The sequence below is a fragment of the Sander vitreus genome, chromosome 19 (genome assembly GCF_031162955.1).
Source record: "Sander vitreus isolate 19-12246 chromosome 19, sanVit1, whole genome shotgun sequence".
NCBI lineage: Eukaryota > Metazoa > Chordata > Actinopteri > Perciformes > Percidae > Sander > Sander vitreus.
Genome location: NC_135873.1, coordinates 3726161 through 3994160, shown reverse-complemented (window position 1 = coordinate 3994160; position 268000 = coordinate 3726161). Strand labels below are relative to the sequence as shown.

General features: G+C 39.4%; 15 protein-coding genes, 2 long non-coding RNA genes and 2 pseudogenes across 41 annotated transcripts in view; 3 read left to right on the top strand and 16 right to left on the bottom strand.

Annotated features, from left to right (window-relative positions):
• The first annotated feature begins 6685 nt into the window (after positions 1-6685).
• On the top strand, positions 6686-12745 carry LOC144534077 (sterile alpha motif domain-containing protein 9-like). Of its 2 annotated transcripts, none has more exons than XM_078275751.1 (4): positions 6686-6790; positions 8229-10964; positions 11289-11366; positions 11519-12745. In XM_078275751.1, exons 2-4 carry the CDS (start codon positions 8246-8248, stop codon positions 11776-11778), a joined length of 3057 nt encoding a protein of 1018 aa, XP_078131877.1. In that variant the 5' UTR covers positions 6686-6790; positions 8229-8245; the 3' UTR covers positions 11779-12745. The 2 variants fall into 2 exon arrangements, with proteins under 2 accessions (XP_078131877.1, XP_078131878.1); XM_078275752.1 differs by having other exon boundaries at positions 11289-11375; positions 11519-11608.
• Positions 12746-25822: 13077 nt separating this feature from the next.
• Positions 25823-32097, bottom strand: mrpl48 (mitochondrial ribosomal protein L48). 2 transcript variants are annotated; one of them, XM_078276350.1, is made up of 8 exons: positions 31927-32097; positions 31162-31220; positions 30458-30489; positions 30201-30280; positions 29078-29247; positions 27618-27720; positions 27444-27533; positions 25823-26172 (listed from the first exon to the last, which is right to left on the bottom strand). In XM_078276350.1, exons 1-8 carry the CDS (start codon positions 31945-31947, stop codon positions 26095-26097), a joined length of 633 nt encoding a protein of 210 aa, XP_078132476.1. In that variant the 5' UTR covers positions 31948-32097; the 3' UTR covers positions 25823-26094. The 2 variants fall into 2 exon arrangements, with proteins under 2 accessions (XP_078132476.1, XP_078132477.1); XM_078276351.1 differs by having other exon boundaries at positions 31162-31214.
• A 1155-nt stretch (positions 32098-33252) lies between these two features.
• On the bottom strand, positions 33253-41846 carry LOC144534312 (E3 ubiquitin/ISG15 ligase TRIM25). 2 transcript variants are annotated; one of them, XM_078276163.1, is made up of 8 exons: positions 41468-41846; positions 39546-40214; positions 38988-39096; positions 36999-37094; positions 35309-35542; positions 34857-34879; positions 34368-34516; positions 33253-33981 (listed from the first exon to the last, which is right to left on the bottom strand). In XM_078276163.1, exons 2-8 carry the CDS (start codon positions 40196-40198, stop codon positions 33707-33709), a joined length of 1539 nt encoding a protein of 512 aa, XP_078132289.1. In that variant the 5' UTR covers positions 40199-40214; positions 41468-41846; the 3' UTR covers positions 33253-33706. The 2 variants fall into 2 exon arrangements, with proteins under 2 accessions (XP_078132289.1, XP_078132291.1); XM_078276165.1 differs by lacking the exon at positions 41468-41846 and adding an exon at positions 41060-41150.
• A 634-nt stretch (positions 41847-42480) lies between these two features.
• On the bottom strand, positions 42481-46585 carry LOC144534289 (sterile alpha motif domain-containing protein 9-like). Of its 3 annotated transcripts, XM_078276137.1 has the most exons (4): positions 46569-46585; positions 46116-46172; positions 44551-45461; positions 42481-44445 (listed from the first exon to the last, which is right to left on the bottom strand). In XM_078276137.1, the coding sequence occupies exons 3-4, from the start codon at positions 45388-45390 to the stop codon at positions 43300-43302; spliced, it is 1986 nt and encodes a 661-aa protein (XP_078132263.1). In that variant the 5' UTR covers positions 45391-45461; positions 46116-46172; positions 46569-46585; the 3' UTR covers positions 42481-43299. The 3 variants fall into 3 exon arrangements, with proteins under 3 accessions (XP_078132263.1, XP_078132261.1, XP_078132262.1); XM_078276135.1 differs by having other exon boundaries at positions 42481-45461; XM_078276136.1 differs by having other exon boundaries at positions 42481-45381; positions 46569-46583.
• A 15663-nt stretch (positions 46586-62248) lies between these two features.
• LOC144534195 (uncharacterized) lies at positions 62249-67807 on the bottom strand. Of its 2 annotated transcripts, XR_013503517.1 has the most exons (6): positions 67735-67807; positions 66092-66128; positions 65889-65927; positions 64945-65001; positions 64431-64548; positions 62249-64263 (listed from the first exon to the last, which is right to left on the bottom strand). It is a non-coding gene; the product is annotated as an uncharacterized LOC144534195 (long non-coding RNA). The 2 variants fall into 2 exon arrangements; XR_013503516.1 differs by having other exon boundaries at positions 62249-64548.
• A 1608-nt stretch (positions 67808-69415) lies between these two features.
• supt16h (SPT16 homolog, facilitates chromatin remodeling subunit) lies at positions 69416-84687 on the bottom strand. The gene is made up of 24 exons (XM_078275914.1): positions 84279-84687; positions 83117-83209; positions 82572-82742; positions 82250-82402; positions 81993-82139; positions 81230-81381; positions 80283-80455; positions 79748-79838; positions 79592-79665; positions 79319-79431; positions 78669-78734; positions 78465-78563; positions 77993-78108; positions 75735-75888; positions 75509-75636; positions 74939-75201; positions 74699-74817; positions 73532-73770; positions 73363-73438; positions 72755-72924; positions 72457-72586; positions 71615-71741; positions 71300-71374; positions 69416-70251 (listed from the first exon to the last, which is right to left on the bottom strand). The coding sequence occupies exons 1-24, from the start codon at positions 84342-84344 to the stop codon at positions 70130-70132; spliced, it is 3117 nt and encodes a 1038-aa protein (XP_078132040.1). The 5' UTR covers positions 84345-84687; the 3' UTR covers positions 69416-70129.
• Positions 84688-86325: 1638 nt separating this feature from the next.
• Positions 86326-102525, bottom strand: tox4b (TOX high mobility group box family member 4 b). Of its 4 annotated transcripts, none has more exons than XM_078275756.1 (10): positions 102415-102525; positions 99148-99216; positions 96570-96620; positions 94877-95164; positions 94519-94779; positions 92511-92828; positions 92161-92253; positions 88934-89578; positions 88647-88801; positions 86326-86789 (listed from the first exon to the last, which is right to left on the bottom strand). In XM_078275756.1, exons 1-10 carry the CDS (start codon positions 102418-102420, stop codon positions 86732-86734), a joined length of 1944 nt encoding a protein of 647 aa, XP_078131882.1. In that variant the 5' UTR covers positions 102421-102525; the 3' UTR covers positions 86326-86731. The 4 variants fall into 4 exon arrangements, with proteins under 4 accessions (XP_078131882.1, XP_078131879.1, XP_078131883.1 ...); XM_078275753.1 differs by lacking the exon at positions 102415-102525 and adding an exon at positions 99547-100308; XM_078275757.1 differs by lacking the exon at positions 96570-96620.
• A 4195-nt stretch (positions 102526-106720) lies between these two features.
• slc12a6 (solute carrier family 12 member 6) lies at positions 106721-137610 on the bottom strand. Of its 8 annotated transcripts, XM_078275502.1 has the most exons (28): positions 137453-137609; positions 132783-133495; positions 127118-127212; positions 126168-126296; positions 124716-124862; positions 124550-124604; positions 121656-121786; positions 120921-121162; positions 120717-120841; positions 120404-120589; positions 118383-118547; positions 117079-117177; positions 116636-116693; positions 116079-116253; positions 114976-115094; positions 114743-114841; positions 114543-114662; positions 114219-114323; positions 113623-113791; positions 113309-113504; positions 112997-113166; positions 112773-112904; positions 111543-111650; positions 111203-111259; positions 108243-108320; positions 107846-108099; positions 107626-107759; positions 106721-106812 (listed from the first exon to the last, which is right to left on the bottom strand). In XM_078275502.1, exons 2-28 carry the CDS (start codon positions 132997-132999, stop codon positions 106721-106723), a joined length of 3657 nt encoding a protein of 1218 aa, XP_078131628.1. In that variant the 5' UTR covers positions 133000-133495; positions 137453-137609. The 8 variants fall into 8 exon arrangements, with proteins under 8 accessions (XP_078131628.1, XP_078131620.1, XP_078131623.1 ...); XM_078275494.1 differs by lacking the exon at positions 108243-108320; XM_078275497.1 differs by lacking the exon at positions 108243-108320 and having other exon boundaries at positions 127118-127209; positions 137453-137608.
• An 866-nt stretch (positions 137611-138476) lies between these two features.
• On the bottom strand, positions 138477-140616 carry nop10 (NOP10 ribonucleoprotein homolog (yeast)). Its single transcript, XM_078275503.1, has 2 exons — positions 140420-140616; positions 138477-138884 (listed from the first exon to the last, which is right to left on the bottom strand). The coding sequence occupies exons 1-2, from the start codon at positions 140471-140473 to the stop codon at positions 138744-138746; spliced, it is 195 nt and encodes a 64-aa protein (XP_078131629.1). The 5' UTR covers positions 140474-140616; the 3' UTR covers positions 138477-138743.
• Positions 140617-149589: 8973 nt separating this feature from the next.
• Positions 149590-161374, bottom strand: lpcat4 (lysophosphatidylcholine acyltransferase 4). The gene is made up of 13 exons (XM_078276122.1): positions 160917-161374; positions 159628-159991; positions 157872-157984; positions 157188-157248; positions 156964-157022; positions 155685-155719; positions 155422-155476; positions 155017-155099; positions 153983-154108; positions 153689-153845; positions 150764-150856; positions 150481-150616; positions 149590-149892 (listed from the first exon to the last, which is right to left on the bottom strand). The coding sequence occupies exons 1-13, from the start codon at positions 161004-161006 to the stop codon at positions 149723-149725; spliced, it is 1542 nt and encodes a 513-aa protein (XP_078132248.1). The 5' UTR covers positions 161007-161374; the 3' UTR covers positions 149590-149722.
• A 1819-nt stretch (positions 161375-163193) lies between these two features.
• On the bottom strand, positions 163194-168288 carry emc4 (ER membrane protein complex subunit 4). The gene is made up of 6 exons (XM_078276264.1): positions 168152-168288; positions 167035-167182; positions 165710-165815; positions 165039-165192; positions 164719-164879; positions 163194-163784 (listed from the first exon to the last, which is right to left on the bottom strand). Exons 2-6 carry the CDS (start codon positions 167136-167138, stop codon positions 163749-163751), a joined length of 561 nt encoding a protein of 186 aa, XP_078132390.1. The 5' UTR covers positions 167139-167182; positions 168152-168288; the 3' UTR covers positions 163194-163748.
• Positions 168289-169429: 1141 nt separating this feature from the next.
• cyld3 (cylindromatosis (turban tumor syndrome) 3) lies at positions 169430-181812 on the bottom strand. Of its 2 annotated transcripts, none has more exons than XM_078275847.1 (17): positions 181712-181812; positions 181231-181463; positions 180428-180545; positions 179185-179342; positions 178042-178533; positions 177426-177531; positions 176376-176821; positions 175462-175627; positions 174729-174870; positions 173615-173737; positions 173437-173528; positions 173228-173291; positions 172061-172259; positions 171716-171824; positions 171348-171466; positions 170571-170778; positions 169430-170481 (listed from the first exon to the last, which is right to left on the bottom strand). In XM_078275847.1, exons 2-17 carry the CDS (start codon positions 181399-181401, stop codon positions 170297-170299), a joined length of 2898 nt encoding a protein of 965 aa, XP_078131973.1. In that variant the 5' UTR covers positions 181402-181463; positions 181712-181812; the 3' UTR covers positions 169430-170296. The 2 variants fall into 2 exon arrangements, with proteins under 2 accessions (XP_078131973.1, XP_078131974.1); XM_078275848.1 differs by having other exon boundaries at positions 173615-173719.
• Positions 181813-182042: 230 nt separating this feature from the next.
• Positions 182043-205485, bottom strand: LOC144534073 (adenylate cyclase type 4). Its single transcript, XM_078275746.1, has 25 exons — positions 204216-205485; positions 200981-201178; positions 200707-200868; positions 199308-199457; positions 198585-198739; positions 197140-197251; positions 196907-197034; positions 195982-196140; positions 195672-195831; positions 195074-195253; positions 194912-194943; positions 194619-194672; positions 194032-194095; positions 193724-193821; positions 192926-193010; positions 189199-189336; positions 188994-189071; positions 187825-188000; positions 185438-185522; positions 185154-185312; positions 184481-184627; positions 184283-184390; positions 184024-184138; positions 183545-183669; positions 182043-183330 (listed from the first exon to the last, which is right to left on the bottom strand). Exons 1-25 carry the CDS (start codon positions 205149-205151, stop codon positions 183196-183198), a joined length of 3939 nt encoding a protein of 1312 aa, XP_078131872.1. The 5' UTR covers positions 205152-205485; the 3' UTR covers positions 182043-183195.
• A 4308-nt stretch (positions 205486-209793) lies between these two features.
• Positions 209794-235604, bottom strand: khnyn (KH and NYN domain containing). Of its 4 annotated transcripts, none has more exons than XM_078276280.1 (9): positions 235503-235604; positions 223733-223994; positions 221969-222103; positions 216229-218018; positions 215150-215280; positions 214649-214745; positions 213959-214066; positions 212867-212968; positions 209794-212452 (listed from the first exon to the last, which is right to left on the bottom strand). In XM_078276280.1, exons 2-9 carry the CDS (start codon positions 223955-223957, stop codon positions 212074-212076), a joined length of 2967 nt encoding a protein of 988 aa, XP_078132406.1. In that variant the 5' UTR covers positions 223958-223994; positions 235503-235604; the 3' UTR covers positions 209794-212073. The 4 variants fall into 4 exon arrangements, with proteins under 4 accessions (XP_078132406.1, XP_078132405.1, XP_078132403.1 ...); XM_078276279.1 differs by lacking the exon at positions 235503-235604 and adding an exon at positions 227773-227863; XM_078276277.1 differs by lacking the exon at positions 235503-235604 and adding an exon at positions 225596-225895.
• Positions 227847-241343, top strand: ripk3 (receptor-interacting serine-threonine kinase 3). Of its 3 annotated transcripts, XM_078276283.1 has the most exons (14): positions 227867-227950; positions 229808-229883; positions 229972-230135; positions 230209-230377; positions 232594-232749; positions 233613-233761; positions 234918-234967; positions 235538-235699; positions 235795-235877; positions 235987-236050; positions 236830-236894; positions 239538-239589; positions 239708-239865; positions 240424-241343. In XM_078276283.1, the coding sequence occupies exons 3-14, from the start codon at positions 229978-229980 to the stop codon at positions 240619-240621; spliced, it is 1464 nt and encodes a 487-aa protein (XP_078132409.1). In that variant the 5' UTR covers positions 227867-227950; positions 229808-229883; positions 229972-229977; the 3' UTR covers positions 240622-241343. The 3 variants fall into 3 exon arrangements, with proteins under 3 accessions (XP_078132408.1, XP_078132410.1, XP_078132409.1); XM_078276282.1 differs by lacking the exon at positions 229808-229883 and having other exon boundaries at positions 227847-227950; XM_078276284.1 differs by lacking the exon at positions 229808-229883 and having other exon boundaries at positions 227863-227950; positions 239688-239865; positions 240424-240514.
• On the bottom strand, positions 237342-238809 carry LOC144534379 (uncharacterized). The gene is made up of 2 exons (XR_013503538.1): positions 238513-238809; positions 237342-237967 (listed from the first exon to the last, which is right to left on the bottom strand). It is a non-coding gene; the product is annotated as an uncharacterized LOC144534379 (long non-coding RNA).
• A 4843-nt stretch (positions 241344-246186) lies between the features above and the next one.
• LOC144534281 (cerebellin-1) lies at positions 246187-251823 on the bottom strand. Its single transcript, XM_078276121.1, has 4 exons — positions 251576-251823; positions 250000-250700; positions 248266-248385; positions 246187-246668 (listed from the first exon to the last, which is right to left on the bottom strand). The coding sequence occupies exons 2-4, from the start codon at positions 250303-250305 to the stop codon at positions 246471-246473; spliced, it is 624 nt and encodes a 207-aa protein (XP_078132247.1). The 5' UTR covers positions 250306-250700; positions 251576-251823; the 3' UTR covers positions 246187-246470.
• Positions 251824-254379: 2556 nt separating this feature from the next.
• LOC144534228 (E3 ubiquitin-protein ligase TRIM39-like) lies at positions 254380-257874 on the top strand (annotated as a pseudogene). The gene is made up of 9 exons (XR_013503522.1): positions 254380-254829; positions 254959-255324; positions 255540-255635; positions 255747-255980; positions 256072-256219; positions 256328-256354; positions 256463-256527; positions 256909-257031; positions 257306-257874. The product of XR_013503522.1 is annotated as an E3 ubiquitin-protein ligase TRIM39-like (transcript).
• Positions 257875-265500: 7626 nt separating this feature from the next.
• Positions 265501-268000, bottom strand: part of LOC144534175 (E3 ubiquitin-protein ligase TRIM11-like) — an 8401-nt pseudogene continuing 5901 nt past the window's right edge. The window contains exon 10 of the transcript XR_013503515.1: positions 265501-265903. The product of XR_013503515.1 is annotated as an E3 ubiquitin-protein ligase TRIM11-like (transcript). The remainder of the gene's footprint in view (positions 265904-268000) is intronic.

The window sequence follows — 268000 nt, the reverse complement described above, 5'->3', positions numbered from 1 at the left end:
GGTGACATTTACAAACCGTCAACATGTTTCTTTGCATAAAACATCCAGTTAATCTAGGCCAGATCAAGCTTTTTATTGTACAGTTAAAGGAATAGTCCACCCTTAAATACCTGAACACTGTTCTTTATGCTATATGGGCCCATTTTGCAGTTCAGACTTAAATATATCTCAACAACTTTTGGATTGATTACCATGACATTTGGTACATACATTTATGGTCGCCAGAGAGTAAATCCTGATGACTTTGGTGATCCCCTGATCTTTCCAGCACAAACAGGTTGACGTTTGTTTTTCAGTGTAAAATGTCTCAACAACTATTGGATGGATTGCCATGAAATTTGGTACAGAAATGTATGGCCCTGTTAGGATGAATTATAATAACCTTAGTGATTCCTCTGACTTTTCAGCTAGTGCCATCATCAGCTTTTTATTTATATTAGTTTATGACGAAATTCTTGCAACACTCCAATCATTCATACTTTGTGTTTGGCGCAAATTAGCAAATGTTAGCAACACTAACACCAGGATGCTAATCATCAGCATATTAGCTTTGTTATTGTGAACATGTTAGTGTGCTGAGGTTAGCATTTAGCTTAAAGCACCACTGTGCCTAAGTGCAGCCAGTAGTTTTTTTCTAAAAGTTTTTGTCCCTTAAGAATTAAAGAGAAAGGGCTTATTTTAAACTCTGTGTTTTTGTAGTTTTGCACCGACTTTTAACATGCAAGGAGAAATGAATCGCTCAAGCGATTTAAAATTCAAATTGAGCCATAACGCATGCTTAGTGAAGGTATTACCAAATGCCATACAAAAAAACTGTAGAATGCGGCACTTAATCATAAAATATATCCTATATCCATGTACTGATATTTCAGATTGATAATGTATAACAGTGTCAGAGTGTTTCCGGGTGGATCTTCCCTTCAGCGTCCAGACTAGCCTTTGTTAGGCCTGACCCCAAGTGAAGCGGTTACTGCCCTCCTATAGCTTGAGCCTATTGAACACAAAGTATGACTATACTGCATTTATCACAGAGCTGAACTAACAGCATATTGTCAGGCAAAGGGAGGCAGTTGAACTTACTGCTATGACCTGTGGGTAATGGTCCTTACCAGCGTTAAAATGGATGTTTATTGACCACAGATTGCCACTCCCCATTTTCAGTGAAGAGCTTTGTTGACTTTACAAACCAACATGCAGATCTTAGCATGCGTTTCCGTAATTGTTCAAAATATCAGCAAGGGAGGATTTGGGCCATTGTATTTTCTTTTATCTTCTCTTTTTATTTGAAATGTTTTTGAATAGCAACTTGTGAATTTAGACGTATGTGACCAAGTGACTTTTGTTTTTTTCTCTCTAAGAATTTCAGTAGGCAGTGGACTCATGTTAATAATTGTATGGTAGTTTGTCAGTAGTTTGTCCATGCAATATCTGTAAACATCAAAAAAAGAAGAAAAAAAAAATCCAGCTGAGAGATGCTCTAGATTCTCCTGGTTGTATTCACTGGAGTGTTAAAAGTTCTATCAGCATCAAAATGTGGCTGTGATGCACCCTTCTCTATTTGTTTTATATTTTTTAACATCCACTTCCTGTTTCCTACTCCTCTAAAGTCAACCCCCAGCCCCTCTGACTTCATCACCAGGTGGATTATATGTTTGGCATTGCTTAGCGTTTTCGGTAGCCAATCGGCACATAATATACCAACATATCAGTCACAAATGATGTCAAATTTGGATTTCCTTATACCAAGTACATATCAACATAGTAAATGCTGCAAAAGTATAAACCTACTAAAATATGTAAGTATTTAATGTTAATACCTGATTATAACCAATACATGAGTATAGTAAGTATATAGTAAGTAGGAAACGAAGAGGCAGATATTGTGTGAAGGTATTCAGCATGTAATGCTAACCGTTAATTAAAATTGATTCAAACAAAAGTATAATTTTCCCTTAATAAGAGTTTGTTGTTGTTGTTTTTTTCATCGTTTTATTATGTTGTAAATATGTATTTTGAATATATATCACTGTTTGTTTTGAACTTGATTAATTTATTTATGCCTATATATTGTTGTTTTTATGTCCCCTGATTTTGTTTAACTAACTGGAAACAAATCAAGGGGGTGAAAACATGTTGCTTATCTAATGTTAAGCAACACTTTTATAATTCATGTTATTCTCTTCATTCACGTTTTGCTGTTTTGCCTTTGGGTGATGATTTTACAACAACAAAAAAAGTGATATTCATTTCATTGTATTTACTGATATGTAACATATTATGTTTCACTGTGTCGTATTTGATCAGATGTGTCGTGGTCACCGCTCGTGAAAATGATTTTATTCAGAGTTTCCGAATCATGACAAAAGATAAAAGCAGTCACAAAGTGGTAATCTGCCTTTTTGTCCATATGAGACATGTTGTCACTTGCACATTGCACCAAGAGCAGGAAATGTAAAGAGTATACCGTCTTGAAATGTTGAGCTAGGTGCATGTAGAAAGTTTAAGAAATGTTGACCCCTGATTTGTAAGGTGCAGCCTTTATTACCAGATTGTTAGCAGTGTTTTCATGAAAAGTATTTTCTGATTCTACTCACTTTATAAAAAGATAACCCATTGGATATAAAAACAATAAGCAGTGCCTCTAGTTTGTATGGAGCCCCAAAGGTTAGATTAATAAATAAGTAATTCTAAAAAATAGTCACATGAATAAATTGTGTAAAATAATAAATTTAGTAATCGTTGTTGAGCAAAGAAGCTCAACAACCAAACTTAGCCACTTAGCTTATGTTAGCTAGAGCTTAAATGTCAAAGTAATACAGATTATGTCCATCTGTAAATAAAGGCAGTACGTAGACACTGAAACTAACATTTGATTTAGCCTCACAAGCTCCACATGCTACCTACCTATAGCCAGCTAACTAGCTAAAGAGAACAAAAAGACTGTAGTCACTCTTGCCTAGAGCTTGAACTGGAGCTAGTTGCTAAATACTGCTAAACAACCCAGCCTAGCTAGCCAGTTAGATAGGTAGCATGTACAGCCATGGTAAGCAAAATAAAAGGTTATAGTTAATGTGCTGTGTTTATTAAGAGCAGCAGCTTCTAGTTAATTTAATCAGAATTACTTGTTACTCTAGCTTTCATGAGCTAACTGGCTAAATTTGGTAGCAGTTGTTAAGGTGAAAGGGCATTTTGAAGTAAGAATGTATAATGAAATTGAATAGAACTTTAAATATGAAATGTATTATTATAATGAAGTTGAGCTTGAATACATTTCTTAAATGACGTCACAATTTATTGGTTTATGGATTTATTTTACACAATGTATTCATTTTGTTTTTTTTTGTTTTTTCATAGTGTAGGGCCTACTGTTTATCTATTCAATATTGGCTCCATAGTTTTATTTGCTATTTTTATTTTTAAAGGAAGGTGTTAGTGAATGGTTAAAGGGTGCATGGATGAAGTAATAGAGTGAAGAGGTAACTATGTGCTGGGTAGAGTAGTGTGAATAGTCTGGGTGGTTGTAGCTTTTTGAGATGTGATCAGGGAGTAATACTATATGTAGGTTCATACTTTCATAAACATCTCTGGTGTGTGTACAAGATGCCACACCTCTGCATCTAGTCAATATATTTTTGAATGTGGCAGGACTTGCACAAGAATGCTGTAAAATGTAGTTAATGATCGTAAGGTGTGTCAATGTTAGGAATGCTGAATGTCTGTTCAGAATTGCATCATATAAAGTTGTGCATTAATGTTTTTATGTTTTCCTTTGCACATTTTAAACGTCACAGGAAGAGTGTAAGTCACATTAAGTTCCTGAATATTGTGCTAAGATTTTTAACCACACCTACTTACTTTTCTCTAGAGCTGCAAAGCAAAAAAGGTTTTCTTTTCAATTTGACAAATAAAGTTTACATTTCATGCACAATAAAAAGCAAGCTTTCACATAGTGGGTAGAAGTGCCAACTTGATTCAGTTGCACACTGCTCGGGTGGATGAACATGAAATCATGTGGTGCTTAACATTAAGCAATGTCTTATGATGTTTGTGGTGATCAATCTTTATTTCAGATGGTCACTTTAAGGTTTGTGGCTCGATCACAGAATTTCTGAAGTGTGTGCGTTTTTTCAGTAGTGGACAATAGAGGCTATTTTGAGGTGTTGTGTTTTCAACTGCAGTCTGATCTTTGTTACTGTAGGTTTAACTGAAAAACATTCCTGTGGTGCAGTTTAAGTTTTGATTTACAATGGGAGGAGTTTAGGTATTTACAGAGGCGTCACAGGACTTGAAAATTATGTGTTAGTATTATACAAATTATTTCAGTGACTTTGAGGGTGGACAGTTCTCCAAGTAGCAGAGATTTTCCCAAAATGCACCTGCAGGGTTTTGAATTGAAACATAATTTTCAGCTGCTAACTGAATTCATATTGATTAATATTAGGAAATGTGAACATTTGAACTATACATTTAAACATTTTGGTGTGAGTAATGTTGCAGAGTTTATTCTTAGGCACTGAGAGTTGCCCTGTGTGTCTCTGCCTTAAGAGTCTGCCAGTGGGATGTTTTATCTCGTCTTCTGCTTGATATTTTGTAATGTGCTTCAAATGGTGTAGCAAGTGACAGGTACAGTCATGTGAAAAAATTAGGACACCCATGCTAAAGTTGACTAAAAAGAGGAATAAAAAAATCATCTTTTGGAAATTGATCTTAATGCCTTAATTTAAAAAATGAGGGAAAATCCAACCTTTAAGAACACCAATTATCTTTGTGAATGAATAATGTATCGTAAATAAATAAATGTTCTTCCTTAAAATACAGGGGGCATAAGTAAGTACACCCCTATGTTAAATTCCCATAGAGGCAGGCAGATGTTTATTTTTAAAGGCCAGTTATTTCATGGATCCAGGATACTATGCATCCTGATAAAGTTCCCTTGGCCTTTGGAATTAAAATAGCCCCATGGATCCATGAAATAACTGGCCTTTAAAAATAAAAATCTGCCTGCCTCTATGGGAATTTAACATAGGGGGGTACTTACTTATGGCCCCTGTATTTTAAGGAAGAACATTTATTTATTTACGATACATTATTCATTCACAAAGAAAATTGGTGTCCTTAAAGGTTGGATTTTTCTTCATTTTTTTAATTAAGGCATTAAGATCAATTTCCAAAAGATGATTTTTTTATTCCTCTTTTTAGTCAACTTTAGCATGGGTGTCCTAATTTTTTCACGACTGTATGTTTTTTTTCCCCCCACATTGTCAATCCAGTCCATTATGTTTGTCAGACTTATTGCTCTTTAACAAGTGTGATTATTTAGATTTAAAGCTGTTAGATAATGTGCACACAGTTTAATTCGGTTTGAGTCAGTGAAGTGATCCAGTGCTGTCCCAGTGACAAAAAACTGATGTGGTGTAGGAGGATGTGACACTGTGCTTAATACATAGAAGAGCGTCATAACATCCATTTTTACATTTTTCCATAGCTCATGAAATAACCCCGTTGGATGCCATGGGCTCAATGCTGTTTCTGCTAAGGTTTTCCTCTCACGGAACAAGAAGTGCTTTAGGATTCATTTTGCAATGACTGCAACAAAATATGATATGAGGTATTATTGAAACAAATGTATTGAGGGGTGGCTTTTTGTCATGATTTAAATGAGACAACTGCAATTATGCCATTTTGTCATTGTGCTAAAATGAATATAAATATTATATATTAAAATATATTTGCTAACCTATACTGTGTGAACTTGCTTCCTTTCAAAGATGGTTGAGACGTTACAAAACCTAAAGATAACATATTGGAATGTAACTAAGTACCTCTACTCTCTAAATTTGAGGTACCAGATTAATCTTGAAAATAATCATTAGTTGCAGCAATCCATAACATACAAAAATAAAATGAGCTCAATTTATCAAGTAGTCCATTTATCAAGCGGAACTTGTCATTTGAATTGTAAAGTATCTATTGCAAAGCCCTGAGTCAACAACAGACAAATAATCCATCTCTGGTGAAACCTGATGAACCGGTTTAAATCACCACAGAAATGAATTGTTGTCAAAGTGAAAGATTGCATTGTTAGGTTTCCTCTTGAGGATTAAAGGAAACTAAACTGAAAGTGCATTGAAATAAACCTTAAAACACTGGTTTATTTTAATTATTGTGTCCGCTTGTATAACCAAGTTATTTTTTCTTTCTTTTTATTTTTTATTTTTATTTTTATTTTTTTTTATTTTTTATTTTTCCTTTCACTCATTAATTTTCTCTTGATTTTCAATTATGTTTAAGTATGTCATTCCATTCTTTTATACGTCTATAGTATTTATATATTTTATATTTGTCTTTAAATCAGAAAAAGATGGATATTTGTTGTGCTGTATTATATACACTTATACAAATTTGAATAAAAAAATAAAAAAAATGGTATATTCGCACAACGTTGTTGAGATTAATAATTTATAATGATAGTAAATTCTTTGCGTACGCTGTCACCAACATTTCATCAAATCAAGCTCCCCACCCTTTACGGGAAATCCTTGTAAGCATTTCCAATAAAACGATACTGCTGCAAGTAAATATGTATTACTTAAGTTGGCATTCACAGTCAACTGTACATATCTTTCTGTAATTACACCTACGTACTGTGGGTGTAATGTGGGTGTGACATGTGGCTATATTAATCCAACCACCTTTCAGTTTACAGCACATAGTTACCGAAATCTGCAATTGAGTAGCCTACATGATATGTTCTCAAGACTTCAGAGACATCTGCATCTTATGGAAAAAGGTGAGCAAAATTTAAAATCTGCAAACATGTTGAAGTTTCAGTTAGACTAAAAAGATACTATTTGACATTTTGGTACCAAACTTTTTGGTGACGTTCTTGTGCTGTCAATCTGTATCTTGAGTGACAAACTATATCAAGACTGAGATAGTGGCAGCACCAAATGTCAGCTCTTTAATATACATCAATGTATAATAGCCTACCTGACTCAGGGAGGTGCACAGGTATGTGATTCTCACACACCGAGCACCAGCAGAGACGGTTAAGAGAATCTTTGGCACTGCATGTGAAAGACAGGGCAAGCCCTTCCACCTTCTTGTGAGTTTTGGAAGTTATGGAGATAATGACAAATGCTCTGTGAATAGTAAACAAAAAAAAATCCACTTGTGCTTCAAATAATGTGCAGCTGGTAACGTTTTCATCACATCGCGCAGCATTGTCTTATATTAACGTATCATGGCACAAAGCTAATTAAGCCTATAGCCTATAGCAGCAGCAGGCTATTGTAGTTAATACGTCTGTTACATTAGTGTGCGCTCCGTAGACAAGAGAGAGGCTCAGGGATGTGCTGGTTTGGGCTCTTGAATCATGCTAGATTATACAGCACATTGTTTACATTTGCATGTCATATGTTACATGAGTTTTAAACCAACAAGCAGAATAAGTCACCTTAGCTTATTTTGTTATGAGATGATAAATAAAAATGTCCCAATTGGTAAATGTAATAAACTTTGTATTATTATATATGCCTTCATAACAAAGATGACTAAAGGAGAGAGAGAGAGAGAGAGAGAGAGAGAGAAAAAAAAAAAGAGATTAAGGAAGCAGCTAAAAGATCTGCAACTTTGCAGAGCTGGATCAAAACTGCCAGCAGGCCAGCTGCAGGTGAAGCATTTGATCATTTTATTTTGATAATGTCAAACAACCATCCATATTCATTTAATGTGAAGTAGGCCTATTTTACCAGAAACATTTTGTCTAAGTTTGAGTAGGCTAATAACTCATTAAAAACAAATGTTTAAATCAATAATAAATGCACAGTAGGCCTACATTGTATCTGTGCTGTGCATAGCATTGTGAATTAGTTATTATGTAATGTATGGGGCTAACCCCAAAAACTCCAGTTCACAGCACATTTGAGAACCTGGGGATCAAGTGAAATACTTTTACTAGCTGTTGTAAAATATGGGATGGTAAGGCCAGCTAACTGGTTCGCAAAGGCTTTAACATGTAATTGTTCTTTATACAACACACATAAATGATTCATGGTGCCAAATCATACAAATCAACAAATTGTAAGTTCACAAAGCTGAGCCAGGTGTTTAACATTTCTCCCCTGCAGCTGTCCTTCATGGTTGCATGCTAGCTTTGTAGCATTTTGTGTGTTTATAGTCCAGATAACAGATTTGTCCTTATCAACTTTTCATCCATTAATGTATAGGAAACTGAAAGTCCGAGATGGCAAATGGACCAGCCTTGTCCACTGCTAGAGGTGGGGAAATATATCACACATCAACCTTCTCACTGTTGGATGTTCTCTATGCAAATCAGTTTGAAGGAGAGTTCATTGATCCAGAAGTTGTTAAACAGACAGAGGAAAACTTTTACAGAGGGGCCCCACCCAAATGGTTAAACTTTTACATTAGTGAACAGGCAGAATCCGATGGCACTGGAACTTCTTTCATCAAACGAGATGGATACGACAACCTTGTGAAACAAATAAAAAAAAAAAAGAGTGAATTCCCCAGAATATCAACTGTTAAACTGTTCCACCATCCAGGCTGTGGGGGGACCACACTTGCAATGAAGGTGTTATGGGACTTAAGGAAAACCTTCAGGAGTGCTGTTTTAACAGACTCAACCTCAGACATCACAAATGTTGCAGAGGAGGTGGTCCACCTTTTCACAGCAGGCACTCAAGGCCACCAGAACACTGTGCTGCTGTTAGTGAATGATATGCAGAATTTGGAAGATCTGCAAGACAACATTATGATCAAGATGGTTGAGCAGCAGATAGTCACCCGTATGCCTGTGGTGATATTACTTAACTGCGTTAGAAAGGATGCCCTTCTACAAAACAGAGGCCATGTCGTACTACAAGTACTTTCTGACACAGAGAAGCCAAAGTTTGATGAGAAAAATGAAGAACTTTGCAGAAAGTATAGTGACAAATGCAACCAATTCCATGGCTTTAACATAATGCGAACTAATTTCTCTAAAGCTTACGTCGAACAAATATGCAAAGTATTCAGCACAGCCCAAAGAGCAAATAAACCAAAGAAAGCCCAGCTTGCTGCCTTCATATCCCTGCTGAATGCCTATGTACCAGACTCATATCTCCTGGAGTCTCAGTGCCTGGACTTCTTCAAACATGATGACTACATTCATGGAGACTTTTCACTGGAGGACAGAATGCAGCCCTTTAGCCATCTCATCATCACCTTCCAAGAAGCATCTGGAAAAAAAGTCTGCATGGCTCACCCTATGATAGCACAGTGTTGTACTGAATTGATGGTAGAGGCGGGTGTGGCCAGAAGTAACACAGCAAGAAACCTATTGACCACTTTGTGCAGAGATGAGGTTCCTGCATTTTTTGTTGGTTTTGTCAAAGACATGTTAACCAGAAGAAGACCAAAACTAAAAAAAAACAAAGAAGAAGAGAACCAAATCAATAGTACAAAGATGAAAGAGGAGCAAGAAAGATTTTCTAGACTGATTCTAGATATTCAAAGGATGGAGGATAATGTCCAGAGTGCATTTGTTTTAAGGATGGCGTCAAAAAAGTTTGATCAAAATCCATTTTTTCCACAAGCACTTGCTCGTTTTTATTACACGGAAGTAAAAGACTACAAACTGGCAGAAAGGTGGGCAAATACAGCAAAGGAAAGAGCTCCCCAAAGTTCATTTATTGCTGACACACTGGGCCAAGTTCATAAGAACCATTTGAAGAACATAGAGCATCCTGCCAATCCAAGAGAAATTTTGCAACTGGCCACAAAGGCCATTAAGGCTTTCAAAGATGAAGAACAACTTGCTGAAAATGAATGTGGGAGAGACATGAAAAGAGATGGCGTGACCAAAGTCTCACATTTTTTTAACACCAGAGGGATGTTTGGTTATCTCCAAGTTTGCAACATTGTATATGACCTACTTGTCAGTCAGAATGAAACTTGGAGAGGAGTTCTCACAAAGAAAGTGTCCTTGGGCTCTGTCCTGGGATCACTTGGAGACAACAAACTCTTCAGATTCAACAATCTAATAAACAGCCTAAGAGATGAGGTTGAGAGAAAATGTGCATTTTTTGATGAATATCTGACTTACTCAAAGCCTGACATGAAGAAAGTTGATCCCTCATACATTTCTAGAGACACCTCAGACTGCTACAGGAAGTATGTCGGAGACTCCCCACCAAAGCACTTGAAAGAAAAAGGTGCTATTCTCATCCAGAAGCTTAAGCAAAACCTGGTAGACACATCGGCTGGAGTACTCTCATGTCTTGACAGAGAATGCACTGAATCAGACCTTAAGGAAATAACTACATGGTGGAAAGAAATCTTTTTACAGACATATTCGGTCTCAGCTCTTGCCAACTACATCCTCGCTCATATCATGTTAAGAAATATGGGAGCAATGTTTCCTTCTGATTGCAATTATTTAACTGTGTTTGAACAGAAAATGCCTCTGATCCCCGAAGATTCACCTGAGCTCCACATGTTAACCCTCCTCCTGTGCTGGCCTACAAACAGTAAAGAGAAATGTGTCCTTGACCTCAAAGAATTAATTCTGCGTATGCGCTGCTCCTATGAACATGCATATAAGATACACTTTCGATCAAGGTACCTCCCCCCTCTGTTTTTCATTGGAAAAGGTCTAGATCTGACCAGAATTGTTCACAGAAAGGTCCTCAAAGAAATACTTCTTGAACAAAATGAGGAAACAATACAAGATTGGAGCAACGACAAGATTTTCGAAGATCCGAAGATCCAAGCACGCCTTCTCAAATTTGAAGGGGAGGTACGAAACTACAGAGTCTATGCAACAATTGGTGGTAAAGCGATTAAGATGGATGCAAACCTCCAAAACAGCCTCTGGATAACACGCCAAGTTTCCTTTTACATTGGAGTTAACATCAGAGGTCCTGTAGCCTTTGCCATCCAGACGAAACCTGCAGAAAAGGGTAAGAATTGTTATATAGGCTATAATTTAAGCATGATGAAATACCCACCCGAAATTTCAAAAATAGTTCCAGGCTTAATTTGTTTTTAACATTTTTAGTATTGTTGCTGTTGCTCTGTGATTTGACTAGTTGTGTTATCTTCTGCTCTGTTCTGGAAGACAATACAGAATAGTTATGTATATTTTCAGTTGAACATTAGAAAGTAATACAAGGTTGGGGCATTGTTTTTGGAGGGACACATTTCTAATGTTAATTTCATTAATGTTATTTTTCATTGCTGTGTGCACCACTAATGACTTCCCATTTCATTGTACTATGTGGCAGTACAATCCTCAGAGATGGCTATCTCAGAACCCAAGGAAATAAAACCACAACTCTCTCCCTGGATGGATAACAATGGAGGTAAGTAAGGTGCGAAAATACAAATTAGGATTGAGAAATGATACACATAGTGGTCTCGAGCACCATTGCTACCCTACAATTTTAAATTATGACTGTTAAAACTTCTAGTAATTGCAGTTGTTTGTTTTTTTGCTTTTATCTTCCTGCCTCAGGTCATTTTGTAGATCTCCATCAGACAGCTCTGATTAACAGAGTGACTGATACAGAAGGCATTCTGTTGAAGCTAAAGGATAGGAGGTCGATCTCAAATGAAAACTACGAGGCTGTGAGAGCTTTAAAATCCACACAAGACCAGATGAGCGGCATTCTTCAGAGTTTGACTAGCACAATGGACAAAGACGCTCTCTATGAAATCCTTAAAAGGATGAAGAGTATGAGGACTCTCATCAATGAGCTTGAGGGATCTGATTAAAGGAGCAAAATGTGTAAAAATGTGTTGTAGCTTTTGATAATACATTTATAATAATAAATGGGCTTTTAACACAATAGTCGGTGGACACAATGTTATACATTAAATTCAGCGCCAATACTAGTCATCAGGAAAGCACTTTTAGTGATGGACCTATTGTGTCTGCTGTGAAAAGGAATGCTCCAGGTCATTTATATCAGACACTTCAGATGAAAAGAGTAATGAAATTAAGCTCCTAAACCTTTAATCATTTACATATTATCTGTTTAAACATTTTGTTATTGGATTTATGACATTTTAAAATGCAAGGCATCTTAGAAGAACATGTTAAAGAAGCAACATGAAATATTTGTATTATCAGTCTTTTCATTACTTTCTTCCATGTAAATATTCATGTTTTCATCAAGCAAGATGGGTTAAGCAACCTCAAGGTAATTGTAATGGTCAACCTAATTTTTAAAGACACAGATTATGATGTTTAAATGTGGTTTAAAATGTTGTTTAAATTGTAGGCTATGTGGCAGTTCTGAAGCTTTTTACATGTATTCATCAAGAATTCTAAGTATGTAAGGAAGAACACATGACTTGTGATGTTTTGCTATAATCTGCTTGACTAAATACTTTAAAAATGTTAGATTAGTATGATTAATGAAGATTCACTGTGTGTTTAATTTCTTTTTTATACAAAAAAATTATTATTCGTTTTAATGGTTAAACCATAATAATCTCAACATATTGAGAGTTTTAATCTAAAACAGAGGGATCATTTAGTCTTTTTTTATTTTCCCAAGTTACCTCTGTCCTTCATTTTATCTTGTCTCTAGATTGTTGAGACAAAAAATTAAGAAGAATAAGAATGAGATTGTCTATATACTGTGACATTTGTGTATAGTCATGGAGTTTTTTTAGTAGAAACTTTTCAATAAGATTTCTTTTCTGAAATAATAAACTAATTCCAATTAAAGACAAACGTGTTATTGTAATTATTAATAATAATTTATACTTTTATTGATCTCCAGGGGGGGAATTAAAATGTGTTCAACTCTGTTGTTAGAACACACTACACACAGGTCTGAAGTACACACACATGATCAGGTCCTATACATGTACAAATGGAGAGATGTCAGAGTGAGTGGGCTGCGACTGCTGGACATGCGTTCCGAGCAGTTGGGGGATTTGGTGCCTTGCTCAAGAGCATCTTGGCAGTGCCCAGAAGGTGAACTGGCACCTTTCCAGCTACCAATCCACACTCCGTACTTCGGTCCGTACGGACTGAGCTACTGCCACCCCCGATTTTGGTGAAATTTGCACTTTCACACACAGTAACACTCAATAATGATTAACTAATTATGATTTGTAATTTTTGACTGTGTCATTTAGAAAGAAAATGTACATAGTGCCCATAGAGATAAATAAAGATTGTAAGAATATCCGTTTGGTTCAGGAATTCTTAAGCCAAAAAGAAATGTGTTGTTTTGGCTCTTTTATATTATATTTATCATACATTACTATTATCACATTAAGCTGTTAATGCATGTGTGGCACATAAATTGACCTAATTCCTAATATGTTCTCCACAGAGACCCCCCCGAAGAGTTCAAAGGTATGCTCAGTGGTCTGCTTGCAACAGAAAACAATCTGGCGGAAACCACCCACTTTCACTTGCAGATTTTATTAGTTTTAGCTTGCTAGCTAAGATAGCATTATCTCCATAAGCTGTTTAAAATGCTGACTCCATGACTTATTCTTAGAATGAAAGTCTTGTAAAAGGGGTCCGAAATATGCACTTAATGGCTACATACAACATACTGTTGTGCCGTTCTGATTTTTTGCAGTGTAAAGCTAGCAGAGTGTGAATGCACTACTTCTACATTTTCAAATATAGAAACTTCAATCAAACATCAACACATTCAGCTAAATAAGGACATTGTTCAGGTTACTTTTATTATTCAAACCTTTGAAAACTCCGTAATCTTCAATGTTGTTTCCACGGCAAAATTTCCCCCTTCAAATAAATGGACGGCATGTTTAGAATTAAAACATTCTCACACTTTTGCATGCATTTTGAACACTTATCTACTTATTCATACTTTAAGCTAGAAACTCAATTTAAACTTTAAAATGCTCCACATCTTTCATACATTCTGGCCAGTTTTTTGGAGGAGGAATGTTTAGAGTTAAAGTGTGTGACAACCCAATTAAAGTGAAGATGTGCTGTAAAATTGTCTCTTATTCTCTTTCACACACTCTTCATATATAATTTTAGCTTCAAAATGTAGGAATATGTGTGTCAATCAATGCAAAGTAACTATGGAAGCAAACAGACATACATTGTCACTGTGAGCCTGACATTACTGCCAAGGATATGCTGCCCTGACTCACATGGAAACTGAAACCAAGTTTCTCGAGGAAAGCCAGTGCAAGTTCTCGAACCTGCTTACATTCTCACGTTTGACACCACTAACGTCAAATTTATGTCAAATTTCTATGAATTGAACTTTTCCAATTCTTCATACGCCTTTAACTGCTTTTTCATACACATAGCCAGCAGCAAGAGATGAGCTAATTAGTGCAGGTATGACCAATCAATAACTTAACACAACATACATGTATTATTTCAATTGTTTTCTATTTGTAATGTTTTGAGAAATTCAGACATCATCTATGTTTTAAACCAAATCTGAAATGTATATAATGGTTAATCAAACATGTCATATGCCATCTTAAAACACATGTATACATTTTCATTGTTTGCTGCATATGAGGCAGTGCAGTTAGGCACTATTTTTATAAATTTTCAGAGACATCCAGATTGCATAACATATTGCTGTCATACTGAGGAAGTGCTACAAAATGGGTTGTACTATTTCCCTGTGTTTTCATAAGCCATACATTATTACATATATATATATATATACACACAACACCAATCCTGGCCGTGTTACATTAGCTCCCGGTCTATTTCAGAATACATTTTAAGATCTTATTGTTTGTTTTTAAATTACTAAATGGTTTGGCACCTCGCTACATCTCAGACCTCTTACAAGTTTACACCCCCTCACGGTCACTTAGGTCTACTGATCAACTTTGGCTGGTCGCTCCAAAAACCAGGTTAAAAACCAGGGGCGACCGCGCTTTTTCAGCTGCAGCGCCTAAACTGTGGAATGAGCTACCTCCACAAGTCAAATTGGCCCCGACCCTCGAATCTTTTAAATCTCGTCTTAAAACTCACTTGTATTCCTTGGCTTTTAACTCAGCATGAGAACTGTGTGATCGTGTGTTGATTTATGTGTTCTATGTGTTTATATGTGTTTTTATGTGTTATCTCTTGTTCATCACTTTGTAAACCTTTGTTTTTTAAATGTGTTATATAAATAAAATGGATTGGATTGGATTGGATATATCATGAATAGCACAATATGTATTGTCTTCTGAAACAGGACTTCAGGGTTTGGAGTGAACTTGAACCTGTAGTCAACACAGTCTATGGGGTTCAAACCTCATCTCCTTTTCCTTGAAATAATTTAATTCAGAACCACTGTTTAGTGAAATTAAAGGGCATTTTTGTCAGAGCCAATTTCAAGGCAGCTTTATTGAGGCTATCAAAAAAATGTGCTTTAACGTTTAAAGAAATTGTACTTCACCTGGCTTAATTTTCCAAAAAACACAAACATTTTTGCAAATTGCGTGGCTGCAATAGGCCTAAGGACAGCAAAAGCAAGTATTTCAGTGTGTAGTTAAACCAAACCTATTTGTTTTCCATTTCACTCCTTAACTTCCAGTCTGATGCAGGTTTCTTTGAATACAGCGTGTCTTCCCTTTGCTGCGTTTGTAACAAAAAGGTCAACTTCAAATACCAGTGGCTAACACTCGCTCCAGTCTCCTTGCTTAACCACTCACTCACTTTGTCAGAGTGAGAGTAACTTAGAGTATGAATGAGTTCAGTGTGAGAAAAGCGAGAGGAAAAAGAGATAGCAAAGTCGTTATGAAGTGAGTTACAATGAACAATAAACAGCAAGCTTCCCAAGACAAATTGGCTTCATCTGTTCTTGATACTGCTGGTAAAGTGAAGGGTGTTACCCCCGAAAAGTATCAGCCCAGGAGGGAAATTCTCCCCTGTGCTTGCGGTCTGGGAGCACAAAACAGGAACAGCCTTAATGACAGGAGGTGGAGAGATAAAAAAGTCAAAGTATAGTATGTCAAAAAAAGTCATAGTATATTATGTCGAAAACAGTTTAAAGAAAAGTCATAGTATAGTATATCAAAAAACAGTCATACTTTGATATATCATATGTCATAGTATAGTATGTTAAGAATGTCACAAAAACGTCATAGTATAGTATGTTGAAAAAAGTTCACAAAAATGTCATAGTATAGTATGTGGAAACAAGTCATAATATAATCAAAGTATAGTATGTCGAAAAAAGTGATAATAAAGTCTGTCGGAAAAAAGTCAAAGTATAGTATGTCGAAAAAAGTCATAGTATAGTATGTTGGAAAAAAGTCACAAAAACATCATAATAAAGTATGTCGGAAGAAAGTCAAAATATAGTATGTTGAAGAAAGTCACAAAAACATCATAGTATAGTATGTGAAAACAAGTCATAGTATAGTATGTCGAAAAAAGTTGGAAAAAACTCATAATATACTATGTTGGAAAAAAGTATACCAAAAAAAGTCATAGTATAGTATGTCAAAAAAAAGTAATATGTTGAAAAGAAGTCATTGTATAGTATGTCAAAAAAGTTCATAAAAAGTCATAGTATAGTATGTTGAAAAAAGTCACAAAAACGTCAAGCATGTTGAAGAAAGTCACAAAAACGTCATAGTATAGTATGTCGGAAAAAAGTCAAAGTATAGTATGTCGAAAAAAGTCATAATAAAGTATGTCGGAAAAAAGTCAAAATATAGTATGTTGAAGAAAGTCACAAAAACATCATAGTATAGTATGTGAAAACAAGTCATAGTATAATCAAAGTATAGTATGTCGAAAAAAGTTATAATAAAGTATGTCGGAAAAAAGTCAAAGCATAGTATGTCGAAAAAATTCATAGTATAGTATGTGAAAGAAAAGTCACACAAAAGTCATAGTATGGTATTTCGAAAAAAAAATGAGACACAATAACATTTAGATTCAACTTTATTGTCATTGCACAGAGTATAGGTACTGAGACAACGAAATGCATTTTAACATCTAAAAAGAAGTCCAAAAGGCAAGAAAGTGGAGAGTATGTACAGCATATATACATAAACAAATATTGATTCAACAGTATGCAGTGTGAATACACTCAATATTTACAATTTCAGCTCTGTGAATGGTATTAACAGTGTGTATGAATGCTGTCACAGAAGTGCAGAGTTCATCAAGGTGAAGGAGAATAAGTTACTCCTTTGCATCCTTGTCCTGGAATGGAGAGTCCTATAGCACCTGAGGAGGACAATAGTATAGTTTTAGTAAATATTATAGTATGTTGAAAAAGTCACGGAAACATCAAATTATAGCATGTGGAAAAAAGTCATAGTATAGTACAGTGGTGTGAAAAAGTGTTTGCCCCCCTTCCTCATTTCCTGTTCCTTTGCATGTTTGTCACACTTAAGTGTTTCGAACATCAAACCAATTTAAACAAAAGTCAAGGACAACACAAGTAAACACAAAATGCAATTTGTAAATGAAGGTGTTTATTATTAAAGGAGAAAAAAATCCAAACCATCATGGCCCTGTGTGAAAAAAAGTGATTGCCCCCCTTGTTAAAAACATACTATAACTGTGGTTGTCCACACCTGAGTTCAATTTCTCTAGCCACACCCAGGCCTGATTATTGCCACACCTGTTCACAATCAAGGCATCACTTAAATAGGAGCTGCTTGACACAGTAAGGTCCACCAGAAGATCCTTAAAAGCTACACATCATGCCGAGACCCAAAGAAATTCAGGAACAATTGAGAAAGAAAGTAATTGAGATCTATCAGTCTGGAAAGGGTTATAAAGCCATTTCCAAAGCTTTGGGAATCCAGCGAACCACAGTGAGAGCCATTATCCACAAATGGCGAAGACATGGAACAGTGGTGAACCTTCCCAGGAGTGGCCGGCCGCCCAAAAATTACCCCCAAAGAGCGCAGCGACGACTCATCCAAGAGGTCACAAAAGACCCCACAACAACGTCCAAAGAACTGCAGGCCTCACTTGCCTCAGTTAAGGTCAGCGTTCATGCCTCCACCATCAGGAAAAGACTGGGCAAAAATGGCCTGCATGGCAGAGTTCCAAGGAGAAAACCACTGCTGAGCAAAAGAACATCAAAGCTTGTCTCAATTTCTCCAGAACACATCTTGATGATCCCCAAGACTTTTAGGACAACATTCTGTGGACCGATGAGACAAAAGTGGAACTCTTTGGAAGGTGTGTGTCCAAGTATATCTGGCGTAGAAGGAACACTGCATTTCATAAAAAGAACATTATACCAACTGTAAAATATGGTGGTGGTAGTGTGATGGTCTGGGGCTGTTTTGCTGCTTCAGGACCTGGAAGACTTGCCTTGATAAAAGGAACTATGAATTCTGCTGTCTACCAAGAGATCCTGAAGGAGAATGTCCGACCATCTGTTCGTGTACTCAAGCTGAAACGAACTTGGGTTCTGCAGCAGGACAATGATCCTAAACACACCAGCAAGTCCACCACCGAATGGCTGAAGAAAAACTAAATGAAGACTTTGGAGTGGCTAGCCAAAGTCCTGACCTGAATCCTATTGAGATGTTGTGGTATGACCTTAAAAAAGGCCGTTCATGCTCGAAAACCCTCTAATGTAACTGAATTAGGACAATTCTGCAAAGATGAGTGGGCCAAAAATTCCTCCAGGGACGCTGTAAAAGCCTCATTGCACGTTATCGCAAACGCTTGGTTGCAGTTGTTGCTGCTAAGGGTGGCCCAACCAGTTATTAGGTTTAGGGGGCAATCACTTTTTCACACAGGGCCATGATGGTTTGGATTTTTTTTCACCTTTTAATAATTAACACCTTCATTTACAAATTGCATTTTGTGTTTACTTGTGTTGTCCTTGACTATTGTTTAAATTGGTTTGATGTTCCAGTGTGACAAACATGCAAAGGAACAGGAAATGAGGAAGAGGGCAAACACTTTTTCACACCACTGTATGTCGAAAAAAGTCACAAAAAAGAAATTGTATAGTATGTGGAAACAAGTCATAGTATAATCAAAGTATAGCATGTCGAAAAAAGTCATAGTATAGTATATCGACAAAAGTACAGAATGTCGAATAAAGGTCACAAAAACTTTATATTATGTCAAAAAAGTCATATTATGTCGAAAAAAGTCATAGTATAGTATGTCGAAAAAGTCAAAGTATAGAATGACGAATGAAGGTCATAAAAACATCACAGTATGGTATGTCAAAAAAATGTCATAGTATAGTATGTTGGAAAATGTAATAGTATAGCATGTCAAAAAAAAGTCATAGTATAGTAAGTCGAAAAAAGTTACAAAAATGTCATAGTTTAGTATGTGGAAAAAAGTAATTGTATAGTATGTCAAAAAAAGTCACAAAGACGTCAAAATATAGTATGTTGAAAAAAGTCATAGTATAGTATTTCGATAAAAGTCACAAAAACGTCATAGTACAGTGTAGTATGTCGAAATAAAGTCACAAAAACTTCACAGTATAGTATGTGGAAAAAAGTCATAGTATAGTAAGTCGAAAAAAGACATAGTATAGTATGTTGAAAAAAAGTCACAAAAACATCCTACTACAGTATGTCAAAAAAAGTCACAAAAACGTCATAGTATAGTATATGGAAACAAGTCATAGTATAATCAAAGTATAGTAAGTTAAAAAAAGTCATAGTATAGTATGTCGAAAAAAGTCAAAGTATAGTATGTCGAAAAAAGTCATAGTATAGTATGTCGAAAAAAGTCACAAAAACGTCATAGTATAGCATGTCGAAAAAAGTCATAATAAAGTATGTCGGAAAAAAGTCAAAATATAGTATGTTGAAGAAAGTCACAAAAACATCATAGTATAGTATGTGGAAACAAGTCATAGTATGGTATGTCGAAAAAAGTTGGAAAAAACTCATAATATACTATGTTGGAAAAAAGTATACCAAAAAAAGTCAAAGTAGTCATAGTATAAGCATGTCGAAAAAAGTCATAGTATAGTATGTTGAAATAAAGTCACAAAAAAGTCATAGTATAGTAAGTCGATAAAAGTCATAGTATAGTATGTTAAAAATGTCACAAAAACGTCATAGTATAGTATGTGGAAACAAGTCATAGTATAATCAAAGTATAGTATGTCGAAAAAAGTCATAATAAAGTCTGTCCGAAAAAAGTCAAAGTATAGCATGTCGAAAAAAGGTCACAAAAACGTCATAGTATAGTATGTGGAAAAAAGTTATAATATAATCAAAGTATAGTATGTTGAAAAAAAAGTCATAGTATAGTAAGTCGAAAAAAGTTACAAAAATGTCATAGTTTAGTATGTGGAAAAAAGTAATTGTATAGTATGTCAAAAAAAGTCACAAAGACGTCAAAATATAGTATGTTGAAAAAAGTCATAGTACAGTATTTCGATAAAAGTCACAAAAACGTCATAGTACAGTGTAGTATGTCGAAATAAAGTCACAAAAACTTCACAGTATAGTATGTGGAAAAAAGTCATAGTATAGTAAGTGGAAAAAAGACATAGTATAGTATGTTGAAAAAAAGTCACAAAAACATCCTACTACAGTATGTCAAAAAAAGTCACAAAAACGTCATAGTATAGTATATGGAAACAAGTCATAGTATAATCAAAGTATAGTATGTCGAAAAAAGTCATAGTATACTATGTCGAAAAAAGGTCACAAAAAAGTCATAGTATAGCATGTTGAAGAAAGTCACAAAAACGTCATAGTATAGTATGTCGAAAAAAGTCAAAGTATAGTATGTCGAAAAAAGTCATAGTATAGTATGTCGAAAAAAGTCACAAAAACGTCATAGTATAGTATGTCGAAAAAAGTCATAATAAAGTATGTCGGAAAAAAGTCATAGTATAGTATGTTAAAAATGTCATAAAAACATCATAGTATAGTATGTGGAAACAAGTCATAGTATGGTATGTCGAAAAAAGTTGGAAAAACTCATAATATACTATGTTGGAAAAAAAGTCATAATCATAGTATGTCGAAAAGTAGTCATAGTATAAGCATGTCGAAAAAAGTCATAGTATAGTATGTTGAAATAAAGTCACAAAAAAGTCATAGTATAGTAAGTCGATAAAAGTCATAGTATAGTATGTCGAAAAAATGTCACAAAAACGTCATAGTATAGTATGTCGAAAAAAGTCATAGTATAGTATGTTGAAAAAAGGTCACAAAAATGTCATAGTATAGTACGTGGAAACAAGTCATAGTATAATCAAAGTATAGTATGTCGAAAAAAGTCATAATAAAGTCTGTCGGAAAAAAGTCAAAGTATAGCATGTCGAAAAAAAGGTCACAAAAACGTCATAGTATAGTATGTGGAAAAAAGTTATAATATAATCAAAGTATAGTATGTTAAAAAAAAGTCATAATAAAGTATGTCGGAAAAAAGTCATAGTATTATGTCGAAAAGTCACAAAAACACCAAATTATAGTATGTCGAAAAGTAGTCATAGTATAAACATGTCGAAAAAAGTCATAGTATAGTATGTCGAAATAAAGTCACAAAAAAGTCATAGTATAGTATGTGGAAACAAGTCATAGTATAATCAAAGTATAGTATGTCAAAAAAAAGTCATAATAAAGTATGTCGGAAAAAAGTCAAAGTATAGTATGTCGAAAAAAGTTATAGTATACTATGTCGATAAAAGGTCTCAAAAAAGTCAAGCATGCTGAAGAAAGTCACAAAAACGTCATAGTATAGTATGTCGAAAAAAGTCACAAAAACGTCATAGTATACCATTTCGAAAAAAGTCATAATAAAGTATGTCGGAAAAAAGTCAAAATATAGTATGTTGAAGAAAGTCACAAAAACATCATAGTATAGTATGTGGAAACAAGTCATAGTATAGTATGTCGAAAAAAGTTGGAAAAAACTCATAATATACTATGTTGGAAAAAAGTATACCAAAAAAAGTCATAGAATAGTATGTAAAAAAAAAAGTAATATGTTGAAAAGAAGTCATTGTATAGTATGTCAAAAAAGTTCATATAAAGTCATAGTATTGTATATCAAAAAAGTCACAAAAACGCCAAATTATAGTATGTCAAAAAGTAGTCATAGTATAGTAAGTTGAAAAAAGTCATAGTATAGTAAGTTAAAAAAAAGTCATAGTATAGTATGTTGAAATAAAGTCACAAAAAAGTCATAGTATAGTATGTTAAAAATGTCATAAAAACATCATAGTATAGTATGTGGAAACAAGTCATAGTATAATCAAAGTATAGTATGTCGAAAAAAGTCATAATAAAGTCTGTCGGAAAAAGTCAAAGTATAGCATGTCGAAAAAAGGTCACAAAAACGTCATAGTATAGTATGTGGAAAAAAGTTATAATATAATCAAAGTATAGTATGTTAAAAAAAAGTCATAATAAAGTATGTCGGAAAAAAGTCATAGTATTATGTCGAAAAGTCACAAAAACACCAAATTATAGTATGTCGAAAAGTAGTCATAGTATAAACATGTCGAAAAAAGTCATAGTATAGTATGTCGAAATAAAGTCACAAAAAAGTCACAGTATAGTATGTGGAAACAAGTCATAGTATAATCAAAGTATAGTATGTCTAAAAAATTCATAGTATAGAATGTCGAAAAAAGTCACAAAAAAGTCATAGTATGGTGTGTCGAAAAACTCATTAAAACGTCATAATACAGCATTTCCAAAAAAATGAGACACAATAACATTTAGATTCAACTTTATTGTCATTGCAGTATAGGTACAGTATAGGTACTGAGACAATGAAATGCATTTTAACATCTAAAAAGAAGTGCAAAAAGCAGGAAAGTGGAGAATATGTACAGCATATATACATAAACAAATATTGATTAAACAGTATGGGGTGTGAATACACTCAATATATACAATTTCAGCTCTGTGAATGATATTAACAGTGTGTATGAATGCTGTCACAGAAGTGCAGAGTTCATCAAGGTGAATGAGAATAAACTACTCCTGAGCCTCCTCGTCCTGGAATGGAGAGTCCTGTAGCACCTGAGGAGGGCAATAGTATAGTTTTAGTAAATATTATAGTATGTCGGAAAAAAAATCACAAAAACGTCACTGTATAGCAAGTGAAAAAATGTCATGGTATAGTCTGTCGAAAAAAAGGTATAGTATAGTATGTTGACAAAAAGTCACAAAAACATCATAGTATAGTATGTCGAAAAAAGTTGGAAAAAACTCATGATATACTATGGTGGGAAAAAGTATGCCGTAAAAAATTGTCATAGTATAGTATGTCATAAAAAAATACATATGTTGAAAAAAAGTCATAATATAGTATGTCAAAAAAAGTCACAAAAAGTCATAGTATAATCAAAGTATAGTATGTCGAAAAAATCCATAATAAAGTATGTCGGAAAAAAGTCAAAGTATAGCATGTTGAATAAAGGTTACAAAACTATATAACTCATAGTATGGTGTGTCGAAAAACTAATTAAAAAGTCATAGTATGGCATTTCGAAAAAAATTAGACACAATAACATTTAGATTCAACTTTATTGTCATTGCACAGAGTATAGGTACTGAGACAACGAAATGCATTTTAACATCTAAAAAGGTCCTGTAGCACCTGAGGAGGGCAATGGTATAGTTCTAGCAAATATTATAGAATGTCGAAAAAGTCACAAAAACGTCATAGTATACACTGCATATGGAAGTATTCACAGTGCTTCACTTTTTTAACATTTTATGTTATAGCCTTACTCTAAAATGGATTAAATTAATTTTTTTCCTCAAAATTCTACACATAATATCCCATAATGACAACTTAATTAAAAGTTTGTTTTGAGATTTATGCAAATTTATTAAAAATAAAAAAAAACAAAGAAATCACTTGTACATAAGTATTCACAGCCTTTGCGATCAAGCTCAAAATTGAGCTCAGGTGCATTCTGTTTCCACTGATCATCCTTGAGATGTTTCTACAGCTTAATTGGGGTCCACCTGTGCTAAATTCAGTTGAATGGACATGATTTGGAAAGGCCCACACCTGTCTATATAAGGCCCCACAGTTAACAGAGCATGTCAGACCACAAAACAAGCATAAACTCGAAGGAATTGTCTGGAGGCACAGAGCTGGGGAAGGGTACAGAAAAATGTCTGCTGCTTTAAAGGTCCCAATGAGCACAGTGGCCTCCATCATCCGTAAATGGAAGAAGTTTGGAACCACCAGGACACTTCCTAGAGCTGGCCATCCCTCTAAACTGAGTGATCGGGGGAGAGAGGAGAACCTTCCAGAAGGACGACCATCGCTGCAGCACTCCACCAATCAGGCCTGTATGGTAGAGTGGCCAGACAGAAGCCACTCCTTAGTAAAAGGTACATGGCAGCCCGTCTGGAGTTTGCCAAAAGGCACCTGAAAGACTCTCAGACCATGAGAAACAAAATTCTCTGGTCTGATGAGACAAAGTTTGAACTTTTTGGCGTGAATGCCAAGGGTTATGTTTGGAGGACACCAGGCACCGCTCATCACCTGGCCAATACCATCCCTACAGTGAAGCATTGTGGTGGCAGCATCATGCTGTGGGGGTGTTTTTCAGCAGCAGGAAGTGGGAGATTAGTCAGGATTGAGGGAAAGATGAATGCAGAAATGTACAGAGACATCCTGGAAGAAAACCTGCTCCAGAGCGCTCTTGACCTCAGACTGGGGCGACGGTTCATCTTTCAACAGGACAACGACCCTAAGCACACAGCCAAGATATCGAAGGAGTGGCTTCAGGACAACTCTGTAAATGTCCTAGAGTGGCCCAGCCAGAGCCCAGACTCGAATCCCATTGAACATCTCTGGAGGGATCTGAAAATGGCTGTGCACCAACGCACCCCATCCAACCTGATGGAGCTTGAGATGTTCTGTAAAGAGGAATGGGCGAAATTGGTCAAAAATAGGTGTGCCAAGCTTGTGGCTTCATATTCCAAAATACTTGAGGCTGTAATTGCTGCCAAAGGTGCTACAACAAAGTATTGAGTAAAGGCTGTGAATACTTATGCACATATTATATTTTCGTTCTTTATTTCTAATACATTTGCAAACATTTAAAAAAAAAAAAAAAGTTTGATGAAAAAAAAAAGATTTAATCCATTTTGGAATAAGGCTGTAACATAATGAAATGTGGAAAAAGTGAAGCGCTGTGAATACTTACTTTCTTTATGCACTGTAGTATGGCGGAGAAAAGTCACAAAAGTCATAGTATGGTATTTTGAAAAAAAGTCAGTATAGTGTCAAGTTTCTATGTATGATTGACATGGTTTTAACTTGCATGCGACTTATTTTGCTCCTGTTTCATTGTTTTTTTTCCTTGTTAAACTTCTGTCCTTAAGTTTAACTTGTCTTGTGACTGCAGCAAAAAAAGCCAAATCTATATACTTTTTAATTCAGATTCAGTTCCTTTTCTACAGATTTAACATTTATGTGAAACGGAAAGCGTTTTACTACATTTCCTCACCTACGGTACTATTTACAAAAAAATATTACAAAAACATGTTACACCGGTTACTTTTCATTTTTGGTTGCAGCTTCCTCAGACTGCATATAAAACCCTAAAGCGAGTTATCTAAAAAGCGACTGACTCAGGAGGTAAAGTACGTTGTCCCTTAAACCGATGAACTGTAAAGTACAACGGCACATTAGGGCCATAGCAGGAAAAAAAATGATATAACAGAGCCGGGGGAAGAGGGTAATATTCTGAGAAAAAACCCAGAATTTGAGATTTGAGTCATAAATTTAGGAGAAAAAACTTGGATATTCTCTGAAGTGAAAGTGGCAAATTACATGGAAAAACACGTACAAATTTACAAGAAAAAGATTGGACATTCTCTGCATTATTCCTTTTTTTTTAACAATGCAAGCGTCTGAGGTAGGAATACATTTATTTTTGTACAAACATTTACTCTCAAGGAACAGAATTGAAGCACTTAATATAACGATGCCTTAAGTTGGGGGAAAATGCAGTGTTTTATTTTGCAGAGGTCACAAAAGAATGTCAAATGTGTACTGTTACATTTCAATGCAAATGATCACTTTTAACGGCATTCAGTAATGAAATGCCAGGAAATAAATAAATTGAACAGGTAAACGAGGTGTAGCGCGTCACATAGATTTCAAACTTGAGAAGGTCACAGGTCCTAATGGCTCATCTGAGCGATGAGCCCCTCCAGCTCTGGACGGCCCTTGAACCGAGCCTGGAAATCAGCCTCTGTGTGCTGAAAGAGAAACAGGGAGGGGAGAGGTTACTTATGTGTTCAAATACAGAGGTTGCTTGTGGTCAAATGGCATTTTTGCTGACCACTAAAGGGCTTGCATAATCAATAGGTGTTTAATTTGAGTTCTTATTCATATACACTATATGGCTAAAAGTATGTGGACACACCTGACTTTGCATACTTTGGGTTTGTTTTTCCATGGTTTATGCTTAGCCTCTTAGTTCCAATTAAAGGACAAATCCGGCGCTAAATGATCCTAGGGGTTAATAACACGTGTACGGAGTCGACCGTTCTCTGGGATGTTTTCTTGCTAATCGAATATGACCAGTTTTATCGCAAACCGCTAATTAGCTTATAACGCTAGTCGTCGGGGCACACAAAAGTAAAAAGAAATCGCTATTTCTATACCACTAACAAGGCTCAAAATAGCACCACACTTAGCACCACACGGGAGCATAATGAGGGTCCCTACATGTAAACCGAAGCATTGAGAACTTTAAGTGTACAGATGAAAAGATAGTTTATAAAAGACTATCGTTCACGTATACACGCGGGCTCCATCTTGGGTAAACGGTCACGATCAGTCGAACGCTGAACGCCGCGCTTGAGCTATGTTACTGGTTACTGGTTGCACAGCGTTCGTCGTTCAACTGTACACTTTTAAAGTTCTCATGCTTCGGTTTACATGTAGGGACCCTCATTATGCTACCGTGGAAGTGTGGTGCTATTTTGAGCCTTGTTAGTGGTATAGAAATAGCGATTTCTTTTTACTTTTGCGTGCCCCGGCGACTAGCGTTATAAGCTAATTAGCGGTTAGCGATAAAACTGGTCACATTCGATTAGCATGAAAACAAATCCCAGAGGATGGTCGACTCGGTACACGTGTTATTAACCCCTAGGTTCATTTTGCGCCAGAATTGTCCTTTTAAAAGGATAGGTTTACAATTTTTCAAGTCTATCTTTAAACAATAGTCAGGTGGCCGTATGAACATTGAAACAGGTTGTGAGCGATGAAGTCATTCCTTCTGTATAATGTAAATGTCAAAATCACAACATATGGGTGTAATGTCTTGGATGTCCACATACATTTGGCTAGTTAGTGTTATGTTAACTAACTGACCAACAACCTAAGTTAACCTGAACCTAAATTCCAACACAGGTTTACAGGAAAAACTAAATCAAGGGGTGGCCTATCCAAAACTATTTACATACTGATTTTCCACATCTTTTCCAGGATCGTGCTTCAGTGTAATGTGCCAGCACTAACTCACCTCCTTCACAGAGAGCTCAACTCCCTCCGGTTGATTCTTCAAAAGAACGTCCATGAAAACGGGACACACTGTAGTGTCCAGACGGCTCAACTAGATAAACGAATAAATAAAACGCTTCAATGGTCAGGTCTTCAGACAAGGCACGCAGCAACCGATCCAGAAGGAAACATTTACCTGGACGACTCGCTCATGAGTCTTCAGGACGGCATCAACATACATCTTGGTGCCTTGCTCTTGCATTAGCATGACCTCTGTGCTCTTGGTCGGCAAAGCATAGCTGCAGGTGAAAAAAAACAAAAAATAATTGTACGATAATATGCAGCTATGGACTTTTTCTTTTAAAAATTGTAAACATACTATTCTTCACAATCGGAAAAGCTCATTGATCCTAATTTATATTATTATTATATTACATATATAGTACCGTTGCTGTTCGCCTGCATGAATTTCACCTGAAAACTGAAATGTCCTAAATAACGTGAGTAGTGAGATTGCGGGTATGTGGGGTATGTGGGAGGGAGGGGTTGAGAATGGCTGGACACTATATTGCTTTTACATTCTTATTTTTGTTGTTTGTTTTTAAATTCTATTTTATTTATTTGCAAAGCACCAAGAGGAATGCCATCCAATTTCATTGTATCCTGTACAATGACAACACAGAATTCTATTCTATAAGTGACTGACATTGTGTTGAGTTTCTTGATTCTTTTATGGAGTTACAATCAGACATACCAGTCTATAGTTAGTTAGTTGGTTTGTTTGGTTGGAAATACAGGCACTGCTATTTTGCAGTAATAAATATACAAAAAACAAAAAAAGGTTAGACATTATAAGTACTTCTATGCACTTTCAAATCACATCAGTGTGAAGTAATTTCAAATAAACTGCTCCAGGCCTTATTGTCAGCCTGCTATGTACCATATGAAGTAACCAACTCCATAACGGAGCTACACATATCTTCCAGTTTTACCTTCTGACATCATTAGTAACAACAAGAAGAAAAAACAGCTAAGATATACAGTTAAGGCTATGTTCACACGCGTCTTTTTTAAGCTGCCAGCGTCTGTTTTACATTACAATCCTATGGCGTAAACCGTGTTTTTTTTTTTTTTTTTAAAGTCCATTTTTTCAACACCACGGCCAACTTTTTTTCTGCAGCTCGGAGCTTCTTTTTGAAGTTGAAAAAAGTTGAACTTTTCTGAAAAAAAAACACCAGACGTCAAACGCTTTCTCGACAGCCGACCAATGACAAGCGGAGTAGTCGTTTTCATAATGAGAAAAATTGGAGTCAGAGCACAGCGAGCTACATTGTATAACAGGGGAATGACGGTTGGGGGAACTCACTTCGTTTTATCTAACGCTAGTAGCACCGCTTCCTCTCTCTGTTCTTTCTTGAGCTCGCTCCACCGCTTTGTTTTATCTAACGATAGCATTAGCACCGCTCCACATAGCACTTTAGGATACTGTCGCAGTAGCTGTTGTTATAGCAACAAAAGCTGCTCTCAGCTGCTTTTTGGAGCCAAAACGCTGTCAGCTTTTTTTTTTTTTTTTTACTACAATTGCGCCCTAGTCAACGTTTTCTTGGCAAAAAAAAGACGCCAAGTGTGAACATTATGGATTCTAAATATCCTCACCTTTCTGCCACTTTGATGCCGAGCCGGTTGCAGAGGTTGTGGATGTACTGGGAGTAATGCTCCACCACCGTCATGTCGTAACCCGACACTTTCACATTCAGAGTCCCATATGTTGTATCTGTCTCAGCCATGATCTCTTTCATCTGGTGTTTGTCTTTCTTTTTCTTCGGCTAAAAACAACGGAAACAAAACTTGACACTACAACAGACATTTACAGTGTTGATTTTATAATCATTTTATATCCCTTTGTCCAGATTAGACGTACTGTAAGGCTGACACTTTTCAGTTTGTAGGAATATAGGAATACATTAAATACTTGAATGACCTGTTCACATTCAAAATTGACCGTCTATATAAGCGCAACAGATCATTTGAAGTAGTTTGCCTTGTGGTCCAGTAGAGGGTGCTCTTGAAATGTAATATCACTATGTCCTATTGGTCTGCCAGTAAACTAAGCTAATAAATACATTTGCTAACTGGGCTGTTTCATTAATTAATTTAAACGAAGTGCGTGTGACTTGCTGAAACAGTGACAGCTCTATTGTAGCCTTGACACATTTTTGACCCTTCAGCAACCCATAGCCTATAATAAAAATGGGTGTTTGTTGATTTTTATGACGACGTAGCATTCATCATCAGCAAGGAATGAAATGAGACAATCCAATTATTCTATTCATGTTTCCCCGCATAAGACATTTCTAAAATAGCCACAAACGACCCCTTTATATGACGTTACACTTGTTTGTAACAAACATCTAATAATTAACCAAATTAATGTAGTCTCAAATATTAAAAGTGGGAGTTTTGAGTTTGTATTTGTTAGTTGTTTGTTTTTTTTATCAATGGCTTTATTTTCTAGGCACTTTCTCTCCATGTTTGTGTCAGCATTGGTTGAGTCAGATGTGAACACACAACACAAGATGTGTGTGTTGTACATGTAATTTCCGTGTTGTCATGGGTGAATAAAATGAATTGAAGCTTGAATGTTGACTTCGCAAATGTGGTCTTCAAAAAAAATGCAAACAGCTATTAGAAGTTATCTCATTACAGCCTTACATGGGATGTCTGGCCTTTTGATGGACGGATTCTCTGAAAAGATTTTTTTTCTGTCTGTCTGTCTTACCACTTCTTTAGGTAAAAGATGTCTCCACCTCCCAATCCCGTGGGTTGGCATGCTTTTGTATTGTCTTTCGCTTACTGAAGCTGTGGAAGAAGAGAAAAAAATGTCCATTTAAATATATACTGTTTGTACAAATACTACACGCCTTGGCAAGATACATTTAACAGACGAGAGTTGATCTGACAGCAGTAAAAACACAAATACAGTATTTTACATGTAAAGGACAAGTGTTTTATTCATAGCAGTCTTTAAATACTTACCCCAAACAGGATGTTGGATAGATGGTGTGGCCCTGTTAAAACAACAGTACAAGTATTAGTCCGAAACAGTATTAAAAAGAGAGAAATCAAATCACCAAGGTCACTTTAGGCTCATTTTGGAAAATAATAAATATTATTACATTTTTCACGACTTACAAGTTGAAATAGTAGCAAACAACTGCTGTTTGTACACCTAAAATTTCCGGCATAGTATACTTTCGGTCATCTTTTTACAATGGTAATTGGACCAATTAATAAATTAAGAGTGTGGTCTAGACCTACTCTATCTGTAAAGTGTCTCGAGATAACTCTTGTTATGATTTGATACTATAAATAAAATTGAATTGAATTAATTTACCGCCAATAAAGTGGTTAAAATAATCTGGCTAACTTTTGGACTTGTTTACAACCGGTCAGATCATCTGACCACACTTTTCTTGCAGCGTGGAAATAGCAGCAGTTACTTTGTTGCATAAAATGTTATCATAACTAACAGATTGTCTTTCCAAAAGTGTGAAAGAAATACCCAAGTTGTAATGAAATCTTTAACGTTTTAAAAGTAGCATACACTTTTTTTAAGCTGAGGTTCTATGGTTGTTGTTGTTGTTGTTATGAAGGACTACAATGACCATATCTTTATGATATAGCCTTCAGTTAGGCCAACATGAGGGATGACAATTAAAAAGAGCAATGCAAAGACTTACCGGCATAATGCAAGTGCTTGATTTAACACACATGCCTGTTGTGTGACAGACACCTGCAACTGGACAAAACAGAATAGCATCAGCTTAACAGAATAATGATGGTAATAATGATAATTCACAGACCACATTGTGAGAAGTTTTACTTGGAATGACCCTCTGCCAAAGTAACTACTACCTTCCAGCCTACCTCCACACACAGAAGGGAAACTGTTAAGCCTGGAGAATCATGATTTCTAATATGGGTTATTAGTTGGTTAAATTAAAGGTTTATACTTTTCTGTAAACCACAGTAAAAACTAACTGCGTGGCAAGTCGATGTTGCACTCCTGTAAAAGGCAACGCAGATCCAATGGGTTTTAGCGTATTAGAGAGCACTACATCTATTCTGAAGAATCTTCTTCAAAGGTCGGTTTGAAAAAGAGCTCTGAAGTGATTGACCAGCTAATTAATTTGAACCTCAAAAGGATTTTTTGTTTTGTTTGTTACTGATCATTTCTCGACTGATAAATTAATTACCAAAACTGGTACCAGCTTTCCAGTGAAACGACTAGCGTTAGCTGCGTCTCTGTGTTTCATATCATTGAATATTAACCGTCTTTGTAGTTTTGTGGCTGTTGCTTGGACACGAGTGATTTGAAGACATCAACGTTACTTGGTGTTTGGCGGAACTTGTGATGAGCATGATTAATCGAATCTGCACAATCTGTAGCTATGACCTCTGTGGAGAAACTAAACATTAAGCGGATAGCAACAACAAAACTTTACCTTTCGAAAGACAGCATTCATAGTTCAACCTTTTTTCTGTGTTTAACGGAATACACGCTGGGTAATGTAATGTAATGTAATTAGAATTAATAACAATCAAAACACATGCACTAACTGCCGCTACTAACACCGGAAGTTCTCACAGGAAACTATTCCGTCCTATTTTGTGTCCGTGGTTTGAAAGCCCCCGAACAAACGTTCCGGGACGGGAATCACATTCGGGCTTTCTCCACGTGTCTATTGAATACGTCATGTATATATTATGTTATGTATTCCTCTGTGTGTTAAAATCTAGTGAATGTTTGATAACAAACTGGTGAAATTAATGCCGTTAAATGAAGCTGCTGTTGGCCCAGTGATGTGAAATGAAATGACAATTCCCTTTTAAAACCCATCTTTTACATATTAAAAGCCATTTATTGATGCATTTGTCTCACTATATTGTTATCTTATCATACTTCTATTTCATTTTGTATTTGTTTTGTACTTCTGTCTTTTGGTAACTTATAATCCTAAAATGTTTATCATTATGTCACTTTTCCTGAATCATTGCCCATATCGGATTTCCTTTCAGCAATTTTAAAGGGGGAAAAAGCAATTCAGTGCGATTATTATTTTGTGTAGTTAACATATTTAAGTATTTAAATCCATTTTTTGCCCTTCTCCTACCCTCCTGTAGATCCAATCAAACTGAAGTTAAATCATGTATGTCATATTTTCAAAAGGACAGCCAGGCCACTGCACATTTCAACAACCTTTATTATGTATTCATATTTCAGTTTGGCCCCTCACAAAATCACTCGTATCAAAATAATAATCAACTTTTAACATTCAAATACTTCAGGCATAACATAGCATTTTCTGTAGTAAAGTGCAAAATCTGTTGTCGCCTGAAACCGATATTTTGAGAATAATGTATACACTGTGCATAGGAAAAAAAAATTAAACAATGCATTAATTGCTTTTAAAGCACAACTATGAAAAGCAAAGTCATCCTAAAGCCTGTATAGACTGTTAATATTGCATTTTTTTCTAATGTCATGCCAAGCAAACAAAACTTTTTAAAGTACACACACACACTCTCTCTCTCTTTGGCTTGCAAAACTGTAGCAAGAATGAAATAAACAAATCAATACAATCCATTAACACAGGACTTATTCAAGTAAATAGTTAGTAGCCTTGCGTGTTTGCTCTCCTTCAGGTAAAATGTGTTGGCCTGTTTACATGGATACTTATCAAAAGGCTTTCTATGGTGATGGAAAACTGGGAATCTTACAGATGCTTGGAAAATTTAAGAGATTATTTCAGAAGCTGTTATTTAGAAAGTGAAAGTTCTCAAAACAAATTAGATCAAATCAACTCAATTCTGTTTAGGCAAATTACTCACGATGTAAAATTCTTAGCAAAGTGGTAAAAATCCAGACATGCAGAAATTTAGCAAAATTCCGTTTGAGGAGTCCTTCCAGCCACATTCTGTCAATGTACATTCACGCATACAGCAATCAATCATCTTCTACTATAAAGCACCTTAAGTTTAGCAGTGCGCAACACAGGTTTAGCATGAGATTCTCAGTGCACGGTTCGTTTTAAATCCAGCTGACTCCAAGCTCTGATATCATCCAGTGTGTCATCTCAGAGCATTGTCCGAGGGTTTGAGGCAAAATGTGGTCACTGCTTGAGTCCTGAACTGTACATGGCACTCGCAGTTAAGAATCAAATCCAAAGTGCTTTAACAGGTGTAAAAATATATGTATCCAAATCCTGTCCTCGGTTAAACTCATCACTCTTCCTCGTCCTCCTCTTCTTCGTTCTCGTCCTCTTCAACGTCTTCCTCTTCTTCCTCTTCCTCCTCCTCTTCCTCCCCTGGGCTGTAAAGCTCACTCTGATCAATTACCTCCTCCTCCTCGTCTTCCTCCTCCTCCTCATCATCCTCTTCCTCCCCCTCGCTCCTCATTTCCTCGACGCTGCTGTCGTCGTGGTCGTCGTCGTCATCCTCCACAGCCTCTTCCTCATTCTCCTCCTGGTCCTCCTCCTCCTCGTGATCCGACAGGTGACCTGATGGGTGGAGAAGATAAAAAAAAAAAAGAAAAAAAAGAATCTGTTATAAAATGGGTTTTTTTTTCCCACCCCATTTTACGAGGGTAGGCTAAAACACCCCTCTGTACAATGTCATAAAGTTAAACAGCAGCCTCCAAAATTACTATAACATTAAATCTTTACCTCACTGAAGCAGATTCAACAAAAACCTGAACATTATAACCTTCATGAAGGGAGCATTTTCTGCAGGACTGTTGCATTAGACTACATTGATTTTAGCCATTAGGTGTATTTAAGTCCAGCAGCGCTGATATAACACAAAGCACTGTATTTTGTCATAGCCAGCAGCATTAAAAAGGACAAAGTGACATTAGAAGGTGATTTAATGAATGAGAATTCCTTACACAGGGAATTAATGGCAGCAACAATGTGACACGGTAGTTCCTCATCAAGGAATTTTCTCATTTCTTCCTCCATCATCACTCCAAGAACCTCCGTCTCCATGTCAACGTATTCTGGGTAGAACATGTTTTTTCTTAGCTGCCTACGACACCTAAAGGAAAACATCAATTAATCTGCAACTATTTGTTCAATAGTTTAAGACATTTTTCTAAAGCAAAACTGCCAACCATATGCCAGATAAAGCTTCTCATGTGTCAGGATTTGACTTTTATAGTCAGACAAAAAGTATGATTAGTTTTGCTTTCATTTCTGATATGACAGGATGAATACTGTGGGCCTACATAACTCAGTGTGATTATAAGTGCATGGTGGTTTTAGTTCCAGTGTTAATGGGCACAATCAATCGAGAAAATAACCTGCAGATGAATCAATAAAAAAAAAAAAAAGAATTGTTAGTTGCAGCCATCAATGAAAATAAAAGCAGTACTTACTGTTTTCCTGTTGTCTTGTGTGCCTGAAAAAGGGACAAAAACAGATGTTTGGACACAAATCATATACAGTAGATTTCCATAAAAATTAGTGGAGGTAACTTATTGGTGCAGCCCGTGGCAAAGGGGCAAAAGGTCAACTTCAAATTAGATTTGTTTTTGTAATGTACTAATGTATTACAAAAATGTAGCTGCCATAGTTTTTGTCACCATTTGTTCTGAAGCTGAAGACATTCCTCCTAAATTACAAAAACTCCACATTTCAAATATCTAAGAATTTATCTCCGTTTATTTCACACAAAAGGACATGCATGGTCTACCTTATTAACTACAAATCACAAGCAAATTCTTTAACGTTTTTTAAGCTATGATTCTTTTGTGAAAAGGTTCGCAGCAATGTAAAATGTATGGGATTGGTGCTTAATGGGTCAAAAGTGTTGAGCGAGGTGTCTCACCTCGATAAAGCGGAAAGGGTCGCTTTCCTGCATGAGGCCTTCGATGCCACAGCGGACCTCCTGGAGACGGACCTGGTCCTGGCAGATCCTGAAGATGTTCTTCTGAATCGCCGGCCCGTTGGTGTCACAATGGCTACGTGTGCATTCTCGCAATCTGGTGACGAATCTGAGTATTTTGGCCTTCATCTCTTCCCCCAGCCTGGTCAAGCACTGCTCAGAGTCGTCCATAAACTTCTAGATGGGGGGGGGGAGTGACGAGTAGGAGGAAAAGAGGACACAGGATGTCTCATACTGGAACTTAAGAGAAATCAAGTAATCTGTTATCATTGACTTCATGTAAATAAACAAGTTTTATGACTTTCACGTTAAGTCAACTTGATTACACACATTACAAAAACTCTCAGACTTAAATAAAACTCTTAGACTTAAATATAACAGCACTAAGTGCAAACACAGCTACTGTACACAAAGTATCTTAATGTTGCTGTCCATGGTGCTGAAAAGGATGAATCAACTGCTCATATTATGCTTTTTGGCTTTTCCCCCCACTTTCCTTTATTGTGTTATACATCTTTTTTTGAGTTGTAATAGGTTTACAAAGTGAAAAAGCCCAAAGTCCACCCCAAAGGGACTTACCATCTTCAACAGAAAACACTGTTCACCAACTGCTCCAAACAGCTCTATTGTAGTCCAGCCTTTACTTCCGTGACAAACGAGCGTCACTTTGTAACACACGTTATAATGCTCGCCTAGCTACTAGCATGGCACGCCCTCATACTCTGCTTCTGACTGGCTAGTAGTCCTTACCTAGCTACTGCGCATGTGCGACTCCCAACAAAGATGGAACAATACGAAATATATGGTGTTTTTTGATTAAACCATGTAAACCTATTCTGGTACAACCTCTTAATACAATTATGAACCTAAATATGAGCATAATATGAGCACTTTAATACTTCACAATCTAACCAGCCAAAAGGTCAGAAACACCTGGCCCTGTGGGCTTTAGGTGTCAGACACTCCCCTACATTCCGTGGGACATATTGGAATGAGAGTAGATGAAGAAAACAACTTGTAAAATGCCACCCGCAAGCTCTGATGCTCGCAGTACTACTGTGTGAAAATGGCCAAGGCCGGGTTTAATTGCAATCCACATGTTCACACATTACATTGGTATAAGAGTAGCGTAATGTGTGCAAAGCAAGTATGGTTAAGAGAGTGAGAGAGAGAGGCGGGCAGACACGTGTCAACAAATTAGTGGTAAAGTTGTCAAGTGGTAGTATATGTACAGTGTAGGTTTCTCATCACAACCCAGTAAAGTTCCTGTGTCTTGCTTCCCAACTGCTGGGTGAAGTGGAGGGAGTTAGCCCCGAAGTGAGCATCAATGTCCCGACCACAGTCTGGAAGTTGAAGCAGGAACGGTTGACAACATGTTTACAACAAGTTTGAGTTATTTAAATATTTTAGAGTGGTAGAGCCATAGTCAGTATGCATCTTGGTTTGTGTAATTAGTTACATTACTGTCACTGACAGATAATCAGAAAGTCATATTTATTTTTTCAATAATAATAATAAAAAAAAAAAAGATAGATAAACAGACCAACCCTTACAGCCCTAATACAAATGATCAAATATTCACCCGTTTTCAAAGTTGTTAGCCCTGTTGAAATATAAATGTGTGCCTTCTTACCTTATTCTGTCTCTCTTTCTCTCTCTGCTCCTGGAGTTTTTTCTCTGCCATGCTGTACTTCCTTTCAACCCTGTAGAGCTGCTTATCCAGCGTGCCCTGGTGAACATGAGAAGGCAAGTGATAATGATGTCACAATAGATTTTAAAATTTAAAGTATTCCCAGAACACAAATAGGTGAGTGTAGGGGTTGAAAGTGTGATTGATTACTACTGTGCCAATGACAAAAACTTGTTTCAATGCTGCTTGTAATGGCTTTCAAAAGTCAGGTGTTCAACTGATTAGAGTTTAGATTCTCTGCCCGAGCCCCGAGCTTGACCCTGCCCGACCCACGGGCCAATATTTTCCGCCACTATCCTCGGGCCGGACCCGTGATCAAGCATTTGTGTTTTTTTAATCATTACCTTAGTAGCCTAATTCGGTGGGGAGAAAGCTATGCCTCTCCAGCTTCTCCTGTAGCTCTGGCTGTCCTGCACTGACTTGAGTGTGAGGTAAACTGTGCTACATCATGTCTCCCCCATCTGCAGCACTGTTGTCGGCCAGTGCATCAGCATGCAGACCGTGGCGAAGGACAGTATTAATTAGGTGATCGAGACAAGAAAGTCTCCTATATGGCTCCAAGGCTTTGATTACGTTGCTGCCTTAAACTGTTACCCACACTATTCAGCTGAGGGAGCTAGCTTTTTTTATGTTTCTTCATTCGGATCCATTTGCGATCCATGCCATTCTGAATAAACAAACAGCGCAGTTTACATGCTTCGTCCTTGTTGCATTATTCATTAAGATAATTCTAAACAGATTTCTGTAGTTCAAACAACTCGGAATTGTAGTTGAGAACGTCAGTTATAACGGCCCAAAATTGTCGGGTTTAAATCAGGCTCGGGCTCATAGTTACAGTAAATGTGTCGGGCCGGGCTCGGACACAACGCGCATGGGCAGGGTCGGGCTTGGGCTTGATTTTTTGGGCCCGATCTAAGCTCTACAACTGATACAGAGATAGATGGCTTTATTTATCCCCGAAGAGCAATTCAGTTTCTACAGTCCACTAAAACATATATACACATTCATACTGCCAGTCATCAATGATAGAGGGAGCACAATAAAAGACATACGGAAAAGTGTGAGATCCAGAAGTATACTACAAGAAAAGTATTTGAAATAAGAACTGAATAAAGATCATAGTCAGATAAAGACAGACGGAATTAAATAATAAAATTGAAACCCTTTGAAATATCTTGTCTCTAGATTTGTTTATTGTCAAAGGGAAATGAAAATATCCACCGCTGCTTTAGAACACTAGATACTTTGCCTGTGGTTTGTTTATTCCACCAAAAAAAACTTTCATTATTGTATTAATTGAATCCATTTGGGTGCCAACACAAAGAAAAATTGCTAGGGAATTTTGAAAGCCTACAGTCTTACTGTTGCAAATTAACATAATATAATAAGTAAGGCCATCAATCAATTATGTCTAATGTATAGAATATTTTGAATTAATAGGTTTCTGGACTGAATATCCAAAGCAATGAACTGGAAGCCCTTTCAACTTCACACTCTGTTCAGGAGAAGCACAGGAAGTGGATTTAACTCCCCTACAGAAAGACCAAAAAGTCATGTGACTTTTTCCCCTTTCATTTACACACAGGCATACGCACACTCCCAACAACAACTCATTCATTAGGATTCCAGACTCATCCCAAGACTTTGTGTGAGCCAAACAATCAGAAGGTGGTAAAACTGAATTGAGTAGGGTGCACAGAGAGACACATAATTTCAACATAATAATGCAGATATTCTAACCAAAAGTATGACTACGTGGGATGTTAGGCGAGGTTCAAAAAACCTTTTATAACCTACGTTACAATGGGACTGAAAATTCCTAGCTTTCTTTAAAAAGGTGTAAGTTTCCTATTTTTATTTCCCATAATAATAATAATAATAATAAACTTTTCTAACCTGTGTAGAAACCATTTTTAATATAAAAAGATATACCTTGAGATCTTTCATCGTGTTTTTTAGGGTCTTAATTGTGTGTCCCGAGTGTCCTCCTTCTATGGTGCAGGCGTTGCACACGCACATCTTGTCATCCATGCAGTAATATCTGGAGGTATATACCAAATAAAAACAGAATTAAGATAAACCTGGTAAATGACAGATCTTCTTGAAATGCAGTACAACACTTGCTTATGAAGTGGCACTCTATTATGTTATTCTAGGTTAATGTGAAAAAATGTGTTATGTTTGGTTTTGTACAAGTTATTGAAACTGAATAAAAGTGGGCAAAAGAATTAGTAGAGCAACCTTGGTATAAAAACAACCAAATCGGTACATCCCTAGGTAATATCAAACATCAGCTGACTATTACTGTCTGAGAATATTGTTTCATTCAGACAGTTATTTTTTGGTCAAATAGGTGGATGATCGATGATTGGTCACAGTAACACTAGATCAAAACTTTGTGGCATTGAGAAAAAACTATTTCCCTCCATGATGAAATGCCCACCTTTTCAAAATATAACACCACAATATCTGAGTGCACATGCCTCTCACCTGTATATCTCATCATGATCCGGGCACTTCCTCTTCCAGAAGTCGTTCATTGGTTCGGTCAGTGGATGCTCGCGGAAAGCCGGCAGTTCAAGATGTGGCTTGACATGCTCCTGGCACATTGACACCTCACACTTCAGGCACGTCTTGACTGCAAACATTGACTCAGCAGCAGCAGCAGCAGCAGCAGCAGCGGGTTCCCGTTTGTCACCCTCTTCCTGAGAAACAGAAGCAGCAGAATACCCTTCTCCGACAGCACTGATGCCTGATGCCTCTGCGGCAACTGAGGGGCAGTAGTCACATGGAACAGCAAACAGACTCCTGGCTTGCTGCGCTGACAGAGAAGACGACAGAAATTCCCTGGATTTTAAAGCTGTAGCAGCTGCAGTAGTAGATCTGCGCCGGTGACGGTAGTCGTCAGCAATATTAGCTAGTTTGAAGTTTTTCTGAAAGTTGATGCCACACCGGTGGCTTTCGCGGCACTCTGGGCAGCGGAAGCGACCGCGATCTGCTTGCCGCTTTAGGCGATCCAGGCAGGTCTTGCAGAAGTTGTGGCCGCAAGGAAGCAAGTGGGGGTCGCGGTACAAGTCCAGGCACACTGGGCAGGTGAGCTCCTCTTGCAAGACACTGGAATGCTCTGACTGGGCTGAGGCCATGATGTCAGTATTCAAACTGTAAGGTCAGAGAGATGAGACAAGTGGAGGTGGTGAGAAAGATAAGGACGGAAAGAAGTGGAAAAAGTGGATGAGGTAGTGGTGGGGATTGGAGATAAGATGGTGAAAAGAGGCAAGAGAGAGATGGAGGTGGGTAGAAATTAAGGGACATGAGAGTGATAATTGGAGAAATAGAGAGCAGGATAGGTGGAGAGGGAAGGGAGGGCGACATGATGAATCAGTTAACTGATTAGACATAACACTGCTTTCAATTAATAGATAGATTTTTCAAGCAAAAATGAAAAAAACATTCGCTGGTCCCAGTCTCTGAAACTGGAATATCTGTTGCTTTTCTCTGTCAGATAGTATACTGAATATATTTGGACTAATGGCTGGAAAAAAAACAAGCAACTTCACCCTGGGAAAGTACAAGTTATGTTTTATGTAAAGCACTTTTATGTAAACACACGAATAAAGCTGCCTTGCCTATAATTGGGACTATTTATTGACTTTTTACAGACAAAATAATTATTAATCTGGAAAACAATCTCCAAAATAGTCAATAATAAAAAGCAATCGGAGAGGCCTTCAGTAAACGGTTCCTTATTTTGAGCATTTTGTGAAAACAAATTAAAACTTATTTACCTACCAATCACATCTTTTTTCCTGCATGATGATTAATAAAATGATAAAAAAAATTTTTTTAAAGTAGAACAAACTGTAACTTTAGGCCTTGATAAAACCTCCAAAAACAGGTCAGTTGGTGTCTGGTGCTCAGTTAAGCTTGTTGAAAACAGTCTGTTTAAAAGGCTATGACCTTAAGATTTCGTGGAAAACCGCCAATCAGCTTGTAGTTGTTTATACGTCAAAAAGTGGTTTCCCAGTTTGTCAGCAGTGGTTTCCAGTGCTCCACCTGTCAGCTTAATAACACAGGCCAGTGAAGCTGCTCTGAAAACGGTTCTATGTCCGCACTGTAAGCAAGAAACCTTAAAATTAATTTATATTTCCCTACGTTAACGTTACTCATAGAACTGGAGTTACATCCAGGTAACTGCCATTTACACAATAATCAAAACTACTGTTTATTAAGCATGTTTTTCCTAGTACTACCTAGCTAAATTAACGTTAACAGTAGATTACGGGGTCAACCAACAATTAGCTAGCTAACATGCCTCCCTCTTAGATAACGTTAACGTTACACTAATCTCTTCCTGGCTTAGTTGCTGTGTTGAGCTAAAGCAAACCACGACAGACAATGCTAACGTTACTTACCTTGATAATGTCACTTTAGGTTATCTTCGTACAAAGCTGAAACACAGATGTCCACTTACAAGCTGTCTGTATCACAAACGATGAGGCTAACGTCTCAAATCTCGAAGCCGCAGTGCACCTGTCTTGCTGGGGCTAACGTTAATAACATGTTAACGTTACACGACCCGTTAGCTTTGCTTTTTTTGTTCCCACAAACAGTACGGTTTGTTTTAGGGAGTCCGAGGAAACATTCCAGTCACCGGGCATTTAGTTTCTCATCTGGAGTGTTCGGCATTTGACAAAAGAGGACGAGTCGACACACACCTGTGCGACAGACAAACATTTAACGGCTAACTGAAACTAAGCAGGTTCATGCGGGGAAAATGCTGCCTTCAGGGTCTCCTCGGAAATTCCGTATTTACACTATATTCACCGTAAACGGTTGACCGCTGAGGGCGCTGTTACACTTTCTAGCACAGACAGTAAGCTTTGTAGTTGTTGTAAACTGTTGTCATTCACATTATTCAGTTGTGTGTGCAACCTGTATCCATTACTTACGGTGGCCCTGAGGTGTAAAGCACAAACACATTGGATGAAACACATTAGTTTTCTATTTTGTTAATGTCCTATTAAAATGTTGTGTATTTGGTTTTGTTGGGTTTTCTAATATGTGAATGTGTTATGAATAAATGTTGTTGTGTTTTACACTATTACTTAAAGGGGAACACTACCTAAATTAAGAATTCCAATGTTATTTTGATGCGACCCGATACCGGATAAGCGGACGAAGATGGATGGATGGATATTTTGATGGCCTGGAATAGTTTATTCAAAAGCCAGAAACCAGATAAGTAAGTCTCAAATGTTTGATGTGATCTGCTATAAAATCTAGAGCTGCTCCATAGACAATGAATGGGGAAATGATTTTGTGGACCAATAGAACTGTTTGTTTTATTTTTTACACCCAAATTACCTTTATTCTAAAGTGTTCTCAAAAATTTCTAAATTTCAGTGAACTTCCATGGTTCAGAAACTCACATTGCAAGTTTAATTCTATTCCCAAAACAACTGTATACATTATTTCAAATTACGTTTTTTACAACATGTTCCTTTTTGAAAAACATTGATTCAAGTTTGTATGCACATGCATATTAAAAGCACAGGAATACAAGCAACAACTCATAAAATATCATAAAACTGTCAAAGTCTAATGCAATACAATGCATTTCAAGTTTGTATTGGAAAAGTACATTTAAAAAACAACAAAAATGATAATGCTTTTCATATTGTTTTTTCTTCATTTCATCAGACTAAATGTTAAATATGTTAATATGCTATATAAATATGTTAAATGTATATTTTATTTTTTCTTTTATACACTCATAAACCAAACCTTACAGTTATTTTATGACTTTATGACTATTTTATGGCTCTATGACAATGATGACCTGTCGGTCAGTCCACCGCTTCGGTTCAGACAGTAATATCGTAAATAATATAATAATAATAATAATAATAATAATAATAATAATAATAATAAGTAATAAGTAACTATTGAATGGGTTGCCATAACACTTTGTACAGACATTGATTTTGTAATAATATGAATAATATTTAATTAATTTGCCAAGTTCATTTACACATACGAGGAATGTATTCTCTGCATTTAAGCCATCCTAACTCATTAGGAGCAGTTAGGCTGGTAAATTTAGCCATAGTCCGGCACCTGGGGAACAACTCCAGTTGTAATGTCAGTGCCTATGTCAAGGACAGTGGCAGAAGTTACCTAGCATGTATGTCTTTTAATCCCAAAGTGTTCATTGTCAATTACTCTCCAGACATGTACCGTAAGGTTATCCCACTTTGAAGACGACAGGACCCTGAATTGTGAAGCCAAGATAGAAAAGCATTGGGCTCAACACTGGAGCTTCAGGTTGTTCAACCTCTGTTGTAGCCATTATTTTCTTCCCTCCAACACAAATAAACACTTGCTCTTTTCCATGATCCTGTGGCATATTGGGAGAGTGGCATAGCTCTACTTGGATTGGGAGAAGCATGTCTTGGATTTCTGGGACTCGCCACACGTCCCCATTGATCCACATTTCATTGATACGCTTCCATTTCTTCTTAGCTCTTTTATCATGATCATCAGCTAGCTCAGCATCCACCTTTTTTTCCACGATTGCATCCAACCTTGATTTGTGAATCCATTTGCTCAGTCCAGAGCCCGTCCCCAGAAAAAACAGAGGTAAAAGGTACCTGCCTCGAAGGTATTTGGCATACTCAGCTCTCTCAAACGCTTTCTTCATGAAGGTGACATGCTCTTGCAGGTCAGGATCAAACATGAGGTCAAGGGATAGCTGTGCAGGCTCTCCTCTTGTTTCTTGTTCCTCATTGCTGTCCTCATCCACCCAGGTTTTGTCTTCTGACTCGTCGTCCTCCGTGGCCGTCTGTTCCACTTCTTCATCATCCTCTTCTTGCACCACCCAAGGCTCTTCCTCAGGCCAAAACAACAGCAGAACCAAAAGGTAAAACTCAGAGCTTCTACACCCCACTTCTGTGCCCAAGAATCTGTAAATTATTGCTTGGAGTTCTTTCACTGGAGTGAGAGAGTTATGCATCTTGTTGCTCAAGATGATGTTGGAGAGGATGTACCTCTCAGCTACTTTGACATCGTCAACATTTGCCTCGTATATGGTTTTCAAACGATCATGGATTGCCTCTAAATCAGACACTGTTTCCTCAGGCTCCTCAAACCCAGCACGTCTTCCTTTTGATGTGAAAAGGCCGTGATTCAGACCATCTAGAAGGCCTGGAAAGCTGGTGGATTTAGCTGCTGTTTTTGTTGTGTACAGTTCGTAACAAAGTACAATGTCCTTCCAAAAGTAATACGGCTCTAAGGATGTCATGTCAGGCTTGGAGTAGACTAGGTACCATTCAAAAAAGTCAAACTTGGCTTCAACTTCCCGTTTCCACTTTTGAATGAAACTGCTGTGTCTCTGTGAAGGATAAGATCGTACCTTATTTAGTTTCTCAAAGGCTGTCTTTGCCACTTGAATAAAGCCAAAGTGGCCTCTGTTGTTGAAAGAATTTGAAATGCTTACAGTACCAGCTGTGTCCTTCATTTCTGGGCCCTCTTCTTTGTCAGCTTTCCTCTCCACATCTTTAAAGGCTTTGAAGGCCTCTGTTGCCATGTGCAAGATGTCCTCCTGTCGATTGGCTTCCCTCATCAAACGGTTCTTGTATATCTGCCCAAGAGTGTCCGCCGCATGAGAGTAGTTTGGAGCTCTTGTAATGGCTTTCTTTGCCCATTCTTGAGCTTTTTTATAGTCAATGCCTCCTCTGATGTAATAAAGACGAGAAACGGTTTGGGGAAAAATGTGGTTCTGTCTTAATTTATCTGATGCAGTTTCCAAAACAGACACGGCTTTGTGAAAATTCTCTTTCTTGTGTATATCTTCAATTAACCTGGAAAACTTCTCTTTACCATTTTCTCCCAATTTTCTCTTTGTCAGCAACTCTTTGATGAACTGGAGTGTATGTGGTTGGGGCTGATCTCCACAAAGTGAGAACATAAATTTCTTCACTATAGCACTCCTGGAATTCCCTAAGCAAGCTAGTATATTCACAGCACTCTGTGCAAACACTGTGTCAATCATACATCTGTGTTCAGGGTTTGGACTGGATGTGTTGATAAAACACGTAAAAGGCTCCATTCTTTCTTCAAAGGGGGGGCCTCCATGGATGGGATCAGGTGGTCCAAGGATCTTCTGACACTCAGGCATCAGAAGGTAGGCCTCAGGAATGTACGCGTTTAGCAGTGCTAAAAAAGAGAATAGTTTTGTGCTGGTGGACTGTGGGTTTTGTTGCACATACTGTGAAAGGCGCTGGATCCTATCAATCTGTTCCTCCAATGTCAACTCCATGACGATACCCTTAGACATCAAGATGAAGATGAAAGTTTAGTTTTTTCTCTGTTCAGCTTCAAAAAGGTAGTCCAGCTGTATTTAAATACCTGAAGAGGTGATAACAACAGAACCCATGTTAATTATTTAGTTGTACCACTTTCTAATACTTTTTAAAACACTTAAACCACCTCGCTGGAGGCGTGGCTCTATGGATGGCAATGGCGGTCGATCATTTGATCCGCACTTTAAGTCTTGGGCACTGGCTTTGTCTTTGTAGCTCTTTAATTCTCCCTAGTTCTTGGTCCAGTGCACTTTTGACCTCTGACTTTCTGGGGGAAATTTCAGGGCATCTGGGCCAAAACAAATTTTATATATATATATATAATATCTGTAGGCTTGAAGAACCAGTTATAAATTATTTATTAACAGTTTGCTTTCCACTTCTGTGACCCATAATTATATTATAAACATTTGTAACTGCAGAATATATATGGTTAATTCCCCTTTCTTAATGACTTAACATTTATTGCAGATTTGCTGGCTTATTAGAAAGTGAGCATGAGCATGTATTTATGATTTGCCTATTAATAATATTATACAACCTGGTTTGAGATAAATAGACATTAAGTATTACTAAATTATTTAATAAACATTAGAAAAATAGTAACAACTTACAAACCCTATAGCTGCTGACATTTAAGAAAGTAGTATCGTATGAAGTATCTCATATTTGCTAAAAGTTAATGATTTAGTTCACTGACCTGCACCAGCTCTTAGTAGCCTAATTTCTGGTGAGATGTTTGGCTTTTTGCAGATTCCTGATGACACAAAACACATAAAATAAAGGTTACTTATGGCAAAAGGTTTAAAAAAAATAAGACTACTTTTCAAAACTAATCAGAAACCGTTCCAGAAATAATAATAAAATGTAAAAATAAAATAAAAATAAAAAAACAATTTAAAACACTTTGGAAAGGGTTGTGAAATTATTGTAACTATTTACAATCATAACTCAGTTAAGTAAGAGGAACGTTTAAGCAGCAGCATGATTGTAATAAAGGTGATGAAAGATTAATAATAGTAAGCAGTAAGCTCCAGTAAGCTAACAGCACACATCTTCACAAATATAGTTTGTACTGATTATATTAAAAAATGTAATAAAAGAAACAAAGAATGGAAAATTCAACAACAAATGTTTATGCAAATCCTGTTACGTGTTTGAGTTCCAGCAGAGGTAAGGTGGACTAAAGAGCCTGAGGATGTTATTAATAAACAGCTTTAAGCCACGCCTTCTGCATATTGTTGATTCTTGTATCTTGGATAAGGCGTACTTCATTGTATTGAATGTCATTTCTCCTTGGTGATGAGTAATGATACCTTAAATAGCTCATGCTTGAGACAAGACTATTAGATGCCTCCTAACTTTTAAGTTCTGATTTCCAAGAAATGAAAATGAAGTCCTTTAGCTGAGTCATTACACTGGTGATAATAAATGTTCTGATTTCTTGTAAACGTCTGTAAGCCTACCGATTAACTTGTCGGTGTGGTTTATTGCATCAGGTGAGCTTACGCACCAGTGGTGGTACAGTAGAATTTTTTTTAACCTTTGTACAAAGAACTGACCCTGTGAGGTTAACAAAAATTCTACTGTACCACCACTTCTAAAGCTCCTTAATTAACACACTGTATCTTCTTAGTTTAATGCAAATAATGACTGTCAATTTGAGTCTTCCTACAGAGTGATTCACTGTTGAAACAGATTAGAGAGACAGAGAGACAACCACACAGAGATAAAGAGAAAGAGAGATTGAATCTATAGTTAGAAAGATTTACATATCTGCATTCAGTTTCAGGCATGGCAGGAAATACGGGGTGTGTCTGATGTCAAAATCTGCTGGCGGGCTGACAAAAATGTACAAATCTTTCATCACTGAGAAGAAAAGACAATGAAAACAAACGTGCGCGTAAGCTCACCTGATGCAATAAACCACACCGACAAGTTAATCGGTAGGCTTACAGACGTTTACAAGAAATCAGAACATTTATTATCACCAGTGTAATGACTCAGCTAAAGGACTTCATTTTCATTTCTTGGAAATCAGAACTTGAAAGTTAGGAGGCATCTAATAGTCTTGTCTCAAGCATGAGCTATTTAAGGTATCATTACTCATCACCAAGGAGAAATGACATTCAATACAATGAAGTACGCCTTATCCAAGATACAAGAATCAACAATATGCAGAAGGCGTGGCTTAAAGCTGTTTATAAATAACATCCTCAGGCTCTTTAGTCCACGGATTAAACAAATGAGACTCAGTGAATCAGATTCAGTGAGCTTGAGAGGTGTTGGTAGGAGGTTACTTTTAGACAGTCAGGCTAGCTGTTTCCCCTTGTTTCCAGTCTTTGTGCTAAGCTATGTTAACAAGCTGCAGGCTGTAGTTTCATATTTTTCGTACAGACATGACATCCAACTCTCAGTAAGAAAGCGCATAAGTCCATTTCCCAAAATGTCCAACTATTCCTTTAAGTGTTTAAAGAGTTTTTACCTGTTTTGTCAGACAATCCCAAATGACTGCTGATAGTCAAATACTATAGCTGAAAGGTGTCTGTGGTCAAGCATGTCTCTTAAGATCAGGAGGCTACACTCACCTGGCTTCTTGGCGGCCTCCAACTGCTCTTGACGTTGGAAGATGAGTCCACTTTTGTCACTTTGCCAGCTGAGATTGAAATCAGTCATCTTTTGTCTCATGCCTGTCTCCAACTGAGGGCAAACACCAGTGTTACAAATTAAAAAGAAAATCTAACTGAACACTAGCTGTACCTGCCCATCTGTGTAACATTTATGTATCTGTAAATCATTGAAGTTTTGAAACACTAATAAAATATGAATACATCTGTGTATCTTGAATAAACAGGTCAAACCTACAGTGTGTATGTAGTCTCCTGTTGTCTCTTTTTTAAATGCAGGCCGCATACAGAACATATACACATATTTAGTATTACTTCATCAATTATATATTTTTTTACCTTTTTCAGGAGTGCATCACCGACTGAATTAGTGAGGTCCACTTTAGAGCGCATTGTAATCCTTATTACCATCCTCTTTAGTTTGAGACCTGCAGCATCACAACACAGAATCATATTGTTAGTGATCATTGTCTCAGGCAGTGGGCTTTGTCTTTCAGGCTACCTTTTTATGCACTCTGTTGGAACCTTTTTCAGCCTAAAAGAAAGCACTGCAGATATAACCAAGTACTTTCACCTCACAAACATGCTGTTTGAGTAAAAATAAGAATACATTATAAATCGCCAAATATCAGCTCTTTGTTAAATAAACTAAATTATTTCCACCTGCAATAACTTCTTTTTTTGACCACATCCAGTTGTCTGAGCAACATTATCATTAATTTGTAGTTGTGTTTCTGGCTAAAACTGTCCTCCCCCGAAAAACGACCCAGTAGGTCATCAAACACAGGACTTTCACCCAGGAGACCGAGTAACGTGTCCCGTTTAGCTTTAATTAAAAAACGGAACTATGTCAAGTTCTACGTCACGTGCATAATTACGTCATTTACGTACTCATGGAAGTAACATAAATGTTCTGGTTTAAACCCAAACCACAATCTTTGCCTGGAAGATTTTAAAAACAGGATTAAGGACTTTCTGACCACTGAATACACGTCCTTTTACTGAACTCTAACGACTGATTGTTTGATGTAATTTGCTGATCGTTTTAAGTTTGTTCATTTTTTTTTATGTTGAAATTGTTTATGCTGCTGGACTCCAGCCAGGCCAGGACTCCCTTGAAAAAGAGATTCTGAATTGCAATGGGAATATTCCTGGTAAAATAAAAAATTAATAAAAAAAAAAAATTAATGGTCTCCACCAACTCCCATAAGAAATATTTGGTTCCTTAGCTGCTAAATGCTTCACTATGTTTATCTGGTATATGCCCCTGTTTTCTAGATACAGCAGAAATGAAAGTTAAAATGTATGCATGCTCAGCCATCTTCTCCTAACTAAAGAAATCACTTTAGCAGCATGTCTAGCAGCAAGAATTATTTTTGCATTTCAGTAACTCACCTCCCTGACAGACAAACACGGCCTTCTGTTTACAATCAGCTCCGATCCAGCGTCCCTGCTGTGACACAGTCTCCCAAATCAGGTGAGCCACTCAACCAGTACCTGAAGGAAGTTTTTCTTCCATCAGACCACATCCAGGCATCATTCCGATCCACAGGCTGTTAAACATTCCGGCAACATTGGCAATGTTTGAGTTCTCTGCCTCGTTGCTTACATAGGCCAAGTCAGTGTGCCTACTTCTGCACAATTCTTGACTGTTCGCCGAGTTTGTTGCTGGGTAATACAGATACTTTTGCGAACCATCCTGCTGGCCTAAAGAGACATACAGGGAGATGGCAGCAAAAATTAATTTCAGGTATTTCTTCTGCAATGCCAGCAGGGGTCAAGCAAGAGATTAGGTTAACAAACATTACTAATGTAAGATAATGTTTAACAACCACAGAACATTTTAATAACTTTGTTTTCTAGTGTTAGGCCCATAAAGACTATCAATGGACTGAAAGCAGCATCCAATCCTGTTGTTTGAATATTGTTACATCTGGATTTTATTTACTATGTTTTTAAAGCATATTTTTATCACTTTACATGCGTGACAAAATCAGACTGTATGTCATTTACTCACGTTCATAACACACAAAACCGCTATCACCTCCACACTGTGCGTCATTCCACTGGCCATTTTGATACATTTCTCCACACCATTCATTGCCACTGGCATTGTCCGATTCACCGACAGCCCATGGGGTGAACTGCGCTGTGCCTCTGCCATCGGACCACATCCACCTGTGAGTCTTTCCTTTCTGAAGCCCAATCCAGCAGTATGTAACATTACTGCCCAGCATGTTGACCAACTTGTTCTTGTCGTCCATGTTGTTCACTGTGGCCAGGTCGGTGTACTATACTCTGCAGAAGCTCTGAGCGTCATACCAGGTCAGGGAGACATTGACGAGGTGGTACTGCTGAGAAACTTTGGGCAAAGGTTTAGAAAAGAAAAGCAAGCAGAGCAGAACATTAATATGCATTATCTTCCAAATGGTATCAACAAAGGGGGATAGGGGTGTCCTGAATTAGAATCAATGCAGAATCAACACCTTCCTGTGAGTCTCAACACCAACTGTTCACTGTGAATGTTTAACTTTAATTTACTAATACAATTTAGAAAGAAAACAACAACATGGTTTACAAAATAAAAATCCATCAGCAACAGAAACGGGAGTACACATTCTTAATTTAATATTGAGTGATGGTCGGACAGGTTTGTATATGGTTGAGTTTATAAAAAATGTACTTTATGTCAACATTTCTATAGTCACCGTTTAAATGTTGCAAAAAATGCCATTGAATCAACACTGTATTTGGGTTTGCAACATTGAAATACTAGAATTTGATATTGTCTCAATATGCTTGCTGCAAACTTATTTAAAAAAATATTTTAAATGAAGTAAGGACAGTGGAAGAAATGTTTTAGGCGGCTCTCGGACACCTTTGTTATGAATAAAACATTTTTTCACCTCACTTATTCAACTTGTTTGGTTTTAAATGACAAGGAAATAATGTGTATATGATGAGAGAAACATTGTTGTTCATTCTCACCAGCCTGTGGAAGAGAAGGTAAGTTTTTAATCTCTTCAGGAAAATGCTAGGTCAGCTCATTATTGTTGTCAAAAATAACAAAAAATAACACACAAGAAAAACAAAATGCATGTAAGCAGACCAGTGTTTTCAAGTTCTTTAGCATTTTTACAAGGTCTTTACATGTCTTTGATTTGGAAAGCATCTTTTGCCAGTTGTGATACATTAGTAATAATAAAACAAACATTACATGTTTACAGTGGTCAAGACGTAAAAATAACGTTTTCTGCAGGTACTTACTCAGCCGAGCAGTGGTCCTCTGAAACAAAAAGAGAATCCCTGTGGGTAAAAAAAAAAAAAATTGTGTTATTTTCATCTTTCAACAGCAACCATTGAAGTCGGTAGTGTAAGTAATGAATTGTGCTTACCAATGAAGGGGACAGCAGTCTTTAGCCACACCATTTAATCTGAGCCAGACTAATAAAAAACATACTAACAGCACATCACAGAAAGTATATCACAGAGAGATAGGAAGCTAAAAATTTAAATAACTTCTAATAATTAGGTTATTTTAAATGTATTACATAAATCACATGTGTGTGGTTCTATAGTGTAGAATAATTTAAATTACTATTACACATATGTATGTATATTTTTCAGATAGACTTACCGCTCTCTTTATCCTACAACCAACTCTTCATGGAAATTTCTCTCACTTTTTCATGTCATTTCATGCAAAACTCAACCAGCAGTGAGGTGGAAACATGAGCAGATTTGGTTACCAGTGGTCCTATGGCATCAGGTGGTTACTATTTGCATTCCCACCTTTGTGTTTGTGCTGTTTGTCAGCAGTGCAAGTTTTAGCAAGCTTGTTCTGAAATTCTAAAATATCAGATTAAATTATTTTAAAATATATGTCTTAATACAACAAATGTAGCCTTTCTGTGGATGAATCTTGTTATTACATTTTACTAAAACGTTTTTAAGAAAGGCCCATTTTTATGTCAATGTTTGATTTACATCCCTCTGTTTTGAAAAATGTAAAGTGAAATATGGTCAAATAATAGCCTATGAAATAAAAAATAATCGAAAATTGAAAAGATTTATGATTGGAAACTACAGTGGCATGCCAACACACCTATATTCTATAACAATTCATTAAATTCTGGAGGACAATACTTAATTTCACCTCATTGGTATAGCTCTGGTATACATACATTAGGAGATATCATACATGACTTTCTTACATGTTATGTAGAAGAGTCCACCAGTAAAGCATTTTTGGGAACAAATAACAAAAAGAATATTATAAAGTTTGTGTTTAAAGATGAACTGCTCTCCATCATGTATCCTGCTTAATGATGATTCAGAGCATAACTTTAATTAAGGAGGTTTTGGGTTTGTTTTGCTTATTTTTTTCATTTTTGTTTTGTGTGTTAGCTTTGTAGTTTTTAGACTATATGCTATGTATGTAGTACATTTATATATCATGTGATGTGTATATAATTAGGCACAGTTTGCTCTAAGGTATAGGTCTAATTTTCAGTGTATTTTTTTCAAGTTAACTGGGCTGAGCCCTCTGTTGTGTTTTGATTACAATGATTGCATGGAAATGAGCTCATTCCCTTGAGAGAGGAATATGCTTCAGTAACTAATGATTAACTGTGCTGTATGTAATGTATTTTGTTTTTGGACTTTCTTTGCAAATTATTGAATAAAACGTCAAAAAAAAAGGCAAAGTATTCATTTCATGTCCATGTAATGCTGCTTCTATAATATCTGACAAGAGAGAGCAAGACACAGTTAAACTCTTTAACATAACACACTATTTTCAGAAAGATTCATGGTTTCACACAAAACAATGTATATGATTATTTTGAATTGGCTACAAAGTAAAATGTCATTGACACATGGGTAAAGCAACTTAAATACAATCTTTGCATACTGTGTTTGCTTACTGTAGGCACATTTTGTAATCTTACTCTACTTCTTTCCCTGTTTATTCCCTTAAGTACACACATTAGTAGTTGTTCAACTTCAGTCCGCAGCCAGAGAAGCAAGACTCATGTTCCAGCCCCTTCAGGCTGCACGCACCTGTTGAAGAAAAGAAAGCACATGCACTCTGTAGTCTGACTTCCTCCACAGGTCAACATGTACAACAGCACAGGAAGGAATACACATTTTAGGCCAAAAACTCCCTATATTGTAGATGACATTGATAATTGAAGATGGTTGCATGTTCATTGGTCAATAGAAGCGTTGGTAAACAAGGCCCAACTCTTATTTGAGACAACAAGATGAACTATTATGGAATACTGTAGATTCTAATCTACAGTATACATTGTATTTTCTTTATATATATATATATATATATATATATATATATATACATTTGCGTATTCCACAAACAGGCCATTGTTCATGCTTTATCCTAGAGTTTTTACAAGCCAGTAAACAGACAAACTATTTATGCAGCACTTTTTAAACCAGTACAAAAAGCAGTAGTTACAGAGCACTTTTCAGAAATACGAAAAGAGCACAGAGATAAAGAGATAAAAACTGAGAAAACCATATTTAAAAACAAGAACACTAAGTGCACAAACTATTTTGTTTAATGAAGAAAAAGACACTGATTAATAGAAGAAAAATAGAATTCATTTTTGCAAAGAAATCAGTATACAGTATATCTCCTTTGTTTTGCCGTGTGTATTTAGGTAGGAAGTAGTTAGGTAAGTCACAGTCCAGGTCTCTCCATTCACCAGTGTGTTGTATGACAGCACAGTGCTGGATGCCACTCTCAGCGTTGGGTTCACCAACACCCCAGTTCCTGAACTCAGCTTCACCATCTCCATAGTAACCCTCATCTGACAAAGACCACCTCCAGGTTAAGTTACCCTTATACAGCCCAATCCAAAAGTCGTTGAAGTCATTATTCATTTTGTCAACAACCCTGTTCATGTCGTTAGCGTTGCTGATAGTGGCCAGGTCAGTGAACCTCTCTCTGCAGTACGTCTGGGCTTCAAACCATGATTTAGGTTCATTGCGAATGAGAATGTAGTCACGGCTGCAGGAATCAAAGAGGCAGTAATCTGTTGGTAGAAAAAGGAAAATTCAAGTAGGTGATAGAGAAAGGGAGAAGTGAGAGAGTGACGGCGATTAGCTTTCAAGCAAGTACGGACTCTAGAGTCATATAGTGAGAGAAACAAAGTAACGGTAACGGCTTTATTAAGATGGGAAGAGTAATCAATTAGATTACTCGTTACTGAAAAAAAGTAACGCCGTTAGTAACGCCGTTACTTATAACGCCGTTATTCCCATCACTGTGTAGGACTAGTATGAATGCCTGTACTACAATCAGACTTGATTAAATCACTAAAAGGTCGAAGAGAAAACAAATCTATCTGGAAAATATTTCTGCTTAAAAAACAAACGTAAAGTAATTATTCAGCATTACTGTGGTATTTATAGAGGTGATACAAGTAAAATCTTTAATTGGACAAGAAATCAACCACTCCCACCACATTAGCCTTGCCAGTGAGTTTTATCAACAAGGTCCTAACAAGCTAATAATATAAATGACAGTATCAACTGCAAATGCGATGACCCTACAATTTTTAGTTGGGATATTGCATTGTAGGATTTTATAATATTGTATAATTTGTTTACCACTGGGCGGGGGCTGCTGAGGATATCTGTTTTGAGGATTCGCCCAAGTGCTGTAGACCTCGACCTCACACAGAGGCGGTGGTATGTCAGGATGCATAACAGTCACATAGCGACCCACAATCCCACCGCAATCCAGGGTCACCAGTGATTGTGAACTACTTGGGATGACCATGCAGCTGAAATAGATAAAAGAGACATAGAAAAGGTACACATGACACTGCTTGATTTACCTTTAAACTTGATTTTTATTTTTTTTTGTTTCCCAGATTTACCTGTAAAAGATATTTACGGTATTACTGTATCTACCAGAGACCCAGAGATGACTTTAGTCAAATTCTCAAAATTCTGAGATAATGGCTGAAGTGACCAATGGACAAAAGTCCCAAAGTATTTCCTGTAGTCTTTACATTCTCCAATGCAAATTCATGTTTTGTTAAGCCATCCATCTACCCCAACCTCCTTCACCTGCAGACTTTGCTGCTCCATAACAACATCACACTATTTCCATGTCATGAATCCTACAGCTACCAGAGGGCTTTGTCAGTTGACGGTAAACATGATTTTTGTTGGGCATCTGCTGCAACGAGTGATGCAACGACTGATGCTGTAGTTTTTTTCGGAAGGAAAGTCTCCACTTACAAACATAGTTGGACGATGCATTCATCCATCCTTCTTCGACTAAATATTTACCTTGTGTTGTCCACTCGAACATCACTACTATAGCAGCAGTCCCGACTGTAGGCAAGTTGGATCACAGTCACATTGCAGGGAAACAGTAGATCCACCATCACCCACTGACTGGGTTTGTCTTCAGTTTGGCTGCAGGTGGAAAACGGATGGCCATCAATAACTTTGCTCGCTTCATGTCCGGTTAATTTTGAGGAAGATTGAAAAGCCACTCCTCTCAAAGCCACATTTTCTAGGTAGGAGAAAAGTGTAAAAAAAAAATTAGAATAACGTTTGTTTATTTATATTTTTTAAGTTGGTACTTGTTGGTACAAATTACAAATTAACTAGGGTGTTCAAAGGTATAAGAGAAGGCCAAATAGCCATTGGTGTAAATGTATAATGAAAGCAAGTAGACAATAAATAACAGAAATTAGATTTTGTGCTCCTTTAACAAATTTTGATGTTGATAGGAAATACAAAAACTAAACTGAAATTTATTCTGGGGTTTCACATTATTGAAATTTTACACAGCTTGACATTGTTGTGAAAGCTTACAAAATAAAGTTGGAAATACTACAGTCTATACTTTGTAGTTAGTTGTTGTTTTTCAAGGCAGAAATCGTATCCAATTCCAGGCTTTTGGACTTTTGAAGAAAGTTACGCAATATTCATTTTGTTTTGCTGATGTGCATCTATTTGTATTTTCTTTAAAGTAATAATCGTAAAGATTGTTTTTTAAATAAATGTATGTTAAGTCACTATCTATCACCAAATGAGGTAACATGGGGATTGAGCCTAGGACCCACTGATTACAACCCTTGCATTTGCAGTACTACGAACTGGTCTGTGGCGACATTCCCAGGTACGATCACTTTCTAAAAGAAAAACCGAACACCAGACAAAAAGCTGTGTTTTGCTGCTCTCTCTCGTTGAAAGTTCAAGCATGTTTCACCCCTGGTTTTTGGTTGGTTTCCACACCCAACAGTGATGTTGTGTGTTCCTGAAGTACACCCGTACATCACTGAAGCCAGGTGAGAAGATATACTGGAGGTCAGTCAAGATTTTCAGGGGGTGTTGTGTTACTCTTTAATCAAGATGTTTAAGGGGATGGACAATGTGTGCATATTAATGGTTACACAAGACATGCTACCATGTTGAAAAGATAGAAAGAAATGTAACTCCTCATTTAAAGTGTATTCTTCCAACGTTACCATGTACAGGAAGCCGTACAAATGAAAATGTTTGAGCTTTTTGTTGTCATTTTTGTACTTTTGTTCTTTCAATATGGCATACTCAATAAATAAATGAAAGGCTCTGCTCTGAAAGGCACAACAATCTGTTGTAGAAATGCATTCTGATTTCAGGGGGAAATTTCATTTGTCATGCTGTGGAGCTTACCTAGCACAGTACCATACACCTGTACTTCACAAATGGTCAAAGTCTTCTGTAGTCCAGGAAGAACCACATGGATGAAGCTACCTTCCATTATCCCACAATTGTAGTTATATTGTTGCTGTCCATCTGCAATGTGGATGATGGCACACCTGAAAGAAAGAGGAAGTATAAGTAAAAAGAAACAAAAGACTATTATAGTGTCTGGAAACTATTAGTGCTACTACAGCAACAAAGTACTCTTTTGTTCCTGCTAATATCACCTCTGGTTCTTGGTGTTATTCCTGAGGCCAATGCGGCGCTCAGCACCGGTCAAGTTCTCTGAGCAGCAGTCACTGGTGATAGACACATTACTAATGAGGTAGATACTCCGAAGGTCCAGTTGCCACCAGGGGTTGTCTTGCAGTGGGACTGAGGCACAGGTTTCTTGTGGGTTTTCATCAATGGCCTTAGATGGAGCAGTTTCTGCAGAAGCTGGTTGCAGACTGCGTAGCTATTCCTCTTGGTGCCACGTTTACTGGTGTGAGTGTCATTAAGGCAGTCATGAATAAAAGAACCAGTTACAGATTAATTTGGGAAACCACATCATTGGTCTTCCTACTAAAGTACAGTTCAACAAGACAAAGAGTCTACAGCCCCACTATAGCTGCTCTTTGAGGTTATAATGCTAATTGTAATGCAAAATATGAGACAAATAGAAGATTTGACTTGATAATGGCACATAATATAAGTCAATCTGAATAACATTTCCATCCCATTAACTTTTTCAGTTTCTGGGGATTTATTGTTGTTGTGTCCTGTGGTTTGTTATTTTGTGGTTATTGTTTCAAATGTATTGCATTTCACATATATTACTTTGATTGTTGATCAGTTAAATGTGATTAATGTTGGCAGTAAGTTTGTGATGAATGTTTCTAAAAAATTATTAAACATACATTTTAACTCCAAAGAAATGCTTAGCTCTCACAACCTGGAAACTAGTTGTGAACGTAGACCGACCTAATTCTTCACTGAAGATATTTTAGTATATAAGTATACAATAATAAACAATATTGTATCGAGAACACCACATAATTTAATCAACTTTAGATGCCATTTCTTAGCATTGCGTACCTCCTGTAACGTTGGTAGTGGCGTACACTTTGACCTCACAAAGCTGAACATATCCTACTCGAGAAAGAAAAATATTGACGTAGCGTCCTGTCATCTGGCTACAGTTGAAGTTTAGGGTAACGGCACTGGTCACAGTGATAACTCCACATCTGAGGGAGAAAAAGGGGACAAGGGACAGATAGAAAAGAAAGATTTGTTATTGCAGAAGAAACCCCCCAGCCTCTTCCTAAACTGAAAATGTAACATGTAGACAATGTCAGTGTGAATACTTGGGTGAAAACAAAATGGCATTCCGGTCTGAGTATCAGGCTAGTTTAACCCATAACATCACCTGGGATTGTTGTTGCCATTGTTCTCCAGTGAGTTTCCAATGCTGACTTCTGCCCCGTTTAGATCATAAATGCAGCAATCTGTACGTCGAGTGACTTCAACTGATAAGCTGTCATACGGAGCCAATAAGTCCACTCTCCACCACTGGTTTTCCTGCACCTGAGTTGAAGAACAGCTCCCATCAAAATAGCTTGGATCAGTATTGCCATCAATCACCGTGCTTGGTAGAGTCCAGGGGAAATAAAGTGAAGACTGTGCAGCCACTCCACCCAGAGCTATGTTAGCTGGAGAGTTAGAAAAGTGACAAATATCAATGTGTAAAACATCTACACAGGAGGGCACTTGATGAGAAGCTTAAAAACGCTGTAAAATGAAACAACAAAAAGACTACATACACACTACACGTATCTTATTGATGATTAATTGTTGTTCTTTAACACTTCATAAAACCATATAATACAAACAAAACAAATTATCCAAATGCCTGTTAACCAACAGTGTGTTGTTTAATCTCACCTGCAGATATGTTTACTCATCAGTGGTGGGAAGTAACCAAGTAGATTCATTTGTGAGTATTCCATTTTATTTAGCTTTATACTATGCTTTTTACTCCACCACATCTATTTGACAGCTGTAGTTATTTTTCAGATTAAGATTTTACGTTAAAAAAGGAAACATATGCTATGTAACGTAAACAATACATTGTTAAACATCAAACCAGTGGTTTCCAACTATTTGGTTTGTCACCATTTACAAAAATTGTAGTGTAGATGGGGAATCTTGTCACATGTTTGATTTCTGCGAGGTGTGAGAAGTTGAACCTAAGAATGATTTCTTTCTTTCTTTTTTAACTGCAAAGAAAAGCTCAGCACTCATAGCCTGGAAACTATTAATAACTGAGCACAACATAATTTCTAAATTCAGCAGAAAGTTGAACGTAAACAGACCTTAGTCTTCACTGAGGATATTTTGTAACTAAGTATCAATAACACTAAATAATATTATGTAAATTACGTTCACACAGGAACCAACCGGATAATTAAATCTACTTTGGATGCCATTGATCATTGATCAATGATGATGCATTACCTCCTGTAAAGTAGGCAAACACTTTGACCTCACAAAGCTTAAGACTCTTATTTACTCCAGGGATGAAAATGTTGACGTAGCGTCCTCTCATTTGGTTGCAGTGGAAGGTCATGGTAACATCTCTGGTCACGGTGATAACTCCACATCTGAGGGAGGAGGAGGCGAAAGAGTAGAAATGCAAAACTAAAACAAACAGCCCCCCATCCTTTCCCAAAATGGAAAATATCCAACATGAGCACAATGGCAGTGTGAAAAAGTGTGAATATTGGGGTAAAAACAAAATGGCAATCCAGTCTAAGTATCATGGTAAACCCATCGTATCACCTGGGATTGCTGTTGCCGTTATTCTCCAATGAGTTACCAATGCGGATTTCTGCCCCATTTAGCTCAAGAGCGCAGCAATCGGATCTTCGGATGATTACAACTGTTGAGATGTCATACAGACCCCCCAAGTCCACACTCCACCAGGGGTTGTCCTGGTACAGAGTAGAAACACAGCTCCTATGACTATAGCTTGAATCAGGATTGCCATCAATTGCCAAGCTTGGTACATTCCAGGGGTCCCAAATTGAAGACACAGCAGCCACTCCCCCCAGAGCCAAGTTAGCTGGAGAGTTGGCACAGTGACAAAGCTCATAGAATTGATAAGCAAGTACATGTTTGCAGAGCAAAATATGTAAAACATTTTCCCAATGCGTTTTTTTTAAACAAAAATATATGTCATGTTTTAAGACTTTTCAAGACCTGCAGATATCCTGAATAAATGTTTAAGGCCCAGATATGTCAAAGAATGCAGGCTGTTCTCATGAACCATTCTTAAGTACGAAGAGTAATACATTGTAATTGTATTCCACGTATTTTATAAACGTATACACCACAATGACTGCAGTCCAAAACACAGGGGAGCGGAGTTCATGTGACAGAAAAAGTTAAGGGGAAAACACATAACTCACCCAGGAAACGGGTGGTTGTGTCCCCGGGAGTAGGGACTAGTGTTTTAACCCGAAACCCAAAGACTTTTTCTCGTTTTCGTCACCTTTTGTCGGCTAAACTATAACAGCAACACCAGCATAAAAGACCAGGGACCTCAAGGTGCTCTGTACACGGCTTACAGTAGTCTTTTCTTGGCTAAACTTAACTGTAATGTCTGGTAATCACAGCTGGTTATATCTTAGGATATCATACAAATTGTTGTGCAAAACACGTTCATAAGAATGAACTGAACGCATTTACAAAAGAGTGAACATTGAAGAAAAGTCAATATATATATATATATATATATATATATATATAAATGTGCGTAGCAGAACTTTGTTTCTTTTTTCCTGAACCATTTATGGTCTCATGACACACTGATGGGATTTAATGATCTCAACACAGGACATTTTTACTGCAGAGCGAGTACTTCTGTTGCATTGGTACTTATACTTAAGTTAATAATTCTGAGTGCTTCTTCTACCATTGCTTTTTATACATATTTCCTTACCTGCCTGGAGACTAAGAATGAAACTGAGAAGGATAAACCCTGCAAATAAAGTTGAGCACCAATATTAAACTCATTCAATAAACAAATAATATACATTTTTCAGCTTTATAGTAGACTTCCTTGTAGATTAAAAATCCCTTTTAGCTGCCCACTATATGAGAAAATATGATATTTTAATGTAAAAAAATAAATAAAAAACATTCAAGGTCAACATCTAGGATTTAATCTGTTAAATTGATAAGGAATTAAATTGCATACTTTCTTTCAAAAAATAGATTAAACCCTGCATAGGCTGCTTTCAGTTATTTTGTAAGAGTGTGTATTATTAAGTGTATTACTTTTCAAAGACAAACAAATTCACTGAAACAATATAGTATAATATTATATGACTTACCCCAAATAAAAATGAGTCTCCAAGTACACTCCATGATCTATAGAAAATGTTTTAGTTTAATGGATAGTGTAACACAGAGAATGTTTTAAAACCTGAACATCTGAAATCCAAAACGTTTGTTTATGGTGTCTAGACTTTGGTTGACAGAACTGCTTAAAATGCTGTCATCCTGTGATGTGCTTTTGAACCGACCCACAAACAAATAAATGCAAACCACATTGACATTGTGACAGGCATGAGTGTGACTCTGGTCAATCAGAATTTTGGAATCAGAAAATTTGGCAACTTCTGACAGCTGACTGGTGCCCAGACCATACGTGTGTTTACGATACAGGCACAAGAGCCCCTTCAAAATAAAATGGTGATGTTGTCTGAAGGGGGCATCAGCTTTTCTTGCAGTGTAAAATCTGTACAAATTGATTGAATTAAGTTGAGAAATGAATCCCTACTTCTATACTAAGTATAATCAAAACAGTCAGTATGTAGACTTAAAGGCGCTTAAGTTTTGACTGAGTGTGCTGTTGATGTACACTCTTGTCCCCCAATGCAATACAAAAGTGACAGCAGAAGTTTGACTGCCTTTGCACTGCATAACTGTATTGTTTAATGTAGTATGGAATTGGGACACACAGCTCATGATCGTTTACACACATGGTTTTCCCCAGAAAAATAGTTAAGACCAGTAGCAAGTGTCTTTTTTGACATAGTTGCGGGGCCAGTCACAGACTGATGACAGCATTAAGGTTGGGCCCTATAGTTTCTGCGATAACAGAATCATGGACGGAATCGTGAAACTGAGAAATAAAAAAAAAAAGCTAAACACATTTTTTTATAGCGTCTTATAACAAGTCAGAGCTAAACGCTAACTGGAGATTTGAAAATATGACTATGAAGTTTCCAACCAAGCCGTCTCACTGTAACTGTGGTTTAAAAAACTTCTTCTAAAAAAACATGAAAAATGATTCCCAGAGACTTATGCCTGGGGGGAATTCAGGCATCGTGGGCCACCAGGCTTGCAATACAAACCCAGTTTATTTTCAATCTGTCAATATAGAAACACAAAAAGTCACGTGTTTATTTGATTTGATGCAAAATCTGTTTATTCTTTTAATCATAATACAAATGATCATAAAATGTCTCCAACAAAACATATTGTATCATATTAAAGAAGCATCCTAAATCTCGTGTCTTCAGTGATCAACATTTCAAATAAACAGTTTGAAATAAACAAATTATACATAAACGACTTATTTCATGTGGTTATTGTGTCTAAATAGGTGAATGTTCGGTCTGTTTTTAAATTGATGCTGTATATATTGAAATAATTGTATTAATTATAATGAAAACTGAAAAGGAACACTGGATATTGACACCTAGTTTGACATTCAAAGCTGTTTCTTTTAAATCTTACAATGTGTTATGGTTTTGAAACATGTCAATATTTTTTTATTGGCAAAAATGTAACTGTAATTGTATTTCAGAGCTGATTTAATCATTTTAATGTTACTATTTTTTTCAAATCTCTTAAATTGTTGTATAACAATCCATTAGACGTAGGTGTCAAACAGTTTAAACACTTTCAAGTTGAGTAGATAGGATTGTTTTTTAGCTGGATGTCTTTCAAATTGACTTTCCTGCTTGGAGGCTCACATTTGGTTTATCTATTTGATTAAGCAAATTGTATGTCAAATTAATTTGAAGCAAATTAATGGGCGGGCACTTTCACATGTTCAACCAACACACATCGGCTCACAAAGCAGTGTGTGTGTGTGTGTGTGTGTGTGTGTGTGTGTGTGTGTGTGTGTGTGTGTGTGTGTGTGTGTGTGTGTGTGTGTGCACTTTTTTAAAGCAGTTTATTAATTTAGCCACATTTTGGTGAAACTAAACAAGCCGAGCATAGACAGCAGAGAAGTGGCTTTCACCAGCTGTATGATGATCTGTGAAGGTTTCAATGACAAACAGAAAAAAAAAAAGTTTAGGGTAAACATGAATGTGGTGAAAACCTGCAAAAGAAGAGCAATAAAATGTCTCAGTGTTTTACGGCAAGGAGGAATTTTGTCTCCTATTTTATTTAATGTTTATATGGATGAATTATCAGTTAAATCAGCTAAATAGGTTAAAAACTGGCTGTCTTGTGGGCAACACTATTGTTAATCATCTTATGTATGCAGACGACCTGGTCCTGATCTGTCCATATAGTGCTGGGCTGCAGCAGATGCTGAAGGTGTGCTCTCAATATGGCCTTGATTATGACATAAAGTATAACCCTAAAAAAAGCCACATAATGATAGTTAGAAGCGATGAGGACAGGAAATCTACTTTTCCGACCTTTTATTTGTCAGATAGTCCTCTTGCTGTGTGTGAGGAAATTAAATACTTAGGTCATGTCATATCCGATGACTGGACGGATGACAAAGACCTTTACCGGCAGCGCTGTAAGATTTATTCTCAAGTTAACGTGCTCATAAGGAGGTTTTCTATAGTTAACGTGCTCATAAGGAGGTTTTCTATGTGCTCTGACTCTGTGAAGTTATCACTATTTAGAACCTATATCACACCGCTTTACACTGCTCAATTGTGGTCTAACTATAGAAAAAGAGTATGCATAGGATCAAGGTAACATACAATGATGCAATGAGGCTGCTTCTTCGTGTCCCTAGGTGGCATAGTGCCACTCTTAAGACAACTGATGTTTAGTTTTATGTGTCGCATGGACAAGTCAGAGAACCACATAATTGAAGCCCTAGTCAGCCCTCTGAAAAGCTGCTATAGATACACTTCTAGGTTAAGACGGCATTGGTGTAATAGCCTGTATATCCTATAGGCTAATATGCAATTTTTTATGTATTTTTGTATCTCCTTTTTATACTATTTATACTGTATGATGTGTTATATGGACCTGTGTCTGTAATAAAGCTTTATTATTAATTGGAAAAAGGCAACAAAAAAAAACAACCATTTAGGGAATTTAGGACTTAAACCTCGAAAAAGTGTACCAACATGGAATGTTGAAGAAAAAAGGCAGCTGCTGTTATCAGAGCTAATCTTCCCTCAGTTCCATTTTAGGGATAAAAGCCTCAGTCAGGGTTTGACTTTTTTACCTCTCTACATGCATCTGTTGGTAAAAGACACAGCAGGTGAATCAGGGTAGAGATGCAAAATGAGTAATACATAATGCTAAAATGAATCTGTAATGCATCTCTGAGGTGTATAGGCTTTGTCAATATACCATTTACAGTATGAGGTCAGATGTATTACATGTATTTTGTTTGGGATCGTTACCGCTCTCTGTTGGTTGTTGCTCTGCCTTTAAGGTCCTCCAGAGAAGCTTGATGTCAGTAAAACTCTGCAAGTTAAGAGCTGCCTTAAACTAAAAACCCACAGAGAAGAAGCTGTGGTTCTGTGAGTAAAAAGAAATGATAAAGTTATTTCAAAGCAGCCCAAACACTGCTGCTTACTGTCCCTGCTGTAAGACTTTATGTCTTACAGCAAAGAATAGCTGGATACAGAAAATACAGAAAGATAGCTGTTGTCGCTTGGCAGATAAGATTTTACATAGAAAATATATTGGGGGCTTATAAAATACAAAATGTTGCTAACATAATGCATCAGTAATTGTATGGCTCAGTGTGCCTTCATAATGAATACTTGTATTGATTAATCTACATTTTGCTGATCTGTTAATTTACTTAAGTAATCTTTCACTAGTGTTGGAATGTTAAGAATGACAGGAGGGGGATGTGTGGCAGTAAACTAACCCTAACTCAGGTTTCAGGGATCATACAGCACCGTATACCTGGGATGATGGTGGTGGGTTCAGGGGTCAGTGGAGTCGGGATCACTTCAGTTATGTCTGTTAGAAAAGAAAAGACATGGAGAGAGGGGTCAGTCAATTGGAGAAAAAAAAGCATTTAAAAAAAAATCATTTGTATTTTTTTCTTTTGGGTGAATTGATTTTGTGATTTAGGGGAAAGGAAGTTTGAGGTTTTCTAAATGGCGCCTCCCTCTGGTATATGTGTGTGTTTCAAGATATTTAGTTTTGTCTCTTAACCAGTGATAGCAAGTTACTAAGTACATTTACTTAAGTATGCACCTAAATACAATTTTGAGGTACTACTTGAGTGCTTCCACTTTATACTTCTACAATTTAGAGGAAAACGTTCTCCTATTTACTCCGCTATATTTATTTGACAGCTTTAGTTACTTGTTACTTTTTACGTGCAGATAAATAGGATACGCTTATAAAATGTAATACATTGTTAAAGTCAGTGGTTTCCAACACTTACGAAGGAAAGAAGATATAATTTAGAGCTAACAACTTGATAAGCAATTATATATTTTAGTCATTTTTTCAAGCATTTTTTTTTTTGGTATAGGCTAAGTAATTAAGTCAATTGAGAACAACTTCTCATTCGCAACGACGACCTGTCACATTCACACAGTTACACATTCATACCTGGAAGCTGCCCGGTACAACCACAGTCTGATCTGCTGGCCACTGAGCAGCTCCCCTGGAGCGGTCGGGGTTAAGGGCCTTGCTCAAGGGCACCTCAGTGGTGGTAATGAGGGAGGGACAAGCGCTGCTGATTTTAGTTAGATAGCAGTCCGAAAATTCAATGATTCTGATTAGTTATTAACCTATTAATCAATAAATAGTTGCAGTCATTCCCTGTTTTATATAATTGTTAAGTGAATATCTTTTAGTAAGTACTAAACAGATGTTAATACATAATTTCTTACCTGCCTGGTGTGTGACCACCGCAATAATAAAAACTGTCCCTGTGAAATAGAAGATACAATCCACTGTCAGAATAAAAAAACACATGGGCAAGATTTCAAATTAATTGGTTTTTGAACAAATAATCAAAGTGTTTTGATTAAATCCAAAAAAATGTTTACTACTTTACTATTTTGATCAAAGTTGATGAAAGATGAGTACAAACCAAAGAGAAGCAGTTTCTTCCAACCTCCCTCCATGACCTGAAATGTTTCCACAAATAAATAACAAATACAAATACAGAAAAGGTGATGGTACTGCTGTAAAGGTGGTCTAACCTCCTCTGTTTGCGTCTTCACAAAACGTACTCATGCATTCTCTTCCCAGTCGCTGAGTTTGGATACTAAATGGTTCATGACCACAAGTAAGTGGTTGTGTGTTTTTGTTAGTGGGCGTCCAGAGGTTTGCAGTCCTGACAATGGGTGTGCTCTTGTATCTTTGTAAGGACCAATGTGAGTCTTGCATCTTGAGAATAAGGACATTTTTGGGCAGTGCCCACTCCTTCAAAGGTTTTAGGGTTGAGAATAGTATTTTATTCAGGTGAGGTTTAAGGTTAGAGTTAGGCATCTACAGTAGACACTGTAGTGCCCACACTGTTTAGCACATAGGTAGGTTGACCTTCTAATCAAATCAAACTAAATGCATTTTTATCTCTTCACCAGAGCTCTTTTGACCAGCAACCAGAGTTAAAACCTTTACAACATGAATTAAAGTGTTGAGTGAAAATATGTTCTTAAAGCTGTTCAGATGAGACCCAAAAAAAAGCAATCCAGTTTATCATTCATTTACCCTCTCTTACCCTCTTAAGTTGTATGATGTATTTCAACATCAATATCATTTAGAATTGTAAGGGGTCATATGATGTAAATGATATGAAACTATCATAATGTTTTGTTGAGGGCTGTGACAATCAGCTGACACGTTATGAGAGGAAAGCTAGAGCTATATTATATTTAATGCTTTATTTGACCCATATTCAACCCTTCTGTCACAGTGTCAGTAAACATGATTCACTTCAGTTTTTAAACAGACTTTGACACAAAAACATGTACTGTAGTTTGGCAGAATGAAGATCAATACGCCTCTTATGTAGAGGACTTTCTTAGCCAGGACCTGTAACTTCCTAGAGTCACAGCTGGTCGCCTAGCAACGGCTCCTGGCCAAGAAATCAGGCACATAAACATCAACAAAACCACACATGGTTGTTCTTACTCAGCGGTTTTTGTACAAATTAAACAAACTAGATATAACACGTTAACGGAGTTTAAGTTACTGCTGGCAGGTGTCATTTGCTCTATCTAGACAGAGCCAGGCTAGCAGTTTGCACTACAGGTGGGAACGTTGCATCAATATCTAGGCTAACTCTGCAAAAAAGCAAATGAGAATATTTATTTTCCAAACTTTAAATGTCACTGTAACTTTTGTATTTCACATACAGAAAGACAAGGCAAATTGTAAAACTGAGCACAGTAGATAAAGATACAGAAGACATGAAGCCATAAGATGTCCTGAACTACAATAAAGTAATGTGCAGCATCTTATAAGGCCGCAACTAACAAGCAAGGAACAATCACTTTATCATTAAAAAAAATTCTAAACTCATGTCCATGATTAGGCTACAACCTCTGACAATGGATCACAAGTAGAAATTGTTATGGTCTGGGTGCTGTAAGAGCTCAAAAAGGTTATGAACCACTGGTCCTGCTCCTCCTCTAACTAAAAGGTCATTACTAACAGATGTTGTCCTGCTGGTTCTGTGAGTCAAAAAAAAGTGTAAACTATATCTTAAAGACACAAGCGATATATTACCGTGTGAGGAACACGAGGACAGACAGGATGCCCTTCATGTCTTGTCAGCTTTCTTCACACTTTTGTTTTCCTGCAACACAAATGTAAACATTTATCAGACACTAAACAGTGTATAAAAAGGGAACAAGTTTACATTTCTAAATCTCAGGTGTACAAGGACCCATGCAGTGGTGGTATGTGGGTCTGTTTACTCAAGTACAGTAATTAAGCACAATATTAGGCAATGTATTTGAAGATCCTTCTTCTTTACACTTGACTACATTTCAGAAGGAAACATTGTACTTTTTACTCCACTAGACTTAGACTGATATAGTTGCTTTGCAGATCAGATTTTTTCATATAAAATCCACAACTAACCATAAAATATGATGCATTATTAGAGTGGACAACTAAAATATATTAAGTATTTAAAACGTAAAAGTACAATGCTACTTAAACATGTACTGTTATGCATCAGTAGTATTAATACTGTTTTTCTGCATTGTGAGTACTTTTACAAGTACATTATGATGATACTTCTGCACTTTTCCTCAAGATTTTAAAAGTATAACATTTACATGCAAGTATTTTTACATTATGTATTGCTACATTTACCAAAATAATAAATCCTAAAATGTCACTTGTTTAAATGTCCAAAAATCACAGGTCTTTCCAAGCTGTACTGTATACTACAATTTATTATTCCACCCTCTATCACTTCTCCACACTATTCTTTATTTGCTGTTATGAAGTCTCTTGAATTAGATGGAGTAATTTAAATACGTATGCTAAGAATACTTTGCAGAGAGATACAAATGTTTAAATAATCACATTCAAACATAAGGGACAGAGAATGACATTTTGTTACAATTAAACTAAAGCAAAATAGTACATAAAGGCCACTTGCCTGTAGTAGAAGGTCTCAGGACCTTCTCACCAGACGACTTTCTTTTCCTTAGAACATGCTTTCTCTGTTCTAAAGCAGAACAGGTTTTGGTTGTAAGGTAAAAGCAGCCGGGGGGGGGGATTCATAAAGCCACAAGTCACCTAACACTCAACTTTGTTGGTCAAGATGAGTTAAAACTGAAAGCTTGCCTCCACTCAAATGTTTTAGTTCATCCATAAAATCTAAAATAAATGTTTCCACTTAGCCGAGTTGCTATTTATCACTCCAGATTGTTTTGGTGCGAGTTGCCCAGTGTTGGGAGATAACAGCAGTAGAGATGTCTGCCGTCTCTTGAATAGAATGGAACTAGAGGGGCACTCTGTAAAAACAGCAATGTTTCTTTTTAGAAGTCATGGTTCCTCAAGATAAACCACAGACCTGATTGTGAGCAGTTTCATGTAGGAACCATTTTCTACACCCAATAACCGCATCAGTGCAGAGAAGGAAGCGTCCTAGTCAACATTGTCCTCACACGCATTTTCAGCGAGGGAAAAAAAATGTCTACATCTGTGTCGACAAAAAGAGCCGCCGAAATCTTAGCACCACAGTGTGCTGCGCCGCACATCAAACCAGTCGTTTTGGTTGAGCTACATTACTGTCAAGGCGGGTTTGAAACATTTAGGCTACTGTAACAATATACCCAAAAATAAAGTTTCTGAACATGCAGACAGAAGTATGTTACAGATTCTAGAAGAAAAACAGAACGTTCAAAACAAACTACAGTTCCTTTTAATTTTATTACAAAAACAAAACAGATTTTTAGAATGAACAGTACAACAACAAATCTACTGAGAATAAACAAAAAAGGGGAACAGAGAGAAGTGAGTGGGAGATGGTGTGTATGTGTGCATAAGTTTACAAACCCCGTTTAAAAAAAGAAATGATCAGAAAATGTATCTGCCCCCCTCAAAGACGTTCAATCATATTACTACAATTTAACAAACACTGAAGAAAACATGAGGGAAAACATAGACAAGGAGGTGGAGAAGAGAGTTTCTCAGTTTATATATAAAAACACTTGGCAGAGGATATGTCAAGCCTGTTCTTTTATTATCCATAAGAAGGAACGTGTCTTTTTAAACAGAAAATAAACAATGCTCGCAATAAAAACCCATTTCAACACACATGCACACACACAGACACACAAACATGAAACCCTGATGGATGGATGGAGATGGGAGGTGGAAACAAGAGAATGAGAAAGGAATGAAGAGGGGAAAAAGAAAATAAAACTAATGTGTGTGAGAGACTGTCATGCTGGTTCTTTCTTACCATTTCAACATGACACTTCACTGACCAACACGAAAATAAGGGGCGTCTACGTCTATATACACATCGTGTGTCTGAGTGTGTGTGTGTTTTTTGTTAAGTGTTTGAGTCAAAAGAGCAAGTTGGGGAAGGAAGGGTCGAGGGTCAACTAGGTTTGGCAGTGTGTATGTGTGTGCGTGCGTGTGTGTGTGCAAGGGACATTTAGGACCGTCGCTTCTTCTTGCTGGGAACGCTGCTGGAGGCTGATGGCCGGACCTTTCTCTTCTTGCTGCTGTTGTTGATGGCAGAGGTGTCCTCGTCCTCATAGTGGCTCTCTTTGTCAGCTAAAAAACAAATTAAATAGTTAACATTTTAACAAAGAAAATTCAAGGTTGTGGTATGAGGACACTACTACCACTTTCCCACTGACCAAAAAAATATAAATGGGAAAGGTTACAATCAGCATTCACTCCCAGGATCAATGACTGCAGTAGGCAGGGGTATTTCTTGGCTCCAGCTACCATCAGCAGTGATGAAAACAGGGCACCCAGGTAGATACCCAATTTCTTGCCCTGTGAGATGCAGTGATGCACGTCGGCTCCGTCTCCGCCCAAGCAGTGTGTGCGTGTGTGTGTGTGGTGGAGCTAGTGAGAGTGACTGTGAATGCAAAGCAATCGTCTGAGCAGACAATACTTTATTTTTATTAGCAAAGATATCAAGTGAACGTACAGCAGAGTTTGCAGTTTTGTGCACTGTATCGGAAGGCTGTAGCAAGAAAACCAGTTCACACCCGTTTCTGGCGTGTTTGGGACGTCGAATGTGACCCACCAGAAAAAATAAAAATAGAACAGTGTTTTTCCTTTTTACTCATCGAGTGTTTGGTGTACGGGGAACACAAGCATGTGAATTAGCTCAACCATCTCTCTCAGGCCCCATTTACATGGTACCAGCATTCTTACATGCTCCCAATATAATAGTTAGCATTTTTTATATCAACCCGAGAAAATTAGGTTTGTAAATCATAAACCTCTTCATGTTTGTTGATTATAGTCAGTCCTAAAACCAGTTTATCTGCGCGCTGAAACTGGACTGGTGTGGTGCAGCAGATCGTTTGACATGCGACACACATCTGACATTTTTGTAACTTAGGAACTCCTTTTTTATATTCTTTACATAACTACTTTCATCACTTTTCATTTGAACAACGGTGCGACACTTTGAACGCCCGTCGAAGAAAAGGTTGTCTGAAAGTGTGCATCATTACCCCGTCCCATTAAGGCTATTACATTAAAATGTTCATGTTTGAAAGACCATAAAACAAATAACGCAGTGAAGTTGCAGTGATATTTAAACATGAATTAATCAACAATAAAATGTCTCCTAGATACAAACCTCTCCTGGCTTCTTCCTCCAGCTCATCCCAGTCTTTCCCGCTCTCCTCCTCGCTGCCAACCGACGCGCTGTAATCTACAAACACACAGCAGACAATAAAACTAATGAAATAATTGCACTTTTAAATTCACTTATGTACATTGTGTTGGGAAGGTTTCTACCAGCATTGTTTTAACTCCATTTTCATTTGAACGAAGACCTGTCACTATGAACCGCCCTGTAGTAAATCCATCCCAAAAGTACAACGGTTTCAGCTAGGATTTAGGTTGTGTGTCCATCACAGGTGTCGCAAAAAAAGATAACTAAAAATCGTACTAGAGTCCTCCGTCTCCGAGCTGTAGTCCTCATCACTGTCTTCCTCTTCCTCCTCCTCTTCACTTGCAGACGGGTTGAACGTTTCATCCTCCATTTCGGACTCCGAATCTTCCTCTGCACCACTTCCCTGAAACCACAACAAGACACAGTAAGAGGGATACAATCACAAAAAAAATACACAAGTGGATACACATGTAGAAATTGACTTTAAAGTGCTCATATTATGCTCATTTCATAATTGTATTTAGAGGTTATATCACAATAGGTTTACATGGTTTAATTTTCAAAAAACACCATATATTTGTTATAGCTCCTCTTTTCACCCTGTGTGTTGAGCTCTCTATTTTAGCTACAGAGTGACGCATCTCACTTCTGTACCATCTTTGTTGAGAGTCACATGCGCAGTAGCTAGATAAGCACTGCTAGCCAGTCAGAAGCAGAGTATGAGGGCGTGCCACGCTAGCAGCTAGGCGAGCATTATAATGTGTTACAAAGTGACGCTCGTTTGTCACGGAAGTAAAGGCTGGACTACAACAGAGCTGTTTGGAGCGGTTTGTGAACAGTGTTTTCTGTTGGAGATGGTAAGTCCCTTTGGGGTGGACTTTGGGCTTTTTCACTTTGTAACGTGTACATAAAGATATATAACACAATTAAGGAATGGGGAAAAAGCCAAAAAGCATACTATGAGCACTTTAAAAAGGAAAGAAAGAAAAATGTTAACGGGAACATCAAGAGGAAAAACTGGTACGCGCCATTACTTTCTGCATAGGAAATTGATAATTACCCAAAACTTTGTGCCATTTGTTTCCACAGCATTTTTTGGTCCACTGTGCTGAACGTACCTCGCTCTCTGGGTCCAAGAAAGACCAGCCACCCTGCTCGAAGAAGCCCTCGGGATCATCCACGATGGTCTTCATGATCTTGGTCCAGTTCAGAGACTGGACTCCCTCTGTGTACTTGATATCACACGAGCTGAGAGAGCGAGAGACAGAGAGAACATGTTAATAAACAGAAACCCGAGCAGCCTGTGCGACGTTCTGGCTGGATTTGTAAAGAAGCAGTCGATAATTACATGTCACTGAAGACTTTCAATCCAAATAACATACTGTTTATTGCCTTTGTCGATTTTGGAAAACATACTTGAGCCACTCCTTGATGGGGTCGAGGGAGTTGACCGGCACGGCGTTGATCATGGTGACCTTCTTGCTGTAGTCCTTGTAGACGATGACCACGTCAAAGTTCTTCAGGTGGAACTGCACGCGCTCAAAGTGCACCAGCTCCACCTCGTCCAGAGTCACCACAAACGGCGGCTAGATACAGACGGCAAAGAGAAATGTTTTGGGATAGCTGCAAAAATGTTGAACATAAAAGACAAATCAATTAAAAAAAACAAAACAAAAAAAAAAACACACAACATTTCATATTTCTTAAACCCCCAGATGATCATAAAAAGATCAAACTTTATTGAAGATCTATACACTTTTTAAGATTAATTTTTGTGCATTTTAGGCCTTTATTTCCTCAGGACAGATGAAGACATGAAAGGTGAGAGAGGGGGGGGAATGGCATGCAGCAAAGGGCCGCAGGTCGGCGTCGAACCCACAGCCTCTGCGTCAAGCAGTAAACCTCTATATGTGCGCCTGCTCTACCAACTGAGCTAACCCGGCCACACCACTTTGAAAGTTAATGAGGTAAATCATGTGTATCAATACGAGGAGGTTTGATACAAAGTGTGCCCACTCGCTCACCCATTCAGTGGTATTGACAAGGGAACCGGACGTGGGTTGTAGCAGACAGGTACTCCTGTAGGGGGCGCCCTGGAACCTAAAAACAAAGAGCCCAATCAGTCACCTTGCCCCAATTTCTCTTATTTACAGCCATGTCGCTCATGAAGCACAGTCGATCCAATTTACTCACCCGAGGTCTCTGAAGGGCACCTCAAACTCCAGCTGCTCTTTAGTCAGCGTCTCCACCTTCTCGATGAAGTTCTTGAAGGCCGACTTGAGCTTGTGCCTCATCTCCCGCTCCATCTGCTCGGCGTACAGGTCGTCTCGGTCGTGCATGTGTTGGTGTTTGCCCAAGTCCGTGGTGATCTCCCCGACTTCCGTGTAGAACTGGACGTCTGTGTGGCGTCTCTTACCGAACATGATGGCGTTCTGGAGGAGAAGTGTGATGGGACAAAACCAAACGTTAACAATCCAAAAAGTTGTACTTGTTCCATTTTGGAAGAACTTATAGATTGGGGCTGCACCATATGAGAAAAAAAATAGATACGTTAACGTTGTTGAATATCGCCATAACTAATAAACAAACTGCTTGCTGAAATTAAAACTAAAAAAGGAAATCATTTCAAACATTTTATTGAACAAATTGAACATTAAAGTGAACATAAAAAGGCAACACTAAAAAAGAAAAAAAGAATGACAGTCACATTTTAAAAAGGTGCAGTTGGCGTTGTGTCGCAGCCTTTCGCCATGCGTTTATTGTGCCAGTTGATATTGCGATGGCGATTAAAAAAAAAAAAATAATAATCATAATAAAAGATCTATTGCGCAGCCCTAACAGATCATTTGAACTTGGTGAACCCTGCGGAAACCATGTATTTGGAGTGGCTGTGTCCTTGGGCAAGACACTGAACCCTGAATTGCGTCTGATGCCGCGCCATCATAGCGTGAATGTTCATCTGACGAGCAGGTGGCACCTTGTACGGCAGCCTCGGCCACAGTGTATAAATTAGGGCTGCACGATATGAGGAAAATATGTGACATGCGATTCATTGCATGCAACATTGTTCAATATCGCAATAACGATATTACTCGCGATATATATAAACAAGTATTAAAGTGTACTCTGTTCAGCATTTCTAACATTGTTTTACTGAACAAACAGAACATTGAATTAAACATGAAAGGCACTACTAAAAAAAGAATGACAGCTCAATGTTAAAGTGCAGTTTTCTACTGATATTTTCTTTCAACTAAAAAACACAGAGAGAGAGAGAGAGAGAGACAGAGAGAGAGAGACAGAGACAGAGAGAGAGAGAGATTCCATCTCACATGGAATATTTATATACACACACATTACCTTGAGGTGGAAGTGTAGTACAATGATCATCTCGCCGTCACACGGCTGGAAGATGGCGTGTTTAATGTTGTTGTAAAGAATGTCCACTTTGTCGCCGCGGACCGACGTGAAACGAAAACCTGCGCGAGGAGAGGGTTTTATTTTTATTTATTTTTTTAAATGAAAACAGTATGGAGCTTGAGGCATCACATTGTTAGAACTTTACCAGACTCCCATTTATCCCAGTAAGAGCTTTCTCACCATTAGTATGGGCCTCCAGTGAGCCCTGCATTCTCTTCTGTGCGATGTTGGGTCTAATGTAGAGGTCTTTGAGCTTGGGGTTGCTGCGGTTAAGGTTGATGACCAGCGAGTCCTGCTTGACGATGCCCTCCTTCTCCTTCTCTTCGGCCTCTCGCGTCTTGTAGCGCTTCTGTACCTCCTTGATGATGCGGAAAGCGTTCTGCAGGTTGGTGGAGGGCACCGACGTGTCGCCAGGAGCTTTGAGGTTGGACGCTCGGTACGTGCTGAATGGAAACACAAAGAAAGGCAGTTCAAGTAGTTGTGAATGGTACGAAGGGGAGATGAAAATGCTTTTTAAGTCAAGTTTAAATCTTCTCAATAATTTAAAACTGGATTTCAGTCCTGTGCCGTCATCAGTTAAACGCCAAACAAACAATATCTGACGCCAAGTTAAAGACGCAACCTTTGTTGAGACAAAATTTCGAAAACATTCAGTCTCTCTACATCCATCTAGTTGCCAATTCATCAAACTCGACTTTAAAAATTCTGAAAATATTCTTCCATCATTATGCATACAGTTGATAGACTCACATTTCTTTAACAAACGTGGCGTCAGGGTTGGGGAAGATATTTCCCTCCTGTCGTCCTAGAGAGCTGCCGGGGACGAAGAAGTTGATCCTCAGGTAGGTGTAGTCTCCTTCTACAGACATGCTGATGTTCTGCACAGGCAAGAAAAGTCAAAACCATCAGTCAATATGACAGACTATCGGGGAATTTAAAAAAAGCTGGTGGACAGTTGAGGATAACCACAGTGTACCTTGATGGTGGCGATGTGGAATGGTGTGGCGATACCAAAGACGGGCATGACGACGGTCTCGTACTTCTTGTCAATGAAGATCTTCATTTCTCTGATGTCCTTTTCTCTGGGCATCTGAGAGACGTTCTTGTAGGACACGTTGGATTTTCTGGCCCTGGCGAGGAAAAAAAAAAAAAAGAGTGGAACTCAATTAATGACCAGAAACGTCATTACATGTGGGAATCCTTGGGTCTATATTACCTACTGCTGTATTTGGGCATCTTTTAAGAAATATTTGAGCACTTGCAATTACAGAAATACTGATCAAGTCCAGGCTACTTATCGGTGGCGGTGTAAACACATTAAAATGATTCACATATCTTTTACTGTGAACCTTTTTATTAATGTACAACCCAAGAAAATCCCACAATTCTACCTCTAAGCAAACTACAACTTTGCATCCCCCACACTTCAAGGTTTATTTATTCAGTGTCAATGTGGAACACTACAAGTACTGCCCCCCCGTCATTTCCTTAACTATCCAGCTGACATACGACACACACGCATACAACTTAAAAATACAAAAAAAACCACACATCTTAAAATTGCAAATAACTAATCAAGAAGGTTGTAAATGACTATTTAAAAAAAATATATATAATAATAATACTACACATTACATAGAACTAGAAGGGCACTCGGAGAGCGGAGACCTCCGCCAAGACCACACCCTATCTCGCAATGTTAAGAAAAGTGAAAAACGATTTGTCTCCAACCTGTGATTAGGATCCACTCCAGAATTTTAGGGATGGGCAAGGTGTAATCGATTCCTCGCCATTATGAGGAACTCGAGGGATTAATGGAGTGTATAGTCCATGCAGATGAACGGCACCAGTTGCATTATATGCATCTGATACAGTATATTGTTGTGCATCGTTATTGATGCTGCCGTGCTCTTTAAGCTGAATTCTAAAAATAGATTTCCCTCCACAAGGAATCAATTCCCCCCCGAGTAATTCATGCAATATTCTGGGAAAACATTGCTCATGCCCATCCATACAAAACTGAATGGGTTGTTCCTTGGCCCATTCTACACCCTTCCACCAAGTTTCATGAAAAATCTGTCCAGTTGTTCACCATAACACCGCTGACAAACCGAAAACAAACTAATCAAAATAAATAGGAAAATAGTACACACACTATGTAAAGTTTGAATATATTGAACGAAAGTCCGAATATATTGAACGAAAGTTTGAATATATTGAACGAAAGTTTGAATATATTGAACGAAAGTCCCAATAATATAGAGTAGGGTTACAGACAGAAATGTCTGTAGAGTTGTTTTTTTCTTCTGGAAACTGGGGTATAAGGCGTACAAAATGACTGACTTGTAAGTATTTGCACGCACGCCTTTCGTTCAATATATTCAGACTTTTATTCAACATAGTCAAACTTCACATATATATTAATTTCCTAAATGGCATCTCTCGCTCTCATTCTCATGTAGTTCTAATAGCTGACAAGAATGAGCATCTATGTTTGAAAGGATGAATGTCACTTCTTCCTTACACCGAAATTCCACCAACTGTGGAACGGATCGGCTCCGCTGCGTGTCGGCTCCGCTGCGTGTCGGCTCCGCTGCGTGTCGGCTCCGCTGCGTGTCGGCTCCGTGCTCTGCTGTCCTTCAATACCCACCAGGTCCGGATTAGTTGCGTAACGGCTGCGGCCATGACTGACAGCTGTAGTCACGAGGACCCACGAGTTCTCGCGAATTCACGTAGAATAGAAGTTTCCATTCCGACTTCAGGCCCGTCTCCGCCCATTATGATGTTTTCAAGGTGTAGTGCAGGGAAATATGATCCGCCGTGAGCAAGGTGTATTTTATTTTGAAAATTAACCGGATGTTTTATTTTGTTTCTGTGCTTGACTTCCTGTCCCACACAATCTGAATTGTGCTGCATTGCTGCGGACCTCTCTGGCGTCCGGCAAAAATAGAAGCTCTGCGTATCCGCTCCAGAGGGGTGCGGACCGCCGGAGCTGGGACAAAGTCAGGACACAGCCGTTCCGCAGTCAGTGGAAATACACACAGACTTTAATGGAAACCTAATGACTCCGCCGCCGTTCCGGAGCAGATCCGCAGACGTTACGCAGTTGGTGGAAATTACCCGTTAGCGTAGGGTTACAGACAGAAATAGGTCTGTAGAGTTTGTCCCCCCCCTTCCTGGAAACTGGGGTATAAAAGCGTACAAAATGACTGACTTTTAAGTATTTGCACTCACTTCTGAATCTGCTGCTCTCCTTTCTGCTCCGTCAGACGACGCTTGGCTTCTTCGTTCAAATGATTGGCCAACTCCTTCTGGTGGGCCCGCCTCTTCTCCTCCGCCGTCATCTCATTCTGAGTTTGAAAAACAAACAAATGAGTGATCACACAGAAACACCAGAGACCATGGGGGGGGGGGGAGAAATGACACATGCAGAATGCAGACATGTGTTACACGGCTTTGGATGGTCAGGAACCACACACACAAACAAGTCACTCAAAACAAAAAAAAAAGTATGATAACTTTCTCTCATAAGTAAGTGGATTTTTCAGCTGATGAGATTTTAGACAAAAACATTGAATACTTACCTTCCCAAGTAGCTGGTAGAGTACAAAAACATTCACACACTTAGTTATTACTGATCGGTCAAGGTGTCAAATAAACACTGATCACCAGTCACATATTTACCCACGCAAACATCCACACTTACTCTGGTTCTGTCTGCGAGCAGGGCGGCACTCCGAGCTCCCTTCCCGAGCAGCTCCTCGGCATCGTCCCCGTCTTCCTCCTCATCCTCCTCGTCGTCATTCTGAGTACCACAAAAACGGGAAAAATGTTTGCGGCTACGTGTCAAACTTTATTCCCATTTGTTTGTGCAGTTACCTGCAAAAAGTTAAGACAGAAAGACACGTACCTTCAAGAAGATTCCCACATTTTTTATCTTTTTCTTGACTGGTGTGAGTATCGTGGCAGCGTCTTCCTGTTACAGAAACATAAAAAAGGGGGTAATAAATATGTAGCATAACTAGTAGGGCTGCACAATAGTTTTTTAATCGCCATTGCGATATCAACTGGTGCAATAAACACATCGTGAAAGGCTGCAACATATTGCGAAACTTAGATTTTTTTTTGTGCTAGTTGAAAGAAAAGAAAAAAATCTGCAGAAAACTGAAAACTCACTTTATTTATTTGATCAGTAAAAGAATGCTGGAAACGATTTCTTTGGACTCGTTTTAAATTCAAGCAATGTGTTGTATTTTAGCAGAATACTGAAAGGCAGAACTGAGTACACTTTAACAGGTTTTTTATCGCAATATTCAACGTTATCGCAGATTTTCTTCAAATCATGCAACCTTAATAACTAGGTGCTTAGACTTTTAACTGTTGCACTCGTTTATAATGTTGAGGTCAACTTTTTTATTTATTTTTTTAGGTGTCAATCATACCATTAGGTTTCGAATGGTTATTTATGCACATAAATGAAGACCTCTGAACAGCTCGAACTAAAGGAGAAGTTGCATTCAAGTGTCTTTGTGGCTTCTCAGCAGGGTAAGTGCATCTTACCTCATTGATCTGTATTGTGTCGCCGATAAACAAGGCGTACTTTTTCTGCTCGTCCTTCTTAGCCTCTTTATTCACGAGGTCAGCGAAACCCAAACTGATACTCAGGACCATGCCTGGAGGAGACACACACAAGCTTTGGTTAACAATTATCTATTTAATACATGCATTTATGAGTCGTTATTCTACAAATTTTCATTTATTTTTCTTAGTGTATTTCGACCCGTTTCAAGAGGTTTGAGAACAATAGACATATTGAATGTGCTGAACGCTCACCTTTTTTCAGTTTGTACTGGTTTTTAGAGTTCAAAACCAACGAGCCTTCTCTGAACTCAATTCCCATTGCAAAGCTACAAAGAACAACAAATGAAGAGAAGAGTCAAATGTGTAAATGCAAGTGAATAAAAGAACATGGCACTTGTGTGCATTTACCCGAGGTTTTTGGTCAGCTTTGCGACGAGTTCCGACTTCTCTTTCTTCATGTACTCCAGAACGGCGTTGTAGGCGTCGCAGATTTTTACACCTGTGGCAAAAGTAAAGGCTTATAAAACAGCAATACACACAAATATGCACAACATTGCCCTTTTTTCCTTTATTTGGCCACAGTTCCCACAATGCTTTATTCTAGAGCTACAAGTCGATTTATGTTCTACGACTAAACAAATCAGCATCATTTCTGATTACTCATTTTTCAAGCAAAAAACAAAAACATTTGCTGTTTCAAGCTTCTAAAGTGTGAAGATGTGATGCTTTTCTTTGATGTATAATGAATTCATCTTTGACTTTTGCATTGTTGTTTGAATAAAAAAACATTTTGAATAAAACATCTTTGGGCTCCTAGACGTTGTGATGGGTATTTTTCGCTACGATTATGTAATGACTTAAGAATATTCAGCAGAATAATGGACAATTAATTAAAATATTTGTACCTAAAGCTTCCACACTCTCAGCATGCTCCTGAACCCACCGTGTTTGAGCTCTTTGAGCAGCTCCTCTTCCACCTGCAGCAGGAAGTTGTAGTTGTCCTGCATCTCCTGAGGGGGGTCCACCATGAGGGTGCGCACCAGGTTGGAGCAGTACGACTTGTAGCGGATCCCCATGGCACACGTGATGGCACCGAAGTGCATGTGGTTCTTGTCACTGGAACAGGAAAAAAGGTGTCCGTTAAAATGATGACCAGGGTTTGCTCTTCTCTCTCTCTGTCCTTTTCCATTACGTTTAATCGGAAAGAAACAAGCAATATGAAGATATCTCCTTGGAGATTGTGATGAGCATTTTTCACTATTTTATGACATTTAATAGACCAAACAATTGGTCAAGAAAATATTCAGCAGAATCATGGACAATAATAAGAAAGTTCAGTTAAAGTTAAAAAAGTACTTCCCCCCCACAGGCTGAACAGAAGAAGTCCCGTTTCTATGAAATTACCAACAGCTTCAAAGATAAGATACTTTGCCAATTTTCAACCAGGTTTGTATCATAACAATGTGGGTAGTATGTGTAAATGAGCTATGGTCAACTTCCCTCTATACTCGCCAGCGCCCAGATTTCTATGCTCATTTGACAGCTTTTCGTTGGCTTGAGGACTTTTGATTGAACTACAGATTGTACTTCTGCATATGGACACAAAGCATATAGAAGCAGTTCGAGAGAGAGTCTCTCTCAATACAGACGTGCTCGCATTATGTCACCCACCGGCGGGATGTTGTAGGTTTTCTACCTCAGGAGCAAAAGTGAATGCCACAGCCCATTTTCTCCACGTTCTCTGGTCACGTAGCACCAATTTTAAAAGTATTTGCATCCTTCTACTGCGTAGACAGACTCATTTTATGAGAAGGCCATCTTGGCAGCAGTGAATTTTTTTTAAACCACAAAAGCATGTCACCGTGCCTCTGCTAAGGTGAGGTGGGTTACCTGACGACGCTGAACTTGAGGCTGTAGTTCCCTCCGCTCTGAATGATAGGAGGATAACACATCTCCACTGTGGAAGGATCTGCACCGCCCAGGTACTTCTTCTCCTCGATGGCCTTCTCCACCGACTCTGCCAGCTTACTGTGACGCACTTTCTGTTGGGGGGGGGGAAGAGAAATATATGACTTTGGAAATGGGGAATATATGACTTTGGAGCCAATTATTAAAAAGGTCCTATGACATGCTGCTTTTATCTAGGCCTTAGTAGTCCCCTAATACTGTATCTGAAGTCTCTTTCCCGAAATTCATGTCCCCGTTTTAAACAACCTTCGTGGACATTCAAGTATAGATTGCAGAGATTATGAGGTGCACCTGAATGCACCATGAAGTCCCTGTCGGCTCCCTCACAATCGAGTTTTAATCCTAGATCGTGCAAGCGAGGTTATTATAAAAAAAATAATAAAAAACCCGGTGGACAGAAATATAATTCACCCATGACAAAACAAAGTAACTAGACATACAGAAACGAGGCATCCGTCAAAACCTGCTCATACTTTCTTCCCCAGCAGCACAACTGTGTCGTTAGCTGGCGGCAAATGTACACAACATGACTTTTTCCTGGTAAAATAACATCAAAACACCAAACGCATATAATTCTGCAGGGTTTGCCGTACGTAGTCGGTCCACCGTTTAGCGATAGTCACACAAACATGCATTACCGCAACCTTCTGCACCACAACATTAATCCACTGTTCCTTCTCCTCACCTCATCTGCATCAACGATCTCCATGACGCGCTCTTTGAAGAACTTTGAGTAAACCTCGCTGGTGATGGCCGCGGCCTTCTTCATCAGGCCCAGCTCTCCGTCTTCCTTCACCGCCATTGTGTATGCGACCACGGCACTGATGTCTACCTGCAGGCAGGAAGAAATGTTAAAAAAAGGGAGGCGTTGACCAAGACAAAGATAAAAAAAATAAATTAAAAAAAATGTAACTTCAAGTGCCGTTTTGGATTGCGTTTTACCTTCTCCAGCCCCTCAGCGGTGATTGTGTCGTTCCAGCTCTTCATGTACTCTCCAGGGAATTTGTCCTTGCTGAAGACTCCCACCACCTTGCCCTCTTTGCTGCCTCTGATTGCCTCGATCATCTTGTCAAAGTTGGCCTTGTTGCTTTCATTCTGCGAGACACCAACAAATAGCAATGAAGAATCCGATTCACTCAGATGAGGTCCTACATAAAATAGTTCACTAAAAATCACACCCTCATATCTTCATATCGTGTGTAGATCATTGTACAAAGAAGGTGTGTGTATTCAGCCATTACCGCCGTGTCTTTACACAGGTTACCTTTTCTCTGGTGAGCAGGGTGATGGGCGGGACCCCGTTGGCGTTCTCGTTGCCTTTAGTTACAGCCACCTGTTTGAGGAAATCCACCTTCTTCTTGCTGGCGAGGAAGATGATTTTGGTGTCGCAAAACACCATGATGGTGTCTGTCAACTCATAGCCAAATAGCCATGTCTGAGGAAAAAATGATTAATTTGGGGCATTTGAATCAAAACATGTACACGAAAACAAATGTACAGTGAGTAATTAACCTGTACAACCTTTAAAATGCATGTGTAGTTCTATTTAGCTTTAGCTACAGTGAAACTTGACAATAATTTATGGTCATACAGCAAAATTGTGAGAAAAAGCACAAATAAGTCCCCACACAGCTTCCACAAATTGTTAGCTAGATAACAATGTAGTTATAATGCATGCAAAATAAATGTATTGTGCATAGAACATAAAGTGACTGTGGGAAACTGACTTTAAAGATCATATCATGCAGCGCCAGGCATCTACATCCCGAGTGACCTAATCATGCTGCTATGGCTGGGGTATGCCCTTACCTGTATGGCTGTGGATTTGGCGTACACAATTTCCTCGTCCACTCCGACAGACACCACAATGGCATCGACTTTACCAAACTCATCTTCTCCTTTCTGGGAAACAAAGATTGATATAAGCACACATCATTTACTGTTTGTTATGCATGAAAACAAATTTCAAAACCATACTGTCCCACAGTAATGCACTCTGGTAGACAAAGAGTGCTAGTTTCAGTTGTTGCATGAATAACCCTGGTGAATGAAGCCAGCTAGCTAGTTGCGTTAGCATCACTGAAAAGTAGATTTGTAACACTCAGGGCAACATCAGCACCTGATGCTGCATTACCTGGCAGCACATAGGATGGCCGCAAACCTTACACAGCTGCTTTAAAAAATGAAATGCCAGTTAATGCACGTAAAGCTTCTTTTAAATGAGCTATTTATCAGACTGCATGATTGGGCTGCAATATCAAGTGACAACTCACCAAGAAACCTTAAGTTACAACTTCTAAACATGAGTTTAATACGTTTTAAAGTACCCACAATGTTACGAAAAGTAATTATCTAACAAACTACGTTAGATAAAGTCATTTCCAGAAGCTGCAGGAATCCTGCACGTTACAGGGATGCTGGCGTTATTCTGATGCTAATTAGCCAGCTAACATTAGCATATTGCAAACGTTACAAATACAAGCCAACAGTGAGGTTTAACAGTTTGGCAGCCAAATGTCAAGCACACCTCGATGGTGAATGGTTTCTGTGATCACTTTAATGCGATTTAGTCGTCATATTAGCCCACACTGGTTCACTACACATTTAGCTGCTCGGCTAGTAAGTTAGCTTGGTGGCAAACGTGGTGAATGGGGTGATAAGTGTGCTAACATAAGTTAGCTCGCCTGTTTAGTCTAACACAAGACCAAGAAACATCTTCCAAACATGCCCAGTTGGAGAGGAGTTTCAGGGCGTATAAAGCAAGTCAAATAGTGCAGACTGAGGCCTAGTTGTCGGCGCTGGGTGCAGGCAGGGAAACAGCACCGCTCTCGCCGAAAACAGTCAACTCGCTCGGGAGAAAAACGCGGCTAACTTAGCGGTCGGTATCTTCCAAGAGCCCACTTTCTCCTCGTAACATGAACTACAGTAGAGGATTTAACTCAAATACACGCTTATAATCGCCCAATGTTACCTTCCAATTGCCGTATAATCTCTTGATCCGGCGGTAGTACGCTTCCTTGTCCAGGTTTACCGCCATGGTGAGTCCTCTGGTGCAAACTCCAGCTCCCGGCTTCGCTTCTTAGCAGGCCAGATGATGATGATCAGTGTCAACTAACAATAACGCACTCTTTCCACGCCTGCTGAGATCCACGCACCACTACGATATGCTGCTTTTCTTATAATGTCACCACAGAGGCACTTTCCACTGAGGAATAATGTAAAAACAAACCACGCAAAAAAAAAAAAATCTTAATAAGCAATTACTAGGTTAAAATATGATAAATTATTAAAATATAATGTAATTTGGCTTATCGCCACAACCACCCACACACCAATCTGTTATAATTAAGTCCTCAGTTTCTTCCCCCCCTCCTCCTTTTCCTTCCTCTTGTGCTTCTTTTTCCTCTCCCTCCCCCTCCGAGTCTTAACATATCAGCTTTTATAATAAACAAACGTTATTTAAAACCATAAAGACGCTTAACACAACCTTTTTGCTTGATTCCAACAACAAAAAGAGAAAAAAACAGAGGTCTAAATGCTTGGTGCAATCTGTCCTTTTTTTGTTACTTTGTAATTTTATTTGATGACTTGTGGCGTATTTTAATGTCATTTGCAGCGCTGCACTGCGCAGCAGCGCCCCCTGTCTTGTGTTAACCACGCTACTTTTTCCCGCCACGGTGGGTTTTCCCGCCATCGTCATCAAACATTTCTACTGACGTCAATCTCGCGATAGAAAGTGCAGTGATGATAGCACACGTGTAAAACCTTTTAACTTTAGTGTTTTTATCAAGTCTATTGACAAACATTTTATATTATTTTCTGCTCTATTTGGTATTTTATCTTAAATTCTCAAGTGTATATTTATAATCTTGCTAAATGTATGTATTATTGTTAAACTGTTTTTTCTTCTGTACACTGTATGGGGTGTACTATATCTTTATTGTATAGTACAATTAATCTGTTTATCTAAATAAATAAGAAAAAAAAACTTTTTTTCTGATATTCAGTGCCTAAGACGGATTCTGCTTGTTATCATGAACAAATAAAAATTATATATATATAAATGAAAAAAGTGTCACCTGTCAAATCAATCAAACAAATGCCACTCCAGCTGAGGTCAAAATGTGCATCACCAAATGTATAATAAAACATAAAATATTTTATTTCACCATTAAAAACATTTCCAGAATATCTACAATAAACCAGGCCAGATCACTGCATCATTTCATTTGACTGTAAACTTTTTTTTGAAAAAAAAACTCCCTTCCTTGATCATTAAACAGACCTGAAAGTAATTTTCTTAAATTAAATACAGTTACGCAAAAAGTAAAGCTTTATATAGTGTATTCCCTTTTCCCTTACAGTAGTGCTGTCAGGGCTGGTGTGTTTATTTCATTACATTCTTTTCACCAAATTTCCCCACAAATGTTCTTCATAAAACTAAATTTGCACCACGTATTTAAAAAGTTCTTATGTTGTGGGGTTTTATAGCAGGAGAGGAGAAAAGAGAACGCCAGAGTTCGTTTTTTTTCCTGAATTTTAGCACCTGTTTTGAAAGTTTGAGTAAAAACCATATGCATGATGGTAGATCATTTCCTCGCCCCCCCCAAGGTGGCTTATAAAGGTGACAAACTCCATTTGGCTGGTGGCAGATTCATTACCAAGTTGTCTCAACATGGCTTCTTAAAAACATTTTGGCCTTTTGTACAACTCCAAACTACCTTTAAGATTGTTTGTGCTTTGCCCAGTTGTTGATTGTTTGTACGTTAAATCTCTAAAGTAGCCACTGACCCTCTCCACGCCAAAGCCCATTACCGAAGAACAATTAAACAAAAATCGCTTCTTAAGATTTCGTTCAAATCAATCAATCCTCAATGTAACAGTAAAGGGAAGAGCGTACACACATGATTTGGAATTATTTAAATTAATAAAAATGAACTCAAGCTTCATGATTTCCATCCTGCACTTTCTTTCTTTTCAAAACAATTAAAACCACCATAATTCAATATAAAATGTCCTTTTTATCAAGTCTATATTTCAGATTCACAATAGATGATCCTTGGAAGTTTCTTCTTTTGCATTTTCTTGAGTTTTCGTCCATTTGTCGTCATCGTGAGCCGTCATTCCCACTGCAGGATTTCCAAATAATTCAGTTACTTCGCTGCTGGAGAGCCACTTGTGCAGATCATAGAAAAGTACATTGTAGTGAATTATTATTATTTTTTTTAAATCTTCAAACCTGCGACTCTCTTGTCTTTGTATTAATTAAGATGACAAAACAAACCATTATTCTGCCGATACCTGAGCCTGGTCATTCATTCATTCATTCATTCATTCATTCCTATGTTCATTTGCATTTCATGTGTTATTCTTTGTCCTTTTCTCTCTGGGTAGCGCTCCTTCTCCGTCAGATGTGTCCTTTCCCTATGTGACGGTGGTGGAGTTCTGCCCTCGGATGGCGCACCAGGCCATGAACACATCTCTGTGGAGGAGAAAAAAAAAAGAAAAAAAAAAGGGTACTACTACGTAACCGGAGATGATGACTGTTTGCTTGCCACAGTATTCCAGTTTCTATCTAATCCATGTATTCCTCCAACTAAATACAGGCTTATTCAGGTCTACTAGGTCCAGGATGCTAGTATGCACCTAACACACTTGTCAGCTGTGTCTGAAGTGTTCACACTATATAGTAATGCCATAGAAGTTTAGTGCTCAAGTTTTAATTAAAGCTTAAAAGGACAATTCCGACGCAAAACAAACCTAAGTGTTATTAACAGATGTGTACTCACTCTGTCGCTCTCTGGGACATGTTTTCATGCTAATCGAATGAGTTTTTAGCTTGAAACAAGCTAGCGCGAACCGCTGATTAGCTTAGAACGCTAGTATTCGGGGCACAGGGAACGTAAAAACAAATCGCTATTTATACCACTAAAAAAGGCTCAAAATATCACCAAACTTCAACGGTAGCATAATGAGGGTCCCTAAATGTTAACCGAAGCATTGAGAACATTGTAAATGTACAGACAGTTTATTGAAAAGATAAGATGCGGGAGCTCCGTGAAAGGGCTACGAGAGAGAGAGCGAGCTACCGGTAGTCAATGCCGCAACACAGCTTCGTACTTCGGGAAACTGGTGGTGTACCTGCAGACATTGTGAAGCTATGGCCACCGAACAGGAGTGTCTGTGTTGCAAGGAGTGCGACCTGTTGCGTCGCGATGCCCAAGAGACGCAGTGTTTTGTACAGTCTGAAGATTTCCCCTCTCTGATAAACAGGGCTGTACTTGAAACTCGGCGACCCAGACCGGAGGGACCAGATGGACAGTTATCCACTGAGTAAGAACACTAGACTAGTTATTCAGAGTGCGATTATTTCAGATATATTGAGCAAATTGCTTTTGATTTTAGTTTGCATCGCCAGCTGTAAGTCATGACTGGTTTCCAAGACGGCGGCGGCATGTAAACATGAACGCGAGTGTCTTTATAATGTATCTTCTCAATAAACTGTCTGTACACTTACAAAGTTCTCAATGCTTCAGTTAACATTTAGGGACCCTCATTATGCTACCGTTGAAGTTTGGTGATATTTTGAGCCTTTTTTAGTGGTATAAATAGCAATTTGTTTTTACGTTCCCTGTGCCCCGAATACTAGCGTTCTAAGCTAATCGGCGGTCCGCGCTAGCGTCTTTCAAGCTAAAAACTCATTCGATTAGCATGAAAACATGTCCCAGAGAGCAACAGAGTGGGTACACATTTGTTAATAACCCCTAGGTTTGTTTTGCGTCGGAATTGTCCTTTAAAACAATTAGTGAATTTAGATTTGTCAATTTTTTTTTTTTTTACATTTGTTACAACTTCACAATTGTAAGAACTGTTTTTGTCTCACATGATGGTAAACTGAATGTCTTTGGGTTTTGGACTGCTAGTTGGCCAAAACCAGCAATTTGAAGACTTTACAATTAGCTTCAGAAAGTTGTGATGAACATTGTTCATTTATTTTCTGATATTATTTGACGAGAGATTCACTGGTTAATCTAAAAAAGAAATATATGCACCTGAATTGATAATTAAATAATTGTTGCTTGCAATCCTAGCTGTAATTCTGAAGACAACGATGATCGTTGTCTGCGTAATGAACACCCGTTTCTCCTTAAAACTGCTCCAGTAAATGTTAAGTTATTAGAGGCCTTTCAAGCTCCTCAGTTCATCACAGCTGAACACAAACACAAAACATCCCCCGACACGTTCAACTACTGTAGTGACACACTAGCCGATTATTACATTTTTTTATTTACAAAACTCTTGGACCCAGACTTGGTGTGCATGTTGCTGGTGTACACACCTGCAGTGTGTGGCGACACACTCGTTGCTACAGTACTCCTTGTCCCAGTCTTTGCTCTCCACAGCGGGCTTGGTGCAGCCGGCGCGCACACAAATGTTACGGCTGGCGGTGGGATTTACACTCGGGACAGGAGCAACGCTCACCTCAACCTCCATCTGAGAGGCAAGACAAAAGACAAATTGACATTTGAGGTATTTATCTGACCCTCCACTTCAAAGCCGCAGACATTAAATGCAACGTTTGGATAAGCTACATTTCCTGTGTTGCTAAAATACATCCAAGCTTACCCCTTCCTCTGCCTCCGCCACTTCCTCTCTTGCCGTCACCACGTCAGCCGACTGGCCCACCTCCACCGTCAGACCAGAGGAGCTCACCGACGTGGGCGTTTCACCGGCTGACGTCACAATGATTGGCACGCTTGAATCTGACTGCCGCGGCGATGGGATGACCTTGATCTGCAGCGGAGGTGGAGCTATGGCAGCTGCTACAGCAGCTCGTGGTTTGGCCTGCAGAGGTGGAGGAGCCTGGGCGTGCACCATCTGCTGCAGCCGGGGCAGAAAAGGGGTGCTCTGCATCTGCTGCAGCGGCGGCGGCTGGCGCGGCGAGGAGGCGGGCATCGCAGTGACTGATACACCGCCGGAGGGCAACTGCGTCTGCTTGATGATGATTTTGGTGACAGCGGGGGGGTTCGGCGGGCTGGGAGCGGGCGCAGGTTGGGGTTTGATGGCGCCGGTGCGCGAGCGCGTGGTGACCTGAGGCAGGTCCACAATGATGTTGGAGGTACAGATGTTAGTGATGGTGTTCTCCTCGGGGTTGTAATGCTGTGACCTGGTGGTGCGAGCGGCTAGGGTGGAGGCTATGGCAGCGTGAGCCGGGGCTGGAGGTGGGGGCGATGGGGGCGACGGGGAGGTGTCCATGACTTCAATAGAGGCCTGAGGAGAGAATGGATGGATACAATAAAGAGTTACAAGTAGAGGTGTAATGAGCAACAGCCAGTAGATGGAGTCTAACCTGGTTGGTCTTATAATACATCTGACTTTGAAGATGAGTCTGGCTTGGACCTCTACATTGGCATAGAAGATCCCCCTGCCTGTTCGCCAAAGTTGACTCTGAGTTCACTTTTGCAGAGCGGTAGCAGAGTTGCAATTGTAAAAAGCTGCCGGTAAAACCCAGCGTTGGAACGTTAGAGGGAATGGCCGCTGACTCGCGCAGATCACTCTCTTTCTCTGTCTAAATGAGTCGGAAGCAGAAAGCAAAACCTAACTTTACTTTAAATTATATTAAAGAGAAATGTTCTGCCCTCATCTTAAAATAGTCATAAATCAATACAAGAACATACTTCCTTGTTTACTGCTGCAATGAAACGCTTGGTTACATTGTAACCAGGATGGGAAATTAGCACCCGCCACCAGCCAATGGCGGGTACTTTTTCAAAGGTGACTTTGCCTTGTATACCAGCCACAGTGGCCGGTGGATTGTAAAACATTCCTTGTAACGGATTGGACAGCTTTTGTCAAAGAATGATGTTGCTAAGAAACAATGCACAATGCTTATAGGAGTCGTGTTACGTTACTGCTAATGAATGCCCAACATTTCCGGATTTTGCTGCTTCATAATAAAAACATTCAAATACCAAAATAATGGAGGACTTTTATTGTGAAGAACTTATGGGAAATTAAACTGTTCACAGCCGGGGCTTTGACCACGCATATTTCCGTCAACTCCAGACTTTTGTCAAGTAGTTTTCAGCGCTAGTCCGTGACACCATGTAGCTGAGCTGAGGTACAGATGAAACGAAAATTATCGGTTAAAAACATGTGGCGACATATCCCCGGTGTTAAGAAACCTGCTGCGGAGTCAGCATTAGCTATGACTGTACAAACTGTTGAGGACGAAGTAAAGAAAAAGAGAAGGTAGCCTACTTTTCAAACAAGTATTGCGCATTGACAAAACGTACAGCGAAAGACAAAACATTTCAGACCGTCCTGCCAACCTGTATTAAACATCAATGTACACTGTAACGATTTTTCAGTCGCTGACAGCTGCTGCCGTTTTAATCCTGTCGGCTCTCTGCTGCTCAGTTCCACACACACCCACACCCACCCACGGTGGATGCAGGAAAAAACGGAGATGAGACGTATACGATGACCTAAATTGAGGACAGCTGCGCTCGTTATTGTAAGTCCAATGATAAGTTAAAGTCCAATAAGTACTTTATTAAACCGTATGAATGCGTGTCCCAGGTTAGGATAGGAAATTAACTAACAATGTAAAGATCAACAAGCCACTGACACATATGTTCAAATTTGATTCATTCAATACATTATTATTTTTTGTCTTAAATCCACCAGCCATTTTCATATTATACCAACATTTGCAGCATCCGGAGCCTTTTTGGTTAGTAGGAAATCTCAGCCCAGAGTAGTTTTATTCTCCCCAAAACAAGTTTCCTTTTTATTTTTAAAGAACTATACAAAAAAGCAACTTTCACTGTCTCTCACAACTTCATTGCAACAAGAATACAAAAGACATCGCAACTTTTATCGCAATTTTTTTACAAAAGCTCCCGCAAAATCAGGCATTTTGGGCCGCAACAACCTCAAAAAAAGGCCGCGAAATCCTGGAGGGACTGTTTAATGCTATGTTACTGAGAAATGAGTCAATATTTTTTTTTTGTTCATTAAACATGTAGGCCTACAATTACTGTAGAATATGACCAAACACAATTTTACCATGGTCTTGCAGGCTTTTTTTGACATCACTTTTTATTTGCCTATATTAATAAAATATGTATTAATAATAAAAAATAATGTATTGAAGCAATTCAGAATATGCTAGTGCACTTTCTTTTATAAATTTGAATTCTGGGAAAAGTGGCTGGTAAAAAATATAAGTGGCTGGTCAAATTGGGCATCCTCCTGGATGAGCGGAGTATCTCGTCACACCCCTACTTAAATTACTGGCTGTTTTTTTTAATTATATTTAAAAACAGAAAATAGGGCTGGGCAATATAAATGATGATGAAAATAAATACCCCAATAGGAAATTTAGAAACTTCGGTATACTGTCGACGAGCAATAGTGTTGAGATTGCCAGACAACCTCCTGAAAACCAACCACATCCTAATAACAAAGCTATTTCCAACCAATCATAATCTTTTAGGAGTGCACTTTGGCACAGCACAGCAGGGTTCCCGCTCACTCAGGAAACGTGTCACAATCTTAAACATAAAGACATGTTATAGATAAACAAGACTTTGGTGGTGATACTTTGGCTACTTAAAGCTCTATGTAGCCACAAAGTGAATAAGACTAAACAGTCCAGTGATGTGTATATTCCTAAATCTGCTGACAACCCGTGCCACCACAAAAGGGAAATATTACAAACCATCTAATAAAGCATGCAGCGTGCACAGTCTCATACACCAGCAGTTAGACCCAGGCCCTGGAACGAGCAGCAAAGCGCTCTGATAAACCGTAACGTTACTATGTGCACGTTCCTTGCAACTACATACCGTGGACATATGTTCAATAATCTGGCCGGCTCTGTACTCCGCCAGCGCCTTCAAGTAATCCTTCTTTGACGCTTCGTTTTTCCTCTTGTAAATCTGAAGAAAAAAAAAGGAAATTCATGCACTGAAATTAGGATTGTGTTTCAATCTCAACACGTTATTAAACCCATGTCAGCTTTTAATACAGCGGAGTGGGTAAGGATACTTTTAAAGACATTTCCTTCAAGCTGAACTCAATCCACTGGAGTCACAGTAAACATATCTAACTAAAAAGATGGACTCATGGATCAATGAATCAACTATTAGCACAAATTTCAAAATCTTGGCAAGAGTTTCCTCCTTTTTCCTCTCACCTGTTTCTGCTCCTCCCCCAGGCTGTCCCACATGGAGGCCACTATCTTAGACACTTCTCCAAACGTAGCGTTGGGGTTTTGTCCCTTAATAGCTGCCTGCGTGTCCCTGAAGAACAAAGCGTAGGCCGACACAGGTTTCTGAGGTTCGTTGGGGTCTTTCTTCTTCTTCCCCTTCTTCCCTCCTGCTCCTCCTTTCCGCCCGGCAGCTGGAGAGATGCTGGAGGTGGGGGCCGAGAGCGGGGAGTCTGACAGGGAGGGATCGAGGGAGATGACTCCGGGAGAGACAGCCAGAGAGACCGGAGATTCTACCAGGACGCTCTAGTTGGAGGGGAAGAAAAAAATTATCAATAAAAAAGTATTCACAAATAATTTTCTCTCTCTTTTTAAATCCTGCTTACACAACAAGGAACACCTTTACAAGTTTTTAATTTGACAAATTTGTCATGACCAAAAGAACAAGATCCAGGGTACAAGCGGCCAAAATGGGTTTCCTCAGGAAGGTGGCTGGCGTCTCCCTTAGAGATAGGGTGAGAAGCACAGTAATCCGTGACGAGCTCGGAGTAAAGCCGCTGCTCCTTTGCGTCGAAAGGAGCCAGTTGAGGTGGTTCGGGCATCTGGTAAGGATGCCCCCTGGGCGCCTCCCTAGGGAGGTGTTCCAGGCACGTCCAGCTGGGAGGAGGCCTCGGGGAAGACCCAGGACTAGGTGGAGGGATTATATCTCTAACCTGGCCTGGGAACGCCTCGGGATCCCCCAGTCGGAGCTGGTTAATGTGGCCCGGGAAAGGGAAGTTTGGGGTCCCCTGCTGGAGCTGCTCCCCCCGCGACCCGACCCCGGATAAGCGGAGGAAGATGGATGGATGGAAATTTGTCTCTGAGGGCAGCATCACTGACCAGTAAAAACCATGTATCTCCAAAGGTGGTGGTTTTGAATTTCTCAGGTAAACTGAAGTGTTCCTTTATGGATTTAGAAAACAAACTAAAGTATCTATAAAATATCATCAAGTTGAAAACATGAAACGAGGGCCAACTAAAGCTCTGTTAAAACGTATACATATATTCTAGGGGTGGAACGGTACACTGAAGTCACGGTTCGGTTCATACCTCGGTTCAGACATCATGGTTCGGTTCAATGGAGGGAAAAGCAAAACAAAAATGCAGAAGGCAATTTTTTTATTTATTGTGCATGTCTCAGGCTGTACCACCTAGTGGCATCCAGTCTCTCCCCTGAGCTAGCTGCAACAGCCTGAGTGTTTAAAGTAAGATGTAAACAGTAAGTACCCCACATCATCTCCAGACTCTATCTGGAACTTGTAAACAAAATAAGACAATCAGCTAGCTAGTAGTGTGATATGGGAGACAAGCGCTGCTCTCATATGTGAATGCACAGAGCAGGGATGTTTAAAAAAAAAAAAAAAAAGCCGCTTCGGTTACACAGAGCAGTTGACGAGTTTTGGCGTTAGTTTAACAGCCGAGCTAACAGCAAACAGCGGAGCTAACAGTGGAGTTAACAGCTAACGGGGGAGCTAACAGCTAACAGCGGAGCAAATAGCGAAGCAAACGGGTCTGAAGGCCATTTGTGGTCGAGGCAAGAAGGGATACAGCTACGTCCGTGTTTGGTTTGGAAGGGACTAGTTTGCTTCATGTGGCCCATGGTGTGTGGATTCACTGGACCGACTCGACATGTAGGTAGGCATGGATGTATTGTAGGCGGAGCTCGGGAGTTTCAGAGCTAAGGGGGGCTTCTTTAGGTGTCCCTAAATAAACGCATATCTAACAGTAGTTCCGCATTACATTAATTAATTTGCACGCAAGTTTTATTTATTTTTATACCGTGTAGTCTCCGTGTAAATTCATGTACCGAACCGAGACGCCCGTACCGTTTTGTTTCAATACGAATACATGTACCGTTCCACCCCTAATATATTCCAACACATTTTTGGGAAATTTCCCATGTTGGTGTTGATTTACAGCGAATCTCAATCCCATTGTCCTATCCTTTAAGACTCACTCTTCTAAAGTCATCCATGTCGTCATCCTGGAGCGAGCTGGTGGGCGACGCCGTGGCCGACAGAGGGTTATCAGGCGACTGGGGGTGTTGCAACATGTTCCCGCCTCCCAAGCCGAGCCCCAGTTGAGCGCTGAGCTCTGACTGGTCGATGGTGGTCAGCTGGTTGGATCCCAGCAGGCCCTGGCTCATGTCACCCAGCGGGACGTCGATGGTCACTGGAGACGAGCTGCTGAACTGAGAGCCGATGGGATGACCGAGATCCTGGAGATGGAAAGAAAAATGTGAGAGAATGTAACTGGTGTTTGATACAGAGAAGACTTCAGATGGTTTCAAATGTCCTGTACTCAAATGTCCTCACCATTCCCAGTGACGACCCCAACAAAGCACTTCCTCCTGACTGGTTGATGACTCCCAGACTGAGGTGCTCCAGTCCCTGTGAGGGCGCGTTGACGAAAGTGGAGGCGAACGAGGGGTCGTCCCCTTCGACCACAGCGTTCCCGGGTACCACCACGCTGTCGGAGGGGCCGGTGTCCGACAGCTCCCCGAAATGGGACACCACATCCGACACGGTGAGCGCCGAGTCTGGATCCAAGGAGATGGGAGGTATTTCGAACTCCTCATCGCCGAGGCTGGGAGTGTGGAACGTCTGGAATGAAGATGGCGGACGGGAGCCAAAGAGGAAAGAGAAGACGAGAGAAGTAAAAGAAGAATGGAAGGAAGAGAAAACAAAGTTTGTGAGAAATTGGGGTGAAGAGGAGTAAACAACCATTCGGAAAGAAAGGTAAAAGAGCCACAAGAAAGTTGGGAAAAGACTAGTCAGTAGTTACAGCTTCACTTAACACAGATTTATTATTTTGGACAAAAGTTCATTCCAAAGACGTACTTTAAGATGAATTTTCATAGATTATAATACTGAAATATCGCTAAAATACTGTGTGTCAGGAGTGATCGAGTCAGGTGTGGAAAATTGCAGTGTTCAGGGGCTTGTGTCACAGAGCAAGAATAGAGGCTTAGCAGGCTAACTTTGGGTATAACTCAGGTTTCTGGTAACATAAAGCGACCTCACTTGTAACTGGGGTAGATCACCACTGTAACATTTGCTGCAGGGCCTCTGATGAAGCTTAACCTCAGAGGATCAGATCAAAACTAGGGCTGCATGAAATGAGAAAAATACGCGATGACGGTGTTGAATAACGCGATAACGATATAACTTGCGATAAACAATCAGATAGCAAAGTGTACTCGGTTCTGCCTTTCTGCTGTTGCTAAAAATACAAAAACATTCTTGTTGAATAAAAAAAAATAAAAAAAGAAGAAGAAGAAGAAGAAGAAGAAGAAATCCCCCCCCCCCCCCCTAATATTCTTGTACTGAACCAAAAATAAATCCCTGAGTCTTTCGCGATAAGTTGAACTTGCTTTCTGACACAGACCCCTGGTCATGCACCAAAAAAGAAAAGAAAAAAAATGAGAATGCTGATGATTGCAATATTACTGAAAAGGTTTGTGCAGAAAACCACAACTTCAGAACAAGTTTTAGGTATGAATAGGTTACGTTTAGGTGTAAGTATGGTATGACGTATGGTATGTAAGTATGGTTCGGTGATGTGACATTGTAGGGGATGACACTGATAATGCCATGCCTGCAAAATGCTCTCGAACCTGTTTGCAGATGTGTTTCGCTCCTACTTTTTTATAATTACTATTCCTCTAAAATTGTTTTTGGATGCACTGCGCTGCCGAGGCAAAGTTCGTTTCTCTTTTTCTAATGTTTCTGTCTATTCTGATGACGGAACAGCACTTAAGAGATGTATAAATTAAACTGTTATTAGCCTGAACCTAAATGTACATTGTGTACTTCCATCAACCCATCATAGAATGAGTCAGATTTGCAGTTATTTTTATTTTATTTCTGGCATTGTGTTTGATGATTTACTCGCTGTAAACAAGAAGCTTGTTTCCTAAATGACAGAAAAAAATAAATAAAATAAAAAGGTGTCTGAATTTAAGCAGAAGGGGTAGTGAAATATAAAGTATTTATAAATAATTCATACTCCACCAGCAGATCCAGCGAGGTTGAAGAGGTCAATGGGTTTAGTGGCACACTAAAAAATGTGAGTATGTCAGTAAGTGCACGTTGATTACAAATGCCATGGGTCATATTTGTTTGTTTTTATATGTACTCATTAAATGGTTCATACATACAGAACAAAGGCTTTATTTTGTACGACTCACACATGACAAAAAAACAAAATATCAACATGGTTGAAATGCTAGAAAATATAATTAGCACCTGCTAAGTATTAAGTTAGAAATGATAGAGTTTGAGGATGGTTGTAGTGAGGTCAACGCTGATTTAAAACTTTGGTGCGTGAGCCTGATTGGCCCCAGGTTGTGCACCTAATGTATTGCTATTACATTCAAGTCACGGAGCTAAGCATCCATTTTTCCTGAAATACCTGGCGATCTTTAAAAAACCTAGAAGACAGTTTGAAAACACTTACCGGTGTACTGAAGGTATTTCCAGACTCTTTAAACCTGTGGTTCTCAAACTTTTGACATCAAGGACCCCCAAACTGACACAAATTAGACCACGGACCCACATTTGATTCGATTTTGTCCCAGGGTCCCCATCTGATAGGAGTTTTGCATTTAGATGTTTTATTACAGAAAGTCTATGAAAGCCATGACCAAAAAAGTCATACATTCTGTCACTGTGTTACTTATGGATGGAAATAGTGAAAATAAATTATTCCACTTTTTGCTGGGGACCCTGTGGAACCCCCTCAAAGGAACCCTGAAAGTCCCCGAACCCCACTTTGAGAACCATTGCTTTAAACCACCTGGATATAGATTGCGACTTCATTTCCTAATCTCCTGGCTGACAAAAAAAAAAAAAAATGTATTGTACTGCATGAAAAAATAAAAAAATACTGAAATGTAACTTAATATTGACAAATATATCTAATAGAGGATGTTTTTTCCATTTTGATTCAATTGTACAAATTAAGCAAGCTATGATTTCCCTAAGGAAATTGTTGTGTCAAGGTGGTCCAAATCCTGATTTAGTTTATCTCGCTTTCCATTTATAGTTAGTAGATGACAACTTAAAGCCAACCTGGGGGTCTGGACCCTCCAAATGGGTCACAAGATGATTAAAGGCCCTGACACACCAACCCAATAATCGGCCGTCGGACAGTCTGGCGAGGTCCGTGACTCGAGTCTGTTCGGCGTGTTCCGTGCCCTCGTCCGTCGGCCTTCATTTTGGCCGACTTGACTTGCTGAGTTGGTGGGCCGGGAGTCGGACTCAATGACCAATCTGATTGGTGGAGTGCTAACCCGGAAATGGCGAGCAGGATGAGTGACGAACACCTCTCAAAATCTGATGAAAATCTTTTAAACTGACCATTGTCGATCTGAAATGAAGACAGATTCAGCAACTGCATGGCCTATTTCTCGCTTAAAATGTTTTCAGAAACACGTTTCAGTGAACTATTTTCGTAAAATACGAGATCGTATTTCAAACAAGCCGCCATTATGGTCAGCTGGAGAAGCCAGAACCACGTGGCGCGTTCGTCATTTCAGGTTTTCATTTTTTTGTATTACGTCTCGCGCACGCACAGAACAAGTCGGCGTCGCTTCGGTGTGTTCCGAGGCACTTTTTGGACCTCGGGGAGCCGACTGATCAGTCCGACTGCCTTTTCTGCCGACGGTCAGCCGTCGGGTTGGTGTGTCACGGCCTTACCAAGATAGGAAAGCAGACTTTTTGGATTTTGGATGAATTACTGGACAATTTTACCTATAAATTATTCAACTAAAACAATCTAAAAAGTTCGAATCACTCTTTGGTTAAACAAGTCACAATTCATCAACACATGAAAACTGTGACAAGAGGTCCAAAGTAGTTATAACTTTGTTTTAAGGTGCCTCAAGTCAAAACGTTTGGGAGCCAGAGGCTTCAACAAAAGCCACATTTACTAGCACATTTACTTTCACTTTTACTCTTAAGGTTTAAGCTTTATTTCATAAATGTGTATATGGTCTTTGTTTTAGGCAAAGTGAGGGTGGGAAACCCAGATATTTCTATGGATTAGGGAACAGAGTTGCAACTTCGGAAACTGGTTAAAAATGTTTCAATCATAGAGCAGATGTAATGTCTTTCATCAAGGTGGTTAGAATCGTCTTTGAAGGTTCTGGGAACATCGTCAGAGCAGCAGTGAGTGTTGAACAACCTTCTGGGTTCTTCAAAGATTGCCAGGTAGTTATCTTTTAGAAAAGCAAATGCTTATGCCATCAAAACAGAGTTGGTCGTGTAAAAATTAAAATCCATGTTTCCAGAGCCATTGTTTGTTTAGTTTTCAGGTAAATCCACATGATGTGCTATTTTAATGCCGGATATGTTGGATCATGAACATGAACACGCACTACTTACAAGTCGGAAACTCAAAAGTACAATTCAGATATGACATGAGAGCTGCTTTAGCTCTGTGACTCTAATGTTAATGGTAATAAATGATGTGATGCGTGATTATAAGTCCACAGGAGGGGGGGGACGGAGGGGCTCCATAGCAATAAACAAAAACCTGTCCGAGGGAAATGAAATGCCAAATCATTCAAGATATAAAGGCCTACCTCTGATGAGGAGAGGAAGGGATGGCCAGACCCAGCAATTGTCAGGTAGTTGTCACTGCCTCCAGGGAACTGAAAGATTCAGGTGCACAAGTTAGGAAAAATGTTATTGCTTTAGAAGGAAGAAGTCAATGTCACCCATATTCTCCAAAACCAGAGTTCATCTGCATTTTTTTGGACATTAAAACACACAGTGACACTCCCATCCAACAAGCAATGGTGAGGCAGTAGGGCTAAGAATAATCAAAACCAGCAACAACAACAGGCAATATATCTACACACTGAGATGCATTTGGTTTAATGGCAGCCTTTTGTTATTTCAAATATGCAAAGTCTATACAAATAAGTAGCACTGTGACCGTTGTGTGAAAGACGTGTCCCCCATTCATAAGATAGAGTCACCTTATTGTCAGTGTCAAATCCATTAAAAGACTGCGGATCCAAGAACTCTGGATCACCGTCGTGCTGTCCAGTACCGTCCGCTAAATCCGAATAAAAATTCAGGTCCATCTTTTCAACTGGGCCTCATACGTTGTGCTATGAGGCCCCTCTACTATTCAACAAGATGTTGCGCAAATAACCGAAACCCTATATTGTAGCTATATTTCAAAATGTGTGTGGTTAAAGTCGTTTCAGATAGCTAGTAAGTGGAAATACTACGTCCCAAATGCACGGTCTAAATGAGCTGCAATGTTATTTCTTATGAAACCGACAGCACTGACAGCTTTTGCACAGATGTTGGGCTAGTTCACGCGACTAAAACGGAGCATGTGTACGCCAGCAACCGTGCCAAAAATAGCCTGTCTGCTGTCTGGCTATAGCTACCCAGAGGTAACGTGGCTGTTACCCGTCTTTCTTGCTGACTTGTCCTACCACGGTTTAGCTTTAGCTGGCTTTGACGCAAGGCTGCAGTACTGCTCACTTCACGACCAGCCTGGCGCCCGACTGTCTGTCGGTCCTCGCTCAAACCAACGTTCAATCAATGAGCCGCAGCTTGCGGACGCGGAGAAATGTAACGGACTAACGTTATATGCTAATTATGCTCGAGAAATCTGGAAAACGACCGTTTCAAGGTGTCTGACAGGGGAGGCAGACCACCGAATCCGTTTTGCTTCGTGTTGGCCCGGGACAGGTTGCTCAATGGATCCAGAGCCACGGATCATGATCTGGAATGGGGGTCACAGCCGGATGTTGAGCGATACGGTTTCAAATTAAAAACAGATAACAGCTTCTTTTTTTTTTAACGATTTAGTTAAGATGAAAAAAAAAAAACACCAAATTATTGAACAACATTACAGTACTACCCACAAGGCAAAATTACAGTGACAAAATATGTGTCATAACCATGGCCTGATAAAACACCCCGCCCCACACACACACACACACACACACACACACACACACACACACACACACACACACGAAGTGGGCAATACCATTTGTTTTTGGTCATCACCTAAGACAATACCAATATATTTTATTCCTAAAAGCAGCACATTTTTGTCATGAGGGGGAGGGCAAAATGTATTTTTAACATTAAGCTAGCAGATTTACCATTTGCCCATAACGAGGAATGAGGAAAACCCCATGACAATTAGGTTGTTCTTTTTGAAGTGTTGGAGATTTTACCCCTATTTCCCTTTTACTTTGCCAGGAACTCCTATTCTGGAATCACACTAAATGACACAAGGGTTTCTGTGTGTCAGTTAAAATGGGTTTTATTTGATTAAACACACATTTGGGAATATACTTACTATATTATTTAGGAATATACAACTATTTTTAAATTAAAGAGATTTGTATTAAAACAACTTGATTGTGGATTAAAGTTTTTAAAAATGAATTTTGGGTAACATATTGTTTGAATGTCCATATTGGTATCTGTACCTGAAATCCTGTTTTGGTCAGGCTCATTTACCGCATAACCGCTAATTTATACATTTTATGATTCTTGATTTTATTTTGAAAGCCACGACAGGAAGCCGCCTGTCACTTTGTTCTGCTCACAGGCTAAGATAGTGACAAATTTTATTTTAATTTTTTTGATTTTATCTTTTAAAGGCCGAAAGCTGGCAGCTTATATTACCTGCTGTTCTTTCCAACGGTTCGGTTTAATGCAATGCTGAAACGAAGTAAATTAGTGAAACAGAGAGCCATATAGTGATAGACGAATAAAGCCTTATAAACCTTTGGGGCTTCAAACGCAGTGACATCTGGTGGGTTGCAAGACGTATAGCAGCCATTAAGACGGCCAGAAGCACTAACCTCTCTGATTTTAATAGTTTTAGTCTCATAAGCAATACAAGTTCAACACGCCTGTGTGTTATTATATCTGTAAGACTTCTGATCAGAAGTGATGCGTTAAATGTAGATGGTATTGTGCAATGTGTTACAGTAAATTAATTCATGAATTGATTTAATTCATTAGCCAAAAAGCCTACACATTTTACTGACACAAAACATTAATGTACCTTATTGGTGTAGTTTAGGCTCTGTCACTGTGGGCTTACGTGTTTTAACTTCATGGTTGTAGCCTATTTATGTAACATTTCATTATGAATCGAAATGTGATGTGACTGGAAAATGATATTCATTATCACATTGCACAGCTTTGTGCAATGTGTAGGGGAGTTAGCTGAGTTCACCAACAGTGGTTTGACATGAATAGGTCAAAAGGTCAGGCCGCATAATAGATTTATAGCAATTTTTAATATTAAAAAATATTTTTAAAATCATAGGATGTTTGTTTTTTGTTTTTTTAAATGAAGCTTTGTGTTATGTGTAGGGGGTTAGCTGAGTTCATCAGAAGTATTTTGACATGAATAGGTCAAAATGGCAAGCCGCATAATAGATTTTTCGAATGTGTCGAATATCCAATGTCCAATATAAAACCAACTTTACCACGGTCTCCCATCTCTACATATGTCTATGGATTACAATAACCTTTTAAAAGACGTAGCCTACAACTGTGTATGAACTGTTTCAGTGCCGGGGTAGCTTTAAACACTTTACATGATTAATTAATTAACACAAGGATCAATAACTTTTACTCACCCCGTATTTGAATCGTTAAATAGATGAGGTAAAGTTACATTAACCGATTTAATAAAGGGATAATACATGAAACATTCCGGTTGACGCGCTCGCAACAAGGCCATCATTGTTGTGTTTGTGACAACCAAAGATCGTGTGTTATAATTGATCATTATATATGATCACAAAGGTGATTCTTTTATTAAGTCAAACATTTCTAATGCCAACTACTCTTACCTCCATGCTCACCCCCGAAACCTGATTAATGTTTTGTTTTTATCCCACTTTTGCAAGAGAACTTCGCCCAGAATTGATTTCCTTAAATATCACAAGGCACCGGCTTCCGGATTGTACGTACAAGTGGAAGTGACCACATCACGCAAAGAGGAAATGGGACGTTGGCGTTCCAGAATAAAAGGCAGTTAAACTAGCATCTCTCTTTTATTGTGGTGGTGACACTTTGTCAATATAGAAGTTAAACATCCAAGATGAGAGGCGTTAAAGAAAAAAATAAGGCTTCCGTCAGTGTCTTTTATATTAAAAACCCATCTGTTTTCTTTACGTCATTTATAAAGCAAAAATAACAACAGAAAATCACTAGTTCCAGCTTCACAAAGGTGAGGTTTTGTTTTTCTCTTATATATTATTACATTGAATATTTTGGGTGTTTTGGACTGTTGGTCAAACTAAACATGTTACCTTGGGCTCTGGAAAGTTATGATGTGTAAATAGTTTTCACTGTTTTCTGACATTTTCTAGACTAAACAATTAATCAAAAAAGAAAACAGATTATTCAATAATAAATATATTTGTTAGTTGGAGCCCTCCAAGACTGACACTATTTTCCTAACTAAAAAATAAGTGGACTCTATAAAATATTTTAATCAGTAAGGCCACTTTTTGTTCTCTTTGGTTAATTATTTTGTCAAAATCTAAAGTTTCTTTAGGTGTATAGTATCAAAAAAATGAAACATTTTCATTACAATTTTAACTATTATTAATAATAATTAATAATAATAAAAATCAAATGTCATGTTTGAGATGCTGTTATTGGCATTTTTACCTGATACATTACTTAAATAATTGAGTATCAACATTCTTCCCAGTCAACAGGCAAATCAATCTAAGCATCTTGATCACACATTCTTATAAATCATAGTCCCAATATCAGCCAACAAAAACATTCTTATTATTTAACAAAAGGATCACAAATGTTGTAACTTTTCTTTCAAAATTGCTTTATTTCTTCCCGTATTTTCTCGAGCAAAGTTTTTTTATGATTCCTTTTTTTTTTATATTAATGTAATTAAAAAAAGATAAAACTTGGGATCTTTTTATTTTTTTGTCTTTATGTACAAGCAAGAAAAAAAACGAGTTTTGGAAATAACAATGAACATTAAAGAATTCCTGCACGATAACACTGTAAAAAAAAGAAAAAGAACAAAAGCATTAGAGTGGAATCAAACACCTCTCCTTAATTTAGCCACACACACACACACACACACACACACACACACACACACACACACACACACAGACACACAGACACACACACACAGTAATCTATAACAAACTGTGAGTAAAACGGTGGAGTACTTTTCAAACCAATACGTGAATCAGGAATCTGTAAGAGATTAGACTTTTGAAAGATGCCCAGCAAAAACCTGGTTGATGGGTTCTGGGGTTTTCATTTCACACTGCAAAAACCTCTCCCCTTACAAGTCTTTTATGTGATAAAGACAAAACAGGCTTTAGAAATGGCTGGCGCGCGCACGCACACGCACGCACGCACACAGCTGATATTCTCATTAGAAGGAATGGAAAACACCATGTGTCAAATGAACAGCTGTATCATTCATACACAAACACATTTTTTCTCCCATTGACATTTTGACAGCATGCAATGCAATGGTCCTCTCCATGATGGTCCAGAGTGTCAACAATACTGTTTCATTTGTCTTTTTCCGAGGCCTTCACAACGACACCCACAAAGTCTGACCCCACTTTTTTCAAACACACTCTACGTCATTGTCTACTCTAACATGACTATTCACATGCAGTCTGAGTCCGACGTGGGCCAGTTTATGGCACGACAGAGAAGACCTCACAAATCCGTAAAAGTTGAGCATAAAGAGCTAGCCTGGATGCCAGCCGAACTTAGCCCCGCCCACAACATTCGAGGTCGGGAAGTTCGGTCTGGACTTGATCCGTTGAGGAGCAATTATGCTCGAACAAGATCTGTTCGGACCAATCAAATTGTAGGACAGATGATCGACAGTAACAGAATCCACCACGTCACCAAAGAGCGCTTGGGTTGAATTTGTTTACAACAGGTGGCTGCCGCTGGAGAATTGAGATGTGTAGACTCCACCATCACGTCTGTTACAGAAGATATCGACAGGGCATTCATTTTAAAATCCTCCTTGGCCTGTCAAACTGATAGGCGTGGCTGCGACTCAGCTGTTCAGAGTGGCAGAGGCTGGTTTTAGAAACGTGAAGTTTGTTTCAACGGCCAATAGAAGTCGGTTGGTAAGTCAGATATAAACTATGAATAAAATGATCATTAATCCATTTTATTTCTGCGTTACAAACAGCTTTAGGAAATGACAGAGTTTTAGGCGGGCCGGAGCCTCAACAACCGCCGAAAGCACGGTTGCGTTATATGGTGGAGAGAGATAGAGAGAGACTGAAGAGAGGGAGCGCCCAGCGGCGTTAGAACAAAGCCGTGAATCAGAGAAATAAAACGTGTTTTCGCCGATTCATCTCTAGAAATGCAACTGTAGCAAGCATGTCACTATCACTAACGTTATCCGCATTTATATTTACACGCAACAAATGACATATCCAGCTTCAAAAAAGTCTAAAAGTCGGAAGTTAGAACGAATGCATTGTGCAGAGAGTGGTTGCTATGGAGACGATACACGGTGTTGAGTTCTGTTGACAGTTGAGTTGAGTTCTGTTGCTCTGTTTGGTTGGAGATCTATCCAATGAATGCAGAGGCATTTTCTTTCCTGGTTCGGTTGGAACACGCCCCATAATCACAGCCCAATGGAGCGGCTTCAGACTCACATTCTGACTAGAATCTGAGTATGACCACGTCAGGCTACATAAAGACAGCTCATCTTGGTATAAGTAACGGATTCCTATTTCCATTATTAGCAGAGCACACTGCTGGTGTTTGACTGTTTTGCAGATAAAGATATGCGTCACTTGGTAAATGCAAATCACTTCTGTAATCCGTGTTCTTGAAAGTATGGAGTAGCAGGTGTATAGAAGCCCATATTTACTAAAAAAAACTCAAAAAGACTGAGTGACCAAGTCAAAATTATGAGATAAAAAGTCATAATATCTCATAAATAATTTTGATTGAAGTATTTTTGGCTTTTTTTTAAATTTATTTTTTTTATCTCAAATTAGATTTTTTTTATCTCATAAATTTCCCTTACTAAGTCACAATTTTGTCTGAGTAAGACAAAAATTTGGTTGACCTCATAATTATGACTTCGGACTTAGTAAGTTAAAAATAGATTTTTTTTATCCAATAACTTTGACCAAGTAAGTCATCATTTTGACTTTGTATCTTTTAATTTTGACTTAGGAAGTACAATTGGAAATTGATATTTTTATAGATCTAATCATTTTAAATGTATTATTTCACTAAAAGTTTCACTTTTCATAGTTTTAATTTGAGTTAGGAAGTCAAATGTACGGTGAGTCATAAGAGGTGGCAAACGCAAATGTTGAGCATTTTTATTTTCATCATGACCGTTTCATTTATCTTTTTAACCTTTTCCTGGCAAAAATGGGACTCCATACAGGAGAATAGATTGTGAGAAAAAGCAGCAAGTTCAGACCAACACTGTTTAGCAATTAGAAAATAATTCAGTATCCACTTTGGATAAAACAAATTCTGAGGGTTGTGCATTTACTAATGTATATGGTGGATATGCTAAGAAAGGAGGCCCCTATTGATATGCAATTAAATGATAACCATTTTTTTCTTAAAAATTTTACACTTTCAAGTAAACAGAAACGCACACTGATTTTCCTTAAATGAACCAGTAAGCAGGTTTAAAACTAGAGGCTCTTCCCTTCCTTTGACACACTGTTATTAAGTAGTATTGTAATACACTTCAGTGTTTTCAGAAAACACTAATTCCAGGCATTCAGCCTACTCGTCAGTGGAACGCCCCCCCCCCCCAAAATACAACAATGGTCCCCTTCTCCAACAAACCATACATCCCTCAGGTGGAACACACACACACTTATTTTTTTGCTCGTTCGTGGAATTGTGTTGGCATTACTGTAGCTTGACATAAGTGGAATGGAAACCCTTGTCGTGACAGAAACGTGTAAAGATGAAAAGGGCTGAAGGGGAGGGAGGTGTTGGGCGTGACAACTGATGCTGCAGCCAATGACAGTCTCTCCTTTTGGGCCCACGTGCCCCCTCCCCCAGAGCTCACAGGCCCCCACCATCTCTCCCTTCGCTCACTTCTGCGTGATTGGCTGCGTCTTTAACGCTGGCTTCCTCCGTTTTGTCCAATCAGGAGTAGATGGTGATGACTTCACTTCCTCCACCTCTGACCAACAGAACGCGCTCCAATCCTTCCGTTAGGACCTCGAGGAACTCCATGTCTGGTCGGCAAGTTAAGGAGTGTTTCTGCAGAGTTTAGGTTCCTCTATACTGAGTGTACTGTTGCCACAGGACAAAAACCATGTGTTATGGTGAGAGTCTGATTGTCTGTCTATTTGTTAGCTGTACTTACAACCCTGTACAGGCCAGGCGGGTATAGATAAGGGATCGATATATGATACTTTGTCCGTGTACCATCTCACGTGTTGAAATAAAACACGTTTCTTGTTGTAATGATGAGCCGTTGTGTGTTTAAAATAACCAGACAACAAAGTACTTTTTGTAATATAACAAGATAAAGTGATAAGTTGTTTTGACAAATAGTTTCTTCTGCAAACGGAAATCATTTTGTGGTAATACTTCGACATTTTTTGAATAACTTTATATAGTTTAGGAATGATCTGCAATGTTGCATGTTTCTACAAAGTCTATGAAATGTGGTGTTCTAACATTTTGTGACTTTGAAAGATTAGAAAAGACTTGTGGTGCAATATGGTTCAAATATGGTTCAAATATGCCAATTTTCAGACCGTCTCTCATAGAAGACACTCATGGTGTTGCACTCGGTTGTTCACAAAACTGACAAAGAAGAGAAATATGTCAGGAATGAAAACAGAGAGCTTGAGAGAGAAGTTCAAACCCTGGCGGGAGGGCGTGAATGCCAGATCGTCGTTTTTTTGGAAAAGTTACAGAAATTGTCAGCCAACTGTCGAGTTTCTGAAGCTATTCGACCATCCAACAAACGCTTACTGGCAGCATAAATATCGCATTTGGTTAATATAAGTGAAGAAGTGCAACCCTCAGTTTAAGGATACAGTTCTCGTCTCCCTCCGTGTTCCTGGGTGGCCCTGGCATGTTGAGCAGGACAAGCCGGGCATCATGGGATTTGTTGACAATGACCTCGTTGAGCTTGACGGCGGTGTGCATCCGCCGGACGTTCGAGTGGTCCCTGAATAAAAAACAAGATGCATTTAACAAACCTGTCAAATGACCTACAGGGCTGAGAGAAGTTGTGAATGTGTTGTTTCCGCTCACGGCCTGATGCTGAGCATGTCTCTGAAGCCCTCCGGTGTGGAGCAGCCAGAGTGGGTGGCTCTGTACTGCGAGGTCTTCTCTTTGGTCCAGGTCATCTGAACTCTTCGGTGATGCTCGGCGCTGCCACCGCCGCCACCGCCGCCGCTACCAGCGCTCGTCGCCCTGTCTCGCTCCCCGCCGTCGGTGTCGTCGTCATCGTCGGATCCGATGCTCGTCAGCCGCAGCATGGAGTTACGGTCTTTCACCAGCTGAGCCTGGTTTAACACAAAGACACACAAACATGTTCCTTTCTAATCTCATCTCAACCTTTACTCTACCTCATCCGCTGCCTCCTGCTTCTACGCCTCTGCTCTCCCTTCCCCAACTCCTTACTCTCCGTCTCTCTCACTCTTTGTACCCGTCTGTCTCTGTCTCCTATGGAGGTGTTTGAGGTGTTGCTGACTCCAGCACTCATGTAGCTGGGGGAAAGATACACCTACAGACAACACAAGGTCACCTAACTTGCTAATACGAGACAAGACACGAGTCTACTCTAGCACTGGAGGATAACTACAGGGACAGATCGAAAAGAGTCAAATGGCAACTAGGGCTGGGCAATATATCGATATTATATCGATATCTATGTATGAGGCTAGATATCGTCTTCAAGTTTGGATATATCGTAATGTCGCAATATGACACAAGTGTTGTCTTTTCCTGGTTTTAAAGGCTGCATTACAGTAAAGTGATGTCATTTTCTGAACTTTCCAGACAGTTCTATTATTTGCCTTACCCATTTCAGGCTCTGACACACCAACCCGACGGCCGACTGTCGGTCTGATTAGTCTCCCTGAGTTGGTCTAAAAAGTGCCTCGGAACACACCGAAGCGACGGCGACTTGAGCGTACATTCTGCGCGTGCGCGAGACGTAATACGTCTCCATAACAGCAGGCGGCGCTAATCTGTATTGTCGCCCAAACCGATAATGGCGGCTCGTTCGGAATACGATCTCGTATTTTACGAAAATAGTTCACTGAAACGTGTTTCTGAAAACAAAACAAAAAGAAATAGGCCGTGCAATTGCTGAATCTGTCTTCATTTCAGATCGACAAAGGTCAGTTTAAAAGATTTTGGTCAGATTTTGAGAGGCGTTCGTCACGCTCCTCTCGCTCGTCATTTCCGGTAATTGGTCATTGAGTCCGACTGCCCACTGGCCGATTCATTCACTCATTGAATAAATATTTTTCGAAAGCACCAATAGTCAACCCTACAATATCGCTGCAATATCGCCATCAATGTATTTTGGTAAAAAAAAATAAAATAATTGTGATATTTGATTTTCTCCATATCGCCCAGTTCTAATGGCAACTGAAACTCAGAAGTGACTTATGAAAAAAGGAGAAGAGGAAGTTTCTTCTTTAGGTCAGCCTATTTAGAGCAAGGCAGTTTAATAACAAAATGTGCATTTTACCCAGATTGGACAAATTAATTGAATCCTTCAGATAAAGAACCTTTTAAGAGCTATAAAATGTCAGATGAACGATGACTTGAAGTTGAGAGTGTAACAAATGTGAGATATGATCTTACTGATCTCTAATTCATTCTCATTTTGTTTGCCCTTTTCACTACAGAGGCCAAACATCAGGGTCAACTACAGAAAGGCATTCCTTAGTAGCAGTAAGGATCCAGCGTCTTGGTCGAAGACACTTCTTTCCATTAGACTATGCCAACGTGCTACCTTAAATGTGCACTTATTGGTGTATTATTATTGGTATGAATAATAAAATATAACAGAACATGTAGACTTTTATTTTGTGTCTTTTTCTGAAGGATTCAGAGGTTTTTGCTGATCTAAAGAAAACTTTGCTTTAAAAAGGAGCATTCCGGTCAATTTCAACACGTAGCTCTGTCGTTTGTAAATTTGGAGGGCTGTCAGTAGCGAGAAAAACGAAAACAAATCGGTGTTGCCTACACCGTGTTATCCTCCTGCTAGTGTTAGCACCCAGGAGGCTGAAACCGGGGCAAGTTTTAAACGTGCTTTTAGCCTCTTAACACGTTTGAAATGTCATTACAAGTGCCTACCCATGTGAAGTGATTCCTTCCGAGTGAACACAGTGAATCTGACTGCAGTAGATGGGAAAGAAATGCATGAAAGTCGTGCTAAACCAGCTCTGTTTAGGTCCGGTGTTGAGACGGCAAGACGAGTGCTTCGGGACCGTCTACAAACTATAACACCGAAAAGAGATTTTCAAAAATAGGCATATTCTTATTTTTTAAAAGTAAGTGCTGTAGTACAACTTGCAGGACACAAGTTATAACTGAGGTAAGTTTGGAGACACTACCTTATTTAATCATTAAATTAATACATATTTTTTTGTAGACGGTCCCTAAGCACTCGTCTTGCAGTCTCAACACCGGAACTAAACAGAGCTGAATTAGCACAACATTTATGCATTTCTTTCACATCTACTGCAGTCAGATTCACTGTGTTCACTCGGAAGGAGGATAACGCGGTGTAGGCAGCACCGATTGTTTTCGTGTTTCTCGCTACTGACAGCACTCCAGCACTCCAAACGACAGAGCTACGTGTTGAAATCGACCGGAATTCTCCTTTAACAATGTGTCCAGAAACTGCTCTACATCACAAAATACAGCTGATGTTTTACTATTGTGTAAACTTACATCATCAAAACTCCAGCGTACCCGCTGAGGAGACCAGTGGCAAAAGGAGATTACATGAATTTTAATAATAAAGCTCAATGGGGGATGCTGCGCCTGCTGATATTAATTAAAAGTTTAATGAAACAAAACTATCTTGTTGTGTTCCACTTGGGTATAATGGACCTTAATTGTTACAAGCTAAATACCTAGCATTATTGGCCAATTTCTATACTGAATACGACCCTCTCATCTAGTATTGTGTGAAAATATTTTACAGAAATATCCTGCTCTCAGAGGCATTTATAAAATGTGATCTAGCATAGACCTAGCAAATTCCAAACCTTAAAATCAAGACCTTTGTCCATGTTAAGTCTCTTTTTAGCATCTGCTTTTATGTTGAAATCATGGAAGTCATGGAAGAAAATAACAACAATCTCAAAGCAAATTACTCATCATTATTAAACTTACATCATTTGCCTAAAACAAGGCTTTTATGAATTTCTTTCCCCTTTGATTTTCATTGACAAATCATTTTTGCAATTCCATCGTGTTTAAGATTTCCATAATATAGTAAATCACTTCATCTAAACAGTTTTACAAGAGGATAGTGAGCCAACTACCTTTACATTGTCTCAACAACATCCTGTACAATTTATAACTTTTCAATTTTTATAAAAAACGCATGAACTCACAGCTGGCCATAACCACTGACCTCACCTGAGACCTTGTAGCTCCACCTGCCTCTGGCCTACTGCTGCCGCTACCAGGGTTTCCCTGATAAAATGATGCACGACAATCACAAACAGATCAGACGAGTAGGTCACGGCTAATCTCGCATGCACCCGATATCTTGCATGCACCCGACCCAAATGCTGCTCACAAATCATTTAATACAACTTTTAATCCACCTGTATAATAATACTTTTTTTTTTGACTACTGGTGGAGGCAGTGTATGCAGTAACCCTTTCTTACTGCCTTGACTGTCTATATGCAAATCTACACCCTCTCTTCATACAGATGAAAATGAACGTTCATGTGCACTTAACCTAGGCTTACCTCTCTTTCCCGGTCTGATTTAGACAGTCGCATTTGTCTGAGCATCTGAGACCTCTGCTCCATCATCAGGGTCCTTTCATAGGTGTATGCACTGATGTCACTGTCATGCTGAGAGGAGGAGGAGGAGGAGGAGGAGGAGGAGGAGGAGAAGAGAGAGAGAGAGAGAGAGACATATTAAGAGAAGAACATTACTCATGTTTAACAGTTCATGTGAATGTCCCAGAACAATGTGTATTGGCTAGCTATACATCTAAGACTTTTTATGCGAGCACATCATTTTATATCCAACATGTCTTTTTAAATGTTATTGCCTTATTTTGTTTATATTACTTTTGGGTATTGTTTTTCTAGTTTCACTGGTATTGTTGTAATTGGCTGATTTTATTTCACTGCAGTCCTGAAATGGTTTTTATTCCAGTTTCACTGTAAAGCACTTTGTAACTTTGTTTTGAAAAGTGCTGTATAACTTAAAGTGTATTGCCGGCATTATTATTATTATTATAATAATTATTATTATTATTATTATTATAATAATAATAAGCATTGCAGATTTGTTACATGGTTGTTGAAATTTTACAGTGTGAAGTAAGGTTTGGTAGTTTTTGAGTGTTTAGAATTTTTGTTTTTGCATGATGTGTAAAATGTCTTGAAAATCAAATTATTCCAACATGCACAAAAAGGTCTTCCACAGACAAAAAGATGATAGCTGCTACATTAGCTGTCTTGACGTGAATAGCTGCAATATTGGAGCCCCAGCTGACTGGGCTGTTGGGCCTCCAGGTGGATGTTAGGCTCTGGCTAACTACTGTAGCAGTTAATCTAACAATCGCATGTTTGAGGGGCACAGACTGAAAAAAGACTGCACACTGATCAGCGCTCACGGTGTAGTGTTATTTAATCTGTCCCTACCTGCCGGGTAGCTAATGCTAGTTATGAGCCACTAAGTGCTGTATGGGATAACACATATTTTTTTGAATATGCATAACTTTGACAGCCTTCAAGTACTGTGGTTCTTTTGTTATTCCTTCTCTGCAGCCTGCACATGTAGGCCTACAAATATGATGTTTCAATCAGGCTTTAGTCTTCTTGCACGTTGCAAAATCAATTAAAATCGTGAATCATCTCCAAGCATGAAAAAATTATTTTGATTTTATTTTCCTGGAAAAGATTTTGTTAATAATATTTCTGGAAATATCCTGATTAACAACCCCAGTGTTGTGAGAAGCGTACCATCTCAACTACTTCCACCTCAGCCTCAATGCGTAGGTGATAGAGGAAGGTTGCCAGATCCTTCTTCATCTGGATGGAGTTATCCTCCATCTGGGCCACTGTGAAGATTCGCATCCCACACTTACGCCACACCTGAGGAAGAGAGGATATTCAGCGTGGTGCAGCCATATTATCAACGACAAAAAGACATTAAAAATGTGTTAAAATACAGAACATGCTCCTACTTTGTGTTGGCGCAGCAGGAAGGGCAGCAGCATTAGCATCCCCCCATCGTGGACAATCCACCAGACGTCGATGTAGCCCTCTGTGCAGGGCTCACTGTTGCTGGGGAACAGGGAGATGTTTTTGGGCACCAGCAGGGCCAAGTGGGCTGCTGTGGTCACCCGCACTGTGTCTGGAAGGAAGAGAGGGGGCGCTGTTAGCCTGCTAACTCTGAAGCAAAAACTACGAGATCAGGAAAAGAAAAAAAAAAGACCCTCTCATTTTCTAACTCTGATTTGACAGTTGAGAATGATTTCCCATCCTCTTCGACTCACTGATGAAGGTCTTCCAGGACTGTGGGTCCTCGCTCTGCCTCCAGGCGTGAGGCCAGCCCATCACCACAGTGTTGGGCTTCATTCCTCCCAGGCCGCTGGACTGGATCATGTGGCTGATACCTTCACGCGGCTTCTGGGCCACGATACACTGACAGAAGCCCTTCACACGTTCCTTATCCATCAGGTGCTTCAGAGTCTGAAATGGGAAGAATTTAGCACAACCTTCTGTCATCCGAAGATAAACTGATCTGCAGACTGACGAAGCTTCACATGAAACACCGTTTCAGAAACGCTGCCAAGATAGAACTTCCAACCTGTTCAGCAGCGAGGGCCTCGCCGTAGCTTTGGAGGAAGTTTCCAGAGACGACGGTGCCAACGATGGTTAGGCCCTTTCCCGCCTTCAGCTGGTTGGCAAACGTCAGCAGGCGAGGAGACTTGACGTGGGCGTCCTCGTCCAGTTTTAGTAAGACTAACACCTGGGGCCTGGAGAAGGGCGGGCGGGAAGATGAGCGTGCTTAGTGTATTTTAAGACTCAATAGCAGCAGGTTCTCCTACTCAATCTATGGAGAAACTATTGTACATTCAAAAAGCTCCTTCAGTAATTTGTGAAACGTGACCACACTGAGCAGTGTAGTTTTTGGGAGTCTTGTTGTATATTAGTGATATCTGATGTTTGTTCTTTCATCTTACATCACTGAATATTTTGACTAAATTTGGTTCACTATCCTTTGTTTCTTTGATTTCTTTATTTAGAGCATTTGGAAAATTGTGCGTTTTGTTGCATAATCCAAGTACAGTCACTCAGGGGCCACTGGCAATGCAAAGAGCTGTATGCTGAACTTTTTGATGGCAGTAAAGATTTATTATATTTGGTGACAGGTTGTGAGAAAATAAAGCTTCAGTTCTGTACCTCCAGTTCTTGGTGTGCGGTGGTCCCTCTTCCAACCTCAGGAGGGCATAGCGGGCAGCACTGAGCGAGAGACCGCGGATCCCATCCCCCCACTCCTTCTCCGCTCTGATATACACACACACATGGATACATGTTTGTACTGCGTGTTGTAAACCGTGTACACTGCGACCTCCCCTGACACACACTCACAGAAAAACACTGATGATTTTCACACTGGCAATAGACACACAGATTCTTCTGAACGCACACTTTGACACACACCACTCTTGACCATGCCGTACATGTACCATCATGTGGGGGGAATACATCTCCATGGCAACATACCCGTGGTACTCAATGTACTTGTAGATCATGCCAGCGATCACCATGGCAACGATTGCGTAGTACCAGGAGGATATGAACATGAGTGCCAGGCAGATAGTCATCCCCAAAAACGACAAGGTCCTTGACACACCAGAGGCACAGATTAGTATGTGTAGTGTGTGTGTGTGTGTGTGTTTGTGTGTGTGTGTGTTTTGTAGTACCAGTGGTAATAGGAAAAGCGCGGCCTCCAGTTGGGCGTCCTCAGGAGGGTCTGGAGGCCACAGGCCAGGTTCACAAACAGATAACACATCAAGAAGAACCTAAATAAAGAAAGTGAATTAAAACTGAAGCCCCTGAAGGAGAAATATACAAGTTCCAATAGTGAGATACTTGGGACTGAGACACCCCCTACACACACACACACAGACACACACACACACAGCCTGTGACTCACATTGTAAGGATGGGAGCCACCAGGTCCAGAGAGGCGATGAGTATCCCCAGCTCGGCTATTAGGGCTGTGAGCAGCAGGGCCCAGGTGGGCTCCCCGTTAGCCTTCCCATGGCCAAACACCTGGCAGAAACACACACACACACACACACACACACAAAGGGAAAGAGTAAAAATAGATATAAGTGCACCAAGCAAATCAGACTAAAAATGGGACAGTTTACCCAGAAGCACAATGAATCTTTTTTTCCCATCTTACCCAGAGTGCTAACTGTTTGCTCAGATAATTGTAAAGAAAAAATGCAATAGCAACATCTTTTTTTTAAACAAAATGAAATGACAATCCATAGGCCATACAGCGAGCTTTTACTCCTAAAATTTGCGTGCTACCCATCTTATCCCCACATGCTGTAGAGGGCTAAAAGCGTTGGCTACAAGGTCTTTGGATCGTTGCAATTAACACGGTTATTATACGGCAATTGGAAAGAGACAACAGTTTGAGCACAGCAAAACAAATTGAGCTGCATTACTTAAGCATGGGCATTTAAGCACTATCTCCAAATCTCAATAAATCACACTGAAACTGTCTGAAATAAATGAATAACACTCAAGGTAAGAGGAAACATACATTATGTTACGTAGGATGAATTCTCCTTCAGGATTTCCTCCTGGTATTTCTGCACCGACCTTTCTTATTTGTGAGAAGTGATGAAATTTAAATGTGTAAAAGTTAAATTAAAGTGTGTTTAATTTCACAAGGTGTCACGTTTCTTTCTTACTTTTAGTTAAAACAGTGTCCAACAAAACATTTCTTTCCCCACTGGAAACAATTCTGGCCCAGTGTATACTTTTACTGGCTCAGAAAAAGAGAGAAAAAAAACACTTCCATAAATCTGTTCATTTATTAATAATTTTGTCATATGGTTTTGGTATATACGTTTTATTATTAAAATCATGCAACAAAGCTAATTTGCTGCAATGCTATGACGACGAGATGCTCATCAGGCAAATATCAGATATTTAAAGTAACAGTAACAAGACGGTCTGTAACAATTATTATGTTCATTTGGATCCCTGCAATTGAAAATGAATATTTGCAGCTCTAACCCGGAGGAAGGGGATGATGTTGTCCTTGGCAATGGCCTGTAGAAGTCGGGGCGCGCCGGTCAGTGACTGGAGGCCTGCGCCACATGTTGAGAAGAAAGAGCCAATCACAATGACCCAGGGAGTCGGCCAAGCCAGAGTCCCCACCACCAGATTCCCTTTGACTGAGTCGCCAAACCTGCGGAGGGAAATACATACAAGTGTTTAGAGCTTTTAAAGCAGTGGAAAAACGTATTACAACTATTCTTTTTCAACAAAACACACACAATAAAATGTATCTCTCAGACATAACAGGACATAACACACACACATATACATACATATATATATACATACATACATATATATACATACACATATATACATATACATATATATATATATATATATATATACATACATACATACATACATATATATATATACATACATATATATACATACATACATACATATATATATATATATATATATATATACATACATACATACATATACATACATATATACATATATATATATATATATATATGGTCAGATGCAAGAGCAGATATACTGACTTGTCTCTGAGGACCACTCCCTCGATGCAGGTTCCAAACAAGACAACGCTGCTCAGGTCTGGATGGACAGCACTCAGGAAAACGATACTCAGCAGTTGAATCAAATCAGATCAAGTGCATCCTAAGTGCCCTTTAGACATAATAGAACTATAAAAGGAGCAATTAATTTAGCTTAAATGTGAGACAGACTGTTTCCATAATAAAACAGAGAAAAGCTAGCTGGAGAGTCCCTAAACTATTACGATACAACTTTAATTGCATACCATCAAAAACAACATGTTGTTGTCGAGTTGCTGAAGGAGGCTAGTACTTCTTTAGCAGGAGGTTTTAAACACACATTCTCTGGGGGGGAAAAAGTGTTGCTGTGTTGTCATTGTAGTGACTGTAAACCCACTGAGATAAAAAAAAATTTGGGAATGCTACTTTGAGTAGTTTTTGGATACAGACGATGGAGGTGGTGAGGATGGCGAGAATGGTTCCAATGGGGATGGAGCGCTGGGCATCTTTCAGATCGCCCGACCGGTTGGAACCAGCCATGATTCCTGAGGAAAAGAAGAAAATCATTTTGATTAATGGGATTATTAACCTAAGCGTTAGTATTAAGTAGTTCTACTTAGTTATCCGTATTGACATTTATTATAAATAGCATTTGTGTTCATGATGGCATGTTTTTAAAGGTCAAGAACCCCTTGATGACAGCTTGCATATCATGCTCGTTTAAAATGTATCAAACAGTGTTGAGAGGTTGTGGGAAGCAAAATAAGTGTAAAAATATTCTTCAGTATAGGGGAGAATCCATCTGTTTTGACCTGTTTACAATTTAAAATCTAAAAAGGTGCTTTAAGCGATGTCACGTGTTTTTTAGGCTACATTTTTTTGTCACATACAGCAAACTCCTCTCTCCTCACTATCCGCTAGCTGCCTGTCCCCTGAACACACTGCAAAAAAAAAAAAAAACGTGGTCTCTGTAGACAGCCCAGGCTCCACAAACACCAACAAAAACAAACTGCGCCAACCTGCACCACGAAAACAACAGTCTTCCAGCCAATAAACGACAAGGAGGAGTTGGTGGGGCTGAGAGGGCGCTCAGCTGCCTGTCCCTAGAAACGCACACGTGGTCTCTGTAGACAGCCCAGGCTCCACAAACACCAACAAAAACAAACTGCGCCAACCTGCACCACGAAAACAACAGTCTTCCAGCCAATAAACGACAAGGAGGAGTTGGGGGTGGGGGCTGGAGGGGTTAGTGCGCGGAAGGACGGGGGGGGGGACGGGATGAGGAGGAGGGAGGGGCGAGCTAGGTTCCGTTTTGTTTGACAATACTTCGAACGTCAACAAGAAGTGACCTCACCCAACATTGCTTAGAGCACCTTGAATTTGAATTTTTTTTTTTTAAATCAAAAATAGATTTTTTTGTATATTGTCTTGCAAAATTGTTGATTGTTCGAGATAAATGAATAAATGAAATGAAATTCAAACCGAACTACACAGATTGAAGTTTTGATTGCGCGAGTAGAAAGACATCCAAGATGCCTGACAGAATACGAGTCCTGAAAAAGACATGATGTGCTTGATCCTGAAACAGCGTGAATCAACAGCACCCCCACCGTGTTCTTCCTGTCAATAATGCATTTTCATAAACACAATGATGACTGCATTATGCTTACAGTTTCTTAAGTGTTTCTATTAAGGTACACTTAAACACAGCTGGTTTAGCAGACGAGGAAGGGCAAGAAAGTGTCTGTACCTGTGACGGAGGGGAAGAAGATTCCCACCAGCAGTGTGAAGGAGGTGGTGATGTCAGCAAACACATAAGGCTGTTGAGTGGAGGCCGGATGTGCATCGTGAGTGGAGATAAGGGAGCCTTTCTCCAACACGTCCCCTCGGCTGGGGTAGGAGCTCCACAGGTTCTCTACGAGGAGCAGATTTCAGTAAGATTTCTACTAAAAGCAACACCATAGTTGCTTTTGATTACTTCTGTAGCTCAAAGAGCACTGACTTTCCTTTTTTGACTGCCTCAATCGGTTAGTTTGTTTGGGTTATTGTGTGACTTTGGTGTTTTAAAGGTTTAGTTCAGATTCACCAAAGTCACAGAATAACACAAACAAACGAATCGATCGAGAAGCGGTAGACCAGCAACTAGAAACCTGTGTTGTGGAAAAGGAGTCTGGTGGCTTTGAAGAGAGAATATATAAAAGCTTCAGTTCCCCACGGGAAAAGACTGTCTGACAGCAAGGTCAATCGGTGAAAATATTCTAAATAAAGGTGGGCCTTTTTAAAAGTGGCTTATTAAAGGAGAATTACGGTCAATTTCAACACCTAGCTCTGTTGTTTGGAATTTGGAGTGGTGGCAGCAGCAAAAAAAAAAAGAAAACAATCGGTGTTGCCTACACCGTGTTATCCCCCTGCTAGCGTTAGCATCCAACAGGCTTAAACAGGGCACGTTTTAAACGTGCTTTTAGCCTCTAAACATGCTCAAAATGTCATTACAAGTGCCTACCCATGTGCAGTGATTCCTTCCGAGTGAACACAGTGAATCTGACTGCAGTAGATGTGACAGAAAGGCGTAACAGTTGTGTTAATCCAGCCAGTGCACATCTCCTCTGTTTATTTCCTGTTTTCCGGTCAAGTTCATACTAGTCAATGTTTAAGCCTGTTGGGTGCTAACGCTAGCAGGGGGATAACACGGTGTAGGCAGCACCGATTGTTTTTTTGTTTTTTTTGCTACTGCCACCACTCCAAATTTCCAAACAACAGAGCTACGTGTTGAAATCGACCAGAATGCTCCTTTAACACAGTTCCCAAAATGTAAAACCATTACTTTAAATGTAAACTGAAACTGTAAGCAAACAAAATTATTGAAAATAATTTCCGCATGTTTTTACATATGAATGAAAATTTGACAAATGGTTTTGATTGCTTAAATCCTCTTTCTGATTTAGTTGAACTGAAATCTGATTCCTCAATGGAATTCATGAGAGGCTAAAAAATATCATTCAGTCCTTCCAGAAAAAGAGTTTTTTTGTGATTGTTGCGGGCAAAAATCCTTGATTATGCGGCACGTTTTCTTAAGAAATGCGATGGAATATGCGGGATATTTATGCAATTTTATGCTATGAAAATTGCGGGAACTTGCGGTTTCATCACGGCTTCATCGTGACGATGTTCACGTCGCGTAATTATGTCACTTCATAACGTGTCCATGGCAACAGGGGAAATTGGCTGCTCTTGTGTGAAATAAACGCAACATTTTTCAACTTTCTGCTAAGATATAGGCTATGTGACCTTTTTGTAACTAAAATGCGGGGATTATGAAATGAATGCAAGCCCCGCATATTTTGCGCGGAAATCGTCAATTTATGCAGCGAAAGTGCGGCGTATTTGAAAAAATGCGCCCCCCCCCCCGCATAAATATGCGGACTTTGGCTGATTATGCATTGAATTATGCGATCGCATAATCGCGTTTTTCTGGAGGGACCGATCATTGTTTACAGTGAATTAATGCCACTAAATGAGGTGGAACTTTCAATCAAGGTAATATTCATCATGTGCTCACATCATCTACTTTTAACAGTCTTGTCTGCTCCTCTGTGTTTTTTAAATATTTAAATGTGGATATCTCTGTATTGAAATTCTCTCTCTCTCTTTCTCTCTCTCTCTCTCTCTCTCTCTCTCTCTCTCTCTCTCTCTCTCTCTCTCTCTCTCTCTCTTTCTCTCTCTCTCTCTCTCTCTCTCTCTCTCTCTCTCTCTCTCTCTCTCTCTCTCTACCTGAAATGATCCCACTGGCCAGACCGGGAATCCCTTCGATCTCAGAAAAATTGTTGGAAAGGAAGTATTGGTCACAGGTGGCGTTGATTTCCGGGCCCTGGCAAAACTGCTTCCAAAGATACGTGGTCTTCTCCACCAGATCGGTAGCAAGGCTGGGGTCAAAGGTCGGGCTCATAGTGCTGGTTTCTAATGGGAGGAATACAGTGTGTCAAAAATCCTGAACCAGTGTGTGTGACTAGGATACGCTTTTACTTCCCATGATTCTTGCGGGCAATAAGTAAGTAACAAATATCAATGTCACCCTGGTACCCACCATTAATCAGTGTGACGTTGTCACCTCTCTCCACCGGCTCTTTGATCTGCAGCAGGATGGTTTTTGCACATTGGTTTTCATCAATTTCATGTCCGTTGATAGTTCGGTTTCCCAGCATGCACACACTGTTGGAAGCCCGTCGGTCAGTCAAATCAGAGAGAGATAAAGGATTGGTCAGCGTTGTACTTTTGAATCAACACTTACGGGAAGTGTGGCGGTTTGAAGGCAGAGACCAGCGCCCCGATGTAGATGGAAACTATGGAGACGATGACGCAGGCTAAGAAGATGGAGGCCAGTTTGTTGACGTACTTCACACCCACAAAGATCAGCAAGGACATCAGGAGGAGACAGATGGAGCCGTAGACCCGCATGTTGTTCAACATGGCTGCCCCTTCGCCTTCAGGGTGCTTTGACACAAAAATGGCTGCCTTAGGTGCTATGTACATCTGGTGGAGGGAGGGAGAGAACAGTGGATTTTTTTGATGATTTTTGCATCAATGTGATCAAGTATCTTCATTTGCTAGGCCACAGTTCCTCAACTAGGAAATTGAGGAATCTTTCCTTAATTATCACTGCTATATAAAAGTTTAATTACAGATAAATCCTAGAGAAAGGGGTGAAGATCAATCATCTTTATTTATATAGCACCTTGCAAACATAAACGCAATTGTGCTGAACAGTAATTGAAAAACATCAGACAATGAAAAAGGAATAATAATAAGATAACAAATATATATAAATGGATGTAGGGACCAATGCACACTAAGATAAATAACAATAGAAATTATAATACGTTAACACAAATATAAACACTAAAAAACAGTTAAAAATAATAATAGCATTATACTTGTAATACACTACGTGAAAGCCAGACATAAGTAAGACAAGTAGGTTTTTTAAGATGGTAGTAATGATGATGACGATAAAGCCGAAACCCACCAGAAGGATCTCAATGGCTCCCAGGATGTACATGGCTCCAGCGAAGGTGGTGCCCAAGTAGAAACACAGGCCCACCGCCCCCCCAAACTCTGGACCCAGAGAGCGACTAATCATGAAGTAGGCGCCTCCCGCTGGGGGGGGGGAGGAGGAGGAGAAGAGAGGAGGGAGTGAGAGAGAAAGGGAGAGAGAGAGAGAGAAAGAGAGAGAGAGAGATAGATAGAGAGAGAGCGGGGCAGGTTGTACATCAGGGTGGAAAGAAGTGGAAATTGTGAGGGAGAGGAAAAGCAGGGTGGTAGAAGAATAAGAAATGGGGAAAATTAAAGATAGAATGTAAAGAGAACAGAGGGAGGAGAGGAAGGACAAGAGGAGGAGATGGGACATAAAAAGAGAGAGAAAGAGAGACAGAGAGGGATTGATGTTAGTCAACATTATGATGTTAGGAGGTAAAGAGAGAGAGAGAGAAAAGAGGACAGCTGATGATAGAAGTCATCCTATGCTTGAAGAAATAAGCATAATGTTCTACATGACACATTGGAGTAAGAAGACAGAGCAGGTCTTTGGTCAAATGGTATCTGCAAATGACGCTTTTCAGCTGCATCCTAAAGTAAACTCTTTTCAAAAATTGTCTTTAGGGCTGGTATCAGACCTCAGTACGATATTTGGTACCGTCTGAAATGTGTCCGTAGCACCAGTAATCGAAAACTGACTGTACTGATCATCAAATGACTGAACAGATTTATAGTTTTGCTTACTTGTTCTCTGATCTGTCGGTTTCTGATTTGCCATTTTTATTTTTAACTTTTTTTCTGCTTATGTTAAAGCAACACTAGAGAACTTTTCCCGCTTCGGTCCCCCTACAGGTTGGAAGCGGAATTGTCCATTACATTCAGTGTTGGGGAAGTTCCTTTACTTTACTCGTTACTTTTACGTTACTTTTAAAAGCAGGCGTCCCTGGCAGAGACTGAAGTTAATTATACAAAAACTATCTTTGACCATAAAGCCAATCTCTGGTTTATCAGTGAAGTGTCTGAACTACACTGCAGACTGGATTCTCTACTCATAGAGTGACGGCTGATTCATTATGAACGAGTCCAGCAGTAGTCAGTAGGAGCACGTTACACTACTTTTTACCCAAAAAAGTAGTTACGTTACTGTAACACGTTAAACCCAACACTGATTACATTACATTGTCCAGGTCATTTGAACTACAGATCCGCTACCCGATCTGGCAAACTTGCATAATGTAATGAAATGGACAGTTCTGCTTCCAACCTATAGGGGGACTGAAGCGGGAAAAGTTCCCTAGTGTTGCTTTAAAGGGTTATTTCTGGGGGTTTTCAACATTGACCCTATTTTCCCATGAATATGTGTTTAAGTGACTAAACTTAAGTCAAGATTTCAAATCTTTGAAATTGATCCAGTATTGAGCAAGAATGCTGTAACCGTCAGCAATGTAATAATATTAGGCAAATGCACATGGTTGATGTATGTCCACTAAAAGTGCTTGTTTTAGCTGCTGACAGGTTCAGAATGTTAATATAAGTGTCAAATTGTGTTCTAAATGTCCTAGACAACTGGTACTCCAAGTGAGCTAAAAAAAAAAACGTTTAATTTGCTAATACAATTTGAACCAGTTATTTAAAAAAAAAAAAAAAAAAAAAAAAAACACAAGAGGGAATCATACAAGTAAGAGAAACTGCAGTGTTTGGTTTCCAAAATGCAACCCTTTGACAAAGAATGGTCACATATTTCCAAAGACGGACAATAAAAGTAATGTTAACAAAAAAGTGGGTATATGAATGTGCTACAAGAACTGTCTCAACAATCATCGCACTGAATTTGAAAAATAAAAGTGAAGGGTATTTAGTATTGTGTTATATATCTTTACATAAACTGCTCCAAACAGCTCTATTGTAGTCCAGCCTTTACTTCCGGGACAAACGTGCGTCACTTTGTAACACACGTTATAATGCTTGCCTAGCTGCTAGCATGGCACTCCCTCATGCCCTGCAGCTGACAAGCTAGCAGTGCTTACTGCGCTTGTGCGACTCCCAACAAAAATATGAACAGAAGTGAGATGTCTCACTCTGTAGCTAAAACAGAGAGCTCAACACACAGGGTGAAAAGAGGAGCTGCAGCAATGTGCAGTACAACAAATATATATGGTGTTTTCTGAAAATTAAACCACATAAACCTATTCTGGTACAACCTCTAAATACTATTACGAACCTGAAAATGAGCATAATATGAGCACTTCAAGCTGTATTTAGGAAGCCAAACACCTTTGATTACTCCTTCACATTAACCAAAGTAAACTACATAAATACAGTATCAACTACCATCTGAGACTAGATGGTGAGAAAGCACGAGAAGTTGTTTAGGTGAGAGAGAAAAAACAGCATGGAATGAAATGTCTGATGCCAAACAAGACACATTAGATTAATTATCTATGTTACCGAGGGTTGTCATTCTATGGTCAATTATCGAAATGTCACATGCTAGTGGAAATATCACACTACTTTGACATTTGGGATACTTGTCTAGAGGTGTTCCAGTGAGAGGTAAAGTCACTGGCAGATAAATATCCTGGGTTTTTAATGTGTGTACAGACAGACAGGGAAGAGGTAGACAGAGGGAGAGACAGGACAAACAGAAATAACACTCATTAGAAACACAAAGTACTTTATCAGCTGGAAGAGGAGGGAAAGGGAAAACAACCTGGACAATTCAAAAGAACACCTACAGAGGCCACTTGGCTGAGTAAACTAAAAATGGCAGCCATAGAAAAGTTTGATTACGGTGGGAATAGCTGTGTGAGAGTCAGATTACCACAGCACACCAGTGCCACATGTAGGTAAAGGAAGGGAGGGAAAGAGTGAAACGTGGAGGAATACCTGGTACCACTCCATTAGTGGCGATAGCACTCATGGATATTGCAGTCAACAACGTCTGCAGAGAGACAGAAAGAGACAGAGTTTAAAAAAAAAAAAATGTTTTAGAGTTTAAATTTTCGTCTCGTCGTGCCTATCCGATAACAGCTGGACACTCAAAAATACTCACACAGCAACAGCATATGAAGACAATACAGAGGGCCTGCAGCACCCCAGCACTTCCCACCACCCAGGTCAACCGCAGGAATAGGATGACACCGAAGATGTTCTGGAGGCAGGGCAGGTAAACTCCCATAAACGTCCCCATCTGTGGCGACTGGAAGGTAGAAAAAGGACAAAAATCAACCTCAATTGATTATTACTAAATGTTGTTGTTGGTTTTTTTTTAAGCTCCATTTAGACAAACTCCTTTTTTCTACTTTTTCCTTTAGGGAAACAAAGAGAAACACAGCACATACTACAGCAGTGATTTTAAACTGGATGTTAATTCATAGTAACTTATACTGCAAAGAAACTCCCGCACACTGTCTAACTTGCAAAAAAGTTTAATATTAAACTTTATATCTATTAAACTTTATATTTTTTGCAATTTAGACAGTGTGCGGGAGTTTCTTTGCAAATTCTGACCTGCTTGTCTCCTTCCGACGCACCTGTCTCAGGTTGTAGATGTGCAAAGTATTGTTCTGTATTGATACTCACTTATATAAAAGTTAATATTGTAATAACAGTTTTTTTTTTTTTTAATACAACTGAATTATCAATGTCAAATTTGCATTCCCACTATCTTTCCACACCCCCCTGGCAGCTGCAGCAGTACCCCCTGAGGTACACGTACCCCTGTTTGGGAACCACTGTGCTACGCCCCCCTGATGCACCAGACTCATGTCAATGCTTATACTGAACACACCGTTTGGCAAGAAGGGACGATTTGAAATGTTTAGGTTCAGCTTTGCCAGACGTGCAGTCAGAACAGGGTGGAAATGGCAAATGAGGACAGTCGGCTTCTTATCAGCAAGGATTGCAGTGCAGATCAGGGTCACGGCCTACTGTACTTCACTTTCAGATGCTCAGAGTCAAGAGGGCAACAGCGGGAGATACCATTTGTCTCAGAGTTACTCAATATGTTAAAGGGATGGATAATAATATTAATACATTTTATTTGTAAAGCACCTTTTATTGACAAATCAATCCCAAAGTGCTATGGATGGTGAATTGTAACCCTAATCATCATCTTGGTTATAATTGCTGCAGTATAAGAACATGGTACAGCAAGACAGACAAGTACATTTGGGATCATATACTATGTATGAGTGCTTCTGTCATGGGTCTCAAAGTCCTACGGTACATTTAAAGCTTAGCTTTGTGCAGGTGGCACGTTGCTTCACTGAGATCAACGTTACTTATATACAAAAATGTATTTAATTCCACAAAAAGAGAGCTCATAAAATAGGACAGTTACATTTGTCCATATGAATTTTTGGGAGTTGGATCGGCAAAGAGTCTGATATAATAGACACTGTGGATGCGCCTCTGTTTATATGCTTAACTGTGCTTTTCTGTTTTACTGAGTGTTTTTACTGCCCAACAAAAGTCTATTTGCAGTTTTTTTTTAGAGTGTTACCTTGCTGGCTTTCTTCTTCTCGCCGATGCTCTCGGCCTCCTCGTGTTCCCTGGCCCCCTGCGTCAGGTTGGTGTAGTTGGCCAGGCGATTGAGCAGAGAAGACACCTTCGGCCGAGTGTCCATCTCCTCCTGTGGTATAAAAAGAAGGTGTTAAAAGGGAGGAGGTAACAAAAGGGAGGAGTGGGGAATTAAGGGTGGTGGAGGGAGATGGCAAAGAGAGAAATGGGGTGGAAAGAGATAAAGAACAGGGGTTGACAGAAGGTGAAGGACAGTAGAGAAGGGGGGAGGAATGAGATCGCCAGGGGATAAAGAAGAATGGCAAGAGTAGTAAGAGCAAAGGCCGGGTATAGAAATAACAGGGAAGCAGGGAGGGAATAAGTAAAGGAGAATAAGGGTAGGTGAAGAAGAAGAAAGATGGGGGTGACAAGCACAGTGGCAGAAAAAAGATAAGAGGTTTAAAAAAAAAAAAAAATTTAAAAAAAATAAAATAAAATAAAAAAAAAAAAAAAGGAGAGAAAGAGGCATATTGAATGTAGAAAAAAGAAGCGTTCTCTGCGCAACAATCCGGTGCAACCAGTAGGACAAGAACAGTGACTAACGTTTCGATGTAAGGTTACATCTTCATCAGAGTCCTTGTTAAATGAAGTCCATATTGACTGACTTGTTAAAGAAGTGGGAGGTAGAAGACCAAGCTGATTCCAGGAAACTTCAAAATCTATTAAAAAAAATGTAATTATCTACACCCACCAGCAAAATGCGGTTTTATTTGTGGCTCTAGTTTAGCCGACACTTAACACTAAATAAACAGCCACGATTTGGAGGGGTTCCGTTTTTATCCATGTGGCCACAATATGGTTTTCTACCTCTGATACAAAGTTTAAAGAACATTAATAACATGGTTATAATGTGCTTTTACAGGATAGCAGGTCAATCAATGTTGTGTTTCAAACCTCAAACAAGGCCAAGTTTCTGTCGTAGAAGTCATCGTCATCCACCCCATGAGTGTTGTTGATGTACACACTGGAGATTTTGGAATTTCCATCTGCTAGACACAAAGAAAGAGAGTATGAATAAAAGGACAGCAGGGAACTTTTCAACTCCGTTTTGACAGATAGATTCTTCTTGTTCATAGTGGCCATTTTGTTATCCTTTATTAATACGCTTTCAATGTAAGCGTTTCTTTGTTGGGCAGCAGAAGAGGAATAGTAACAAAAGATGAACTAGAGTGGCCGGGTTAGCTCAGTTGGTAGAGCAGGCGCATATATTTAGAGGTGTATGCCTCGACGCAGAAGGTCCAGGGTTTGATGTGACCATTTCCTGCATGTCTTGCCCCTCTCTCTCCCCTTTCATATCTAGCTGTTCTTTCCGTTAAAGGCTGAAATGCCCCAAAAAAAATCTTTATAAAAAAGATAAAACAGATATTTGAAAAAATCTTTGAAAGATATGTACGTGATTTGATTTACTCAGACTACTGTCTCAAAATATCGTCAGATAAAAAATTTTAAACATATTTGGGCACAGAACGAGGACTGTGGATTTTGTCCCCCATTAATCACACCTTTTAATGTTAACTGAAGGGATATCTTAATGTCCAGTATGAACTGGAGGAATCATTATGGCAAGCATAATCAAGTTCAGGTGATTATGTACGCATTTCGGTCAAAGGATGTCCATGACTTTAAAGCCTCTGAACACCCACAGGTGTTTTCAGTTATCATGGCTGATTAGACTCTGTTCAGGTTGAAGGTGGGCCGGAGCTTTGATGGGAACTTATTAGGTCACAAATTCTTTCTACCAATAAGGATGACAAAGGTGTCATTTGTCCCGCCCTAACAGGTGCAACACCACTAGCAGTGGACTCAGGAAGATGTCAATCACTCAGTCTAACCACACCCACACAGTCCTGGAAAAGGTCCAATCAGCCACATTAACTATAAACACCTGTGTGGGTGTTCAGAGAACAACTGAAAGAACTAAAAACACTGCTGGAAAATCTTGTACAGTAAAAGTACATCTGTTACTTTTAATCAATGATTAAAATAGTCGTTAGAAGTCGTCTTGAAGCAAAGCCTGTTTAAAAGTCCATAGGGGCTGTTGCTTTAAGACAGGCTTGAAAATTGTAAGCCTATCCTTTAACTTTTCTCTCTCCTGCGGACACACACACACAGTTTGATGCAATGGCCACCACGTCGCCAGTTCGGTTCCGCCTCAGTCAGCACACACCACTGCATCAGCAGCACCTGAGTCAGCAATATCACTTCCCTCCCTGCTCCGCCACAGCAAACGGCCATATGCAGGGTCACATTTAACAGAGGGACACTTGACTTGAGACCCACAACAGTCATGGATTATTTAGTTTATATGTAATATGTGAATAAATAAATAAATGAGCCATTCTTGTGTCAAGTCTAACCCTTTGTTGCATTGCTACCCTCCTTTTCTGAAGTATTTCCCATCTCTCTAAAGTTTGATTTGACTATGAAAAGTGAAAATGTATGTCCCGCGATCACGTCTTGATGCAGCAAACCCAATGCCAATTGATTGATTTCATTTAAAAACACTTTCCTGTCAGGATTTCTCCCTAGTGAGGGGGTAGTTGTTACTGGGTGGGGGTCCCATGATAGATATGTGGGGGTCACTAGATGACTTTCTTCCATTTTTTTTTCTTGTGAAATGCTTTACCTCTTCAGGCCTGTAAGACCTTTAATAACCTGTGACAAGGGGGTACAAGTATTCTTTTTCACAAGTCACGAGTCCGAAAAGGTCGGGAACCTCTGCTTTTTCAATTATATAAAATAATAAATGATAAATAGTCAGACAGAAAGCTGAATGACACACTAGCTGGTAAACACTAAATGCATCCGCAACTTTTACTATCTCACAGAACATTGGCTGGATACACACTGAGAAAAAGTCAATAGCTAGATAAAGCGTATACAGATACAGCAGATACAGCATTTTGCTGGTGGGTGGCACTTTCCATCCTGTTTACAGTCCTTCATTTGGCCAAAGATAGCGAAACTAAAACTGACTCCACACCAGCAAAAACACCTTGCCTGTTAATATCCAGTTGCTGAAGCACGCTGTAGGAAAAGATGAACTAACAAGATAATCAGACCTTTTGCTTACTTATTCTTCAAAGAAGAGTGACTGATTATTTACAATATGATAACTGCACCCCCTTTGTTTTATTAATTACAGCATTCTTTGCAGACCAAAAAAAAAACATTGAATAAAGACATTTTGCATAAATACAGATAGACATCAGTGCATGCACTCCAGCAGGTAAACCCAGGGTGTGTTCCGCATATTATGGAGGTCAGGACTTTGTAACTGCTCAAACTGACTGACTAGACTGCTGCATGATAAGTGATACTACTACTATGGCTGTTCATGTCGCGTGCGACAAACTGTTTCCCGTTTTGAGCGTCTCTCTTCTAGGAAAGACTTGTAGGCCTCCTGAGAGTCCCTGCGGCCGTTGTCAATTGCTGCGCGCAAGTTGAATCGGTCACTTGCAAGTGCCTCCCAGTTGTCCAGGTTGATGGAGAAGACCTTAAGATGCCCCTTGATGACGTCTTTAAAGCGTGGGCGGGGTCGACCATGTTTGCGGGGGGCATTTGCCAGCATACACCCAGTATGGAACGACGGCAGCGAAAATGGAAGGCGTTGAGGCGATGTTCGTGCCTGCGGTATGTTGTCCATGTCTCACAGGCGTATAGTAAGGTGCTAAGTACACATGTATGGTATACACGGTCTTTGAGGAGCAAGGAGAGATTCTTGTTGTGCCAAACACGCTTGATCAATATGCCAAACATTGATGATGCCTTCCCAATGCACACGTCAAGCTCTGCGTCAAGGTTATTGGTGTTTGAGACTGTGGACCCCAGGTAGGTGAATTTGTCCACCACAGACGTCTTCACCAAACAATCAGAATCAGATTACTTTATTGATCCCCTCAGGGGAAATTATTTAGTTGCAGTTGCTCACAGTCACATTCAAGGTAAAAAATAAGAGTAAGAAAAGAGCAAGTGTATAAAGTAAATAAAGTGACATAGCTACAATAATAAATAAACGTTAAGTAGAAGTAAGTTAGATTAGGTTACAAGTAAAATTAGGTTAAAAAAGAGATGGTTTCAATACAATCATAACAGTACTTTTTCTGTTATTTTACTGGAGAGCTGAGGCACTGACATCGTGCTTATTTTGATGATTTGATGTAGAGCTGTTAACAATTAGTTGGTTGGACAAAGCAAGACATATGAAGACAGACCTCCTGTCACTAGTTTCTGACATTTTATAACTGTTAAACAGAAAAGAAAGGTAATCAGCATATTAATCTTTTAATCAATAATTAAAAAAGAAAATCTGAAATTGCAGCCCTCGTCTTGACGGGACTCGGAATCCAGCCAATTTTTTCAGTTTTTATTTTTTATTTGTCGACTGAATATCTTTGGGCTTCGGACTGTTGGTAGGGAAAAAAACAAGACAATTTTCTGATTTTATTTCCATCAAGTGATTATTAATGAATTGACTAGTAATCAAGTGATTGATTGATTGATTGATTGATTTAAAGATTGATTAAGTAAATGATAATCAATGTTGCAGTCCTAATTTGATAAAACCAAAATGAATGATTATTTAACAAATCCCCACTAAAAACTATCCAGAGTCACCTTTGAGTTATTAAGGCAGAAACAATAACCATTTTGTCGCTGCTGAACTGCAGCGTTCACACTTGGCCTAATACAGGGGAACGCAGCTGTCTATTTGTGTGTGCGTTCCCCAAGAGAAGTCGACCTGAGTTCACCACATCTGAGTGCGACGCTTTTGTGTGTGTGTGTGTGTGTGTGTGTGTGTGTGTGTGTGTGTGTGTGTGTGAGAGCAACCAGTAAAGCAGAAATACACTAGAGCCACATGTGTGCATGTCTGCAAGTTCCAAGCACATCAAATTAAATAGCAAATTTTGGTGTCAAAAATGGATCAGAGAGTATTTTGACCTTTCGGAAAATAACTCTCCACTCCTCCTGCCGCCTCCTCCTCTCTTCATCGCCCGTTCAGGATCTTGACTCATACACATCAAGAGCATTTTTCTTGTCAGCATGCTGGGTTTTTTTAACGGGGCTTTTCTTCAGCTGAGACGACGGCCGCGCAGTTGCGCCTCCAACAATCTCCCTCTTTGTTTCTCTGTATAAACGCTGCAGCATCACAGAGCCTGATCGAAGCTCAATCGGATTAAGCGGCTCGATTTCTATTTATGGAAGCTTATTAAACAACGTAGGGCATCCCTAATACTATGCAACCGCTTAAATGGATCAACGTTGCTAATACAGTTACATCTCCCCACAGTTCTAACCCCCTCGTTGAGCCTGTGAATCAGTGCAGCTATTCTTAAACACCTTTTGGAAAGGGAATTACTGAACAGCTGCACAGTCACAGGAGTCTGCAGAAAACTATTCTTCATTTTCCTCTACTTACTCATCTGGTTTTATTTCAAACGACACTCACTAGCTGTACACGTGAGTCCATGTGAAAAGGTTGCTGTTGTCAGCTACAATTTAGTAAAGAACGGTAGGTGGGCTGATAACAGCAGTGAGCACAAAAGGCATACATTACAGTCCACTTATTGTTCTCAGCTGAGTGCAATAAGTGGAATGGCCAAGTTATTTTGCTGTGCACCCCTGAAGTCAAGCTGTCACTTAGAAATCAAATCAAGAGCTTCATGACCCAGAGAGACATAAAACACAGACATTTGGACATGAAGCTGCCTGAACCCTTGTGAGCCAATAGGAATCTCGCTGACTGGCTCAGTCCTGAGAATGTGTTGTATGGGAATCCAGTGAATGAGCTTGTACTCCTTGACTGCCTTTATACAGCCAATAGGCAAACATAAAGACATAACATACTTGACTGATCAGAAAAACATGAGCCAGCATATTTAGTGAGCTGTGACAGTGTGCTGCCTGTACTTGAACAACGCTTAACTAACTGCTTTTACAGTGGATGTGAGTTAAACTGTTTATATATATATATATATATATATATATATATATATATATATATATATATATCTAGAGAGAGAGAGAGAGAGAGAGACTATAGACCCAAAAGATCTAAAAACAAGCCCAACACCATAATCTTTTGATGTTTTGGGACATTTTTCGCTCAACTGCCATTCCCTTTTTCTTCATAGAGTTTAATGGAAATCAAATAGCGACATGGCACTGAAAATGCAGCCAATCTGTAAAAAAAAAGGACTTCAAATTTCAGACCGGTTCAACTGTTTAGGAAGGTGTGACACTAAATTCTTTTTACTAAGCCAATGTGTCGGTATAGATCAGTGGCTGGTTGACAGGTCTTAAACGTATGGATTAAAGAGTGGATTCACTGTCTGTAGCAATCTAAGTAGTGGGATTGGATTCAAGAACGTTAACAGGTTGGTATACAGGCTAGGTGTATGATCTGCTTTTTAAGAAGCACTTCCCTCAGTCCACGATAAAAGGGTCTACACGCCTTTAAAAGGCATATTTTAAACATGTAAAACATCTTGCCAAGTATACCTTAAAGCTACAGTAAGAACACATAATGTCTATGTGGATGTGTGTGTGTGTCCTTCACCTTGCTCCACATTGCTGTAGTCCGGCGTCTCGGCTCCTCCCGCAGTAGTCGTCCCTCCTCCCGACCCCTCGCTGAGCGGGTCACTTCGATTGACGCTCTCCCTGGAGCCGAAGCGCACGCGAGCGCCGGAGCGGGAGCTGATGTCAGGAGACGTGTCGGACAGACCCGGGAGGTCCTCCGCCTTGGTGGGCGTGACCGTGAAGCGCACTGATGCCATGGCAACGCACTTGGAAAAAGAAGAAAGGGAAGGGGGGTGTTGTGTGGGATGCAGGAGGAGAAGGATGGGGTTGGGGAGGTCACTGACTACCTAGCCGAGTGGCGCTAACCTGAGCTGAGCTAGGCTAGGCTATCTCCCAGGTGATGCTGAGGTAACGGCGGCCTCTACAATTTGTTCTTTTGCAGCTGCAATTCTCCATTGAAGCACAGTGGTTGGTTGCCAACAGGCATGTGAAAGAAAATCTGTCACGGGTCTTTTTCTGTGCCTACAAGTATCAATACTCTTTCTGATTCTGTTGTAATGTAGTGGCTTTAGAAGTGACAGAACTGCAAATTCCTTTCCTACAAATGTGTGAATATGTAGTGTACCAGTTTCAAGCAGCTATCAGAGAAGATAAGTGCACGTACACAAAGAGTTGAGTATGTCTCCTTCAAGTCTCTTAAGTAAGCACAACTAAAATGTGTCTGACATGCACCGTGGAGATACAAATGTCCTTCTAATATTTATTGGCACCCATCGGTGGTCACAACATGGTGGGAAGAAAAGTCATCAGAGGGAAAAGAGTGAGACAGGAGAGGAAAAACAATAAAGCAGAAATTAGTTTACACAGCAAAAAGTATCTTACAATGTTAGTTAGCTACATGTTTGGTGAATTAAAATGAGGAAAAGCATCACTAATCTTCATATAATTATATCTACGACATGTAGTCTGCATTTCGGATTTCCGGCAGATCTTATGAGATCTTGTGGCAGCATGTAGTCGTTATCGGCAAGCAGCATTTGTGTAATGCATTTACTTATAAAGATAATTGGTTTAACAGTTTTACAATGCTTCCTCTGTAGCCCCATAAAATAAAATCGTGCACAGAAGAAAAGAAGCACTGCACGTTCACTTTTTGGGTAAAGGATCTGCCGATAGTTACTTCAAGTCTACCTCTGTGCTCTTAAAGCAACAAATTCAACATTCAACATGCCTTCAACACAGTGAAAGGTCACAAAAAAATTGGACTGCTCTGAATTACCATGCAGTCAGGCTGTACTGGACTCTCCCAGTGAGCCTGGGGGCGCAGCGAGGTGAAGCTCTGCTCCTGGCCAGAGGAGGAGCTACTGCTGTTGGGCGCGGAGCTCTCACCGGAGCTCTGACTGAGAACCACATGAACTGTACTCGAGAACGCCTTTTTAAGTGGCACAGATCGACCAACCGTGCCCAGGTACGCAGTGTTCCCACTCATCAAACCAACTGGATTTTGGTGTCAGGAATACTCGGCTCCAGGCCCAGGTCCCTAACGTGAAAGCCCTGTTACTGCATTATATTCCATTACATTTTGAATTGTCACCTGCATCCTGGATTTTGTGTTTCCCTTTACATAAATGAAAGAAGTTTCCACTATAAATTGGTACATAAAAATGTATCAGAATGCAGGAAATAAAGTGTTTTGATTCTCAAAACTTTCCGCAGACCCCTACTTAATATGTGTTCCCCAAAAGGTCCATTCTGAGCCACGAAAAAACCCTGTGGATGCTCCACCCTCAGGGTCCAAAATTTACTTTTTTTGTCCACCAGCCAAATGGCTAGTGAATGTTCAAATTTTACCAGCCACACAATAGATTACCATTGTTTTTTGGCTGGTTAGTGAAGCAAATCCAGCAGCCATTTGCATATATTTTACCAGCATTTGGCTAGTAGATGGTGCTAATATTGGTCCTTGCAGGTGCAAAGTCAACTATGCAATGTAACGAGTGACAAGACAGGTGGAAATAGCTGAATTGTTGTTTTAGCTAGATTCATAATTTAATTATTAAAGGAAAGCGGTTCCATCTGGTTGTGCCAGTAGCTGCTGGCTGTTTTCTCTTACTCGGCATGCAGAGGCACGGCACATTTTCCTGTTTTAAAATGCTGCCAGCCTCACACACTTTGTCTGTCCACATTCAGAGATGGAGAGGGTGTGAGAGACAGCAAGATAAGGAGCGCCATAATTCTCTTCTTGCTGGTTCAAGTTGAAAAGTGTCTCCCTGGTTAGGGGGTGAGTTTATTTTCGCAAACTTCTAGCTACGTTTTGGCCGACACAGTGGGGGAGCTGAGGCCTATCCCAGCATGCATTGTGTAAAAGGCTGGTAAACATCCTGAACAGGTTATCTGTCCAGACAATCACATTCACACCTACGGGCAATAAGGAGTCTCTAATTCAACTCAATGGCATGTCTTTGGACCGAGGAAACCAGATGGACACATAAGGAGAAATTGCAAATTTCACCAGTCTTGTTATCTTCTCCCAAACATCTCAGTTCTATACCCATACTGCACTGTTCCAGTCACACAAATGTATTAATGTATCTTGGTACAGTTCCAGTATGTGTTATCAATATGCTGACACAGATATAGCAATACGTGCGATATGTGAGGCGAGGGCGTTTCCTTTCCTTTTTCCTTCCTTCCTTTGTTACGCACGTACTATGGCAGCAGACGTGGTTGCTATAAAACATCAAGTTTCCTCTTTTAGTCCAAGGTCAGCCTAAGCAGTAATATTTGAGCGTTAGGCTACAAGGTTCAGAACATTTTGTTCTCCTTTCTGGCATTTCAGCTCAGCTCACATTTTTTAAGCTGTTGTTTTTGTATATTAAAGGATTGTTTTTCTGTTCAGTTAGACAAATATCACATATTAGCATAGTATGACGAATTACTCCAATTATCAACCCTATACGGTCAAGTGTACAGTTCCCCAAATACCATAAAAATATCCCTAATTGATATACAATCAATATCATGATGCTGATATCACCTGGGATATGAATATTGTCCCTTTTTTTCCTGTCAAACTAGATAATAAAAGAAAGTTATATGTCATTCATTGTCTTACGGGTTTAACCTGAGCCAGGGCAATGATAGCAATCACATCCATACGGGATTAGTAGTATCGACTCAATCGCAATGCTTGTTTACAAAACTTTCCAGGGAGCAAACGCGGATGGAACAACTGGATATACTCTCATCTCATCTCATTCATCTAAAATGCACGTTTGATGCTTCCCTTTTCAACGCTTTTACTAACGTTAGGTTGGAGACCTTATTGACCTGTTGGGCCACAGACTGCTGTTGGTAACGTTACATTTGGTTTATCCAAGACGCTAGCGAGGCAACATAATACAGAAAATAAGCACAGCAGAAACATCAAATAGGTCAGACCGCTGTGTTTAACTATATATCTTTAAACGTTAGAATTATGGTTAAAATGACAACAGAAATAAACAAGTCTGCCAATTTCACATATCTCTGCAATTCAAATCAACTGTCATTTGTCATTTGAATTGATTTTAGTGTTAGCGAGATGTCACAGCGATTCGGTCTATACGCACTGGGTCGGTATCGGAAAAAAAAGGGGATTGGAACATCTCTAGTAATTAGTCCCAAACAGCATTTTAAGGATTGATAGTGATCCTCGTTTGCCGACTGTCACTTATTTGCCACTGTAAGTCCATTGAGCTAGAATAACCAAGTATTAAGGAAATGCATAAGGAGACAGTGTCATCTTACCTAGCTGTCAGTCTCTTACGTTGGGGGCTCACATTAATGCGGCCGTAATCAATATGATCCAGGGACACGTATATACAAACATGCCTTAGGATACACATTATGTAATAAGTCCCAACCAGCAACTTAAAGATTAATAGTGATCCTCGCTTGCTAACCGGCACTCACTTGCCACGGTAAGCCAATTAAGCAAGCCATAATAATTCTGGCTTGAACCGGTCAGTAAACACTTCTCGATATTAATACAGACACAGAGCTGGCGAGATAATCTTTATAATAAAATAATTAGCAGATGTTTCGACTTAACCTTAGAGATAATTTTCACGAGAAATGGAATGCGGCATCTGTCTGAAGCTGCGGTTTCGGTTGAGTTAACAAACGCATTTGAAACCGGCTAAAATCAGAATGGCGCGCAGTTTAATAATTAGCCTGTTTTTGACAAAGTTGTGATTTTCGTTTGAATTAAGCATCATATAAAGAATGAGCAGCATGTCAGGCATTGAGCCATCACTTGGGTAGCTCGGGTATCCGGGGGTTGTAGCGGTAGCGGGTGAGGTGGTCGCTGGCGCTTTGCTTCAGTCTGTACGCCTTAAAACCTTTCCTAGGACGGCAAAGGCATGACCCACCCTACTCTCCCTTTGATTGGCCAGTACTCATTGCCTGCTCTGGTTAGGTTGGTTAGGTTTAGATAGAAAGAGGGGTATTGGTTAGAGTTGGTCAGGGTAAGCCAATCAGAGGCAGAGTAGGACGGAATATGCCTTTGCCATCCTAGGAAAATAATACTCGCAGTCGGTACAGCTAGTCGAAGCTAACATTAGCCAGAGGCTAGCCATGCCGCTGATAAACTCCACGGACCTCCGGCTATCTCACTGACAGCTCACTGGAAATCTCAAACCTTACACGTTAGTCATATAAAGCGCATACCTGGCTCAAGTTTCCTTTGCAGAACGCTTCCACCATATGGCTGTTTTCAGTTACATCTGGGAAGATTTGGCTCCTCTCCCAGGTTTTCTCGGCACTTTTTTTGTCCAGCAGACCCAACAAAAAAACATGCGAACGCGCCTGGCAGGTGCTATTTCCCTTGCCGTCGTTCCAACAGCTAGCGCATGCGTGGTGACGAACAAGCGATCAACGCTGGCTGGGAAACGTAGTCTATAAAGACCAGCCAGCTCTGTTTTAAGAGAAGACGCACCTTTATTTAAGTCACTGCCAGTATTTGGCTGAAGTATTACTTTTGGTACTTTGTTTATTTTGCAGATAGCACTTGTGTATTTTTACGTAAGGTTTACATGCAGGATTTGTACTTTTAATGGATGATCTTTACATTGTTGTATTGGTACTTTTACTTAAGTAAAAGATTTGAGAACCTATTCCACATCCAAAGAACATTGCCAAGCATGTGTACATAAATGGTATATGCAGTATTGTGTACGAGTCTCTTTCAGCGTTTCCTCCTGCAGGCTCTTTAGCATCGCTGGTCTACAAGATTGCTCATTGTAGAAAAAGATTCCGTTATAAAGCTTTGGCTGCAGTTTACCTTTTGGATGTGAGGTGTGTTTAAATCATGGAGAGAATGTCGTCATCTGAGGAAAACCGTTTATAAATCTGTTCTTCCTAAAATCTTAAGTGACTTTTCTAAAATAACGTTTTCCACTTCTCTCACAAAAAAACTGACAATTTTTGCAGTCAATGGGTTGTGCATATTATCACAGACAAATGTATCCTCCTACAAAGTTGGACTAGGCCTGACATTTCAGTCTTTGTTATTCCTTCAGTTTTTGGAGGGGTCTTGTTATTTAAAAGTGTCATAAGGAGACAAATATATTATTCTGAAAGATATTCTCTCATTTGGTGCGTTGATGCTGGTGGTTTCTCCACTCATTTGTTTAGATTTCATTCTTTAATACGTCACCCGCCTGGACTTTATACACAGAGAGAACTGACTAAGAACCATCAACCAAAACATTTATTCGGAATGAAAACTATATAACATTATGTCAACAAACTACAGTTAAAAAAAAATAATAATTATCCATATCAGTGACTGTTGATATCCAACGCATGAGTAGCCCCCTGAATTTGGGTGAAACTTGACAAATCCTGGCCGCACGTTCATAAACTGGGATCCTCAATGTGTTTTTGACTGTTTGCTTTTGAGTCTCATCTGAGCCTTCACTCAATTCCTTGGTCTGATCTGCATCCCCCAATCTCTCTCTCACAGAACAGGTCTGGGTCGCTGGGTGAGCAGAAGGCCAAAGCGTTTCTTCACGGTCACCCGGTGTCGGGAGAACTTGTCGTCTGGGGAGAAGCGAGCCGGGTGGGCTGAGCTGGTGGGCTGCCCATCAGGACAAATCTTCTGTTGGTGACGAAGGAAAAAGATAGCAAAAACACTTGATTTCAGTGCGGGGAGACGCGATTAAAATAAAATAGATCAAGACATCTAACTGGATAACCTCTGAGGTGTTCCACGAAAGGGTTTCATTTTATATAGGCTATTTGTATATTTCTGGGCTGCAACTAAATTATTTTCATTAGCATGTAATATATTAGTAATTCCCTCTACTATCTCATAGTTTGGTCTATCAAATTTCAGAAAGTATCAACATATGCATGTCACAAATTCCAAATTGGACCCTTTAAGTAGGGCTGCACAATATTAGGAATATATCTGATTGCGATTATTTTGACTGATATTGCAATACAATTCACAATATTGGAGGGAATGATCATTTTCATAAATATATAAAAAAAAACAGCTGGAAACAATGTTTTGCATTATTGATTGATAATTAACTTATAAAAGATGCTTCAATTATATTAAAATATTTTGTTGCAAACTAATTTATGTCAATGACAAAAATTGTGATGCGATGATAACTACTAAATCTGTCATAGCTTCCATGTAAGTCTGAAATGTAGGAAAATGGCTGGTCAGGACTGCTATGAAACGTTTCATCCAATTTCAAGCTTTATTTTTTTGTACCAACACCTTAGTGCTACATAATATTTATAGTAAAAAAGAAATGTATCCATGTCCCACGCAGTTTTCTGTGTACATTATAATGTGAGTTGTGTTACATTACATGTCATTTAGCTGACGCTTTTATCCAAAGAGACTCACAATTGCTATACATGTCAGAGATAACACACCTCTGGAGCAACTAGGGGTTAAGTGTCTTGCTCAGGGACACACTGGTTGACGTATCGCAGTGGCAACCTCAGTTTAAAGTTCATAAATTTACAGTTTTAGTGAGGTTAGCAAAGGGTATTTAGTCCAGTCGAAGTGGCTTCAGCCCTAAGACCCTGCAAGATATCCTGGTATGATGGTTTGAGACAGAATTCCTCCGCAGCGCAGAGGAGCTAGGTCTGGCAATGAAAGACTAAAGCAGAATCAAATCAAAACCCCACGACATGATTACAAAGTAGAGAATACGTTAGAAATATAAATAAATATATTGCCAGGACCTAGTAGTTTGACATATTCAATGTGTTGAATGCTTTTTTGTGAAGACAAACTTGGATTCTGGTCACTTGTGATGGCTATTCCAATATTTTGCATATACAACACTTTTTTGAAACTGGATTGATTAAGGTTAGCTACATCATTGAAATAGCTTGCAGCCCATCGTTGTCCGAGGTATTTCATCTAACGTTAACGTTTAGCTATAACGTTAACGTTATAGCTAAACAATTTGGTTTTAGGCCCCTAGCTAACTTAGCTAATGTCACAATAACGTGAATCAACGTTGACTTAGAGCATGGAGACTACGTTTTAGTTCTTCAAATAAGCCACAGTATATAAGCTAAGGTTAAACTACGTTAATAAAGAAGTAAAACATTTAAATAGAATAAAGTTAGGTATGAAGGATGTAAACAAGACGTTAACGTTACCTTCAGAGTGTAAACTCTGTCCCCGTTATCATTTAGGTAAAACTGCAGAAACATCTCGACGAAAAGTTATTCTCAACGTTTCAAAATATATCAAAGAGGTTGTTCTATATCGACGAAAGTCTCAAAAGTAGCTGGTAACACGCTCCCAGAAATCCACGTGCAGCCAAGTTTTACGCTGTCGCAGGGCGGATATCCGGTTTAAAATTCAGGGCGCTCGGCATTCTGGGAAGTTGTGTTTCTTAACACAGTCACTTTCATCATTCCAAGGTTAGGGTTATTCCATACACCGTATAAAACTGTTTTTACAGTCTATATTCCAACAAAGAGAGCATTTTGTGCTACTTCATGAAAAAATGTAAAAACATATTCAAACGATATTTCATTTGTGTTTATGATCAATACATAAATAAAGTAACCTGAACACACAAGAATGAAATGTTGGTTGTTTAATTGTGCAGTTGCAAATAAGACATTTCAATTAGTGAACCATCTTATAAATGTACTAGCTATACTGTATAAAAAAATACATAAAATATGTATTTATAAAACTTTATGCAGTTTGGAATGTTTCTATGCACAGAACTTTCAGTCAGAAGAAAACAAACCAACCTAAATCAAGTTTATTTTTAAAACATACTGCAGATGCAAACTGATGAATTGGTTGAAGACTTATCATCTCTCACATGAAAGGTAGGCACAATGCTATTTGATTGACCTATGTGTATTATTTGCCACTAAAAGTTCAAATATTGCATGAATGTCCAAAGGTTTATTCAATTAGAAGTGTATAGTTTCACATAGGAGAGTGTAGCAGCGTGACCTGTCTGGACAGACAATTGCATGAGTCTACTGTGCTGTTGTAAATCAAGAAATGTAGCAGTTACTGTATAAATTAAAAAGTAAAAGTGTTGATTAGTCCAGGATTGAATAAAAAAGTAACATTGAAAACACAGCTCAAGGTGCAGTTGGCTGAAGGTTTATGCAGTATTATATGTACTTGTGTTACAGTTTTAATGTCTTCTGTAGTTTCAGTATATTCTACACTATTCTATACTCATTTAGGTGACAGAATCAATAAATATAAAATCATCATTATAAATAAAAATCATTTCCTGCAGTTGTGGTTTGGCCGGTCCTTCAGGTTGATGTTTATATGATGATATTGTTCCCCAGTATATGTTCTCAGACAGTTAAAAGAAAACCTTTTTTTTTTTTTTTTTTCCTGGATCATATTGGAAGCTATTTAACTTTACACCAAGTAGCTGGATTGTAGATTGTAGATTGGAAAGTATTATAAAATACTCAGAAATACTGCCAGACCTTTGAAAACATTTCAATAAACATGGTTTTCACATTGGGTTCATGTCATGGTACCTTTGCTGTTAGAATTGCTCAAATTGCTATTGACCGCCCTTTATATTCTGACTTTCCTCTGACAGTTACACGCCACAGACATGCAGATATAAAAGATGGATCCAATGTGTTCTCTGCCTGAGCTCATCCTAAGTGACAGAGAAGAGCCTGCTTCTACTCAGTCAGGATCCCTTCACTTTTCTTATTTATCCTCACATTACCACCAACCGGTTCCTGCTCCACAAGAGGAGCCAGACATCCACAGGTTGTCAGAACCCTCCTTTCAGACAAGCCGAGTTGGACAGTTTTGTCCGCCAGAACCTTATCTTGTGACGGGCGAATCGGTGTTGCTGAGAACTCCCACAGTTGCAGACATGCTCCAGAGGAGAGCCAACCCCGATCACAGAGCAGACGCACTGTATTGGACACAAAGGGACTCGAACCAGCAATGTGTGCAGCATCTGATCCCAAGCTTGGCTGGCCCCATCCAACCCCAAGCTCAGGACTGCCCCTCTTCCTTCAACGTCCTGCCTGGTGTTTGTCCCCAGACTTTACCCCCTGATGCCAGGTTCCAACCTGGATTCACACCACTTTTACCAGAGGTCATACTCACCCCTGGTAGTAGTTCCTATTTTTTGGTTCCTATCAGCAGCCCGCCAGAGTGCTGCTGCAGCGCATGTTCGCCTCCTCATTCTTGGCTCCTCCTGCCTGAGGTTCGTCCCAGCTGGTGCTTGTGTCCACAGGCGGTGCCCGTCCATCAGCCCTGCAGTCCAGACCGGTAAGGGACGTTCAGCTGATAATATGATCTTAGACGTAGAAACGCTGATTACTGTATCTGACTTAACCAATTTCACCCCAGGCTCTCGAGGAGAACAGCTCAGCAGGACAGCAGGTGGCCGATGTCGGGGACAGAGCAGACTGAAGAGCAGAACAAGTCAGAAGGTCAGAGGTCAAGGGTTTAAAAGGGCAAGGAGGTGACATGAAAGGGTAACACTATAATAACCATCACTAATAAATGGTAAATTGATAGTTAATTAAACTTTAGTTAAGTTATTTTACTGTTAACAATGAAATGATGATTTATAATGTTTACTAGTTAGTAGTGGGGGGGGGAATTGATACAGCATAACATCACAATATTTTCCGTGGCAGTACTGTATCAATACATAGACGCCAAGTATCGAGCTATTATTAAATATGTGTTGGTCAGTTTGTCTGCTTGACAATCCCTTTTTGCAGAAATAAAACTGAAGTGAGAGGAAAGAACAGAGAAATGTATCTTTTAAAGAAAACAACAGATGTTGACAACGTTTCCTTTTGGGGACATCATTTCAAATTGTATATAATATATAATATATCGCAGAATATTGCAATATGTTTAAAATCGAAATAATATTGTATCGTGACATAAGTATCGTGACGATATCGTATCATGATTCCCACCCCTAGTTATTAGTAATGCTATAATTTGTGTTATTATATCATTAGTTTATTGTAATATAAAACAATACGTTTATACTTGGTTAATGGTTAATACTTGTTTTGTAAACCAGCTATAAACATTTTTTGGATGGCTATTATAAAGTTGCAACTATTTCTTAAACTAATAAGTGAATGATTAATAAGTGGTTTATAAAGCATCAGGTAACATTCATTTGGCCCCATTAAAAATCTTTTTTTAGCATTCTATAAAAGGGATGATTATTTAATTATTTGTGCACCGATAATAACTATCTAAGAATGTTTATAGATGCTTGGCAAAGTCTCAATTAACTATTAACAAGGTATTATATTCATCAGATGCAACTTCATAATTCGTATGGCTCATGTCTTATAAGCAATTTATTAATCATTAAAAAATACTTGATAAAATATATAAAATGTTATGAGAGCAGGACCTAGTAGTTTGACATATTCAATGTGTTGAATGCTTTTTTGTGAAGACAAACTTGGATTCTGGTAACTTGTGATGGCTATTCCAATATTTTGCATATACAAAACACACATTTTTTTGAAACTGGATTGATTAAGGTTAGCTACATCATTGAAATAGCTTGCAGCCCATCGTTATCCGACTGTCTGGGGTATTTCATCAACAATAAACTGTCAAAATAAATGATAGCATGACTAATAATTGAATTTGAATTGTAAATTGAAAGTAAAATAACTATTAACGTAAGTTGAATTAACTATCAATTTACCATGTATTACCATGGAAGTTTTACAAATATTCATGGTGACCAGAGGATGAATCTTTTTGTCTTTGGTGATCACTTGGCTTTTCTTCCAGTGCCACCGTGAGGTTGGCCTTTGTGGTTTTATGGAAAATTGCTCAAACAACAGGTCAAAATTTCAGTTTGTCCAATACTTTGATGTATGACCAAATACCTGCTAAACTAAGGACATTCCCATCAGCCTCAGATGCAGTTTTGGTCTTGTGCCAGTTAGCATTATTAACATTATACCGACTAAACATCAGCATCTTAGCTTTGTAATTGTGAGCATGTTAGCATGCTGATGATGTTGATGATTTGAGCATTTAGCTAAAAAAAAAATACAGCCTCACAGAGCCGCTGGAACTACCTTACTGTAGCCTTTATAAAGTACTTAAAACAAACTCACCGCAACAACAGCAACAATAGTAAACTGGTCCTTGAGCATTGATGCATCAGTATTAACAATTTCTAATGTTCTTATATGTGTACCCTCATGTGTCACTTAAAAGAAATTAAAATGGTTGAACTGACAATTTAGTCCCCTATTCTCTTCCCTCTTTCTGTTTTTCCTCCCAGAAGAAGAGCAAAAAATGAATCCACCCAACAATTACAAACTACAAGCAAACAACACAGACGATAACAGAACAAAGTCCAAGGTTCCTCCTGGATCTCTACCATCTTCAGAGGAAGAATCACTGGCAGAAGTCGATTTGGAGAAATACATGGCGGTCGTGGACTCCCTCAAGGTCCCCTACTATATATTATAACATCAAATTATAATTATGTCTTTGGGTAGCTATTAAAATTGATTTCAACTGTTTTCATAGGTACAAAAAGCTGTCCATAATTTAAATGTTTTGTCACTTTGTTCAAACGTCAAATATTTGATCACGGAACAAAACTCTACAATGTGCAACGTTATGTTTGAGTTGTAAAACTAACGCACCATCAACGCCTAAACCTTTTGCTGTTTCTGACTCCGCACAGAGCCAAAAGGATTGGTCAGGGGAGGCCCAAAACAATGAAAATGAGAAGAAACTGAAGATAGAAAACGGCTCATTTCTGGAGTATCTGGATGAACTGTGCAGTGATGAGAACTTTGTCAGAGAGGTACGCTATCGATGGTATTCATACAATATGCAAACCATTATCCCCTCATTATTTTTGTTGCGATTTTAAGCATGCCATGAACTTATTTTCATTGAATCAAAGTGCAACAGAGTGGTTTTAAGGCAAAAGAGGCAAAATGACCTTTTTAATCACATCTTGTTCAAATATTTGGCTTTTTGTTCCACTAGCCTGTATATTTCAGAGCCTGGAAATCCAGACCCAAATCCAAAAGATTAAGGGTCTGGCATTGAGTAATGGAAATGGTCCAACTCGAGGGGCGGCACCAAGCATGCATTTGAAAATCTCACTGCACGCAATTGGATAACATTACGACCAATCACAACAATACACGGGGTAACGTATCCAGAGCCCCATACACTTAGCTACCAGCGGAGCTAACAGATTAAACTGTTGTCATCTGTTTAGCTCGCCTCTGGCCCGCCTATATCAGATACACCGATGTGATTGGTGCAGCACGGCTACAAGGGCATAGTTAATGAGCAGCATTACTGAATGCCAGAGTGACTCGCTGAGCAAATTCAAATTGTGCTCTCGCGAGAACTCTGGATTTCCAGGATACATATTTCATTCTTGTTGGATGATAATTACTGATCAATGTGAGCAAACTAAGGGAAGTTTTTATAGTCTCTGTGTCTCAATCTGTTCCAATCTCTTTCTGTCAGACTGGTTCGACACTGAATGCAGAGTACCTGGATTTCCTGCTTTCATCAGACCCAGAGCTCATTGACCTTCCACTGAAAAAACAAGAGCAAGAGGTGATAAAACATGATAATAAGTACTGTTAATGTTGTGTTTTGCAGCCTTGTGAAGAAGGTTGATCCAGCATTACAGCGAGTCAATTTCAGCATCAGTGTTATTTTGAAATGCAGGTGTGAGAGCTGCTCTACATTTGTAACGCTAGCCGTTAGCCAACGCTAATATTGATTCTGTAAATGACAAATTTTGTCTATTATGAGGGGTTAAGTAAATAATCAGATCTTTGTTGTACTATCTCACTAACATACTAATTTTAAAGACTAACTAATCTTTTCTAATCCTTACATAAATTGCATTATGGGAATTGTAGGATACAAGGTTTTGGGGTGTGGCTTTAATGAGTAACAAAATGTTAGTGTATCTAGGCCTCTGGTGCTTCGATTTTGACGATTCTTTTTAAAATCTTTCCATCACAAGCCGCCCCCCCGAGTTCATGCAAGTACAATACTAAATTGCTGTAGTGCCCCTTTAATTTCTTGCTTTCATCTCTTTCTTCCAGGTGAGGTCGACGCTGAATACAGAGTACCTGAATCCGCCCCTTTCTTCACATCCAGATCCCATTGACCTAGTGTTACGAGAGGTAAGATAATAATAGATAATAGTTTTATGGCTGTGATTTGTTGCGGAGTTATGACCGAGTGCTAGGGGAGCTGTTAGGAAAGAAAATAATGTAAGATTTAGAGCATAAAATCATTACAAGATGAAAAGTTGTAACACAGAAAAAAATGATTACATTTTCTGACAGCCCATACAGTGCAGTTACTTTTTTGTTTTTACTTGCAAAAAAACTAAACTGACTGCAGCATAACTGTCCGATGACAAGTTAACTCAGTTGGCAAGTTTATTAGCTGCAGTAAAAGCTCCAATTACCTTTTGTAAAAAAAAGCAATAAAGTCAGCTTTCATTTACATATTTTTGTTTTTCTCTGCATCAACAGATTTTGGAAGTGTTCCAGCAAAAGATATCAGATCAATCTCCAGCTGACTCCAGTAGCGTCACTCCTGTAACCGAAGAAACGTCTCCGGGGACTTCACGTGTCGAGGAAACTGCACCACTCTCAAACGCTCAATCCCCCATTTTGGATCCTCCACGCTCACGGTCTGACACAAATCCAAACCGCGATGGACATAATCCACCTCTGAGCAATAAAGGGCCAAAGGAAGGTCGGTCGAGCTGTTCTACCCTCCTGCCTTCACTCCTTCTAGAAGAACCACTGCCAACTGATGCCACACTAAAATACAATAACCCTGTTAATGCCACGTCTCCTCTTAACCTCAATGGCTCCCTTACTTCACCACAGCAGATGCTTGCCAATCTCTCCCCAGGCCCCAGTCTTACTTCTGATTTGGAGGCAAGAGACAATGATGCATTGGTAGAAGTACCTGCGGCCACAGGGGATGAGTCAGAAGAAGCCTTAACGTCCCTCTCAAACCTTGGAGACACACAGTCAGCTCAGGCATCCCAAACGCTTCAGGAAGGACCTCTAGCTGTGGATCCTCCTGCCTCTGAGACCCCCTCAACCTCCGGTGTTTCAGGGTCCAACGAGGACCCTTGTACGATTGTCACCACGGATCATGGTCCTAGTTTCAGAGCCGATTTGTTGACTGTCGGCCCACCGCATCCAGCTGGCCCTCCGGCTCTGACGGTCCTGGCTTTGAAAACACTTCCTTGCCCACTGCCTCAGATAAGAATACCTGAGGAAAAATGTAGCCCCAAAAACATTTACCCAAAGCCCTGTCGTCTTGCGGCAACTGCTGTGCCAGCTAATTCGCCTTTCTTGGCAGATTCCTACGCAAACTCTTGTTATCCCCCAGTTGACATATCAGACTCTGCGCCTGAAAAACAGACAGTAGAGCCACCCAAAGAATCGCAACTTTCTGAAGACCTAGCATCCTCTGAACTCAGGGAGACAGCAGCGACACAAAAGCAAACAGCTTCAAGAGGAGAAGGGATGACTACGACATTTGAAAAGAAGGAAGAGAATAAGATCAAACCCAAGGAAACAACAAACATTAGACGAAGTCAGAGGCTGTCGGGTAAAATCGAAAAAGCAAGACTGAGTGGTGAATTCGTAATAGAGAAAGCAGAGGAGAAGAAACCATGTGAAAAGAGTGTTAAGAAAACAGCTAAATTCACCCCAGAGAGGAACGGGCTGGTTTCTGAAAAACAGAAGAGACTGTCCTCGGGAGGAAGGCAATTATTTAAAAAAGAGGAGAGTCATTTTGAAGAGTGGAGCCAAGCAACAAAAACAGCAGATACAGCCGAGCAAAAAGAAGAGATTGGAGAGAAGGAACGTCAAAGACTCACAGGGGAGATGCAGAAACTCGAGGTGGAGGGAGGAGAACAGCGCAAGGCCAATAACCCCAACGTGAGTACAGAAACTGGAGCAGAATACCCCCCTTTAACCAAAATGCCACAAGAAGAGAAAGAGTTGGGTGAGAAAAGGAAAGAGGAGGGGATACAAATGTCCAGTTTTGTAAAGAGAAGAACCTGCAGCGTGGCAACTGAGGAAAAAGTGCAGCTGAGAGGGGAAATCAAACACTCAGCAATGGAGAGAAGCGAGATGAAGTCCTCCCCTAAGAGAGAAATGCAGGAGGACGACAAACTGGAAGTGAACGTGAAGGAGGATGCAACTGTACAAGAGATTCTGCCAGTTCCAAGTCCAACGAAAAGAAGCAGAAACAGGAGAGATAAAGGGGAGAGTAGGGAGCAGGCTAAGAATGCTAATAACACAAATTCAACAGGTTGCAAGACCAACGAGGAGGACAAGCTTTCTATACCCGAATCTTCTCTGCCGAGCCCAAAAGTTCAGACAGATACTCATTCAACAAAAGACTCAATTTACAGCTTAAGGTCACAAACTGTGTCAAAAAGGCCAGTACATAATAGGCAAGGAATTCAAGAGAACAAGGCAGCCAAGGCTACACATCAACCGTCTAACCCCAAACCAACAGCAAGTGTGAAAGACGAAAGTGTAAATGTAGAAGAGGCAGAACGCCCACTAGTCGAGTCGAGTCCGACGAAAAGATACCGGCATGAATGTGGTGCTGCTGAAAGAGAGAGGGAGACGAAGGTAAATGAGACGGACAAGGCAGAGATTGAAACAGAAATGATCCGTTTAAGTCCGATGAAAAGAGGAAGGTGGCAGAGAAGAGTGGAGGCAAACACAGACAGAGACCAAAAGCAGAAGTTGACAGCGAAGAAAAAAGGTAAAGAAGGAACGGAAACATCTGGCTTACCCTCAACAATAAGTAGTATGAAGGCTAAGGATGGACAGATTTCAAATGCATCAGCTGGACAGGACACTTTTAAAAGCAATAGAAACCAAAACAAGACGCAAGCCTTCCAAAATCTCCACAAAGTATAAAGACTGCCTTGTGCAAAACAAACACGCAAACGACAGCTGGATAAGGACACAGCAAAACTTCCTTCAAAGAATTTACAGTTTAATTTATTGTTAAATATAAACAATATTCACACAAAAAAAATGTAAGAATTCATTTACATAAAATAAACTTTATGATTGACAGTTTCTTTTTGCACATACCATTGTCCCGTTTAAAAAACAAAACAAAAAAACATTCAATATACATCATATAAATAAGACATTTTATGGCTTCAAATGACAAAAGTAAAAGTAATTAGCCTTCTAACAGCATCTGGAAAAGATTTATTTTGGGTTATTAAAAATCTACACTGGTAAACATGAACACACATCCAAACACACTGGCATCAAACTTAGAAAAATACAATACTTTGTCGATGATTATTCTGGTTTATATGTCCTGTTGCTGCATTCAAGGATGCCAACAAACTTAACATCCCGTAAAAAAAAAAAAAAAAGTCCTCATTCAAACTTTTTGTTTTTGTAGAGTGATCCGTTGCCGTTGTGCATGTTTCCGTTGTTGTTTACAGCCTTCCTATTGGCCAGCTGGGAGCCCGCCTCCATGGGCTGCATGTACTCGTTCACCACTCTCTGATAGGTCGGGTGGGTCGTCAGCACTCGCATCAGGTTTTCTATGGAATAACAAGTATTGAGGATTTTAACGATTTTTTTTATTTACACAAAATTATCACCTGATGAAACACAAATGTGTCAGTTGCCCTTTTGTTTCATCAAGTAACTGAAACAATCTGACAGAAGAAGAGTAATTCAGAGAAACAGAGCAGACTACAAAAAGGATATTTAGCAGTTTTTTTTATTTTGACATATATACATTTCCTATTTGTGTTAGCGGTTAGTGTATCTGTAAAACTGGTGTAACTGTTATTTCAAATGTGACACTGCCTATTTTAGGTCGTTTTGAAAATCTTTTGACAGTTTCTGAATGGCCTATAAAAATATTCATTGTTGTGACTATTATAAGTAAACCGAAATAAACCTAGGTCTTAAAAAGGCACGGCAATTATGTTTATAGAGCACGTTTCATTAAAAGATGAACTAAATGTAATGAGATGACGATTCAGTAACCTAAAATCAAACAAAAGTCTAATGGAGGCTGGTGCATCACGGGTCCAGTACCACACAGCGCTCACTGGTGGAGGCATTTGAGCTGCCTGTTATTCTATTATTATCTACCAAACTCAATACTTAGAGATCCTCACCTTCAGTAAGCCGGCCTTGAATGGAGGCCTGTGTGTAAAGCTCAGCAGTGTGCCGCTGAGGAAAACCCAGCAGCGCCCCCATGAGGTCTGCCAGCTCCTCTGCACTCAGACTGCCTCTGCCCTCTCTGTCAAACAGCTGGGAAACAAAAACAAGTAGGAGAGGAGGTCTTTGACACATCCCGTCATCTGCATTTTGAAAGATTTTAACTGTGAGGGTATTCTTAATCTCAAGTCAAAAACAAATGCTGTAAAAAAAAAAAAAGACAACAACAATAGGACTTACAGTAAAACCAGTGTGAAGTAGTGACTTGAAGCTGACAGATCCTGACAGAGCGGCAACAGTCAAATAGATCTGCCTCAGGTCCACAATCTCATGCTGAAAACCAAAACACACATAGGTTTTTGGACACAGGTTTACTTATTTTATAGAAAGTTTTTTTTTTTAAATTACTTTATTTTTGGGTGTTTTTCTTGAGAACAGCGCAAGCAGAAACTGAAACTGGTATTAAACTGATTTGCTAGTTAATAAAATGCATGCAGCAGGTCATGTTCGACCAAGCAATCCTATGGCTTGTTTTAGTAGATGTCTCTCACAACATGGGAGCTATTGTTTGTGTTTTTAAATATGACATACGTATACAGTATATCTTTTGAAGGTCTGTACTACTCTATATTATTATAGAAGGCATTACACTTTTTAGGCCTTTTAAACTTCAAAACAAATCGTAGAATATCTGAGGATTCACTGTGATGCTTCGTTCACTCTGAAAAAAAGAATAAATCACAAAACAGGTGATTTGTAGAGATTTATCGGAGTTTCTTTAAACGCAGCCTACTCTACAGTCTTCTGCAGTTCCTGAACTGGATTAGTGAGCGGTAAAGACGGTTTGGAGTCATGTTTTATGTGTTAAAGCCTCTGGTTCATAGATTACCTGGTAACATCCAACATGCGCTCTCATAAAACTCCAGAGGACATTTAGTACTTTGCTGCACCAGGGGCACGTTCAATCTCGAAACCGTGTTGAAGGACATGCTTCCATGTGAAATGGTGTGCAACAGCTTTGAGTTAACCATGTTGTTTTTTTAAGCTTAATTTATGTTAACTGAATAGCTTCGGAGTCATTGGAATGGTTATATGACTTTTTTTCGGGTTGAATGGTGGTCGTCTCGCTTCCCCCTAGCGCCTGTGAGCAGAAAAAAACCACCCTTGCACACATACGCCCGTTCAGGAACCGGCTATCTATAAGAACAAGGTAGCGATGGAGCTTTTCACACTATCGTCATGGCTGAGCCGGCAAAAAAGGTGCAGAAAGCTAGGAAAGCATTGTCGGAGGAACAGAGAAAGAGGAAACAGCAGACTGACCGAGCATCGGAACTGCGTTTTCAGAATGGGGAGAACTGAGACAAACAGAAGCCGATGCTGACCTGGCGTTCTTGTGGTTGCACTTGTAAGTATCTTTGGTATAAACTCAGTTTAATCGTTGTATTTTTTGTTATTGTGACCTCAGGATGTTTGCCATTGTCTGTAAAGGTTTTTATTATGATCGCTGTCTGTTACGGGCTTACTAGCTAGCTTACTAGCTGTCTACCTCAGCGGACATGGCTCCGTGCGTTCGACGGCTTATATGAAAACAAATGCACATGACCAGAGGGAGAAGATGGGAGGGGGGAGAGTCGCCAACGAGTTTTTACAACAGTGTTGCCAAATATCTATTCCGAAGCTGTAGGGGGAGCTCTATAGAGAAACCTGCGAGCAAAAAGCGAGAAAACAGCAAAGAAATTTCCAAAACTGCATAGCGCCCCTTTAAGTGTTTTCTCGTTTGGTGGGTGTGTCTTTCGTCTATTGGCTGTGTCACAGGTGTTACCAATCAGCAGAGTCGTGAATGTAAACTCGTGGTAATAAAAAGGCAGAGCGCCTAAGCACCCAACAGGGTGTTCAATGCACCCGTTTCAGTTTAAAAAAAAATGTGTTGCTATTAGGGCTGTCAGCATTAACGCATTAATCGCAATGCGATTAAGGGCCGACGCAATGCAATACTTTTTTTTTTAAAATCGCATTAATCACATGCCGGCATTTATTAAATTTATTTTACACTTCACTCGGCTTTGCGTCGTGCCTAACAGGCTACTATTTTGACCCTTTGCAGAACTGTTACTTATCATCAAGCTGCCACTTCCTCGTAACACATCCTGCTGCTGCAGGCTGCAGGCATGATGGAGAAACACAGCAGCAATGAAATCCTGAACGGAGCTTTTTATTTTCCAAAACTCCCGGACGGCTCGTAGACAAGTCGTAAGCCATATGCACGTTGTGTAAAGCCTAATTAAAATATCACCGAAGCACGTCAAGCTTGAGCTACCACCTACGGAGCTAAGCATATAGTTCAGTTAATGTGATGCTACCCACTAGCATGCTATCCACTCAGGCAAAGCAGTATTTTGGAAAGTGCTACTTTCCGACCTGTGGATGAAACCAAATCCCAAAAGATTACTACAGCTCTTGCGAAACGGGTGGCAACTAACTGCAGACCTGTCAGCATCGTAGAGGACTCGGGTCTTAAAGACGTACTATGGTTGATCTGTCTCGTTGCCGTCGAGGGGGACAGTAGTTTTCACGCATACACAGCCTGTACAACACGGAGAAAGCAGCCCAACTGGAACTGCTGCAGAGTGCTGCAAACGCTGTCATTAACCGGTGATCACTGGACGTCAGTGAGTAATCAACATTATTTAGGAGTTACTAAACACTATATTGACTCTGGTAAGGATAGGGATTTTTAGTTTTTTAGTTAGGTACTTGGAGAAATTGTTCAATAATGACATATTCACACATTTTTCTTTTGTTTACAGTAAATAAATAATTACAAATCGAGCAAAGAAAGTTCATAAAGTAACTTTCTTTGCATTCATTTGATTCCCAATCAAGATACACTGGTAAAAATGGCTTTCGATTGTTAATATGTACTTAAAAACTGTTCTGAAATGCTAAATAATAGAATTTTAAATCATGTGATAAAATATGCGATTAACTATAGAAATTCAGCGATTAATCGCGATTAAAAACATTTATCGTTTGACAGCCCTAGTTGCTATGTTTTGTCGGGGCTGAACATGGCACTGTTAGTTATCTACAAAAACACAGATGTAAACACCAGCGAAAAATGCACAAGAAGTTAACACAAAAAAAACAAAAAAAAACTGCTTCTACCTTGGAGTAGAGGTCACAGATGGTGACGGCTGTCGGCCTGTCTGTCAGCCCGAGGATAGAGGCGAGCTCCTCTGCACTGGCCTTTGAGCCCTGAGCTCCTGACTGACACCTGTCCAGCATTCTGTCCAGTGCCGCTTCCACTTCATGTGCTCCCAGACTGAGAGAGAGAGAGAGAGAGAGAGAGAGAGAGAGAGAGAGAGACCAAGATGGAAAGAGAAGAGGATAAAACAAAGTCATATACCGTTTTCACAAGACTGAGACCAGCAGCTGACATGAACACACATTTTCTCATACCCGTTTCTGTGCAACAGCGAGAGCGTTTCCCGGGCAGGCGACTCCAGTGGGAAAGAGAGACCACCAAGCTGGTTGACAGGAACTCGGCCCGCCATCACATAATCTGTAGCTGGCACTCCGAGGGCCCTGAAGCACAGCGAAAAAAGAGACATTAGACGGCACGCACAACATATAGTCTACTCAGTAGACTACTCTGTGACCAAATTTGAGAGCTTTTAATCCCGTAGTTTGGGTTTGTTTTGGGAGGAAATTAATACAAAGTGAAAAGGTTTAATTTGTATAGGACAAATGTAGTTACCTGACAGTCTCGCTTTACCAGACCCTCCTCCAAAGCGCACTGAAGGAGGGTCTGGCTACTCCACATAGTATTCGGGGATGGGAGGAAAACGTGCTCTGGTTTAATGGCATTTCTGCTGCAAAATAGTCGTGCGAGAGAAAACTCAGATTGGACAGATAGTCTAGATAGCTGTCTGGATTTACCCTGCAGAGATCTGAGGAGCTCTTAACCATTATAGTCCTCATAAATCCACCGAAGTTAAGATTTGAACACAAAGAAAGCAGAAGGAAACGGGAAATACACGCATCCGGCGGAATTTCCTGCGGCACTGGAGCAATCCCGGAAGTGGAACACGAAGGATATAGACTACCCCGACAGACAACTGCTAACTAAAAAATTAAGTGCTGGCCGAAGTGATAGCTCACGTCCAAATATTTCTTCATGTGAGTCAACAAATCCTCTTATATAGCTTCTACAAGTTTCCGCCCTTGTGCTGCTGCAACATCTAAATGTCCCCTCTGAGGACTCAATGAAGGCTCATCTCATCTTAAATTATTACTGTTTGTACCTGACATAGTAACATACAATATCTGGCTAATAGTAAAAAAAAATATATATATATATATATATATATATATATATATATATATATATATATATATATATATATATATATATATATTTTTTTTTTTATTTTATATTTTTTTTATTTATTTATTTATTACTTCTAGTAAAACCAGTATATTATGCTACTTACTTGGCCATGAGTTTCTGAACATTGTCTGCGTACAGGTTGGGGTTATTCTTCTCCTCCAGGGAAGGCTTGTAAACTGGCAGGAACTGCAGCACAATAAAGTTAGTCACAGCAGCAGGTAAAGGAGCAAAACACACAGTGGATTGTAATAGTCACACAGTCAAACATTTAAAAAGTAACTTTTCACCAAGCTGAAAAGTACTGATCTCTACTGTTTGTCTGTCACATCTCTGATCACACCCACCACCGGTGATGAAAATGATCAGTAGTGTGCTGCTTTGTTGCACCTGTTACTACGTCTCACAGGTGTACTGAACTTTATTTTAATTATTATTATTATTATTATTATTATTATTATATTTGTGATGAGTTGATGTGTGAGGTGAATCATCTGGTAAACTGTCTTACCTCAACGGTACTGTTGGTGTAGAACTGAGAAGTTGTGTGCCACAGTGCCTCAAGCCTAACGGACAAAGAGCCAATGTTATATTCCAGGTAGAAAACAACAAATACCGTCAGTGGGTGGAACTGCCATCTCTGATGTTCATTTGTTTTTAACCATTTAAACAATTTTTCTGCAGGTTGCCATGGTGACTACGGCTGCCAACTACAGCGCTATGCGAAAAACCCATTAACCTGACAGATAGATTGGAGATCACAGATGAACTCACCAGGTTGTTCCTTTGTATGACCAGCGGACAGTATTCTGAGGAAGAGTCATAAAAAGACTAATCAGTGGACACAATCCAAAAAAAAAAAAGATATCTCTAGTAACTGAGTAGACTGGGAGGGGACTTTTTTTTTTTTTCTTTTTTTTTTTTTTTAATAAATAGCATGTATAATTCTTATCACTTTCCCCCTATCACACACCCTGACAGGCACCAGCTTGCATACATACTGGCCTGGACAAATATAACAGCATGTTTAAAAACATAACTACAGCCTGATCAATTGTACCATAGTGTGGTGCACACGCCGATCTGTGAGTGGGGGAAGTGACGAGAAAGACATGACTAAGTGAATGAAAATGAGTACGAGATTGTGTGTCAAAACAAACTGCAGTAACAAAGCATGCCTGCCCTGTATGTGCTTTGTTATGATACAATACAGGTTGCTCAACTTAAAAAAAAAGGGGACAGTTTGTTTGTTGTTCTAATGACCTATTTTCAGGTCTGTTATTGTTTTGGTTTTAAATTATGTTTAAGATCTTAAAATTCATATTTGTATGGACTTTAATCCTTTTGCATGCAGTAAACAATGTGCTGACAAAGTTCACTTTTAATGTCTTTAAAATTCATATTTGACATTTAACTTCTTTCAATAACTTCTCAACCCACTCTCAATCCACTTTTTTAAATCAAGGGTGGACATGTGTGACTAACCTACTACAGAACCAGGAAAGATTTGAATGCAATTTTCCAACGAGTGATAACTTAAGGATGATATTTAATACCCATTAAGTAGACTATTAAGCAGTTGTACACCTCCAGACTCCTATAATATCACAAATGCTGCATTTTTTGACCTGGTTCTTCATTACATATGAAACGAAATATTTGTATGTTCTAGAAATTGGAATTTTGGAAATTGAACAGCATTATAAGGGGCAGGGGGGCATAGGTAATAACTTTTGTTTTTGTAAATCAGTGAATAAAGAGTTTCTCTATAGTAAAAACAAATGTCTTTTGTTTTGTTTAAAACCGCAAGTCAACTTTAACGAGACCTTGCTAGAGTTCCGTTAAGTTTTTTGAGACCTTGAAATCATGGCCCCAGTTTTAAATTTAAATGTAGACCTTCCTCAGTCACATTTAATAAAAACACCTTTGAGGTAAAGTTATGAGGTGACCTAACCTTTCAACTCTTTTGACAGGACGGACGGAAGCTTCAAGTATCAAATCTGTCATGTTTATTAGTTTCCAGGTGTTTTTACAAGCTAGCTGATCAACTCACCAGCTTGTTGGGGTAACACAACAGAACAGGTTGGACCGGGACTCCGGCGAGGAAGGCGCCTGACAGAGAAGACGGAGTAATTATTCCTCCAGTAGCAAAACAATCAGCTGCTGCGCCCTTTATCCTCTCATTCTTACATCATTTGTACAGACAGTGAACAGACTGTAGCATGTGCCAAGTCAGACATCAAGAAAAACCAGATGGGACTCACTGTCCGTACTCACCAGGTTTAAATTTGATAAGAGCGCTGCCGTTAGTTGTGGTTCCCTCAGCAAACATCAGCATCTAACCATTAGGAGACGTGATTTAGGAGTTAAGAGACATGCAGCCGCAGTTTGGTGCAATTCCAGCAGGTGAATTTACAGGATTTTGCTGACATTTATGGCCCGTCGGAGCCAGGCAATCAAAGAAACAAGAAGACAATGTATCTTTGGGCCAATCTGCCTTCTGTGATTATATACTGGTTTCAAAATTAACACATTCTGTTCCTCAGGTTACATTCTGAAATTTCCAAACTTTGCATCTTTAAAAGGATACAATAAGAAAGGTATTCCCTGAGACGCAGAAAAGTGAGTCGTTTCCCTTTTTACCAATGTAGTAGATACAGTTTCCATCCCGAAGACTTTATCTAATCTTGATCAACTGTTTCTTTGTGATGAATCAGATTTTATCTTGATCAGCTGTTTACATGTGCTGATGTACACCTAAGAAGCCACTACAAGCAGAGAAGATACCGATAAGGTTTGCACTGTTGTTGTCGTCATTTCTCCCTTATACCCTAACAGTTGCAAAATGTGATTGGATAGTTTGGTAGTAATTGACAGTTCTGTAAACGAAGATTTAATTCAAAATGGAAGCAAATCATTTCTGTCTTTTTAGTTATATAAATAAAAGGTGCAGCATCTCACCTGAGGCCAGTAGCCATCAGAGGTCAGCCTCTCTGTGACCTGTGTGACTGCCTTTTTCCTTGATTCTGGATCCTTTCTGCTCACCAGTACAGCCTGGTTGAACTCCAACAGAGCTAAGACACACACACACACACACACGCACACACACACACACACACACACACACACACACACACACACACACACAGAGATCAGAACCAGAACCAGAACCAAAAGGGAGGAGTCCAGAGCGAGTCGGCCAAGAAAGTAAGACAGCAAGTGCTGAAGCAGGCAGAGCAGATTAGAAGCCAAAAGAGTGAGTCGCTTGTCTTGTTTATCGACCCCTCTATTCTAAATATTACTCTTGGTTGTTTGCCTAATACTCTCCTTCAGAGATTCACTGTTTGTAGCAGATAAATAATTCAGTTACAACAAGAAAAAGGAGGAAATGAGCAATTCAGGAGTTTCAATGTATGGCTGCAACTAAGGATTTCATTATCTATTAATCTGCAGATTATTTTCTAGATTAATCAATTAATCATGTGGTCTATAAAATGTCATAACATTGTATCAAGGTCCAAGGTGTTGTCTTTAAAATGTCTTGCTTTGTTTAAAGCTTTAGTGTGTAACTTTTTGATATTAATGAACGTCTGTTACATTCAAGCCATTGCCAAATGAGTTGCTACTAAGCTAATTAAGACTATCAGCTCCACACAACTCTCTCTGTATTTCTCAGTATGGCTGTGTTCAGAAGATTGTGTCATCCGGCGACTTTCGCGCGCAGAAACTCGAGTGAAGATAATGACCTCTTCTGAAGAGTCCATCATGTTTTTTAATCCTCCGTGTCCTCCTTGGCTACTAGCAACTGTGTGGAGGAGGGGTGGGGGCACGTGCGCGATCACAGAAGGCTTGTATCATGTGGACGCGCCGACAGTGTTGTTGTCATTACTTAGAATTCCTCATGGGGGCGACAGAAACTAAGCACTATAGCTTTAAAACCCAAAGATATTCAGTTTAATATGATATAAAACTAGGGCTGGGAACCAAATTCTATCCTTTTTAGGCACTGACCGAATTGTCTCTATAGCTCATCAGCTTCAGTGAGCCAATAAGCATGCAGCATGCTTCTATAAAGATCTAATAATGCTGGTGATTGGTTGTCTATAGTTAGACGGAGCTGAAAAATAAATAAAAAGATTTGCGCCATGATGGTTAATGTTGTAATTTCTTTTTGTTAAAATGGATTTTATAAAATTGGTATTGAAAAAAGTATTGTTCAGGAAACGGTATCAAAGTCACAGTATAGGTATAGGTACCAGTTGAAAATGACTATACGATACTCAGCCCTATATGAAAAGAGAGAAAAGCAGGAAATGTCCAGGCTGGAAACAGCATGCCATTTTTGCGATTAATCGATTATCAACACAGTTGCTGATTTTTTTTTCAGTCGATCGACTCATCGATTATCCGACTAATCGTTCTATTACAGCTACAGCTCTATTTCGATGCTTTTAAGGTGACATGAACTTCTGAAAAACACCACCAAGTGATTTGTCAAATCAACACCCAGTATTCAGAAAAAAAAGCAGCACTGCTCACATTAGAGAGGCTGTAACGAGCCAAAGTTTTGTATTTCGGGTTGATAAATGACAGTCATCTGATTCATTGGTGTTGATTCACTTTCTGTAGTGTCAGCACTGTTTAGATGATCCAACTGCAGTTTTTAAAAGCTGTATCAACCAACAAAAAAGGAGTCTCAGCCCCCACAGCCCCTCACCTCCTATGACCGGCAGGCTGGCATTCTCTGACCGCGACACCACCGTTGCCAGCTGGGTTGGACACAGAACCAGCATGTCTAAAAAGCTGCTGTGAGGCGCCACCACCAGCACCGGCGCCTCCTTCAGGTCCGCCCTGCGACCTTTGACCCTTATCCACAGGAAGCCCAGGGTCATGAAGGCAGCTCGGCTCAGCGACCAGAGGATCGGGTGAAGGAGCCACTGCCTCCAGCCCTTGATAGGCTGAGAGCGTTCCTCCTCGGACAGGCCAGCCAAACGCAGCCGGGCAAAAGGCCACATAATGATGAAAATAAGAGCCGTCAGGGTGATGCGAAGAGGGAAGAGGATGCTGCCCAGGATGATGCCCTAGGGACCAGAAGAGAAAAAAGGTACATTTAAAGCATCATTGGGGTCTGCAAGGGTTGTGTTGTAGCACAGCTTGTATAATCACAACATGGCTGATGTTAAAACACTGACACTAGACTTTCTAATCATTTTCTATGGATTCAACGCATTACCTGACTTCTGATGTAGCCTACATTAATTCAATTTGATTGTATATCAACTTTAAAAACAGAATCAATTATTAAATGTTTGTTTGAAATGACTCAAGTCTTTTGTCTGATGTAGGAGACACAGTTTACTGCATTGACCATCGATTTCAGTGGTTAGATGTAATTTTGCAAATAATGTACTGCACATGGGTTAATTTTTTGAAAGAAAAAAATATTCTTATAAACATCATGATACTAATGTCAGCCATGTTGGCATGGCTACTCATGTGTTTAGACTAGAGCATAGAGTCTATGCTCTAGAGTTATGTAACTCTGTGGTATGTTTTGGTATTTATGCTGCTATCATCTGTCATGCCTGAAACATTTATTTTATGACTTGGCTGTTTTGCTTAGGCAACCACAGTCAGAAAGGGAAATGTGAAAGACTCTTTGTTCTCTTGGAGCTCACATGGAAAAAAATGGAATACAGAAATAAGACTGTAAAAATGACCAGAGAAGGGAACTTTTAATCCAAATATAGCACTATTATCTCAATGACTAACGTTACTGACATTACATTCAAGCACATTAGAAGTTAGTGTTTAGATGTTAAGAGCTTAATTTGAGGACAAACTCAACCCTTGACGTTACCAGTCAAATGACTGAGTTTAAGGTGGCAGATTTGGACTTCTGTCGCTATTAAACTTAAACTCGCTGTGAATTAGTGCCAGTGTGTCGGACTCTGCGCTCCATTTCAGCCATGAAATCAAATATTTAGAGACTTTAATTTGAGTTACCCTGATCCTCTGTGCTCTGGTCAGCTTCACCTGGCATATAAACGGATGTGGATACTCGTGCGTTGCTGAGTGACATTCGTTCCTCTCCATGGCGACGGGGCAAACCTGACGGACACGTTGAACTAAAAAATAGGCTACTTTTCAGAATTTAAAAAAGAAAAAATAATGCACACGGCCTTATCGGTTGAAGAAAAAGTTCTTTAAGAAAACATATTGGCACTTGTGTGTTGACAGCTCCGCACTTTTTTGTTGTTGAAAATCCTCCCGTTAAAAATGCCTCGCGCAATAAGATTTAAAAACAGAACGTTAGCTAACGTTCAGTAAAAACAACGGCTGAAAAGTACTCCAGGCAACAACAAAAAAAGTCGACTATAACTAGCTAAGCTAACTTAAAACACACTTTTTCTGGTCTCTATCCTACACATGGCGAAACAAGCAATTGGCCACCCTTTCTTATATTGTATACACTCCTCCCTACCTGTCCCGCCCCTTCACAGTCTGACAGTCCAGCCTATGGGCTAACGTTATGTGCCCAGCCCATTGCGACTCAGGGGTGGGTGTGGATAAGGCAAGTCAAACCGGTCCCTGAAACTAAACTGCTGGCATTCCAAGACTTTTTTGGAAAACCATATGTTTGGAAGCCTAATCGATGAAATGTCAAATAAATAAAATAAATACATCCATGGTAAATCAAAACATAGGCCTATTTATGGAAGCCCATTTCCACCAATGTGATGACAAAAAAAAAATCCTATTGAGTTAGTATCTCGAAATAATGAGAAACCTTCTCAAAATAATAAGTAGCCTATATTTTGAAAAAGTGGCTAATTATTTTGAGATACTAAATCATTATTTTTTTAAATACTAATGCTATGGAAGCAGTTCCGCCAATGTGATAAAAAGAAAATAATGTAGTAAAGTAAATAATGACTTAGTTTCTCAACATAATTGACTTAGTATAGGCCTATTTTTAAAAAGTTTCCATTATTTTGACATACTAAGTCATTTACAAAATGAGTCGTTAGAGATACTAAGTCATCATTTTGAGATACTACTCATTATTTTGAGGAAGTTATGTCATTTTGAGAAAGTAAGTAGTTATTTTGAAAGTAATTATTTTGAGAAGGTCTCTGATTATAATGACTTAGATGATTTTCTTTTCATCACAGGGGCGGAAATTGGCTTAAATTGATACTAAGTGAAACTTTTGTCAAAATTCAGACTTTTAAATTAAAATAAAAACCAAAGAAAGCCCTTGAACATGACATTATCGGTTCACTTTCCTTAAAGTTTATACCTGTAAACTATTTTAAAGCAATAAGATACATTTCCATACACACAAATTTGTGTTTTTTGTTTTATATATATATATGAGCCTTTTCATATTTATGAAGATCAGCAGGCACACAGAAAATAGGCCTATGCTCCTGAATACAGAGACTTAGGCATTGACATGTTAAAAGTGCCTAGAAACCTCAGACTTTGATCGTCTCTATCATGTTTAGGGATGTTGGTCAATTTGTGTAAATGTCCACCTTTTATACCTATTCATTCATGAATGTAACAAACGCTGTACAAGCGTTCTGATTCTCGCCTCTCAAGTTTGCCCTCCGCCCTACCTGACAACTTTTGTTCTCACAGCAGGGTGTTGCTGCAGATACCAAACACACACACACACAATCAAGAACTTTAACAAGCAGAAGGAAGAGAAGAAAAAAAAGTTAGCAGAATTTTTTAAAACTGCTTTTTATTTCTGGTAGAATTGAACATATTTAAAAAAAAAAATTTTTTGCCATAATGTACTGCACATGAGTTGCAAAGTTAAAGTTAAAGCATTACCCACAATGGCCTAAAACAACCAGATATCAAACAGAATTTGACTATAAACAGTACATTAGTGAAGAAAATGTTCTAATCAACCACGTCTCATGATTTATAATGTCATACTGCAAGACTTGAATTGTTTAATCAGGTTATCTTTGGTTTTCTTGTGGTTGTGACTGAAATATCGTCTTGAGCAAACAAATTCATGTTTTTCCAAAATGATTGCTGTATCTACATTGCTGACGACTCTACTGTAGATGCACGCTGGCTGAGCCTGATTACTGGCAATGTTTATGATCATAATGTACTTTAAAATGGGATGTTTACACACCCTATGGGCCCTGAAAAGTACATAACATACAGAATGAACTACAATTTGTCCCATCATCTCTATAGAGAAAAGTTAAAAATATTTTTTCATCCAACACATTTAGTGACATAGTTGAAAACATGTTATTTTAGCCAATGAGGATTTATTAATTCATAGATTCATGTAGCAAATCAGTACAATTTAAACCGACTCATAAATTAAAAAAAGATTAGTAAATGTTGCTGGCAAGCATGCTGAAATCATGTGTGTCACAACAAACTGAGAAACAAAAGAAGAAGACAAAATGAAAATGCTTTACAGACAGTTAGTGCCATTTTCAGGAGTAATACATAGATCAAGTTCTGTTTTAATGATGATTCTGTAAAATAACCTCATAAATAACCTGTTGTTATTTCAACTGGAAAGAAGCAGTAGTTCAACATGATGATCGGCTGGCTTTTAACCCTTTATTAACAGATGGATGAGGAACAAAAGAGGTGTAAAACATGAAGCACAGCAGCAGTATAAAGTAATGAAATACTAATGTTTCTGTGAAGAAAAGGCAAACAAAATAAATGTCTTGTCACTGCCACTACAAGGGGTTAAATCTGTCATGGACAAAAGCTTTAATAGGCTAGAATGGACAGTATATAACATCTGTAAATATCTAAATCTGGTATGTGCACGCTCCGTCCTTTTCACAACACCATCCCTCCACCCATGATCTCCATCCTCTGTTGAGGAGAAAAGAAAATGATTAAATCAAGTCTGTTTGGCCATTACTAGAAAGAAATAAAAGGGAAAAAAACGTGGATGACTGAATTGACATCATTTTTAATCTTGTTTATAATGGGAAACAGCTTTCATAATTATTTTTTTTTTTATGTATACTTATTAGCTTTCGTATTTTTTATTATTACTCAATGTATTCAATGTATCATCTTTTGCATATTGCCTTACAATAATCCAAATAATTGCTAAAAAAAAATAATTTTAATCTCGGAATTAGTTCCAGCAACAATAATTGTACAGACAAAAATACTACTCCATAAGAGCCTGACCTATAAATCTGCCAATTAAACTCTGGAATAGCATTATACTGTCTACACTAATGTGTTTCTGTTATTATGATTTACAGTATAAATGGAATGGCAAAATGGGCATATTCTGCCCTCTACTGGTCCACAAATTAAAGGTCCCATGAAATGAACTTTATGAGGTTTTTAAACATTAATATGAGTTCCCCCAGCCTGCCTATGGTCCCCCAGTCGCTAGAAATGGCGATTGATGTAAACCGAGCCCTGGGTATGCTCCACCTTTCCCCCCCTCTCTCCTCCTCAATAGCATTTAAAGCTACAGACACAGAAATGGCACATCTTAAGTAAAGCTCATTGTGGGACTGGCTCTAGTGGCTGTAATTCTGCACCAAGGCTGAATTTCGGGAAAGAGACTTCAGATACAGTATTAGGGGACCACTGAGGTCTATATAAAAGCATCCAAAAAGCAGCATGTCATAGGACCTTTAACAACAACCAATATTTGGGAGGACCAGAGATGAGTCAAAACACCAAAACTTTAAAAAGCTTAATTCATTTAGAGGCAGTGGATCAAAATGAAAGAATAAACAAAGTGAAATGAGATGCGTACAGACAGCGTGCAACACTTTACCTGAGGCGGTCCTATGAAAGCCAGCCAATCAGAAGAGTGTGTTGGAAGCAGTCCCATTGACTGACACTTGTAGATGGCCAACGCCGAGCCCAGCAGGTTGCCGACCAGGTAGACCAGACCCTGAAGCCACTGCTGACTGGAGCTCTCCAACAGCTTGAAGGCTGAGACACAAGCAGTCAAAGGAATGAATGAGGGCCAGAAAAGAGAATTGAGCATGACGTGAGCTGACTATAAAATGGATTCTACAACGGTATCTGACCCAGACGAGGTGAAAAAACACACTGGGTAAAAATACTAATTAGGTCTTGCTAGATACTCACTGGCAGACATGGACATGAGCGCCTGTATGGGCCTCCAGGCCATCATGCAGACCATCATGATGGGGAAGATGGAGATGGTGTTGCCCGACATGTACATGATGAACAGGTTCATGGGGATCTGTTTCAGGGGCCCCAGAGCCACGTCCCAACAACGCTGCACAACCAGAGTCAGAGGTACACTCTCAGCATTTTGTATTCATTTCCGGTCCAACATTTTATCTTCTCTCACGTTACATACACTCCTGTATGGATGATTAACATTATGAAATGCTTTCTTTGTGAGCATCACACCAAAAACACCACAAATTAACAAAAATGGCCCTTCATTTCTGTTTCTTTTTTAATGTTTAAATCTCACTTTTATCATATGGCTTTTCATGATATTGCCGTATTTATTTTATCTTGTTTCGCAGCTTACGTTTTGGATTTTTTTTACTTTCATCATGTCATCTTTGTAGTATTTTATTTATTTTTCTTTGCTTCTCTTTGTGTTTGCCATTCATTTACACATGTATTTATATATGTGTATAGAGGATGTAGCCCGACTTAAAAAATTAGCAGGTGTTCAAGAAACATAAGAAATCCTGAGAAGAGAAAGCACTGGCAAAAAGAAGACCAATCTCTATATCCAAAGAAGAGAAAGAAAGTAAAGGTTTTCCTCTCTGCTTTACCTTCTCCACCAGGTTCTTGTCTGTCTCCTGGATGCTGGTGTCAGGGACGGGTTTCTCAGAGTAGCCGATGGGGTGAACGACGTCGCCCTGACCGCCACCACGACTCCTGCAGCACAGAGAGTTCAGCCGTTATTCCCTGTGAACGACTATAACTCTTTCAAATGTCTTGTCCTTTTAAACTATGTAGCTGTTGTCAGGGGCGTAGCCGTAATTTCCAAAGTAAGGGGAAGAGATTGTTAAAGCTACCATTGTGTAAGAATTTCTCCCATCTAGCGGTGAAATTGTATATGACAACCAAATGAATATTACTTTCTAGCCCCTCCCATTCCGATCGCGTTTTAACTGCTACGGTGGCCGAACCCGAAATTAGCTCTTAGTATCTTCATCGTTTACACGCAGCTGTTCTAGCCACTCCAATATTAACGTTGGTCTTGTTGCTTTGCCTGTCGTGTTGTCGTTTTAATTCTCTTTTCCGCTTCCCTGGCGTGTAATCTCCCCCTTTCGTTGCATTCGTCACGGTGTGGGGTGCCACTGTGTGGGGTGCCACTGTGTGTAAAAGGGCGAAAGGCGGAGGTATGTCCCTCTTTGGCTAATGTATTTTAAAAGATGGAGGCGCAACATGCCGGCCGCCATTCGAGCAACTCGCTCGTGTGTATTCTGAATGATTCTGAATGGCAGATTCTACACTTACGAGAATACTTTGATTAATTGGTGGAAGTAATTACACATGAATGAGCACATATTTGGTAAAGAACAAAATTTTTTTTTTTTTTGCTAAGAATCAACTCAAAAAATTACACAATGTAGGTTTAAGGAAGATGATTTTTATTGAAAGATCCTCTCCCATTTGTCTCTCCAAATTGCGGATTCCAAGTAGTCTACATTTCATGTATGATTAACTTAGCTTTACTGCCGCATCGTGCCAAATGGGAGACAGGCTAAGATTTTAACTGGCCACACGGAGGCGGAGCATGCCAATGAACCAAATATGTGGTACTAAGTTCCTCAATATGCAAAAACATAAGACATTTTTTCACATGTGAATCTATTACTCACAGGGACATTGGAATTATTTTGTGGGGAGGGGGTGCTGTAAATATATGGGTGTGTGGGGTTTTGTGTGCGCGTGTGTGTGTGTGTGTGTGTGTGGGGGGGGACATGTGTGCGTACCCGTGTCCGCTACGCCATTGGCTGTTGCCACTGTCAGTTACAGATCAATGATAAAGCATAGAAAGCACAAGCCACAAATTGTTTCTACGCAAAAAAAACGAGTCCTACTTTTTGATGAATTGTTGTAAGTGTTTTGATGTACTCTGTTTGTTTACCTGGTGTTGCCCAAGCTCAGCTCCAGAGCCCACTTCATCCTCCTGGCCCCGCTGCCTCCTCTCGTCGACAGAGCTCCTCCTCCTTGTCCCCCTGGAGACGTCATGGCAACCAGCTTCACTGCTGGACCTCGGAGACAGAAAGAGATACCTACATAAAGAGATAAAAAAAACAGAAATCAGATGGGCAGTCGTTCCTTTTCGTTTAGCCCTCTATCAGCGTCCATTCAGTGATCTCTTCCTGGGTGTAAACAGCCAATAAACCATCAAAATAGAACAGGACACAAATATACAAGTATCTCAGGAAAACCAAAACAAAACCTGAGAACTTAAAAGAACAGGTGAACAGTAACAGATATGGCTGTTTTTTTTATGAAGTCAGTGTCAAAAGAACATAATAATGAAAAACACATATGCATGCTATCAAATGGCCATATGAGCTTTGGACCAGTGGACCCAGTTTTTACAGCAGATATCACTAGTAACTTTAGGTTTCATCTTGATGTGTTTTGGTAATGTTTAGTCAGTTTGTATACCCTGGTCGTAAAAACAAACAGGCCAGTAGTATTTGTTATGGATGAAATGCCACCTGTCTTTACTTATTCAATAATCTTTGTGACAGGTATTCTGGAAATACTTTAATGGTTTTTTTGCACCTGCAATCAGGGCTGTTACAAGAATCGCGACTCGACTCCAAAATATCGTATTGGTGTAAGCCTTCCAAAGAATATGATCTGATGTAGTAAAATGCTTTCAGCCATGTTGGACAGTTTCCTTTAACAGTATTTTTAAGAAAAGAAAAGAAAAGCCAAAGGAAGGCCGTTATAAGCAAAGGTTATTGATTGCTAATAAAGCCGATTTGGTTGCAGCAACGAGCAACATCGCACAGTTTCGCCTGTACGAGTAGAAGCAACGTTAGCACGATAATTCAAACTGAAAAACAGACAATTTAAACGACCAAACGCGATAGGAAAAAATGAGGATGTTACTACTATCACTTGACGTCGCTGTTTAAAAGCAGCTCCATCCGTATTTAGATATAACGTCATGTTGGAGCTGCTCTAACACATGACGTTATATCTAAATACGTCAATAAGCCGTCATTTAACATTCATCTTACCTTATAGAAACCTCCAAACGACCGCAATCTGGTTTATTTGTCGTTATTTGTGGATGAAATTAGCAAAAATGTAGCTTGCTGTGCAGTGAAATAAGGTCGCTCGTCGATATGGGCACGCAATGATGACGTTGTTGACGTCACGCTGATGATCCGGATCTTGCGTCAGGTCCGGCCTCTATGGGCACTTGAGAAATACTTCAATTCCCTTCAAAATAATTTGTTTAATAAACAAATGCTTTTAATTTGGAATAGATATATTCTGTATAAAAAATAAATATATATTAAAAATGTTTTCTTTCAGCAGTGGCTCAATATTAATATTTTATTACTTTAACTCTGCATTTATATGTTGTTTATTCAGAACTATAGGATTATTGTTATGAATCCTCAGTTGTTTTTGATACTGTCCCCTCAGGCATTGTTTTACATCTTAAAGGTTTTAAAGAAAATGGCAGTCAAGCTTTTTTGTTGAATGCAACTGAAACAGCCGTTGGGGAAAAAGAATTTCAAGAGTAAATATCAGACAATTCATCAACTGTTTCACCAATACATATTGTATTGGTCCAGTTTTATTGGAAATATATTGGTATTATTTGTTTTTCTCCCCTGATAAACAAAGTCAAAGTGGTATACTGTAAAGAAAGAAGACAATGTAAGCTGTACTTTTTTCGTGGGACGCTCAAAAACACTCTAGCGCGTTTGTTTTGATTTTGCTTTTATGCAAAACTCTGAATTAAATCGTCAAGATTTATTGCTGATCATATTTTCCCGCAATTTAGATTACTTTGAGTATGACAGGAATTCTTGCTCTCAGTTTTATGTCATTATTTGTTATTTTGACCAGAATTTATATTCATAAATCAAAATTTACAAGCATGGAAGCCAAACTTTGAACTAATTAGCTGAATGTACAAACAAAAGAGCTGTTAAACACCTTTTACACATTTATCCAATTAGTTGTTCCTTTTGGTTGTATATAAGTTGTATACACAAGGTATACTTTGTTATTTGCTATATCTGAAAAAAAGGGAGAAATACTTCAATCACATAATTTAATGGGTACATTTCTTAATGTATTTTATATATATATATATATATTTTTTATCTTAAAGACTAACCAAAAAAACGTATTTGGTACATGTTTTTATATTATTTTATATTAAGATATTTTATTACTTATTTATATACTCTATATTATTAGGTGTGACGTCTGGATGCACTATAGTACCTTGTATAATGCTGACTCTGCATGTTTGTGGAAACATGAAAAAAGAAAACTAGAAGAGTATCATTTATTAGTCAGGACTGTTTCCCCATTGTTTGCAGCTGTATTATATATATAAACATCTGTGTGCAATCGTTACAGTCAGTTGAAGGCAATGCTATTATATACACACACATACTGACATGTAAATGAAGCAGTGCAAATTGAATTGTAAAGTGTACATGTGTTATAAGTTACAGGCACAGAGGTTCTGTACAGTGTAAGCAGTATTAAGACACAGGTAAACTCAGGTGTGGAGACTAGTACTGCCACCCATCAGACTGATTTACTATCAAGTTCATGAATGTACACATGTACTACAGGCTGTTTTTGCATTAGTCAAATTAGATCATACCGCTGATCTCATTTAGCTTACATGCACTGTAGTTCTGAGGCCCTGTTCTTTCCTTTTTCAAGCAGACAGTATAACTAGATATGACCTACAGTAGATCCAGGTCACATTTCAGTACACCTGGGTTCAGAAAAAGGTCTCAAATGCATCTCGAATGAGATCCGATTCAGAAAAAGCCAAGCATCCAATTTGCTGTAAAATAAATACTCTGCAATCTTTGAAACCCAGAATGTCATTTAAAAACACTTTTGCAGTTCTGAACGTATTACCAGAAAATACAATAAAGAGTCTTTTAACCATATGGATGAAAAAAAATTTTTTTTTTTACATGGTATCCCGTATAAAAGTCACGGCGGTTTTCTATCTAGCAAGCTGGAAATGACATATCTCGTTGGTCTTTTCTTTTTTTTTTAAACTCAAAATAATACAAAGTAACATCAAATATAAGCAAATGACAAAAGACTGAGTACAATAGGTTAGCATCAGTTTGACAGCATCTTGTTCCACGCTCACATCTGTCTGTGTTGTGTCACTTGTACAGGCTGAGCTCGGGGCTGTGGTACAGACACATGTAGGAGTCACACAGCAGGCGGCGGGCAGACTCCCGTAAGGAGATGGGGTCAACTCGGCTCAACTCATCCTCGGATAGGCTGAGGTAGCGGCCCACCTCAGGACACGCCTTCACCCGGGGGATGTTGAAGCCGTTCTCGCCACCTGGGTGAGAGATAAACGAGCACTTTAACAGTGCTTGTTTTTGTGTCTTAATCCTGTTACTAGAATGTATCGAAGTGAGGATCTCTCACCTTCCCGGTCTGCCATACTGTCAAAGAACAGCCAGTCGGTGGGGAGGGGCCCATGCTTGACGAAGCTCACGTAATGGCTGGTTTCGATGCACGTTACGGCAAAGAGAGACAGTCGTCGGCGGGTGCAGTGCAAAGGGCCAGTCCACGTTCCCCTGGGGACAGCAATCTTCACCGGGCCGTGGGACGCCCGCTTCCTGTGACTGTGGACCTGGTGATTAATAGGAAACACCAACAAAGCCAATATGTAAAGCAAAAAAAGACACGCAAGAGACTGAAAATGAGGGTGAAGCTTGATTAATGCTTCTGCGGAGGCTCCACCCAGAGCTTTCGGCGTAGCCTTCGTAAGTGGCCTGATGTTTATACTTTTCTATTCGGAGCGAGTACCGACTCTAGAGTCATAGTGAGAGAAAAAGTGTCTCCCCTGTGGTTTCTGACCAAGGTGGGAATATTGGGAACTGGAGAAGGAGAACCAGGAAATGAGTCGGGGGAAATGCAACGCTACCAAGCCACGACGTGCATCGCCGCGACGTGTTGTTACATTTTTCGAGAGGTGCACGTCAGGCTACGGCGTAGGGTCCGGCGTAGAGTCGTGCCTCCACATACCTACGTACGTAGCCACGCCGCAGATTTTACGCAGAAGCATAAATATAAATCACGCTTAAGAGGGCTTTACATTGAACTTACACCCCTTTTTTTTATACCATATCATTTAAACCTGCAATCATTGTTTTTTTAAGGCTACAAATTAATGTCATGTCCAAAGTAAGAAATGGGTACCTGTGTGTTGCATGTCTGGCAGTACTGTTTGAGATGACCGGGAGTGATATCTGGGTCTTCATAACACTGGAGACACTCCCACTCAGCTACAGCCTGACAGATACTGCACTGTCTCAGAGCTAAAAAAAAAAGACAAAGAGAGACAAAAAGTACACTGCAGTTAAAACTGAACTGGGTACAGAACAAAAACTGATGTGAACCTAGCTAGATCTTAAGATTGCTTCAGTAAATTAGTAAGTAAACTAAAACTAATGATAGAAAATCTGATCTGTATTCATCTGAAACTAAACCTGGAGTAAAACCAGAACCAAAAACAAGCTCAAATGCTGCTGAAATGTAGATTTCCCCCCCTTGAAAATTGTCTTTACTGTCGTCCAGCAGGTCTGTTATGTCCAGGCTGAGGGTGGGCAAGATGGCGTCAAACATTTTGAACTCCTTTCCGAACCGAGGCATGAGCAGTAAGAGGCAGGAGGGAGTCTGGTGGGGTGATCAATACACATGACCTGATAGTTAAAAGGTGTCTCAGGTGACTCAAACAGTAGTAAAATATAGTCATTTTCTTTTAACAACTTGTTTCTGTCACGCTCGATGGTGTTTTAAGCCCCCACCGTCGACTTCAAGGCACCTAACCCTAACCTAACCCTAGTGCCTTCCATGCAGCGCTGCCTGGAAGACGACGTTGGGGGCGTAAAACACCAAACGCCTTCTGTCACCTCGACAAACTTGAGGCCGGCGTGGAGGAACGAGGACTCCAGCAGCTGCTGGACGCTGGCGACCCGCATCCGACTGGGCGATGGCGAGGTGAGAGGAATGGGGGAGTCAACTGGCGAGTCAGTTGAGGGCGAGGAGGGAGGAAGTGTAGGCGGGAAGAGTTGGTAGAGGTGACACTCCTGAGGCCGCTGAGTCATCGATCTGAAAGTACAAGGAAAGAGAAAATATGAGGATTTGATGCAAGTAATTGAGATTTAGAAACGTGTCAAATGTGTGCATCGGCTAAAGGGGGGAAAGTTTGTGGCCGGGTAATCTCAGCTGGTAGAGCAGGCGCACATATGTAGAGGTTTACTCCTCGACGCAGCAGCCGCGGGTTCGACTCCGACCTGCGGCCCTTTGCTGCATGTCATTCCCCCTCTCTCTCTCCCCTTTCATGTCTTCATCTGTCCTATGGAAAAATTATCTTTAAAAAAAAAAGTTTCTCTGAGTCACATTTTTAACCAGATCACTGAACTTTTCATAAAGAAAAAAAACACATATTAGACACAAATTATACCATTAATAGTATTTTTATGTCTTAAACCATGTCTAGAATGGAAAATCTCGTTGTTCTCAACCTTTTTTGGCTCTTTAAAAGAAAACGTATCACCAGTTATTATTTTTTTAAAGGTTTTTTTTAGAGGCTTGAAGAGGTAAAATCATCCAGTAATTAACAAGGGAAAAATATAAATATTAGAGGAAAGTCTGAAGAACTGGCTGAAATTTTTTCTTGTGCTTTGCTACCCTGGTGATCATCTTGAAACCCCCTTGTGGAAGATTCAAACCACTGATTCAGAGTCAAGATGAGACAAATTGCAAATAGATTTGATTCTCAATGTTTATGAATTCACCGGTGATGAAATATCGGGCTCATTTTCGGTCTATGTGACATTGTACTTTAGCAAACTTTAACAAATAAGGAACTAAAGCATAAGTCGGGTAACTTTCTCTGTGATGGACTAAAGAAAATGACCTGCGATTGTGATCACAACCTTAATCACCTTCTCACTGACTCCCAGTGTGAGAGCCTTTTCAACCTCCATTATATCATAGAAGAACATTTGGCCTGTGTGATAGTGAAGCAGAGTGAGTGTGTGTGTGTGTGTGTGTGTGTGTGTGTGAGTCATAACCTGATCTTGAGGAGCGGCTCGACTCGGAGGAGCTGGAAAAGCTTGTTGAGGAACTCTTCAGGATCTGTCGGAACAGAACAGCATGACAGCATTCCTCAGTCTGATCACATGCACACACACACACACACACACACACACACACACACACACACACACACACACATACACCTGCTGTGCTAATGGAGGGGTAGGACAGAAATCACCTGTACCTTTCTCCTGGTTGGTGAAACCTGTGTCTCTATTCGCAGCCTCCAGAAGTCGTCTTAAGGCCATGGTCTTACTGGCGCACACATAGCCATACCTTAAAAACACCATCGATGTATCATTAGTAGCAAATGCATTTGCAATAGCACTGTAGTTACTTTGTGTGTATACACAGTTACACACCTTCGCAGGGGGTTGACTATCTCACAACGCAGCAGGTCCTGAGCCTGACTGGAGTCTTTGTCAGTTTCAGGGTCAGAGGGCCAAAACAACACCCAGTCTGCTGAACTGCAACAGGAGAACAGACTGTAGAGTAGAGAGCGAAACAGACATACAGGTGATGACCGGGGAAATATAATAATCTATTTGTTATGGATACATTTCAGCATCATTTACACCTAAACAGCTGTAAGATCAGATTTACCAATGTAGTATCCCAGTGAGGCACAGAATAGAATCGAAGTCTCTTTTTATTAATCGGTTAGTTCATGGGAGCAATCCGTGTTGATCCTAACTCGCCACGTCACAATAAATCCCACCGCTTTATGTACAACACAGACTCTCGTAGAAAGGATCAACCAGAGTTTTTAAAAATAGATTTAGTGGCTTTTAGATGAATCACCATTACATTAATCAGAAGCAAAGAGGAGCTATAAAACAATTACTTTTAGGAACATGCGGCATAATATTACAGGTGTTTTTGAATCAGTCCTTCCAGAAAAATGCAGAGTTTTTTTGTGATTTGTTGCGGGCAAAAATCCTTGATTATGCGGCACATTTTCTTAAAAAATGCGATGGAATGTGCGGGATATTTATGCAATTCTATGCGATGAAATTGCGGGAACTTGCAAAAACTGCTGTTTCATCATGGCTTCATCACAGGGTTTGCGGCTTTTCGATGATGTTCACGTCGCGTAATTACGTCACTTCGTAACGTTCCCATGGCAACAGGGGAAAATGGCTGCTCTTGTGTGAAGTAAACGCATCATTTTTCAACTTTCTGCTAAGATATAGGCTATGTGACTTTTTTGCAACGAAATTATGAAATCATGCAAGCCCCGCATATTTTGCGCGGAAATCAGCAATTCATGCGGCGAAAGTGCGGCGTATTTGAAAAAATGCGCCCCCCGCATAAATATGCGGACTTTGGCTGATTATGCATTGAATTATGCGATCGCATAATCGCGTTTTTCTGGAGGGACTGGATTTGAATGTTATGTTGATATATTTAATATATTTCTTACCCTGACAATCCTCTCTGTTACTACAAGAGTATGTAAACAGCCTGAGAAGTTACCTGAACAGCGTAGCGTCCAGGTAGCAGGAGTTGAGGTGACCCTGGATGCCTCTCTTCCAGCCCTGGTAGAGCTCGCCGGCCTCGTCCCCGTCCACAGGAGGAGTGTTATCCTCCACACGCTCACTGCCCCACTCTGCAAAGGCTGCGAGCCACACAAGAGACAGGATTACATAATAAAAACATTCAGATACACTACATTTATATACACACTCGCGTGGCACACAATACATCATGGCTTGAGTGAAGAAGTGTATTTAGATCCAGTTCCTCCAATAGCTGTTAGATACTAGCGGTGGGGCAAAAGAAATCTATACAGCATAGTATTGCGATATTTTCAGTGGCAATACCGTATCGATACACAGACGCCATGTATGGATCTAGTATTATATATGTGTTGGTCAGTTTGTCTGCTTGACAATCCCATTTTGCAGCACTACAATTGAAGTGAGATGAACAAACAGAGAAATGTATCTCTTTAGGTAAAACAGATACTGACAAAGTTTCCTTTTGGGGACATCATTTGAAATTGGGAAAGAATTAAAGTTGAAAAAAGGTAATAAATTGCAATATATCGCAGAATATTGCATTATGTTTAAAATCGCAATAACATCGTATCGTGACGATATCGTATCGTGAGGCCTCTGGTGATTAGACACTGGCACTAAAGTCTCTCTTAAAGTACTTTTTTTTTAGTTTAGTAATTTTGCCAGACACCACAGCCATGCTTTCCTACCTATAGAGTTGCATCGCTCCACTTGATTGACAGGTGCCTCAGGGGCGGGAAACCTGGAGTCCCGTCTGCAGTTGCGAAGCTTGACAAACAGCCCCTTGTTGGCCGGGCAACGGAAGTGACGTTCACCGAGGTAACTGCCATCTGTACCTGCAGACAGCTCCTGGTCCTAACACACACAATGGTTGTTTTTTTTTTTTATCAGTGTGATACACTGTGTTACAGTATCATACATGTCAGTGCAGTGACTGTACTTTAGTTTGCTGCTGTCAAAAAAATAATGACATCAGAGGAATCCCATGTGTTTATCATGGTTTTCATCTTTAATATAAAAATAGAAGAAACTAAGTGCTGCCAAATGCACACATGGTTAATAAATCATCCAAAAGAAAGAGCTGAATTCCTGTAGAATGGCAGCCACAAAGAATCAACTACATCCTCACTCTCGACAATCTCTACAAATCAAAATCCAACAATTTCTTTACAAAAAGAAAGCAGCAGAAAAATAAAGAAGTGGGAGTAATTTACTGTTATCGCTAGGGTTAAACTAAACCATTCATTTTAAGATACAATATATGGAAAAAATGTCATTATTATTAAAGATTTTGAAAAGTTACTGCCAGTACTTTTTAAATTTTTCTACAATTTACATCCCAATGTAAATGCACATGAATAGGACACACGCGTTTTAAAATGCCAACACAAAGAAAGCGGAAGGTAACGGACATCTGGCCAAAAAGAGGGACATCTGGCGGAATTTCTGGCGGCACCGGAACAATCCTAGAAGTGGAACGTCGTGGATATAGACTAGCCTTTTGCTAACATTTGAATAATGGATTGTACCTTAAGCTTAAACTATGAAACAGGTATAAAAACTAAGCAGTTTTAGTGTACAACAGCTTAAACTTTCACCTTACCAGCTCAATTCCTGCTACTGGCTCTGAAATCCCACTGATCCGTCCAATCCAGCGAATAACCCCAAAAAGCGGCGGGTCGTTCACTTCAACCATTGACCCCACCTCCAGCTCGCCCTCCAGTCCTGCTTCCCCCTTCTCCTCTGCAGCTACACCGTTGGGTGGGTCGGGTATGTCGTTGAGGTGCTGCAGCTGGTCGGTGGCGGTCGGCAACGTAGGGCTGCGGGGTACAGGAGGGGGAAGAGGGGGAGGAGGCAGGGCTTTTTGGGTGGGTTTGGGTGGCGGCAGTGGTGGAGGTTTAAATGCTTGTTTGCTGGGGGGCATCAGGGCAACCTTGAGAGCAGAGGCAGATGGGGACGTAGGGCCTGGTTTAGTGACGGGGGGCAGTGCTGGCTTCAGGATGGATTTGGTAATTTGGTGTGGAGGGTTGGGACGGTGGGATTTCAGCTCTGAGGACAAAATGGAACAAGAGTTAGATTTGCCCGAAATGTTTTCACGCAAAATAGATACAAATAGGAGTAAAGTCTCCTGCATATGAAGTGTTTTTGTGTTTCCATGGAGCACTTTTACTGCCTCATAAAATATGTTGTTATAAATATATATATATTTTTTACAAAACAACAAAACATTTAAGTCCAAGATTTTAATTTGCCACCAGTGCCCCACTACAGGAACTATTTTATATGTACTTTTTGGTCTTTAAGTGTTGGTGTAAGCTGTTCTTTCAACTTAGAAATCTCCTTTATAACCTAAGCACATAGGTCCTTTTCACAGAAGACATTTTGATGTATCCCAGTAGGAAAAGTACAGCTGTAAATAATAAAATGTACAGTATAACGGCTAATTTCATTTTAGCTGCTTTCTGTTCCAGTAAGCCATGACACTTAAATATAACTAAACAGTAACCTGAAATAACTTGAGCAAATGATTCCAAGAATAGGCCAGAGGTTAATAAATAGCCCTATATCCTGTCAGAGTATCCCCGTAAACAACAGTGAACTCTTACCGGTTCCCTGATTATAAATGGCTGCTTAAAACGTACTGTGAGTGTACCTGAGGAAACCCTGGTAATTGGCAGAAGTAGTCCATAGAGGGGGGAGGGAATGTGGCAGAGCTTCTCTCCCTTACAAAGCCCGTCCCAGTTACCAACAGGAGCGTCCTGTAACACACAAAAGTCAAACACAAAGCTGCAGACACAAATCTAGTGGTAAACTACTCTAAAAAACACATATGATTGCCCTAATTAGGAATACAGTAATACGTTCTATCACAAAGGCATAGACTGTGCTAGGGATAATGGCTCATACATTATTACAATGCATTTCTATCACTTAGAAGGAAAATGACTATCTACATCATCCAACTTTATTTGTAAGCCTGGAGTTTTTTTTCCTGCAATTATTTTGGGAATTTTATGCCTTTTATTAGAGTCGACAGTAGAGAGATGGCAGGAAATGAGGGGGGAGAGAGAGATGGGGAGTGACATGTGACAAAGGTTCAATTGTTTAATTGTCTTAATTTTGTGCTTTAAAAAAAAAAAAAAAGCTGTCAATGTTTAAGATGATAAATACAACCAAACATAATTAGAATTATTAATGATAAAAACTTAATTTGGAATCAGTCTCCTTAATTTTGGAATCAGACTTGGAATCAACTTTGTCGTACTGACCAGCAGGACTCCGACGTACATCCCTGACGAGGACCGGCCGGGCAGGAGACCACAGTAGCGCACCTCCCCCCCACAGACATTGTCTTCCAGGGGAAAACACACCCGCTGGCCAACGTGGAATGGCGGTGGCGACACAGGGCCTCGGACCTGGTTTTTAGCTGTGAGGGGCGCTGACTCCGCCGTCCGAGAGACGATGCCCAAAGCGTGCGGCTGAGGAGGGCTGCTGGGACGATGCTGGTGGAAACTAATGTGACGACTGTGCTGCTGCTGCTGCTGATGAGGATGGCGGTCGTCGTTGCTCTGATGCCCGTTGCTGCTGCTGCGGTGGACTCGCTCACGGGGTCGCTCGTGTGCGTCGGAGCCATCGTTGCTAGACCAGTGGCGGAGCCTGATGTGGCTGACCGGGACGAAGAGGGCGCAGGCTTCGGGGCAGGTGAAGAGACGGTGGCCCTTAAAGGAGCCGTTGCTCACTCCTCTACCTACTGCTGAACCCTGCAGAGGAGACAGAGAGGGAAACACACAGGACAAGGTGATTCTTTCTCCTGATCATGTAAATCAACTGTATTTTCAGGGTTCAAAATAAGCACCATCTACTAGCCAAATGCTGGTAAAATAAACAGCCAAAAAAAACAATGGTAATCTAAATCTATTGAGTGGATGGTAAAAATTGAACATTCACTAGTCATTTGGCTGAAATGGATGGATGAAAAGAAAAGTTAATTTTGAACCCTGTATGTAGGTATTAATGTTTTTATTTGGATATTTGCTGTTTTTGTGATATTTATATAGCTTTAATCCTTAAGATTTGTATTAAATCAAACCGCACACAATTTATGGTCACCATTTTTTCAGCAATACTCATTCAATGTACGTACATTCTGTAAATACCTCTCTATACTCTACTTTTTAATTGTTAGCGGATGGATTTTAAATTCGGGATTCAAAGGAAACAAGGCATGCATGTGATCCAGCATTACTGTTTTTAATTTTATATCACTATCCTCCTAATGTATCAGAGCTGTATTGTCAAATCACCCAGGACTGAAATCTTAGGGATTATAACTTTGATGTTAATAGTGTAAAATCCTCAACCCTATGTGGGATGCTAAAAAGTTTCTGCTTATATCCTCGATTCATGTTTACCTTCAGCTGTACCCCAAAAAGCACAGCGCTGCTCCCTCTGGTGAGTGGTCCAATGTATTTAAGATCTGCCTCCCCAAGCTCGTCGTGTTGGCCTATTTGGACCCACAGCGGATAATCGACAGGCAAAGTAGCAAAATGCTGCAGCTTCCCGGGATTGCCTGGAAAAATACAAAATAGTAAAATAAAATAAAAATAAAACTAGAGAGGGAGGAAATAACTGATGTGCATATGCGGTTAGTTATCCATGAGCATTATCAAATAGGCCAGTATCAAAGTGACAAAAAATGTGATCTGGCTTTACTTCCCATTTCCCACTTCAAAAACCCAAATTTTAACTCCGTCCTCAGAGCCTTTATATGTCATGAATATAAAAAATAAATAAAATAAAAAAAAAAAGTAAATCCCCTCAATACTTCTAATAAAGTTAAATGTCACACAATTAAAAAGTACTTAAGACAACATGTTACACCACAAAAATCTCTTTTAATAACTGATCTGCTGGCCACTGAGCAGCTCCACTGGAGCGGTTGGGGTTAAGGGCCTTGCTCAAGGGCACCTCAGTGGTGGTAATGAGGGAGGGACAAGTGCTGCTCTTTCACTTTCCCCACCCAGATTTTATCCTTCCGGATTGAACCGGCGACCTCCCGGTCCCAAGCTCGCTTCTTAACCTCTAGGCCAGTGGTTCCCAACCTAGGGTGCGGGGACCCCTCAGGGGGGTGGCAAAGTTCAGAGGGGGGGGCGCAAGTCTTTCTCTGGTTTGAGGTTGAGGTAAAAAAAAATATTTGCACATTAAACAAATTATGATAATACACTAGAATATATAATGTATACAAAAGTCGGTATAAAAACTATATATATTTTTTTTTCCTCGCTTAAAATTGTAGGCAGGCTACTTAGTAGGCCAAACCTCCTGGACCTCTTAACCTGTGGCCCTGGCTGTCATCAGGTCAGCTGCTAGCTGCTATCATCCCGCCACGGCATCACTATTTTATGAATGAAACATGGCGGAGAAACATAAAAGTGCTGATAACTCCTCTGTATCAAAAAAGAAAGTAAGGCTCTATCTCGAGAGTTACCTCTTCGGTTTCGGGAGGGGGGGGTGGGGGACGGATCAGCTTTTCTTAGACATAACCACTGCTCTAGGCCACCACTGCCCACATATCAATATTTCTACAACTATCACATCAATACAATTACATGAGCACAGTACTGCACTACTACTAAATAACAATTAATGAATTACTTAGAAGTCTTAGGCGATCCTCCGGGTCAGATACAGGCTCCAACAGGCCGTTAAGGTCAGTCGGGACTTCAAGCAGGAACTTCCTCTCTATTTTTAACATGATGTCATTGTCTAACACCTGTGGAGAAAACAGGAGGTGGAGAGAAAGACAAATATAAGGGAGAGAAGAGGAAAGAAATTAGGGGTGAGGTACATACACAACAGAGTACTACACTCAGAGGGAGTGAGATTAGTTCAAAAAGGGTGCCATGACAGGAGGCAGACTTTAGGATTTAAAGTAAATAAAATAAATTGATGGCTGGTGCCCGATCTGTCTCACATTATGCAGCCTTTTACAGTGAGAGAGTACCAAAGGCCAGGTCTGACCGGTGAGAAATTATTGTAACTCCATCAAAAAGTTTGAAAAAAGGTGAGGAGGTAATTATTCTTCATAAAACAACCTGAAAAAGATCCCTCGAATGATAGAAAAATATTTGAAGACCATATAGTTCCTCTTTGAAGACAATCTAGTTTAGTTGATGTATCTAAGTGACTAGTGTTTTTTAGTATCAATTGACCTACAAATTATATCCCTGATAAATCATTTTTTTGTTTTGTTTAAAAAGTGCCAGAACTTAGTGAAAATGCCCATTATACCCCCCAAAAAATACTACTATATGACAAAGAAAAGCATCAAATTCTGACATTTTTGCTTGAACAATTACAGTGTTAATTATCGAAATAACTGCTAATTAATTAAATTAATTGTTTACCTTAAAATGAATTATGCCGCCTTAAATTAATGTAGGTTATTGTGTCAATACCTTGAACCAAGGGGCGTCACCTCTGTTCTTGCCCGAATCTTGCTCCAGGCATATGTACCCCCGCAGCAGCCGAATGGTACCTTCCAGCTGGTCCTGGACCTTCAGGTCTGTCAAGAGCAAGAACATTTTTGGGGGGCGGCGCTTCCTGGTTTGCTCATGGGCCCCTGACATCTTACGCGTGTCTTTATAACGTTGTGTAGCCGGTTCGCATTGGAATTAAATCCTTCATTTTCCTGCAAAGTTAAGAAATATAATTATTTCAAAAACAAACGACAAGAGGGCCGAATTGTCCGCCCACATAAAATGACGGTAACGGTTAGCTAAGGTTAACTAGCGTTAAGTAACTATCTATCGTTCACATTTAAACTGTCTTCATTTTTCAAAGAGAAGTCCATTTGTGAAAACCGTTTAAACGGCTAAAGCTACATTACCATCGACGAACAAACACGTCGTTAACTTTGTTTAAAAATTGTACACTCACCAACTTCATCAACTCCGACCGTCAACATTTCCCCTCACATTTAAAGGAGCTGCGCTTCAATAACAAACCGCATCGTGAAGCAGGAAGCAGCGTGACGGATATAAGCGGGAGCAAATAGCAAGTGAGAAAAGTTCAGCGGGAAGTAGTTTTAGCCAATTAGAGTGCCTGTGGGCGTTACAGTCAGGGGGGAATACAGTCAAAGGGGGAATTCCACTTTGTTGATAGGCAAGGTACACATTTTGTATGCATGTAAGAATCTGGTACACACACACACACACACACACACACACACACACACACAAAAAGCACATCAGTGGTTGTATTTCTTTTTTTAAATTACTTTATAAATAGAATTAACATTTTTTTTTCCATATACTGAAAATACTCACACTTCATATCATCCCTCACAGAAATACTTTAAAGAAAAGAAGTATTCTGTGCACAATAAACATTCAGATCATCAGTAATGCAGAACTCCCTTTCAAAAATACAACATATTAGAAAGTGCAATATCGAATTTAAATAATAATAATAAAGAAACCATGATTTAAATCAACATGTCTGCGATAAATCTCTCCGGCTCCAGACCAGCGGTGAGCATTTAAACCATTGACCGATGGTCACTTACCTTTTGTGGTTTGTGACACCTTACATACAATAAAACAGTGTGTACTTTATGCATGTTTAGGTGGGTTTACAGTACATATATGCATGGGGTGTAAAACCTGTAAACTATGAGTGAGTTTGAACAAACTTCATCGGGCTTAATAAGTAGAAATATTCAGGGTTTCACAATAAAAGCATAGAATTATGCTTAGCTTAAACCCCAATGTAGTAAAAAAAATTCAACCTAAAATAAAGTGTTTCTTTGCTTATTTGAATCATAAACTACCTCTATAATATCCGCCATAAAACAACAGTAATCTTTGGTACATCTAAGACGGATACTTCTTTTTGTCCAATACATTAATCGTACATGAACAGTGTATGTGATTCAGTTAAGTGTACCAAAATAAAAAAGTATAATTTGAGACTATATGTTCTCAGAAACCTCATAATACAGTGAAAAGTGTTAAGGGCGACTTGACCCACCTACTCTAGTTTCACAGGATAACCCAGATACAGTACAGACACAGATACAGTAAGCAACATGGTTTGCCAATAAATGGTCCATGAGTAGACAGCTCTCTGCTTTCAGCTGAATTGTAGTCTTCATTTAACCGGTCAGGATTTTATTTAGTGTCTTATCCAAAAGACAAAGGCAGCTCTTCCATGGAGGTAAATTATTAACAGGTGATACATCTTGGTTTCAGCTTTAAGTCAGTGCAGATGTTTGTGATGAATACAGGTAGTGACAGGTTAGTTCATAAGGCCGACCCCATTTGCTACACCAGGTTCATTTAAACAAACACTAACAAGCATTTGCAGCTAATATTTGGACCCAGGTCTGAGTGATAGATCTGTGCAGCATCTGATTGTGGAGGTCAGAACTGAAGAGACGATCGGTCCGTGTTAATAAAGTAGGTGGTGAGTTCCCCTTTGCCCTTGACATTGACTACTCCTCTGAGAGTGACGGTGTATCCCACGCTCTCGACCATCTGGGCTGTCTCCTCCGTCACCTGGGTGCAGAAAGAATAGTACTAGTACACAGAGAATGCGTGAGGTTTCACTGTCTCCATTAATCCATCCATTTTTTTTGACTCAATAAGCCTAGAGCTAATGAATACACCTGACATGCGGTGTTTCATGTTTAATACTTTGCATCCACTGATCCATCCACAGTGGCTGACAGTGAACTTATACATTGGAGCCACCTCCACCCTTCCTACTGACCTGTATCTTGTCCAACACTCCTGTGCTGTCCATCCTGCTGGCCACGTTAACAGAGTTCCCCCAGATATCATACTGAGGTTTATTAGCTCCAATCACACCTGCAATCACTGGACCGTGGTTTATTCCTGCAAATAAACAACATGGATGGATGATTAAATGTAAACACAGAACATGCTCTTTCCTAAAGTTCCCTCCATAGAGGTTTAAAAACTTAAGCGTCTTGCATGCACCAGAAAATATTAGATGGAAAATATTTGTGTGATTTCTTTGCCACTTTCTTTCTTCCATCTCACATTTTAATATATATTTGTTAGTACAGTTCAAACACTAAAGTGGTGCACAGGAATCTGCAGTGTGTACAAATTATATTAAGAAAATAAGGAGAACGAATACCCAGCTGGAAGTTTTGATTCAGTATCGAATGAATCCAATGTATGAAATGTTATGAGTTTGTCAGAATTAATCTAGAATACACTCACCGATCCTGAGTTTGAAGCTGTTAAAAGAGTGTGTGTTGATAAGCTCCAGTTTGCCCATCAGAGCGATAGCAAACTCTACCATGGCGCGCACATGGCTGTAGGACATCTCCACTTTCTGTAGGGGGAGCCAGAGATCATGTTCATGTAGGGCAGGGTATCTTAACAAGAGAATTTGATTTACATTGCAATGATTGTTTTGCAAAAGTAGGTTAAAAGTTATCACAGACATTTGTTGATGGAGTAAACAAATCAGGCAAACCTTTTGTTCGTCCTGTTGAGGAGCGTGTCTCAACCCCGCAGCAGCCATGTACGTACTGCCGATAGTCTTAATCTTCTCCACTGAACAGAATTTGGGCTTTGAGAGAATCTGCATGAGAGAAATGGAAAAGAGAGTATAGTTGGAGACACAGACTAAATGTAACACTGGCAGGATATAATCATATCTTCTTCCTCGTACCTCATCAAAGTCTGATATGATCTCGTTGAGGAAGCGCAAACACTCCAGACCGTCCCTGTTGGCGCTGCTCTCGCTGTAAAACTCTTTGAACTGAGGCACCGACGCGAACATCACACACACACAGTCATATGACTGACTGTACAGGTCCTGAAACACAGTTTTAAAAAGTAAAAAGACTTAATTCCAAGATAGCATGCATTCTGCAAAATTTGCAGCCAGAAGTCAATAGAGTCAAACCTATATAGCTACTTTATGTAAATAAATGTTCTAAAAAAGATTTTTCTTCTTTGAACTGAAACCATCACCTCAATGACAGCATCTATTTCTAAGTGTCAATTATTGTCTCAATGATGGATTTCTAATTTTGGAATGAACCCTTTCAAATAGGTTAAAGGGTTAAGATATTAAAAACATAATCTCATATAAAGACAGGCATTTCAATGTCACAAAATCACTCAAAATGTCATAATTTCCTTAAAAGACATGCTTTAAAATCTTTTCACAGCTAACTTTCTTGTGATGTAAAATGTACTATGCCTTATAATTTCAAACTGTCACATTCTGTGTACCGTAGAAAACGATGAATGAAAGTTGGCATGGCTAACAGTGTGGCAGGATAACCAAGGAACAAAAGTGACTGTACATGTATTTGTATTTGTTTTGTTTTCTTTACCTGGTTACGGACAGTTTTGCCTATAAAGAAGGAGGCGACATGGAGCGGCAGGACGTTCTGAAGGAGGAGCTTGTTGATGTTCTCCATGGTCTCCATCTCCTCGCTCTCCGTCTTGAAACAGCGGTCCAACAGGAAGTCTACGCGGCAACCCAGTTCGTCCTGACAGAGAAGGACACGGAATACAAATAAGGATGAACAAATTTGCATATGAAATCATTTTGTTTCAGAATCCTTCTTTAAATGACAGAACATACATACTGTATACTCATTTGTGAAACACATACCTGTCTGGCTAGAATGAGGCATACAATGTAAAAGATGACCAGCCAAACCCCAGACATGATCTGAGGGTCCTTCAGCACTCCCGGTCTGTAGAAAAACACATTCACATATTTAGAGCCATACTCACTCTTTTTTTCCCCTTCCATTACATAATCGCTCAGACAAGAGTGTCTTGTGTCTCTCAGTCAATGGGGCCTGGACCCCCACGCAGGCCTCTTGCCATAGAAAGCTCTTGAATAAATGATGGTGAATGGAAACTCCAGACAAGGATTCACAATCTGGAGTGGCAGACAAAAGGCAGGAAATTTAACACCTTGGCTGAGCAAGACGGACAGTGTGATGACTACAGATAGCAGTGAATGAATGTAGACGAGTGGAAAGTGGACTTAGGCAAGATTAATGTGTGACTGTGTGGACAGCTAGCAGGCTTGAGCCCATACACAGTATATATATATATATATATATATATATATATATATATATATATATATATATATATATATATATATATATATATACACACACATGCCTACACACTTTCATGCATCTTATTTGTCACAGCTTGTCTATTAACACAATGTAACATATTACACTGTATTTAACTTTTTCCCAAAATGACTGTACAGTATGTTATGACTGTAGCAGTGTGACCATGAGGTTAAAAAGATTATTCACATGCTTATACTAACACATACTAACATACTAACACATGCTTTAAACAACTTAATAGTGCTTGAAGTTGTTAAATGGTTATTTTCATTTATTTTACGTAACCTTTCTACTATATAAATATATCTTTACATTCTTACTTTTATGGCACTAAGTCGAACTAAGAGGCAGTTTGAGTTATTATATATTAAGTGCTGTCAGTGAATTTCACACAACATGCACATGTTTTAAGTCTATCCGCAATACGATATACAGAAGGTAAGCATCTAAAGTAGATGGAAACCTGTAGGGCTGCAACTATTAATTACAGTATCGTCATGATATTAGTGATTGAAAATAAGTGTTTAGTCTACAAGATTTTGAAAAAAAGTGAAAAACTCATAATCTCCAGGAGCCCAAGTTTAAGCCTTAAGTTTGCTTTGCATAATCGAAAGACTGCAAAACCCAAAGATATTCGATTTATAATTATCCAAATCCTGAAATTTGAAAAGCTGGAACCAGTGATTTTTGGCAGATTTTCCAAATTTATAATTTAAATGGTAATGCATGAAAAAAACTGTTGCATACTTTTTGGTTGATCGTCTCATCGATTAACTGAGTGATCTTTTCACCACCAGAAGGCTGCTCATTGCTGTTAGGGAGGCAATCTTAAGTCTTTTGTCAATATTACATGTGTCAATATTCACAATCAGGACTTCATTTGGCAAAAAAAGGAAAAGAAAACAGAGCTGCCCTGCAGCTGCTTCATTGTAATTTTCAAAATAATGTTAAAGCGTAACTCTCGCCAAAATGCAACCTAGGGTCTTTTTGTGAATGTACCCGAGTCAAACTTTCGTTTAAAAGCATATTTAGGACGGAAGCGCCACTTTTAAGATTTACCGTGTTCTCATTTTCGGTCAAATGGCCTTTTGAATGGTAGAGCTAGGGGCACTTCTATGATCGCATCAAAATCGCTATTTTTAAAACACTAAGAAGGCTCGACACAACATGAAACTTTGCTCGAAGTATCACCAGGGTCTGTACACATGAACTTGAGCATTGAGAACATTGTTTGTGTACACAGAGTTTACTAAAAAGAAAGCTTTTGAACAACTCACTTTAGCAGTTGTTGTTTACGCTCTCCGCCATCTTTGCCAGTCAAAAAGAGTCGATCTCCGAATGCGAATGAACGGACTCCATAGGAGGAAATGTCATTCTTATATGAGGCTCCTTTTTCAACAGTGAGGTCAATATTGTTTTTCACTAACGACAAAACAAGAAATTATCCGTGCATTTATATGGAACTAAGCTTTAGGAGCTTTCCATATTTACTCTCCTCCTTGTTACGTTGCATACGGAGATCGACTCTTATTGACTGGCGAGATGGCAGCGAGAACAATGTTCTCAATGCTCAAGTTCATGTGTAGAGCCCCTGGTGATACTTTGAGGAAAGTTTCATGTTGTGTCGAGCCTTCTTAGGGTTTTAAAACTAGCGATTTTGATGCGATCATAGTAGTGCCCCTAGCACTCTCATTCAAAAGGCCATTTGATCGAAAACGAGAATACAGTAAATCTTAAAAGTGGCGTTTCCGTCCTAATTATGCTTTTAAACGAAAGTTTGACTCGGGTACATTCGCAAAAAGACCCTAGGTTGTATTTTGGCGAGAGTTGCGCCAAAGGCACATAAAGCTATGTAGAACCCCAGGTGTTTCCATGTGATTGCATTTGCAGTGTCACTCACTTGGTGTCGTTGTAAAGCAGGTTAATGAGGCAGTAGGACCTCGGCGCGTAAACATGGAGGAAGAGGGCCAGGTAAACCACCACCGCCAGGGTGAGCAGTAGGACCTTCACAGACAAGCTTGTCCTGATGAACACGATCGCTCCCAGCATGGCCAACAGGCAGCAGTAGAGGTAGTACTAGATGTTTGAAGAAAGGAGGAGAAAAAAATGTGTGTTGCAACAAGGTATGTACAGTAGGTGTGATGTTCAAAGCTTGTACTGAAGTGCTGAAGCACATTCAAACTAATAAAGAATCAGACTTGAGGGTGCAGTTCTTCTTTATAAGTGAAAAAGAATGAAGGCCGTCATCTCTACCACAATTATTACATTACACCCTACTAAGGTTCACCAAACATGTACCTACACCATGCCGGTCATCCAAACAGCCATACACCATCCATACACACATTTACCCTATACATGACTTGCACATTTGTACATTCAATCTTCAATTACACCAACATTTAACATAACTGTTAACATTGTCTGTGACTGTCTGTACGTACGTTTGTCTATGTAAGTGTATTTTTTACTCTATGTGTCACCTTTTTGTTAGTATCTTCACAAATAAAACAAATTATTAAAAAAAAGAAGGCAAAATATTGTTTTGCTATTCAACAGCAAAAAGAAAACTGACTGTTCATCAAGGGCTGAGAGATGGCTGACGTAGTCTACTAAAGGCCACCTACAGACATATGAGGGGGACGCTACATGCATTACCTGTAAACTAAGTTACCTAACTAATTCTGTACTTTCTGATAAAGAAATGCAGCTTGTAAGAGAGTATAATGAACAAATGAATAATACCCATTTTTGCTCCTTTGTTTTGTCTTTTGATGCTCAGGGTTTTGTGTGTGTATGTATCTATGTATCTTTTGTTTTGCTTCTTCTGTCTTGTGCATGTGAAAAATGAAATTAACTGAACAAGTGCTAAAAATTACAACATGTCACGGATGACACTGAATGGTTCAAGTGTTTGAAGTACTGTGTCACATGGAGTTCACTGAAAGGCAAGTGATAAATCAGGCCTGATTACAGCATGACAATATTTTCCTTTAGGAATTTTAAGCCATATAATAAGAGGACATATTGATTAATAACATGGTGAAATGTTAATCTGGAGCTATTTACAGGCACAGTGTAGAGTTTGAGACCCTCCAGCTCTGTCCTGTTGGTAATCGATGTGCAGTTGTTTCCCGGGAGGAAGACCTGAGAGACAAAAACAGGAGGACGACAACCGCGAAAAAGTGATTGATAGATGTATCTATTAATGACAGGAAATAGAGCAAGAAGGAAAATTATGACAGAATAACTGGCAGGCAGAGGAGGAACTCACAAAGTTGAGGATGGCCATAAGCAGGGTGATGAGAACACAGAGAGTGACCACAAACAGACGCAGCGCCACCTTGGTGGCGACGCCACGGGACAGCCCCGAGATCCACTGAACACTCAACGGCATCTTGGATTGCCACTTCTGAAAACAAACATACATTCAAACATTTAAGACAGACATGTTGATATAAAATGAAACTAACTAACTAATGATAACCAGTGAATGTCAGGAAGATAAGAAACTTTCTAAAGGTAATAATCAGCAATAGTGTACACACAGTTTGTAGTCAATGTGCCAATACATACAAAACCACCAGCAACAAATTAATGACCTTAAATCTGTTATTCGCATCTTGAATTTATGTTTACATAAGCGGAAGAATGTCATTTTTTCACCTCATCTACAGTAGCATTTTATTTAGATGCACCTGCTTTCATTTGCTGCTGCTGAACAAGCTACTGACACTTAACCAGGGGGATTCATATCACAATTAAAAAAAACACACAGAGTATAACATAAAATACAAAAATACAAAACCTTCCACAATGTTCAGTGTCTGACATACAGACATGTTCGCCAATGGTTCCACAGTCTGGAAGTAAATCTGACAGAACTGCGTACAGGGTTAGCTAAAACAGTAATCAAGTTATTTTCTGACTCAGATACCCTACAGATAAATCTATACATCAGGTTACGTAAAACAGCAGAGCAGGTAGGTACCCCGACACTGACAAATATATGGCTTGCACTGGAGCTTCTTGGAGCTCTCAGCAGCAGCCTCATGCTGTCATTATAAGCCACTATGAGTTTTCTAATGCTGCCTTGCTTATAACGACACCACAGGTAGGCAGTATACAAAGGTGTACAATACGCTCTGAAGAGTGAGATCTTCACAGATACAGAGCACATGCTAAACTTACGACACAGCATGTTCGCTTGAGCATACAGCTTCCGACGCTGCCTATAGATATCCTTATCATCAGACAGGTCATTTGCAATAATATGGCCCAAATATGTAATCTCACTGCACACCCTAAGTGCAGTACCAGACAGATAGAAGTCAAGGAAGGTTGACTGTCTGTCTTCTCTACTCCTGATAATCATGATCTTACTCTTTTTGGCATTGTATTTCATTTCAAAATCAGCACCATACTGTGTGCATATTCTCAGAGGCTGTTGGAGACCAGCACTATATGGGCTAAAAATGACCACATCATCTGCGTACATAAGGTGATTAATTAGTGAGTCACCAACCCAACAACCTGTACCACATGCATTTAAAATCAAAGACAAATCATTCATATACATATTAAAAAGAAAAGGAGACAGAATTCCGCCCTGGCGGACACCATTGGTCACTTGGAAGGGAACAGATGTTACATTCCCCCATCTCACTCTCATTGTCTGATGTGAGTACCAATAAACCAAGATTCTTATTAAAAAACCAGGGACCCCACTTTTAGACAATTTTAAAAATAATTTATCATGATTAACACGATCGAATGCTTTAGAAGCATCAATGAAGCACATGAACATTGTGGAATTTTGCCTATTATATTTCTCTAAAATTTCCTTTAGTGCAAAAATACATAAATCAGTGCCATGCTTTCTTTTAAAACCAAATTGGTTATCGGTAGACAGGACGTACCTCTCAAGTCTACACAATAGAACTGTCTCCAGCACTTTAGACATAACACTGGTCAGAGCTATTACTATTGTAATTATCTGAGCTGTTCAGCTTCCCCACTTTATCTTTAATAACTGGTACTAGCACAACAGAGAGCAACAAATCAAGTAGTGACAACAACATCATCATTAAACTCTACAGTATCCACTACAAACAGATTACTTTTTACACAGTTTAACAGTTCATAATATTGTTTCTGCCATAACTGTGAAATTTCATCAGGACCACTCACACCATCTATATCAGATGGGAGAGTTGTTTTGCAATTATTCATAGTTTTTATTTCTTTCCAGAAGTCAAACATTATTTTTTTGCAGCTTCCATGCCAGTGAATCTGACCTCATAGTGTTTTCATTTCTTTTAATATAACGAAGTGCATATTTAAATCTTGCATTAGTGCATTTATTATTTTCAAACAAGGGGCCATGCCTACTTTTGCCTAACTCAGCCCATTTTTTTAAAGCATTTCGGGTCTCTGCATGGAGCTGTTCTACATGATCTTCCAACCTGGCTTAGCATTGCACACTTTTGTCCTATGTTTAAACAGAGGCCTGCTCGAGATACCGAGAGACTCCACAATAGCCTCATACAGGGAACATAAATCCTTACAGTGTTGTACATTCTTACAGTTCATATCCCGACACAATAAGGCATCTTTTGGGACCTTAATATTACCCAACAAAGCATCAGAATGACTGAAATATTCATTAAGATCTTCCTTAGACAATTTTGATTTATTTTCCCTACATCAATGCCATTATCCACAGGCAACAAAACCGGTAAATTGCCAGTGTTCAACACCATGAGAAAGGGTATATGGTCCGTAGTAGCCAGATCATAATCAATCTTCATCATATCGATGGAGTCATGGGCATCCACTGTACAAAGGCAGTGGTCCAGCCAGGAAGTAGAGTGCCAGGCCTCGGTGATATAAGTATAACTATCATTTGGCAATAATACCTTACTAGATAAAATCAATCCACGGTCTGTACAAAACTGCATTAAATGATTACCAAATAAAGAGTTGGCATCAGTTACATCAGCATTCATGTCACCAACGACATAGATGCAGGTAGAAAAATTGTCCTGAATAAAAGACATGATAAATGCCAATCTACTGAAGTACTCATCCTCATTTTGTATGCACTCATATGGCGTATAGACATTCAAAATTATTAACTTCTTATCATTACAACACAGCTCAAGCCCAATAGCCCAGTCAACTCCCAATCTTATAACATTAACCAACTGGTCATATTTTTTATTCCACATCGTGGCTACCCCCCCTTCCCCCGGACAACTTTAGCACTTAGGCCACTTGTTGATTCACCTGCCCCATGAAAGTCCCTATGTATAGAATTTAGTCCTTCCAGGTCTTGTTTAGCCAGGAACGTCTCCTGGACACACAAAATGTCACATCTGTCCATCAATTTGTCCACAACAATACGGCGTTTCACTGTGGCCAACACGAAGCCCACGCACATTATAAGACACGACACAGATGTTCATATAGGTTAATTCATATCATAGCAGCTACTATGCAGGCTGGCTCTCATGTGGAGCTGCAGGTGTACCATGGCAATTCAGTTCACCCCCCACCTCACTACCAAATGCCTTGGGGACACGGGCCTCATAATAGCGACGAGCATAAGTTCCGTCGGGCCAGAGTTTTGGATCGTACATATCAGCAACATTGTTACATTCAGCGGTGATGTGAAATGAGCCATACCTGCTGTGGGCCGACTCGATCTTTTGACACGTCACTGTTCCGTTCTCCAATTGCTCAAATAAATATTCACGTAGTGTGTCTGCATCCAGAGTGGGAGAAAACCTAGTGGCAAACACATTCACCAACTTTGTTTTCACCACTCCAATGTTGCTCCCAGTACCAGTTCCAATTATCCCCACATTCCTCTGGTCACGTTTCAAGTGAGCTTGTTTGTTGTTAGATTTCCGCGGCACAGTTGTTTTAAGGGACCCCGGGCTTTTTGCGACCTTCTTTTTTGTACTTCTTACCGACACAATACCAATATGTTCATTTACCTCCAAGTATCCAGTGAAAGCGATGGACAGAAGCAGCACCAGCACAGGGAAGGTTGCACCGTACGACACTGCCATCTCAAAGTTACTGCGAGGGTGAAACAATGTACACTGTTTATTCATTCAAGAGTGAGCAAATAAAGATGCGTGTACAAAATGGTGGAAGAAGTATTCAGATCCTTTACTAAATTGAAAGTAATAATGCCACACTGTAAAAATACTCTGTTACAAGTAAAAGTTCTGCATTGAAAATGTAACTTAAGTAATGGTATGTACGTATCATCAGGAAAATGTACTTTAAGTATTAAAAGTAAAAGTACTCAATGCAGAAAAATCCTCACATTTTAGAAATTGGAAACAATCAAAACAGTTCTGTCAATCAACTAAGTGTTGGTTTAATCATTTCAGCTGGACTTGTAAGCCATTATATTGTTGGGTAGTTTAATTTAAATAAACATCGCATTTTATAACTACATGTGTTTTGTGTGCAAAAATCTTAATTTGTAAAGTAACTAGTAACTAAAGCTGTTAGATGAATGTAGTGGAGTAAAAAGTTTAATATTTCTCTCTGAAATGTAGCGGAGTAGACGTAGAAAGTAGCATGAAAAGAAAAGACTCAAGTAAAGTTCCTCAAATTTGTACTTAAGTACAGTACTTGAGTAAATGTACTTAGTTACATTGCACCACTGCATGTATATGCAATGGTGAGCAAGAGTCTTAATTTTACTTTGACTTAATTCAAAACTTAATGAGTATAATCAAGTGAAAATGAACTGTGAATGTGACCGGAGTGCTACTCACTTCTTAGAGACAAGTATCTGGACGCCGAAAAGAGTGACGAAGATCAATGCTATGCAGCTCATTGAATGGTGTACACCCTTTGTCTCTGAAAGGCGGAACTGGAACACAAACACATTAGACAAACAGCAAAATACACACACACACACACACACACACACACACACACACACACACACACACACACACACACACACACACACACACACACACATATATACTGTACATCTTGCTTGTTTCTCCTCTTTAATGCATACTGTACATACTGCTCTATTTATGTCTTCTTAAATTAGACCAGAGAATGAAGCTACCTCTCTCTCCAGGCTCAGGTCGTTGAACAGCAGAGTCAAACAGTTGAGCTTCTTTGCTCTCCTCCTTAATGAGAAATCAAAATCAAAGGATGCATGATTGGACAAGAAACTGGCAGGTTTTATCCCAAAATAAGAAGTACAGCCTGAAAAACATACAGTAGTAGTAAAATAAGGAAGAAATCAATGGAATTATCTATTTTTACAAAGATCAACACGGCCTAATATTTCAGAATTTATATTCCCAAATTCAATATTTATTTATTTTTGATTTTGGGGGCTTTTCTGCCTTTAATTGATAGGACAGCTAGGTGAGAAAGGGGAGGGAGAGGGGGAAGACATGCAGGAAATCGTCTCAGGTCAGACTCGAACCCTGGACCTCTGCGTCGAGGCATAAGGCTCTCAGTATATGTGCGCCTGCTCAACCGGGCCACCCCAAATTCAATTTCAACTAGCCTTGATTGGATGTTTTTCACAAAAAAAAAGTCAAAAATGTTGGCCAAGACAGAAATGTCTCGTCTTTTTCCTCCTGGCATATCTCTTATGATTATCTACCAACTAAAAACTATTTGCAACGGATGAAAACGTACCCTGCATTATTCAGTGGGTCCAGTGATCCCCTAACACCATTATCCACAACCAAACTGGAACAAAACAAGAACACATTAGAAACAGCTTCAACCAAAACAATATACAATGTAGTCCTGATTTAAAAACACTCATGTAACAACCAAAAAGAAAATGCGCCAAATGTGATGTTTTGCTTTCTGTTGTATTATATTCACTTTGAATGACAGAAAACTGTTTTATTCTTCTTCTACTTAGGTTAATAATGCTGGGGTACTAAATTTCTCAAGTGTTTTCAATACATCTGGGAACTTACCAGTCGGAGTTGTTCTGGCAAGGTGGTCCTTCCTGAAGCAAACACACACACACACACACACACACACACACACACACACAGTGAACCAAATGCATGACCTAAGGACAACAGGAAAACAATATGATTCATGCAATATGTACTGGAAGCAGCACAAATACATACTGCAGACAGCTGTGATTGGTTCATGACGACGTTGGTCGGACGACGTTTCTTCTTCTTGGAGGGTGTGGCATTAGGGTCGCTTAGGTCTGCGAAGGGGTGGATAGTCCGCCAGGACTGCAGGTACTCAGACATCCGGATAGATGCCCGCAGCCTGGTCTCTCCTGATGTAAGAGTGTTTGCCTGAAATTAGGATGGAGATTATTTTACTTTACTTTTCCCCCGTCAAGAACTGTAATTTATTCCTGCATTTTCCTTCCTGAAGCTAGATCACAGCAGATTGAAAGATGCCTGTGTAGTGCATACAATAATGATAGCTCTGTAGCTACTCAGAACACGTTTTCCCTCCTCTTGTTTTTAAGTCAGCTTTCAAAATGAAGGTTAATCTGCTTTCCTTTATACACACATACAGTCTATGTCAGGAAGTTGCATACTTATATTGCCTAACCAGAAACTTGATACCTTAGTTTGTCAATTATGTAGTTTGTCAAGTTAATGTATGTAATGTACAATTAATAAAACTATGTTTTATTTTTCTTTCATAAAGTTTAATTTTGAAAGCACAATTTAAAAGTAATGCGTAAGTAATGAGTACACCTACCGATTTAGGTGTACCGGAAATGCTGTTCGGCTTGCAGGGGTCCATCACCAGGTACGTTTTTCTTCCTTTAAGAAGAGGATCCCGACTCCCCCCATCCCCGTTCTCCACTATATATGCTCCGTTTAAGTGCTGCATTGTCTCCTCTGTGATGTGCACTCGCCTATTAATAATAATAGTTTTAATAACAGTAGAGAAAAGTAGAGAGTCAACACAACTCAAAGTGTATCCTCCATCATCACCACACCTTCTTTATCATCTGCACCAACTCAGAATCTTGATTATCTCTGAGCAGATTTTGAGATTTTCTCACCCAGGAAGACCTCCAGACTCCATGTGGTTGGCTAACGTGACGTCATGGGACCACACGTCGTACTGCCACTTCTGCAAGCCAATCACACCACAGAGCACGTTTCCACTGTGAACACCCACCCGCATGCTGAGCTCGACCCCCGTCGCCTCTCGCAGTTTACTACAGGGAGACAAAAGTATGAGTAAAACCATATAAAAAACAAACAATATTCACTCATGCTAACTTCTGGCACTCCTTGTTGGGCCATGAAGTTATTTGAAAAATAACTTACTTTTGGTGCTTAAGTTACTTTAATAAACTATATATCTCACACTGTTTTAAGTATCACGATGAAGAGGGTACAATTAGTGGGGGGACATTAAATATTCTGTCAAATTTAAAGTGAATCGCGACACAATGACAGGAAATATGGTGCAGGTCTTTGCGACCAAAGACATATAGGGATTAAGGATATATACATAAAATATTTTTCTCTTTCATCTCATTTTTCTCACAAAAATTTAAAGAAATCAAATTTTAATTTCCTAAATTATCCTCATTGAATGCAACAAAAAAGCCAAAAGAAATATTTCCACATTTGATTTACATGGAGCAAACACAAAAAGGCCTCACTGAAAATGTGAAGTTTGATAATATAATGGTCAATTTATGGTGCTGCCTGTATGTACACTCTGCATGTTTTGAGTTGTAATATATAGTGTGGTTTCAGTAGAGGAAAGATTAGTGAACTAAAAGTGCCATGAGAACCACCAGGAAGTTAAATGAAGAACAGTAACATCAGATGCAAATTAAGAGCACTGAATAACTTTCATCGGTGGAAAAACAGAAGCCAGGTGGGAGGCACCTCAACACAATGTTAGAAAGAAAGAGAGCACAACACACATTTATTTTATAATAGAATTTTAAGGGGGGGAAAAAAACGGACCTGATGGCAGTGCACATGTCCAGCCCCATCTGAACACAGTTCCTGGCGTGCGTGGGAATGGGGTCAGGTAGACCAGATACACAGTAGTAGCAGTCACCCAGGATCTTAATGCGAAGACACCCATTCTTCTACAGAGAGGGGGAGTCAGACACAGAGTTAGCTAGTTCAAAACCAAGACAAAACTGTCCTTTGTGAAGTTTGATTTTGGGCACAATGTGTGCTGGTATTCTCACCTTGGCGATGTCATCGAATCTGCCAAAGAGCTTGTTTAGCACAGCGACCAGTTCTTCTGGTGTGCAGCTACTCGCCAGCTTTGTGAAGCCCACAATGTCTGCATACAGGATGCTACACAAACCCACACAGAAAGACAAAAATATTAGGCACGCATTCATAAGATAACAGCTGTTAGTGACTCCGCGCTACACAATAAATACAGTAAATATTCCCATTTCTCTGATTTATTGCAGCGCAATTGCAGTTTAGCGATCAATAGCCTTATATGATGACAAAAGATGCCAACTTTTTATTCTTTGAATATATTTTAAATTGCCATGTGGGACTTTTGAATAGCATTCCTATTAAAATATATCAGAGGTTTTCAAGCTGCGACACGCACCTTGCTGGGGAGCCACAGGAGAGTTTAAGCAAATAAGTGTTCATAAATCCATTTAGAAATCATCACGATCCTTATAACTCCAGAACTTGCCTAAAAATCATCACATTTTAAGTTTTCTTCAGTATCAAAGTAATCCAGTGACAGTTGTCTGTACATCAATGTGTACACTGCAAAGACTAACTGCTAATAGCTAAATCGGCACATACCAAAACGTAAACAAATATAGGATAAGGTTTATTAGAATACAGCATTATCTCACTTTCTCTATGGCAAAATGATACTTCCTGTTTACGTCTGCCAAAGCAGTATTTCCAAAACTTAGAGCATGATTATCCCTTAAATCAAGACAAAGACTAATAATGGGATTAATAAAAGCTATCAATTTTAACTTTTTTCACGTTGCACTGTAAATATTTGTTGTCTTTAGAGATGGGGGATGTTGGGCGGTCGCAGTTTTGTAATTTTTGTTTTGAGGGGGTGCACATATTGTCAGAAAACCTCTGATATGCATGATCAGTGTAATAGGGTTGTGCAATCTGACTTATGTCTGTCTTTAAACAGTCAAGTGCACAGCTTTATGCCACTCTAAAAAAGATATCTCGAGATATTAAGAAAAAGCTTTAGACTAATCTATTTAGTGTTGTTTGGTTTTGTCATATGTGGTAAAATTATAACTGATAACTAATATTAAAGCAGGTCAAAATTAGCTCCATGTTTCATTACCATTTCAGTGCTTACATATTTATGCTTTTGAATGCACACAATAGTCAATCACAGGGGCGTATCAAAAAATTCTGGGCCCTGTAGAAAGGCATTTTCTATGGGCCCCTCCCCGCATCCACAGCTATTCATTCTAGCATCTTTTTGGGCCCTCCTCACATGAGGGCCCTGGGTACTCAGTCCCCTTTTTCCCCCCAGTCCGACGCCCCTGGTCAAACCCACCAAAAAAAGTGTTGATAGAAGAAAGGAAGAAGGATGGAGACAAGTTATGGTTCATCTGAAACATTCTGAAAAGCTAACATACTTAACATCACCTTAACAGCGCAACAGTGTGATCATCACCTGACGTCTTTGTGCTTCCGGACATAGAGGCTGTGAAAGTTGTTGGAGTTGGATTCCTTGTCGTCATCGCACTTGGCCTTGAAGAGCTTCTTTATCACCTCTGTTTTCAGCTCCCTGGCGATGTACCGTGGCAACACAGACAGGAGGAGCTGCTCCTGTTGTCGAGGACACAGAGGGGTCAGGGGGTGAAAATGTGTGTGGAGACGGTGGGTAATGAGTTTTGAGATCTTGTACACTGGGTCATTGGATTTCTGTCTTACAGAGGCGACACTCTGTACAGGCTGTAAAAGAAATAGCCTTCAAAAGTCCCTTTGAAGCGATGCCATGTTTACTTAGTGGACTACGTTTCATCTATTTGTTTACTTGATATGAATAGTGTCTATTTGGGTTTGCTTTTTCTTTTGCTGCTGGGCTTTAGGCAAGTGAATGATTAATCTATTGACCAAACAGCCAGAAAGGCATTCAGTAACCAAACCCAGGCTGTCCAGGTGAAGAGCCCTTTAATGAGAATGATTACACATAACGATTTTAAATATGGAGTAGCTGAAACAAGCTGCACAGAAGAGAACTAGATAGGATTTCTATAAATAAAGCAAATAAAGGCTGAAATTGAATGAACTGAGCTGTTATCTTCTTTTTAGCTGAAGTCAAAGAAATAATTTAACATTTGAATTCAAGTTAAAGTTATACTGTCTTATGAGTTTGAAGCCAGTGTTTTTTTACCTGCTGATATTTCCTTATTTCCTTCCCGGATCGTATGTTGCTGAACTCTTCTCTCTTCTGATTGGATATCCTGAGATCGTGCTCCGTCATCCACAGATGGAAAATCCCGACGCAGTTCACACACACAAACAGCAATGCATTTGCCACGAGCTGAGAAGGAAGTCAGACGAGAGGGAAGGAGATTATTGATACTTTAGGAATTGTCCCTATTGTATTGCCAGCACAATAAGAGCAGAGGAGCTGAACCACTATTGTAATAGGCCAGATGACAGAGAGTTAGCCTAGAAATCTAGACGCAACATAGCGGCAGCAAATGTAATTGCAGCCAGGGGACCAGCAACTCTCCGTTGGCTTGCGAGCTGGAAAAAACCAAACTCTGGCCGGGCCAATCACATTGTGTGGCGTTGTGTGGCATTGTGTGATGGGCGGGCTTATGGCTGCTGCTGCTGGAAAAGAGCGGTCTTTCGAGGTGGTTGACCGCGTCTCTGGAAGATTTGGAGTTACTTTGAGAAAAAGAACAAAGAACGGCACTGAAATCATTCTTAAAAAAGGATGATGTGTTTTGCTGACCCGATACGGCAAAAGTTTAATCTAACAACTGGCTTCGCTACCTTCTTCGTTGCTCTGCCTGGTTGTAGTGCTATCCTATTGCGTGCAGAGGGAATTTGAAAGAAAACCGTTTGTCCCGCCCCTCGGATTGAGCCCTGCCAATGGTGAGTTCCCAGACCCAACATCTTGATGTGGGTCTGGCTTGTCAGGCTAACAGAGAGTTGCAATACATGGACATTATTATTTTTAATTTGTGTACATTTCATGTATTTTATAACTAACTGAAAACCACACTCTGCTATTTACCAGAAGACAAACAATGGGTTATGTAAAACCAGGTTTAGGACTTCTCCATTACGGTGATGCAGATTATTTGCATATTTTTCCAGTATAACAACGGGACGACCTTGGCTTCACATGACATTTGAATTTGGAGGCTATTCTTTGGCACATACAAAAGATGCACATCTCTTTCGATGTGCTGGTCATTTGGAAATGTTTGCCACCCCCTTAAATTTGCACATACAGTACTTTATTATGTTCAGGTATTTGTTTTTTAATCAATACTAACTATGCATTAGTACTGACACATGTAGCCGTGACTGATTATAAATAATGGGAAAGAAACTAAGGCTGAAAAGAAAATGGGAAATCTATCTAATATATATTGTGTTAATTAGTGAGCTTCAGAGAAGCTGGTAGGCATATTTTTGTACATTTAAAGAGCACTAAGCTAGCTGTGCTAGCTGTTTCACCCTGTTTTCAATCTTTATGTAAAGCTAAGCTACCTCAATGTAGCTTTACATTTTACTTAGCTTACAGATATAATAGCAACACAACAAATCTTTACCTGCACAGCCATGTCTGGTGTCTCTGGGCTTGTGACAGGGACGTAGACGCTGATGATGATGATGTGCGAAAGGCTGGTCCCAATCCCAACCATGAGGGCCCAGGCCATAGAGAGAGGCAGTACTGTATACACACTCAGAGAAAGGAAGAGGAAAAACCCTACCTGAAAGGGTAGAGAGAACCAGGTGAAGAAAGACGCAAAGAGTTAGAGGTTACCAACAGTTACATAACAAAATAAAATTCATCATTTCTTTCTCTTGTTGCTTCCTTCTCACTTGTTCCCAAGTAGTGACAGGTCCCCCAGTGAAGATGAAGACTATGGCGATGACATACAGCGTCCCCCAGACGAAGAGGGCCAAGGCTCCTCCGCAGCGCCTCAAGGTGGCCAGCCAGGGCAGGCAGACGAGCAGGATGGCACTCAGACAGAGAACCACAGACAGCACCGACAGAGCAGCTACATGGAAAATTATGTTCTGTGCAGATATGAGCGAAAGGTGAAAGTAAAAAAAAAAAAGCCAGGTTCTCTTCCGTGATTTACTGTTAAATAGGGCAGCATGTGAAACCTGCAGAATTTAAAAGCAGTAATGTCTTCAAACTGTGTGGCAAGCAGTGTTTAAAAGAAATGTCATTTGCAGACACAAACAGAGGCAAAGGAGCACTTACCTACCTTGCATTGTTCTATTTTGACCTAGCTGTTCACTATATCCAAAAAGGTCTGCCCTACACAAAGGACTAAAATTAAAATGCCTTTATTCATTTATCTTTTTAATCTGCTCCTGCCATGTGAAGTAAAGGTATTTTAATTTTTCCAATGAGACGTGATATTTTTTTATTTTTTTCCAGGGAATTAACTCATTGTTGGTGATGACATAGGCCTATGACAACGGCCTAGTAACAAATTCATTTGTAGTGTGTTCAACAGGTTAGTTTGTGTCAACCAAACTTTCCACTGATCCATGACATCTTTAAATTTGTGGAAAAGCTAAATAAGAAAACACATTTAAACACCATCAATATTTGCAGCAAATGCTGGTTCTATTTGACAAATAAGGGATAAAGCTATGTGTGATTGGTTGGCAAACCAGCAGCATCCTGGTCTTCTGGACTTTTATGATGTTAGAAAACAAACAAGCCTCTGCTGCTGGAAAATCATGATGGACCAAGAAACAAATGTGGAACGTGTGCACTAGCTGTGCAATTTATTTTATTTTTTTTTATAATTTCAGTTTATCATAAACAAACAAAAAGCAACACTACAATTTTGCGCCCATATAATATTTTGTATACCACAGATCCCAATATATCTGAAGGGTCTTGCTAAGATGATGCGTCGTTGCATCCTGTCGGAGTTATGTACAGCACTGTTAACGATTCAAAGTTAGTATTAAAGGGCAATATTATATAGCATTTTCAGGATTATACCTGGGGCATTTTGTTTGTACTAGAACATATTTACATGCTTTAATGTAAAAAAAAACAACCCTGTATGAGACGCTCTGTAGGAGCGCCTGTTTCTTTAAGACCTCTTCCGAAAAAGCTCTGATTGGCCAGCATGCTTCCTGGAAACTCCAGCGCCTCCACTCCGTGTTTCACTAGTTGAAGCTGGAGCTACAGCAACGGAGTATAGTGGCCTGAATTTTCTGTTATTATGCAATTATAATATTAGCAAAATCCCAATCAAACAGTCCAATTTTCATAAACACATGCTTTTGGCTTGGTCTCTCTTATTTAAACATAACTTCTCACCTCATCAATATTACATTTGGCATAATAAGGACATTCTCTTCAAAAACTAATCTTTATTTTTTGAAAACTGGTACAGGAATAATATTTTACTTGTTGGCCAACTCTTTGACACGAATGGCTGACTGTGGCAGACTGCCATGAAGGTGACGGGGAGGACTGATAAGCTCTCCCTTCAGTCCATCTATGAGCAGTCTGTACTTAGGCAGGCGTGGAGAGTATTGGTGGACCCGTCCCACATCCTTCAAACGGAATACGAGCTCTTGCCTAAAACTAAATTGAACCGTTTTAAATATTCCTTTGTACCAGTCTCCATCAAAATTTTAAATAGATTTGTACGATTTGTAATGATAGGCCTGAGAAGTGTGCAATAACTCGGTGTTCTGTATTTTATTTTATTTTATTTATTTATTTATTTTTTGTCTGTAATGGCAGCTACTACTATGCACTACGCACTCCTGAGTATATTCTATTCTATTCTATTTTATACAGTTATTCAGATTTTTTGCGGAACTTTCAAATTCCTGTTTCGGTTAAGGAGTATGCAATTGTCTTCGATGCAATTCCTTCTGGAATCAGAATGCTGCTGGGGGGCATTCATTTCCCATGGCCACTGACTCACAATATGGATTTATCTGATACTGCTGTGGGGAGTTTATGCATAATATGTCCCCTTTAACATTTAAAGTAGTCTTTAAAATAGTCTTTTTTAAATTGCAGGTTGATATAGATGACTAGCTGGTTTTCACGAGTGCCACTGATTTGCTGGAATGAGAAGTCACGTAGGCTTTTCAATTGAAGCACAGGAATGTTGTGGTGTTTTTGAAGTTGGCTGTTAAACCTTGTTCAGCAGAGTGCTCGTGTTGACAATCACTACACTGATGCAATTATATTCTAATGTCCTCTTTTACTTAGCCTTCCCTGTCTTCTGAGTCTTTCAAAACACAACTGTCTCTTCCAGTGATGAACTGTAACCTATAAGTGTGCAAAATATCACAACTTCCTTCCTCATACCCAATAAGTTTTCTGGGATTAGTAAAGTTATCCTAATTTAAATAGGGCCAGGGTGCAACTAATTATTGCTTTCATGAGATTGATTAATCTCTCATAGAGCTGAAATGATTTGTAATTAATCGATTGGTTGATCATTAGAAAAATAAGCAACATTCTTTGATAAGCGAGTCATTTTTCTATAATTTTTCACGCAAAACAATGGAAATAAATGCAACAAATGTTCTCGTTTCAGGTTTTCCAGTCTGGGGACTTCCTCGTATAATAGTAAACTGAATGTGAATACATTTTGGTTTCGGACTTTTGGTCAAAGAAGACATCTGAAGATGTCACTTTGGACTTTGAGATGTTATAATCAAGAATGAAAATATTTGTTGGTTGCAGCTCTTTCTTTCCAATTATCATTTAATCTATAATGTGTTTCATTTAACACAGAGCCCAAGGTGAGGTCTTCAAATTATATCAAAAACAGTCAAAACCCCCCAAAATTGAATTTGCAATTATACAAAACAGAGACAACATTTGATAAATAAACTATTATTGATTATCAAAACCTTAATGTATTTGTCAAACAGACACGTGGCGGATTGTGAAGTAAATGTAAAGTTTAAAAGTGTGTTTGTACATGCGCAGCATACACCTTCAAACACACACACACACACACACACACACACACACACACACACACACACACACACACACACACACACACACACACACACACACACACACACACACACACTTTCTATATCTCACCATTCGTGTGGTGGCAATGAGGACGATGAGGGCCACACAGAAAGCCAGAGACAGCACCAGTCCAGTCAGCATGGCCGGAGTCTCCTCCACGCACTGCAGAAAAGCCCTGTGGAATGCCTGATAGCAGCAACACACCCCCTCTTTCACACTCTGCCTGGACCGGTTGCTTTGCCTTTCCTGGCGTCCATCCTCGTCTCCGTATTGGTCATCCCACCTGACATCGATGCTCTCCCTTGTTTGGGCAACTTTGAATGGAACTTCGGGGAGTGCGGGCGAACTGCCGCCGAGTGAGTTTTCTGCTTTTGGTTTAACAGTAAAGTCTGTTTTGGAATCACCTCTTTCATCGTCTGGACTATTCTTGGTGTTTTTGTTAGAAGTGTCTAAACTGGGTTCAGAAAAATTGACAGGAGAGTTAGGTTTCGTCTTTTCAAAAGGCTTTCCATCGAGCACACTGCAGCCGTTCGTTTGCGATGAGGTGCTGTCAGTTTGTAGCCTGTCAGAGGATGAATTGACTGGAGCATCATGATCCGTAGCCTGCGGAGTCACACCTATTCCCTTCAACCAAGAATTGGCCTCGAGAGGTTGAGTGGCCTGCGCTGTTTTGGCCACACCAACCTCTACGAAAACCTGGGAATCACCAAGTCCTGACTGGCTCACGGCAGTAGGATTGTTTGCATTTAATTTGGCATCATTTCCTTGCAAAATACTAATGTCACTGCTTTGTGTCGATTGTTTCACTCCGTCTTTTGTTTGACTGAAGTCGTCAAGCTCCAGGATATTGCCTCCAGGGATTTTGCCCGCTCTATCACTGGAGACGACCACAACGTTTGGCACTAAAGACGCCTGTGGTGCTTCTTCTCCAGGCCTCCCCTTTTCCTGAAAACCTTGTAACTCGTCTGGCATTGTGACCTGTGGGCGTGTGATGGATCTCGCCATCTATCGACTTGTCACTTTGCTTTTTCAGGCTGTCTGTCTCTCTGTCTACATGATAAATACACTGTATAGTGTTGACTTCTTGGTCGTTTCCTTGTCAGGTGTTGTTTATGTCTGCGCAGCAGGAAGAGCTTCCACCTTTGTCTGTTTGTCAGATTAAATTAATTAAGACAACAAAAATAAGCTGGCAAGAGTCCAGCTCCTGTTTTAAAATCCTGTCCTACAGCTAAAAAAATATTATCCAAATAGATTATGATGATGCCAATAATAAAGACGGTGTTCTTTTGAGGTTACATAAATCCATTAAGTCCCAAAGATCACTGGTAAGGACTCTTAAACCATAGCACAATCTCCTTTGACGAGTGCAGATGCATACTGGATGGAGTCTCACTGCCAAAATAAAAGATCAACAGAAAAGTTACAACACAATCAGCACAGAAAAATAATAATAAACAAAGCTAAATGTATAAATTCACTGCTAAACATTTAGTTTTAAAGCTTAGAGAATGTGCTTGTGTCTGTGTCGCTAGCATCCAACAATGAGAGCGTGGAAGTCATATCCTTACATTGTTTTAATGTCATTTAAGTGACACACTTCTTCTAGGGATTTGCCCATGCATTATGCAAAAAAACTTGTTAGTCTAGCTGCTGGCTCTTTCCCCTGCAATACACTGTTCAGGTGTTCACTGAAATGAAATGTCAGCGACGCACCCAGTGAACATAAAAAAAAAAAAAATTCCCTACCTATATGTACACTTAGTGGTTTTACTCTGATGTGCCTCTCTGTTGTCTTTCCTCTTGTGCTTCTTCTTCCCTGTGATCTGACTGTACTAGTTTCCTCATACCCAGTCTGCTCAAATGTCACCATCAATTCCAGGATTAAAAAAATATCTCTTTAATCTGCCTTTTCTGCTACAAGTACATATCTGATTGAATAGCAAAGTCATGGAAGGATCAAACAGTAATTCATCTGATTCATCCGTTCATCTTGAATAACCTGCCCAGTGTAGCACATCCACCTCATGCTGTGCCCTTTTACACTACAACAACTGGGTTTCTTTTGTACATTTTTATAAGAGGAGGAACTGTGTGACTGTGTGACTGTGACACTATGACAGTAGCCTACATTTATTGTTGTCCCACTGGTGTCTGTTTTCCCTGTCTGCGGGTTTCACTACTCTGTTCTGCTTGTGTGTAAAGCACTTTGCAAAAAAAAAAAGAAGGGGGGTTTTCCAATAGTTACTCAGACCTATTTTGATGGTCCAGTTTCTTCTGTGCTTTCCCAGTTAAGATTAAGTTGGACCTGCAGTTAATTTGACTTTTAGATGAGTGACATTTCAATAAAACCCACATTACAGACATCTCCTGATCATACTTTGAGCTTTATTATATTTTCTATAAAATGCCCATTACAACTCCCCAGAGTTCTCTAATAGCTTTTTTTGTTCGACTAACAGTTAGAAACCCCCCAAAACATATATTTAGCTTATCAGACGAACAAAAGCAGCAAACCTTCATATTGCAGAGGGCGCAGCCAGCAAATACAGTAAAAGTAATCAACTACCTGTTTTAGTTCTATTGGTTCATTTTGAATATAACATATATGATCCACTTTCTTTAGTGAGTCATGTGATTAAAAATGTATTTTTCAAGTCTCCAACTTAGGGTAAATAAAGTGATGTGTGTGTCTCGTGTTCAAAGTGAACTAAGAGCATCAAATCACACACTTTGGATTTGAATGGCAAAATATGTTATCACCAATGAGAGAACATGAATGACTGTGAATGTGAACGTGTTTACAAAGCTATCTTTGAAATCAAACTAACTTGATCTCTAACGGACAGCAGGTGCAAAAGCCTTAAAGTCACTAATCAGTGAGCTAAACATAAAAAGCATTGAGTCGTCTCTCACCGTTAAAAAAAAAAGACAGTTTAGTCTACTCATTTATTTTATTAACGTTAATAGTTCACCTATCATTTCAATATTATGGGTAACTTATTTTACGTGAATAAAAGGTCACTGTGTGACAGGACAGAAACAAACACTGGGTTAGGACAGTAACAGTTGAAGCACGAAAAGTAATTCAAAGGAAGTCATTGTAAAGATAAATAATATTCTTACCTCATTGTTTATTACTGTAACGTCTCTCTCATCGCTCGCTCCCTCTGACTTAACGTCAGTCTCATACACACAATGAGGGATTCCTATCTGCGTATTTATCGCTCATCTTCCTCCGTCATCTTTTCCATTGTTGTCAAAGAGCACTCAAAAGCAGCTTTTAACCGTTAAAACCGGATTGAAAAGTCGAAATTCTCCCGCATGCATGTTGTTCTGCGAACGAGCGAGTGTGTGTTTCGAGCGCAACTAAAGGCAGGTGAGTGGTTCAGGTGAAGGCGGGGGCGTGCGCACGCGATGACAAGCACGAGCGCTTTGGTCCCGCTTATGCAAATAGGATGGGGTAAACAGAGAGCTAGAAGAGGAAAGACAGGTCAAAGGTCAGACTGCAGGTGTTTTCTCTTTAAATGAGAGGGAAAGCTGATGTCAGACCACAAAGGCATTACGTTTTAATTATAAAAACATGTTGTCAAAGCTTGTACAAATCAGTTGCCAGTTTATTAAGTAGGATACACCTAGCCTGTTACTACTGGATAATGCAACAGCATAATCATAAATCATCCCTCAATGGAGGGTATTATGATCAATTTTAGTTTTAGAGTGATGTTAATTAAACTACAAAATAAGGGACTCTGGATATAACTCAAGAATGGCAGTTACACACAGCAAAATGTCCACAACAGTCAAGAGAACAGCATAGTGTCACATTCACTGACCAGCAAACACACAGGAATACGTGTATCTGCATGCTTTTTTTTATGTGTGTGTGTGTGTGTGTGTGTGTGTGGGTGGGTGCGTGTGCGTGCGTGCGTGCGTGTGTGTGTGTGCGTGCGAGGTGTAAGTGGTGTATGTGCATGCATTCTTGATACATGGCCTAAACGGCACCTCATAATACAAGACACAGATTGCACTCTCACTTTCTCTTCATCTCTTTCTCTATAAAATAACCATCAAATAGGGTCCAGGGTGGCTAGCAACAAAAATGAGTAAAGTGGCAGTGATTTATGTTCCTAACACATTCCTCTAACCAATATTTTGGCCCCACACATTTCAGTGGGTGCTAGTTTTATGACAATGGAGAAAATCATACTTTGTTGATTGTGGCAAGCTAGAGTTCTAATACTGACTAAAATGAAAACAGGTGAAATATAGAAACAGCAGGAACACTTGGAACAAATTGTCTATTATCTATTATACTATTGAGACTGCAGAAACATGCATAGAACAGGGAATGATGTCTGTTGCCGTAGTGCATGCAGGGAGGCTTTTCTCTTCACCTTCCTCTTTCCTCTTCCTGGGATGCTAAATTATACACATTATTTTCTAATTCATTTGGACCAATTTACAACATTCAGTACACAGTTTGTGGGCACTAACAAACCAGACAAGGGTCATTTATGCCTTATAAAAAGCATTTCAATAAAAATAATGCTATTGTCTCTCCTATTCCATGATATTTCATTTGTTTCCATAGTTTTGACACACTCACTGTCACTTGCCGTTACTTCTCCATTAATCATCCATGCAAATGTGTTAAACTGGTGTTACAGCGACAAAACAGCCAACACCCACTTCATGTGACTTTTTATTTAAAACTTCTGAAGGGATGAATCAGACGTCAATGACTGGGCGAGTCCAAAGAGTGGCCTGTGAAAATCAATGTCATGCTCAGAATGTTTCCAGAATAGATGTGGTCTATAGTCACCATTGTTCACAACTCACCTAACCGGTTTTATAGCTGTTAGTAATAGCTATTCTTGGAAGGAAGCGACTTTAAGTCTATAAAAAGTAGCAAGGCTTATACTGGCTTTCTATTTTGCTGTATAAACACAAAGATATGTTTTGTGTTATCATTTTTTATAGGCTCTGGACAAGCAAAAAACACAAAAGTCACAATAGCAAGAGGAAGCAGAATAAGCCGAGGACAGAACGACATTCCCAACAGTTTGCAGATGAATTCATGCAGGTGCCTCCCTTTATTTTTGTCAGCTATTTTGGAGAAAATGTCACCTGAGAAGAATCTTCTCCAGAGTACCTGTAGTATCTTTGAGTTATTAGTTTGGTCTTTAAATGTTGCTGATGGCAAGAAATAAACTCAGCAAGGACCCTAAAAGGACATATGAATCTCTGTTTTAATCATTGTACTTAAATATTTGCATTTACAGTGGTAATTTCTGAATGGGAAAACATAATTTTACTAATTCTGTCTCAACACATAGTTTTCTAAAAACTGGATACATTGATCTTAAATCACTGCAGAGATGTTTGAACATTAAACTTTGGCAAAAGAAAAGGGCAGAAACATAATGTCTTCAAAACATGGATGTATCATCAAAAACTGCATATAACATTAATTCAATACTATTAACTGGACTTTTGGCATCATAGTCACTCTTTCAAGTAGCATACTTCCAACTTTCTAGATTTCAGATGATTTTAATCTTCTGATTTCAGGACAGAGAAAACTGAAATAAGTAATACAGAAATACAGAGACGCAGACTACCGTGGAAACACGTTAAAGACCAACAGTTACTTAGATTTTTTTTAATTCTTTGAATGGAGAAATACTTTGATACAGAAACATGGGCAGAATTCAGCATTGAGGTCTTAAAATGTACATATATAAACACAAATAAGTTGATTGTAATCAACCGGTGAACTATGTCAAAAACTGCCTTTGAGTGGCCAAAATGAGGATCTGATAGTTGGTCACAAGAGATATGGATGGGAAATGTACTTGCTCATCTTCATCTTTTGGTTTGATCTCCCCTCCTGAAGCATAGTTTCTTCATCCAAATATGATTTTAGGCTCAAAGCTACAATCATGACGACATCAGAGTTAAAATAAGTTTTTTTTAAAATATAAAATTGAGTGTATAGAATATTGGAGGGACTGGTTTAGTATTATTCTAGTGGTGTAAAATGACATCCACCCCCACAGCTGGTGATAAAACAACTATCCACAACTACCAATGTGCCTCTCACACCTTTTTGTCTGCAATAATTTACAGGTAGCTATACAAATGTTAAGTTTAGCAGGATACAATAAATGCAGAATGTTATATATATATATGTATTGCTCTTGTTCTAAACAGGACTTTATTCAAAAAATAATGATACTTTTCCTAAAAAACATGTTGCTCAAAAAGTGACAAACAATAGAGGAGGTGCTGGAACAACATGGCTGCATGATGAAGAAACACCTCGAGAGGTGTGTGGTTGCCAAAGGAGGACCTCAAACTACCCTGAGGAGATAGTTTAGTAGGCGTCTTTACGCATTGGTCGTGCTTTTAAGACATTAAACCAGACTAAAAGAGTCTACAGCCATGCTGTGTGAAGCTGTACTCGAGCTAAATGCTAACATGTACACAAGCGTGCAACACAATGACAATGCTAACACGCTGATGTTTAGCAGGTTTACCATGTTCATATCTTAGCTTAGCCTGTTGGCCTGCTAGCATTTGCTTATAGACACATAGTACAGCCGAGGCCGATGGGATTGTCATTAGTTTAGCAGGTTTTTGGTCATAAATCAAAGTGCTGCTTCTGGTGCTAAAGGAAAAGTCAGGGGATTATCAAAGTCATCAAGATGAATCATCTGGGGAACACAGGATGCTGAGGGAGAAGGAAGAAGAGGATGGAGGTAAGGTAAATAGGGGGCAGCATTAGTCGAGGCCACTGGAGGGTGAGGAGGCGTCAAGGTTGCTTTGGATAGAGCAGACAAAAGAGGTGAAACAGGGCAGTGTCTAGATGCTAACCCAACATTTGGGAAAACGGACCGCATCTTTCTCCGCCGCCATTACGGAACTACAACTCAACTCAAACTAGCGCACGTCAAGACCTCAATGTCATCGTCCTCAGTCACTCAAAGATTTGGTCGGAGAAAACCCAAGAATATACCGCAAACCCAGACGGAGTACTGAAGAAAAATGAAAATTGAGCGGAAGTACGTAGGAGGGCAGAGCCAGGCTATACCATCTAAACAAGATGAGTGAAATAGGGGCTGCTACTTGAAAGTTTGACAAAGCTGGTCCGGTTTCAGCTCTGCCTTAACAACAAGAAAGCAGAATTAACGTACCGTTTCATGTTTTCTACAATAACTGGACTCTTGTTTCAGGGAAAACTAGTCCAACCCTGCTTTAAAGGGGAAGTATGCAGTTTTTTACTATGCAGCGCCTGTGAGCGGAAAAACCACCCTTGCAACTTTTGGCCGGCGAGCCGCCGGCCTCAGCGTCAGGAAGTATCGAGTGATATCAGGTCTCGCGATGTAATGAATTGCTTCACGGCACTGCACACATACGCCCATTTAGGAACTGGCTAACAAGGTAGCGATGGAGTTTTTCAAACTATCGTCATGGCTGAGTCGGCTAAAAAGAAGCAGAAAGCTAGGAAAGAATTGTCGGAGGAACAGAGAAAGAAGAAATGGCAGACTGACTGAGAGCAAGGAGTCAGACACAAGTAAACATAGGAGCTGCCAAATATCTTTTCCGAAGCTGTAGGGGGAGCTCTATAGAGAAACCTGCGAGAAAAAAGCCAAATGGCCAAAACTGCATAGCGCCCCTTTAAAGTCTAACATTACTTTACAAAGTTGGAGAGAAACAGTAATACATGGGACAAAGAACCGGTATTCAAAAAGCAGGGTATGATAGTTACTATAAATTATATGTATTGGACTGTCAACAGAAAGTTCCACCACTCATCTGAAAATCTGGTCATTTGTTGTAGTTAAACCAGAGCAAATTCAGGGTAAAAAAATATATTCTGAATTAACCGAGGGAAAACACTAAGACTAAAAGATGTCTTGTCCTTCTAATGCTCCAAGATCAGATCAGACAGCACATTCATGTCCGTCTCTGCCGGGTGGCACTGCAGCACCAGCGCCACCATGTTGTCCTGACCCGGGAAAATGTGACAGAGCTGCTCTCTCAGGCTGGCTGTTTCCTCTGGGCTCCTGTCTGCATCGAACCCTTGTCCCACAGATCCAAGCTGCCTCTGCTGGTGTCCTGTGTCCCATCCCTTTCCATGTCCTCTCCCTTTACCCCGGCTCCCTCCACCTGCTGCTGCATTCAGAGCTCCACCCAGTGTCCGGTCGCGGAAGTTCAGGACCTCCGTTTGGGAGCGGGGAGCTTTGGAGGAAGGGAAAGTGGTGGCTACTCCAGCAAAAGAGTGGTTTCCTGGGTCGGGAGTCCTGAGAGGAAATAAAGAACATTATTCAGAGAACATCACATTATATATTATATATTATTTTTAAGAACCCACCTTTATATATTAGCCTTTGTGTAAAGGGTGACACCCCTTTTATGCTGTATTTAAATTAAATTTGTATTTTGTAACTCATGTTTCTTCTTATTTATTTCATCTATTGCACGTGTGTGTGAAGCACTTTGTAACTGCATGTATTTTAGAAGTGCTATATAAATAAAGTGTTACTCACTTACTAACTTGCTATATACTGTAGCTTTATTTCACCTGAAACTAATTAAACTTTTTTTTAAACTAAAAGGTTTTGAGCTGCAGAAAAAAACTGCAAATACATCCTTGGATAAATTCAAAATATGCATGTGTGTCTATCAGTATGGATGTGTGTGGTTGTGAATAATACCTGTGTCCTGAGCGTAGGAAGTCATCCAGGTGAGGCCCTCCTCTGCCCAGAGGGTCATCTGGCACCATGAAGTGATCCCCGACAAACGTGTACTGAAGAAGCCTGCATGGGGAGGAAACAGATCATCATATAACACTGTAATGAGTGGACTAGCCCTTTAAGCAGTTTCCATATGGGAGACTTAACATGTGAGTCTGTGTTTTCAGCTCTATTAAATATCAGATTTTTTCATTTAGTCAGAGAAAGATTGTGGGAGATGTTGATATGGTTTTTGAGTTATCCAGCAACACCAGACCTTTACATTTATTTAGGTACATATAAGATGCTTCATATACAGTATGGTAGGCGATATAGAAAATAAGTTTTTTTAAGGACCACTTGTTCGTTAAATTTGGTTACTATCACTACTACTACTACTACTACTACTACTGACTACTACGAAAACCAGTGGTGGCGTGCAGCTAAATACAACATAAAACTGTATTTTATTACATATTTGAGGTACTTGTACTTGTGAGTATTTGCTTTTTTATGCCACTTTATACTTGTCCTCCAATACATTTCAGAGGGAACTATTGTACTTTTTATTTGACAGCTTTAGTTACTTTATACATTAGGATAATGGATCCAAAAATGGATACATAATAAATGATGAGCTTATCAAATATGATGTTTTGTTATGAATTAAACTACTGCACCTAACAATATATACAAGAGCTGAAACGATTAGTTGATTAATTGATTAGCTGATGAAAATGAATGGCAACTAAATTGAAAAGCGTAATTTTTCATGCAAAAAGGCTAAACATTCATGGTTCCAGTTCCACAAATATGAGGATTTTCTGCTTTTCCTTGTAATTACTTTAATAATTGTATTTCATTTTTAATAATTTGATTATTACTCATCATAGAAGGAAAACTCATTCATTACCAACAGTCTCTGAACACAACACTTCATCTAAAATATACTTAAAGTAAAGGAAAATGACTGATCGTAGAGCTAAAAATACAATTTTGCTGATTGATATGACATAGTCCTGATCCAACATATAGGGAGTTTGTCACATTTGAGTGATATACAGTCTTTTATACCTCTTTTTGATGATCTCCCTCCATACAAGGGACTCATCTGAAAGGTCTCTCAGGTTGTCGTTAGTTACGATCACTCCGTCTGTCTTCTGCGCAAGCTGCAGCATAAATCTGTGGAAACAGGGGAAATGAAAGAGTTCACAGCAGCCTGAAAATCTTCTGGACTTTGGCGCCCCACAGTGGTGCTCTCAAACATTTCTGAAGTGGCTGAAAGCAACACAAATGCGCAGTCCCAATTCCATATTACAGACTGATTCTAAGCAGGTTTTGTAGTGTGTTCACTTAAATATACTCAAACCAGACAGAATGCTAAATAAGCTAAATTTTTTAGTGTGCTGTTGATGCACGCTATTCTCCCATAATGCAATGCACAAAGGAAATTATGTGTTATGGAAAAACTCAGGAGCAGCTCGACTCTGGATCATACGTAAAGAAGGTTCAGCAGACTTTGATGACTTACACAGAAGCATTTAATGAAATCTCGATGGAGGAGATTTCGGATTAAACAGTGCAGTTTAACCAGAGTGTAGTGTTGTGTCGTGCCATCCCAACTCTAAAGTTCCTGTCTTTGTGAAGGAGTATTTAAACTCATGCTGGACATATAATATTTAGATATTACCAAATAAGATTCTATTTCACTCATCTATTAATACTCTAATACAAGACTTTTTCTTAGTGCAGCACTGTGTCTACCTGTCGTCATACGAGCTGATCCTCTTGCCCTGGACCTCTCTGGAGGGAGTATAGGAGAGCAGGCCCAGCTTCTGCAGCTCAGCCATATAGTGCTGCTCTGAGAGGGCAGGAACAAACAACGCTTTGTTTAGTCTGTACTGAAGGGGGAAAACAAATGCCCACACATTCAAATGTTTGCCCAATTCTCATTTGTTTTCTTCCCCTTGCATGTGACTCAGAATCAAATATAAGTGGCACACATGCATGGATGCACAGAGGCCTTTGTCATTTTAAAACCACACTATGACAAAGGGTAACTTTGGTACTAAGAACTTTACTGGAAACAGTTTGTCTTGGCATTCATAAGACCAAACTAAATGTCATACTGTATTCAAGGTAATTAATCAATAATGGAAATAATCATTAACATGTACACATCAATGCACACCTTTACAATACTTATAGTTTCCAAAATAGAGATATCACGTTTAAAATACTACATGAGGAACAGGGAGTGTTTACCTTTGATCTTGGGGTCACTCTTCTGTCTCCACTGTGGCAGGAGGGCGCTGATGTGACGATGGCCTCGGTCCCAAAAGTGCTGGACGGCCAGAGCTATACCTCGACAGGAGAAGAAATGACCCAACCCGTGACTGTGGAAGATATGGGACAGTATTTGTGATAATATCGAGAGTTTTGTAACAAAGTCAGATGTCACAACAAAGGTGGAAGACGAAAAAAAAAAAGCTGTTATGAACCTTAATTTGTATTCTAAAAGTTAAACACTGATCTCTGCATTTTGCTACTCTCTGTCTCTGATATTAACACAATATGAACCCAACTGAAACCCAGTTCATACGCTTATACACCTGCTGTTCTAAACAGTTACAGAAGATATTCCTTTTGTTAATACTGCACAGGAAGTGTGGTGTTTTATTTGTCCAGCAACAGCTCTTTAACCAACAACCAAATGGACTAATGGAAATGAACTATTCAACTAAACAGCATCAATATCCGGAATTTTTCTATTCTAAAGTCTAATATCAACAGATTTTATGACTTGTTTGTCGCTCTCCAAGCTATTAAAGGTACCATGTCGAATTTCTGACCACTAGTAGTACTATGGAGCAATGTTTTTACGAGTGGGTCCCCATTTTGTTTGTATGAGGACGCAAACACAATACACAGCATGCAATATGCAACCCTGCTGCCAGTTTGACGCTATTCGGCTTAAAGATACTACTTGTATGTATGTAATGTTTGTTAGATCTCAGTCTTTGTTTGTTTGCAAGGGAACACCACAAGGCACCTTTAAGACATTCAACAGTGTGTATAGTTTGTGGCATATTGTACCACTCAGGTGGTGTAATATGCTCTCATTATTCATTTTATTCCTTTCTAGAGTAAATATTTCTTCAAATGTCAGACAAACCCTTTATATTTACTTACATGTATGTGTACTTTCTTCAAACAGCACATGGGAAACAAATGGGAATGCCCTAAATTATCATCCCATATTAACCCTAATAAAAAAATCTATTAAAATATCATAAAACAAACACATAAGAGAATGTTTACAACAGTCTTTCTGCATTTCCCACCTCATGGCCACGTTGCTCCCGTCAATGATGATTGTCCTAACGCTTGGGTTGCCAGGTTTGTCTGTTAGCTGAAGTTCGAAGGGCATCTGCAGGCCTTCGAGGAAACGCTGCTCCCCTGTCACCACTACCGCTGGCACAAAAACCTGTCTTTCCCTCGCTCTGGTGGGAGACGAGTCATTTCTTATGGAGATGGGGGGTTGAGGGGCTTGTTTTAAGGAGTTAGAAGGCTGGGGCTTTGGGTTCAACATGTTGTCTAGGGTTAGATGATTTTGTTTTGAGGTGGACGGATTAGGCCAATACGTGGTTTGTCCATATTGTTTATCGGATTGGAAAAGGGTGAGTGGAGGATCTAGGGTCGGGGGATAAGTAGGCCTGGGTGGCCCTTTGACTTCAGGAAGGATGACTCGGTGTGGAGTTTGTGAGTTTGTGAGTTTATGGAATTTAATAAACTCAGATACAGCTAGATTTGGCACGTCGACCCGTCCTTTATCATCGGATTTTCTCTTTTCTGCTGGTATGAAAAGCTCAGTTTCTCTTGCTTTGTCCTCAGATGGTCCAACTTTTGGTCTCTCTTTCTCCAGCACCACATCATCCATCTCTCTCGGCCCCTCCCTAAAGGTGTCCATCTCTTTGCTCCCCTCTCTTTGCAGCTCCAAGAGCAGCTGGTGAGTGGATCCATCAGGCAACCTGTTGTAGACTTTGGCCACTTTCTGCTCCATGTAACCGCAGCTGGCTGCTGCTTTCTTCACAACTCCCAGGACAAAGTCTTCCTCTTGTCCTTCTTTTTTTTCTTTCACCTCGGCACTCCCTTTTCCCTTGAAGTGTCTTGTGCTTGCTGTCGCTCCATATTCCTCTCCCTCACAAATGTTTCCCACCTCTCCAATACTACTAATCACCTCATCTCCTCCTACTTCCATTTCTTTGTCTTCTCTGTGCTCAGTCTCGCATGGTCGGTTCTTTTCGCTTTGATTCAAGGCAACACCTTCTGGATTTTCCTTTCTCTGCTTCCGGTCATTGAGATCCTGCTCTTGTTGAACCACGTCCAGTATCTGCGAGGCCTCTTTAGGACCCGTTCGGGCAAGGACTCGTTTCACTACATCCTCAGTGTAGCCCATGGCTGTAAAGAACTTCAAAAGAAGCCAAAATTCCTTGTTTCCCACTGACAACTGCAGCTCCTGTTCTTCCTCCACCCCCTGTCCCTCTTTTACTTTGGTACCTAACATTGCCTCTTGTTCCAGCTGCTCCTCTTCTCCCAACTCCTGTGGAGCATGCATGAGTCTTTCCTCAGCACCCTCTGCCCTCCCTTGGGCTCCCGCAGACGTAGACAAAAACTGGAATAAGGAGTCTGCAGAGTCTTTCCCCGAGCCTGCAGTCATCTCTTCAGTCCACCGATCAGTAGTCCTCAAAGGTTCAGGAAGTGCGTACGTGATGGCGGAGGGTTTGTCCCATCTATCTTCTGAATCCTCATGTGTTCTTGCTGCTGCATTTCCATCTGTAAGCGCCGGGCTGAGGCTTGATCCAAGCCCTGATTCTTTCACCAAATCCAGCAGGATTTCCTTCACTGACCCCGGCAGCACCAGGAGATCCAGGATGTGCTTGTCCTCCCATTTCTCCACCAGAGTTTTGAATGCCCGGCGTGACTCCAGAGACTCGCCCAGGCCTCTGTCTCCAGCCTCAGAGCGTCTGGACTGTGTGCCCTCATACCTCTCCACCAGGTCTGCAATAAGGGAGTAGGCTCGCACCACCGGCTCTGCAAGGCCTGATATAAGCAGGAATCCTGTAGAGCCAACCTGGTTTCGTGAGAGGAAAACAAAATGACATTAATCTTAGTCCTCTTAATGACAGCGAAATGAAAATGTAAGTAGACGTTCAGATTGAGAACAGCCCTGCGTTTAAACAAGCAAGCAGCAAGCAGCTGTGTTGGCGCTTGAGGTACAACCCAAGAAATCCAGTTTGGGTAACAGATCGATGAGATTGAAGGTTTGTCAGACTCTAAAACACTGCAGAGCTGTTTATAATACTATGAGATAGGATACATTTACAAATGTGCAAGGTTATCACCTGGCAATTATTTTATTGTTTGTCGCGATGTAAGCCAAGATCTTGACCTTTCATGCATATTAATATTGGTACTTTAGATTAATCTCAGTTGAGGTCCACCAATCACCTCCATTTTTATGTGTAAAACTGTTTGACATGACATGTAAGATGACGCCGCAGAATGGTGACACGTGTGTTGGTGTGCTCTGTTTTGTTTTGTTTTGTGTTTTAACTTTGTTTCTTGCGATGGTACCCGTATCTCATTCACCAGTGAAGAGCTCGTGAACTTCAGGGGAACAACACCATTGCACTTATTTCCTACTTTTCTTCTCCCTTCACTGGAAATTTTGGACATTCTGGTCAAAGGTGCGCTCACCTTTGCTCACGCAGCGAGGCGCAGGAGGAGAGGGAAACGGGCCGGTGCGCTTGTGTGTCTCTGCCAGCGAGGATTACGCACACCGTTCCTCTCTAACGTGCGCTCACTGCCCAACAAACTGGAGGAATTACAACTGCTGTTGGTGAGAAACCGGGACTTTTCTTCATCTGCTGTTTTGTGCTTCACGGAGACGTGGCTCTGTGGATTAATACCGGACTCTGCGCTGCAGCTGGCAGGCTTCCAGCGGACAGAGACACGGATCTTTCCGGCAAAACTAAAGGTGGAGGAATCTGTTTCTACATCAACAGCGGCTGGTGCAACGACGTGACAGTTACCCAGCAGCACTGTTCTCCTGACCTGGAATATTTCATCATAAACTGTAAGCCTTTTTATCCCCCCCCGTGAGTTCCATTCATTCTATTTATTCTTTATCTTTAATTTAATACATACTGTGTACATATCACGTAGATCATGTAGATCACCACCTATAAGCCTAAAAGCCCCCCACTCCTTCAATGACCGACACCTAGCCAACGACCTGAACGAGTTCTACTGTCGATTTGAAAGACAAAAGGACAGTCCTGACACCATCCCCCCACGACACCTCCCTACAGCTACAGCCACTGTGCTTCACCTCCACCTCCCCCCCCTCAGCAGGGTCCTTGGGCCTCCCCACCAATGCCCTCCATAAAGGTCCCCCCCCCCACCCCCCCACCCACCTCAGTGACGACTCTCTCCATCCATGAGAGAGACATCAACAGACTCTTTAGGAGACAGAACCCTAGGAAAGCTGCTGGACCGGATGCTGTCTCCCCATCCAGCTTGAAGCACTGCGCTGATCAGCTGTCTCCAGTGTTCACAGACATTTTTAACACCTCACTGGAGACATGCCACGTGCCAGCCTGTTTCAAGACCTCAACCATAATCCCTGTCCCCAAGAAGCAGGACCACAGGACTTAATGATTTCAGACCCGTCGCCCTGACCTCTGTGGTTATGAAGTCCTTTGAGTGCCTTGTGCTTTCACACCTCAAAGACATCACCGACCCCCTCCTGGACCCCCTGCAGTTTGCCTACAGAGCCAATAGGTCTGTAGACGATGCAGTCAACCTGGCCCCTCACTACATCCTCCGGCACCTGGACTCCGCAGGAACCTACGCCAGGATCCTGTTTGTGGACTTCAGCTCTGCCTTTAACACCATCATCCCGGCTCTGCTCCAGGAGAAACTCTCACAGCTAGGCGTGTCTGACTCCACCTGCAGGTGGATCACTGACTTCCAGTCTGACAGGAAGCAGCATGTGAAGCTGGGGAAACACGTCTCCGACTCACAGACCATCAGCACCGGATCCCCTCAGGGCTGTGTTCTTTCCCCCCTGCTCTTCTCCCTGTACACCAACAGCTGCACCTCCAGTCACCAGTCTGTCAAGCTCCTGAAGTTTGCGGACGACACCTCCCTCATTGGACTCATCTCTGATGGTGACGAGTCTGCCTACAGGTTGGAGGCTGACCACCTGGTGACCTGGTGCACGCAAAACAATCTCAACGCTCTAAAGACAGTGGAGATGGTTGTGGACTTCAGGAAGAACCCAGCCCCACCTGCCCCCATCACCCTCTGTGGCTCCACAATTGACACTGTGGAGTCTTTCCGCTTCCTGGGAACTACCATCTCCCAGGACCTCAAGTGGGAGCTGAACATCAGCTCCCTCGTGAAGAAAGCACAACAGAGGATGTACTTCCTGCGGCAGCTGAAGAAATTCAACCTGCCAATGATGGTGCACTTCTACACAGCCATCATTGAGTCCATCCTCACATCCTCCATCACCATCTGGTACGTTGCTGTCACTGCCAAGGACAAGGGCAGACTGCAGCGTGTCATTCGGTCAGCAGAAAAGGTGATTGGCTGCAATCTGCTGCCGCTCCAGGACCTATACGCCACCAGGACTCTGAAGCGTGCTGGAAAGATTGTGTCCGACCCCTCCCACCCCGGACACAAACTCTTTGAGACACTCCCCTCTGGCAGGAGGCTGAGGTCCATCAGGACCAAAACCTCACGCCACATGAACAGCTTTTTCCCCTCCGCCACTAGCCTTATTAACAAGGCCCGGAAACCACCCTGACACTCCACCTTCATGCCACTTTTCTCTCTCTGCTGTAATGCTCTTTACTCTTTATTTTTTATTTATATCTTTATTTATTCTTTATTTTTAACTTAATACATACTGTGTAAATATACTTATACTTATATTGTTTATACTTATATTGTTTAATATTCAATCTAAAGAATGTGTGACGTGCACCAACAACACCAAAACAAATTCCTTGTATGTGTTAAAAAACGTACTTGGCAATAAAACCCTTTCTGATTCTGATTCTGATTTAACAACATGATACACAACATTCAAATAAATCAGGTAAGTCAAGTTGAAAAACCCCTTGTTATTCCTATAAAGGGCTGAAGACGCATTAGCAAGGGCTTTCGAAGTAATTTGTAGCAACAAGTAGCAACTGATAGTGAAAAAGGAAGTTGTCAAAAGTAATGAAAGTTCCCCCAAATTGAATATTTGCGTTCTAACAAAAAATTCTAATAATAGGTTAAAATTCCCAGTGACATCACAATGTTAAAATAAGAGGCAGTTGTTACTTCGTAAGGGGTTTGACACATTTTTAGATGACGAAATTGCCTAATAATGTAATTTTCTGTAAGAATAAGAAGAAAGCAAGATATCGCGTTATTGGTCAATATAATTTTTGCATCATCAGTCAAAAATTGCCCAATATGTATGCTGGTGGGGGGATTTGTACAATGACGCAAGCGAGCGATTACACTCCTTTTTGGAGTCTTAACTGAGTCAAATGGGAACAGACAGACAAGTTACACATCCTTCTAAATTCAACGTGACTTATACTTTCAGAGGATATAGTTATCTCTGATGTCCATCGCAAATAAACATCGATACATTCGCTTAGAAATCATAGAATAAAGATGCCACTTATAACACCAGAATTGCCTGAGAAACATCACATTTTAAAGTTTTCTTTAATATCAAAGTAGTCCAGTGATAGTTGTCTGTACATCCATGGGTACGTTGCAAACAGGAGCTGCTAATAGTTAATTCAGCATGCTTTCAATGCTGGCATTTTGGCAAAATGTAAACAAATATAGACAGAAAAATTGGGGCTCAAGTTGCATATTCCATTTTGTCACTTTTGCAATTTTGATGGCTCTCCTTTATTCTGGGTAACTACAGCAACAAGTTCCAATCCTAATATCAGCTTTGTGATTTTTGAATGTAGCCTAAACAAAGACCCAGAATGCAACACTTACCACTATATGTGCTGAGGTGGTTTTTGTCAGGCAGTCCATGAACAGCCCTCTGGCTCCACAGAAGATGCAGTGAAGAACCCCGGGATAAGAAACCTCCTGCTGCTCCTCTTGGTTCACAAGTCCTTTCACAAATAACTACAAGACAGAATTATTAGTATTATTGTAGTGGTGGCGAAAATACTGTCGTAGTACTAGTAGTCAAAATCTAAATATTACATGTCAATTTTGGGAAACAAAAATCATCCAAGTTCATCATATAATTGCAGAAAACATGGTAGGTCAATTTGAGCTTGACAGTTCATTCTTGGCATTGAAAACAACAGTTGACAAAATAATCTCATTGTCACATTACTCACATGTTATCATTTACTGTGTTTCAATGTGTACATTTCCATGACAACTGAGCAAATTCTATCTGCAGATGTTGACGTGATGGGTATTTATAAAGTATTTAAAAAAGTTTTACTGCAGAGTTTTAACTGTGTGGTTTACACTGATTTTTAAAAAATAGAGTCAATTGTTAGACTACCCGTTATGTAAAAAGTGAAACGCTTAATAGTTAAAAGGCTACTACACTATTCACAACTTGTTTATATACAGATTTTAGTTTCAGCTTTAAAGGATAGGCACACAATTCTTCAAGTCCGTCTTAAAAAAAACAGCCATATGAGCGTTGGGAACAGGTTTTGATTGCTGTTATCAGTCCTGTTGATTAAACTGACCACAGGGGACAAAATCCAGTCCTCCATCCTTGCAAAAACATGTACTAAAAAGTTTATTTGTAGCTAATATGAGGCTTTAGAAAAACCAAGTGGATATCTTCCAATGTTACAGTCTATTTAGTACGAAATTCCCTCGTTTTGTTTTGAGCAGCTCAACAAGGAAACACTGTTCTGGGAAACCAGAGGGAATTTTCTACTAAAAAGACAGTAACTTTGGAAGATACCAACTTCATTTGACTAACTCAGACTCCTGAAGCCTCATTTAGCTTTAGAAAAACATTTCTGAGTGTATTTCTTGGATGAGGAATTGGTCCCACATCACTTATATTGAAAGTGCATTTTAATGTCCAGTATGAACAGGAGGAATACAGCAAGCACAACCTGTTTCAAAGTTCACACGGGTACCTTAAAAGAACCTATCCTTTCAGAGCTTTCACCCATTCATTTGTATTATTTTTCACTTTACTATTTGCACCAGCATTATGGCAATGATTGCAAGCCATATGCTAATGTCTGACCTTTAAAGGATGGCTTTTATGCTCTCGACATGTTTGTAGTCTGTAGTCTGTCTGTAGATTATCTCTAGTTCTGGGATATATGATTGAGCACTTATGAGAGGCAGCTGATGTAATTAATCTTTACTTTGGTTGTTGTTTTATTGTCTTTGTGGTTGTGAGCCTTCTCTCGTTTTTACGTAGAGTACAGTAGAGCTACTGCACAAGTGTAGTGACCACACACAAAAAACTTTGCAGTTCAGTTTTAAGTCATCTACTAACACAATTTATTTAATGTAATATTGTGTTGTCAGTCATCATGTGTGCCAGCAGACACACAAACAAGACCACAAACACTGACTCATTAATCAACATAAAAAAACCCTTGATGAGTAATTTCCCAGTTAGAGCGACTTTCATCAAAGTGCACCGTAGACCACCACTACTAGTAATGACAATAGCAACTTTACTGGTATGGCACCTTTATAAATCAAGGGTTACACAATCAGGACTATTGTATTGTAAAACAAAAGGAAATCTGGCCTTACTTTGGCAGCTTTCACATTGTTGCTCTGCCCTCGTAGTTTCAGCCATATCTGCCCGTTGTTGCCATGGGACAAATCATCCACCCCGATACCAAACGTCACATTGAATATCCGCTCCACGGTGGCGTGCAGAGAGGTCAGAGATCCCCGCAGCATCCCAGCACACGCAAACTCATCATCCACCTCCGGTTCTCCTTCTCCGCCTCCATCACTTCTCTCACCGTCCATCCCCTTGTTCTTAAATCGCCGTCAAAGGTGGAACATACTGTTAAAAACACATAACATAACATCAATTTTGGGGGCACAAATATAAAGTTTGACAGTATTAGTAAGTCTGATCTCATTTCTTAATGTATACAAAAAACAGAGTTAACTTTTATGAGTGTCCTACTTCATTTATGTGGTACTTTATTTATATGTTGTGACCCTCTGCTGTCTTTTTATGTTGTCTTGTGTTGCATCATGTTGTTTATCAAAAGGAAAACTCAAAAAAAAAACATTGTAGTCTCAAGTATCGCCCTGACTTGGGTTTTGAATTACATTTAGACCCATTTGTTTTTGGCTATTTGGCTGTTTTGGCATCTTTTAATGTGTTGCTGCTCTAATCACAGTGAGGACGATGTATTCTCATCCCTTTTCAGTGCAGCTTCAAATAGTATCTGGATATTAAAATGTCTGGTTTATAACAATAATGAAATGTATAAGACCGTGTACATAAACTTTAGGAGATCAAAGTACTGGTATAAGAAAACTTCCAATCACCAAGCTTAAAAGTCTGTTTTGTAGAATTTAATAAATAAATAAAATGTATTTTTAATCTACATCTTCTTATAGGTCTTGTATTGTAATGCCAAAGCTTTTATCATGTATGGGAACTCTGATCTTGATTTAATTAGCCTCTTCTGGCAAAGACTCATGATTATCAAACTGTCTGAGAACATATGATTTGGCAGCAACACGTATTAAACATTCATAATATTGTGTTTCTGTATTAGGTAACACTGAAGTTATCGTTATATATTTACATCATTCCTAATAAGTGAATGATTTTAATTTAAAAGCTATATTCTAATATGTTTCTTTCTGTTACAAAGTGTGAGGTGTTTCAAGGACAGTGATGCGTTCAATAACAGTAAGTGTGGGCGGTTTCCAAATGACATGTAGACTACCTACAGTACATATTTAGCCTGCATTTACTGTACAGTATTTATGCAACCCTGTATTTTCTGTATACATTCATATCTATAAACACATCAATAAATAAATAAGTAAAACAGGTTGATATTTAGATAAACTGAAATGTTAACGTTGTAACTTTATTGTTTACTATGAAGTATATGCTCAGTGCAAACATTGTTGCCTATGTGTAATAACAAGTGAGTATTTGAATATGGACCCATGTTGAACAAGTTGTTGCCAAGACATGTTGCCAAGGTAACAACTACAGTAATGGTTATTCCAACAAACATCAAGTTCCATGTATATAGCATTACAGTAGCATAAAATGGAGTAGCCTAACGTTACCTCGTCCAACAAGTAACAAGCCTCTCTCTCTCCAGACCGTTCTGCCTATGATTAATACAGGCTACATATATACATATTATACACAACTTGTTTGACTGCTGCTTGTCATTTGCTTTTGTTCAACAACAATATTTAGACAGATTCACATCCCACTCTCTGCTAAAGACAGAAATTGTCTTACGATCTTACAATATGGCTTATTTCCAGATCATTAGATATTAAGTATTGTGAAACATGTTTTTAGCAAAGACTGAGCAGGACAGTTTAGAGTTTAAAAAACAAAAAACCCAAAACAAAACAAAAAAACATACAAAATAAAATGTTTCTGTGTCGTTTTCTTACGTGAGGTCGATCGCTCTGCGCCTTCAAAGTTTCGTTTCTAGCAGCTACAGAGGCAGAGGCAGTGCAGCTGGCTTCGGGCTTCCGCAATCATAAAACAACAACACGCAGCCTATCAGACCAAAGTTCAACGCATGCTGTAATGCCACAAAATGATCGGAGAGGTCTGACGGAAAGACAATCACGGAAGAAAGACCGTGTCCCTGCTGCTGCGGATGGTGGGTTAGGAAGCTTCATACACATCAAACCACCGGTGGAAACCCCGAAGACAAAAACCGAAACTAAACGAAAAACATCTTATCTGAGACTCTGGGCGGATACTTCAGGCTGGCTACGGTGGTCATGGCGTCGCTGTAACACCCACATTATTTTATGTATTAAAATTGTATTGTATTATTTTAATAATCATATACACTCAAATCATGTCTGTGGATTAGTTTATGTATGTTATTTTCCTGAAAACAAATCACACATTGCTCCTTGTTTTGCATTGGGTCCAACAGGAGATGAAGGGGATTTCCACTGACGTCAGAAGCGGGGGTTTTCTGTGTGTGTGTGTGTGTGTGTGTGTGTGTGTGTGTGTGTGTGTGTGTTTGTGTGTGTTTGTGTGTGTGTGTGTGTGTGTGCGCGCGCGAGTGTGTGTGTGCGCGTGTGTGTGTGTGCGTGTGTGTGCGTGTGTGTGTGTGTGTGTGTGTGTGTTTTGGTCATCTCCTGGTTGACTCTGCTCATTGACATATAGGCTTTTGTAAGGGAGAAACTGGGTTTGTTTGTAACACATTTCTGTCTCTGGGCCTATATTAATCCAGCAGAGGGAAATACTTTTCAAAATACACTTTAATCTCTGTTTACATTGTGGTTTCCTTTGTGCAGTTTATGTGTCAAAGACAGGAAGACAGTTATGCCTACCTCCAACATCCTGTCTTACTTCAGTCTGTTGTGATAGAATGTAACATCTAATGGATAACATGATGACATTTAAAGGATACTTCTGGCCATGTTATGTATTTTTCTTATTGTCAACAAATCTAAAAAATCCAAAAATATAATCCAATCCAAAGTGGTGGAAGAAGTACACAGATCTTGTACTTAAAGTAACAATACCACAGTGTAGAAATACTCTGTTAGATTTCCAATTAAGTCAAGTTCAAAGGTACTGTCATCAAATTATACTACAAAAGTACACAAAAGTAGCCTACTCATTATGCAGAGCGGCATATTTCAGAATAATGTATAAACGTATATTATATTAATGGATTATTGGTGCATTAATGTGTTCATCACTTTAATGTTGCAGCTGGTAAATGTGGGGCTCATTTTAATTACTTTATATTATATGGCTTGGCAATTTCTGTCCATGGCTCAATAACATTTTCTCTTAATCTATACATCATAATTTATACATAATAATGTATTTGTTGATTATATTTTGTTGATTAATCTGAATATGCAAAATAACGGTATAAAGGTATAATAAAGGTATCAAATACATTTAGTAACAAGTACAAAACTGTGGAGGAGTGCAACTGTATGGATTGCATAATTATAGAAATGAGGAAATTCAGGTTTGGTGTTAGTCACTGATTTTTATTAACCCCACCCATTTATTGTAAATCGTTTTGCAGACTATACCCTCTGCTGGCAAACCTTAAAACACCCATTTTAGTCTTTTCTAGATGTTTTTTTGGTGTAAACATGAGTATAATTTGGGCTATAAAAAGATTGAGGTATGTAGCCTACATTAAGTTGGGTGTCATGGCAGCCTATAGTGGTCTAAGACAAGTATCTTTTCTCTTGAACTTCCCTGATTTGAATCCAGTTCCATATTCATATCGTCGCTGTCCATCTCTTCCCCTATAAGACTGTCTGCTTTATGACTATCAAATATGGATATAAAAAGTAATTCTAAAACATGACTTGAAACAACAACAACACTGGCTGTTCTTCCCAAATGTGAGCCTGGGACCAAATCAGATTTCTCATACATTATAGTTAAGGTATTTCAAGTGTAACTCCACTAACTTGTGTCACAACAAAGCTAACTGAAGCTTAACTTAAATGGATGGGGGAAAACAATTTAATCACCAAAAATACTCATAAATACAAATACATCCACATAAGCAGTCATTAAATCTGACGAGAAATAGGGTTAAATACCCTACCCTGTGTCACCACACACTTGCCTGTTTGCTGAGCAGTCCATAAGCAGAAGTACAAAGATAGTTTCACTTCTGTTTGAGGTGGAACAAGAGCTGCTGCTGCATGCGAGTAGAAAGTCACTGAATGAGCAGCAGGGTTTTTACACACTTTTACCTCCGTCAGTACGGTTGAATGATGAGGAAGGAGCGTATTTCACTAAGGGTGAGTGGTTTCCCCATTTTGAAAAAAAAAAAAATCACCTTGATATTCTTATTAGTCTTTTAAGTGTCTGTGGTATTATTTTGATGAATCGTCAGGCTTTGTAGTGGATTTCTACCTTTTAGTCTAGTTTAAGCTGTCTTTTCATTCATATTATGTAAAGTAACGTAAATCAATTTTCTTAAGCTCATACATTTAACAATGCCAGATTTATTTATTTTTTTTCTTAAATGGAAAGAGTTTAGTCCTCAATCCACAAAATGTACACCCATAATGCAATACAATACTACAACGCAAAGGACCAGAGACACAATCTCAAGAAAAACTTATCTATTAGTGAGTATTATTGCATTTTAAAGGTGTTCCTATTATGTTGTCCACCCAAAGGGGCTTTTTTTTTTTTATACATGTAAGGTAGTCTAAACTACAAAGATTGTGGGTTTCCTGTTGTGTAGGTGAGTTTAGGTGCTAGTAAAATGTTCTTCTGTGAGAAATATGAATGGTACATTAAAAAAAACAACAAAGAGAAAAGGTGAAGACTCAGTGTTATATATTAGTGTTAGGAAACAATCCGATCACGATTGTTTCGTGGTTTCGAATCCCATCATCTAGTCTTGACCTCTGTGAGTTGATTCTGAAAGCAGTGGCGAGCTCGGACAACAAAGTGACACGAAGCAGGGTTCTGTTCACAGTGTTCTAAAGGTTTAAGCAGACACACAAGGATATATACATTTTCTAACAATCGCTCCATTCACTTAGATGACGTGAGAGTAGATTGACAAGAAAGGGGCTCCATAGGCAAGGGGGACTGGCTCAAAGTTGGTTCACACAGATACATCTTCAGGAAGGAAAACAGTGTTACAATTTATGGTACAGATGTATGATACCACTTCAAACAGATGAGAGATGATTTGTTCAGAGTTTTCACGGAATGGAATGTAACATATTCACCACAACTAGTTGTACAAAAAGGTATTAATCAAACAGAAAGGCCAAACATTTACTGGTTTCAGGGTGACTGTTTTTCTGTTTTAGAAATGATATATCTTTGGGTTTTAGACTGGTGGTGTCAGAATAGACTCTGGGAAATGTTGATGGGCATTTGTCACTGTACTTTCTGTCATTTTATGAGACAAACAGTCGATTAAAAAATAATCAATAGATTTTAGGTTTATTTTTAAGTTTATTGTCCTCTGTATAGGACTGACTTGTATAAAGGCACTCTTATTTTAAAAACCACACATCTAGAATTAAAATATAGGATACAGTTATAAAAGTCTAGATGTAATCTGATACAAAACAATAGATGCATTTGTAATGATACACTGCGATGCAAAGACGATTCTTGATATGATTTGATATTATTACTTGTTCAGGAATAAAAGTATGTATTATGACAGAATCAGAAAACATGTTTCCTATTATTTATTTGGTTTTATTCTTTGTTCAGTTATATTTTCTGTGAATTTGTATCTCCTTAAATGTTTCAAATGCCAACATATAATTCTGGGATGAGAATATTGGACTTACATTCATTCAAGTTGACACCAAATACCTCCAAATGAATGGTAATGCTGCTCCATATAGCTGCTACATGTGAAATAAGTCAATGTTTTTACTGGTTTAAGTTCATATTTCCTGTCTAAAAACAACAATATTTAAAGATGTTTAGTCTAAAAAATATCATTATCCTTCAAAAACCTGTTCAACTTCTGAATGATTTGTAAACCTCCTCAGGTCCTTAAAACCCCCAAATTCCCAGACATAATACTGCAGACATGATGTAAATAAAACACCTCATGGCTTCAGTAACTGCCTTTAAATTGCTTCAGATCTGTTCGTCTTTCCACCTCTTATCAGGTTGAGGTTTAACTAGAGTAGAGGCGCTTTAACTGCACATCCAGGAATTAAACCAACTTCCCTGACTAAGTGACTGGTAAGATCCTCTTTATTTTAGAGGAACAAAGAATTTCATTCTAATGGCAAGTGAGGGTTTAATTATCATGAATATTGTTTTTCTTCAGTGAAGTATGGCACTGAGTAGCTATCAAGATCCTATGTTGGTGGAAGACTCCAGCTTGGAGGGCTGGAAGGTGATTGGCTCCGGGGGTTTCGGACAAATCTACAAAGCCAGGCATCGTCAGTGGGGCTGTGATGTGGCCATTAAACTGCTTCATTATGATGACGGGTAAGTGGTAACAAAGAGCAATCTGTATACATTTAAGTTGTGAATTATTCAAAATGCTAACAAACACACACAGGACCAGTGCGTCTTTGCTGCGTGAGCTCGACATGATGCGCCGAGGAAGCAGCCCGTATGCTATTCAGGTCCAAGGGGTCTTCAGGGGTCGAGTGCCCTCCTCTGGCTCGTCAACACAGCTCGGTCTGGTCATGGAGTTAATGGAAAGAGGATCACTGGCCTCCCTACAGGTAACCAGTGGTGGAAGAAGTGCTTATACCTCTACTTAAAGTAGCAATACCACTCTGTAACAATACTCTGTTATAAGTTAAAGTCTTGCCTTAAAAATGAAAAAGTAGAAGAAGAAAAGTGTAAGAGTATTTAAAGTACCAAATGTAAAAGTACTTGTTGGGCAGAGCAGCCCCCTTTAAGAGTGTAATGTTGTTATATAAACTTAGCACAAAAAGTAAGGAAATTTGTGTTTGGTAGATTATTTCTCTGTGGTAACAATGCTTTCTGGCAATAAATCTTATACCGTTGGAAAGCCTGTTTAGTTCCCTTTCAAATGGTGCCCCATTTGTAAGGAACATGCATTTGTGGGATGAGCAGCAGCGCTGAGTATGTGGGTTGCGCCCATGAAAAATTTGCCAAATATTCTCTGCCAATGCCAAACAGCTTATTCTGCCATTGACTCGTTTGGTGTTTGGTGGATTAGATGATTGAAGTTTGAAGAAACAAGACATATTGGCAATTGAACAATTTATAAACAGGAGCCTCAGTAGCGTATGTAAGAACCATACACAGCCATCATGCTGGTCACCAGCCTGGTCACACTGCTGTGGGATGGCATCCCATTCTTCAACCAGCATTTGTCGCAAGTCAGCCAACATGGTTGTGTTGGTCACTCTGGTATGAACAGCATGCCACAAGTGTTCAATGGGGTTGAGGTCAGGACTGCTGGTTGAAGAATGGGATGCCATCCCACAGCAGTGTGTGACCAGGCTGGTGACCAGCATGAGGAAGGGGAACCAGGCTGTTGTGGCTGTGTATGGTTCTTCCACAGGCTACTGAGGCTCCTGTTTGTGAAATGAATAAATTGTTCAATTGCCATTATGTCTTGTTTCTTCAAACTTCAATCATCCAATCCACCAAACACCAAACACGTCAATGGCAGAATAAGCTGTTTGGCATTGGCAGAGAAGATTTGGAAAGATTTTCATGGGTGCAACCCACATACTCAGCGCTGCTGCTCATCCCACAAATGCTGTTCCTTACAAATGGGGCACCATTTGAAAGGGAACTAAACAGGCTTTCCAACGATATACGAGTATTGCCAGAAAGCATTGTTACCACAGAGAAATAATCTACCAAACACAAATTTCCTTACTTTTTTTGCTAAGTGGATGTATCATGTAATTGGAATATTATTCCGGAGGCATTGACACATAAGACGTTATGATTAAGGTGGAACTAATTTTTACTAGTTTAATCTATATTATGTCATAATCTTATACGTTGATCATATATTTTGTATGTAAAGTCATAATCTGCAAAGTAACTACTTAACTATTTTCCAGACAAATGAAGTGAAGTAAAAAGTACAATATTTCTCTCTGAGAGATTGTAGAAAGTAGTAGAAAATGGAAATACTCAAGTAGAGTACCTCAAAACTTCAAGTTTGTTTTCGACCACAAGCTAATAACATTCCCATCAGCAGTCTCAGCTGTACTTTGTTTTTAGTGCTAAGTAGCAAATGTTAGCATGCTATCAATGCTAATGGTGCACAAGGTAAACATTATATCTGTTAAACCCATTGGAATATATATATAAACCTCACTGCATGTCAGCGGCCACCACCAGATCCGTATTGGAACCTACATTTGTTTTAACCTATTTCCTCTTGGCTAACCCTAGATATGCAAAAACTCTTGTGAAACTCAATACCCGATGGCTTATCCTAACCCTAACCATTCAAGGTCAATGCCTAACATCAACCATCTCACGAGAGTTTTGCAAATCTAAGGTTACCAACAAAGTTTCTCTAAACCATCTCTGTTACCATCTAGACAGGCCCCTGACCAATGGGCTAACCTAACCCTAATCATTCGGGGTTAATGCCTAACCTAAACCATGTCTGCACGACACGTGCTTAGAACAAATCTGGTTTCTGGTACATATCGGGCAGCAACAAGAGCATTAGCATACTGATGTTAGCATGCTAATGTTGCATCCTAACATGTAGCTCACAGCACTGCAGTCCCTATTAAGTGTAGCCTCACAGAGCTACTAGCATGGCTGTATATACTCTTTTGTTTATGATCGTGAAACCATAAATAGCACCTACTTCCTACTTATATCAACCTTTTCCTTTATGTCTTTCTTATATAGTAAAAGTAGCCTATGTGTAGCTCACTGCAGAACAATGACCAATACTTGTAGATCTGTAACTATGAAAATAATCTTACAGGAAACCTTATGTGGAGCGCCGCCCTGGCCATTGGTCTTCAGACTAGCACACCAAGTGGCTCTGGGCTTAAACTTCCTCCACAGTCTGTCCCCTCCCATGCTCCACCTGGACCTGAAGCCCAGCAACGTGCTGCTGGATTTCTATCTCAATGCCAAGGTGAGTTACAAGCTTTCAGTGAAGGCCAGGCCTTGCCTGTTGCATGCTTACTTTATATTGTCATATTAGTTTGCGCACACTATGGAGACTATGGAGGCTGAACGTAATTTAAACCAAAAAGACACAAACATGGTTTTACCCCTAAGTAGAAATGACATTTGATAAAAAAGGTAGTGAAAGAGGTTTACTATTCTACAAGGGCCCTTAACATTGTATAGTAATCATATAGTGGCCCATAGGATCACCCCACTGTGATGACGCATTACTTACTTAAAAGAAGTAAAACTGATATTTGCTTAAATAAGAGCATATCCAATGGTAAGTGATCCTAATTCCTGAAACACCATTTGAATGTGTGTCCAATGAAAGTTCTGGGTCAGTTTTTGAGATCATTGAAATCATTGTAATTTTCTTAAAGTGTTGTTTATCAAAATTGCCAATTCATTTTCTGTCAATTGACTTATTGACTAAATGTGTCAGCTGTTTTTGTATTAACATTCAGGTAGTTTAATTTATCACAAAACCTTATATTTTCTAAGCTCTTTGTATGTTTTGTGAGTACCAATGAAGTTTTGAAGTAATTTTGAAGTAAATGAAGCTGGCTGTCAGATAAGCGTAGTGAAGTAAAAAGTACAATATTTCCCTGTGAAATTAATTTAGTAGTAGTAGTTGAGCAGAAGTAGAAAGTGGCAGGAAAAGAAAATGCTCAAGTAAAGTACAAGTACCCCAAATGTGTACTTAAGTACAGTGCTAGAGTAAATTTACAATGTTACATTCCACTGGCCATCATTAACTTTTCACTAACTGCCTCCTTCCTCTCAATGCTAATATAATTAATTTCTTAATTTAATTTATCTCTCCAGCTTACAGACTTTGGCCTTGCCCGGTATTACCGCAGCGTCACGCGGGTTTCCAAGAAGGACAGTGGAGAGGAAGGGGGGACGATCAGCTACATGCCACCGGAGGCGTTCCAAGTCTCGTACAGTCCAACCCTAGCCTCTGACATCTACAGGTACAAGGACATCGAACCAGCACTTGGATTGGAGTGTTTTATACCATATAATGACCAATAATGACACCTAATTTTAGATGTGCATGTTTTACATGATCATATGTCATTTTGACTTTTATTAAAGGGAAAATACAAAAAGCTTGTAGTAGGAATAATAATAGTCATTTTACAGTAGTGCAATTAAATATATTTTCATATATAGACTGACTTTTCATTTGTTTGCTCTTTGACTGCACTGGTGGAGCTGTCCTGTGTCTGTCATTATTATGTGTTGTGGTATGAAATGATACTATTATGTGTGTTTAGTCTCTGTCTTATGATGTCCTATTTTGTATTGTTTACGATGTATTGTAATGTGTATGCTGTACATTCATTATTGCATTGTCTGATTGTAAAGATAGTTGTAAGGACCTCAGGAAGAATAGCGGCTGCAGTGTAGGAGCTAAAGTACGGTGGCTGACAGGGGCATATACACTGCAACTTAATGAAAGACATGCATATAGACAAAACACAAGCAAACTAAGAAAACATCTTCATTAATTTGACAACACATGCGCAGCATTTCGCAAACGCTCTGCAAATACACACAACACAACCAAATACAGAAACGATGCAAAAAGAATAGCACACAATCCCGAAAAACAAATGCAACAAATAAAATGCTGCATCCAGTTTACACAACGAAAGTTCTCCAGGCCTCTAGGGGGAGCACTAAGTGGAACAGCTTGATTTATGACCCCAAATCAAGTCAATTTAATTTTTCTTAATTTGCTTGTGTTTTGTCTATTTGCGTGTGTTTCATTAAGTTGCAGCGCGTTTGCCCCTGTCGGCCACCGTACTAAAGAGGATCCTAAATAAACAAACAAATAAGCAAGGGTAATTTATCACCACCAAGCAACTTTAAAGTGTCACTCAGTGTTGATACATTTACTTATGCACATCTGTTAAACAAGTTCAGTCATGGCAGGAAGTCAAATATCAATGGTTTAGTTCTTTAAAAGGTTATGGAAATGATTGGAGTATACAGTAAAAGCATTTACTGCAATTGATCAAACTTCCAGATACTCAGGTGACTTCATCTGTCAAACCGCACCTTAATGCCTGTTATGATATAAATAGTAATTCTGGTATGTAACTCTCTCCATCTCTTTTTCAGTTATGGTATACTCTTATGGTCCATTGTCACAGGGAAACAACCATATGCATGTAAGTGTCTTTATGCCTCTCTTAGCCTTTCTCTTATTTATTTTTTTTACATTTGAGTTTTTTTTTTTTTTCATAACAACACATGGAGCAAGTATGGCATGATTTTATAATTGTAACCACACTTACTGTTTGTTTTCTTGGCTCTGAAGTGGCTTGTAAACAAAAGTCCTGTTCACTTAAGGGTTTTTATTGCAATTTTAGCAAGTACCTTTTTTATTTTATTGTTATGTCATTAGATTTTGTTTTTATAGAAAAATGAGACAATGCCAGTGGAAATTGGTGCACTATGTGTTGCTTTCAGCCCGTTAATTGCATGGAGAGGTGGTAGCAAGGAGTATTTTTTAATCCTACCACAGGGGGGGGGCTTCTTATTATCAAAATTATACAAGCAACATCTTTTACATTAGTTGTCATTTAACCCATTATTCATATTCAAAATATAGATTAATGCAGCTTTAAGCTAAATATGAAGAAATATCTGAATGTAAGCATTTGTCCAGACCTTATATTCAGGTATTCCCGAGGTCTCACTAACCTCTGACCGACTTTTTAATTCTTCCTCCACTGTAGATGCAAAGTCCAGCTTAGTGCGGCTTCGCATCCCTGAGGGAGACCGTCCATTGCTGGATGAGATCAGGGTCCAGGCTGCGGGGCGTGCAGGGTTGACAGGACTGATGGAGCTCATGGAGAGATGCTGGGACACCAGACCCGAACAAAGGCCCTCCTCCCTTGGTGAGAAATAATTTACATTTACACAGAAAATCATACTTTTAATAGCTTGTGATGCTTGGCCTTAATGTTGCATCTTTACTCTGTGTTGTTTACAGAGTGTACAACTGAGACAGAAGAACTGTATAAGATACACAAACATGCAATTAATGATGCTGTCCATCAAGTGCTGAAAAAACTGGTGAGGAACTAATCTCTTCATAAACGCTCAAGTAATGCTGAGATGCTGTAAAATTTGATGACAGCAAATCACTATTTTTGTGTCTTTCTCTTCCTCTTTCTCTTTCTAGGACCAAAGGGAAGAAGAAACAATGATTGAGCAGATTGGGAGGGTTCATATCACTCAGGCTTCAGGTCTGCTTGTATATGTGTACAAAAAATATCTACCTACCACCTTTAAAAATGATTCTACAACACGCATATTTGCTTTTTAAGAGAGATACCACTCTCATGTCTGTATGCTAACTCTGAGGCTAAAACCAGCAGCTGGTTAGCTTAGCTTAGCAGAAAAACTGGAAACAGAGGAAACAACTAGCCTGGCTCTGTCTAAAAGGCAACAAAATCCACCTGGTAACAACTCTAAATCTCACTAGTTAACAGTTATATTTTGTAATCTGTACAAGAGCCAAGCTAGCTGTTTCCCCCTGCTTCTAGTACCTATCTATTGTTTTTCTACACTTCCCCAAAAACAGCTAGCCTGTCTCTGTCCAAAGTTAAAATATATATCAGGTTAGCTGTTTCCCCCTTTCCAGTCTTTATGCTAAGCTAAGCTCACTGGCTGCTGGCTGTAATTTCATGTTTACAGACTGGCAAACATTTCTTTTTGTGACTGGGGTTTGTGAGTTTGTAATGTATTTTGTGTTTTGTGTTAAACTGAGAACATTAAAAAGGTCCACTTACTAACTTTTATGGAGCTAAAGTGCATCTCACAGTCTTCATGAGAGTATTAGGAACTTCAGTTAAGATTAATTGTCAAAATACTATTTTCAAAGTCAGGAAGCAGTTTGACTGAGTTTGATTGAGTCATGTTTAGCCAAATTAGAACTTGCTGTTATAAAACAACAAAAAATTGTATTTTACAGCACTAGTTTTCACATTTAATGTCATTTTATTTGGTCTTTTTTTTTTTGCAGTGGGTGAACGTTTTGAAGCAGTGAACGTTTATGATAACGCACCCACAGGTGGCCCACCAATTCAGGTGAGATTCAGACATAGACATTCATTGCTTGTCTTTACCTCCCAGGTAATGTTTGAATTAGCTGTACAGAAAGGCTCAGTTCCAAAACACCATCTAGGTATCCTTAATGGAGAACAGACAACACTTAAAGTTATCATTTAGTCTCTTTCTAGGACAGTGTTGATGACATTGTTGTTCTTTTTAACCCAAGAAGAACGACTCTCACTGTGGTCTGTGAGATATTGGTTGTTGTTTGCCACAAATTGGCCAATGCATTTCGACACTGAATGTTTTTTTTTTGCTTCTCTGGGGAAATATGACATGCATCACTTCCTGCTGCACCAGTGGAAATTTCACAGGAAAGAATGAACACAGCAAATGTAAAAGCCTTGATGAAGTGCATAAAGTTCAAGTCAAGGTTGGGCAATTGGTGATAAAATGTAAATACGAATATAATCAAGATTCATATTCAACATATTCAGATATTTTTATTTCATAGTAGGCCTATAGAGTCCAATAATTGTCTTTGATTTCTTGCCAAAAGTAAGATGAGGAGATTAATACCACTGTCATGTCGGTGTACATGCTTAATATGCACAGTAGCTGTAGCCAGCAGCCGGGAAGCTTAGCTTAGCATTAAGGCTGAAAACAGGGGGAAACAGCTAGCCTCAGTCTAAAAATATCAAAATCTGGCTTCCAGTACCTCTAAAACTCACTGCTTAACAGGTCATGTGTTGTCAAAAACCGAAATGTAAAAACAACAATTTGTAGTTTTACGGTTGTCACTGTTTGAGAGTTCAAAAGGAGGACCCAAAAGAGGAAGACCAGTCAGGCAGGTTGGCAAAACAAAAAACAAGAACACTAGAAACACTTAGCACTAGAAGATACACTGAGAGCCAGGAACAAATGCAGACATTCAGACACTGAAACGAGAGAACACCAGAATACACACATGGAAAGGAGGGTGTTAACGAGGGACAGGTGACATAAGGACTGACGTTTTCACAGTAGACCGTAGGCTCGTTCGAGATGAACTGTGACAAAAATCCGCTGTCAAGTCGGACAGTTTCCAGCCGATTCCAGCAGCCTTCAGGCTGAACAGGAGGAGACAGAAACACTGTGGTCTGATTCCGATTTCATAAAATTGTATCAGACCCATATATTAGCTTGTACACAGTCTCCAGTTGTTTTTATTATGACAGAGTAGCTCTCAAAATGCTCTACATGCGATCTGTTGCTGATTTTAATTAACAACACACTGTAGATGATCCGTAATCTGAACAGATTAAGTCTCTCTGACTTCTAAACGTCACTATCAGCCACATATGTGTTCTGTACAGAATAAGCCTTTAAATCAGACAAATAGCAGTTAAAATCCCTCCAATTCAAAATCAATAAAAAGTTGATATAAAACAATTCTGAACCAATCAGCTGTTAGATCAGCTGATAGGCCGGCGTTTCCCAGCATGCACTGGGTCCGCCTGGGTCTTGCAGTCTGCCGTGAAAAAGGTCTATCACAAAGGCAGGAAAAAAAATCTCAAGGCAGGAAGTAAAACAAGAAATGAAACAGGAAAAGAATCCACTAAATAAAACAGGAAACTAAAAAAAAACCAGGATCATGACAAGGGCTGGATCTTACTTCCCTTATCTGATAGCTCCTCGGTCCTCAGCTGAACCAGAAGTTGTTCTGGCCCTCCTTCGTGAAGGCTGTCGAGCATCGAGGAGGGATCATCGAGGAGCTATGAGCGAGGATACAAGAGAGCAGCCTTCCCGGAGACTGTGCAGCTAAAAGCAGTTGCTAACTCCGCCCATACAGCTGATGAATTCATGTGATGCTTCAGAGGAAAGGACGTCTCGTCCCTCTAAAACACATTTGCTCGTTGCCTCTCTCCTCCCATGATTTCCTCGCGTCTGTCCCGTGCTTCCTCGGTGGGACGGACTAAGACGAGAGAAAGGGAGGCAAGTGGAGGAGCACCCAATGATGTGAATGACCCAACTATTTCTTGGCCACAACCAGTTGCCTGGCAACCAGACTGCAGGACACAGGACGTGACTGCAGCCAAGAAATAGTCCAGTAAATAAGCCCCCGTAAAACAGTGACTTGTCATTTTTACACTTTAGTTTTCATACAAGGTGAACAAAAAAAAGACGTGTTCTACATGTTGTCACAATAAGTAAGTTTTACAGGTGCTTGCAGGCAGATTTAGTTATCTTTGGACAGAGCCAGGCTAGCTGTTTGCCCACTGACAAGTAGTAGCCTATCATCAAACACTTGGCTAGAAAGTTAATGCATGTATTTCCAAAAATGTCAAACTTGTCCTTATCTGTTAATCATTGATTTCACCCGTTTTGTTTTGTGCCTCTGCCTTCTTTTTTCCCAGCGCACCTTTTCCAGTGCAAACTAAACTGTATAGCGCTAGTAGTAACCTTTTTAAATTGGACATATGGTAAACTTAAATTTTGAGCATATAAGTAGAAAGTTTCAAAAGATTTGAAGTGGTGAGAAAAAGGTTTGTATATTGTAATGTTTTGAGGTGTTTTAGATTGCCTACTGAGACTACTGACCAGTTATTTTCTATTACACAAAATGTATGTGCAAACTGGTAATTAACTACGGTCTTTATGGTGTGTTTACAGTGCAACTTTTACTTACTTGTGTTGCAGGAAATGGCTAGCGGCTGCACTGCAAATCAAACAGACAATGCAAGAGTTAAAGGTAAAAAGGAAGTTGGTGTTGAAGCTGCATAGAAACCACTGAAGTAGGAGGGGAGAAATCAGGCAAACCAAATCCTCTATCATGGCTTAATGTTTCAGATAAATGTCATCCGTTTCAGATCCGCCTGAGTTTGGACCTGCAAGCGTGTATTATAAGTCCTCTGTTTGCCCCATTGGATCGCCATTGCCGTCTTCTTCGACTTGGAGGTCAACTGAAAGCAGCACAGCAAAACCTCCCCAGGCGTCTTTAAGACCAAATCTGTCTTCACAGTACCACGTGGGTTTTTTCTTTGAATCGCTGCATTAAAAATATGTGCCATAATGAAAGAGACCATATGCTGCATTAAAAATAAAGTATATTCCTTTGGGTTTGAACTGGGGATATAACGTCTTCCATATAACAGTACTGTATATATAGTAGGGGTGCACGATTCAGAAAATGTCACGATTCAATATCGATTTTTAGGCTCAAGATTCGATTCAAATCGATTTTCGAAAAAAAAATATGAATTGATTTTTGGAATTCTCTGAATCGATTTTGAATCGCTTGAATAGCGATACAAATGTGAATCGATTTTTTTACACACCCCTAATATAGGCTAGTATATCCAAAATGTTTTCCTTCAGTGTAATTCATTGGTATTAAAATGCTAAAAAGTAATAAATAAGCATAAAGTAATTGTCATGCAGAACAATCTGTCTTTTAGGTAGGATGTGTAGTACCTAGTGTCTAAGATAATCAATTCTCATGAACACAGCATTTATCGAAGACTTGAACAAACAATTTAACCTCGACTGCTGCTATTTTTCTCTCTTTTTATTTATGTATCTGCAGCGTCAGTTTTCCATCCCCGACACTTTCCAAATTCACCTCTGCAACGTAACCGGATTTCAGCATGGCAACAACAACACCATGCACATCCAAGTTATGGACCCCTCAGATAGGAAACGGCACCCGACAGCACCATCTAGAGTCGACCTCCCGCCGCCACATCCGGGAAGCTGGAAGGACAAGACAGGAGGGGTTGGCTGAGTTCACATGGAGCTTTTCGATTTTAAGTCTTGTGCAACAGGAAGGTCATGTTTTGTGGCTCCTTGTATGAAAGCGTTACTGCATTTTTAAATTTGCTTTTCAAATCTGGATAGGATTAAGATGTGGTTTTAGTTGATTGCGTGCTTTCAAAAGGGATTGGGAAAAAGGGTTAAGGTATTTTTTTAAACGTATTTATTTAGCTTCTTTTGTTAGAATAGGTTAAACCAATGAGCAAAAACCTCACAGCTCTCTTTTGCAGTGTCAGCAGTGTAAATCTGGGCCAAGTCATATGGTCGTAGGTCATATGGTTTTGCTTTTCCACCAACCGTGGACAACAGATATCCACAGCACAGTGCCAGTTAACGATCAGGTGCCAAAAATCGCCATCAAGTCTTTATTGTTTTTATTTTGACATGAAATATTGATCATCTGTATATATAGATATTTTTGCAAATATTAGGTCTTTTGTACTAGTTTTGTCTTTCATATTTATATTTTCTATGCGTCCTTTTGGGGCTATATTTTTTACAAACAAATGAAAATGTTCCAACCCAAACAACTTCATTAACCATTTCATATATGTTTTTTTTTAAATGATTGAAAAAAAAAAAATAGCAAACATGAAGTTGAATTTTAACAGAAGTGTGTACATAATGCCACCCAGAATTTTGCAGTTGATGTATCAGTGCTTCCAATAAAAAAATAGCATCTTGAATACTTCACTCAGTTCAAGCATGATGTAGCTTCAATGAAGTTTTGGAATAAGCCATGTATGGAATATGTATGTAACACCTGTAATGCGCCATTTGAACAATCCACTTCCACTCTGGGATATGCGTTTAAAGACTTAAACTTAAATGTCCATTTCAAAATAAGAAAAAAAACAAAAACGATAAAATCCAGCATGGCACATTAAAAATACTATGAATGAAGGTGAACATGGAAATGGTGACATTTGTCGTCAACAGAAAATGTAAGAACCCAAGTTGGGAGTTGTATTAATGTGTTACACTTTATTTCTTGTGGTGCAGTTGTAAATGTGGACGTGTCATTTCAGACACCAAATGCAGGGTTACTTGACAACTTTATTTCAGTTTTCATATTTCAAGTGGTAAATATAACAGAGCTGCAGCAATTAGTAGATTAATTGAATTAGCGAATGTTTCTAGTCTTTCAAGTCATTTTTAAGCAAGAATACAAAAAACTTGTTTCTGGTTGCTTCCTAAATGTGAGAATTCTGCTGTTTTATATCTTTGTAAAATTGAATATTTTTGAAAAAATCTTGCTTTTTTATATAAAATATATAAGAGCCCGACCCAGTAAGTTGAGTACAGTCCCAAATTCCTTTTCAAAACTTATTTTGTGACATGTTGTAGTACCATCTGGTGTTTATCTGTCAATCAGTGTGGACTGTAACTTTCCATGTGTACAGCAGGTGGCACTCCTGTTTTTCTGTTCAACTTCAGTGTCTTATATCTACCTGTTTATTCTTCTATCCAAACAAATCACTTCTGTTGCTGCTGGAAATGTAGATTTCATCACTTCCAGTTCACCAGGAAACTTTCTTCTCCCACAACAAAACAGCTGTTTTGAAAAGTTAGTTTATATTACATATTATGTATTGTTTGATATCTATCACAGCGATTCAAAAGCGCTTTTGCACACTTCTTTTTTGGGGCAGATGCGTCGGAAAAGGTAAAGGTTCACAATGTGAAACAAAGTATTTGCATGCATAATGGACAGTGTGTGGGACTTCTTCAACAAATATCTATCACAGCAAAATAAATGATCAAAATGAACATTCATTTATATAAAACGTTACAGATTATGACTTAAGGGGAGACATCGGCTTCAGTTGTGTGAGCCCATATAGTCATCGAAAGACAAAAATAAGACACGGTGATCAGGCGGTGGAGCCGGGGTATCGAAGTCCCGTCCATACAATCGAAGGATATGATCAAAACCTGTAAACAGCCCAATCACATCACTGGAAAGTCATCATTACTACAGGGTCCTGACAGGGTAGTGGATGTTGATTTGTCAATATAGACAGTAAACCTCCAGAACATGATTTGCCTCGATAATATTAACTTTTCCAGCAGTTATATCATGATTCATCTCACCATGGACCTCAGGTTAAGGATCATAATCTCTTGTTGGATCACCCTTTCAGAGTGACTACAATTGTGTTACCAGCAAAACACATTTAGCAGAGGATGGTTTTGAGCCATTGATCTCTGGGTTATGGGCCCAGCATGCTTCAGCTGTGCCACTTTGCTGAAAGTCACCCCAGATGGGACTTGATCCAACAATCCCTGGCTTATGGGGCCAGTGCCTTAGCCATTAGGCCACTGGGGCCTTACAGCCCACAAATTCACCAGTTCAGGAGAGATACATATACAGTTCTGGAGACATCGAAAGACAAAAACAAGACAGTGATCAGGCGGTGGAGCTGGGGTATCGAAGTCCCGTCCATGCAACCGAAGGATATGATCAAAACCTCACATCACATCACTGGAAAGTCATCATTACTACAGGGTCCTGAAAGGTTAGTGGATGCCAATTTGTCTTAACTTTACTCCGTGTTAAAAATGCTAGTTTTGGAACCTAAGTCTTCACATTGTTTTGTACTCCAGACACGCATCTCCACAGTGCTAACACAGGCCTCTGCGGTGCAGCATGGCTTTGAGAGTAATCGGTTGTGATGGTGCAGTGTGAACTCGGCAGGCTTCTGGCACCAGATCCCTTCCTTTACTGCCATTCCTCCATCTGCCACCGGATCCACCGCAGAGAGACGCAGAGTCGTTGTGTGTCACCAGAATGAAAAACTCACATGAGAATATACTGTATGCGTGTAGTTTAAATTTTTACAATATAGCTGAAGTTTTAATGCTTAAATTATATTTTTAAGTAGCCTATCAGTAGTGGAGTGTGGACATATTTATAGTCAAAGTATTGTAGTGTAAGCCATCAGTTAAAGTGCTCATATTATGCTCATATTCAGGTTCATAATTGTATTTAGAGGTTATTTCAGAATAGGTTTAACATGGTTTCATTTTCATAAAACACTATATATTTGTTGCACTACACATTGCTGCAGCTCCTCTTTTCACCCTGTGTGTTGAGCTCTCTTTTGCTACAGAGTGAGGCATCACACTTCTGTTTCATCTTTGTTAGGAGTCACACATGTGCGTATTCCTAACAAAGATGCTAGGTCACCACCACAAGCCAGTCAGAAGCATGAGTATGAGGGCGTGCCACGCTAGCAACTAAGCAAGCATTATAACGTGTGTTACAAAGTGACGCACGTTCGTCTGGCAATACGACACTAACTTTTAAATAACCTTCTTTTATGCATACATTTGAACATTTACTGTTAAAGTTCAAACTTAACCTAACGCTTACCACAAGTTACATACGCTCTATAAATCTCTTGATGCAGACTGCTGTTCTAAAAATAGTGTGCATGTCTCTTGTGTGCTCCAAGGATTATATTAAAGTGCTCATATTATGCTTCTTGGCTTTTTCCCTTTCCTTTCTTGTGTTATATATCTTTTTTGTGCATGGTATAGGTTTACAAAGTGAAAAGGCCCAAAGTCCACCCCAAAGGGACTTACCATCTCCAACAGAAAACACTGTTCACAAACTGCTCCAAACAGCTCTATTGTAGTCCAGCCTTTACGTCCGTGATGAACGTGCGTCACTTTGTAACACGTTATGATGCTCGCCTACCTGCTAGCATGGCACACCCTCATACTCTGCTTCTGACTGGCTAGCAGTGCTTATCTACTATAGCTACTGCGCATGGGCGACTCTCAACAAAGATGGAATAGAAGTGTGATGCCTCACTCTGTAGCTAAAACAGAGAGCTCAACACACAGGGTGAAAAGAGGAAGCAATGTAGCCTGACAAGCCAGACCCACATCAAGATGTTGGGTCTGGGAACTCACCATTGGCAGGGCTCAATCCGAGGGGCGGGATAAATGGTTTTCTTTCAAATTCCCTCTGCACGCAATAGGATAGCACTACAACCAACCAGAGCAACGCTAGTTGATAGATTAAACTCCAAACACATCTTCCTTTTTTAAGAATGACTTCAGTGCCGTTCTTTGTTCTTTTCTCAAAGAAAAGCTTAACGCCAAAGCCGATTCGAAAGACCGCTGTTCGCCAGCAGCAGCCATCTTCTTTGTTTTCAAGTAGCAGGGAATACACGCGGAACCGTCACAACTCGGCCGTCATTATGTTAAGCCCGTCCACCGACTTTATACATGAAGTGATTGGCCCGGCTAGAGTTTGGCTTTTCCAGCTCGCAAGCCAACGGAGAGTTGCTAGACCCCCTGGCTGCAAATTACATTTGCTGCCGCTAGGGTGCATCTAGATTTCTAGGCTAGCAGCAATGTGTAGTACAACAAAAATATGGTGTTTTTTGAAAATTAAACCATGTAAACCTATTCTGATATAACCTCTAAATACAATTATGAACCTGAAAATTAGCATAATATGAGCACTTTAAGTTTGCTAGCCTGCTTGTTGTTAATATCAAAACGCTGCAATATGAAATGCAATCAAAGTAGGCCTACGTATGATAATAACAGGCCTACCGATGAATTCAAAATCAGTTTTAAATGACAAAATGTAGCAAAAGTTTATCAGATATGTCACAATTCTAACTAAATAATTAATAAACAATAGGTGAAAACTTAAAATGGAGTGTTAAAAGAAATATAAAGCTTAAGTTTTCCTTTACCCTTGATGAAAATGAGGTCATTTTATTTTTTAACTCCTTCATTTTACCTATATATTTTTTAGTGTTGGAACACATTTAACGATTTATCGATACACTATTTCCCCCATGCAACATTAACCATTTTCCAATGCATAACATGTCCGTGCATGTCCAAAGTGCATAGTAGCAGCTAGCTTGCTAAAAAACAAAAACACTCCTCATGTCATAACTTAGTGAAATCAGAACACACAGATGTGATACATGAATATTTAGATTCAGTGTCACTTACACTTTTCGAGGACAGCAGTATCTTTGATGTCCATTAGGAATAAATCCATAAATCCGCATGGAAATCATAGGAAATAAAGACACTGCTTTAAACAACCAAACTCATCTCAGAATCATCAGGTTTTTCACTTTCTTTAGTATGACAGTAATCCGGTGATAGTTGTCTGTACATCCATGGGTACACTGCAAACATGAACTACTAACAGCTAAAGCTAATTTCATTGAAGCTAATTTGCCAGAGTGTAAACAAATATATATATATATATATATATATATATATATATATATATATATATATATATATATATATATATATATATATATATATATATATATATAAGTAAATAAGAAACATGGGGGAAAGTTAGCCTGCAGTTAATTAGCTCAATGGCAACATTACACTTCCTGTAAACATCCTCCAAAGCTCTCAAATTATGGGAAATGTAGTTCGGCAAGTTAGCTAGATACACAGATAGAGAGGCAGAAAATAGACACAATCATTTTCTTTATTGCCAAAAAGATTTTCTACCAAATATTTCATGCATTAAAAGAAAATCACAAACCTCTGACAAGCTGTTGTTTTTAGCAAGCATAGACGACACTACACATCAAATAAAAGTGCAATGGAAGTGGAAGTTACATTCAGGATTAACTGGTGCTAAGTGACCAATTCATCCGATACATATGAAAATGCATCAAAGCGGTTTGATTGAATTCAACGTGTATCCATTATTGCTTCCGCTCTTCTGTTAAATAACACTCTTTATTTTATAGCCCGCCCTCCCCTCCACACCTTTTGACTATGACAAGAACATAATCCTACCTTAACCTAAATCTACAAGGGGAACACCAGAAACCCGGAGAAAGTGGAGTACTTCCACCCTCCCATTAAGTTCCCCCTCTCCAGCTTGAGGTAAGCCTTGTCCCCTCTCTCCATCATCACCAGCCCGGCATTGGTGGCAGCTTCCCTGGTCACGTCCTGATCGCCTGCAAAGGCTGAAATCACCGGCCAGCCATTGAGAACCAAACTTACCTGGGAAACATGGATGAGGAGAGCAGGTGAGCAGAGGGGAAAGACATTTGCAGCGAAAACCATGGTCAGAAAACATGGATGATATTTAAATATAGCTGGTATTATGTAGCTACCGTAAAAGCCTTGAAATTCATAAAAATGTTAGCTTTTAGCTTGACAACCAGGCATATTTTAACAACAATAATTTGTTGGCCCCCCTGCACTAACTCTGACGACCCCGTAGGGGTCCCGGACCCCTGTTGAAGGTCTCTGGGCTAGATCATTTTCATAACCTGCAGTAAATTTAAATGCTAACAAATGTCCATTCAGCAATTCATTTAACAAAGATTAAGCAGCTGTCATACAGCTTTGTGGGTGAGCCAGCAACTTCATGTAACACTTGTCAAGTTGGGAGCAGTGGTGGAATGTAACTAGGTAAATTTACTCTGTAAAGTACTGTTCTTAGGTACAAATTTTAGGTACTTTTACTTTACTTGAGTATTTTCTTTTCACGCCACTTTCTACTTCTACTCCACTACATTTCAGAGAGAAAAGTTATACTTTTTATTCCACTACATTGATCTGACAGCTTTAGTTACTTTACAAATTAAGATTTTTGCACACAAAACACATGTAGTTTATAAAATGATTTATTATAAATTAAACTACCCAACAATATACAGGCCTACAAGTACAGCTATAATGGTATAAAGATTAAACACTTAGTTAACTGACAGAACTTTTGGAGCGTTTCCAGCTTCTAAAATGTGAGTATTTTCCTGCATTGAGTACTTTTACTTTTAATACTTTAAGTACATTTTTCTGATTAAACTTTACTTTTGCTTAAGTAACATTTTGAATGCAGCACTTTTATTTGTAGTAGATAATTTTTACAGTGTGGTATTAGTACTCTTACGTACTCTTAAGTAAAGGATCTGAATACTTCTTCAACCACTAGTTGGGAGTGTATGTTCTCCAGCTCAATATCTTTTTAATATGACACATTAAGGATACCTTTCAAAGGGTTTTATGTTCTCAGCAATGTTACTTTCCCCCTGTAATACTCAGTGGTTTCCCCGGGCCAATATGTAAAAATCAGCCACCTACATCTTACAGTATAGCCTACTGATGTTATACACCTTGAAGCCTATGCCCTTAAATTTGCGGGCAAGACATATTTTCAGAACTGAACAGATTTTTACAATTCAAACTTTTTATAGGAATAGTTTGACATTTTTGGATCCTGGCTGAGAGTTACAATCGAAGATTGATTCTATTCTAATGTCTTGACAGTATTAGCTACCGCTAGGACCTGGTTAACTTAGCTAAGCATAAAGACTAGAAACAGCTAGCTTGGCTCTTTCCAAAGGTTAAAAAACAACAATTTGTTATTTTATTGGGTTTTATCTGGTGCAACCAGTCTTGCTTGGCAACTGCTCAGTCAGGAAATCATCTGTTTTTTTTGTAAGGATCAAACAAACAATAATGTGTTAATTAGTGAGCTTTGAAGGTGATGATTTTTTTTAGTTTTTTTTTTACATGTGGACACAGACTAGATTTTTCCCTCTGTTCATACTAAGCAACATGTTGAACCATTCCTTTAAGCTGGTGTTCTTACTTGTATTGTCTGCCGGTTGTAAACTTTGACAACATGAAAGCTGAAACCGTAGACTCCTTTTGTAGGGGCCACAAAGATACTCCTTGCCGGATCAAAATGGCTGCCAACGTTTACTAGGATCTAAGAAGAATAGGAGATGAAGAGAGAGAATAAATAATACAACCAGGCCCTGAGCCAAGCTGCTAAAAGTGTATTAAAGGTTTGAAATACTTAATCTGTTATTTTGGAAAGTTAGAACTAAATTTTTACCAGGAGAACAAGAGAGGGAGAATATGAACAAGGTGTACTGGCAGGACATTTGAGTTCACCAAATGCAGGACACAAACCAGACTGAATCATTATTTGTCTGATCTGTGAATCATTGATTTACAGTTCCCAAACATATCAGCCATCACTACTATTGTTTCTGTGCAATCCTTTTATTAATCAAGACGTGACACATACAGCGCATTGTTTGTGACCTGGTTTATGACTTCCAGCTTATGACAACACTGAGTCACTAGCGTGACGTGTTTGTTAAGGAAAAAGGTAATCTGCAGTAATACAATGCACTTTCTGTTTGATCAGTGACTGGCAGTCAAAAGGTTTTCAATGCGAATCAAGCAAGCGAGAGGAAATGTTAGTCCACCACTTTATTTATTAAAGTGGAAATACCCAACAACTATTGGATGGATTGCCAACTTGAGTTTGAGTCAGACAATTACAAGCCAAACCAATCAACAGAATTGTACTGTCTTGCCCAATTCAGAAGAAATTTTAAGACCAGCTTTCTTAGTTTTCCATTTTTTAAATCAGAAGCAAAGATCAATCACAGACCAGTATACTGCATGTTTATCCAAACTGCTGTAGAAGAGCCCACTTTTTTTCTAATTGTACAAGTCTCCCAGACACTTTGTTATGAATACTATGCTATTTGAATGAACCAAAATGCCAAGATTGGGACAAAAACAAAGATTCTGAGCAGATAATTGAAGCTGATGCTAATCGTGTTGACTAAGGTAAAACCTACAAGCAAATGCCTACTGAGCCTTGTTAGATGGCTTTGTGAAGCTAAGGTTCATCTGTCAATCAACATCTATTGCCCACATACTTAGTTGGCGGACTAAAATCCAATTTAATTTGAACCTAGCTGCTGGTAGCTGAAGTTAGCAAGCACGTTATCAAAGTTAAAAACATAAATAAAAAAAAAAACTGGAAAGGCTTGTTCAACACCAACACCAAAGGTTCACTGTGAAAACTATGTTTACAAATGAGTTGACAAAAAAATATGTAGGCTATTCATTTTACTTGGGGAAAGCATGAGACCAATGTGCTTAATTTGCAACCAAACAATGACCATTTGAAGAGGTAGGGTACAACGCCACTACGATACCGCACTCGACACAGGATCAGTCTCTCTGCCTGGTTGTCACATCTTTTGTGCCCAGGTTTAAAGACTTAGTGATAAAATGAAGATGTGATTTCAGAATACAATACAGAAATGTGATTTGTATACATGTTGAGAATTTCTTAGAACTTAAATATCATATAGAACTTATTTCATCTTTTCTGAGACTGTGAAACTGTGGAAATGTGGCAAGTGGACCTTTTGGCAAATCAGTGTTAATAACCAACAAGAAGCATATCAACCAGGGCAGACTGGTAAACCTCCTACTTTTTGCTTCTTAAATGGTTGTCCAACCAATTTTGAAGTCATCAGTCATGTATACACTAGTGTCAACTACAGAAACCCACCTGGTCAAAATAGATGGTCATGGTGCGGTTGCTCATCTCCGAGGGTTCGTGGTTGGTGTTTCGGATGGCTGAAAACGCCACCCGACCTGTTCCTGACCTCACTGACATGCCCAGGGCGTTACCCGATGGCTCCGCAGAGGGGGTGGAGTCGCACACCACTAGACATTTTCCTTCCAACACAATTGGCTCTGTGTCATTCTGGCAACTGACCTCTGAGGGCCCCCAATGGACCAGAAGCAACAGTCCAACGGAAAAAACTGAGTGGGGAGCAAGATAGGGCGGAGAGGGAGGAGATGGACAAGCCATAGTTCCAAATGACGGCGTGCTTTCGGTGTTTCTGGGGCACAGTGACAATATGGCCACCACAAATCGTCAGCGAGAATGTGTCTTCTTGAAGAACACCTCACTTTAGCAACAGGATCATAATTTCACCTGGAAATTCAACCAAGGATTTTTCGCATCTCATGGGACATTAAATGATTCAGGTAATCCTTAGCTGACAGTTCTGCCAACACCGGGTAGAGAAGAAGTCTCTCTAGGGAGGACTATAAGTTGGCACCGAGATGGCGGCTTCCCATAAGAGCAGACAGGAAAGTCCCTATAGGTATAGTTGGAGGTTATCCAGTTTCTCACACCACAGCGACAACGGCCATCAACCAAACAAAATCCAAACTGGCTTTGGGGCAGTCAAGGCTTCAGGCCTGTTTAAAGTATTAGACACAATTTTGCACATGAAAATGTTGCTTATTTTCTGTATATGAAAACAATGATATGACAGAAGCTCAGCTACCTCAAGACAGTTTTCTGTGTTTATTATTTCAGAGAATTGTTGAGGACGGTTTGATTGGAAATGGCATTCAGATAATGTTAAATTCTCAGTACAAATTAAAGGAGAATGAAGCATGCTGTATTTATCAACTAAGCTTAAAATATGGGTGTACACATAGGTTTGCCTGTGTAATGTGTGTAAAGATGCTTCAGGGAATGGCAGTGGATAATAAGAGAAAAATGATTATGCTGAAGAAAAAAATAAGTAGATGAAGAAGTGATGAGGTAATGTTTTGGCCAGGAAGAGGGCGTGTGAGTGCCAGCTGGACTCAGGAGGGGGGGACAGCGGACTATCACAATCCTCCCACCGAGAGGCCATCTGTGAATAAACATTCCCACTCTTTCTCCCTCTTCACCTTTCCAATTATATCCCTGTCTAACATTCCTTTCCACAAACACCCATTAAACACACTATAAATACAAATGTTACAATACTAGTTCAAGCATTATGTGAGTGACAGATGTGTTGATCAGTAAATCAGCATAATTCACACAGCAGCTGACTCTTCATGCACTGCAGGGAAGCATTGTCCTAATGCTAAAACGTTTTTAAAGAGTCAACATTTAATGTGATAAAACTAAAGAGTTTAGTGAAAAAGAAAGCGAAAATCTATCATAATTTTTCAGAGTTTAATGAATCCCCACAATTAGTGACTTAACAACACACCCAACAATAAGCAGTACAAGCATTTTCACAACATGCATAAAGATAATATGGTTTGTTCAAAAATATTGCCAAAACACCCACCTCTCACTCTAAGCGTTGGCTCTGCAGCAACATACGGAAACCCGCTTTCTTCAGTAAAGTTAGAGCATCCCATGAGCCCTGTTCCCCGTTACCTGCAGATTTATCTTTTGCTCCTCCTCTCTTTTCTCTTTTCCCCATCTCTTGCTCGCTCTCTCTCTTTTTCTCTTTCTAACGATCTCTCTGTTCCAGGGAACCCCTGTGTTCGAGCAGACGTATAATCACATCATAAGCGTCGCGGTCCTTCTGTTTTCACGGCTCCTCGACCCCCTACTGCACCTGATTTCCCTCCCTCCTCCTTAATCTCTTTTACCTCAGATATCACAGAGCTGATGGCAGAAACTGGGGCTCCATTACAAACTGAAATAATATCCTTTCTGTGGGGGAACAGCTGGTACTCCCTTGCAAAGAGAGGGCATAGTCATGCACTAACATGACTATCAAAACAAAAAGACCATAGAAGCTGTGATTACAACACACACAGAGGGAGTGTGACTTCTTTCTATGCTCAGGATGGTATTACTTGACTTTATCTTGACATAGCAAAACAAATTCTGCTGCTACATTAATGAATGTCAAGTACAGCCCCTTTAACTAAAATCCACCTCTCCACATGTTCTAAAGGGCTCCAGAGTCTGCAACACCACTAGCACTACTCACTGTTTAGCCTTCTCTGTGTCATAAGTCCAAATCAACAAAAAAAAGTATTTTGGTATTAAGGTCAAGGGACATATATGCTGTGTCTCAATTTGTACACTTCTACTTGCTATTTTGAGCGCATAAGTGCATTCTCACTGACAAGTATGGCAAAATGCAGTGCACTAAAAATACATGAGCGTGGGTTGAACACTGGACACTTCTTACCCTCAATAGTCACCATCTTAGCTACGTAGCGGAGAGGGGGGGGACAAACAAACTTGTTTAAATGGCGGATGAGGAAGCTGCAGCAGTTGGGGTTGCTCTAGAAAACTGAACTATACGAACAAAGTCAACATTTTAATTTTTTCACTTAGTACCATTATACTGTTGTTGGATAGAAGCCATCAGTATGTTTATTAGGTTAATTTAGCAGTCTGTGATGGTTTGGTACAGGTGAAATTCACCTTTAAGAAGAAAGCGGTCAAATGTTGCAATTGCCATTTCCAGTAAGTGCATAAAGGCTGTGTGCGATTTTCGCAATTCATGCACTACGCAAGCACATTGGTATACATTACTACAAGGAAGTGTGCTAACACTAAGTATCCAAATTGAGACACATCAATACTTGAAAACGAAATCTCACATGAGAGGGGTTTTGTTAATTAGTCGCAAGTTGAGTTTCGGCATTTACGCATTCACATGAACTTGCCTATCACGCCAGGTAGGCCAACCTAATCCAATGCAGTTAAAGATGGAGTCAGAGTATCTGCTCTCTGTCTGCTGCTAGTTCAATCAGGAGGGACCTCCTTTTCAGTGAACAATTATTTATTGACGTGAGAACAATAAAACTGATAAATGAGTCTTTGGCGATTTGACCCCATCGTGACGCCATCAAATTGTGCCTGTTTTGTCTCTCTTATTCAGTTAATTTATGTGAAAGTTCAGTATTTTTCAACCTTGACCATAATTATGTCTGACTAATTGGAGCAACAATTTTTGAAATTGGTCCAGTATTGAGCAAGAGTGTTCCAATTTCAAAAATTGTTGTTCCCATTAATCACAACAATATAGGAAAATGGATCCAGGCTGAAAAATACTTAAGTTTCAATTCAACATGTTCCTAATTTAGAAAGTGAAAGACAGGTTTCAGGAATTATAGGTGGCTATGCCAAGAGTCATTGCTTTATTACTGGAAGTGGCACAACAACAGCGCTCATCATCTAAGTTAAAAACATGATGAAAGTATGCAGATGAATCACACCCAGACCTGATGTAATGACAGCTCGATACTAAGGATCATGGGCCATTTCTTCATAGGTTTCCTTTGCATGTGCCCGCTGATTCACACAATTTTCTTTGAGTTTAACACAAAACAAAAAACTAAATTAAAGACCTCGGTGCAAATGAAAGAAAAGTTAGTCCTGAATCATTATTTACATCTTGTTTATCTCGAGATATTATGTTGCATAGTTGGGAGCTGCCATTCTTGAAATTGGCAGATAAAAAAATACAAGGCTATATAAAAGAATATGTGAGCTGTGGGGTTTGGTAAGGTGAAAAATGCCTTTTCAAACTTTGATGCTAAAAGAGAGTTCATTTTCCAAATTTCCAAACATTTTCCAAAACAAGTTAACATATTATTCTAAAAGTTGAGTCAAGTTGGTTGTCGAAATTTTCAACCTCTTTTTGTTTTGTTTAAAATGAATAAACAGCATTCTAGATCTGGCTAGTCTAGCTCAGCAGATTTGTAGGATTACAGTTGTGATTGGTTTAAAGAAATGCAAACAAACCAGAGTACCTTTCACCCTATCCCAGAACATACAAAAAATATATACACATACATACATATTATTCTTATCTCAGGTGATCATCTAGCCTACATTTTATTTTCTCACACACACTCACGTTTATTAACCTGAGCAACTCATTTTTCGCTTCGACTGCTGCTGAAATAATGACAGTGTGTGTTAGCACATGGAACAATTCTTGTAGAAGGAAGGAAAGAATAACAAGATGAAACAAAGGAACCAGAAATACCAGAATGTTTGAGTGATGTTGTACATCTGCGGTGGCAGGAGCTTGACAGTAATTCAGAGAGTAACCAGACAGCATGACTAATTCACTTTCAAACAAGGAGTGACTGAGGGGTATTTAAACATCGCTGCATCCTGTACTATATTCACAATCTTATGAGGACGATCAGGACGCTCGACATGACAACCCAAACAATTAAGACGATGCTGATATCTGACTGAAACAAGAAATCAGAATGATACACTGTGGGACTGCTCTGGGGACTTTAATTAACATCATCAAGTCAATCAATTTTTATGTTTAAGTAATATAATAGTAGTAATATAATAGTGTTATTTTTCTTCAGTAACAAACATGGCGCTTGATGTGCCGTTTGAGGAGCAGTTCAAGTGTTGCATCTGTCTGGACATCTACACCAAGCCTGCCACCATCCCATGTGGACACACCTTTTGCCTGGACTGCATCGACGGCTTCTGGGACAGTAAGACCAAGGCTGAGTGTCCGCTGTGCAAAGAGACATTCAGAAAGCGTCCCCAACTCAGGATCAACAAAGGATATATACAAATCATTGAATTATATAAAAGGTTGGTTTCTTTTTTTTTTCTTTTTACTTTTTAGACATCCTGGTTCTTTCAGATGCTTGGAGACCATGTAAAAAAAGCAAAATATTTGAATTTAATTGAGATTTAACATAATTTTATTTGAATCAAAAGGTCTCAGAAGGAGAATGTTGATGGTGTGGGAAGCAGGAAAACTTCCCTAATCCCACTTTTCGAGCCTGAAGAGATTCCCTGTGACATCTGCCACGGAGACAAGTCACAATCAGTCAAGTCGTGCCTCGTGTGCCAGGCATCTTATTGTGAACTTCACCTCACACCACACCTGAGGGATCCAGCGCTGCACAGACACCAACTTACTGATCCGGCCACCTTCGCCACCAGTCACCTCTGTAGAAAGCACCACGAGCCGCTGACAATGTTCTGCAAGAAGGACCAGAGCCTGTTTGTGTTCAGTGCACAGAGAGGAAACACAAACACCACAAGACCGTCCCCATGGAGGAGAAGAACAAGATGGTCAAGGTGAGGAAATGTTTATTTCATTAACTTCCTTTAAACTTAGCCTTAAAAAACTTTCCTTCTTTTGTACGAATATAGAAACCTGTTTCTGTATTTTGTTAAGTGGGAAAACTAACTCTGTCAACATATTTCCCCTTTCAAGACTTTATATATTTTCCCTCAGCTGCTTTTTGTGCAGCATCATTATTCAAAATTGTATTTTTTTGTACCTTTTGCAGATTTGTTTGAGGGAGACAATATCAAGCATTCAACCGATAATCCACGCCAGACTGAGAAAAGTGAATGAAATAAAAAATGTATTGGCTCTGAGCAAAGTAAGTTATTGTTTGGATGCATGTTCAAAAAAAGCTAACTGGTCAAGTTTGTCTGTTTTTATCTATAAATTCAATGAATTAATTAAATGTTTCTATCGTTTCAATCAAAAGCAAATCACAGAGAGGGAGATCAAGAGCAGTGCTCAGATCTGCAGCATGCTGATAAGCACCATCGAGAGACAGCATGCCGGGCTGGTCGAGGAGCTGGAGAAGAGGCAGCAAGAAGCTGAGAGGAGAGCTGAGGAGCTGTTCCAGGAGCTGGAGGAGGAACTCAATGATCTGCAGATGAGGTGCAGCGAGCTGCAGCACCTGGAGCACACTCGGAACCCTGTTCACTTCGTACAGGTTAGATACCTCAACTGCATTTATACTGATCTGCATCAGCATTTCAAGAACTGTACTCATGAGAAACCTGTGCATCCTTCCCCATCTTTAGAGTTTCCCGTCTCTAAGGCGACTCCCTTATACTAGAGAGTGGTCTGAGGTCGCAGTCCACTCAGATAACTGCATGGGGGTGGTGACGAGAGCCGTCTCCAAGCTTGGGGACATCTGCCAAGAACTTGCCAACAAACTGTCTGCAGAAGGTCGGTACATCTTTTGGCAGAAAATGATTATCTACATCACAAAATGACTAAAGATTGTTGTGAAAATCAGTGCTTAAAAATAACCTTTTACTTCTACTTTTTTTGCAGAAGCAGACAAGATGGATCAATATGCAGGTATGATCACAATCACACATCCACTGCTTATTTCTATAAACTAGTTTAACCTTGGTTAGTTCCCCTTTTTATTACCTGACTCACTGTTTTTCTTCTTTGTTTCTGCAGTCAATATCACTCTGGATCCTGAGACTGCTTCAGGCTGGCTGGTCCTGTCTCCAGACAGAAAGAAGGTATTGTCTGACTTTTGATCATTAAATTAAATGTGTGAAGAGCACAGTCCTCCTAGCCAACTAGTAGTTCTTCAGAGTAGATTGGATTTTTTCACATTTAGAGTCTGTAGAGACGGTGATTTTTTCAGAAATTGGTTGAGCTTTTGCACTAAAAAACGTCCCCTGCTGTGGGACATTTTAGTGTAATAGAGGAGGAAATAATGAGACATATTGTCACATGAAAATTGGAAAGGGTTGTGTTGTGAGAATCCACTTCAAAGGGGATTAAGATAAAACTAAAATGCTCTGATTGGGAAAATGATAAGGTTATTAATCGCTGATTATGAGGCTAATGTTTAGTAAGATGAAGATGATGATAACAATGATTATGTTAATTAACAGGTGAGCATCAGCAGCAAGAAGAACAATTCTCCACTCCCAGACAGTCCTCAGCGCTTTGACTCCTGCGTCTGTGTTTTGGGGAAACAAAGCTTTGCATCTGGAAGACGCTACTGGGTTGTTGAGGTGAGAAGCTCAGAAACAAGAAAACACACTTTAAGCTAGCTGTGTACTTAAACAAATCAAATTGAATGTGTCCTGCCACGACAGATGTACACGAGCAGCTTTTACAGTTAAAAAAACGACCAATTTCAAATTAAGACCAGCAGGATACAGGGTGGGTTAGGAGTTACTTCATGTAGTAAATTCTAACACAGTCGACCTAAAGAGAATCACAGCACTTAAACTACAGATAAAGGAATCATGCATGTCGGACTTTATTCTGTACATTGTGTTTCAGGTTGGGGATAAAACCGACTGGGATCTTGGCGTCGCCAGGGAGTCCATCAACAGGAAGGGGGTCATCACGGTGCGTCCCGACAACGGTTACTGGGCGATCTGTCGGAGGAAAGGTAGCAGTCTCAGCGCCTGTGCCGGTCCCTCTGTCACCCTCCACCTCAAGAAAACTCCCAAGAAAGTGGCCGTGTTCCTGGACTACAAGGAAGGGTCGGTGTCCTTCTATGACGCACAAGCAAAGACCCACATTTACACTTACAGCGGGTGTGACTTCACTGAGCTCCTCTACCCGTACTTTAACCCCTGTGTTCAAGAAAATGGGAAGAACACCGCCCCGCTGATTATCTGTCCTGTTGACGGAGGAGTCAGGGAAAGACGGGACATAACCATTGAGTCAGCTGCATGATGTGTCATAAGAAAGGATGATGCTAACTGATGTAAAAAAAAAAATTAAGTTTATATATATTATATTATATTAGGCCTATATGTATTGTACTGCAATCATATTTAATTGTACTGCAATAATATGTACTGCAACAGGCCAACATCCATGAGTAAAGGTTTTTTATTTCATTGTTCAAATTAATCTTTCAAAATTGGGCATCGTTTAAACGCCACAGCCTACCTGAGCATTGTTTCTGACCATGTCCATCCCTTTATGACCACCATGTACGGTTGTATGGTGTTCCTAATAATCGAACCAAATATCCCCGTCTTTTTTTCCCTACATGTTGTGTTCAACGTGAGGATGAGACTAACTGGCCTGGAGAGAACTACTTCAAGAGGAGTTTGTGTTGTGTCAAATTGTCTGACCTACGTAGTTGTTTTGTTCACGTCTGAAGATGGGCCTGTACTGGCCAAGTCTGTGCTCTGTCTTGTAGGTCAGAGGCCTGTACTACGAATCAAGATCAACATGCCCTGGATTTATTTCAGTTACCCGGCTTCACCTAACCTAACAACCGTGGTCCCGCATAAGCTGTGTCACGACGCTGGTTAACAACTAGTTCAGTCAACCCTGGGTTTCCCAATCCAGCTACGCACGTGTTCACATAAAAGAGGCGGTGTTTGCACAGCACGACCAATCGCAAACATCTACCAGAGCCGCATATTTTAAATAAGAAGAGCAAACTATAATTCTACATAAATATGAAGAACACAGACACGGTTTTACAGGCAAAACGTAATACAGTCGCTGCTTCCTAAAACAGGAAGGAAAGCTGGCAAAAAAATAGCCGACGCTGTTAATGCGTAAATCACAACGCTTATTAATGTCACTTCCCCATCAGTCAGGACCAAGGTCTGACCATAATTACACTTGTCCTTTCCATAAACTGCCGTTGCTTTAGCCTTTTATTTCAGTTGCAGCCCTGGCAGTGGGAAGCGATCGTGAGAGCAAATAAAATATATAAAAACATAATTCAAACAAATGTGCGCATTGGCAACACACGGCTCAAAAAGCCAACAAATAGCCTATACCTAATTCCCTGAACATCTATATCTTTAATAAAAATACCCATCAAGAAATGTTAACAGGGTTGTCGGTCTCTAAATGTTTTAACTTTTCTGAGCGCACCTCTCTCTCTCCGAGCACCGAGCTCCGGATCTTCTATTGTAGAATTAAAACAAATTTTTGTTATAAAACATTTCTAGAATGTTAAACAACTGTATAAATCTTTATCAAAACTAAGAAATATTGCAGAAATACCTTAAAATTTACATAATTTAAATTAAAACTGCTGTTTTTATATGGTTTTCTTTGGTAAATTCACAAGATTATCCAATCCATCTACAAGAACTCCCTGTCAAAGTACAAATTTTTGGACGTAAAACACAAAAATTATGTAAAATGACTTTCAAATACCCTCCTTTAGGCGTTTATTTTATGATTATCCAATCTATTTACAGTAAATTCCTGTTTAATACTGTTTTTTTACTGTACAAAAAAGAGAAGATAATGGGATAATACCTTCCAGAAACATTGTAATAATAGTCATTACTTTATATAAACAATATTTGAGAGTATTTACAAGCAACTCTCCAATATATCCACATACTTTTACCATTAATGTATGTTATTTACTTTAAATAAACATTCATATATAGTTATAAAAGACAACTCTCCAATATATGTACATACCTTTACCATTAATATATGAGGTTTACTTTATATAAACATTATTCTTTAGATATAAAAAGCAAATATCCAATATATACACAGTTTTACCATTATTGTATGGGTGTTCACTTTATATAAACATTATTTGACCGTAATAACAAGCAACTATCCAATATATCTACAGACTGTACCTCATTATTGTATGGGGGTTTACGTTATATAAACTGTTCTTTATAGTAATTACAAACAACTATCCAATATATATATATATATATACTTTTATCATTATTGTACGGTGTTTACTTTATATAAACATAGTTTCATAGTAATTTAGAAGCAACTCTCCAATATATCTACATACGTTTACTATTAATATATGAGGTTACTTTATATAAACATTGTTTTATAGTAACTTAAAAGCAACTATCTGGTATATCTACAGACTTTTCCTCATTGAAGTCGGGGGTTTACTTTATATAAACATTATTTGACAGTAATAACAAGCAACTCTCCATTATACGTACATACATGTTTATTTTATATAAACTTCATTTGACAGTAATAGCAAGCAACACCAATATATCTACAGATTTTTCTTATAAGTTCATGGGATTTACTTCATAAACATTATTTGACAGTAATTACTATTACTATCCAATATATGTTCACAACTTCCTTATTAGTAAATGGGGTTTTGAATACAAAAACCAAAAGGGCTATGGAAAAGTGCATTTGCATCAACTACTTTTACACGCAATATATACATTTTTCTGCTGACATTTTACAGCATTGTCCAATCCATTCACTGCAGATCCCTATTTGAGATGTATGAGATTTTAAGATGTATCATAACCAGAAAGTATTATAGAATGACCATTTACTGCATGCTTTACAAAGAAATTTAAACAGTGCTATCCTTAAAGTTCACATATGAATAAACTTATGGGAGCAAAAACTGTCTGGTACATTGTATTATAGCAAAAGGGGAACTATGGGCAATTTGGGAATTCATACATGTGTGTTAAAAATGTCAGTGAATGTGAGCAACTCTCTCCAAAATCTAAAAACTCAAATTTGTGATGTCATCTGATATATCTGGAGCTTTTCCAAAAACAATGAATTGAGAAAGATTTTAAAGATGACACCCAGGGGGATGTTAGGAGGTAACGGGTAGAGTTTCTGTTTCAGAAATGAAACGCTAACATAGAACAAACCTCATTTGGGTTGTTTTTTTAAGTAACCTGATTTTTTTTAAGTAACCTGATGACATCATAGTTTGAGTCTTACATTTCTGGTTTGTGGCTTCGCGAGAGAGTAGCTCTTCATCAAAAATATCAGAGGTGAGATTAAAGACCGTGGCACACCAGGGACAATTATTTTGCATGTCAATATATTTTTTCGAACTGATGTTTTTGTCACAAATAGTGTTTACTTATGAGGATCACCAAACAACAACACGGAGGCTGCTGTCCAAACTACAGACTGTACAGTCAGCAAACTTTATTACTCCTTTCAACCTTTACAAAGGCAGCACATGCCAGAAACAATCTTTCCGTTTTTACCTTTCACAAGAATCCCGAGACATATGCTACACTGTTTTGCAGAGGGAATTCAATTGAGTATTAACTGTATACTTATAATTAGAGTTGGAGGAAACTCAATAAATAGCTTACAGTAGCTTAGTGTTACAGCTTTTCCTGGGACGTATCCGGAGCTAACCCCCGTCCCTCCACTCAGCAGCCTGGAAACCAGACAGGACACCTTTTGGTGCTTTTGAGGAGCTGCAGCATTTATTTGTTCTCAAACTGCAGAATCTAGCTGCTGTACAATCACTTTATATCTTCACCACTAAACGTTAACTCTCCTCTGCTCCAACTGCTCTCTCTTTCTCGTCCGCTCACACCACATCTTCCGTCACTTTCTCGCTCTCTTCAGCATCTGTCCTACCAACATTGTAGATGAGCTGGCACAACTATCCAAACCTTTTATTGAAAACTGTAGCAAATTTGCATCACTGCCGGTGTGAATAGTTTTGATGTGAAATATTAACAGCCGATTATTTTGCATATTGGCGTCGCTTATTCATCACGCCCCCAGTGTGTAACAGTCTTAAGTCACAAATCTTAACCTTCACCGTCTTGAACAAGTCCCAAGTCACTGTGTTTAGACTCAAGTAAGGCTGTACCAACAAAAAGGGGTGTAACAATGTTACAAATCCACGTCCGGTTCGTTTTTATTTACAAGCACAGACCAAGTGAAACAACCGTTAACACTGCAGGGGCCTGTTTCAGGACGAGGTTTAACAAACTCTGAGTCTAACCCTGATATCTGAGTTGATTTACCCTGAGATGGGAAACTCATGATACTGCGATTCACCATGGTAACAACCACAAACAAACTGGTGGGCGGAAATACTGCACATACAGCGAGTTTGAACATGTATTTAGTTAAAAAAGCAACACAGCGGCCGCTGTAAAAGAGAGAATTTGCGTGGGAGAAAATTGCTGCTAGAGTAAATGCATTAGTTCCAATATAGTGTATATCATATTTAATCATAAGTATAATATTACTGGTGAAATGGTATTGAACCTATAATCTATAAAAGTCCTAGGCCTACTAATCCCATTCTGAGGCTGCAGCACCATCATTACCAGAATTATAATTCATAATCTTTTAGTTTTTACATCATTCACCTGCAATCCTGTGGAACTCCTTTCTAATGGCTCTTACTGGTTTGTGTCCAGGGAACACTAAAAAAAAGTTTCAGAGCGAGTCACACCCTTCTGACGGCGCTTTGCTATACAGTGGCTCTACTAATATGCTCCGCATCACCAATGTTGTAAAGAAAACTGTTGTTTGCAAAAAATATGTAATGTGACACAAATAATTTACTGGGATGTAGAGCATGTCCACGATGGGTGACGTTAGTGATAGGACTGGATGAGGTTATGTAGGATACATAACTGATAGACTGGGAAGAAAAAAAACGGAACCGCTCAAATAGGTAGTTATCTGGAAATTAAAATGCGTCAGGGGCCTCAATATCATCTCCCGACGTATGTTTAACTCCCCTGCGAAGTAATACAACTTCTACATCAACGGGATCCTCGACAAAAAGACATTGCATGTTTTGAGAAGAAAAAAAAAGTTTTATAATCTGCCTAACATGGTTAATAAACCAACCCTGTTTTTTTTATTCATGTCGATAACAAACTGCGCTAAAATGCGCCTGATAATGACTGCAATTATGAATGATGAAATGAAAGAGAGCTGTGTCAGAGGGAGGAGACTGAAAGAAGAAAACCTGCTCCCGACCAGGTTAGGTTCAGAGTTAAGTTACCTCTCTTTCTGAAACGGAAAACCCAGAGTTACCCTCATCTCAGGGTTAGCAAACTCAGAGTTTTCACTAAACCTGCTTTCTGAAATGGACCCCAGATGTCATTTGGTACCTCCTTCAGCTGTATGTGGGTTTGTGAACTCCTTTGCTGCCTCCTTCGTAGCCTCTGCTGGGCACTTTGATAAGGCACATAAACGGCAAATGCTAACGTTATCCCTGCTGACATTTTAAAATTGTGAAAGGTATGCAAGTGTTGTCTTAACTCGTGTCCAGTTGATATCTCGTGAGGAAACTGCATGTAAATAAAAAGAAAAGTATTAATTTACCTTAAGTGAAAGCTGAATGTGAATCATCGTGGAAAAGTCCTGACTCCTGCGTTACGTTATTATCCACACTGTCTCTGAGTCGAGATGAGTTTGACGTTAGCACAGCTCCCCATGAAGTCAAACAATATCATTGGTCAAGATCGTCTCTGCCCGGCATGATTCATCCAATGATTGTGCAACATTCAACTATTTGAATCTGCGCGCACTTTCTTGATATCTGAAGCACAGAGACTAAAGAGACAATTTCTGTTTACATTTCTGTTTTTAAGTTCTTACATCGCTTCACCCCCAGATTTTCAATGTTCACGTTGATGCTAGAAACCTTGGTTGAACTGTTGAGCCCTAGCATCACTTCCCAGTCTTTCACACATTGCATTTATTTGCTAAATTAAAAAATATATATAGCACACCAATGTAAAGCTTTATTCATACTGTGTCCTCCCTGTCTTTATTCACCGTATATTACCTCAGCCCACGAAAAACTCTTTGTTCCCTTTGACTTGTAGAAATTGGGGAGAGGCAAAATGATTTGAGGGAGCAGTAGACTGCACAATTTTGTTGAACACTGTGACTCACTTTGGGTCTTAATATTAAGAGAAAACTGTTTTTAACAAATGTATCATGCACCTTCATAAGGAAAAGAACATGTATGCTACATATTTTATTTGAAGTACACCAAATACATAAAAAAAGAGGTCTGTCCCGCATGCATATTAGTTTCTGACTGTGGGGAATTGGGAAAAACAGTACATTTTCCCCAAATTTATGAATTGCTAATTTTCATGACATTGCTGAGTCTTGCCTAAAACAGTTTGGAGCTTGTATTGGAAGACTCCAACGTTTTTAAAGTGGATTAACAGTCTTTTATTAAAGGCCAACTCCTTCAGTTTTGAAATTAAATCACAGATAAGTTCTCAAATAAGCATAATGTTGCAGATGTCCATACTGTTTGATACTGACACACTTTAAATGGGCAGCCGCACACAATTCAAGATTCTTTTATTGTTACATTAAATTACAGGTATAGGACACTATCAAGCAACATATGACATTACACGTATGGCTCTGTCGTGTCTGTTGTTGCGTATCAACGTAGGGTTGAATTAAACTGTATAAGGGTTGGAACTAGCAGAACAAGTTAGGTTAGGTGGTGTGCAAGTTAGGCAAGCAGGTACGTATTTGAGGTATTGGTGTGCATTAATATTGATTTTCCACCCCTTATAAAAGTGTAGCATAGCTGTGGCACAGGCAATCCATTTAATGTATTAATGTTACACCTAAATGAAACACACATTGCCCAGGCCATATGTGCATCAATGCCTGTGTAACCATTGCAAGTATATGGAAATTGTAGTGTAATTTCAGAGGCAGGGATGGTCAGATCACAGAGGTCTTGGTGAGGCATTTGAGGTACTGGACATGCATGAATATTCATTCTACCCCACATAAGAGGGAAGCTCATGCTTTGAGCTGTTTGCATGACATAGACAAGATCAAACATCAAAAGCCAGAGTGGACACAGTATAAGACATCACCGCAGACATCAGCAAAGTAAGCAGTCAATGGAAAAAGATGTTGGGCCATGAATCTGAAATAGGCCCATGGCCTCCACGGAAGTGAAATGAGGCAAGAACATCAGATGCCCCCTAAAATATTAGGATGGTGAAGATGTAGGCTTACCCAGGCTGCAAGTTGCCTGGCTCTCTGTGTACTGTATCGTCATCCTGTAGGCCTATAGGGTTGTGGGCCTATGTGATGTGAACTGTGGCTGCACGATTCTTTTGTCAACTAATTCGCCAGACCAAAACATGATTATATAGTGATGAGCATATCACAGACTTGGACTAAAATAGACAGCATGTACATTCAAGGCTTATAGTTTAGGTTAAATCTTGTCTCTTATGCATTCCCTTAACTGAAGCTATGGCTTTGTTTCTACAAATAGTTAAGTGATACAGATCTAAATACAGCATCTTTGTCCGCATAGGCCCCAGTGGTGATTTGGTGCACTACAGCTTCAGCAGTTTTTTTAAGCTTGTGTGCTGCCAAGTTGTTTTACTGTTTGTATTACTGTTTGTATTACATTAGTGTAGTTTCTAATATAATTACATTGATCCAACTATAATTGAGAACAATTGCTTGTGGGGTTGTGCTGTGGAGTTGTTGAGGCCATGCAGTGAGGGTTCATGATATGTTTGTGCCCTAATTCCAAAAAAGACGATATTCTGACTAAGTTGTTTACATGGCTAATGAAAGTGAGTATTCCAATATTTCCGTTTACATGTAGCTGTGTAGAATAATACCGAAATATCCCACGTCTTAATTGGAAAATGCTATATTCGGAAAAAGGCCTTATTCGGAATATCCAACAGGAATATGTTGTTTATGTGTAATGGCAAAAAAATTACACTTAAGCACTGTTCCTTTTAATTCTTATGTTTTTATTAACACATAGCCTTCTCTCAGCATTATTGAAAGAACAGTTTGTCTCCCCCCCCTTATCCTGTTGATTAGATCCTGCTTAACTGCTGAGACAGAAAGTCTGGGAGACGAAGCATAGGCCCTTTGTTTAAACTGATAAACTACAAGGACACAATAAACCATCTTCCTTCCCAGATCCGGGTCCTCCCTCTGCCAGTTACGGAGTACGGGAATGTAACCTCAGAGGTGAACGTGGGGGATAGGGGATTAGGTGAAGTGGGTTTATGACACCTTGGGAGATTTAGAAAGGTATCTGACAAGATCGGGACGCACCGTGATGACCCCCTTCCTGTTGATGGACTCCCTGGCGACGCCAAGATCCCAGTCTGTTTTATCCCCAACCTGAAACACAATGTACAGAATAGAGTCAGACATGCATGATTCCTTTATCTGTAGTTTAAGTGCTGTGATTCTCTTTAGGTCGACTGTGTTAGAATTGACTACATGTAGAACTTGCTGGAATTAAAGGTTGTAATATATCTAGTCTCTTGTGTGATTTGTAGAATTTTCCTGTACAATATGGTTTATTTCCAACAAAATAATCATTTTTATTTCATTTTCATTAAATTCTTTTCACTTTATGGACTTTATGAACTAATAAGTAATTTATTTCCAACAAAATAATCCAAACAAATCTGTAAAGTGTTAGAATATATTTTGTGAAAAGTGTTAAGAAGAGGTTTTAGAGTTCATAGTGTTGACCATTGTTGCCTTTTTATGCACCCTGGGTTATGAGAGGCCATTTAGTTTTACAGTGATTAGACATTATAAAAGGAGTGTGAGAAAGATCTTCTCTGATCGGGGGAGGGAACGAGGCAACAATGGTCAACGTTTTGCAAGTGCGGGATTTTTGACACAGAGTATGGAAATGACCTGGCTCTCATGAAAACTCCTACTTTTCTTTCTTGACATAAGGAGCAACAAATAAAGAGCTCATTTGTAAAAACAGATACAATATCGTTTCAAATAATGTCATGTTGGTAATGTCTCTTCAACTGAAAAATACAGTAAAGAAGAGCTTGAAATAAGTAAATGTGTGTTGAAACTGTCCTATGAAAAATCGAGGAAGGGATGAAGTGACCCTGCCCGGAGGAAGCCCGGGGCCCCCGTCCGGAGCCAGGCCCAGATGGAGGGCTCGTCAGCGAGCGTCTGGTGGCCGGGTTTGCCACGGAGCCCGGTCGGGCACAGCCCGAAAAAGCTACGTGGCGGACATCCCTCCATCCCATGGGCCCACCACCTGTGGGAGGAACCGCTGGGGTCGGGTGCGCTGCCACATGGGTGGCAGTGAAGGTCAGGGGCCTCGACGGACCAGACCCGGGCAGCAGAGGCTGGCTCTGGGGACGTGGAATGTCACCTCTCTGTGGGGGAAGGAGCCGGAACTTGTGCGGGAGGTGGAGCGCTACCGGTTAGATCTGGTGGGGCTTACCTCTACGCACAGTCTTGGTTCTGGAACCATACTCCTGGATAGGGGTTGGACTCTTTTCTTCTCCGGAGTTGCCCAGGGTGTGAGGCGCCGGGCGGGTGTGGGGATACTCACAAGCCCCCGGCTGAGCGCCGCTACGTTGGAGTTTAACCCGGTGGACGAGAGGGTCGCCTCCCTACGCCTGCGGGTTGTGGGGGGAAAACTCTGACTGTTGTTTGTGCATATGCACCAAACAAGAGTTCAGAGTATTCGGCCTTCTTGGAGACCTTGAGTGGAGTCCTGCATGGGGCTCCAGTCGGGGACTCCATAGTTCTGCTGGGGGACTTCAACGCGCACGTGGGTAATGATGGAGACACATGGAGAGGCGTGATTGGGAGGAACGGCCTCCCTGATCTAAACCAGAGTGGTTGTTTGTTGTTGGACTTCTGTGCTAGTCATGGATTGTCTATAACGAACACCATGTTCGAACATAGGGATGCTCATAAGTGTACTTGGTACCAGAGCACCCTAGGCCAAAGGTCAATGATCGATTTTATAATCGTTTCATCTGATCTGAGGCCATATGTTTTGGACACTCGGGTGAAGAGAGGGGCGGAGCTGTCAACCGATCACCATCTGGTGGTGAGTTGGGTCAGGGGTGGGGGAAGACTCTGGACAGACCTGGTAAGCCCAAACGGGTAGTGCGGGTAAATTGGGAACGTCTGAGGAGGCCCCTGTCCGACAGACTTTCAACTCACACCTCCGGGCGGAGCTTTTCGTGCATCCCTGTGGAGGCTGGGGGCATTGAACCCGAGTGGACAATGTTCAAAGTTTCCATTGCTGAAGCTGCGGTGAGGAGCTGTGGTCTTAGGGTCTTAGGTGCCTCAAGGGGCGGTAACCCACAAACACCGTGGTGGACACCGGTGGTCAGGGAAGCCGTCCGACTGAAGAAGGAGTCTTTCCGGGATATGTTATCCCAGACGACTCCGGAGGCAGTTGCAAGGTACCGAAGGGCCCGAAGGGCTGCAGCCTCTGCC

Bases quoted from the DNA above. Each gene is read 5' to 3' on its own strand.
- LOC144534077 (XM_078275751.1), top strand. From the start codon at position 8,246: ATGGCAAATGGACCAGCCTTGTCCACTGCTAGAGGTGGGGAAATATAT. The intron at 10,965-11,288 runs GTAAGAATTGTT...ACTATGTGGCAG, and splicing joins GACGAAACCTGCAGAAAAGG to TACAATCCTCAGAGATGGCT. The intron at 11,367-11,518 runs GTAAGTAAGGTG...TTCCTGCCTCAG, and splicing joins CTGGATGGATAACAATGGAG to GTCATTTTGTAGATCTCCAT.
- mrpl48 (XM_078276350.1), bottom strand. From the start codon at position 31,947: ATGAATGCTGTCTTTCGAAAG. The intron at 31,221-31,926 runs GTAAAGTTTTGT...TGTTTTGTCCAG, and splicing joins TGAATGCTGTCTTTCGAAAG to TTGCAGGTGTCTGTCACACA. The intron at 26,173-27,443 runs GTGAGTTAGTGC...TTTCTCTTTCAG, and splicing joins TTGAGCTCTCTGTGAAGGAG to CACACAGAGGCTGATTTCCA.
- LOC144534312 (XM_078276163.1), bottom strand. From the start codon at position 40,198: ATGGCCTCAGCCCAGTCAGAGCATTCCAGTGTCTTGCAAGAGGAGCTC. The intron at 37,095-38,987 runs GTATATCTTTTT...CATGTTCACCAG, and splicing joins ACACGATGAAAGATCTCAAG to GGCACGCTGGATAAGCAGCT. The intron at 34,517-34,856 runs GTAAGTACTGCT...GTTTTCCTTTAG, and splicing joins CACAAGACAACAGGAAAACA to GTGTCGTAGGCAGCTAAGAA.
- LOC144534289 (XM_078276135.1), bottom strand. From the start codon at position 45,390: ATGTCTAAGGGTATCGTCATGGAGTTGACATTGGAGGAACAGATTGAT.
- supt16h (XM_078275914.1), bottom strand. From the start codon at position 84,344: ATGGCGGTAAACCTGGACAAGGAAGCGTACTACCGCCGGATCAAGAGA. The intron at 75,889-77,992 runs GTGAGTGCAAAT...TTTCCTCGCCAG, and splicing joins GGAGAGCAGCAGATTCAGAA to GGCCAGAAAATCCAACGTGT. The intron at 75,202-75,508 runs GTGAGTCTATCA...GTTTCCATTCAG, and splicing joins GCCACGTTTGTTAAAGAAAT to CACGTACCGAGCGTCCAACC.
- tox4b (XM_078275753.1), bottom strand. From the start codon at position 99,654: ATGGACCTGAATTTTTATTCGGATTTAGCGGACGGTACTGGACAGCAC. The intron at 94,780-94,876 runs GTGAGGACATTT...TTCCATCTCCAG, and splicing joins TGGGGTCGTCACTGGGAATG to GATCTCGGTCATCCCATCGG. The intron at 92,254-92,510 runs GTGAGAGGAAAA...TTTTTTCTTCAG, and splicing joins TGGGGGAGGAGCAGAAACAG to ATTTACAAGAGGAAAAACGA.
- slc12a6 (XM_078275502.1), bottom strand. From the start codon at position 132,999: ATGGCATCAGTGCGCTTCACGGTCACGCCCACCAAGGCGGAGGACCTC. The intron at 114,842-114,975 runs GTGAGTCACAGG...TTCTTTATTTAG, and splicing joins GTGGCTCCCATCCTTACAAT to GTTCTTCTTGATGTGTTATC. The intron at 111,260-111,542 runs GTAAGCCTAGGT...TCATTTTATCAG, and splicing joins AATCAGACCGGGAAAGAGAG to GGAAACCCTGGTAGCGGCAG.
- nop10 (XM_078275503.1), bottom strand. From the start codon at position 140,473: ATGTTTCTGCAGTTTTACCTAAATGATAACGGGGACAGAGTTTACACT. The intron at 138,885-140,419 runs GTAACGTTAACG...CGTCACCAACAG, and splicing joins ACAGAGTTTACACTCTGAAG to AAGATTTGTCCTGATGGGCA.
- lpcat4 (XM_078276122.1), bottom strand. From the start codon at position 161,006: ATGGAGAGGAACGAATGTCACTCAGCAACGCACGAGTATCCACATCCG. The intron at 154,109-155,016 runs GTAAGTAGCATA...GCTGTGCTTCAG, and splicing joins GTTCAGAAACTCATGGCCAA to GGCCCTCGGAGTGCCAGCTA. The intron at 150,857-153,688 runs GTAGAAGCAGTT...TTTGGTTTTCAG, and splicing joins TCTGTGACCTCTACTCCAAG to CATGAGATTGTGGACCTGAG.
- emc4 (XM_078276264.1), bottom strand. From the start codon at position 167,138: ATGACGTCTCCAGGGGGACAAGGAGGAGGAGCTCTGTCGACGAGAGGA. The intron at 165,816-167,034 runs GTAAACAAACAG...TCTGTGCTGCAG, and splicing joins CTGAGCTTGGGCAACACCAG to GAGTCGTGGTGGCGGTCAGG. The intron at 163,785-164,718 runs GTAAAGTGTTGC...TCTCCTCAACAG, and splicing joins CTTTCATAGGACCGCCTCAG to AGGATGGAGATCATGGGTGG.
- cyld3 (XM_078275847.1), bottom strand. From the start codon at position 181,401: ATGTCAGGGGCCCATGAGCAAACCAGGAAGCGCCGCCCCCCAAAAATG. The intron at 176,822-177,425 runs GTACACTCACAG...TTTTGTCCTCAG, and splicing joins AATTACCAGGGTTTCCTCAG to AGCTGAAATCCCACCGTCCC. The intron at 171,467-171,715 runs GTAAAGACAATT...TTTTTTTTTTAG, and splicing joins AACAGACCTGCTGGACGACA to CTCTGAGACAGTGCAGTATC.
- LOC144534073 (XM_078275746.1), bottom strand. From the start codon at position 205,151: ATGGCGAGATCCATCACACGCCCACAGGTCACAATGCCAGACGAGTTA. The intron at 199,458-200,706 runs GTAAAGATTTGT...CTTCCTTCTCAG, and splicing joins CACCAGACATGGCTGTGCAG to CTCGTGGCAAATGCATTGCT. The intron at 198,740-199,307 runs GTAAAAAAACAC...CCTCGACAACAG, and splicing joins AAATAAGGAAATATCAGCAG to GAGCAGCTCCTCCTGTCTGT.
- khnyn (XM_078276280.1), bottom strand. From the start codon at position 223,957: ATGGACGGTGAGAGAAGTGATGGAGGCGGAGAAGGAGAACCGGAGGTG. The intron at 214,067-214,648 runs GTAGACACAGTG...CTGTTTCCACAG, and splicing joins ATCAGCTCGTATGACGACAG to ATTTATGCTGCAGCTTGCGC. The intron at 212,969-213,958 runs GTATAAAAGACT...CTCCCCATGCAG, and splicing joins AGGGAGATCATCAAAAAGAG to GCTTCTTCAGTACACGTTTG.
- ripk3 (XM_078276282.1), top strand. From the start codon at position 229,978: ATGGCACTGAGTAGCTATCAAGATCCTATGTTGGTGGAAGACTCCAGC. The intron at 232,750-233,612 runs GTGAGTTACAAG...TTATCTCTCCAG, and splicing joins ATTTCTATCTCAATGCCAAG to CTTACAGACTTTGGCCTTGC. The intron at 239,866-240,423 runs GTGGGTTTTTTC...ATGTATCTGCAG, and splicing joins ATCTGTCTTCACAGTACCAC to CGTCAGTTTTCCATCCCCGA.
- LOC144534281 (XM_078276121.1), bottom strand. From the start codon at position 250,305: ATGGCTTGTCCATCTCCTCCCTCTCCGCCCTATCTTGCTCCCCACTCA. The intron at 248,386-249,999 runs GTGGGTTTCTGT...TATTCTTCTTAG, and splicing joins TGACCATCTATTTTGACCAG to ATCCTAGTAAACGTTGGCAG. The intron at 246,669-248,265 runs GTAAGAACACCA...CATGTTTCCCAG, and splicing joins ACAACCGGCAGACAATACAA to GTAAGTTTGGTTCTCAATGG.